Here is a 233830-nt window from a genome sequence, read left to right as displayed (position 1 = left end):
ATTACTAAAGGAAATGACTGAGACACAGCCCTAAGAATTGTGTTTCTTGGTTTGCTTCACCTGGGCACCATACCACACAGGAACTAGATGAAAATGCCCTTGCACAATAGCCCTCAGTGAGAATTTTGCTGGCTATTCCCAAGCTTGCAAAGATGAGAATGTGGCAAACTCAGGTATGAAAACTGGAGCGTCGGAGAAGTCGCAAGGTCCCAGTGTCCTGGTTGTCCTAGGATTTTGGTCATGAAGCAAATGGTAACAACTTATTGTATGACTGTGTTTCAGTTGTGGTTCTAACAGTGGAGTCTTTGTACGATATTTGTGTACAACATTGTTCTCTTAAACTTCTGCTGCATGAAATGTGCTCCCAAACATGTGTGCAAATTTTTTTTTCTTTAAAAAGCATTAAAGCCACCACTGAGCACAAAAGAAAGTGACCCCATCAATTCAGATTTCCTTAAATTCACCTAGTTTTTCTCCTAATGAATATAGGATGTCATTACTTTGCTGTACTTTTGCATGGGCTAAGTTCTCTTGTTGCATCACACCCTTTCACTTCAAGAAAAGCACAGGCATTTAGGAAGGGTCAATCTTGTCTTCTACATAACAAAATGGGGCCAAGCAATTTCTCACATAAAGCTTGAAAAATATTGTCATTCCTACAGCAGCGTGTCAGAAGTCGTACAGTAAAGAGTGATCTGTATGAGCAATAGTATACAGATTCTTTCAACTAAGGCTTCTGGTGGATAGTAACTGAGCTTAATGACGAGCTAAAACCTGTTCATCGGTATGTATGAAACCGACTGATATTTCTGTTTTGGCGGTACAGACTACATGGCTAATGATGGAGTGAGTATGGAAAGTGACCACTTTGGCACAGCACTTTTTTCGCAAAGTTGATAGTTATTGTTATACCTTCTTTTCCATCTGTAATGACACAAGAATTAAAAAAAAATGCCTAACTATACATTATGTATTTGAGACATAACTAACATCAGTCTTCATAAAGGCTACACACAGAATTTATGCTTCACTTCCCAAAATTCACTCATCCTTATCTAACTACTCATAATATATGAACTTAAGACATGAGAAAAGAATGCCATTTGCCATTGGTCCTGACACTCAAAACCAGCCCACAGAGGCTTTTACTCAGGCTTCTTTCCTTGCTTGGATGCATATGGCACAGATGAGAACATGAAAAGGAGATAAAAAGCATGGCAGAAAGCTAGCCTGTTCTGCTACCACAATTCTTACGCTCTTGTACCTACACCTGACATCACGCAAGCCCTAAAAATTCCTTCCCCCAGCCAAAAAACAAATCTGGATAAAAAGCATCAGTCCATGATTAGAGCAATAAGTATTAGATAGTGATAAAACAGTGGTGAAATAAACTATTTGGGGGGTTGAAACTGCATGAAAAACCTCAGCCAGGAACATTCAAACATAAATTAGAATAGGAAGTGTTGTAACTGGATTGCAATCACTACTATTTGCTAATTATTTTTTCTACTCTGAACAGCTGTTCTAAAGCCACAGAAGTTTATGCTTTCGTGTGCCCCTAACGTTGTTACTACCCCCGTTACTGATGTATGCTGAAGAGAGCGGCTTTTTTCACCTTGGGTGACTCATGAGAAGTCACAGAAATTAGTCATTTCATTAGTTTTGTCATTTCTTACGCTTTTTATGCACCATTGCCAGCGGTGAGCATTTAAAATAACGGATAAACAAGCAAAAGTATAAAGTCTGAGCAAAGAGGTGCAAGCTTTTCCCTCCTCCTCGCCAGACTTGCGGCGCCGCGCTGGGGTCCGGGGACCCTCCGGAGGGCGACAGCCGCACCTCCGAACTTCGCCTGGCAAAGCGGTGGCTGAGAAGGGGCTCCCGGAGAAAAACCGCGCGGCTCCAGCAAGGCGGGTAAGCCTTCCGGCCCCCGGACTGGCCGAAACGGCAAGGGCCGGGAGGCACCGGCGGGGCGGGCAGAAGCGCCCGGGCGGCCCGCGGCCGCGGCCGGCCCCGCCCCAGCGGAACGCCCGGAGGGAGGCGCGGCCGCCGCAGTGCATGGCGGCACATGCAGTTTCCCGCCGCCTCCCCGCGCACAGACTACATTTCCCGTGAAGCCGCGGGGCAGAACGCGAGGCACGGTGCGCGTCAGCGGCGCGGCCAGCCAATTGCGGCGCGGCCGGAGCGAGCGCCGTCAGCCGCCAATGTTGTTTTCGCTGAGTCGAGCTGCTGGTGTTGTTGGCGGCGGCGCCATATTGGAAGGGACGAGCCCCCGTTAGCGAGAAGCCCCTTGGCGCTGGCCCGGCCGCCGCCATGCTCTATCTGGAGGACTATCTGGAGAGTGAGTGTGTGCGGGACGGGAGCGCCGGGCGGCCGGGCACGGCCGGTGGAGGGGAGCTGGGGGGCAGCCGCGGCGAGGAGGCGGCGCCCCCCTCCCCCACGGCGGTGAGTGACTGACTGACTGACTGACTCCCTCCCTTCTCTCCCCGCTCCCCCGCCCCTCCGTGTGCCCGCAGTGATCGAGCAGCTTCCCATGGATCTGCGCGACAGGTTCACCGAGATGCGCGAGATGGACCTGCAGGTGCAGAGTACGTGAGTCCCGCCCCCTCCGCCTCTGCCCGCCCCCTCCCCTCCCCGCGCCCCAGCGCCCGCCCCGCTGCGACCCGCCCCGCCAGCGGGGGGCGGCCGCGGGCACCGGCTCCTTCGCCGCGCCCCGCCGCAGGGCGCGGGCCCGCGGTGGGGGGAAGAGGGAGGGGAAGGCGGAGGAGGGAAGGAGGGGGCGAAGCGGCGCCGCCGCCGGGGCGCTCCGACCTGTGTGGGCAGCTCCGCTCCGCTCCCCGCCGACCGACCCACGCGCTGGCCCGGGGCGTTCGCGCCCCTTCCCCACCCTGCGCCCCAGGCTCTCCGGCAGCGCCGCTCCGGTGCGGGGCGGGCCGGGCCGGGCCGCGGGGCCGCGCGCGTCTCGTCGGCACCGGGCGCCTGGCGTCGTCTCCTGCGGGCCGGCGGTGCGGGCGCGGGGCGGCGGGCGCTGGTGCGGCTGCGGGAGGCGGCGCTGCGGCGGCCCGGCGCCGCGCGGGGAGCCGCCGGGACGCAGCGAGGGGCGGGGCGCGCTCGCCTGGCGCAGTGTCAGCGAGCGGCGCCCAGCCGCGGCTCCGCCGAGCCGCCCGCCCGCCCGCTCCGGGCCCGCCCCGGCCCCCGCCCGTGGCCCGCAGTTCAGTCTCGGCGCAGGTAGGATCTTACGGGAGTTTCGCTCCTGGGCTTGTGCTGCTCCCAAAGGCATTTTCGGTGGCACGTCCCAAACTCTTTAGATTTTTGATCCCTAAGAGCAGTGATGGTGGTTTGGAACGTGAGTTATGTCCCACTCCTTCAGCAGGTAGCGGTGTGCTGTCTCCGAAATTTTCCAGCCAGCTCCCCTCATAACAGAATGTGTGAAGGCACGTTTTGCTTAGCCTCTTGTGCCCTAGCTGACAAGTAACGAAATACACGGTCTGCTTTAGCTTTCTTTGTAGATCACTTTGTATATCTCGGCTTATATCCTGATACAATACGCTGCCTTATGCTGTTTTCAGGGTGCACTGCCTTTTCATTTTTTCTAATGCAATCTCATCTGGGACTTAGGTGTCCCGTTATGCCCAGGTAGGTGTTGCTGTCGTTTAACGCACAATTAATATGTTAATCTATAACTGTGATGCAGAGGTCTTTGTTAATGAAACTGGTCTTGCACAAAGGATGAGAGGAATCATGAATACAGAAGGGTCGGACTATTGTAAAGAACAATGAGAGAAAGAGCAAGGGTTGAAATAACGAGTGAATGCCGTACAGGAACACAAAATGCAACACTTATGTGGGAGCACAGTTCTTGAAAACAATAGTTTGACCTATAATACTTTGAAGTGCAGTCTCAGGCTTTCCCTTGGATATTTACTTTAGTGGACCCAGCAGGTCTGTTTAACAGACTTTATTGACACATGTTGAACTGGCTGTAGGATTTTTTTTGTATACTATGGCCTAAATACTGTCTTGGGTTCAGTGCTTAAAGTTATGGGAACAGAGCAATGGTGCCCTATGGGAGATAACACCTCTGAAGTAACTATCACTAGGAAGCACCAGGAGAGAGGGAGCGAGCAGCTCACTGACTTAAGTAGTTCTGAGTAAGTTCACAAATTCTATTTCTATTTAGTAGGGAGGCAAAGAGCCTAGTAGTTTTTTTGATGTGTGTTTCAGAACTGAGCCAACTATCACTGCCAAGGTTGCTGTAGTGTCATTTCCTCTGCTCTAACTGGAAGTGGCAAATAACACTCCATATTGTATTACTGGAAGTAGCAAATAACACTGACTATTGTATACTAAGACCAACCTTAGGCCCAGAGAAGGATTTTCTCTAACCTTGGTACTTCCATAATTCTTGCACGATGAGTGACAAAACATCCAAAGACATTTATGAAACTTCTGGACTTGAATCTCTTCAACATCAGTTGCCAAACTGCTCGCTGAATACTACATGCAAACCTGGAGGTTGTTCTCATGCTGTGACATAGTGACTTGCTGTGAAGATTCAGTGTCTCTGAAGTACTTGAAAACAGTACTTTGATGAGTGATGCTGTTCCATAAACCTGCATGAGTTGTAATTCGGAGATAACTCTGCTGCTGTGTTTTAGAGTCAATGTTGACTTTATATTCTGTCCTGTTTGGACCACGTGGACTTCTAATGAGGCAGGTGGTGCTGTTTGGTGTTGGAAGGAATAGTAAACCAGCTGTACCTACTGTATGTCCTGGTACGGGTGCTGTGGGAAAAGCGAAGACCATCTGAGTTATGACTTGACTCTTGAGCTTTAACTGAGCTCCACGTGGAACATAAAATGTGTTTCTCTATTTAAGTTCAAATCATGGATTATCAGGCCTCCATGGTAAATGTCAAGCTCTGGAAAAAAGCCTCTCTTCTAATAGAATTTCTGGCAACTCTCTTGGGAAATCTGATCTAAGAAATTAGTATCTCAGAATATAATAGCACAGTTGGATTAAAAAGGTAGTGGGGGAGAAAAGGTGAAGGAACTTGAGTGTACCAGAGAGAACTTTTCATATAATTTAATAGATCTGATCTGCATTCCCCTTTGCCATTTCTGCCCTTTCAGGAGAGACCAAGTTTCTGTGGAAGTTTTTCCTTATGCAACTTCATGCAGGCTGATATGTGTCCTCAATAAAAAGTAAAGAGGGAAGTTTTTTTTTTTTCTTTTCATATCTATGGAGCCATTAGAATAATTACCACCTAGCTGCTTGCACTCTGGGAGTAGGAGATAAAACATTTCATCTGTTGGGTTTATGGGCCAAATTATAGTCATTTGGTCAAAGAACAAAGCTTTTAGAAGCCTCCACATAAAGTGTGTTCTGCTTGCTTGCTGCTCAGGCTTCTTAATCTTCTCCCTAAATAACACAGTGCAAGTGGAAAATGCTCATTGTACAGATTCTCCCATCTTTAACCTGTTTTATACCAAAACTGTTTGACTACTTTGTTTGTCTAGGTCTAAATAAAGTTGATGTGAGCCTATGTCGCAACTGTTCTGGCTCGGGATTAACTGCGCTTTGTCCGGTCAGTTGTTAGGTTCCTGTTGGTTTTGATGCTGGACATTCCCAGAATAGGGAACATCGATGAATGTTTTTGATAATTTAGTATGAATGATTTTTTTGGTTATTTATGGGAATAGTTAGTTCTAGTTGTGAATTTTCACAGGGTGAGAAAACCTTTGGGCTCCATTGGATTTGAAGAGTTACTCATACTGGGGGATTCATGAGTTTCTTGAACTAGTTAATGAATGTGTTGGGTTTTTTTTTTAAAAAGATGATGGCCATCATGTGATCTAGTTTTAATGGTGGTTTCTGGAAAGTATCTTAAGTATTTTACACCCAGAGCCTGAAGTTGGTGCATTGTCACGTTTAATTTGAAACTGCTATCTGGACAGTATCGCTGAGAGCGCTGTGAAAAAATTTTCAGTACTATCATCTATCCTGAGACTAGCAAGGCTGTCCAAGCTAGTTTGACTGAGGCAGCTGTGTGTTTTTGGAAATATGCAAGCTGTTGCATGCACAAGTGTCCAGCTGTTGAAATAGTAAACTCAGTGCTTTTTTTTTTTTTGAAGGAGGGTGGAGGGAAAGGGAAGGGAATCCCTGTTCCTGTCTCAATAAACAATGAAACAAATAACTTGTTGACATTTTCCTTTCTTATGATAGTTAATGTTAGAGAATCAGTGGCTTTATTTTTTCCCTTACGATAATTCTCAACTTCATTCAAGTGAGAATCCTGTCCAAATAGTATTTTATCAGTGCATTTACGCCTTAGTGCTACCCTGTGGGGGTGGGGGGAATAACTTTGTGAGTGCTTTCAATTTGCCCTCACTCTTCCTAGCATACAGTGGAGAGGGCCTTGACTTAAAGGCGGTGACTTGACTCTTCAGTTGCTCTACCTTTTTGAGGCACTAATTTTTTCAATTATTTGGTTTTGTATTTGACTGTTTCTCTTAGGAGAACATTTTGTTTCCTGCTCAGTTTGTAACTGGCTAGAATGTTCCAAAGTCAGCAGTCTAGAGCCCTGGGTGAGGAGTTTGGGTCGTGCTTTAAGTCACTACCACTGCTCTTAGGGACAAAAAACCTTTAGAACTTGGAGTCCTGCCTGTCCCATGCTGGAGAGCACAAGAACCTTGATGAGAATCCTACCAGAATGCAATTCTGCTTCTTGGAAATTAAGGTAAATATTTCCCTCCTCTGTCCACTGTCACTTGGTTGTTTTGGTTTTTTTGGCTTTTTCCTCTCTAATAGTTTGCACCTCAGTCCTGTGAACTTTGTTTAAGAAAAAAAAGTCTGCCTTATTTCATAATGTTTATATACGTGAGAAGATAACATTTATCTTAATCTTTTCCTGTGCTACAGATGCAATGGATCAGCTTGAGCAAAGAGTAAATGAATTTTTTATGAATGCAAAGAAAAACAAACCTGAATGGAGAGAAGAACAAATGACATCAATCAAAAAAGTAAGGCTATCACAGGAGTGGGTCATATTTTTCTTTTGTGAACGCAGATAACCTTAGGAAAGAATAGCTTATGATTGATGGAGACTTAAGTGTTCAGACTTGTGACTTCCCTTGGGCTTTCACAGAGATGGATAGAACTACCTAGGAGGAGAAAAATGACTGAAAGGTTTCTTTGATCAAGCATTTCTCTCAAGTGTTACCCAGTATTTGCTAGCATTTTAAAAATTATGATCCTGAAATGGGGAGGAAACCAGGTACTAAATTTTCAGCTCAGACTTTTTATTTCTGCTTGTGTGACATGAAGCTGCGTAAGTTAATTGGCTTTCTTATAGAGGATATGTTTCAAGCTTAGCTTCAGCATTTCCTGTGATTCTGCCTGTGTCCTAGTCTATGTTATACATACGCAATATGTAGCTTTAGGGAGCGAGGGATAAGAAGATGGATGTGTTTTGTTTTATCCTTCAACGCTTGGGCATTGGTGGTGGTATTGTTAGCAAGGTAGTCCATCATTTTGTCAGGAGAAACTCCTTTCTAGTCTCCTACACTTGCTACTTCAGCCTCTTATTTGGTCAAGGGGTTTTTTTTTCCTTAATTAATACAAATAGATTTCTATATCTGAAAAAAGAAAAAGTCAAAGCTCTGATTTCACTAGAGTAAACGAAAAATTTGCTTTTGACTTTAGTTGGACCAAAATTTCAAGTAGTTTTTGCCTAAGCAAGATACTCTTCAGTGGAAATTGAGGGGAAAAAAAGGCACTTAAACCTGTTTAATTCTAGAGTAAAAACATGTGTAAACGTAATTTAAAAAAAAAGTTTTGTCTGTGTATTTTAGTTAGAGCATATTTTAAAATTGGATTGCTTTAGTCAAATTATTTTATAACACACTTAAGAGTTTTATATAAAGGTATTTTAAAATAATTTAAACTATATATACATCATTATCTCTATTTAACTACAGTGCTGGAAAGGTCTTCTTTCACAATACTGTTTAGCATAATTTTGAAGGGCAGTAGTATCTGCAATGGTCCTAAAGACCCATACAAAGTAAAGGCATCATTTCATTTTGAGTCCATACCCTGATGCTGTGTAATATAAAATAAATCCAAGACTGTTTCTATTCTTGTAGCATTTCTTGAAGAAATCTAAATATCACTGTAGGAGGAAGTGTCCACATCTCGTAGTTTGGCTTTTTCTAAGGCATAAACAGTAAATTGATATGTAATATATCTCTCTCTCTCATCTAAAATTTAGCTGATTGTTTTTTACAGTAGAGTTTCATTGTCTTTCTGAAAACTGACTTGAATTTCTCCTTTTAACTTACGTTTTGTGCTGGATAACAATAGCTTAAAATGACTGAAATTAATTCAATTACATTCATAATTTTTAAAAAAATCTCTTTATAACAGGATTATTATAAGGCTTTGGAAGATGCAGATGAAAAAGTGCAACTGGCTAATCAAATATATGATTTGGTAAGTAGACAGAAGTCTTGTGGTGAATTACCTAAATTTATGCCCAAAGGAGTTCTAAATGTTTTGATAAGCACTACAACTGTGCTACCTGTACTGTTGTCAGCTACAAATAGATGTTTTTGCTGGTAAAAGAAACATTTACTACCTTACTGACTTTTAAGAATTCTGTTGCTTTGGGTAGTAAGTGTCACTTAAATACAAAACATACAGAAATAATTTTAGAAATCCTAAGGTTTTCATGCATGTTGATTTTGTCTTAGCTATTTTTTACTGAAAAGAGACTACAAGCAAGTTACTCTTCCTTATAGCATGTGATTTTTGAATTTTAAGTATATTTATTTTACATTTTCTCAGCGAACAGAACCTGCAAGGCAGACTGCACTAAAATATAGTAGACATAAAAAAAATATTTCTCGTCTGCTTTAGTTCTACTTCAGCTAACCAAACGTTAGTTGCAAAAGTTGGAACCTACCCCCTCTCTTTTGGTTAGCTGGTAACTGCAAAAACCCATTCAATTTTTAATAGTTTAGAGGTAGGTACGATAATTCTGCTGTATGATTACAGATGAAGAAAGCATTTGGAACATAATGTTTCTTTCCATGATACCAAGTTTAAATTTTTTTTTAAGGTAATTCTCAATACCCAAGAGCATGTCGTACTTTACGCAAACACACAGGAGTCTTTACGTTTTCGGTTTAGAGACCCTTTTACTCAATACTTAAGCTTACCAATGTGTATAGCGGCATACAAATTGCAGTTCAGTAAACTTGCGGTTTCCCCATGCAGCCCAACCTCTTCTAAAGTGCATGTCATGTACTGTTCTTTCTCTTTCCCTTTCTATACCCATACCCACAACACCCCCAAGTCCTCTTAATCTTTTTTCTCAAAAGAAACACTTAACATTGTGTCTTAGAACATTGCCTACAGTAAGAGGAGGGCTTCTAGCTGCTGAGCCAATGTGCAGCCTTATTGTATCCTGTGATGGACTGCGCAGCTTACGAGCAACAGCACTCTTTTGGTGTTAATTCTAGTATCTCTGCTGAATTAGAGAAACGTAGGTGACCAAGAAGTTTTTGTATGTGCTGGTGCTGCATGGCTGAAAATTGCTGGAAGGGAAATATTTAGCAAGCCTGACATTAAGGGTGTAGATACTCAGGTTCCGGAACTGGATACTATTTATTGTTGCTTTGTCTCAAAAACAGGTAGACCGTCATCTGAGAAAATTGGACCAGGAACTCGCTAAATTTAAAATGGAACTTGAAGCAGATAATGCTGGAATAACAGAAATATTAGAAAGAAGTAAGTATGCATGATTTTCTTTAAGAACTTGACAGATTTTCTGTCAGTCTGCAAAATTAAATTACCATAAAGTTGTTAGTGGCCTGCAGTATTTCCACTTCTTCCAAAATTGTGTTTTGACCAGCATACTTTTCATCAATCAGTGATTCTCAAATTTTAGTTTCAACGTCAGTTTTTACCAGTGAAGTCAAAATATGAGTGAGTAATTGGAATAGGGTTTTTTTGCACAACTGTTGCACTAGTGAATTGCTAAAGGTACAGAATTCTTTAGACCTGTTTTTAATGACTGTAGGTATTCAGACAAGCACTTCAGCCTAAGCTTGCCACCTACCCAGTTGAAAGCATACCATTTCTTACTTGAATTGATTGGCACCAAATTCAGGAGGGACATTATTTTAGTTACAGGTGTGGAATGTCAAGTAAAGTTAGGTACTCATTGGTTTTCTTTTTTTAAAGGGGAGACAATGGTTGTTTTGTAATGGGTAGCGGGGGGGAAGCGTTTTGTGTAAGAAACCTGCATGCTTAACAAATTCAGCAATGCTAGTATTCAGAATATGATCAAAAATGTAATGTGACAGCTTTATGGCCAACTTTGGTGTAGAAGAATCTGGCCTTTCTGTATGCATCAGCACTTAGACATGAAGTTCAAATGTGATTATGATAAATTTCCAAGTTGATTTAACTACTGTGATTATGGAGCTAAGAGGCAGTGACTGTTCTTCGTACCCAAGAGAAGTGAACAGTAACCTAAATCACTTGAGATTAGGAATAAATATTCTTTCTTTGAACTTCGTGTGGCTTTCATAAAAGCTGGGCGTTTTGGGGTATTTTATTTCTAATTGCTATTACAAATAACAGGCATAGAAAGAAAACTGCAAAGTGCGTGCTTTTAATGAACTCGCAACTACAGAAAAGGGCTAGTTTATTTTAGCTGGAATCCCAGCTGCAGCTTTAAGATGTGATACTACCTTCCATTGAGCTATGTGTTCGGTGAGGCAGTAGGTAGAATTTCAAGAACTCAAAATAGAAATGTACCAGGCTGCATGTTGCATCTTCAAGGTACTTATTTTTTTAATGAAGTGAAAAGTAGAAGCCTCTTAACATTTTTAGCTTTCAGAGTAAATACATGTTGTTGAGGTTCCGCCAGAGGGCAGCCTTTGGCCTAGTTCATAACATGATTAATGTCAAAATATCTCCTTATGCTTTGAACCTCTTCTGGAATAATTTTCTTCAAAAATGTAGTAATACACTGATGTACTTTTTGAAGCACTGAAAAAGCAAGAGGTAAAGAAATGTTGAAGCTACAGATTTTGAAAAACGAATGTGAATGACTTTCTTGAATTGTCTTATGTATAAATGTAAGTTGGTAGGTATTGCAGCTAATTGAAAATCTTTTTGCCAAAGATTGATACACAAACTGTTGTATATTGTTCTTATGGAAATTAATGGTCAAAGTCTCTCCTGTGCTGTGATCGTTTAGTCTCATATTACAAGAAATGTTATTCTTTAGACATAGACTTCCATTTGTGTCCCCCCTGCCTTTTTTTTTTCCTTTCCTTTTTTTTTTTCTTTGGATTGTTGCTCTGTGTATTTTGAATGTTAAGAAAATTTGGATAATGGTCTGAAGCCCTTCCTGTTGAATGTTAGAGCATCTTGAAAGATGTTGCTAGTGCTTGTGTGTTTTGACTCTGTGTGACAAGATGGACTCAGCGGGACAAGACACCTCAATAATACAGTTTACCTGTTACAATCTTCTTTTCAATTCATATTGGTGTAGATGGTCAGTACTTTTGGTGCAGCATTCTCTAACTGTCACTGGCTTGTGTGGAACTCATTTGAATAAGTGGCATGTTGAGGGCAATTTTATTGTTTGTTCTCCTTATTGGCCTTGATTTTCACTTTTTGATTTCAACAGTTGAACAGCGGCAGTCACCAATTTTTTTTTTAAAAACTCTTCTCACTGGCTCCTGGTTGTACTACAGGAAGGGTTTCGACTCTAGCAAAAATCCTTCTGATTAAAATAAATATAACTGCATAGTGATACGGTTTAATATTGTAAAGATTCATTTAGTATCTAAGAGTCAAAACCATGCCAATGATGACTCTGAAATTTTCCTATCCTTTTTGCCTCTCTCTTAGGGTCTCTGGAGCTGGATACACCATCACAGCCTGTGAATAACCATCACGCCCATTCTCACACTCCAGTAGAGAGTAAGTATTTGAGACTTAAAAACATGCCCACTTTTTATGTTTCCTTATTTTTTGTTGAGTAGTACTAGGAAAAAAAACTGTTCAGAACTTTTTTCTTTTGCCTCAAACATTGGGGGGAAAAAAGGCATAATGCAATGATAATAATGTCTATTCAGAAGAAGTGCAAGAATGAAATAATAAGGTTTTGCTGGTGGGAATTAGTTGAAAGTGCTGTTTTATTATATCTAGTTATAGTTTGACTTTCAAGCTGAAAAGGTTTTGCATTTAAGTTCCCTTCATTTGTTTCATTTAGAAAGGAAACACAATCCATCTTCTCACCATAGCGCAACAGATCATGTTCCCGAAAAGAAGTTTAAATCTGAAGCTCTTCTATCTACATTAACTTCAGATGCTTCTAAAGAAAATACACCAGGTAATCTTAATTGTCTTGCATTTTATTGCTTTTTAATCGGAAGAAGAGAAACACAATTAAATTTGTGAGCTATTCTCTTTTGAAATCAGAGTCTCATTCCCTTTCCTCTGGGATTTTCAGTCATTTGAAACATGAGAAGTTGCAGGCGTTGTTACTCATCTGTGTTGTCCATGAAGCACATCAGCTTTGTTGTCATTTAACAGCTGCATGTGGGCTGTTTCTTTTTATTTACACCGCTTGGAAGAAGATAACAGTACAGTTTCATTCAGCCAGTAGTAAAAATGTAAGAGATCAATGCATTATTAGTTTGGGAAAAAGAAATGCATGCAACAATTTCCAAAGTAAGGGAAAAGAATTTTCGCGCCTTTTTTTTAAGGGTTGGTCTGATGTGGTATTCAGTTACAATAAAATAAAAATCTTTCGTGTGTTATGTATTTCAGAAGAGGTGAGAAGTCTTTTTGAGTAGTGAATAAAAAACTCCCACAACTTTCTGCCCATTTTCAAAATTAGGGTCTTTCATAGTTTCTTTTCTGAAAATAAAAGATCGTGAGAAGTTATAGTAAGTAAACTACCTTATGTTTTGGAATTTAGTGCTGTTCATCAGTTTTAAGTAGTCTCCCTCATATTCATTTTACTTTTCTTTTGAAGTAACTTCACATGAGTTGACAAATAAAAAGTAACTATGTTTGAGTAGCTGTCGGTTTGTAGATGGCCATGGAAATCTGTGTTGCATTAAAACTGTGATTTGTAGTTTTTAGAATTAAGATTTGTTAGAAGTTTTACTTCAGAAACAGTGTACAGGTGTACAGTCAAATTCGTAGTCTCTTCTTGATGGCTACAGCAGTCAGCATCATTTCAATGGAGGTTGGGTTTATATAGACATAGCAGCTGCATCTGTTCTTTGATAGCTGAATATGGTAGTGGACTATGGTAGTATGGTAGTAGGACTCCTTGCACTTGAGGATAGGTGGGGAACAAACTTTTTTTCTTAAGCCAATACTGGCTGTGTCAAATGACTTTTTAAACTTTTTTTCCAAATGATCAGACTGCTCTGATGCATAAACGGAGTTCCTACTCTTTCACTGGTTGTCATATATAACACTTCTTAAAATGCAAAGGAATTTAGTTTCATTTTGAATTTCATAAATGTGTTCTGTTCATCAAGGGTGTCGAAACAGTAATTCATCATCCTCTTCAAACAATGCATACAATACAAACTCTTCTCAACCATTGGCATCATATAACCTGGGCTCATTATCTTCAGGATCTGGGGCCGGTGCAATTACCATGGCAGCAGCTCAAGCAGTGCAAGCCACAGCACAGGTAATGTCAAAACATTCTTGTCATTCTGCCATCCGCTATTAATTAAGAAGACAGACTAGTGATTTTTAATCTGAATTCCCATGATCACTTTCAGCTGATGTGATTCCGTTCTCATATTATCTTTTTTGTTTATATGCTACAGTTTCATCCCGTAAAACTTGAGTAAAGGGACAGCTTGTTTTCTAGCTTTTCCTGTGGGATATTCTTACACCTTTTTACCACTTATTAAACATCATTTTGTTAGCAGGGTTAACTAATGAACCTGTGCAAATAATTAGCAGTTAGCAGCCTGGTATGTCTTCTGTAAGAGCTCTACTGTGTAATCTGATACAATATCAGTATTCCTTTTAGATGAAGGAAGGAAGACGAACATCCAGTCTAAAAGCTAGCTATGAAGCATTTAAGAACAATGATTTTCAGCTTGGAAGAGAATTTTCATTATCCAGAGATTCAACTGGATATTCATCATCAGCTCTGGCATCTACATTAACACAGACGTTAAGTTCATCAACCACAGATTCACGAAGTGGCAGAAAAAGCAAGTAGGTTTACTTACTTGTTGACTGCAATTACAGCTTTTAAGACAGCTGAGTTTTCTTTTAAAGGTCATGGGCCATATTAGAAATACTTCATATTTAATATCGGGGGGGGGGGGGGGGGGGGGCATCAGCAGAAGGTAGTTATTGCCTGTTGGCCTTTTTTTGTTCAGAGCTTTCTTCTTTTGTTCTCTCACTTTTTTTTTCTTTACGCAAACTCACTCCGAGGTTTAAAATAAGTGTCTTGATTTGCTTTTTCATCTGTGATACAGTCTAGTTTCTTCCCTCATTTTTCTGTGTTCTGGAGAGAAGATTTGGCCTAACGGCAAATGCTGGGAATTGCTATGCTTTTGTAGATGGTTTTGAAGTAATCTGGAGATCTGCTTCATGCCACTTCACAGATAATCACAATGCTTCCTAATGGCTGACCTTCTAGGACAAGAAACTGAATGAATTTTATTTCTGATTAAAATGAAGTTTAAAAGCGTTTTTAACAGCACAATATCACAACGTATTGTGACAGCAATCACAAGTTGTACTTGAAAGAGTGTCTCAGAATGCCCATCCTTTTAAACTGACTTGCATGTTATTCTTCATACAAGTTTGTGTTTGTTCACAGCTCAGTTAATAATTTTCTCTTAGAAGCATTTTTCATCTATGGATATCTTGGGTGTCAGATCTGACCTATAAGCAAAAGCATAGAATTTGTATTCTGGCACTGTTCCTGTGGAGTGATTGGTGATGCTTGAGTGGAGATTAACATGGAATCAGTCATCTTCAAAACACAGCTATCTAGTCTACATGACATATGACGTTATTTATATGTAAATGCCTGTTTTATTGGTAACATAATTTTTATGGGGACTTTACACGAAGGCTGTTGATGGAAAATTTTGTGAAGAAAAACATTGATTAAAGCCTTTTGGCAGTTTAAAGCTGTTAAATTCTATTGATTAGAATAGCCTGTCTTGCACTTGTAAGCTGGTGAGATTTGTTTCCTTTTCCAAAGAGCATTCAATGTGTCCATTTCAGTTCTTGGAATTGTTGAATGAAATCTGTTAGGGAATGATGCTTTGGGGTTTACATACTGCAGTATTTTGGAGTCAACAAAGTACTTGTTTTGTGATCCTTTCACTTGGCAGGAAATTAATTTAAATTATTATATTCTTTTTTTTTTTGTAGAAACAACAACAAATCCTCAAGTCAGCAGTCCTCATCATCTTCCTCTTCTTCATCTCTGTCATCATGTTCTTCTTCATCTGCACTGGCACAAGAACTGTCTCAGCAAACAGCAGTAATACCAGAGTCTGATTCTAATAGCCAGGTTGACTGGACCTATGATCCAAATGAGCCACGTTACTGCATTTGTAATCAGGTAAGGATGGCTGCCAATCTGAAATATAACTAGAGCTGCTATTTGGCTGTGGTTGAACTTCCTTCTCTGATTGCTAATTTAAAAACATTCTATTTGCAGTCTTGAAATTCTGGTCTGTTTTTATTTACTTACTGGTGATATGAATAATGAACTCAACTGTTGAAGCTAAAAACAAGCAAGTTTTCCAGGGATGTGACATACCTGGAGAGTTTTAAATCTTTTAATGAAGACTTCAGGAATAATTAAATGAAAAATTGAGTACGTTCACAGTGACTTTAGTTAAAATTTTAAGTAAGGAATTTGCCTGGTCTCTCCTCCTTTCCTTTTTTAAAAAAAAAAAAAACCACACACACAAAAAACCACCAAAAGCCCCACAAACCGGAAAAAAACAACAACCAAATAAAAAAATAGTTTTGTAAAAGCTATCCAGAAACTTGAGAGACTGAATGACAACATGAGAAACTTCCATTTACAAAAGCCTGTTCTTATTTTAAACGCTTCTAAGAGTGATGGCTTTTTTTCGAGTTGATAGAATTCTGTGATTCTCTTGAAAGTATTTGATAGTTTCAAATAAAGTGCTTGAAATTGTTTTGTATGCAAGGGAAATGCCAGACTTCAATATAATCTTGAAAACTCGACTGATAATATACTGAGCAATGTTGTTTAGACCAAAATGTCCTTCGTTTAGGTTTTGAATGCTGACCTTTTTCATCCAACCTGAAATATGCAGAAGTATCTTCTTTTCGCATAAAAAATTTTTGAAGATCAATTTGCTGTGAACATGTTCTTTGGGTTGTGTAACAAAAGAAAAATCAAAATATTGTTACTGCTGTTAATGGAAGAATTCCTCAGAGGAAGAAACTTGAACTTTAGCCCTTTGAAAACGTTGATTGCTTTTAATTAGTAATACAATTATTAATAAGGGGGTTTTTTCTTATTTACTAGGTGTCCTATGGTGAAATGGTAGGCTGTGATAACCAAGATGTAAGTAACAAAGTTCAAAACGTTCATGAGAGGCTTGTGCATGTAATTATTGCTTGCAGGAGTTACTTTTCTTTAGAGTTGGTTTTAGAGGAGAGGTGTTTTTTTTTTTTTTTAAAGTAATGTGCATATGAGTTGAACCATTCTTCAGGAAACTTCTCATCTGTCCCCACCGTTCAGGTTCTTTTAGAAGGCTTTACTGTTTACTGGGAAGGTTTGACATCTTTGAAATGCCCTTTATTTCTGGCAGCTTTCAGCTATCTCACTACTAATATTGGTTGTCCCCTTCAAATAAAAAAGTTTTAAAAGGAAGTTGAATGGAATCATGTACTTACAGAGATACTACATTTAAACAGGAGTGAGTGATAAGATTACTGTTATGTCAGTTAGTGTTGTCAAACTAAGTATTTCGAAGCACAACATACTACTTTTGCTCTGTTATGTGAGTCCACATATGACTCCTATAATTTTTATCGCTTTCCTTAGTCTATTGAGCGTATGTTAGGGACAGAGATCCTCCTCTCTTCTCGTTTTGTCCTGTGACTTTGTGTGAAAAGCAGAATCTATGCTTTTTACTTGTGCTTCGTTTTCATAGAATTGTATTTGTGATCAGTGTTTCGGGGAAAAAAAAAAAAACAACAACCAAAACTCAAATCCCAAACTGTCTCTTCAACTCTGTTTTTATAGTGCCCGATTGAATGGTTCCACTATGGATGTGTTGGACTGACAGAAGCACCGAAAGGGAAATGGTACTGTCCACAGTGTACAGCTGCAATGAAGAGAAGAGGCAGTAGACATAAATAAGTTTCTTCATCTGGAAAACAATTTACATACTAAAGGTTTTATAGAGGACTTGGGAGGGGGAGGAACCCCCACCACACTTCCTTGCAACCACTTAAGGGTTAACATAGCAGTCATAAGATCTTGAACTATTGATTTTGCTAGTTGTGTTTTAATATGGTAAGTAAATTATTTATGCACACTGATGTGCTACAGATACTATTCTAGTGAGCCTTGGATTGTTCCAGTGGCCAACATATGCAGACATTTGTACTATCAAACCATTTTCTCTAAGCAGTGGGCATTCTACAATTATTCAATCTTCAAGAAATTCTGATAAGTCAAGATTTTAAATGTATGTTTTATATTCAACAGATATATTCTGCTGCATGTACTGTACTCAAGAGCTGTTATGTAACACTATGTATATAAATGGTGCAAAAAGTCAGTGCTTCTGAAAAAAAAAATGAGACAATGGTTTTTAAAATGCCTTTATAGCTTTGGTTCTTTATGAAACTTAATTCAGCAGGCTGAAGAAAATGGTTCTTGTATACAGCGGGCTGTTGTCCTCTAGGGTACTTGAGTATGTAAAAATGAAAAAAATGCTGTAGAATAAAACAAACTTGTGCCATTAGTCTTTATATGTTTCTGCTCCAGAGAAGGCGCAGGCCATAAGAGGAAAAAAAGGTGTTAAAGTGATGATAAATTTTTATACCAAATGTGTTTATTTTTTTGTGCAAGTAATCCTTTAAATTTTAATTGTATTAGGTGTTAAAATAAAACAACCTCAACTCCTCAAATTAATGTTTTCTGTACATTTGTCAAAAAAAGGTTTGTCCCTGAAATGGTGTCAGAAGAATATAGCTAAGTTTGTATAAGAAATTGCTATACATGACCCATGTGAAGGATCGTTGTACCGGGGGACATTTCTCCGATGGGTGGATAACTAATACATACATAGGCAAATGCTGAAATATCATTTGCCTTGCTGTCTCTGTCTCCAGATGATCAGTGGCACCTGCTTAAATGGGCACAACAGCAGTTCTGTTTTCCATGTGGTTAAAAAAAAAATAAATCCTTACTATGTCAAGAGATATCCACAGGCAGGATTGCCTTCTATTTGTGCTGGTTTTGGCTGGGATAGAGTTAACTTCTCCATAGCAGCTAGTATGGGTCTGTTGTTTGGATTTGTGCTGGACACAGTGTTGATAAAGCAGGGATGTTTTAGTTACTGCTGAGCAGTGCTCACACAGAGTCAAGGCCTTCTCTGCTTCTCACACTGCCCCACCAGAGAGTAGGTTGGGGGTGCACAAGAAGTTGGGAGGGGACACAGCCGGGACAGCTGACCCCAATTGACCAAAGGGGTATTCCAGACCATATGATGTCATGCTCAGCATATAAAGCTGGGGGAGGAAGAAGGAAAGGGGGGGCATTCGGAGTAATGGTGTTTGTCTTCCCAAGCAACCATTACGTGTGATGGAGCCCTACTTTCCTGGAGATGGCTGAACACCTGCCTGCTGATGGGAAGTGGTGAATGAATTCCTTGTTTCGCTTTGTTTCCTTGCGTGGCTTTTGCTCTACCTATTAAACTGTCTTTATCTCAACCCACGAGTTTTCTCACTTCTACTCTTCCAATTCTCTTCCCCATCCCACCTGGGGGGAGTAAGCGAGTGGCTGTGTGATGCTTAGTTGCTGGCTGGGACTAAACCATGACACTATTTCCATGGCATGGATGGAAAAGGAAGAGGCAAAGAGAACCATGGTACATGTGTCTTGCAGCTGCCGTATTCCTTCCTGGACAGTGGTTTTCATGTAAAAAACAACACACGGTTCAGGTAAGAAGAAAGGGAGAAATAGTTCATCCCGCTGTAGAATGCGTAGGGTAACAGGGAGGATCATGTTAGGAAGCCTAAATGCAAGCCCGTAGTGGTTGGATCTGTGAGTTGTACATGTTGTAGCATAGGATCAGAAAACTGATCTTTACATTAAACCCTTGACCATGAATGTAATGGAAAGATCTTCTATATTTTTTTCACCACTTGCTTATTTTGGACATAGTTTGTAGATTTCCTTTCATTGACAATTTCCTTTTATTGTTTCTGTATGGGTCTTCCATGCAGCAGCAATGAATAGAAACAAGATTATTACTCCCTTTTTCTTCTTCCTCCTTCCTTCCGCTACTGAAAAAATACGGTTTCCCTTTGGAATGAAGATTTTACTTTAGCACTGGGTTGCTCTTTAGCCTCTCAGGCTGGAAGATCATGACCATGGTAGCTTTCCAAACAAATGCAGAGGGGGAGAAGAGAGGGAGAGAAGCAGTGTTTCAATGTATGATTATGCAAATAATGTCAAGGAAATAAAGAGTTAGGCTCATTAGTAATAGGAGCACGTGCAGAAAATGCAGGCTTTTATCTAAATGAAAATGAAAACAGTCTTCTGTCACAACATTTATTTAAAAATGAAAAAAGTAGGCATTTTAAATTCATAAACTGGGTAAAAGTAGATGTGTAAGAAGGAAAATGGGATTATGGATGATAAACAGACTTTGGTAAAAGAATAGAAGAGAAATTGGTGAAAATAAACAGCAAAGAGCAGTATAACTAAGGTTCCATTAAAACTGGGAATTGAACCCCCTGTGTATGCATTTCTGTGGAAATCTCAGTCTAAAAAAACACTTGAGGACTAGAATATCTGGTTTTAAGTGAGGCTATTGAGACCATAGAGATAACAATGTATTTGTTCTGTTGGAAACTGGTGCCATGCTATGAATTGAAGTTAAATAACCAACAGGTAATCTAGACTCCCCTTAGACTGAATGTTTAAGTCTCTAGGGCTAAGAAGAAGACCATACACAGCCAAATCCCTCACTCTGGTGGTAACCATACCTAAGATGGTGCAGAGACTGCAAATGCAAATAAAAATTCCCATTTTTAGTGTGAGCATTGGTTTGCTGTTTCGTTGGACAATAGAGATTATTTTTTCATCAAGGACCTACTCGGAGAATGCACAAGATGATGAAAAAACTTACCTTTGTCCTCATTAGTACATTAGTATTTTGTGTCTAATTTAAGAAAGTAGAAATGGACAAATGTGAAAACTGTGGAAAAAACTGCAACACAGGAAGTCAAAGATATGGAACAATAAAAACCTGTACGTGCTTTTGTTTTGTTTTCTTCTAAACAGGAAGCCTGTGAAAGAAGCTTAAGGCTCAGCAGGTGATTATGGTGCAAAAGCAGCGAGTAGTGCGAGTAGTTACGTATTGGCAGAGTCATTGCCTCACCATCACTAGAGTTCTTGGAAGCTTCAGGCTGATGTGGTCTACATAAAGGCATTTAGACAGAGTCTCTCATTAAAGTTTCTTTAAAAAACAGTGATGAGCTGGTTGTCGAGTGGACATCCCTTAATGTTACATGGGTATTTGCAAAATAGAAAAATAAAGAGTAAAGGAGTAAATTAGCAATATTCCCAACACGGAGAGGCTGCTGAAGGAAACCAGCAGGACAGCTGCTCAGCAGGTATGTAACAGATCAGTTAAAGCAGGGTAAAGAGTAATACAATGTTTTCACGTACATTGGGTTCTCAAAAATTACAGAAATGGAAAGCGTTAAAAGTAGCAGAACAATCTCATGATACTGAGTGTCTGATAAAAGGGAAGATGTAATTCAACATTGGCTAAAATAATGTATATATAAAATAATATATAAAATAATACTTATTTCTCAATTCACCTGCAGCTGGGGCCTCTGAAGTAGCTATTGCTGTGTAGAAAAGTGATTTTGGAGTTATCTAGGTAATTCTATGGAAACGTCAGCTCATTGCTCAGCAGTGGTTCAGACAAGTGCTAAGAATGACTCAGTAGGAGATGAAGAGTACAACAGAAAACAGTTTTACAGTGTAAATCGATGGTGCAGTAAGGTCTTAACATAGTGTAAAATTCTGGTCCTCTCTGCTGCAAAAACGTAGCAAAACTAGGACAGGCTCAACCTGAAGGATCAAAGTAGTCAAAGCTGTGTAATGACAACACATCTGAGAAGCAGCTGAATTGTCTGGGACTCTTCTGACTGGGAAAGGATGGCAGCTCAGTAAGGATGTAACAGGGATCCGTAAATTCAGGAGTGCTGTGGAAAAGGTGTGTTTTTTGATAGAAGAAGTAGTAGGGAGGTAGCCAGTCCAAAATGAAAAAAAAGCAGCATTTTTTCACACGTGGCATGCTTAAATGGTAAAACTGGCCGTATAGCTTACATGGGTGTAAAAAGTGACTGAGACATTAAAGGAAGCAAAGCCCAGGGAGGCATAAAATGCAGAAGAAACACATCTGGATCAAAAACTCACTAAAGACTGATCACTAGAAATTAAGAGCATTTGTAACCAGGGAAGTGTTCCTGGATGCCTGTGACAGTCCTGCAAACCTCTGGTGTACACACAGCACTGAACGCTGTTTGATACAAGATACGAGGGTTAGGTGACCCTTCGGCACTACGCAGTGCAGCTGGTTTTAGTTTTATCTCAATGCTCCAGCATTTGGGTGAATTTTTAGGATGAGGAGGTATGTGTAGTACCACAAACTGAGAAGCAATGTGCTAAGCACTGTATCAGTGCAACAAGTGGTCTTTGTCTTGTAAACTGTGTTGCCTGTTTGCATTGTGAGGAAGTAACATTTTTTCTCAGCTGTAGGTTTTATTTATTTTAGGTCTGAAATGAAAAAGAAAGAGGAAATACATTTATGCTTCCTGCTCTGAAAATCCTGCTAGGTTGTCTCTCTGAAGAGCACAGAATAATTTGCATTCTTGTCTTCTTTACTGAACTTTGCAAAATGTTCAACCACACACAGTAATGATGAGAAATTCTGAGGTTTGTTTTCCCCTTTCTGTTCCCCCTCGCCAGGGAGGTACTTTCCACTGCGAGCTGGCTATTCTTGGCAAGTTTTTTCATCTCCCACCTCATCCTGCTGGAACGTCTGGACCGTGCACTTTTCTTGTTCAACAGATGTGACAGGTGACAGAAGGAGGACCCAGGTGGCCTTCACCTCGACAGCAGAGGGTTCAGTTTTCCACTTACACTGAAAATCTCTGAGCAGCAGAATTGCAAGAGGGATAAGGGTCTGGCTTTTTACACTCTCTTAGGGATATACATGAATAACTCAAGTTAGGCCACACAGTATGAACACTGTCTCTGCAGGTTTGTTACTCTTCCCAGGACTGCCTAAAATGCTCTGAGAATAATGTAACCAAAACAAGAAAAATGACGCACTTCAGTATATCTATACCAAGTTACAGTAATATTCCTCTAGCACTTTCAAATACATATCTTGCTTTTATACTCATATGATATTCTATAAAGACAAGCAGCAGCTTTTTCTTCAAGATATATCTTCTATTTAGGAGCTATTTGAGCATGCAAAAGTTGTCAACCAATTGCATGGTTACTTACAGACCTGTGCTTGCATACATCATGACTTATATTTTAGAAAAAACAATAGTTTCTTACATTAGTTCATAAAAGATTTAAAGTCTTAGAAAAAGTCAAGAAAAAACAATGTTAGGATCCACAGCTGTTCTAACATTTTTAAAGCCCTAATACTTATTTGTACCTTGTACCTTATGTTATGAAAACTTCTGAGTGTTGTGACTGCTCTGTTCCTTTCTAAATATTTATTCAACAATGCCATGTACATTGAAACTAATCTGTATGCCCACATTTATGAAACTGGCTACTGCCAATTAAGAAAAGTTTTACTGACGTTTAAGAGTACAATGAGGGGATTTTTAAACTAAATAAAGTAGATGCAGTTGTTTGTCTACAATTTGCATATTTTTCATAAAAATAAAAAAAATAGGGAATCCTAAGTGTACTTTTGTTGCTGAACATAGATTTATTTATTAGGTTGACAGTTAATGCGGTTTTCCTAATTAGGGTTATATTAAGCCTTTCTTTATAGAAGAATAAGTAATAGTTATACTGTATTTGCACACATGAGAATTGGTGAAACAGAAATAGGGGAGCAATGTGAAGATAATTTTATATTGTTCCCACCTGCGAAATTGTTGCCCGATAGCTTCAAAGCAAGTTTTACTATTTCTTTTCAGGAAACAACATGTGGGATAGATGTTTGTGGATACACTTTGCAAGCATGCGTGTAGTTAAGTGCTGGAACACGTCACTCAGGGAAGTGCTATGGAATTAGGGAATCCTTTCTTCTCAGAAGTATAAGAATATTTTTCCCTGTCTTGATAAAGGAAATGGGTTTTACAGCTCTGTTTTCTTTTATTTTGGTGAGAGTAAAATTATGTTGTTTCTGTCTGGAGGTAAAAATAAGTGCTCATCATATTTAAAAATTGTTTTAATAAATGTTCAATTATGTGGTTTGCTTGTAAAGGTGACAAGTTGGAGTGTTACTGCTGTGATGAATTCATCTGGATATAGTATTCTTCACTTAAATTATTTAAAAATGTGTTTCATTTCTCTGTTGTGTTATGTGGGGCTAAATTAATCTCAGACTTTTAAAGAAAGCACATTCTATAGATGGATGGATTAGTCAACAGTTGAACTAACTCACAATAAAAATGTGTGTTCCTTTGCCAGGTCTGGAAAATGAAATGGTTCTACAGACAGTAGTGTTGACCAACCCCTTAGTTTAGTTTAGCAAGGCATACCATAAGTTTCCCAGAGATCTTCCTGATAGTCTAATACACTTGGAACAGTTAAGGAACTGAGCAATAAACGTAAGTTAAGATAGGAGTTATTTTAAAATTACCCCCAAAAGTTAAAATTTTGTGTTAATCATTTTAATCCAGAGTAGAAATTTTCTTAGGCACTGACTTAAAGCATGCTTTTGCCCACAGAAGTGCTGATTTCAGAAGTGATGATTACCTTTGAGAGAGTCACTTACATCAGAACTGTTTTGCCCACCTCTTCTGTAACATTGGTGATTGCTCTTGTAAGACATAAATACAATCTAAAATATGCATAGGGGAAACATCTCAGTGAAGTTTTAGCCCAGGACAGGAAAACTAAAGATGATTCTCAAAAACCAAAAAGAAAGAAAAATCCAACTGCAAGGTGTTTTCATTAGTATCCCATTAATGGTCAAGATTTACCAACTCTAAAGTACTTTTCATTTTGAAAGTGCTTTCCAAACACTCAGCTACAGCTATTTACTTAAAGACTTCTGTTAAGAGGGTGAAAGGAATGTACTGTGAATGTCTCTTCATGGAGGCTGAGAAGACTTTTAATAGAAAAGATTCTAAGTTTTTCTTTTCCCTGTTGTTTAAATCTTAAGCAGTAATATTTAAACTCATGAAGGAAGAAATCATCTAAATATATTGTTCGTAATTACATCAGCACATTATAAAACTGTAATCTGATTTCATATTTGGCTAATGATGGCATCATTTTAAATCAACCTCAGATATTCGCTGTAATTCTCTTTCTAAAGTCTGTTTTAAAACGAGCAAATTAGCTATCAGCCTTATATACATTTTATTAATTTTCTGTGTTGGCACTACCTGGTTTTAGATTGTTTTTCAAAGCAAATAGTGTCTTCAGTATGCTTTAGTTTTAAAAGTGCATTGAAACATAGCTACATGGAAATAGTGACTGATTTAAAAATTTTGATAAGAGCTTATTCAGCTACTTCATACTGTATTTCAGAGGGATTCTGATTTGATTATATTTTGGTTATATTTTAATTTTTACAAAACCAAATCCTAAGAACATCTACATCTGCATCTAGTCATAGAACATACCTCCGTAATTAACAAATGTAACAGAACAACCCACAAAAGAGACAACCCCCAACAACCCAGTGATCAGTCAATGAATAAAAATGCTTTTATTCACTTTTCAGCCCCTCTGGACAACTCAAATTAGGTGTGAAGTGTATAAAATTACAGCAAAACATTTTAGATCTCTCCCACCTGAGAAATACCTTTCTTAAACCTTGCTTTTTCAACAGCCCCTTGCCTGGAATGCTAGTTTTACACATAATCCATTTAATCAAAATGGTTAAGATCACCCCCAGACAGCATGATGTTCAGCTCCCTCCCAGCCGTATCACAGCGGTTCAGCATGACGTCCCTCCCACAGTTTCACCGTTCAAGCCGCTTCCTCCCAGCCCAGTGCAATAGCTGCCAGGCGTGTTTTGAGCAAGCTCTGCAGTCCAACAGGCCAGATCTGAGAGGCAGGGTAGTGACTCTGTGTGGGGCACGACACAAAGAACTCATCAGTCCTCATGCCAGCTGCAACGGGGACTTTCTGTGTGGCCCCCTTCACTATATTTATTCCAGCCACCTTGCTTTTGTTAGCTGTAAAAATGGCTAAACTTAATTTTCAGCTTTACTTCTAGAAATACCATGTGGACTAGGTTGTCAAAAGTCAGTGCTTAAAAGATGTAATGTTCTTAAGGCTATTTCTAAAGTAACTTCTGTGCCACAGTGGTTGCTTTTATCTTGTTCTGCTGTAATCATGCTGCGGCAGCTGGACTCATGAGAGATACCGTATAGTTATAATCAGATCGATAAGTTCAGAAGTATACCGTTATCTTTTTCTGCTTGTTCGTAAGAGCAACAAAATAGCGTGTCTTGCATCTCCACATATTCTATCTGCTTGTACAATAATTTCTCATATATGTGCTCAGTATGTGAAGTGCCCCAGGTGACACATTTCTGTAGTGGCTTAATGTATATTCTGGCAGCACCGTGAGAATGCAAGAACCTGGAATAAACTGTTATATACTCTAGTGTATATAATAATGGCTGCTCTTGATGGGGCTGGTTAAATGTATGGTTGCTTTGAGAGGCACAGGTGAGCATTTAGTCTACACTTCTGTGTGATGTGGTTGTCTTGAAACTCTCCTTGCTAACAGAGGAGCTCTGTTAAACAAATACCCATCAGATACTGGAAAAAATCAAGTTCTTGTTCCCTTGTGCCTAAAACACCCACATGTATGAACTAACCCACTGAAGTCAGTGGAGGCCATGATGTGGTTTAAGTTGTACGTTTGCATGGGTATTTACTGTACTGGGGCTAAGCAAAATTTAATGACCAAAATGTCTGAAATGATTGGCACCTGGAAAGCCTGGTCCAAAATGATAGAGCTTGTTTGCCAGTTGTGACAGGCACACCATCTCCAGCAGTACAGACTAAATCATCTACAGGACAACACACAGACAGCTGTAGGTACTTCAGAGCACTGCACCCCTGTTTTATATGTGTACAATAGAGGTGACAATATTTTCTTGTTTGTAGGAGACTTCCATTTGCTTCTCTGATGCCAAAGAGCATCAGGGGACTGCTGAACCTGGGAAACACTGAGATAGTCTTTCAAAAGTCTGTGAGTGGTCTCAGCAAAGCAACTACTCTGCTAAAGAAAGAGAGGATGTTCCTGATCATATAAGCAGTGAAGAGGAAGAAAGGCAACCAAAGGTAATGGGATAGAAGAAAATAGGGTTTAAGGAATTTAGGGGGTGATCTGGAAGATGAGTGTTTATGGAATGTGGATTCTAGTTGTACTTTTCTCTTTCAGCTTCTAAAAGTTGGTTTATTTGAAACAGAGCTTGCTTCTGAACTTGAGGGCGACTGTATAAAAAACTGGTGCTTAGGGATGACTGTCATTACTTTTCCGGTTACCTTGGCTTTTCTCATTTTTTGGACTGTTTTGGGTCCACTTGTAGTGTAGAACAGCAGATAAAAATAAATGCTCTACTAGTCTTGGCTACCTACATAATGAGGCCAGGCTAAAGAGAAAAGGGAACATGGCAATGAAATAATTTAGTTTACACAAAAGAAGAGGAAAGACTTTGTGACAGGACCTGGAGGACTATGACATTTCAATTCTCTATTTGGGGTTTATTGGAACAGAAACTAGAAAAATTAACTTAAAAACCCAAAATTCAAAAAACTAGAGAAAATGCAGAATGCTAAACATTAGAAATAAAAGGGTTTGTAAATGCTTCTTTTCCCCCTACTAAATGCCCTTACGGGCCAGGCCTTTTCTTCACATTTGTCACTCTCATTCCAGCAATTCCGTGACTGGCTTGCAAGCTTCACACATTCCCACTGTATAGGAAGCTATTCATGTCGTACTGCCACCCTGGAGGCCTGGCTGAATGATCGCTCCTTCCTCTTTCCAGTATCCTCAAAACCGGTATGCTTGCCAAAGGTTGTCTCTCTCCACCCTGTCTCCTTCTCGTGCAAGCTTTTCTGACCTGATGCTGGGGGTGAAGGGGAAGGGCCTGGCATGGGGAGGGTGTCCCAGTACATGGAACAGTTAGAGAGCAATATGGGCACCCTCCTTTGCAAAGATCATTTGAGCAGGCATGGAGTGGCTAGGACAGAGTCAACGACACTGCTGTTCTCGATTTCTTCTGACTTCCATTGGTCATTTCAATACGCTTTCACCTGAATATAAGCAGCTAGGAAGAAATGCAAGGAAAATACACCTACGCAGCACATAAAGTGCATTCAGAGCCCTTCGGCAGGTACAAGGCAGTGAACAGCTCTGCTTGCAGAAGTACATAAGAAAGTAGAAAAGTATTTGTGCAAACACCTTTCATGTAATAAGCCCAGAGAACGTAACTGGAAGAAGGACAATAAGAAGGATCTAGATCACCTAAAAGAAGAGATTATTCACTGTGTTAAAAGGAGAGAATGATTTTGAGAGAAGACAGAGTTGTCATTAGAAAAAGTTTGTAGGAAGACCTGAGAATGGAACTTAAAATGTTCTCACCTGAGGTGTGAAGAAGAGGGGGACAAGCAAGATGCCAGAGAAGAGACATGGACCATGACAAAATCAAATATTTACTTAAAATAAAAAGAAACACAAATGCTGTCAGAGGTCATGAGATATTTCACTTTGTTCCTGTTCTGCATACCCAAAGATGAATGTCCATGTTCTTGCAGCCTATCTGGGCATTTTTTGATTATCACTGATTCTTATTCAGCTTTCAGCAGTAACCAATGAGTCTGAGCAATCAAACTGGCTACAAAATCCATAAATCTCTGTGTAATCTCAGAATAACTGCTTCACGGGGACTATGTCAAGAGTCTGTAGACAGGAAGAAGCAAAGATTTACTGTTCTATTTCCTCCTCCCGATATGCAAATTTGCCTTTTAAGCAGGAACCAGTATCTTCATAAGACTTTGGTCTTCAATTGCTTTCCCTTACCCTCATGTCAAGCACCTTTCTGTATTGTTAACATACATAAATAAATAGATACCTGTGTTTCATTGTCACCCTTCTGCCAAAAGATAGTAGTGAAGAGCATGGCTGAGATACAAAGAGATGCCTCTGGACAAATAAACCAGTTGGCCCAGATCCTACCTAAAACTTCGGGGCAGCTGGGGTAGGTTCAGTAGTCTGCTGAGCTGAGTATCAAGCTTTGCCACTGCCTAAACATCCTGTTCCGTTCCTCTGTTTACATCCTCTCTCACTCGTGTTCTCCTGCTGTTTAACTTGTACCAGCACTAGGGCCCTTTGGACCTCTCAGTCAATTCATCTGACTCACCTGGCAGAAAACCAACCCAGCTGCGCAGTTTTTTCTCATGAGAGGATCTAATGAGCACCACCACAAGACAGGAAGAGAGGAAGGGAAAGAGCAGGAGCAGAAGTAAGGAGAAGATGCAAAAGGTAGGGGAGAGGGGACCAAGAAAGACCTTCCCCTCTCCATTACTAGAAATGGGAATTACTAGACTGGCTGATCTGCCCATGGAACTGCAGACCTAACAGCATCTTTCCTGGGGCAAAACATTCAGCAATCACAGCTCTTAACACACTGATAAAATTTACAGACTAAGGATCTAAAATGGACTATATATTGACTATACATATATATGGACTGTAAATCCTATTATAAGAGAAGTAATCACACTGCTTGTGTAGTCCAGATCATTTATTGCCTCTTACATAAAGACAAAACATTAAATAAATCGAACAATAATGAGAAGCAAAACCAAAAGGGGACTCTCCCCTAAAACTCCTCCCATTAACATCAACTGTTTTGCTTTCCAAGGATTTACAGAATCTTCTCTGCTAGTCTGCCTTCACTGTAAGCCAAGATCAGAGAGCTGAGTCAATGCGGGATTAAGGTGTGAATCTTTGTTCTCTGGAGTGCTCTGTGGAACAAAATCACAATATCATTAAGGCTTACAGTGTTCTATGAATGGGAAAAGGGGAGAGACTCTGGGTTTTTACTATGCTGAGATTAATTTCAACCTCAGTAGTATCAAATCTTCCAATGTGCAGAGCAGTAGTGAAATGCATTTCTCCTGTTTTCTTCACTCTGTGCCAGTCTTCCCCATTCATTACTTATAATGGGACCACACACAGGATTGAAGATACTGCAAATCTAATTGCAATCTGGATTGAATTCAGGGTGAAGTAAAAATCCGTGGAGGGTGTGGCTGAGCAGGCTTTCTCCAGCACAGTTTAACTAGATTTTTCACTTGAATATTTTCAGTGCTATTAATGCCTATTGTTCATAAAGCTTTTATCCAATATTCGAAGTTAGTGAGAATTTATGGCCCTTGGCATAGTTTTTAGTATGCTAGAAAATAAAAAAAAACATTTACGAGTTGACCATAAACAATGAAAATTGCATATTGGTTTGCACTGTGAAGATGACAGACATGATTACAAGGACTTGACTTCATTTAGAAATGATCTGTTTTCATGGGAGCTCATTTTTCACTGAAATGGTTGCTAGGACGCTATACTTTGTAATTTGAAACTTGCTCTAGAAAGAGCAATTGTGAATAGGTTTTTAAACATATTTTCTTCTTGGCAGCCTCAATATAGTGAAATTATTGATGCAAAATGGTTTTTATTATACCAAGTCCTGATCTTACAAGCACTTATATCTGGAGTTAACTTTATTCAGAGTTGCAAAATGATTCATGTTAGATCTCTGAGTGAAGTTAAGCATGCATAAAATGGATCTATTCAGCTGGCCTTAAATTCCTGCTAACTTTCTGTGCCTAATATTTTCTTCTTAGTTGGCTCCTGGCAAATATCTGTCCAGGTCACTGCTTAGACCATGGAAATCATTCTTTAGTGGTCACTGGCTTTCACCACTGAACAAACACAGGGACTTGTGTAAAATGGAAGCTGTGTGAATATGGGCAGGATTGCTTAAAAACCCAGTGAGATGGGCGCACATTACATGCCTGCATGGCATATTGACTAAGTCCTTTCAAATCCTAGTCCCTCGCAGTTTTTAGCAAGTCTTGGGATTTCCTCTCACCTTTTCTGTGTCAGAAAACACTTAGGCTATTCCAGATGATGCAGATGGAATTCTGATTGCAAGCACTGGAGATCACGCTCGACAGACATGGCTGGTTGGTTCTGGGAGAAGCCATCCCTGCAGGACCTTGCCTCACACAGAGCAGGCCAGCAGCTGGCTGCTGTAGGGAGCATCCAGGAAAGCAGCCCTGAGTGAGTGGAAGTAGTAGGGAGAGGTAAGCAAGCTAGAGAGCCCTTAATCCATGCAATGGGAGCAGCCATGGGAAGGAACAGGTCTGGGAATCCCCAATAGGAAATGAATACTAGATTTGTTTTGTATGTCAGAAAGAGATTTGCAGCTTTCTCCTAAGATTTCTGCAGTATTTACATATACCTGCAAGTTAGCTGGATATTTCCGATCTTACAGATAATTGTGTTCTGCGGTTATTTGGATATTATGCACTGAAGACACATGAGTTTGGGACCCAGGACGCCTGACACTTTATCCACTTACGTCCTTTTTGTAAGGGACTGGTTAATGCCAGGGGAATTAGTCCCCATTTGCAATAGTCCTGGCTTAATTTCTGAAGTCTCAGAATGTGACCAGATAAGTCAGTAGACATGTAAGCCCAGAGATGTGGTGGAATCCTGATTCAAAAGATGACAGGAATCATGTTCACTGCACTCTAGCTGTGATTGAGAAAAGTATTTACAGCTTAAGAAATGTGCATTACATGCTATTGTCATGAAAAGAAACCACAAAACACAGGGAAAAAGCCAGCTCACGCCTTGGAACATCTGGAAAAAGCAAATGAACAGAAGGCTGATTCCCAGGAGTATACAGGAGGGAGTGGTCTGCCTGCCCTCTGCAGATATCCCTTCATCTCTGTTTTTGCAGTATCCGTCTTGGTACAGTAAATGAATAAATGTTGTCAGCTTGTCCTGAAGACTTGGGGCCCATGACTGATCTTGCGGGCTGCAGGAAGGATGAATTGACTCTGAGACATTGGGGAAAATGTGAGCATAAAGACCCCACTTATGAGCTTGAAAGGGGAAAATGATGTTGGGCTGGAGGGAGAGGATGGTTACTTGCTGTGCTGAAAGGTAACTGAGGGAGCAGGGGCTGAGGACAGAAAGGATTACTTTGTTCTAGTGTGGGACTGTAGCAAGGGGGTATGACCTCCACATCATGAAGCAGCCATTAATCCAAATCTTTATAAACTGGTTTTAATCAAGTCTTCTAGCAATAGCACTTAAAGCTCTGACTAAAATCCCCTCACTAAGAATTTGGGAGAAGTTGACAACCATGCCACCCACACAGCTGGTGGTTGTGGGCCCAGAAATCAGGGCATTTCAAAAACCACAGGACAATCTCTTAAAACAATAAAGCAACTCTACTATGCGCTCCTCCTCTGCTGATGGGTTACTGTCAGGCTCCCAGGCTGGCCGTAGTGTCTCTGCAATCCTCCTTTGAATGTACCAGGTCCCTAGGTACCCCTCTGCATTGTATGGCATAGACCTACCCCGAAGCCAGCTGCAGGCAACCCATGGTTTTCCAACGTCTGCTAGCCAGATTTGTTGGCTTGCCAGAGGCTTTGCAGCACAGACTGGCTGGAGCAGGGCCCAAGGATGTAAGCTGCTGTGCTGGGAAGGCGGGAGCACAAGCAACATGTCTTCCAGAGAGCAGAGTTGGGAGTTTCTGTGTGGATGGCAAGCATCTACCATGGGAGGGTACAGGAAAGTTTTGTGCTCCTTTCCTGCTCAGGATAACCCAGGAGTCTAATTTAGACAACTACAGCCCCAGACAGAAAACTAAAATGCAGTGCATGTGATAGCTGAGATTGTGCACAAGGTGTTGAATCACTTCTATGGCATTTTTCTGTATGTGCAATTTGACAGTTTTAGTATGGAAAAAAAAAAAGGATTTGAAAGCTGAATAAAGACCAACACTTCAAACAAATATATACTCTACTCTTCATTGCTGTATATAGGCCTCTAACTTGCTAATGCTGCTGCTGCTGTTGAATTGTGTAGATTGGCTCAATGTTATAACAATGCTCATTTCTTACATAAGAGGCAGTGTAGGGAGAACTTTTCAAAAATAACTAAGGATGGAGGATAAAATAGATGACTTGTATACAGATATTTTTAGCTAAAAGAACTTGATTATATGAGAAGTTTAGGTATATAAAGATAACAGAGTTCCTCAACTGTTCCCATCTGTCTCGTCCCTGTCCTGTGTCAGCAGGGGGAAGTAGCAGCTAAGACCTTCTGTGGCTTAGATACTAAGTGCTTCCATTGGAGTATTTTTGTCCGCCCTCCTTTCTTTCCCTCTTTGACATCAGTAAGAAGTTTTATTTATACACTGCTATGAGATATTATATCTACTACGGAAAATTACTGACAACTGCTTTGTCAGTGACGCTTATATCCAAGTAAATCTGCTTCCTTTTACAACATTTTTGTTAATCTGGGTTAAAATATTGCAGGTGCTGCTCAGATTTCTACTGCCTGCAAGATATTAACATTGTTTCAATTAGACTGATTGCTATAACAGCAGTTTTCTAAAAATTGCAGTGATGGTGGCTTCGAGGCATGCAGTGTGAGCAAGGACACCTCTTGTTCCCCATCCAGATCTCAGGCTGCGTCTCCAAACCCCGTGCCTGCTCAGAGCAGAGCTAGTTTAGCCCCACCCTCTGAGCAGTCCAGCCTTTATTTATATGAAATCTGTGGTCCAACTGGCTTCAGATGGCGTGTGTATGTGCGTGTGCCTGCCTTCTGAGTGTGTGAGACGAGCTGGGATCATGAGCCAGGGTTGTTCCAAGTGGTTTTAATCAGCAGCCCATTAGAGGAGAACGGAAAACTTCTAACAGGATAAGAACCGAGTAAGTAAACCTAACTTTGAACTCGCAATCTGGACAAAACAAATGCAAACTAAAATCTACATAGTCTGTCAGTTTTCAGATAAATGATCACTTTTAGAGAGAAAGCTGTGCATGCTGACAGGAAGGAGGCAATTTAAAAGGACTGGAATGAAGGAAACTGTAAAAACAAAGTGGGAATTGAGAACGCAAGAGAAAAAAACAGCAAATGATTGTTCACGAAGTTGGTACACTCTCTTACTCTGTTCAGCTGTGGACAGGACATTTTAAGCTTTAACCTCTTGCTTTCTTGGATACTATTGTCTGGCTGAGTAGTTCCTTCTGCAAAGGGGTGAAGATTTCTGCTCCTCACCTGTCTGCCGGCAGGTCTGCTCTCCCGAGAGCGCGGTGTGGATGAGCTCACTACGGCTCCTTGCAGAACGCCCCATGGCACACTGCTCACTTGTTGTTTTTCCACAGGTTGTTCCCGTACCCCCATGGGAGGGTACTTCCCATGCCTCTGCTCCTCTGGAACCCGTGACTTCTTGCCAGGAACCAGGAAAGCACTCAGCAGCAGAAATGGGGAAAACTCTCGCTAGTTTTGGGTAAAGCGTGCCTTTGACTTTTTTTATCCCGGCAAGACGTGGCTACTTGGACTGCATCTGCAATGTGGCAAAGGGTGAAGTGAGGACGGCAAAGAGGCCATGGTTTGTGGGCAAGTCCTCAGGTGCCGCAGGCTTTGTCGCCCTCGTCCCTTCCTTCTGGCCTTAGTGGTGGCCATCTGTCTGTTCTGCCAGACCCTGACTCCTCTCATGACCAGCAGCATTCTTTCAGCAGTCGTTAAGGGGATTGCACCCGACAAACTAACTAAAACACAGCAAGGAAGATACAAGGAGGTCTCCCCAAGCAACACTCACTGCTTCCTCCCTGGCAGTAATTCACAGGCAGTGAAAAAGGTAAGTCAGCTGGAGCAGAGTGCTGAGCAATAATTAGCAAAGCGAGTGTGGCAGGATCATCTGAGTCCAGCTAAAATTAGCCTAAGCTTGGAAGTCTGAGATCTGTATACAAACAAATGGGTGATCTAATGACAGCGGCATATGCACAAGCACATCTCCATTACCAGCTCGTCAGTGTGGTGTTATTAACACAGGAATCCTGAAATCTTTGACGGCAACATGGCATTGCTCTGTGACTCCAGGGAGATTTCAGTTTGCTGCACAGACCGTATTTTATTTTGGCTTTAGGATTTGGTTCAGAGGCTTTACAGTACAGGCACGTAAATCAGGAGCCAGTGGGGTTTCATGAAAGTCACTGAGGCTGTTAATTAGCATCAGGACTGCAGCTGCCCTGTGTTAAAGTTATCTGCTGGTCAGTTTTGAACTTCACTGTGATTCTGCTGAAAAAATGAACTTAACTGCATTTGAGAAATAAAAAAATGCTTTTCACATTTTCAAATCACACTATTTACTTTGGAACCTTTGTCCTACAAATTTTACTTTGTCCTTAGGTTACCTGACCTCATGTTTATTTTGTATGGGGTTCCTAGAATGGGTGTTAAAACCTAACAAATGCAGACACTGTTATTTTAGTTGGAAAATGTGGTTTGTTAAATGGTCCAGACTGAGGTAGTTATTTTTACTCTGGAATTTGTGATCAGCACTAGCACAAATGTTTCAGGTTTTCTTCAATCCTACAGAGGGCTGCTAATAGCGCAGCAGATATCTCACTGTGAAATTATCATTATGCTGGCATCTCATATACAACTGTATCAGGACTATAAACACTAATCTGTGACTTCACAGATTGTGGACAGCATCCACATAAAGCAGCTCAAATTTAAAAAAAAAATTTAGAAGGCTGCTTCTTTGATCAGACAGGATTCACAGTCTGAAAGGTCAGCAATATTGATTTTAGGAGAGCAGTCATAAAGTGCATCTTCTGCAACAATCAAAAACAGATCTGTGAAATAACTTGGGCATGAACTCTTTAACCTTAAGTCTTAAAAAATGGATTTTTTTTCTTGTGAAGGTCAGAGAGATTTATCTTATGAGTTGCAGAAATCTACTCCATGCTGCATTTGTTATAATTTTATATTTTTATGACCTTTTAGTACACTAGGCACCCAGATTTGGATCTGTTCAACAATGTGACATGAAGAATTACAATTTAAAGGGAAATAAGCACAGCTGACAGATGCGGGTCGCATTGTGTTACAGCTTTTGACACTTGCAGTCAATTTATTTTTACTCATTGCTATTGTAATGGCAAAGAACATTTCATATCTTACTTTGGGCTACCTAAAGTCTGTAAGAACTGGTGAAATAATGGCAGTTTTGCTAGTATGCTGTTTGGCTGAAAATGCCTCTAATTTCTTCTTTCCGAGTTTGCCTGAGAAAAATGCAGATTGACATTGAACTCGGTGTGCTGGCTGTTTGAAACGAGAAGGAAGGTTATGTTTTTACAACATGCTGTACTTACTGCCCTCCAGCATAGATGGTTGGATGTGACTATCACACGCACATGCTGAACCTATAGTACAGATGTAAATGCATATGTTTACCCTTAAAGGTATATTTTCCAGGGCTGTGCTACTCTAACACATTCCTTTTCAAGTTCTGAAGACCACCCATAGCTGGCTCCCTATGCGTCTTGAAAGTTTCTTCTAGAGCATGATGAACAAAATGTCTTGCACATGTTGGGATGTTACTCTAAGTTGCTCTCTGTTTCCAGAGACTACTCTGATGGTTGTGTGGGCTGAATAATAATCTCAGGGAACAGAAAGGCAAAACATCTCCAAATATCTCTACCACTATGCTTTGAAAGTGTGTTCTTGAACTGTGTGGTTTTGCCCACTGCTTATTCAGATAGCTGAACTGTTATCTTGCTTGATTTTATTGGGTACCCAGTAACATCTAAGACAGATGTCATGGTTGAAACTCTATTCTATCTTATTTTACAGTCACATGCCCACCCACAGTAGTTAGTTTGGAAACAAGTTTTCATTAAAGCTCTGGTTTAAATCTTCTTCTATTAATCTGGAAAAATACTTCAAAATATAGTCCAAATTATTCACACTTTTAATTAACTAGTCACACATGTATTGTTATTCTATAAAAAGTCCAGCAAGCAAATATATTAAAAAAAATCTATTGTGCAGTTAAACAGTGACTTAAAGAAAACACTATGACATGTCTTACGAAATCGAAGTTCATGAATAAGTTTTAAGGAAAAGAAAACCCTGCTGGAGATAACATTCTTTAGTAACACCCAGTGTTTCTGGGTTGTGAGCTATAGCATCTGTCACACTGCAGAATCTCTTCTGTCTGGGTAGGGGCAGGTTTAATTCTCGCTTCCTTCAGGGAAACAATCGGTATTATGTTGAGCCTGCTGTGAGAATTTGGTTACGGTTGTTGTTGCACGAGCAAAATCCCCTTCCAAAGTCTGATAATTTCTCCATTCAGAGTATGCACAGCACTAAGTGCCTCAAAAAAAAAAAAAGCTGCCACCTTTTATGAGCCGTTGGGGGAAGTGGAGGGAGAGATCTGAGGAAAAGTGCAGCTTTGCCACTGCATCTCTGATCTCAAAATTCGCCTCATTTTGGAAAGTTCCAGACAAATGCGGAAAAATGATTCTGTGAAAAGCATGGGGCTGGAAATTGCCAGTTTGATCTGTAAATGTCTTTAACTACATCCAAGATGCCCTGGGATGGAGCCATTACTGTCAGGCACATAGCGCAAGCTGTCTTTTTTAAATTGCAAAGTGCAGATTCCACTCCTAGTCTGGAAAACCTGACAGAGCTCATAGTACTTCTCTCTCAGGTATCACACATTACAGGAGTTTTAAAAGCTGCTGGAGAGCTGGTCCTGTAGCCTTATTTTCACATGAGCAGAGGTCAACATTTTCTAGTATAAAATTAAATGTTAATATCTGTAGCATGAAAAATAGAAGGCTTATTTCTGAATCTCCAACATTAAAGGCATTAGAGGGAGATAACACATCCAGCAGCAGGCTGTCTTCAGGTTCAGCCAGGCACACTTACCTCCTGCATGATGAAATAGTTGTGAATATATATAGTAAGGAGAAGAGTTGGTGCTCTAGCATCAAAACTGAAATAGGTATCAACAAAAAAAGCCCATACAAGTCCTGTGTGTAGGTTTGCCTGGCATGGTATGGTGCCAGAAATACCTTTGGTACCAGCCAGATGTAAAATCGTTACACTCCTCTTAAGTAATTTAGCTCTGCTTCTCAGCCAGTTCTGAGAAGAGCTAATTAGCTAGTTATGCTGTGTTTCCACTCTCTGAATTAATTCAGTCAGAGCCAACTTAGGTGTCTTTTCACAGCAGTGCGTTTTGCCCAGGTAGACGTAGTACTTCTGCTCTTGGGAGGAAGCAATGAAACGGTATTGCTTATGTGGTAGGCACTGTTTTAGCATACTAGCTTTCTAACCATGGCCAATGCATAAAAACCATTAAATTTTTAAATTTTAAGATGGGTCTTGGAAGGAGATTATTTCATGGATATTCATGACAGCATTGCTTCACATCCCCTGGCCATTTAAGGCCAGCTGAGAAGAAGAAACCAAACAAGACATGCAGCCAATTATATGAGAATTTAATGAGTGGGTGAGGCTGGCATCTTAATAAATGAAATGTAGCAGGTATGGTGAAAAAAAGCTGCCTTCACTTTCAAGGCCCTCCACTTATGTTTGGTGTAAAAGGTGTATCTCCAAGAAGAGCTATAATGAGGTGAGCCAACAGGAAGAATGAGAAAAGGTGTTCTGTGGCTTCATTCTGAACAAGTAGGATAGGGTATCATTTACTGGGAGTGGACAGTATGAAAGATGCAAGATAATGACAGCTTGATGTGGCCACATCTCAGAGATACTATGTAGAAAAAGAAAAAAAAAAGAAAGAAAGAAAAAAAAAAAGAGAAACCTCATGTTTTCATCCTAACCAAGATCTAGAGGAAGATCCAGTTGAAAATCTTGCACAGGTTACAGGCCCAGGTACCTCTATTTGAAAATTGGGAGTGAAATTACTGAAAAGCTGAGAAATTGTTACTAGAACTTTAGAACTCTGGACATCCAGAGTGAATTATCCTCTCTTTACTTGAGTGCTCCACTCTATCTTGTCAGAGCCAGAAAGCAGGACTTCACAGTCAATGGAAATAACTGCCTCTAATGCAAAATTCGTCATGACTTACTGTAGACATTTAAAACAAATCTGATGAACTTCACCTTCTAAAGGCATATGTCTGGGTTCTTTTCTATTGATTTTTTGGGTGGAATATACTTGCTTCAGTCAGAATAAGCAGGAAAGGAAGGGGGTAGGTGAGGAGCATCATGGGAGAAGGCATGGGGAAAGGACACACTGGCTGGGGCAGATGTAGGAGGCAGAGCAGGGAACTATGGCTGCAAAGTAATAGTATCCTTAAAAGACACCGAAGAGATTGTGCACAGAGTAGGCTGGATTTGTGCTGGGGAAGAAAAAGGGAGATGTGAATGGAAATGGAACGAAAAGAAGGCAAAGCTAGTTGAAATGTAAATATGTGAAAAAAGGAGAAATGAAGCTGGATGATAGAATGAGAAGGGGTGACTTTTGCTATCATGCAGAAACTGAGTGTGGTGAGACCTCTGGATAGAAAAGATTACATTATGCATAATAAGGTTTGATGCATTTTTAAAGTAAGTTTAATCTTAAAAAGGTTATTTATTTTATAGAATACAGTAGGGGGATGAGAACTCTTTTCTCCTCACGAAAGAACAAAGAACTTTACTAGTATGAAACCTCTGTTAATAGAAGGCAATCGACAGATGGTATGGTGTCAGCAACTGGTTTCCTTGGAACATTCACATTGCACCCTACAAAAGCAGGATTTTTTTTTTCCCCTTTTCAATGTAAAATGCAAAAGGCACTGAGGAAACAGCTATTTTTTACTGCACAGATAGCTAGAGATATTTTGGCGATAAAGGACAAGGCTATTTTATTGTGGTAGCAGTCAGGAAGGAGGGGCAGGGTGGAGAGTCTTTGCAGGAAGGGAACTTTGAGAAGGCTGCATCAGCAGAAAATGGGAAATGGAGGCAGAGTCTCATGCATGTACTTCATTGGAGCCCTTTCCTCAAAAGTAGCTGTTTTGATAAGATGGTAGGATTGGCTCATCATCTGTTCGCAAGACAAGGCAGTTGGTACTGTGAACTACGTGCAATCATAAAGCAAAGGCATTTTGATAAAATACCTCTGTACTTCCAGCTCAGAGTGCTGGTGATGACTATGCAAATAACTCCAGTTTTGCTCTTCGATTTACAGAGTTGTCAGAAAGTAGCCATCAAAGTAGTGCCAATAATCTAGTTGCTTATTCTGTGTTTATTCAGCAAACAATTGGAAGCAGAATTACATTCCAACCATTTCATTCTACAACCCAGTCCTTTCTGATTAGGAAATCTAACGGAACATAAACCCGACACATTTAAATATCCTCCAGAAAGTGAAACAGGAAATTAACTTCTCTGTTACTTCTTGATACAGGAGCTATGTGCACTTCAAATATAACGGTAGTATGAACAACTTACTATTTCTATGAACTTTTATGCAAACATGAAAAAGAATTTAAAAGTCACATTTGGAATTAATAAAGGTCTGCACAGTCCTGTAAATGAACGACTTACTTAGGGCATTAGAACCACATGCCAAGTTTTTATTATCGCTAGGAGTCCCACTCATGGATTTTTTGTAATGTTGTTTTGCTAGGTGGTATTTAGCAGCGAAGGTAGATACACACTTCCTTTGCTGGCTAAATGGGAATTTAGGCAGTTCGCTGCCTGTGAACATTGCAAGTGGTGCCAGTATTTTTTATATAAGATTGGTTCTCTTTCATGGTATTTCTGTTGCACTCCCCTGTCATGCAAAGGCCTGTTGGTTTGCATAGTGGCTCATATATCTCTTTTGCAGCAGCCCAGTACCTGCAGAAAGCAGTGGGGTTAAAGTAAGCTGCAGACAAGTTATTTGAAGCTATTGGACAATACTCTGACAGTCTTGGCTAGCTTGGTGTAAAAGAGTGGCTGCCTGTAATCAACACAGGGACTAACGCCACCAGAACTGGGAAGCTGAAAAGATGATTCACAGATTTTGAGTTCTTCCCTGAGAGAAGCCCAGGCAGACATGAGTTGGGCCATTATTTTAGGAAGAAGAATTTTGCTTCTGCAGTTGAAGAGATGGTCAATGAAATTCTATGGCTACAGTTCAAACTGTATATTTGCTTCCTTGCCAGGCAGAGACAATGCATCAATATTTATGGAATTATGCAGTCTTCTTGGAATCTGAAAAAACGCCAAGGAACTGTTTTTCTCGCCTCAACTTGAAATATCTTTGCTATTTTCTTCTTGGCCAAAACAATGACAGTAATTATATATGATAAGATTCAACTACTGACGAGATTTTGGATTTTTGGAACAACCCAGAAATTCTGTACAATAGAGGAAAGCTTCAGAGACTAATACAATCAATTATATCTTTACACATTCATAATCTAGAATTGGATAAAGTGGTTTCAAGGAGAAAGTCAAAACATTTTCTCTTTAACAGAGAACTTCACAGCTATGTGAAACTTGCAGGCAGACAGAACTAAGAATTGCAACTCGGATAATAGATGTCTATTTTCAGTCAAACAAGAATGGTTACATAATTCTTGAGCTTTCATATTATATAAACTGGGATGTTTATCTCGTTTGTTAAGACCTCAGAGGAATATACATTTGATTTGGTAATTTTAAAAAATTCATAATAAATTTTATGGAGTTCAATTTGTTTTCTTTTGTGTTTTTCATGTTATTCTATAAACTGAAGACAAAATTACAAAATTAATTTTTATGCATTTTTATTCACTTTACAGCCCATTGTAGTTTGTTTAGACCAGTTGTTAAGGCTGTGGATCATCTGTGTAACAGCCTATTGCACTAAAATGAGGTCAGTGACTCTGCTAAGTGCAATGGTTTGCAAGCTGTAAGAGCAGATATATCATGTCAAAGCTGACATAGGCCTCATCCTAAATCATACGGGAAATCTCAGCTTTGCTGTAAAGCCTCATTAATTTCTGTGGAGACAGCCACACTATTCTCTAGGTAAGACATGGGCCACAGATGTTCTTTACTACTCCCTTTCACATAAGGTGTATTGAATCTGTAATAAACTGACCTGCTAACAAATAGCCTGAAACTTAAAACTGGGCAAGAGCTAAAAAATGGTTGGGACATGAAAACATTTGACTGTTTAACAATTATTCTCAAATATTCAAAATGTTATGGACCCATTTTTTTTGGTCTAAGCCTGCTACACATGAAAGTTATAGGAATGCCAAAAAAATCAGAACCATAAAACATCAAAATATGTGAACAGCTTATTTTCATCTATTGCACTCTGCTTCTTTTATGCCAGCTCTCTGCCCAAGACTGCATTTTTATGATTGAGAAACATTTTATAAAAACCAGCAGAGTCTTTAAGTATATAAAAATGACTGCCATTGCTATAAAATTGGAAATTCTGAAAAACATCCAGTAGTAACTAGATCAGCATGGCCAGTGATGTAAGGCATTTTATACAGATCTTTGGAAAAAATTATGGAATCACTTGCTACAGTTGGCCAGATTTTTTTTTAAATTCTGTGTAGCTAACGGGTAGTTTAAAAGAAAACAAAAACACCACCCTGCGTTGCACTGGTTTGGCAAGAAAACAGAGAAGACATGTTGCATCTTGTAACCTGGACTGCAAATAGCTCTGAAAGGAAAGGGGAGAGGAAATAAATTTGGCAACACTACGCATGGATCTCAAGCAAACACCGTAGAAGGTGTTGAGCTACTTCATATTATTTAATAGTACCGAATTAGACATCAGGTCAAGCTGTTAAATTGAAGACCCTGAATTGTCTCAGTGTCCCAAAGATCCCATCATGGCATTTTGGGAAGCTGGTGGATAAAAGTGCCTCATGTCTAGTGCCTGGGCAGCGGGAGGGGAGGCTGGGGGCACAGGCGAGCATGTCCCCAACCAGGCCTGCTCAGTTCCTCCCAGCCCTGTGTCGGGAGGCTTTGGACACCGGCAGCCTGAAGTATTTTTATGTGTGTTTGGACTGCAAGTCCCAAGGAAAGCCCTCTGGAGCAGCTAGTGGTGTGCTCCGTGTGCGAGGGCCGTCGCAAGCCCTCTGGGTGCCTGTGAAAGGCAGCTGCTGGGAGGCGGCTGCTGCGCTGGCCCCGTGGAGCCGCGTGGGGACGTTTGCCTTTGTGTTTTGTGGAAGTGACCTAGGTTACCACCATTGCTTGAACTTCCTTTTTTTTTAATGCTACTATCAATGTTCTCTTGAATATTTGCCATTGCCAAACTTTCTGCTAATCCCCAGGAAACTGGGGAAGGTGCCATCTGCCTCAGCAGTCACGTGGAGTCGGGAGGGAGAGCTCCCTTCCCCTGGAAGATCCTGCTGCAGGCAGGCTGGCACCGACCGAGGCCTCCGGCCCCAGGGACCGTCGGGGCCCTCAGGATGCCTCAAGGCCAGTTGGTTCCTGTCCCCCTGTGCCTCACCGGGCAGGCGGAGGGAGCGGCGGGGGCACAGCTCGGTTCCCAGGCCCCGCTGGCACCCAGGGATGACAAGGCCCGTTGCACCAGGCGTGGGCTGCGAGGCGGCGGCAGGGCTGGGGTGAGCCCTGGGAGAGCTGCCCTTGGAGTATTGCCCGCAGGGGAAAATAAAGTCGTTGCTGGGTGCTTGAGACAGAAGCTCTTAAAGTTTGTTTGAAGCTTAAGGAGTGACACTGCAGGAGGCTTCACTTTTGCAAAGAAAGGTGTTTTTTGTTAGCATGAAAAAAGCATGATAACTGTTAGTGAGAAGGGGTGCACACAAAGTGCCGCCAAGTCCGAGGCGGGACCCTCACACCAGGCAGTAAGCACTCCCAGCTGCACCGGGAGGGACGGGAGTGGGACAAGCCATAATCGCCAGCTAAAACTGGACAGGTATGTGTCCTGCGCTGCAGCTCCGCTGTTCTCCTCACGTGTCCTCAGTTCACCCCTCAACACTGGCCCTTGCAGCACATGTGTGATGGAGCGTTGGATTTGCTCACAAAATAAAGCACGAGGTGTCTCTCTCTCCTGATTTTCTTCTGCAATGCAAGTGAAACGGAAAGTGGGAGGTGTTTGGCTGGACTGCCCGGAGGAGGAGGGAGAGGGAGCACAGGAGGGGGCTGGGGCAAGGGCTGGATTTAGGAACAGGGAGGGAGGGAGGGAAATGGAAAGGAAGGGCTGCCCTGGCGCTGCAGGAGAGCAGGAAAGAGAGAAGAGGAGAGGAGAGGAGGAAGGGGCAAAGGCAGAAGGGGAAAGAATGGCACGTGCTGTGGTGGGGAAGGGCAATCTGAGACACTCTAATGCTGTGCTTGCTACCCGATTAATATGTTTTAAAAAAGCTGAGACACCGGGGAGGACATCTGAGAGGTTACCTAATGCAGTTCCTGTGACTTCACCCTGTGCTATTTGTGCTTCTTCCAGCCAGCGTGTGATCAACCTTTACTTGAATATCGCAGTTTCTAAAGTAGTTTGGGGTTGCACATTTTGCAAATATACGTGGAAGACTCTGACAGTGTGGTATTGAAATATTTTTCAGGGTCCCCTCATTGATGATGTTAACCCTTTCCACAGGGGATGTCTGCTCTGGAGCAAAAGCAGACGAGGTGTTAGAGGCTCAAGGCTCTGAAATAGTTCGTGCTCCTCACTGTCACAGAGAAGCTTACACTTCAGCCAAGCGTAATGTAAAAGTGCATCCTGTAATTAGGGAACAGACTGCTGAGAAGAGTGGCTTTATCATTAGATCCCAGGCCTATAAACAACTGGACACATCTTGAATGACATTTGTTTATATCAAAGCATCTGTCTCTTTTCAGTGTGGCCTACTGTGCACAAAATGGTGGTGCCTTGTTTGCGTAGCAGTTCCTATCTCCAGTGATAAGCTTACTAAAATTAGAAGTTATGGAATAACATAGTTTTTAAAGGACAGACTGCTATCTACTGCCAGGTTGAAATTCATGAACTTGCTAAGAACTAATTTCATGTCCTGAATTTAATCCCTTAAATGCTGGTATGTTTCAATCCTAAAGACAAATACTTTTCACCAAAAGAAAATCTTGTCTGTTAATGTTTTTTTTATTGCAGAAGAACAGCTAGACAATTCCAGATATTAGTGACCTGTTTCCCACACAGAGTATCCTATTTTTATGCCTTATGTAAGAGATAAGATATCCCCCTTTCCCGAAGACTTGATGACAGTGGCCCAGTAATTTGCTCTTTTCAGAACTTAATGTCAAGCTCACACTCTGTGTGTTCGGAGTGGCTCTTTTCCATTTTTTCTTGCACGAAGCTCATATCCCAGGCAATTACACAGAGGAAGGGTTTTCTCTGGATGTCATTGTCCCTAGGCACTATGTGGGAAGACAGTGAATGGTAGACAACCCAAGAGTTCCTTGGGATTCATTGGAGACATATACCTCTCCACTTGCTCCTATATACAAGTCTCTCTACCAGTCCTCCTTTGGGCTGGATCATGTTGGACTAATAAGGAAATAAGGTACTGACAAGGTTACATTTAATTTTCTAGAGGCACAGCAATCTACAGTACTGCATGCTTTTACCTCAGTACTCTTCTTACTTTTCTTAATCACAGTGCACAGCAGAACTCAAACCCCTGCACTTACCATCTGTGTAGGACCCACGTTCCTTAGAACAGTTAGAACAGGGTCCCAGAACATGGGACCCACCAAGGCTTCTCTGCTAGGTGACCCACAGATCAGCCTGAGGCCACAGTCAAAGTCAGCTGGCAAGTACTGTTACCAGCTCACCAGAGCAGCCCAGATTTCAGCCAAAGGTGCTTCCATGAAGGGAAGACCACAGTTTAAAGATCTTCCATTGATACCCTGAGCTTTTGAACCCTTGCAATATCAGTCCAAAATGAAGGTAGAAAAAAACAGAGAGGCAAACAAAATGGAATCTGTGGTCAGAAGTCCCTGATATGAAGAGAATTCTTAATTGTACCAGAAATGTTTCCCCAATTGTCACAGTAAGTTACTAGTTTCTTTTTGTGAAAAATAAAAACTATATATTATACTGCTGAGGAGTGTCCTATCTTACAACCATTGTCGTTGCATTGTGTTTTCTGTAGATCAACGACTCCATTCTCCAGTACTTTGGAAGCCGTACGAGAAGAGCAGTTCTGTACGCACCTCCCGCCCACCGTGAAACCGACCGTCAGCTCTGTCAGCGCATCCTGGCAAAACATGGATATACAGTTACAGTCCTGGAGAACAGGAGACTGATGGAAGATCCCAGGCTCAAGGGCCCTTATCACAGTAAGAATACTTGGACTTAGTTAATTCGTTAATTACTAAATGTTAGCTATTGATCCAGCGTTCTTCCACAGAGGTAAAGCTTATAAACTCTAGATGCGAATAAGGATACAAGCCAAATTCTAGCCTTTCCCAGTTATGCAGCTAATTTTCCACAATTAGATGATTCTTCCATGAGACACTTCCTTCTGTAAACAAACGCAGCAGAGTGATTCTTCATAGTCTTGACAAGCAAATCAGATCAGTTTGGTTCCTGACGACTTCTCATACCAACTTTATCAATATAATAATGGAGTGATTATCAGTAGAGCATTTCATAACAAAACAAATACCTGGTACATTTGGTTCTTTCTCATTTTCTCTCTTAAGGAAAAGCTTTATGCATGAATGTATGCTTTTTCCTCTGGTAATGTTTTGATTGTTCTGTAATGTACACACTAAGCTTGTTAAAGAACACGATACAGAAGAAGTGAATTTTGCAGTTGCTGCAGATCCTGGGGTAAATTACTGCTGGTTCTTAGTTCCTGTTGAAATTTGATTCACATTTAAAGCAGGCTGCTGAAGAAGCTTGATCTCTTGCACAAGGGACTGTAGCTTTGTGGTGTAGAGTTATACTGTGCCTGATAGAGGAGCTTTGGGCACCAATTATATATATGCTGACAATGTTTAAGTGCTCTTGGACACCTTAGAGGTATGAACTGAAACTGCAATCTCAATTTGGTCTCCTGTTGGAAGTCAATTTTGGAACTGGAAGGCTTTGAAAAAAAATAAACAGGCCTCCATTCTGTCAGTAGAAAAATGCTGTGCTTGGTTATTTCTCATGCTAAGGGGAGTGCCGCTTGCATCATTCAGGCTCCTGGGGTTACCCAAGAGCTCAATTTTGCCTTGTCCTTTAACCAATCAGAGTAGTTTCACAGATGAAAAACATAATTATTTTGCATGAGTGAGGCTGCTCAAAATTCAACGACTAATTTCAAGTTTCTTGAAGAAACTTTCTTGACAATAAGGTACGTGCAGTTTTCTTGTAAGGCTGTACCAAAAAATAGTAAATTGTCTTCACCTCGCTCTTTTATTTTAATCTGGTTCCTAGGCACTTTTCAGCCGCTCCTTGCCTTGAGTACTTTCCATCTCAGAGTGACAAGACACAGCGTGTCTGCAGGCTTTGCTAATGTCAGATGGGCTGCAAAGAAAAGATAGCATCTCTGGGGACCATGTGCAACATCTCTGTGAAATGTTTTTGTTTCATGTGGCCAAGGAAGTGGATATGCAAAATTCAGTTATGACTTAGAAAAAAATCACTGTACTAGATTTTGCTACAGTGATCAACTGAGGTTCAGGTTCTCCAACACAGGTTTTTACCCTCCAAACATTGCCTCTGCAGAAATCAGTTTAACTGTGGGTATTTATATTTTACAGGCTAGCAGCTGTACTTCCCATAGTATTTTTCCAGTAATGAAAAAAAAGAATAAAAAGGTTTCAGGTATTTTCCAGAAACATCCTACAGCTTCCAGCAGATGTTGGAGTATGTAAAAAAGTCAAATGCTTGCCAATTTAAGGTAAAGAGTAATGCTCTACTAATTCCATTTCATGGCAACATAAGTCTGCCTTTAACTATTCCCTGTGTTATGTAAGTGCCTAGCTTTAAAGTTATGTTTTAAAAACAAGAAGTAAGTAAAAGAGCATGTCTGCATACCAAACCAATGATCTTTTCTTAGAACTGAGCAAGTTACGCTCAGAGTTATTTTTCTTTGCCGGTAGATGATGGGGGTTACTGTTCTGGGTGGGATAGTACTCCTTATTTTGGAGAAGGGTATTTTGACCTGTGCTTTGTCATAATATTTTCCTAATAGGAGTGTTACAAATTATTTAAAACTATGTTCCTTGAAGCCTTTAGTAAAAAGATACAGATAATGGGCTGAGAAACATAGATCATGAATGTTGTGAAAAATCTATAAAGAGAGTCATTCCTTCTTACTTGGTATTATTTAGCAGTGCTATCCAGTGCTTTTATTTTTGTGCAGTCTGTCTTACTCGTGTATCTTTCAAAGTTCACTCTAATTTTGAAAGGATTTTTTGTTTAGAATGGCTGAGAGCCAAGAATCTAGCTGAAGTCATATATGGAAAAAAATTCACCGCAAAACATTCCTAACTTTTTTGTGCTGGCCCGCTATTAATATTGGAACCAGTTCTGCTCCTGTTTGAAACCCAAATTTGACAGCTCTGCACACTGATCTTCCAGAGAAATCCTTCACACCTGGGCTGCAGCACTGTGTTGAGTTCTTTGCTGTCAGAGAGAAACATCAGGAAAATAGTTTTCTTGAGTGGAAATTTTTCCCTTGTTACAGACCAGCCAAAACATTTTGAGTTTTGGTAACTGGAAAATAGTTGGCTAAAAAGGAAAAGGATACCTTTTTTTTTTTTTTCAGGCAAAGAAACTGTGATTTATGGGTTTCCTATGCAAAATCTGTACAGATGCTTTCTGCAGTAAAATATGAATTATTCAAACCCCTATTTTTTCACTGAAAAATAGCTCTGTCAGTAAATTCTCAAGCAGCTTTGGCTGAACAAAAAGTAGCTGTGCTTTCACCATTCCTTAGCAATTAAACCCACATGGAGGGAAAAGCCCATGGACTAATGATAATCTGTGCCTGCTCTGAGCTCTTTGAGTCTTCCTTTTACGGCAGCCTTAAATGAGCCAGTTTTTTCTGTAAGGTTTAACATATCTCAGTCTACTGCTAGGATGGAGGTAGAGAGGCAGTACTGTGTGATGGCGGGATTATCAAGTTTTGCGAAAAGCTGGGATTGCCACCTTGGGCATGCAGCTGCTGCTGGGGTAGATCCATTTAAGCACAGTCAGTATCTCCAGTATCTGTGGTAAGTCAATCATGAAACAAGCAGTTCAAATGAAGTTAGATCACGGCTGATGAGAAAGATATCAGGTTGTATTGGCCATCACATCTATAAATGATACACTTGTTTTGTTTGCCAGTTAGGCAGAAGAAGGTGTTCTTGGTGTGTTGTTCCATCCTTCCTCCTCCTTTTTGTGAAAATGTGAGAATCTGCTCACAGAGACATAGCCTCTGGGACATATTCTGCCTTTGCTGCACCCTGGGAGCGGTTTTGAAACCGGTATCATACAACTTAATGGAAAATAAGAAAAGGATCAGAAGGAGGAGTGAGAAAGCCCCACACATCCAGGCTTTCTCCTGGGAGGTTTTCTGTGGTGAGCTGCACAAGCCGCAGACCTTCCTTCCCCGAGCCCCGCACAGAGCTGTGCTGCTCTATCAGAGGTGAGTGGGATGAGCCGCCTTGCTTCAGAGCACCCTTAGGTCCTCCCAGAGTGGCAAACACTGGAGAAGTACTTGCCAAATATTTTCCATAGTCTTCTGCCTTCTTCCCTGTCCTTGCAGTCCGAGAAGCTCCCATCTTTGGGGCCACAGCAAAGATTAACACGATCTGTGGGTCCCTATGGCTCCGTGATGCCCTGCCAACATTTTCACAACATTTTTTAACAGGAAAGTTTTATGTCAGAAATTTGTTGCATTAAAATGCATTTCTGCCCTCCAGAAATAACGTTCCCTAGTTATTGTCTGCCGCCTGAACCTTTCCTGAATTCCATACTTTTCCCAGATGACAAGTTCTAAGAAAAATAAACTACTTCTATCTTTCTTTCTGGAGTCATCGGTTATTCTGTCCTTTGCTCCATGTGCCTGCCTCATTAGTCAATGGTGACCCTCCCTTAACAGGCATTTCCTTCATTTCTCAATTCTTCACCTTTACTAACAGTTACACAAATCTCAGAAAACTGCAGGCTCCGAAAAACATGTACAGTTGTATGCTACAAATCTGACCAGCCAGTTTTAATTAGTTCTGAAATAACATGAAAATTCTGTTGTTACTGCTAGCTTTTAGAATGGAAAAGATGCTGCATAACCTTGATGATAGCCAGTCAGTTTGGCCATGGAAAAAAGCACATCTATTCAGGCTGCTGGCAAACTGAGTGCAGCATAACATCAAATGCTCTCTGCTGCCTTAGAATGTTAATTTTAATAATTTGGTGGAATTTTGTGCAATTGCAATGGGTGACTTTAAAAAAAGAATCATAAACTATTTTCATAGTACTGATTTTATGTGATCATTTCCTACTTTTAGAATACTACAGTTAAGAATTTAAACTTTACTATGGCTTCTGGTTGCAGTTTGAGTGACATTCACTGAAGATGAAATTTTAGCCATGCCATTAGAAAGATCATTGCAGTACATATATTGATTTTTGTTTTGTTTTTTTTGTGATTTGTTGTTCCATAGATAACTATTGAATCCATCTTAGCTTTGGTCAATATATACCTCTTAGGTCAATAAGTCTTGATATTTATTTCCACTGAAATCAATACCAGCTTCATGTCCTATTCATTCACCTGAGATTGTTAAGTGGAGATCATATGCTATATATATCCTTAAATTTACATACATTGCAAAGAATATTAGATCTGAAGTTATTTCCTCTTTGCGGACTTTATCAATATGCACTGAATTCTGTTCTGTTTTCTACTATTTTAAGAGCATGCTGTGTTTGAGTACTTGGCTGTGTCAATTAAGCCCCGGTTCCAGCAACTAACTATGAGGATGATCTGGCTTTTTGCAGATATGGGAGTGGTGCTTGGGCGGAGCTGCTCCAAGAACAGGAAGGGATGAGTGAGACAACAGATCCGTGGGAGCAAATCCAAGTGAATCTTGGCCCTTCTCTTTACGTGCTGGGGTCAAGAGCTATGTCTGGCATTTAAGGTGGAATCTCATGGCATTACTTAGGTATTATAACAAGGAGTGAAAAACCCCTCTTTGTTAAAGCAACCTGAATATATTCAGACGTAACTCATTTTGCTGTAAAATGCTGATTCGAGAATTGTTGTATTGTTACAGCAGATGCGGCCTCTGCTGCCTCCCTCACGGGCTTTCTGTAGAGTGCTCTGTTGCTTCCTTGTACCAAGTGGTAAAAAGCTGCTGCTTGGGGAATGTCAGGAAGCATGAGCCTGCAGGAGCAAGCACAGGTGTTCAGCAGACGTGGAGGGATGCTAGCTGCAGGTTTCTGTCTCTCTCTGGATGGTGCATGACTGAAGCAGCTTTTGGGGACAGATGAAGGAAAATTCTGCTTTGATTCTCCCAAAAAGCAATTTTCCAAGTCAGTCTTTGTCAATCTTTCATTTTGGTTTGTTGGGTATCCTTTTGAAAAATTGCTCTTTAAAGGAAATCTACATTTTCCATGGGAAGAAAATGTCTGTGTCTGTTCACTTCTATTCACAGTAGGAGTAGGAGGCAGAGAAATGTTGCCACACCAGAGTTAGAGATGGAGAAACTAGGATAAAAACCATAGGAGTCACTGTCAGAACTAGGATGAAATGCATGCACCTTGCTGTATATCTTTATGCTATTCCTTTAGCATGTTGTATCACCTCTAGTACTCCTCACTAGTCATACTTTTGACCAGAAGCTAAATCAGCAAAAGAATCAGCTTAATTGCTGACATCTGGCCAGCAGCAAGGTAGGAACTTGCAGAAGTGCTACTTCATGAGCGCAGCCAGTAATAGTTTCCTCAGGGCTGCTAATTAGTCTAGAGAATAAACTACAGCCGTGGGTTTTGGAGGCCCCCAGGGCCATGTCTGGTGACTGTCAGACATTCGCTTCTCATTTTCCAAGGCATACTATATCAGCAAAAGTAGTGTCAATGAGAGGAGGTGGTAGAGACAGGGAGATACAGTGATGCTCTTTCTTCAATGAGTGTGAAGACTGGTATGACTGGGCGAGCAGAGGTAATTGTTAACATAAAATATTAAAAAAGTCTGCTGCTAAGGAAAAAAGAATAATCTGTTCTTCATGCCCCATAGTAATAGGGCAGAAATACTCCAGCAACAACAACAACAAAGTTGTGTTAGATATTAAGAAAACTGTTTTGGGGGTAAGGCTAGTGAAGTAATCAAATGGATCCCCTGGAGCTGTGGAGCATTCAGTTTTAGATGTCTTGAAATATTAGGTAAGGACATTTTACTGGGTGTAGTGTGTCCCCTTGTGGGGTAACAAGATGGACTCACAGACTTCTTGAAGTCTATGACTAGCCTTGAAAGAATCAGGCACATAAGAAACTGAAGAGGGAAAACATATTGGTTTCTAAAGTAGATGGAGAGATTTCAGGTGTGAATCAGCTGTGGTGACTCAGGGTTATAATTGAGGAACAAGCAATATGTAGTTCACAGCATCTTCTTAAAATGCAAAATATTCTCAAAAAATCCAAATCTATGAGAATATATTCCTGACAGGAGTGGGGAAAAGGGAAGGGAGTGCAAAATCAGTGGTGCTTAGAGTATAGCCAGCTGAAGTTTCAGAAGGTAGAAAGCAAATAACATACTCTGAAATAGGGATGGTTTTCATGGGATGGCATGTAAAAATCACTGCTAAGAGAACCAAGTCTCCTCCCTTAGTGAGTGGTTTTCTATGGAGTTTGAAATACATTAACAGGAGTAGGTAGCATTAGTTCTAACTTTACTTTTATTTCCTTTTTTTATTTTTAATTGTTTAGAGTACAGTTAGGAGGAGACCCTACTTGCTGTTTGTTACAGCCTTAGACAAGTTTCCATGAAATCCAGCTAACTTTAGCAAACAATTATAAAGACTAAAGGCCTCAAGGAAAATTGCTGGTGTGTTCTGTAAACATCTGGTTGCCATTTTCAATTACAAGGACCAACCCACTGAAGGAAGCAGTTTAGTTTTTTTGGAACAGAAATGGGACACTGGGGTTTTTGTTCTTTTTCATAGTGGAGAGTAAAGGAAATGTCAGGAATAGAGAGGTCACGAGATGCTCAGCTTTTACAAATACAAAAGTCTCTGAGAAAATTAAAGTAAATTGAAATCAGGTTCTGAAAGTGTAAACAACCCTGTGGAGGTAAGGTTAAATAAGCAGGACTGGAGATCCTAGCATGCCAGCAAAAGCACAAGATCATTCTATCGTCAGTCAGTCAGTCATTTAAAATATTGTGCAAAATAATAATGGTGAGGCTAGCCACAGCACTATTTTGCGGGTTACCATACAAATACATGTATAGCTTCAAATCCAGCAGATGTAACTTCTCTTCCAAAAATCATTTTGGTTAACTGTTGGTACAAATATATAGCTGACTATACAAATCTGGTTGGTTTCTTAATGCAAAATGTATGTCATGTGAGTCCTGGGCAATGTTTTGACAAGTAAAACATACATTTCAGAAGCATTCTTTTTGTATGTTGTTGAGCAAGGAGATTCCTAAACAAGCTAAATAAGTAGAAATGTGATCCTTGGAGCATACTGAGTTACAAGCATACTTAATGTTTGTTAAATTTGTTCTGCTTCCTAAAATGAAAGTTCATGTAGTTTTAGGAAGAAAATGTATACCAGAAACATACACTGTATTGATCATTTTTTAATTTTGCTTTTAGCAATTAAGCCTCGCTATTTGCCTGCTAGTTGAAAGTAGATGCCTAATCTCATGCCACAGACATCATTGGTTTCAGTACCAGACAGATCAGTTTCTGACATACCCAAATAAATGCTGCTCTCTAATGTGATGCTGTGGTTTCTTGTTAGAAAATCTAAATGCATCGTGTATTTTTCTGAACAATATGTATTCTCCTTCCTAATTATTAGCAGAACATATTCATGCTTTCTAGCAGAAGAGCACACAAACTATTTATTTGTGTCACTAAAATAAACCCTCTGTACAATTGTAGTAAAACCCCTGTTTCAAATGCACTCTTTTCTTTGAGAAAGGGAAATTCTTTATTTGTTCATAACAAAAGGATAAGGACATTGAGCTTTGTCAAGTTAAAATCAAAATATAGCATTTAGCCATAAAGTTACCAAACATACCTTTCTTCAAATGTTCTTTTTAGTCATATAAACAGAACATACAGTCCAGTGGAGAGTGGTATTTATTGGGCTGACTTAGACCTTACAATAATTAAAATATTACGCACTGATTACACAGTGAGCTAAAATTAAAACTTTGCTGGAATAAATTATGTCATGTTAATAGAATCTGAAAAACACCAGTGTCCAGGCAGATACACACGTTGGCCAAAGGAAAGCAACAATGTGTGAGTCCACTGAACTTAAATAAATACAAGGGATTAAGGTGTAAGTATAGAAGCTTTATAATATGCTAGTAACATGCAAATTCTGTAAAAGAGTTTGAGGCAACGTTTTGTAAATGTAGTCTATGAGATAAGAAAGTAACAACACATCATTGTTTATTAAAGTGTTTGTAAAATGATTCTCTTTAAGAAATGAATCCTGGCTGTGATAGGGTTCAAGCAGAGACTCTGGTTTATAAATATATATATGTGTGTTCCTAAATGTCAAATGATTGGCTACTAATATAGGTGCTGGGAGAATGACAGTAAGTCTAGCCAGAAGCCTGTAGCAGTCCTGCCAGAGCACTCTGTCTAAGGGATTCTTGCAGTAGTGCTGCCCGGTGTTTTGGCTGCTGGAAGCTGTGCACCCTTTTTGATACACTTACTGCTGGCTCTGAGCCCTGGTCAGCTGTGAGGAATGTGGTGTCTTTCATCATTGTGCTCCCATTTTAGGTAGAGACATTATATACCACTGAAACCAAACTTTTTTTTTTTTTTTTTTTTTTTTTACTTTAGCTACCATGACTTTTATTGGTTCAGACAGCAAAAAGCTAATACACTGTGTGGGCCTTCATTGTAATTTGCAGGCAGCCCACTCCATTCTGAGGTTCAGATTCCAACTTTCTCCAGCTGCATCCACTTTCAGCTGACAGCTCTTTTGAATGCTGCATCCCAAAAATGCCCCAGACATCAGAAGTGCAGTAGCCACCCATGGGTTAGAACATGTTTCTGAAAATTTCATGCACCGTATTGTTGTTACACTGGCTTATTTTACATCAAATGGGAACCTTTCCTTCATGAGGGTATGATCATTCTAACCTTCTGATATTCATCATAATACCTCAAAGTTGATTTTTCAATGCAATATTGACTAATCCTTTATTCGACCGCTGAGGTTGTCCATTTGGAGGTAATCCTAGTTTGCACAGATGTTGAAGAGAAAGGAAGCTTCTCTGACATAGTCAGAAATTAAAACTAACTATGCCTCAGTTTCAAGTTGGTCATGAGAGCTTTCAGATTTCTGAAAAAAATATTTTGTGCAGAAGATTAATATTAAAAGTGGCACCTTCTCTTTGATTAGAAGGAAAAAACCCACACATAATTAATTTATATCATTTTTAGCAGGCATGTTTCCTTACAAAACAATGTCCATTTTTAACAACAGGAGGCCAAAATACGGAATGGCTTTGGATTAAAAAGTAACAAAGGAATAGGATTTGAAATGAAGATGAGCAACCTTAACTGGTAGCAAGATTATAAAAATATAGTTTAAAGGTATTCCCTCAGGGGTGCCTCACATCATAAACAAAATATATTCAGACTTTTATAGAGGGAAGGACAGAAGAGCCGAGTGGTATGCATTTTGGAAAGTTTGAAACAAATGATTCAAGGCATAAAGTGTTTCTATAACAAGCTCATTGCTGTAATGACTTTGTTTCTGACATTTGTGGTAATGCTTTCCAAAATAAATATTTAGCTATAAAAAGGAGTTTCATTTTTAATTTATAGCAACCACTAAAAGTGTGTATGTACGTAGAATATACTGTTTTTTTTCTGCATTGTGTAAGTGCAAGATGAATCTGGCAGAACTACTGTTATTTTAGATCTGACAGAATACAGCTCTATTGATCAGGTTTTTGAAAAAGGACTTTTAGCATAAAATGATAAAATAAGACAAAACCATTTTTTCTTTATTTGGAAGAAAACCAATGTTTGCTACAATTCTTTTTTTTTTTTTTACAAGAGATAAAATAGAAAACCTATCAACAAAAAATAATTGATGTCGTTTTATGTAAAGAGTAGGCTGAAGACAAGAACTTTAAATACATAGAATTTGGCACATGTTAACCCCATTTTCACTTGGAATGAAGTGCTATGGCTTTAGAAAAAAGGTTAGAGGACCCTTGGAAAAAGCACTAAGAATAGAAAGGAAAAAATATTTGAGAAAGTACTAGCACAGAAGGTAACTGTAGACCAGTTAGGTTGCCCTGTTTATAACAGGATGATGTGTGAGGTAAGAGAAAGCAGCAGGTTTTCTTCTTCTCTACCCAGCACCATGACACATCTGATTTATATCCCAGACATTACAGGACACATTTTTTGCAAATCTAACAATGTGGGGATTTCTGCTGACCTTCAAAAGTGAGAGGTCTGATCCTACGTTTCTTTAAAATGTTTGCAGAGATAATTTTAACGTCTACTTTAAAGTCCGTGTTCCATGGATTCTGTACATGGTAGTCATGATGATGTCTGTGTCACTGACTTTCACTACCCCATGGCATGCCTGGTGAGCAGAGTTGAAAGGCAGCATAGGGTTCTGCAGAGAAAACAGTATCTGTAGGGTATAGTTGGAAATCTCCCTTACATTAGCCATGACTTAATTATTGCATCGTGCTCTTCTGTGGTTTTGTCTAACTCATAAATAAAATGGGTCAGTTCCCTAGTCCTGAGGAGAAGTGATGCAGTATGGCTCATGTCCATGTATCTGTTTTCCCCTGACTGAGGGTGGCCTGCTCTGCTCTTCACTGAGTCTTCACTGGCTTGAGCTGCCTCCTAGGGCATTGCATGGCCACCCAGGGAGAAGAAAACAAACACAGAGGATGATTGCAGGCCAGTGGTTGAGCCTGTGTCCTGACACTATTTAGTTTAGACATTGCCTCTATTCCCAAGCTTCTCTTTTTCAGTATTCTGATTGTTTCCTGCCTCTTGGGAATCTGACACATTAATTAGTGTTGGCATAGGATGCCCGAGTGCTGTAGATGCAGTGCTCAAGGGGTGCTATTCGGACTTTAAAATATGTGTCTTTGTTTCTTGCAAAGGTGATCAAACACCATACTTTTAATATTGTAATTGTTATCATAATTCATTGTAATTAGAATGAGACAGGACATTAAGACAAATAAACCCATCTACTCTTTAGCTGCTTATCCTGAGGCTGCTCTATATCCATAGAAGGGAATAGGCTGTTTTCTCAGTTCTCTCACAGTTTCTGCCCTTTAAAGTTAATGATGAATTCTCATTAGTGTGATCATTCAGAGGGCTTCTCAGCTGTTGCAAAGAGTGGGAGTGTAGAAAGGTTGGGATGAAGGGCAGGATGGAAAGTACACTCAAGCTGGCAGTTTGGTTTCCTTGGGCAGAACTCCTCCTCCTCAGGTGCTACTTTCCCATTGAATCACCCACTGAATCTTCTTTCCAGCCTCCAGCTCTTTCCATTTGTTGCATGCACTTCTCTAAACACTCAGACTCTTCCTTGTAAGACTGGCAGGATCAGCAGGCTTGGTAGTAGTCTCGTGGGGAAGACGCTTCAGTACCTCTTGTTTTTGTTGTAGGTCCTATGAACACACTCATCCAAGTTAGAGATTGCCAAATCTGGCAGCCTGATAGAGGTGAGGCTGATGCAGATCCGTGCCCCCACGTCCAACCAGCAGCGAGGCTGAGCGTGTGCTCCTAGCCGGCACATGCACACACCTATACACCACATACATATACAGACACAGCCAGCCACACAGATCAACACACTCAGCACTCACACAAACGAACAGCACCCATGGCCTCATCCATTTGCCAGCGCTCACACATGCACTTGTACACCCGCTCCAGCTGCTGCCATCATGGACACACGGGCCCTGGTCCCCCTCCAGGAGCTGCACTTAGAGCCCCAGACACATGCACATACACACACAAACACACACATATGCAAGAGAGCCCTGCTGCCAGGGAAGTGTTGGCAACAGAGTTTAACGAGAAGACAGGACAGACTGCCCTGACCAGATGCAGGACATGTCCAGCCAAGAGTAGCAACAAGCCCACTGCTTAGAGATGGCAAGCCCTTTTTATCCTTTTATTCCTCTTTTTCCCATGCTTGTTCTGCTTCAAACCACCTTGATACCAAACCACCTAGAGCTCAACCTGGCCACGGTCGTGAGGGACAACAAAAAATGCTTCCATAAATACATTAACAATAAAAAAAGAGTCAAGGAGAATCTCCATCCTTTACTGGATGCGGCGGGGAACATTGTCACGAAGGATGAGGAAAAGGCTGAGGTACTTAATGTCTTCTTTGCCTCAGTCTTTAATAGTCAGACCAGGTATCCTCAGGGTATCCATCTCCCTGAGCTGGAAGACAGGGATGGAGAGCAAAATAGGCTCCCCATGATCCCGGAGGAAGCAGTTAACGACCTGCTATGCCACCTGGACACTCATAAGTCTATGGGGCCTGATGGCATCCACCCAAGGGTGCTGAGGGAGCTGGCGGAGGAGCTTGCCAAGCCACTCTCCATCATTTATCAGCAGTCCTGGTTAACGGGTGAGGTCCCGGACGACTGGAAGATTGCTAATGTGACGCCCGTCTACAAGAAGGGCCGGAAGGAGGATCCAGGGAACTACAGGCCTGTCAGCCTGACCTCGGTGCCGGGGAAGATTATGGAGAGGCTCATCTTGAGGGTGCTGACAGGGCATGTGCAGGACACCCAAGGGATCAGGCCCAGCCAGCACGGGTTCATGAAAGGCAGGTCCTGCTTGACCAACCTGATCTCCTTCTGTGACCAGGTGACCTGCCTAGTGGATGAGGGAAAGGCTGTGGATGTTGTCTACGTGGACTTCAGCAAAGCCTTTGACACTGTCTCCCACAGTATTCTCCTGGAGAAGCTGGCGACTCATGGTTTAGAAAGGTACACTCTTCGCTGGGTTAAAAACTGGCTGGATGGCCGAGCCCAGAGAGTTGTGGTGAATGGGGTGAAATCCAGTTGGCGGCCGGTCACAAGCGGAGTCCCCCAGGGCTCAGTTTTGGGGCCAGTCTTGTTTAATATCTTTATCAATGATCTGGATGAGGGGATAGAGTGCACCCTCAGCAAGTTTGCAGATGACACCAAGTTGGGCGGGTGTGTTGATCTGGTTGAGGTTAGGAAGGCTCTGCAGAGGGATCGGGACAGGCTGGATCGATGGGCTGAGGCCAATTGGATGAAGTTCAATAAGGCCAAGTGCCGGGTTCTACACTTTGGCCACAACAACCCCAGGCAACGCTACAGGCTTGGGGACGAGTGGCTGGAAAGCTCCCCCACAGAAAAGGACCTGGGGGTGTTGATTGACAGCTGGCTGAATATGAGCCAGCAGTGTGCCCAGGTGGCCAAGAAGGCCAATGGCATCCTGGCCTCTATCAGAAATGGTGTGGCCAGCAGGACTAGGGAGGTGATTGTGCCCCTGTACTCGGCGCTGGTGAGGCCGCACCTCGAATCCTGTGTTCAGTTTTGGGCCCCTCACTACAAGAAGGACATTGAGGTGCTGGAGCGTGTCCAGAGAAGGGCAACGAAGCTGGTGGGGGGTCTGGAACACAAGTCTTATGAGGAGGGGCTGAGGGAACTGGGGTTGTTCAGTCTGGAGAAGAGGAGGCTGAGGGGAGACCTCATCGCTCTTTACAATTACCTGAAAGGGGGTTGCAGAGAGGTGGGTGTTGGTCTCTTCTCCCAAGTGACTAGTGACAGGACAAGAGGAAATGGCCTCAAGTTGCGCCAGGGGAGGTTCAGGCTGGATATTAGGAAAAAGTTCTTTACTGAGAGAGTAGTGAAACACTGGAACAGGCTGCCCAGGGAGGTGGTAGATTCACCCTCCCTGGAGGTATTCAAGGAGCGTGTGGATGTGGCATTGTGGGATGTGGCTTGATGGGCATGGTGCTGTGTGGTGTGGGTGGGTTGTTTTTGGTGTGGGTTGTGGTGTGTTTTGTGGTTTGTGGGTGGTTTTGGTTTTTTGTGGGTGTGTGGTGGTTTGTTTTTTGTTTTTTTTTTTTTTTTTATGGTTGGACTTGATGATCTTACAGGTCTTTTCCAAGCTTAGTGATTCTGTGATTCTGTGATACATCCTCTTGCCCACCTTTGGTTCCTCCACTAAACAGCCCATAATAAGCTCGTAATGGGTCCCAAACCCTTAGGCAATGTGCTTCCCCGCCTCCCCAGGTCTACAAGGTGCTTTGGGGTTCCCATTCACTCATCATGATGGGCACTGGGGCTGAGTCTCCCCTGGGACAGCTGGGGAGGACCAGGGCAGGGGCTTGTGTCTCTCTGACAGTGTTACAGGGGTTCCCCCACCCAGCATCGTGCCTCTGTGCTCTTTCATGTGTGTGTGTGTACAGGCTTGTGTGTGCACGTGCATAAGAAAGAAAAGTATTTCGTGGGCAGAATCCTCTCCTGTGATGTCCCTGGCAGCAGCTGGAGCAGGGTGCTATTTGGGTTCCCCCACCTGCTGCGGTTCCTCTGGTCTCCATTGGGCATGTCTGTAGATGAGCTTTTTATCACAGAACCAGCGATCACAGCAGTACTACTCTGCTTGTTCAGCAACACAGACACGGGTCTGTAAACTGTAACATGGGTCCCTCTGAGTTTCTCATGGTAAAATAATAGAGCTTCAGGCCTAAATTTCCTTTTTTTCCCCTTGAAAAAACAATTGGAGTTTTAGTAAAAGTTTCTGTAATAATAGAATTTTTGAATCCTGGTGATTTTGCTTCAGTTGACTCTGTTGGTTTTTCATCTTACATCTCTGTATCCACCCAAGAGGAGTTTTTCCTGTCCCCAGTGTGTTCTTCATTGCTCCATGTGTTTCTTTCCCTTCTTTTGCCACTCTGCTCTGTGAGTGACAGAGGTATTTACCTCACATATTTAAACTGCTACTTTTCTTTATGTTATCTGAAGTTTAAATAAAATAATGTTATAATAAACAGTGGAAGATCTTGAAGAACCTTGTGAATATCAGACCAGAGCAGGCATACATGCACACAAGCAGCGCACAGTTAGGTACTCAAAAGCTGGGAGATGCACTCTTTTCAACTTTGATTTGACTCGCTCACTCATGATACATCCTTCGACTTCATGACCGCATGCTGCTTTTTCACATGACTTTGCCTCAGGGTGCACAGAACAGGGATACAAAGTTCTTTTCTGGATATAGTACCAAAAGTTATCAGTTAGAATAACTTGGATCACGTAGCAGGGAGGGTTGTCCAAAGGCAATTGTGTCAGGCAGAGTCTTCTTCCTTGACACAGAGCAGGCTGGAGCTCTTCTTCCCTCTCCACTGAGGCTTGGAGAGCCGAGCACCCTCTTCCTCATCCCATGAAGCAGTGCGGTTTTCCTCCCTCGGCTAGATGCACGTGTGAAAATCTGGTAATGTTTTGATTTCTTTTCTTTGATCCATGCATGGCTCACTGCTACCTCCCATGTGCAGCCCCAAACCCTGCTAGCAGGACAGGGACATTACTGCAAATTTTCCAGCGCCTATGACAGATGGAGCATATGGACATTAACTTCCTTAACTATAGAAGGAACCCTCCACACGAGCTTCTTCACCCCAGCCTGATCCCTACATATCTCAACTCCATGGCCCTCCTCCTCTCCACATGCATATCCTCTCTTTCCAGTTTTCACCTGGTTCTTCTTCCCAGTCCACTGTCAGTAGCCTGTCTCTAATACCTCTCAATCTGGCTTTTCTGCCAGACAGTTTCCTTCTCCACCTTCACAGCAGGTAAGGAAGCACCCACACAGATGGATTAGCTGAGCTTTGGCACATCTGTGACAGCTATGTGCTTCAACTAGGTACCAAGTACTTCCATCCCAGAGAAGGTTAGGTCTCAGTCCCACAATGCTTTCTTGTGCAAGTGAGAAACATATCTAGCAGCTTTGACTGTGGTAGCCTACCTGGTGTATTAAATACGTATAGAGTAAGTATTACAACATTTGGGAGCAACTAGGGATGTAAACCTTTTTAGCTTGCATACAAGTAGAGCATACCCTATTGGATTACTACATGGTTTTGGTTTCACTGAGGCTTGCTATGCAGAAAGTACCCCTGGGTGGAGAGCATACCAGAGTAATCTGAATATTCACCCAAAGAACAGTGTGTAAGCACAGAAGTGGAATAACAGGCTTGAGTGTTTGAATTGCCCTGATGTGTTTGCCATTGGGTCAAGACTACGTATCTTCCTTTTGTTTGCTGTTGAACTCTACTGCAGCTCAGAAAGTATTTTGACAGCATATTTTTATAGCTTGAGTTGACAGATTATGCCATGATAAAAACTATAGGTTGTTAGACTTACAATCTGTAATACAACTCTGTGGAGAATTATTCTTAGCCTTATGTGGCCTCTCCCCAATAAACTAAGAACCATCAAATGCACCTGTCTTACATACTGCAGTACTCTTCTCCCCATGTCAGACTAATTTTTGAATGTACTTTAGTTACTCTTATTTCCGTTAGTCTGCTCATTCTTTGGTTGCACAGAAAATATGTGGGTATAGTTTGATAATACTGCAGGGGTTTTGTGCACTACTTTTTGTTGTCTTAGAGACAACTGGTTTTCTGCAAATTGAAAAACACTGCTTTAAATCATTTGCTGCAAGTCTGCAAATTCTTCCATGGTTGTCCCTTATAGTAGGGTAATTTGTTGACTGGAAGGATTGTTAATCTATTGCATGACTGAATGTGATATAAATGGAGAAAGGATTGTCCTGTCTCTTCTCCATTCTTGTATTTATGCCTGCAATCGGTTTCTTTTGCTTCTTTTAGAGAAAGTCATCTGCCTTATATTATCAATTACTCCAGTACGGAAGATGGTAACTGGTTTACTTGGTAGGTAGGTCCAAGGCAGTTTTAGAGTCTGAGACCAGGTGGAAAAAGGAAAACATTCTGCCAAATTTGAGAAGAGTTCTGGAACAAACTGGTAGCTCTTGGCTTGTTACACTCATTTATTTTTGTACTTTTAAAATTCTGCTTTGGATTGACAAGAAAAGCAGGCTTGCAGCATGGCCCTTCCTGATATAAGGAAACAGTAATAAAATAACTCTCTCTTTTTTTTCAGACAAGAGTGGAAGCATTATGCCTCGCCATTTGTAGTTAGACCTAACATCTCTCCACAGTATTTGCAGAAGAGATATAGAATAGTGAAGCATTACCCTGTTTTTATGGCTGAGGCACTGTGATAGGACTTCAAATGGCTATTTCACTCCCCAAATGCTGAACTCAGATGTGACTGTGCATTAATTCTTGAGCACAGGGTGATGTTTTGTGCTAAGCTGTTCAGGGACAGATGAGCTGTCCTGGGAATTAGGCTGGTTCCATTTGGTTCACGCCAGCCTCTCCTCCACGAAGAATGCCTCCCTTGGCGCTTCAGATCCTCTTAGTTATGGGGTAACTGAGCCAAAATAAAACCCTGATCATCCTCAAGGGGGGTGAATGGTGACTCTCCTCAGGATTCCTGCAGCCTTTCCCTGGCAGCCATACAGCAACTGCATGAAGTATTTTGTGAATGAATTGACTGCGTCCAACAATCTCAGCCTCATACGTAGGGTGGGTTTTTTTTTACACTGATAATACTACACTGCAATTAATGTGCCAAAAGATTTCAGCCTAATTTGTCTAGTTGAGCAGGTGGTTACTGGACTGGACTGTGCGTTATGGCAGAGTACAGTCAATCTCAACAAGTAGCATGGAGCACACTGTGTGAAACAGGGAGAGGTTTGCACATGGACAAGTGAACAGCTGCTTTCCAGAATAGTTCAGAAAATATCAGAAACCTTGACGTCTTTTTCTACACTATCTTCACTTACCAGAGTGATCATTTCTTCATTGTTGTCGTAGTAAGTGAGTTCAAATTGGTGATAGCTCATGACTATCAAGAGCCATGCCAAAAGAAAAATTAAAATACCTCTAAGAACTACTTCTTTAAGGGGAAAATTCCTGCACACCTAGGTATGAGACATTCCTTTAGGGAAAGCCCTACAAATGAAACAGTGATATCAAAAACTTATAAAAGGCTGTACCGTTAACAAAGAGAAAGCATTCAGTCCAACAAGTGGCATTCTGATCTTTGCACAAGTGAGACAGCCGAGCTGTCATAACCAGAAATAGTCTTCAAAGGATGTTTTTCCCTGGAGCGTTATCAGTGAAGCTCAGATCTTCAGAGGTGTAGAATTCCCATGTCCCCAAACCCCATCATGCAGCCTGCCTGATGCTGCTGCCTTCTCAGATGATGAGGGGCATAAAATCCACCCCAGAGTTCAGAGCCAGGCAGTGAGGCAGTAGTTCTGTCTTTCAGACATCTGGTAGTTCTTCCACTCTAAACTCTTGACTAGCAAACTATTGGCTCCTATAAATTGACTGCATTGCAGGGATGAAGACTGCTTTGTAAAACGTACTCCACTGGCTTATTTAAAGTTGGATTTGTACACAAGCAGCTACTTCCATAAATATATGCCTCCTCATCATCTCAGTTCAAGCTGTTCACACTCTATTACCCTGCAGGAGCAGAGGAGTTTGACTTTTTTTTCCTCTGTAGACTATGAGGACTTGATACATGAAGCTAAAATTTACATTCATCATATTATTTGTTTTTACACATCAGGATTACAACATGCCAAAAGTATATTTGAATACAGTTTAATGCATCAGTACCTAAACAATACCTTTTCCTGAAAATCTTCTCTTCATGTCCATGCAGCTCAGAGGTGCCTGGAAATATGATTCAAGTAGAGCTGAGGGGAATTTCTTTTAAAAAAAACATCATGTACAAATCTCAGGAATCCCTTGGCAGGTGTTCTGTAGCCTCCTGAAGTAATATATTCTACTAATTCATCCTTGTAGTTAGAAACTTTCTTTATGTAATCTTTGCTGCAAATTAAAATGTTTACTTTGTATACTGCCTCCAGTGATTAAAGAGCTCAACTGATTTTGTACGGGTAAAACTTTATTCTATGGTGTCGTGATTTAACTCCAGCCAGCAACTAAGCACCACACAGCTGCTTGCTCACTCCTCCCCAGTGGGATGGGGGAGAGAATCAGAAGGGTAAAAGTGAGAAAACTTGTGGGTTGAGATAAAGATAGTTTCATAGGTAAAGCTAAAGCCATGCACACAAGCAAAGCAAAATAAGGAACTCATCACTACTTCCCATTGGCAGGCAGGTGTTCAGCCATCTCCAGAAAAGCAGGGTTCCATCCCACATAATGATTACTTGGGAAGACAAATGCCATGGCTGTGAACATCCCCCCTTCATCCTCCGTCTTCCCCCAGTTTTTTTCTGAGCATGACACCATATGGTATGGAATATCCCTTTGGTCAGTTGGGGTCAGCTGTCCCAGCTGTGCCCCCTCCCAACTTCTTGCCTACTCCCAGCTTCCTCACTGGCGGGGCAGTGTGAGAAAAAGAAAAAAACTTCATGATGTGTAAGCAGCATTCAGCAATAGCTAAAACATCCCTGTGTTATCAACACTGTTTTCAAAACAAACCCAAAACATAGCACCATACCAGCTACTGTGAAGAAAATTAACTCTATTCTGACCAAAACCAATACCCATGAGAAGGCATTTCATATCACCTTAACCTTGTTTTAGAGAAAACACATAAAAAAAAAATCAAAATTCTTTTGATCTTCTTCATAGTTCAAATGTGTGGTAGGTTGACCCCAGACAGTGAATAGGGACCCACCAGCTGCTCACTCACCACCCCCTGCAGCAGGAGGGGGGAGACATTTGGAAGAGAAAAGGCAAGAAAAACTCCTAGGTTGAGACAAAGACAGTTTAAAAAGTGAAGGGGAAAAAAGGGAAAAAAACCCTCAAGTGATAGAAAGGCAATCACTCAGCATCCCCCATCAGCAGACTGATACCCAGCCAGCCTCCAAGCAATGACAGCTTTGGAAAGACTACACTTCAGTTTTATTTCTGAGCATGGCATCATGTGGTATGGAGTATCTCTTTGGCCAGTTGGGGTCAGTTGTCCCAGCTGTGCCCCCTCCCAGCCTCTTGTCCACCCCAGCCTACTCACCAGGGGTCAGAGTAAGAACACAGAGAAGGTGCTGACACTGTGCAAGAACTGCTCAGCAATAGCTAAACCATTGGTGTGTTATCAACACTGGCTTGGTCACAAATCTAAAAGACAGCACTGTGCAGGCTGCTAGGAAGAAGATTAACTCCATCCCAGCCAGATCAAGTACAAGGTCTTCTAAAACCCACCTCCTTCTTGTAACCCTCTACTGAAACCATGTTTTCCAAAACTGGGAAACAGTGTTACTGATGAGGTATGACCAACACCAACTGCACCAGAAGGATTACCCTCTGTTTCTTGTATGTAAGACTCATAAACAGTTTTGGTTCCAATTCTTAGTGTCTGCAGGGTTATGATTATAATTAAATAGTCCGTATTATTTAGAATTCCGTGTGACATGAAATTTTAAAGGTGGGGAAGTCAGCTCTTTCAGTTCCCATAAAACTTTGCCAACAACTCAAAAGTTATTTGGGGATTTATTTTTTTTTTTGCAACAGTATTATATTGTTAATTCATATGCAGTTTATGAATCTGGTCCTTTTCTGCAGTAGTGCTCTCTGGCCAATTGTATCTGTCCATCTGATTTCTCCTTCTGAATTATGGCACTTGGAACTTGTTTTGAATTTCCTCAGGTTGAATTTGGACTGTATGTCAAAATTATTTTGAATTCTGATCATGTTTTCCAAAGTGCTTATGCTTCCCCTCAAGTTGGTGTCGTTTGCTATTTATAAATGCACTTGCTATTCCATCATTCAATTTGTAAATGAGAAATTTGAACAGAACTGAATGTACAGTGGGGTATGCTTTGAGGTTCTGCTCCAAAAAAAATCCACTTTGATAGTGTAGAGTTCATTCTTTCAAATAGCTGTGCACTCACCTGATAGGTGTGTTATGTGGAAACAGTGTCTAAAGACTTACTGAAGTCAAACTGTTTTGTCGCTACTATTTCCTTTGTTCACTAAATCAGTTACTCTGGCAGAAGAAATTAGACAAGTTTTATATGATGTGTTCTTGACAAACAAATGTTGGCTGTTTCTTGTCGTCTTCTTATCTACTAGTGCTTGCAAATTGCTTATTTTTAGGGCGATGATGCGAGTGAGTGCAAAATTTCAAATTGACTAGAAGTTAAAACAAAAATAAAGCTGGCCAGCCTTTTCATTTCCCAGAATGAATGAAGTACAGAAAGATGGGCATAGAAGATGAAAATTGTATTTGATTTTCAAAGTTCTTTCATTTCAAAATTCAGAATGAAGACCTTGACACTGAAAAATTAAATTTCAAGCTATAGTATTGAGATGAAACTTACTCATTTGGTTAAATCAAAGAATACTTTTCTGTGTATATACATAAGAGATTAAAACCTCCATGGAGCTGCATGCCTCCAATGCCATAGCTCATGGGGAGAATGTGATAATTTCAAAGGTAGGAATAAGATTACTTCATTTTAGAAATAACCTCCAGAAATTCTTGAAATTCATCTATAAAATGTATATGCTGTAAGCTTAAAACCCCACTAAATCCTACAGTTCTCATTTTGTTTCTGTTCACCTTGATCTATAACATCAGAATACAAAAACTCTCTGCAGAGTGTTTTTATAGAAAAAGTTATTGCTATTTCCATTGCTGCTAAAAACATGTTTGTTTTCTATCTAGATTGTTATCTTTTAGATTATTTTTCCACATTAACCATTTTAAGCTTTTCCAAGTAACAAGTCAGAGTCAAAGCCAATGAAAACAGTAGTATCTTGTTGAAAATTGTAAGTTGTACATTGTAGCAATTTTCAATGGAAACCTATTGCTCTCTGACTTGAAGAGCATGTACTTTGACTTATTCAGAATGAGAGTAATTAAAGGTGGTCACAGCGGATTGGAATCAAAGTATGCTGTACTACTGATTCTTGGATTAGCGACTCAGGTTGATATTCTCAGGTAAACATGAGATACACATCTCTGCTGGTTTTGGCTGGGATAGAGTTAATTTTCTTCATAATAGCTAGTATGGGGCTGTGTTTTGGATCTGTGCTGGAAACAGTGTTGATAAAGCAGGGATGTTTTAGTTACTGCTGAGCAGTGCTCACACAGAGTCAAGGCCTTTTCTGTTTCTCACACCACCCCACCCGTGAGCAGGCTGGGGGTGCACAAGAAGTTGGGAGGGGACACAGCCGGGACAGCTGACCCCAACTGACCAAAGGGATATTCCACACCATATGACATCATGCTCAGCATATAAATTAGGGGGAAATCTGGCCGGGGGACTGCTGCTTGGGCTGGGCATCGGTCGGAGGGTGATGAGCAATTGTTTTCATTTGCATCACTTGCCTTTCTTGTTTGTTGTTGTTGTTGTTATTTTCCTTTTCATTACAATTTTCATCATTAATATTATCATTATTATTATTTTATTTTATTTCATTTCACTTATTAAACTGTTCTTATCTCGAGCCACGAGCTTTCTCGCTTTTACTTTTCCGATTCTCTCCCCCATCCCGCTGGGGCAGGGGGGAGTGAGCGGGAGGCTGTGTGGTGCTTAGTTGCCAGCTGGGCTTAAACCACAACAACATCTCAGGTACACAAACACTTTTTAAGATGGGACTGCAAGATGGGACTACGAAGACTGGAGGAGAGGAGAGGGAAAGAGCTGGCAAAAAGATAGATGAATAAAAGCATCATGCTGCCAGCATAAGCCGTATCCACATTAAGCTCAGTTTGCCTGCACAGTAAGATGTAATTCTTCAGATGAACATTCGTTGTGTAGGCAAGGCCTTAATTAACAGGCTGAACTAAAAAATTTTGGTTTGAAAAGTTGCTCAGAGAGGGGATGAACATAAAATTGCATATTCTCACCTTACCACTCTTCCACTTGTCCAAACGCAAAGTAATACAAAGCAGTAGAGACTATCTCCATGAGGTGGGTTTTCATACTGTTTAACTGATCTACTGCTCCCACATGCTGAGCTCTGCTAGTTTGCTGAATAAAACAAGCAAACAAGATTTCTGTAACTGTAGACAGAGCCCTTTATGTGGGAAAAGCTTCATACAAATTGCTAGTAGTTAAATTGTTCAGACATGAAGTAGCCATTTTAGCCTTCCACTTCAAATGTCCTGTCAAAGCCCGCTTCTGGTGTGAAGTCTGCAGGAAACCAACAAAACAGTGTGTACATTGAAGATGGAATAATACGGACATTATTAGTGCTTCTTCATTAAACATCTCTCAAAACATTTTGAGACACGAATTTTTCCATGTAGATGACTTGTGTTATTACTGTCAGTTTTCTTCTTTCTTTCTCTTTTATTGTAGACTGTTTTAGCTCACACATTGTATCTTGCTATACTTTAGAAATAATTTCTGTGAAAGGGATCTTCTGTGTTAAAATACAGGGCTTGACAGCTTGAGATCCTTTGCCTGGGCCATTTGGTGTTACTGGAATATTCATAACTCTAGCACTTTTTTGCTGAGATTTAGTTTTGTAATTATTACATTTGCAGAAGCGAGACAGGCTCATGGTGTCATGATCATAGATGTTCTTTTTCCACAAAAAGTTAAGCTGTGAGAGGAATGACACGGGCAATTGAGAAGGGCAACAAAGCTGGTGAGGGGTCTGGAGCACAAGAAAGGGGGTTGCAGAGAGGTGGGTGTTGGTCTCTTCTCCCAAGTGACAAGTGATAGGAGAAGAGGAAATGGCCTCAAGTTGCACCAGAGAAGGTTCAGGCTGGATATTAGGAAAAATTTCTTTACTGAGAGAGTGGTGAAGCATTGGAACAGGCTGCCCAGGGATGTGGTAGAGTCACCATCACTGGAGGTGTTCAAAAAGCGTGTGGATGTGGCACTGCGGGACATGGTTTAGTGGGCATGGTGCTGTTAGTTGATGGTTGGACTTGATGATCTTACAGGTCTTTTCCAACCTTAATGAATTTCTAGGCTGTATCTATTCATAGAAGAGTCTGCTCTGAAACTAGACAACTGTTGTAACACATGCCTCTTTCATTTTTTCAAGTGTAGTTGATTAGGAATGAATTGATAAATTTAAATAGAAGTCAGACGGCTCTGTCAGCCTGAATGTGAGAGACAGCACTAGGTGTACGCTGTTTTTCTAATAGGAAGTCTCCTGTTTTCTATAAATAGACATGTTTCAGTTCTGATTGTTCTGTACTGAAATAACTGGCAAGACGTCTAATTACTCTAAATAGAAAACACAAATAATGGCAGGCATTCAACCCCTTCTGAAATACTGTTCCTAGCAGTGAACTGTTCTACTCCGTGGGCCCTGGCTCAGAAACACGCTAGGTCTGAGGGCCCTTTTTCCTTTCCTTCTCTTTGGTACATTCATATCGATCCCTCTGCTGTGTCCTAAGGGCAAATGATACACAGTGCAGCGTATCCTTTGGAGTCAGGGATCAAATTCATCCCTGGCCAGGATGTGCAACAATAAACAAGGGAAGGAAATTAACTGCTTCTGAGAAATGGAGTTCCCTCCAGCTCTCTTTCAGTTTGCACACAGCTAGGCATTGTGCTTTATACGTAATTATAATGATTTATTCAAAGGTGTTTTCTAGTCAAAGGCATAGCATCTTGCTTATCCAATAATTACATAGCTGGTGAGGTCATCAAGTAGGTTGTTAACACTATCAATCTTTTGCACTAAAAGTATTTGCTTCTATGTTTCTTTAATGTTTCATTTATTTGCTATCTGTGCCATTTTTATCTACCTGCAGTTTCTTTGTTTTTTTCACAAAGGAGCATGTAGTGAATCTGTCTTGCCTAAATTTCACATGCCTTCATTATTTTTATACCATATACCTGTTCTTGTAATGTGAAATTGAGGAATTCTTTACAGTAATGGATGCAGCATAACTGAAAATTCATCTCTTCAGCTTTGTCACACTGCTTATAAACATAAAAAAGGTGATAGTTACTTTCATAGTCCTGGACCCATTCTGCACAATCAGTTCATTACTGTACTTAATGTAAATGAAGTGTTAAATCTCCTTAAGTGGAATCTTCACCCTGCTTGGCATTTGTGACTGTGATTGGAATACGAAAAAATCACATTTTGAGAGGTAAATCAGCCAAAACAAATATCTCTGTGGGCCATCAGTGGGACCCAATTTAGGGGGTAATCTAATAAAATTAGGAAGGTATCACATATGGATAGCACAAAATGGAATAAAATGCATGAAATCTTCCCAACCTTGGGAAAAAGAACCAACCAAGCAGTCACTGAAATAGCTGTCCTGCAGAAAGCTTTGACCTAATGCTATACCCTGCCTGGGATGCTGTACAGCTTCTCTGGCTGCCCTTTCTGTTTGGAAGGTGACGTTCTTTATTTCTAATTGTCATCCTGTCACTGAAGTGTTTTACCCTTTATTGAACATATTCATGGTGTTCTCAACAGATGTAGTGATTCTGTTAATCTTTTGAGGGATGCCACTACCTCTAACTAGTCCAAATTATGAAGGCTGTATACAGAAGAAAACAAATAACCACTTGAGGGAGCTGACCAAGCTTGTTTGAAGCTACATTGGCATTTCTATACCACATCACATGCTGTGATATGGGCAAACTCCAAGACCTGTTTGTATCTTCTGATACGTAATGGTGTTTTAATTAATGCAATTTAGTTTTGTCTCTTCTTCAAGCAGCCATCTCTGACTATGGTGTTGCTTGTTTCCTGATAATAGAATCCCATGGTCTCACAGGTCAGCTTTGCTACAGAAAGGAAGCATCAGAACTAGCTCAGAAGCTAGCTACTTGCTCAGTGCAACTTAATTCCCACTTGTACACCAGTTCTAGATGTTGGCAATCTGGTATCTAATATTTAGGAAGTCACTCCAACAAAATTCAGGCTAGAAATTCCTGCTTTTTGCAATAGCATGATGAGTATTACTTCCTGTAAAATTTACTTCCCGTAAAATTTACTTCCCAATAATGAAAGACCTCAGAAGACCACACTGCATGTAGTGGACGTGTGTTATAAGGGTGCATGTTGAGGAGTTCAGAAAAAAGAACAAACTAAAGCAGCAGCATTTTACTGAACTTTTTAATTTCTGAATGCTAAACAGGTCAGAAACCAGGGGACTGGACATCAGTAGGCAGGTATAACAGGAGGTGCCAACTGTGAAACACCTAACTATAGTTCCAAAGCTTGAACTGTGGTAGTGAATATGTCTTTTTTCCTTCTGCCAACTGTATCTGTTCATGTACTTAGCACTCCAACAGTTTCCTATACCTCAGGATTTGGCTCTAAGTATATTTTGTTCAAATAGGAATTGCATGATATTTTCTTTCTCAATATGCTTCTTTTCTTTCCTGATAGGTGGTATAAGCCCTTGGGATCTTTTGATCTGCTTATCTTCCAGAAAAAATGATGGTACTGGCTGCATTCAAATAGAAGACTTGCATCGTCTAGCATTATTCCAGAAGGTATGAGATTATTGTGTTACCCTTTGTAGGAATGAGAGGACAGGGCTAGCCCAAATTGTCAGCACTTACTCAAAAAGGAAATTATCTGATGCTTATTTTATACTGTAGCAGCATGGTTTAACAACAATAAAAAGGTTTTTTCAAGTTTCCTATCTACTAGGAAATACGAACATTTCATTCTTCTTTATATCACCCCCAGTGATCAAAAACAATTTCTCACTTGGTCATAGTATGTCATTTTGGATGTAAGCATTTCAGTGTAAATACTGAAAATTCTTACAAGTGGGTGTAAAGTTTTCCTTTTTTCTTCTTTAGCTTGAACTTTTGCGTTCTTGGCCGCCCTCAACCAGCATGTCAGGCAGCAAGAGCACCTACAGAAGTCAAGGGAGATTTAAACAATTTACCCCACTGGAAAAAGAGAATTTAGAAATGGAGAGAAACGAGACAATGCATGCAATATTTCAGAATAATAGCATAAGCGGAAGATAAAGCTGGACTAATTTAGGCTTCACATCTTGTATCAGTATTGAATTTCATCTAATGTAATTGCTCCTTTGAAGACATAATTTAGGCACCTCTCCAAACAGTGTCAGTGCTTCTACAATTGAAAATGTGTGAGCTGGACCGGTGTTCTCCTCCAGAGCCTTCACGGGAGTTCCTTGCTCTGGCACTGCAATCTGCTTACTCACAGTCCAAAGCATCAGTGGTGCCAGTATTTCTTGGTATTTTCAGGATTATTCTTTTTCTCACTTGAGTATGTTGTGGGCATAGTTTAGGTTACTTAGATATGCAAATGCCTAAATAAGCACCTGACCTGTTGGTGAAAATATGTGATTTAAACTGAGGGCTTGCTTTGAAAAAATGTGAGCAACCAATAGATAAAGCTTGGCTTATATTTCAAGTACAATGGCACAGATAATAATGGCAAGATCCAAAAGTATAGACTCTGAACTGAGGGACTGGCAGAAATAGAGCTGCTTTTAAAAGGTATTTAGTTCAGGTGTAAAATTCATAAGAATGCAAAAAAACACTGCGTGTCCACAGAAGTCAGAGCTAGGAGCACATACACTGGGTTCCCTGGTACAGGATCTAAGTGTATCCAAAGTGAAATTTTTATAGCAGTTCCAGTTTGCTAGAAATATCCATGCTTTGGATTCAGGTCCTAGATCATAAAACATCCCAGGCTCCTGCGAACTGCTTTTTGCTCATTCTACCCATATTCTCATATCTGAGTCTCTAATACTGTGCAATTTAATAATCCTTACAGCACTCTGCAATGTCCAGAAGTTTCACACATGAATAACTGAGACATAAGGTGATCAAAGGAATTGTCCAAGTTCCCTCAGGAAATCTGCAGCCCAGCAGGGACTTAAACCAGATGGCCTATATCTCCAGATAACTTTAAATATTGGACTAACATTACTCGCTGCTGGCATGTCCATACCACGGTGCAACACAGTTCTCTGTTGCAGAGCCTGGATGTGGTTTAGGTATGTTAGCTTACCACTGTTCCCAAGCACAGCAATTCAAGATGTATAGGCTATATCCATGCAGTGAGAGACAGCGACTGATAACTGGCAGAGAACAGAGAAGCTGCAGAAACTGAAAAGGGGGCAGGGAAGGGGTAAAAACTCAGCAGCCAGGAGGAGAGCCGTAAGTCTAAAATTTTGTTTTGTGATGGCCATGGAGGAAGAGCCCATACTTTAACTTCATTATCCCACATTGTAGGAATGGCTAAATTGTAATTCGCTATTGACACTGACAGGAGTTTGCACATGAGGTGTCTCTGACAAATTAAACAGAAACCCATTGAAGGCTCCAGGAAAAAGAGCACTTCTCTGAATGAAATCATTAAAGCTTCTCTTTCTATGTACAGGTAAACCTACTTCCAGAAATCCAGCATTTCCTTTGCAGAAAAGAGGGGTTATGCCAGATAACAAAAGCCTTTTCAGGTAACCTAATTTCTTCAAACTTGCATATGTGATGATGGTCTTTTAATAGTTGTCACAGGAAGTGTCTGAAATGACACTGTCAGGCTTATAATTACTTTTTATTTTTAGTCCTGAATGCATAGGGGGAAAAAAATGAAACAAGAATGATAATCCATTTCAGAGACCACTTAAATACAAATTACAGTTATGCAGTATCTTTTCAGGTAAAGATATTGCATTGTTTAGCCATTGCATACTGCAGAAATAATTTGGCTGTCAGTGTCTTATTTTTGGACTGTTTTGTGTTAATACAGTGTATTGGTGTTTACACTTCAAAGCCCTGTATTCGGTGTAATATGTTTGTTCAGCTTTACAAAAATGTTGTGGCATGGAGAAGGAGTAGGAGTCAGAGTTTGGTTCCCATCCAGACATAGTTTACTGATAAAAAGCTTTTGTGCATTAACATCATCAACCAGAAAAGTTTAAAGGTTATGGGCCAGTTGCCAGAGAATTCTAATTTACTATTTCAGCTTTGACTAGAAACCGGAAAAAAACGTTGTGTACCGTATTAGGTCTATTTAAACTATAGAGGGACACATTCTGATCTCAGTTACACCACTAAATATCCAACATCAATGCTATTTTGGATTTATGATCTATCCTATATAAATTTTGCTTATAAGAAATCTTGTCCTTTTTCTTTTGTAATTCAGTAACAACCAACCCCACATTTATTCCGTTAGTATTTAGCCTTGTTTGCAGACAAATATGCAAGACTGGTTGGTCTGATTGTCTTTTCTTTTCTTTTCTTTTCTTTTCTTTTCTTTTCTTTTCTTTTCTTTTCTTTTCTTTTCTTTTCTTTTCTTTTCTTTTCTTTTCTTTTCTTTTCTTTTCTCTTTTCTTTTCTTTTCTTTTCTTTTCTTTTCTTTTCTTTTCTTTTCTTTTCTTTTCTTTTCTTTTCTTTTCTTTTCTTTTCTTTTCTTTTCTTTTCTTTTCTTTTCTTTTCTTTTCTTTTTCTTTTCTCTCTCCTCTCCTCTCCTCTCCTCTCCTCTCCTCTCCTCTCTCTCTCCTCTCCTCTCCTCTCCTCTCCTCTCCTCTCCTCTCCTCTCCTCTCCTCTCCTCTCCTCTCCTCTCCTCTCCTCTCCTCTCCTCTCCTCTCCTCTCCTCTCCTCTCCTCTCCTCTCCTCTCCTCTCCTCTCCTCTCCTCTCCTCTCCTCTCCTCTCTCCCTCCCTTCCCTCTCCCTTCCCTTCCCTTCCCTTCCCTTCCCTTCCCTTCCCTTCCCTTCCCTTCCCTTCCCTTCCCTTCCCTTCCCTTCCCTTCCCTTCCCTTCCCTTCCCTTCCCTCCCCTCCCCTCCCCTCCCCTGACACTTGAATGCTTGACTAAAGTTGAGGTTAGGTGATTCCTAGCCTAAGCATACCATATTTTCCCTTTTAATGTTTTTACTGTTTCATTTAAAGATTGATCAATATTTAAAACTTATGATGTGAAGTGATTCCCTTAAAGAACAGTATGTTGAGGGTCAGTTTAAACTGGACATTTCCAGGTGCAGTAAATTGTCAAAACTGATCATAAGGAACATGTAGTATAAGCAACATCTATCCAGGTCCCATGGGAGTCCTTTATCGTGAAGTCATATTACACCAGGTAAGTGATATATTCTGTTTTGGCTGAGTTTTAAGTATGTTTTCAGTGACGCCTAGTGCCTTGGTTCCCTTGCACTGGAAAGTGAATTAGAAAGTATTCTGATATAGTACCAGTTTCAGACAAACCTGAGCAGATTTCTAAAAATTTCAGGGACTTCAGGAATTGGTAGCTCCTACTCATGTTGTAACAGACTGTCTTTAAAAAACATTGGTTTGCCCTGCTACTTGGAAAAAGACCAATTGCAGTAGTTTTATTATTTTGCTACTGCAAAACCACAAACACAAGAGGCACTCACCACACACAGAGCTTTCCCCTTAAAATATGCACATTTTCAATGGTGTCCATAAACTGTGGTACAAGCCACTTTGTGTATGTGGTCTGTTAAGCTGTCCAGTGTTTTCTGCTCTTTAGGGAAGGCCATTTGTAAACATCTTATTCCATACTTATATTATTAGTGCTTTCCTGGCAAAGAGAAAAGCCCTTCTGACTGATGCCAAAATTCCATTGAAATCAAAGTAGTATGTGTGCTTGGCAACAGGGGTCTGAGTCCTACCCATCCAGTAATGAAGGCTTATTCTAGCAGTCTGCTGAAGGACTGTCAGATATAAAAAGGCCCACCCCTCACCTTTCAGTTACCAGTAAAAAAGATTTTGAAACTAAATTAGCTGCTGTTTTTAGAAGTAAAAAAAAGATAAAAAAATCTATCTATCTCTTAAATCTAGGTGTCTCTACATCAGCATGTGACGTAGGGACTGAGGTGGCTGTTTAAACACAAGGGTCTCATGCCACTTGAGATGCCATGGAGAGTCCAGGATGCCAGCAGGGTGGGCAGATTTGGCACAGAACCTATGTCTTTCTGGTCCAGCATCTGGAGGCTCAGAGGGATATCCTATGGTGTCCTAGATGGCAATAGTTGTCTATGTATGGACACCTGGATTTAACACTTGGTATCTAAGCTCCCCAAATTAACAGTACAGTTCAGAGTGAGCAAGCCCAAAAGACCATTTACTTTCAGCACAATTTAGGGTGAGCTGAATTGCTCCACACTGACTGTATAGACTACACTAATGTCCACTGACAGGAATGGGAACTTAGATGGTGGCACACAGGGGGTCATCATTATATAGACCAGACCTCAAAGTGTCTCAATCCAGAAATTAATCCCATTCAGTATCACTGGATATGTGACATCTAATTTACTATGAGTGAAATTCACCCATAGAAGGTGAAATTAGAATCAGAAGGGTAAATAATTTGATTTCAGGTTAAGAGGACAAAAAGGCAAACTTAAAATGTTGAAGCAAACTTCTACGTAGAGCCAAGATTTCAGATCCTCTCCTCCCCTTCCATTCATCTGATAAAGCCAGCTCTTTCCACTTCTTTCTTTTGCTTGCATCCTCTGACAGACCTTTCTTCCAAACAACAGCAAAGTTGCCAATTATTAGGATTTGTTTGATCCTCAGTTTTAAAATTATTTGGGGAAAGAATGCTTTTCATCAGTATTTCCTCCACAGAAGAGTTCGTTTCCTTTCAAATCAGTCAAGTACTTTCACTCATGTGTGTTTGAGTCAACAGGGCTTCTCTGCAATTCCTTTTGAAGAGGATCAGTTGGTTTGTTATTACTGTGTTTGTCATTTAGTCAGCCCCCCAAGGAGCCAAGCAATTTCCTGTAAAAGTGAAAACACAAAGTTGCTCTTCTAAGAATTATGTGATCTAATTAAAGACACACTAAGTTGTAGAAAGAAATATCAGGCAGCAAGGCTGAGGGGGTGGGATTACTGGATTTACTGTAGGGATGACAGTGTTGATATTGATAACCAGTGGGTATGAAGGTAAAGGTTATTTTTTTAAAAAATGTTATTCTATTTGTTGTTGTGCAACTCTTAAGCTGCTAGGTTTTGTATTTAAGAGAGCATGCTTCTTCTCATATCCCTGTTGTATCAATATGGGAAAAAAAAAAGAGTTGTAGAAAATATCAGGTCAGTGCTTGTTTCTTTGCTTTTTTTCTTTAATGGAAAATCTTTTTGTCACTGTGAAAATTCAGACTGCTTCTATCTGTATGGGGGAAAAAATTATGCACATACCAGTGATGAGACTGTTTTAGGAGACAGAAGAGAAGCTGGGAAGAGAAAAAAAGTTAGGAAAGACAGACTGGAGGAAGAATTTAGATAAGCAAAAAAGGCAAAAAAATATGTGTGATGTGTATGGATAAATTGGATTGACTAAGAGAAGGAAAGAGGTGAAAGCAGTTGCTGGAGGATGGGTGCATGTGGCAGTGGGTTTGTGATGAGGCATAAGAATGGTAATGGATCTTAAAATTCAACATGAAGACACTGATAAGTGTGTGCTGCTCAGTCTGAGAAGATTGGTTTCACTCCTGCTTTTACAGGGCATTTGGCCCAGTTTTTAATCAGGTGCTTGATGTCTGCTCACTATATGGGACTTAGGCCCTGAGGAGGTTCTGGCATGGCTATTGAATGACCAATGCTCCTGGCATTTATTGCTCAGGTCAGCAAAAGCTGCAGCTGTTGCAGGGATCTGTGAATGATGGTGTCCCACCACAGGTGGGGTTACAACTGGGCTTGGCTGCCTCCTGGAACTACTCTCAGCTGAGAGATGGAGGGGACTAAGGTCCACAATGTCAGCAGAACTGAACAGCCTCAGTTTAGGGCACAGGAAAGGCATCCTGATGTAAGCACAACAAATACACTCTTTGACAGGTTTTTGCCTGGGAAAGTAATGGGAATGCTTACAGCATTGCCTCCCCGATTTTCCTGTTCCCTAAGCAATCCAGGCTTGTCTGTCTTTCCACACAAGCATTTGTCTTGCTTTGTCACTTCCAGGGCCCAGCCTGTGCCATGCATAAGTGTTTTCAGATCACCAGTTCTTTTTAAAGCAATACTTCTGCTGTATGCCTCCCTTCTGTGTTTCTTTTTATTAGTGTCACTAGCGCAGAGACTTCATGAGTGTCTACCAGCCTTGCGTGCTCACTTGGTCACCTGTGGGGCTGGCCAACGGTGTTAATCACACTGAAGGTCTTGCGATAGGCATGACCCTGTAGAAATTGGGTGGTCCAGATGTGTGACTGTGCTCTCACTATGTGAAATGTTTACTGTCCGATGCTAACGCCGCTCCAGCTTTCCTCTCCCCCTGCCTAGAAAATCTGCCCTGCCTGTCCCCAGCATCCCTGAGTTACTTTGGAGTCAGTGGGAAGGGTAATGAGGTGTGGGGAGGAAGCAAAGCCTCATCAGGTGTGATGGGTTGACCTTGGCTGGACACCAGGTGCCACCAAGCCACTCTATCACTCCCATGTCAGCAGGACACGGGGGGAGAAAATAAGATGGGAAAAAACCTCATGGGTCAAGATAACGGCAGTTTAATACAGCAAAAGCAAAGGCCACACACAGAAGCAAAGGAAAACAAAAGATTTATTCTCTACTTCCCATCAGCAGGCGATGTCCAGCCACTTCCTGGGAAGCAGGGCTTCAGAACGAGTAGCGGTTACTCTGGATGGCAAATGTTGTAAATAACGAATGCCCCTCCTTTTCTCCTTCTTTCTCTTAGTTTTTATTGCTGAGCAGACATCATATGGTATGAAATATCCCTTTGGTCAGTTTGGGTCAGCTGTCCTGGCTATGTCCCCTCCCAAGATCTTGCCCACCCCCAGCCTACTGGTGGTGGGGGAATATTGGAGAGACAGCCTCAGTGCTGTGTGAGCACTGCTCAGCAGTAGCCAAACACTGGTGTGTTATCAACACCTTTCTAGCTACCAATACAAAGCACAGCACTATGAGGGCTGCTATGGGGAAAATTAACTCCATCTCAGCCAGACCCAATACATCGGGCCACCTATGTAAGAGAGAAATTATAGACTAAATTTATTTTCTGTTGTAATAATTCAACACCTCTGTGACAGGAACATGCTTCTTTATAGGGGGATGCATTTCTTTTGCCAGCTGACCCTTATAAATGTCTGCACATCAGTTGTGATCAGTTCTGTGCCTACTACCTTTCTGCTACTGAAGTTGCTAAGAGCCTCAAGAATGACCAATAAAATCAGCATCTGATTCTTTTGAGTTAATTTGATTATAAACTATGTGGGGCAGGATTTTCTTTGTTTTACAACAGGGTCAGATCTCAGCTAGGACAAAAACGTACTTCTGTAATAACAATGAATATGAGGAGACTGGAAAGAAGTAAAGCAGCTTTGAAATTTCTCCATTCTAAATATTCAGGGTGGGTTGCTTTGAGATTAACTGTATTACAGAGGGAGGGATCACTACCTTTTTTTAATATGAAAACCTTTTAAGGACAGCTAGATCAATAGTCAGTAGTGGGTGGGATATTGAACCTGCGGCAATGTGCACATTGCAAATGAAGTTTATAACACATGTCAAAACCATCACAGGAGTGTTAAGTATCAAGCAACAAATCACATTCCTGTGAAATTAGTGGAAATTTTGCCAGGACTTCACTGGGGGCCAGGATTGCCCCTAGTCTTCCTAGCTTCCTTCAAATACTCAGCATCTGCTTTGAGTTTCACAGCCACCCTTTTCTAAAAGCATAGGTTATAAAACTGAGTGTTAAAGGTTCTCTTTCTTTAGCAACCTCAAGGCATAATGTGTAAGCCATAGGAGAGTACTAATCTTTGTTTCAGAGTCTTTTCATCCAATAGGTCAAATGAATAACAGAGGCAATTAAATGGAATAGGTCTGCTTTCTGTGACAAGCCTGCAATGACCTCAAGGCATGTAGCAGCAGTAGTTCAACTAAAATCATCCATCCTCCAAAATCAACACTGAAAAATGAAAAAAAATCCACTTTTAATGCTCATTACTTTCATGGTTATGCAGCTTAGATCAGGTTGCTATACATAACTGAGCAAAAAGTACTCAATAGAAGACTTTATTGTGACCAAAATCCCCAAGTCCTGGAGGTGCTCGGAAGTCTGCCTAAGACTTTATGAAAGGTTTTTAAGCATCTCCTGATGTGAAGCAATCTTTGCAGCTGTTCAACACACCCTTCCAACCTACGAAGGCTGGAAAATTGCCCAGCTGTAAATAGCAGAAGAGGACCAGGTTGCAGCAATGCAGTTTGCACAGTCTGTTTCAGAAATAAGCTCTTTGTGCTCCAGCATCCCACTCCAGTCAGGCAGATGGATGACCCCAGCGCAGGATGAAATATGAAGTTCTTCTGACTCACTGAGATGCCCCATCAGAGAGCAAGCCTGCAAGGCAGGCAGAGGGGACCTGTTATCAGTCTTTCCTGAATATTGTGCTGCAGAATCTGCTGAGAAATGATGTGAGGTGACTGCCATTCTCCTTTTTTCCTGTGTGAGTGAATTCAGGCTCCTGCTAGAGACAGACTACCACTATGAAAATCTAGGAAGAAGTTCAGAAGGCTTCTATACAGATGGAAAGTATCCTGTATACTTTCAGGATTAATGTACTTTAATGTTTTAAAGTGATGTTTTTCCTGCTAAAAAAAGAAAAGCAACTGGATGAAGACTCTGCAAGTACAAATGTGCTGAGCCTCCAATGTCCTTTATGAAAGAAATGAACAATGCGCTGGGCTCAGGACAAAGCACAGCACCTTAGCTGCGTTTCATCCCATCTCTAGCCTTGTGCTTCATTAAACAACCAGGAGCTCCCAAGGTGACTCAATTTTCTTGAAATGTTTCTAACAGATCTGACAGTTGATGAGCACTTCAGAAACAAAATCACCTTTTTCTCACAGACAATAGTCTTAATAATTCCTTGATCCATGTTTGAAGTGCATAAAATAGAGCCTATCTGATCTTGAACAAAGTAAAAAAATTTAACAAACAAAACCATATCATAACCCTCCTTATAACAACAAAGAATAATATAAAAGGAAGGATAAAGAAGAGGACACATTGTCATTCATCTTCTGTTTTCTTTTCTTTCAGCTGAGTGCTACTCACTGAGTTCAACCAGTAGGGTCTTCTGCTGAATTCATTACCTTTGCAGATCACCAGATGTTCATGTTAACCTAAGTGTTCCATTTACCACCAGTCCAGGTGGCCACAGCCGAATCAACACTGACCTGGCGTTGCTCCAGGAAGTCTTAATTTGTCCAAATGTACTTCAAGCTATCGGTAAACCTTTTGCTCAGCCACACGTTGTAACTCTTAAATCAGCTATTCCAAATTGCATATGGGTTGAATCTAATGTTACACTTCAGAACTCTGAGCCAAAGACAAGTAAATAAGCTGGAGGCGGGGGGAGAGGGAGCAAGGAGTCAGAGCTGTGTAAAATACTTGAAAGGCCTCATTAGGTGTCGGTGTAGCTGCTGCATTAGATATCAGTTGTCACTGTCAATGGATCTGTTTGACTCTGTGGTACTTTGAGAGATTGCAGTTGACAGAACATTATCTATCAGCAGTTCATGTGACAAAGAGGTGCTTAATTTTTTTGATGTAGAGGTGTTGACTTGCTTTGGTGGATCTTACACTTCCCTTTCACATGTGCCCCCCAGCTGTTCCTATGTCTCAGATCCATGATTTACCCGTTGCTGTGGTTAGAGGGCTAATGTGTGAATTCAGCTGAGAACTTGTAGTACCCGTCAAAATGGCATCATGGAGAACACCCTAGGCAGAGGTAAAGTGGCGCTGTTTGTTAGTGTTTTCAATGGTACCATTTCAGAGATGTCAGCATAAGAAACCTTCTTCAAGACAGAATTTCGAGGAAGTGAAGCATTTTTTTTAAGTGGAAGCAGGTATCTAGCCTTAGGTCCTTTGCTGTACACTAGATCATCACAAATGACAGCAGCAAAAGGTACTTGAGGCAAAGCCTGCAGCTGCTCCTCAGGAAAACCAGCAGTTTGTGCGGCCTTTCAATTACTGCGTAGCCGCTTTAAATAGGAAAATGTTCTTTTCTAGTTTACGTCTTTTTTTTCTTTTCATCTTTAGAGTCTGCTACAAAAATTGCTGATACTAAGATCTGGATGTTTGGAAGAGGGGATGTAATCTGGACATGACACTAGGATGCTGGACTCTTTCTAACTTGGTTTCCCAAGCTGCCTGACACATATCAACTGCTGAGCCTGCCTCACCTCTTCTATTATAAAATGTTGATGCTATTTACATACTTCAAAAGGACTGGTTAATTAACTACAGCTTGTAGAGTGATTTCAAGATAGAAAAACATGGCAATTACTGAAAACAGTAAAGGCACTGCAGACTAATTTTCATTGATGATAATGTTGATTAACAAATTTACAGCTCTAATAAACACTGTTACTGCTTTTGAGTGCAAGAGCAGGTGAAGAGTTGTCATGAGAACTGATGCATCTGAGTGTGCTGCAGTTCAGTGTTACTGACGTCTCTTTATTATCATGATAATTGTACTCATTGATTACTAGAAGTAGATTTACCAAAGTGAGGGACTGTCACTCCCTCATTAACTCTGCCTGATGGTGTACATGCTGTGTGTCATCCCAAAGGAGCAAGCACCTTGTGACAGTCTCACTCCCCTTTCTCCTTCTTCCAGCCACCTTGTGATGGGCTCTCTCCCAGGTGGATGCTAACACAAACCAACGAGGTGTGTAAGGCACCATGCAAACTGGATGCTCTATAGCGTGAGGAATAATTTACGAGCATTGCCCCTTTTCTTGTTCTTGATTCTAATCACCAACACCCTGAATTTGTTTAACCTTCTCTACTTAAAGAGATGGCAGGTTTCCATGTTTTTATGTCAAGGCATTTTGCAATGACTTAGGGCAATACTAAGGAGCTTCTACCCAGTAGTCTGATAATTTCAGGACACCTCTTTTTCATTTGTCCCTACCCATTTTTTTTTTTTTTTTTTGTTATATACAGCTCTAGTAAATGGTCCACTGGGTAGTGACGAATGAATTAATGTTAAAGTAATCTTTTCTATTTCCCTAAAACAGCAAAAATTCTCATTTAAGAGGGGTAAATATAGGTACAAACTGCATCTCATTCTTTTCATACTCTGCCTTGTGAGTTAATAATGTGGTTACTTGTTGCCTTAGCAACACAATTAAAACCATTATTTTAGAAAGGAAAAGACACTCTCTACTTTCTCTTGAGTAATGAGCTGAACAGCCCTTCTTTGCTGCCCTGTTCTTATTTTCAGTGAAATATTGGCTTTCTTTTAAATAAGAAAATAATGTTTTGTGCATTTCCCTTTTCTCAACATTATAGTAATTTTATCTAAAGCAATTGCTGAAAAATGTGCACCTTTGACATAATTTGGCATTCAAATGATCAGCTGAGAAGAGAAGAGCTGTCATTCTTGTCCTTTGCATGGTGCTGTTAATGTTGTCACGTAGCTATGGCCTAATGCAAAAGGTGTATATGTTATAGGAATCTTGGTCTGGAAGCACAATTCTGCCTCCTTTCAGCTTTGTGCTGTAGCCACCAAGGTAGGACAACCTGTCTCCCTCTCCTCTCCCTAGGCAGCATTGGCAAGGGGGTAGCTTGGATTTCTGTTACGGGCTTCATCGGGTTTTGTGTGACTTTGATCCCACTCATGGTCAACAGAGCAGTATCAATATACAGGGGAACAGGGTTTGGCTCCGTAACTCCATAGGTAGTTGTCAACAGCAGAGGGCTGTGTCTTGCCTTTTTACTAATGTGAGGATAAATCAGAAAAAGATCTCTGGAGTCATCTGTGCACTGTGGAGAGCCTTTATGTGTTTTAATAATTCTGGTTTTGCCTGAACACCAAAGCTGTATGATCAAACTTTACACTCTGGGAATTATTTGCAGCTGAAAGTAAGTAGCTTAGTTTTCTTGCATAGTCAGTGAAAAAACAGACCCTTTCAGAGAGCAGTCCAGAACCTGTAGTTCTCTTAGTGCTCAAAGGACTGGTCTCTCTCCATTGCCTAAAGACAAAGCCTAAGAACACTGTTTTGCTATTGCTAATACAGGCACTTCAGTTAGTCAGGTAACTAAAATGATGCATAGGAGTAGTTGCAGTGGGACCATTGCAAATAGCCATGGTGGAATGCTATTGTCTCTTTATAGGGTGGAAATTGCCATAGTGAAATGCAGGTGTGTCTTTACAGGGTGGATATGTAAAAAATAGCACTTGATTTATGCTCCCTGTGCATATTCAGAAGCAAGTCTGCTAAGTAAATGACTTAATGGTAGTTTACTTGCTTATTCCTGTTATCACTGCACAGCCAGGTAGGCAGAGAGTAGTCTGTTTTGTCTCTGTACCATCAGCAAACAGGTAGTTGCTTACAAAGTCCAAATCAGTTATAATGCGTAACACAACACAAAGATGCCAATAAGAAAATAATCTGAACATGAAGTACTATTTTAATAAGGGCATGTTTTTGATTAGTAAAGCCTTTAATCCTGCTAAATGGTGCATGTAAGGCAAAGGACCAGATTAATTTTAGATCCCAGTTGAGCTTGGAAGGCTGAACTCAGCTGATCTGATGAACTGCTGATAAACATAGACAATCACAATGTCATTTTAACAGGATCTGTATGAAAATGAATAGTTCTTTTCCTTGACTGGCTTCTCACAGCTCATCGCCAGAAATACAACTTCAGTTTTATTTTTCATTTCATGCACCAAAGTGGAGAGTGCATGCATTAAAAGAGAAGCTATACAAATAAATTCATAACATTAGTGTGATACAGTATGTCATTAAAAAGATAAGTAATAAAGTTTGGGAATAATGTGAACAGCTTGACTTTTCCCTGACTATTACTTAAGAACTTGAAATGAGAGGTGTGTTAATGAAAACTGCTCTACATGAAATGATGACATAACGTAAGGGCTCTGTGCCTTTTTATCAGCACAGTAAAAACGGAAAATACATACCACCCTTTGACTGATCTCACATCACAATATTTTGATTACTATTAATAGTCACATGTCTCAGTAATCTTGAGGACTCTGGTACATCAGTCCCACTCCCACTGTGTTTGGTGGCAGAGCTAAGTCTCCCATAGATTTCATTAACTACATAATGTAGCCTTAAATGGCGAACCTAGAAACAAGGATATGTAGTTATTTACTGAGCTGTCTGTGTGTTTACAGTGGCAAAGTCCCTTGGTCCTTAGTCAAATAAATTTCTTATCCCCATTAATTGTAATTAGGGCTATGTAAGAAACAAAGTTTTGGTACTCTATATTTAGAAATAAAGGATTTCTGTTTAGAAGACGGGGGAAGGGAATGCTTTTTGTATGCAACACTAATGCACTCACCTAGAAAGTGCAGCTAAGCCTCTGAGCTTGCAGCTGGAAGGGGGTGCTTGGTGGGTGTAAAGCTCTCTGCTAGCAGATCCAAAAAGGATTATAGTTCAGCATTTGTAATTTTACATTTTTGGCTGATGGTGGTAGCTCCTCTCTACCTATTGTGTTTTACACATTTTGTCCTTAACAGTAGGAGTCGACAGCTGCTTTCAATGCTCTGCTGACTTTCTTTCCCATCCCCTTGGTACTTTTTCAGACCTGCAGCTCCCAGTCATCACCCCAGAGTGCTCCAGCCAGCCTGGGCTGTCAAGGGCCAGCGCCGCAAGCAACATGTCCCAGGGCGGCGACAGCACTGACAAGACTCGTCCTGCCCATCTGCGGTCCTGGTGGAAGCAGAGCACGAGCACGCAGCTGTAAGCTAATGATACCCCACCTTCAGAAACTGCAAGTGCTTCACTGTGCTTTTAGTTGGGAGTCAGGGATGCAGGATGTAGCGAGAGAGGAGACCGCAACGGGTGGAGCACTTAGATGTATTGCATCTCTTACACTTGCATGATGTTTGTTTCTGTAATAGCCAACCTTGAACATTTTGTGTGTGAACAGCTAAGTCTTTACATAGAGGGCATTGAAACACCTGGACAGATAAATACAGAGCCAGAGACACCCCTGAATGTTTAGGTCTGATAGGGACTGAGCTATTTCCTGGTCCCATCCTTGCCTTGCCCCTACTACAGACACACATATGTAGTCCGTTGCACAGAGACCCTCCCTTAAGTGAAGAACTAAGAAATATTTGAGAACTGGCTGTCCAAGTGCTGTTTCCTATGTTACAGTATCTCACAAAATTTATGCTCTGAGGCCCTACTATTCTACAGAGGGGAGGAAAAGGTCTCTAAGACAGATATTATTAGACTCCCTTAACAGATAGCAAAATTGAAAGGCCACACATTGCCAAAGATTACACAGAAATGGGAGGAGAGTCCTATGTCTTTTACCAGTAATCAGTCTTAGATACCCGTAATTTGTATAGTCATCTTCTCATTGCATTTGCTATGACGTAGATTGATACTCAGAGGTTTTAACAGGAAGAATAATAACCACGTTTGTGAAAATGCCCAAATATAGCTCAGATTTCCCCAAGTAATAAGTTTTTAAATAGCAGATTTTTTTTTCCTTGGGTTTGGTTTTTTTTTCTGTCCTGTTTCTATGGCTGATTCTTTTTGTCTGGACTATGGGAGCTGTAGGACAGTATCTAGAGAGCCACATCACTTCCTAGACAAAGTTAGCTTGCATAATTATTTTATGTTTAGCTGATTTATTATGGGTTATTTCTAGGTGTCATAGTCACTCATAATATTTGAAACCATAGTTCATTGTTTTCATTAAGGAAAGCATGCAGTACCACATGTTTGTGTCCCTGTATTACATTGAAGAAAGTGCTAACAATAGTGCAGTCTTTGCATAGTTTGGAGTTTTTTTCTGAATTCACTACAAATCAGTGTTAAATTTGGGTACTTTGACTATGCATTTCTGTTATTTAAGCTGCTTGGATTTCTTTAATGTTTTTGCCTTCAGTCTGAATGTCCTGGGTTCTCAACAATTACAACATGCCCACAATGCATTTACCCACATATACTCTCAAACGTAACTCCCTTCTAACATAGTTACTTTCTATGTACAGAAATTCAGATTTTAAAATACTGAAAGCAATAAAAAGACTTGATATAAAGCTTTGTTCCATCCTGCTTGGTTTCATCTACTGTGTTGTTTAACTCGGGGGGAAAAAAAGGTAATTTCCTATTATTTCCACTAATTTCTCTATTCCACTGTTTTCTTAGTGCTCATTTTCCTCGTCTGCAAAAGCACTTCATTAATACTATGTATTCTTATTACTTTCCAGGAGTCAGGTATCAGCTTCACCAGACCACAAGGACATCCTTAAAGCTCAAGACTTTTCTGTCATCATCAAAGCATATGTGCTTGTGACATCCTTAACACCTCTGCGGGCATTTATTCATTCAACTGCCACTGTCTGGCATCCACCCAAGAAGAAGCACTTTTCCATAAAGGTAAAACATTTAATTTCCTAATTTTTCCCCCTTTCAGGCAAAGTACAGAGACAGGAAACCAGATAATATCTTTCTTCTTTTTTACCCTTTCTTTATTTTCAGTCTCCAGCTGACACAAGAATATTCCTCTAACGAACAGCTTTCATTTCTCAGAATGAGTGGAGTTTGATTCATGAAGGAGGGGAGAGTTGCCCTGTGCAGTGGGGGTTGTGAAGGGCCCTGGGATTTGCTTGCTTCAGAGCCCATTTTTATTGGTGACATTTGACAGCAGTTGCAAGGTTTTCTCTAAAGCACAGCAGTGGGGGTGCTGTCATGCAGGAAGATATTTTGCCTGGATATTGACAGTGTTGTAAAAAAGGAAAGTAAATATTTAAAATGGTTTGTTTAGATTTCTTTTTTAGGTGCAGTAAAACAGAATGGAGGAGGGTCAGGGCATTTCTAAATAAGGGGAAGGAAGTATATCTTGAAGAGGGTGAGCCTGCCATTGTGTCTAGGTTTTATGAAGAAAGATGTTTCACATATGCCTTAATTGGATTAACTCTGGACATCTCTAAGTGCCTGGTGAGACCACTCTCTCTCCACGTCTAGTTTGCTCAGAAGTCCTATGGATTTCCAAACATGCCTTCCCATTCCTTTGTTCTTTCAGCAAGGAACTGTGCTTGCAACACAGCAGCTCTTCATGAAGGAACTACAGTTCTGCAGCTGCTCCTTTCCTCTTGAAGGAATAAGGTCACAAAGTAGCAGTGATTTCTTGAGGTCACTTAGATCAGCTCCTGAAGTAGCTATGTGAGGATGGGTGCACTTTGCCCATGTAGCCCTCTTGGGGTAGGAGAAGGTCTTGGCTTTGGACAGTCTGAGTGTTCTGGTGTCAGTGTCAGGACTCTTGATGATGCCAGCCGTTTGGTACATTCTACAATTTTAGCTCTCTCAAACCTAAGTGCCTAGTCTAAGCTCTTTATCTAATTCTAGTTATTGGAGAAATAGACACCTCTAGAGAACAAATCATCCTACCCAGTTTAGACACTAATTTTGGCATGAGATGAGTTTCCTGCTAAAAGTGTCTACTTCCTTCCATGGGCTATGACATTCTTAGAGAACATGCCAAATTCTAGATTGGCACAATTAGGTGAGATGAACAAATTTCTCTTTCTTTCCCACCTTGAAAGCCATGGAAGCCCACAGAGATATATTATTTTGCCATCTATTTTCCTCTATTTACATTTAGAAAGACTAATGATCACTCACTTTCAAACCTTGGGGTTCAGTTTTGTTTTATGTTTATTAAAATAGCACAGTGTCCAGCAGCATCACTATCGCAGCCAAGGTAGGGACTACTTTAAAGGCTAGTAGTCATTAGTAATTGTGATATGACTCTGTAAAATAATTCCCGCTGAGGGAAGTCTGCTGAATGGGGTGCCAGCCACCATTTACAGAGTACTTTGGCAGCTGAAGCAGCAATAAAAATGATAGCTAGAAGCAGCAGCACATCTACAATAGTTCCAATCTGGTTACTGCTGCTGTGGTATTATAACTTCCACAGCTTTAGGCAGACTTGTCAAAATGGCAAGAAATAAACAAAAAGTAGGCGCCACAGAAAGCATATTTGTAGTGATGTATAGATTGAAATGCATATTAACAAAATGATGGAAAGTGGGGTGTATAAGACTGTCTCTCAGCATAAACACTGTGCCTTATAAAGAACCATGGAGGAGTCAGGGAGTCTGCAGGAGAAGTGAGACACTGGGAATTCAGAGTGGCCAGAGAGCACTACTGGGAGAATCATAGAGAGGCTTCTGTGCTTGGTTCTAGAGGCATCAGACAGGAGATTATCAGTCAGAAAACAATACTTGGGAGGAGGTTTGAATTCAATCATTGGTATCCTTTGGGATGAGGTTACATCAAGTTTCTCATAAACGTCATGGAGGCATCGCTTGTTGCCAGTGGGACGTACAGTGCCAGCAGAGTGATCTCCTCTCCCGAAGCAGCCAGTGGACCTACGTATATTTGTACCAGCCAAGGAACCTGGTCCAGAAAGCTCTTAAGCTTTCAGTATCTGCCAACTCTGTTGTGTAGGAAGGAAAAATTTTTGTTATGTTGTGAAGCTCCAACCTGTCAATAGTCAACAATGACAGAAAGGATCTCTAAGACATGTTCTTCTGCTGATTGACAGAATACCCATCAGTGTCCCTGGGGACTGAACATGCCTATAGAGGAGACTTTGGTCTGGAAAAATTTTCTAGTGTTTGATGTCATTTTCCCCAAGAGCAGCTGACTGAATTATTTATTTTTAAATGAACGGATGAAAATAATTTTAATATGCTGCACTGCTGTCCTAGATGTGCTGCTTTCAGAAATGTTGCACAGTAATTTAGAGACATGCTTATTGTATATAGGCCTCTGGTTAGCAAATTTTCTTGTATCAGTATAATCAAACTATTATTGATGAGAAATTGATCCACAGTTGTGGTTGATTTGGTTACATTACTATCACAAACTCAGTATGTTAAGTTTAAAATTTGATCCCCTATGTACAACAAGCCTTTATGCTTGATAAAAGTAACCAGAATGTGGTATATATGAAGGAGAGATTTTTAAGAAGACTGGAGGTAGGATGCCAGATGATATCAAATGATTAAGAGAAACTGTGTAAAGAAAGCCCAGAAGTTTAATGAATTTAGTAATACTGCATTCCCCACTGCTTCTTTGTTAGTAAACTATTATAAATGATTTTACCACTCAGATTTACTTACCCTAATCATAGTGGCAAGGCTTCAGAATGACTCCTTGAATAAGCATTGGCCAAATGGCAGTTCAGGAAGAGTTCAAGTGTGTTTTGCTCACCAGCTGCCAGGTTTTCTCTGGATTATACATATTTTAGTATCTCAGTTCAGAAAGTAAAGGAAGCTAAATCCTGCCCTGGCATGAAGATTTTGTGTGTAGTCAAGGAGTGGCAAAAGTGCGACTCTACCTTTGGGCCCTGGTTGGGAAGATGCAGGGAGAGAATGGCTTTCTGCCACACAAATGTTTTGATATGAGACTTGCGTAATAGCCTTATTTCCTTGAGGAAATTTGGAAACCCCTTATTTAGACCATCTGTGCTTTGAAAAATTAATAATAAAATAGAAGCTTTCTATTTTGCATATGGTACCAATTAAGGCATGGGTCTCTGTCAATGTATGCAGTAATTCCCTTCATGTTAATTGGCATTATGCATGTGTATTGAGCAGAAGGCTGGGCTCTGAATAATTTTCTGTTTTATAGAAGCTGGCGTGCGAAACAGTAATTTATTGTTAATTATCTCAGTCTTTAACACACTGTGAAGTGCTTCCTTTGCCCTGCCATTAACCTTTCCCAACCTGGTCCCAGTTCTTAATGAAGGGATGCACTTCCATAGACTTTAGTGGTGCCATGTCCTGTGTCACCTGGTAAGGCTCTTCTGTGCTTTTGGCAGCTTTGCATGGCCCCCGCTCTGGCTCACTCTCCCTTCGCTCATCCAAAATAGACAGTCAGGTGTCTCCTGAATTTGAATTCCTTGGCTGGTGTACTTGCATAACCCTCGATACCCTCAGCTGAAACTATGCTCTTCAGTGATTTTCCAGTTGTGCAGTGAAGTAAATGTAATTTATTAAAGTAGTTTGCTGTTAAGCTTTTCATGGTATAAGTCACTATAACTATTGCTGAAATTCTCTCTCTGTGTATTAAGCATTTGGCAACTTGAGTAAAGAGAAATATTTTTTATACTTAACATATATGCAAATAAAACTGGACCCTCACCTACCCAGGAAATAATACATCTTTTAATATGACGTGGAAGTCTGGCTTAGAGCCGAACTCTGTGACAATTAGGTTGCGGGACTGCCCTCAAGTGGCCAGTTTTGATACTACTTCAAGTAATAGCCACAGATATTAATGTGAAATGGAATACAAACATACACGCAGATAAAGAGCAAAATGCTTAGAAACAGCAGAAAGACTCAGAATTTTTGCCCTTTGTTTTATTTTTGAATTCCGTATTCTTGCTCTGCCACTTAGCAGGAGCAAATACAAAAGAAAACTACCATCAACTCTTAATCAATTAGATTGCAGGGTTATTTGGGAATAAAATTAAATTTGTTCATTAGGTTCTGTAAGAACTTAGCATATGCATTTCACTGTTCTTGCAAGTAGCCTGTGTAGAGAATCAAATGCTCTAACGCTCCCCTTCCTGGGAGACTAAGCATAACATAAATGCCATCTGTTTTTTGTCCTCATAGCATCCAGAGCCCTATCATTTCTCTTTTCACCGATATAAGAACGAAAGTCTGTCTAGACTGGGGGAGATCAAAGACATGCTTAGTCTGACATTCTGTTTCTGGCAACAACCAGACAAGAAAGCATCACGAAAGTGTGTAACAGGACAAGTACAAAGTGGTACTCGTCCTTAGGCAAACTATAGCTATTTCCGGTAACCTGCAAGGTAAGACACACAAAATTGGAAGTGGGATATATATCTTTATGTTTAATTAGCTCCAGTGGACTTCTATGGCATGCAATTATCTCCTAGATTTTTTAATCCATTAAAGTTTTTGGGCTTCCGAATGTCTTGCAGCAATGAGACTCTGCAGATTATTTATGTGTTCTCTGAGAAAGAATATTTGTTTGCTTTAAAACTTCTACCTGATTACTTAATTTCATATTCCTAATTCTTGTCTTAAGATAAAGAATGAGTAATCCTTCCTTCTTTACCTTCTCCATGTCTGTGCCAATCTGTCATGCAGTGCACAAATAAAGTTAAAATTTTTCCTGGGGTTCTTTTCTGCTCTTCTCATTATGAACATCCCAGTTTAGCTAGTAAAAGCTCTGGACTGAGTATTCTTTATAACATATGGATATGTCCTAAGCAAGTCTTTACACTGTTATCCAAGCTCCTAGCTTTCTGCTTTTCTCCTGGACCACGGATCCTCTCGCTCTGGCTGTTCAATCCAGGCAGCTCGGTAAGCATGCACTTCTGTGGCTCCCAGCCTTCCCAGACCTAACTCCTATTATCCTGATTCTTCTTCTCATCTTTCCCTTTTTGCTTTCCAGCTTCCCTTAGTCAAGGTGACCCACTTTTGCTTCTCACAGAGAGCTGGGAAATGCTTTTAGTAAATCACCTTTACTTTTCCACTAAGAAGGCGGTGCTGGGTTGAGAAACAATTCCTCAGCCTCAGTCAAAGTACCTAATTTAGTGGTTGCTGAAGCTAGTGTGTGGCTTTTTGTCTTTGGGCTTAGTCTTAAGAACAAGAATCTTTATAGGAAACCTTTCTCAGATGGCCTTTTCTCCTCCATGTAAATAGTTATAAAAGTGTTAAGGGACAAGAGGGTTTTTTTGTCCTGAGCTATTAAATAACATCTCTTTAAAAAATCTTATGTAAAGAAAAAAATATACGTAAGTGGGAAATTTAATTTACTGTATAAAGTAGCTGAATAATACTGTGGCTTCCCCCTTCATCAAATGCCATGTTAGAGCTGCAGAGAAATGGCACATCATAACAATAAATCAGGGGTGAAAAAAACCGATCTACCTAAAGCTGACTATAACTATAAACTTATGATAAATTACTGCACTGTTTTCTCTGTGATGTATTCTGGAACCATTGTTCTGATTATGGGTACATTTTTCTGTCATTACATGTCTTACGACTTTTTCTATATGCTGTGATCAGTGGAGAGGTCTGCCTGTGCTAGCAGGTAATGTAGGAAATAGCTTCATTGCACAATATGTTTTTTCTGGCCTTCTATGTGGAATCAGGCTGTGTTCTTGCAGACACCTTAGATATTTAGATACCTCCATATGTATAGTCAAAGAGATTCTTGTTTGTGTGTAAAAGAGTATTTTTGTATCTATGAATGACTACTTACATCCAAAAGTATTTGGACTTGGTGAAGAAATTTCACCAAATATAGATCCTATAAGAAGAATGAATCTACAAAAATGAACTGAGAGTACAGAGCCTATACTGAAAATTATCAGAGATTGATTGAATTGATTCAAGTGAAAACATCCTCAGCTATTTTCAAGGAGAGGCAATTACCTTAAGTCTTTTGAGACCCTGCAGATCCAATTGATCAGAAAGACTGCAACAGCTCCCATGCATAGCAGAACAATCTGGAGAGGAGACCCTTCGTTACTTCAAAAAGGGTCATTTCTTGAAAGCAAAGGTCATGCTTTGGTTCCTCAGATCAAAGGTAAGCAAGGTAAAACTTGCTCTCAGATATGATCCTGATAACTTTGTCTGCCATCTAGTTTTGAAGGCTACAACTAGGAACCAGCAAGGACCTTTCAAAATCTATTCATACAAATCCTGAAAAATATGATGCACCAAATCCCAAACTGTAAACCTCAAAATTACACTGAATTGCTCAGTAGCCCCAGTGGCCTCTTATCTTCTATCTCCTTGCCTCTTGGGTAAGTTCAGATCTCAGCTACACCTCCAAAGGTGAGATACAGGCAGCACGGCTTACAAACACAGCCCCACTCTCCTGGGGTGCAGCCTCCCTTCTTGCATACACTTCTGCTTGGAAAAGTGGAGGCTCCAGCTCTGCCTGTGCCCATGTAGGACCCATGCCCATCCTTACACCCTAGTAATCCCTGCAATCTAGGCAGAAGGTGTGATGCCAGTGGGCTGACTTCTGGCAGTGCCTGACCAGGTTTTGACTGCTGCTGTTTCCACCTCAAAGTCTTTCCCCCCTCACGGCAAATTTTCATGCTGCTTTTATATTGTTTTCCAAGCTGACACCTTCTTTGTTTCAAAAGTCACTTTGTAATTTCCTGGTTACTGTTTAACCTCACTGATGGTCACCTTCCTCTTTATCATGATAAGTTTGGGACAAACATCCTCCCAGACAGTTCTGTATATTCCAGGCACACAGGTTTTGCTGTTCATGGGTGGGTTGTGTGAGCACTCCGGCAGTATATCTCCTACCTGTCTTCAGTGTCTCATTTAGATTCCCTGTACAGTCACTGGAGGAACACAGCAGTTTTAGATTGCAATTAATGTCACCATTTTGAGATGTCTTCCTTAGGATGGCATAAATCATGCTCTTGAAGCATCTGTGTTCTGCAGTGAGGTACTAAAGGAACCTAGACATTTAGCTTGTACATAGCCATAAGCATGTAGTCTTATAGGGTGGGATTCCTCTACAGGTTTTGACTCCTGACTGAATTCTCTTCATGTGAGCTGTGCCTCTGAACACCTATTACAATCAACAGAAAGCTAATCAATGCAGTGAACGTAGAGATATTAAGTTTGCCTTTATTGCCATGCCTAAGGTTAGTCAAGGAAAGCCTTTCTCATCTCGTCAGGAGGAAGACTATGCTAGGACTGAGCTAGAAGGTAATGCCAGAAGGATCGCTACAGGGTCTTTTTTAACAGTAAAATTAATTTACATCTTCTGTGGAGTGTTGGTATACAACGCCCAGTGCTGTCTGGCTGCATCTACTGCTCAATGCAGTCTGAACAGGCCCCTTAAAACAAGGGCTGGAGGTAGAAGGGCCTGGGAGATGGCTGTCTAAATCAATTTATACCCTTTCTCAGGGAAATCCTCAGCTGACAGTTCAGCTAGCTGCCCCAGGCCGCCCCAGCATCTCTTCTAAGAAATTCATTTGCAGAAAAATTGCCAGAGGAAAATCTTCTCAAGGGAATCACTTCAGTCACCATAGCATCCAGCCCTGCAGATGGCACACACTCTTCCACTCTCCTTGATTGTCCACGAGTCTGTGCATGAATCTTGCAAATTGGAATTCCTTTGTCAATTAAATTGCATTTTTTTCAGTGTGCCAGGCCTTTTACTGATGGTTCAGTGTATTTTTGAGGAGCCAAAGGGATCCATGTCACTGAGATCATAAACCGTATTTTAATGACTGCAGATTTTAAAAAGTGGATGTCAAAATGGATAGAGAAAAAGCATTGTAAAATCAATATTAAGTTAGCCAAATCTTTTTTTTTTTCCCAATGGCTTATCCTAAAGCAAAAGTAGTTATCAGTGACCAAAAGGTCAATGAGTTAAAATTAATCTTAAGAATATTTCTAGTTCATTCTGTCTTTAGAGAAAATGTGTGCTTGAGCCATGTAATCTGACTGCATTGACACACTTTCTGAAAGGCATTACATAAATATGTGGAGCATACCTTCAAGTGTATGCATCCAGCATGTGGATGAATGTCAAGCTCCTGAGAAGTCTTGCAACTCTGTATAAAAAGGTGTCATTGTACAAAATATTTGTGCATGTCTGCATTAAGTTTTACAGTCTACTAAAATTTAATCCTTATTCCTCTGCTAAAAAATTTGCCTGCCAGAGGTCAGCTTTCTCCCACACTAAATTCCTATGATTGCCGCCAGTTTTTCCCATTCTGTCCTCTTTTTTACTATTCAATGCTGCTTTTAATCATGCTCAACGAATAATGAGATTGAATCTTGCTGGACAGGTAGTCTGTTTCCTCTGAAGGTGGGAGAACAAGCATCAGTGGTGATCATCTGAAGCAACCTTCAACTCAGTGACTTTAATATTTTGCAGCTGAACACAGATATTTATAGATCTTCATTGGGAACACTCAGAAGAACCTGAAGTTGCCACAGGTTTTCACACTTTATTACCCCTAATCCATATACGCTACATTTCCCCTAGCAGTTGCTGAGAATCCTGTAGAATCTGCAGGAGTCAAACCTAACCTGAACTGGTTTAAATAGGAATTTTTTCATTAACTGGAATTTAACCTGAAGTATTTGTCCCTTGTCTCTATTGGTCCTGAAACAGACTGACTAAATATTTGTTTTCAGTCATTGGCTTAGAATAAACATTGTCCTAAAACCTGAAATCCCCTAATGAGGACCTGTTGAGCACTGCTTCTTTTCTAGTCTGGCTGTAACTGAAATGCAATTCCTTGGAAAAGCCAGTTTTATTTTAATGGCTGTTGTGTTGGAAACAGTTTGCTATTATAGCCAACAGCGTGCTATTGAGTGCAAATAGGGCAAATCAGTCTGTCATCAATTCTGACTAGAAATATATGCATTGTGTATCCTTTGTGTTGAGGTGCTTAGGGATTGATTTATGGTGAGGAGCAAATGAGCTAATGGGGCTTTTTCTGTCCTGCTTTCCCTTCGTTCCAATGATCCCCACCTCTCCCTGGAAAATCCTGCAACTCCTTATCTTCCCTGTGCAGCAAAACAAAATACCTGCTCGCTTAGCCCCTTAATACCCACTGCAGATTTAGGAAATTAGAGAAAAGGTGCAAGCCAGTGTAACAGGAATGTGAGTGATGTACAGAATCTGGAAGAGATGCTGGAAATAGTTGTTGAAGTCAGCTAAGAACCACCATGTAGTCCCACCTTGGTGAGATGAGTCTTCATTTTTAATTTTTTATTTCACACAAACAGTTTAACTAACTGGTTTTGGCCCGAAGAAGGAGCTGAAATGGGACAATTTCACTCAGAGATGAATCTAAATCAGAACTGATTTGAAAAATGTGCAGCTTCTTGTGGGAGAAACACAGCTTTGGTGGTCTTAGACTTTGGGAAGCACAGACTCCCTCTCAGCCTGTGGTGGCAATGAAATGGACTGTGATCTAAGCATTTGCATAATCTCTTTCTAAATAGCAGTTCTGGGGCTCTTTTGCCCTAGAGGCTCATGGAATTGCAGTCCACATGGAAAACTTTCTACAGCATAAAAATACAGTGTGATGTAATTCAAGATTTCAACATGATGCGAATATCTGAAGGGCAGAGTTAAGGCTATATGTGCAATTTTACTTTGCAATTTCCTGGCACTTGTCGTGGTTTAATCCCAGCCAGCAACTAAGCATCACACAGCTGCTCGCTCACTCTCCCCCAGTGGGATGGGACAGAGAATCGCAGAAAATGTAAAACTTGTGGGTTGAGATAAAAACAATTTAATAGGACAGAAAAGGAAGAAAATGATGATAATAATGATGAAAAAAGAATATACAAAACAAGTGATGCACAGCACAATTGCTCACCACCCACTGACTGATGCCCAGTCAGTTTCAGAGCAGAGGCCGCACCCGCCCCGGCCAAGTCCCCCCAGTTGTTTTTTGTTCTTCAGCATGACATCATACGATATGGAATACCCCTTTTGCCAGTTTGGGTTAGCAGTCCTGCCTGTGTCCCCTCCCAGCTTCTTGTACACCTCCAGCCTCCTCGCTGGCAGGGCAGTATGAGAAGCTGAAAAGTCCTTGACTTAGTGTAAGTGCTGCTCAGCAACAACTAAAACATCAGTGTGTTATCAGCATTATTCCCATCCTAAATCCAAAACACAGTATCACAGAATCATAGAATGGCTAAGGTTGGAAAAGACCTGTAAGATCAAGTCCAACCATCAACTAACACCACTATGCCCATTAAACCATGTCCCACAATGCCTCATCCACACGTTCCTTGAACACCTCCAGTGATGGTGACCACCACTTCCCTGGGCATCTTATTCCAGTGTCTCACCACTCTCTCAGTAAAGAAATTTTTCCTAATATCCAGTCTGAACCTCCCCTGCCGCAACTTGAGGCCATTTCTTCTTGTCCTGTCACTCATCACTTGGGAGAAGAGACCAACACCCACCTCTCTGCAACCCCCTTTCAGGTAATTGTAGAGAGCGATGAGGTCTCCCCTCAGCCTCCTCTTCTCCAGGCTAAACAACCCCAGTTCCCTCAGCCGCTCCTCAGAAGACTTGTGCTGCAGACCCCTCACCAGCTTCGTCGCCCTTCTCTGGACACGCTCCAGCACCTCAATGTCCTTCTTGTAGTGAGGGGCCCAAAACTGAACACAGTATTCGAGGTACGGCCTCACCGTACAGTGCCGAGTACAGGGGCACAATCACTTCCCTGCTCCTGCTGGCCACACTCTTTCTGATACAGGCCAGGATGCTGTTGGCCTTCTTGGCCACCTGGGCACACTGCTGGCTCATATTCAGCCGGCTGTCAGTCAACACCCCCAGGTCCTTTTCTGCGGGGCAGCTTTCCAGCCGCTCATCCCCAAGCCTGTAGGATTGCCTGGGGTTGTTGTGACCCAAGTGCAGGACCCGGCACTTGGCCTTGTTGAACCTCATCCAATTGGCCTCAGCCCATCGATCCAGCCTGTCCAGATCCCTCTGCAGAGCCTTCCTATCCTCCAGCAGATCAACACTCCCGCCCAACTTGGTGTCATCTGCAAACTTACTGAGGGAGCACTCAATCCCCTCATCCAGATCATTGATAAAGATATTAAACAAGACCGGTCCCAGAACTGAGCCCTGGGGGACTCCGCTTGTGACCGGCCACCAACTGGATTTCACTCCATTCACCACAACTTTCTGGGCTCGGCCATCCAGCCAGTTTTTTACCCAGCGAAGAGTGCACCTGTCTAAGCCACGATTTGCCAGCTTCTCCAGGGAAGTGTTGAAGGCTGGGAGACAGTGTCGAAGGCTTTACTCAAGTCCAGGTAGACAACATCCACAGCCTTTCCCTCATCCACTGGGCGGGTCACCTGGTCATAGAAGGAGATCAGGTTGGTCAAGCAGGACCTGCCTTTCATGAACCCGTGCTGGCTGGGCCTGATCCCTTGGTTGTCCTGCACATGTCCCATGAGCGCCCTCAAGATGAGCCTCTCCATAATCTTCCCCGGCACCGAGGTCAGGCTGACAGGCCTGTAGTTCCCCGGATCCTCCTTCCAGCCCTTCTTGTAGATGGGTGTCACACTGGCAAGCCTCCAGTTGTCCGGGACCTTCCCTGTTAACCAGGACTGTTGATAAATGATGGAGAGTGACTTGGCAAGCTCCTCTGCCAGCTCCCTCAGCACCCTTGGGTGGATGCCATCAGGCCCTATAGACTTGTGAGTGTCCAGGTGGCATAGCAGGTCATTAACTGCTTCCTCCTGGATCATGGGGAGTTTATTTTGCTCTCCATCCTTGTCTTCCAGCTCAGGGAGCTGAATACCCTGAGGATACCTGGTGTGGCTGTTAAAGACTGAGACAAAGAAGGCATTAAGTACCTCAGCCTTTTCCTCATCCTTGGTGACAATGTTCCCCCCCCGCCCCGCCTCCAGTAAAGGATGGAGATTCTCCTTGACTCTTTTTTTGTTGTTAATGTATTTATAGAAGCATTTTTTGTTATCCTTTACAACCGTGGCCAGATTGAGCTCTAGCTGGGCTTTTGCCTTTCTAATTCCCTCTCTGCATAACTTAATGAGATCCTTGTACTCTTCTTCAGTTGCCTGCCCCTTCTTCCAAAGGTGATAAACTCTCCTTTTTTTCCTGAGTCCCAGCAAAAGCTCCTTGTTCAGCCAGGCCGGTCGTCTTCCCCGCCGGCTCTTCTTACAGCACATGCGGATTGTAACAGTTACTAGGAAGAACACAGCTACTATGTCAGTCCAAACCAGGATACAGTCAGAGGTCTAATTTTATAACTTTAGTCATATATACTGTTGTCATTTTCTTCCTACTGGCATTTCAAATAGCTTTATCAGAAACAGGAGAAAGAGTTCCAGGCATTGCAAACCTTCAGCCCAGATCTGTGCATGGGACACATTTCTTTTAGTCAGTAAAGCTTGGGAAGGGAACCACTTGTTAGAATAAAACCAGAAGTGATAGGAACAGAAAGGCAGGCAAACCAACTTCTTACCCGCCTTACCAGCACAACAGAATGGAGCTACTGGAATTGAAGAGAGCAAAAAGCAAAGGAGGATCAGCATTAGATGCATACTCGAGTATTTCCCACGGCTGGCAGTAGGCAATGATACAGTATTTTTTTTAAAGAAAAGTGGAAAATGCTTATTGCATTTAACTGCAATATTCTGCCTGAGGAAACTCAAAGCCATTCATCCATACCAATGTAGACCAGCGTGCTTGGCAGTATTCATGCTCACAAGGTGGGGCTCAACACTGTCCAGAAAATTCTGTGGACTAGAGTGCACAGAAGTATGCTGTAAGGAGATCTGGTGTCAGCACAGTGAATGCATCATAACGCATCACCAGTCACTAGCGGTGTATCCCAGGGATCCCTGCTGGGTCCATTCCTGTTCAGTATCTTCATTAAATGTCTGGATGATGGGGCAGAGTGTACACTCTAATGACACAAAACCGGGAGGAGTGGATGGTACACCAGAGGGTTGTGCTGCCATGCAGAGGGACCTCAACAGGCTGAAGAAATGGGCTGACAGGAGCCTCATGCAGTTCAACTTGGGGAAGTGCAAAGTCCTGCACCTGGGGACGGACAACCCCATGTGCCAGTAAGTGCTGGGGGCTGACCAGTTGGAAAGCAGCTTTGCAGAAAAGGACCTGGGGGTCCTGATGGACACCAAGTTGACCATGAGCCAGCAATGTGCCTTGGTGACAAAGAAGGGAAATGGTGTCCTGGGCTGTATTAGGAGGCGTGTTGCCAGCAGGTCAAGGGAGGTCATCCTTCCTCTCTATTCAGCACTGGCAAGGCCACACATGAATTGCTTGCTGTGTCTAGTCCTGGACTCCCCAGTACAAGAAGGATGTGGAGCTACTGGATAGAGTCCAGCAAAGAGCCACTAAAATGATTAAGGGACTGGAACATCTCACATGAGGAAAGGCTGAGAGAGCTGGGACTGTTTAGCCTGGAGAAGAGAAGGCTCAAGGGGATCTCATCAATGTGTATGACTATCTGAACAGAGGCTGTAAAGAAGACAGAGTGAGGCTCTTTTCATTGGTGCCCAGTGTCAGGACAAGAGGTGATAGGCACAAACTGAAAGACAAGAGGTTCCGTCTGAACAGCAGGAAACACTTTTTTGCTGTGAGGATGACTGAGCACTGGCACAGGCTGCCCAGGAAGGTCATGGAGTCTCCATCCTTGGAGACATTCAGCAGCTGTCTGGACACAGTCCTGTGTAACTGGTTCTAGGTAGCCCTGTTTGAGCAGGGGTTTGGACAAGGTGACCTCCAGAGGTCCCTGCCAAACTCAGTCATTCTGTGGTTCTGTGATTCTGTGATCATGCTTTAGACCCAAAATATCACATTAAGCCTTGTTATGGACTTCTGCTAAAGGCCAAGCTTTGTTAACTCATCTGCAGTGAATACTTGATGACTGTAGTCAAAGGCAGCTAGAGAGATGCCTACCACATCAGTCTCCAGCGGAGTTGTCTACAGAAGCCTGCGAGCTTCAATCATGTTACCCTAGTGAGTCACGTAGGATAGGTGATAATAGAAAATATGTAATTGCACTTCTAAGTCAATTTAGTAGAGAAATTCCTAGAAATAATCAGAATTTTTTTCTTTTCTGAATATCAATACAAAACATGTTCTGTGTATAGTTTATGTGCTTTATCTCTGAAGCCAGTACTTTCAGACTATAGAAATGTATCTGGTAATATAGTACTACTAAATTATCTAATAGTTTTACACAGTTCAGATGCTAATTGGGTTCTGTGCAGTGTGATAATGTGGTTCAAAGGCAGCCCCTTTCTTAGCATAAAGGACTCCGATGCAACAAAACGTACCTGTGTCCCACTGTTTATTGGGTCTCTGTGTTGGTCCAGTTCTGTTTTGCTGAATCACTGTCTGAAGTGATGAGACAGGTGGATTCTTATGAGTGATGAAAGAAACCAAGAGGACAGTGTTATGCAGTCCAGAGAATATGCCACTGGCAGGATTTATGAGTCTAAAATCCTCAGGATGTGCAAGAGTCCAGTCAAAACACAGGCTGCTGTGCCTGATCATTTTTTCAACATCTCTCTTCTATGTTCTGTTTAAAGCTTGTTAACCTGGGGTAAGGATTTGTAGTTAAGATCAGGTGGGATAGCCCTTGGCACAGTACATTAACAAGAGAAAAGGCTTTTACTTTGAGTATGCTATTACCTACTGCTGAAGAAATAAGTGTATGTGGTTTCTGTTGCCTAGAACCAGTAGACAGCAAAAGGTTTCATCAAAGCAAGCTTAGACCGTCAGAAACATTTTTTAAAACCATTGATACAGGGTTTGTTTCTGATATACTTATTTGTAAAAAAAGAGTCCTTCTCTATTAGTATGTTTCACAGAGCTTTTCATGCCTCTTTACTCCGCAAATGAATAAGAACTGAAGTTTACATTCTAAGGCAAATTTTACTTCTATCAACATTTTAATTTATGATATTAAGCACTGATTTACTCTAAATGTTAAAAAGTACGTGTAATCTCTTTCACAGCTGCAAAGGTTTTTTGAGATATTCTTCAAAAGCAGTTCTCCCCAACAAGCCTTCAACAACATGAAGGAAGCTATAAGCAAACTTCTACTTATAACTGAGGTCTTCAGTGAATCATCTGCCTCAGGATCAAATTCTTTCAATCAGTAAGTGACTTGCAGTGCTCATTGCTATGCTTTTGTCAAGATTAGCTCCTTCGAACAGAACAAAAATTGTAGAGGATACATGACTCCTAAAATAACAAAATCCCCTCTATTTCATACTTCCTTACAGAATAAAGTGAGGATGTGCTACATTTAGGGAGTAAAACTCTTCAATATCCACAGTGTTTCTAGTGTGCGAAAAGGTTATGATCAATACCTAGGACCAGATGCTGTGTTCTGACGAAGTGTTTCAGGCGGTACAAATGAACACAAATCACTCACAATTGGGCTAGTCCTAACATACATAAAGCTGTATTTTCCTTCAGTGAGCCCTCTGTCATATGTCAAATACTTAACGTTAGAGTAGCCCAGATGGTTCAGAGCTGGCTGCGGCAGGCAATCTGAACAAGAGACACTGTAGAATACTTTATGAAATGTACTTTATGAAATATACCTAGGCAGCAACAGTCACTTTTCTGTGGGTGTTAAATCATTGTAATCACTTCTATTTGAGTGTTACAGTTCTTACACATAAATCAACATTTATTATGTAATATTTGTATTAAGTAAAATTAATATTTGTTCTATATATGTTATGTCACATCCCTTACATTTTTATGGTAAATAGTAAATAAGTTGCTATTTATTACATTTATATGTTTTATAAAGCTATTTGAGAACCCAGGTGTTTTAGTAGCAGTAATATAAAGCTCATTATTTGACTTGTGCAAGTTGGGAATAAAGCTTACATTGTGAGTGGAGAGGGTAGCGAGGAGGGGAGGAGCATAACAGGGATGGAACTATTTTGACAGTCCAAACTCTAACATTGTTTTACCAATGGGATGGATATCTCTTGCTTATGTAATCCAAGACTTGCTTAGATCTCTGGCTCACGCCTTCAATCATCCCTGTAGCTGCAGCACAACTCTTGGCTTCAATGAGCCCAGAGAGTTTTGTCATCTATTGCCCTCCAAATGTCTTCCAGGCTTTTGCAGGACCTCATTCTCATCAAAAGGCATTTCCTCCTCCAGTGTAGTTCACCTCCCTCACCGGTTTAAAAGTCAACCATATAAATGCACTTTAATACAACACTGTTTTCATCAGCTCACAATCTGACTCGATGTTTAATGCTGCTGGCTCTTCTTAGAAATTTTACTTAGTCTGTATTGCATGCTTTCTCTTGGCCTATGTGTGTATGTTCTTGTGTATGTTCTCTGGACCTCTGTGTGCATGTCATTGTAGCGTATCTTTCACAACGGTACCTAACCTCACTGAATCTGATTCCTGTTATATTGTTTTTCAGATGCAGACAATGTTTTCAAATGCTAACCTTTGACATTGGATTCAGCACCTCCATGTATCCAGTAGTTCTTGAGGTGAGAAAATTACACAAATTATTGCTTGACTCAAAAACCTTACACCAAAAAGAACACAGCAGGGAACCCTCTCTGACAGTTGCCCTCAAACCTCTGAGAAATGTCCACGTACATTAAAATTAATTTTGCCTAACAGTGGAAATTTGCTATGGGAGAAACCAGTTTTTAAGGGACAGGGTTCCTGTGGTGAAGTTCACCACACCATTGAAGTGTGCAAACCTTTCAGTTTTAGCATTATGGGATTGTCACCCCAACTGAATATCAGCTAAACAAAATCCATTGGAAGCATTGCATGCAAGTAGAGTTGGCTATTAACTGTGCCAGAACAAAGAGGAAGGGAGGTAGTTAAAATACCACAAATGGCTTTTAATACAAGTTAAAGCTCTCCACGAATTGCATTGTACTTCTTCAATTCATGACCTGCTTTAACCTCCACTGTGCTGCCTTCTTCCTGGATGGTCCTCAAGGCCCTCAAAACCCGAGAAATGTGACCTGAGGCATAAACTCCCTGTGCCAGTTTTGTACCACTCTTGCCTCAGAACAGCCTGGCCAGAAATAAAAATTGTACTGTTTTCCAGCTGCTTCTCATTACCCCTGTATATACATATGAATATGTATATACCTAGGTATATAAAATCTTTATCCATATTTATGATACACAGAAGGCAAAAAATATGTTAGTAAATATGTCTTGGGAAATTACAGGAGAATTACAGTGTTCAAGTTTCTAGTAACAACAGTGCAGTCAATCACACACAGAATCACAGAATCACAGAATCATTAAGGCTGTAAGATCATCAAGTCCAACCATCAACCCAACACTGCCATGCCCACTAAATCTCTCTATCCTTCACAAAACAAAGATCCTTTAAATACAAAGGAAAAATGGACATATGAAAGAAAGTTTGCACAATTTAAAAAATCCATGAAGACAGTATCCTTAATTAGTCCGATGAGACTTGTTTAGCTAGTATAAGAAATGTGACATGTCATAACAATTTAATAATTGCATACCAGGCTGTAAAAAAATTCTCCTAGGAGTTGCTTAAAAAAATAAACATAAAGCATAATGTCTACCTGCCTGTATAATAGTCTCAACCATCAGCCATAATCCATAAATGTACAGTAAATCAGTAGTGTTTAATAGTTTCTTATGAAAATACAAATTACTCTGAAAAATAATGGTTGATAATTACTATGACATTTGACTTTGAATATTATCCCTTGGAAACTGTAGTATGCACACACCCCATGCAGCTTGAAGTTATATTTGAGTATATGCTAAAATACTAATGTATTAATATCTTATAAACATGAGTTTATTCACCATGTTTATATATTGTAAAGTTTATACCTTCATATGTAGTAATTCCTAAATACCTGAGAGAGTTGTGTTAACATATAAGCTGACATTTTATTTCTTTTATCAAATTTCAAATCAAACACTAAAAAAATATTCTCACAGGAGAATGCAATATTGTACTTTATCCGCTGGAGGTCAGCAAACATTGTGGTGTGTAGTTCTGACAGAAAATGTGGTTCAGTATTTGCTATATTATAATCCTGTCTGTTTTGTTAGTGTTATTATGACTTATTTTTTTTAAATAGTTCCAGTTTGGTATACATGGTTATGAGAAGGCTGGACTTGATATTCAAACTATAAATTCTTATATTGTTTTCCAACAGGTGCATGAAAACTTTGACTTTCAAGATGAGGATGAATCAAATATTCAACACCAAACTTTCAAAGAATTTCTTCTTGAAGATACTTTTAAATTTCTCTTATCTAATGAATCCTCAACATCCATTTTCATAGAAGCTTTACAAAAAATACATGGATCAACCGTGAGCAAGGTAGTTCTTTCCACCTTTTTCTTATTATTAACTATTTGAAAATATTTCATTCTAAATTGTATGCCTCTCTGAAATTGTTGTTGACACCTTATAGAATGAAGGATTTATTTAATTGAAACTATCTGTTACTGAATTCTGGGGAAGTAATGAATAAAACTGTAATTATATTGAACAATCAAATTTTCTTTAATAAAAATTCCACTCTCAAATCATGTAATTCCCCAAGGTACAGTACTTTAAAGATACATTTAAAACTTTAACAAAGTCATTTTGCCACCATTATTTTAAAATGGTCTTTTTTAATATACAGGTTTGTGTGTTTTCATAAACCTAGAACTGATTATCTCAAACAAGTAGATTCATGAGCATCAGAATTAAATTTTGTTTCCTGCAACTTTGTGCCTTATTCTGAGTGCAAGATCCAATTACAAGTTTTTGCATTTTTAGTGTGTGTATAAAGTTTGCATCACTTGTGAAATCTATTTCTAAAAAGCTGGGAACTCCTTTAGCACTATTTCTCTCAGTCTGGGCACCTGTAAAGGGGCATTTCTGAGGAGCACCCTGCTTGCAAGACTTACAGGGACTACGTTATCCTCGTGACTTCTGCCTCTCAGGCAGGAGTGACTATAAAACAGGGTCATGGGCTCTAAATTTATGACAGGATAAAGTAGGAAGCCACAGACATACGCACACGTACAATATGATTACCTAAGTCTGTTTTTTGTAGGACACCAGACCACATTTCTAACTGCCCACTTCATTGTCTATACTTTATGCAGTCTCTTCCCATGGTAGTTTCTATGGGTTCTTTTCCACACAAAGCTAATTCACAGTCTACTGTATTCTAGACTGACAAATGGGAAGAGTTATCAAGAAGCTGACTTGACATGACTTCGGATGAGGTTAGGGCAAGTTGAGAGCTGCTCTAACTTGTCCCTTTGATCAGCAAAGGGATTGGGGTCTAATGAAAGCACATTGCTTTCCACGTGATTTCACTAGAATATGCTGCCCTTTCCTTCATAGGATGGAACTTACCACAAAGAAGATGAGCAATGTTTGTCTTTAGAAGAGATAAATTCAATGATTACTTTCATAAAGGAGCTGAAGAGTCTTGGACAATTTGAGCTGGTAAAATAAACAGGGTTTTGTTGTATTGGATACATATTTTATGTAAATCTCTTAGCATTTCTCCTTCATTATCATTCTTTGCTGTCTCTGGCACATGGATTAGGCTGGATGGACAGGGAAGCAGGGAGATAGAGGTTATCCTGATTTTATTTTGGAGGATTTTTGGAATTTAAATTAAAAGAGATAAAGAAATAAAACAGGGAATTTGAGTTGAGGATTCATTGTAAAGGACAGCTAAAGCACAGAGACCAGAAAATAGAATAAAAGGAAAAGGAGGAAAAAAATGTAAATTACGATTGAGTTGATAAGAAAATAGAATTATAATGAAGCAAAGCAGATGTGAATGGAAGAACTGGAGACAGCACAACACTGAGATCAAGACCAGAGAATAGATACAGATGAAAAAGTGGCAAAAAAAGCAGGTGGAATACGTAATATGTGGGCTTCTTCACACTTCAAGTGAGTTCATTTTCTGAGAAGAATAGAGATGGAGGAGTAACAGTCAGTGTCTGGGAATAGGCATGGCAGTTAATGAGGGCAATGATGAGTATTGGGGAAATAAAAGATCTGCAACTGGATCCGTTGTTCAGAAAGTCTGCATGATATCAGGATTTCTTCTGGACCTCCTGGATCAGGTTGGAGACGGATAAGGCTTTCTGAAGAGGGATTGAGTTGAATAGATCTGGAAGTCGAATCAGAGGCAAAGGAGTTAGACTTCCATGTCAGTACTAGTAATCCTGATTTGCAAGGCTGGCCAAGACAGTAATTTTCTACACATGTGGGAAAGAGCATTAATATAAATCCGTCTGTATGCTATATACACTATCTTCTGATCATTTCTCACTTCTTTGCATTTTACAAGTATTATAACATGCAGTCTCTAATCAGTGTCTCTCTTCTCAGCTTTTCCCTTCTGCTGCACCCAAGATACAAACTTTACTGCGCGACATTTATCACATGGTAGACCCAATGAGGCGGCTTGGTTCAGTCCTGACTGTCCATTGGTTGCTTTCCAGTTTACTTGAACAATTCCAGTTCATGGCTAAAGAGGCACATACAAATCTTTCAGAATGGTAAGATAGCTATTATATGATATGTTCAGGAGTAGTTTCTCAAATTATATTAATTGCAGTAGCTCCATGAGCACAATATAAATTAATCCTTCAGTAGATGTAGGTGGATTCACAGCAGTTGTGATGAAGATCCATCATCTCATCATGGTGCACTGTCAGCCATCCTGCCATTAGACTTGCAGCTAGGTTTCTACATAGCACAGTTTTGACCATTTCTAATACAGAGGACTCTGGGCTAAAAACTTAATTGAAGCTACAATAAATTTTTTTCTAAGAAATATGAAGTGAATTAGATAGGTTGTTTCTGAACAACTGTAAACTCAAAATTAGGAGTGCTTACCAGGGTTAAGACCATCTTTTAATGTATTCACTAATTAGAAGCAAAACTGTAAAGAAAATATGAAATGTCAGGTGAAGGTTTTTCCAAAAGGTACTAATAATTTTGAGTGGCTCTAAATTTTCTGTCCAACAAGAGACAGGTCAAAGAGCACCATACTCTGATATCCTCATTTTAACCGTTTCTGAAAAGCTGGAAAAATATTATAATGACAAGGTTGGATCCATTGAGCTTCTGGCAACAGATTTTAACTTTCATAAGGAGGGAGGGAGGGAGAAAGGAAGGAAGAGAGGAGGGAAGAAAGGGAAGAAAGAAAAGAGGGAATAAGGAATGAACGGACAGAAGGAGAAAAGTTGTGGTATACTATACGTTTAGTATAAAATTTGTAAAGAATGTGTTTTCTGTGCTCATTCTGTCCTGGCTAATGACATTTCACACACATGTTTGCCATACTTCTTTACTGACTACAGGCATATATTATTTTGCAAACAAGGGCTTGAGAATGGAGCGACATTAGAAAATGTGTGTGCTCCATTCCACTGAGTCTCAAGTAAAATGTGCAAATGACATTATTTTGTACATTTTGCTTGGACAATGCCATAGTGACTATATAAGGCTTCTGTAAGATTTCTTGTTTTAATTTTGTTCCTCGTTGAATTGGGCGTGGCTTTCAGCAAGTCAATAGTCACCTGTATCTTTGTTTGCTTAGCTATAAAGTGGAGTTTATATTTTACCACTGTGCTAGGTAACTGTTTATTTGTGTTTCAAAAATACACAGTTCCATGAATGTGCTAAGTATTATTGTTGCTACTGCAGGCCACTCCATGAAAAGTAACTCAAAGATGCAGCTGCTTGCATTCATGTGTAAGCCCTTGCCCTTTTGCCAAAATATTTAGGTTTGCATATCAAAGCATACCAACCTTTAGCAGCTTTCTGTTCTAATCTAAGCTGTGCTACTCACTCACTTTGAGCAAGCCCCTTGGCCTCTTTTTTTTCTTCAAGCTGAACATTATTGTATGTATATAAATATGTAGACACACCGTGACATTTCTCCAGGGCATGGGCCAATCTGCTTCTTTACATTGTATTTTTCTGCAACGGCTAAGCTAACAACACCATTCTGTTCATTAACTGTATAAAAACCCATGTGTTTTGACATTGCTAAATCATAATTTTCCACTCCTATAGCTACATGCATATGATGGGGATGCATTTGTCAGATATGCATGTAATTATACTTAATTGCAAGGAAGTAAGAGCTTAATAGAGCTTACTTCCCAAATAACTTAGGTATGCATTTTCTTTGAGCTTTGATTAATCTTTTTTGAGATTCCCAGCTTTGATGAGTTTGTGCATCAGAACACTTTTCCTGAATTTCTTCAGTTAAGGCCAGGTTGTTCATTTGATTCAGTTGAACAGTTCTTTCTCTGACTATGCAAAATTGTTATTTCCATTTACAAAATCCAGTGAATTGTGTAGCTGACTGTCCAATCAGACAAGCATGGATACTTATGGGAAAAATAATGACTTCTGACTTTGATCTTGTACAGTTATGCTGTTCACTGATCATGAATCCATCCACAGGATGGAGGCAGGATTTAAAGAAGTTTCCTGGTGTACTTTTCTTAACCCATTTCATCTACATGACTAGTATTGAGACCTTAAAAGGTATTAGTGAACTCTCTGAATTCCTTCCACAGGAGAAGCAAGAAGAACTCTAGAAACTCATCTCAAACTATAATGAAATGGTTACAGCCTAGGTGAGAATGACCATCTCAGATGTATTGGTATAACATATGACAAAGTTCTTTGAAAGTGATGGAGTGGTACTACCTAACTGCATTGTTTGTGCACTGTTCTTCAACTCTATGCAGTTTCAACTTGTGATATGACTAAGACATACATTATTACTGTCTTTTAGAATAGGGGCTATGAAGTACTGTGGCAAGTATGTTCGGCTGCGTCGGACAGCCAAGTAGCATGGGAGAATCAGTTTAGTGAGAAAAGCTAAACCTTTTGTATTTGCATAAGACAAAAGCCTAGGCAGGTCAATAAAGTTGCAAATGCTTTTATGAAATCAACTGATATATTTGGAAAAGTGTTACTAGCTTCCCATATGCAAGCCCTTTGTTTGGTCAAAATAGAAGCAGCAGCCCTCAAACTGAATTTGGGTTGAAAATAATTTCTTGGAGTTTAGCTTGGTCATGCTCATCACCTGGGCATCACCTGAGAAACAAACATCTTTCGGAATATGAAACAGAAGACGACAACAGCAAGGAAGTCTGGGATAAGATCACTGATCTGCAACTGGAAGAATTAGAGACAGAGGGAAGGAGGAAAGGAGAGAGACAGTTGGGATTAAGTGCCAGGAAACCATCCCACTCTTGAGTGTGCAATTTTGTATTTCTCTTTTGAAGACCAGCACAAGATTCTTTATTTGGTGAACCCAATGCCCTCATGGAAACTCTGTGACTGAAGCCAAGCAAACACTCTACAAAACAGCATGCTCACACTACCAGTTGATCAAACAGAAAAAAATTGCTAACGATCATGTTTCACAAAGTTACCTCCTGTGGCTCCTAGTTTTCAAGAGAGACCTACAAAGCATCATCTAAAGAACTAAAATTCATAACTCGGCTGAATACTGAAATATGATCTCAACATGCACTTCATGTCCCATTAAAAATTGCACCATCCACAACTAACACATTCATCAGAGGCCCAAAAATGACCAGATTTTTTTCCTTTTTATGTTTTAATCTTATGAAAGATATTATCTGTATCTATGCATCCTTCATTACTTATGTCTCTGATTGCTTAGACCATCAGAGCTACATTACTACTGCTGCTGTCAATCCTTTCTCTTTTTAATTTGCTGAATCAGAGAGATTCCTAAAGGGCAGGTTCACTGTCAATAGCTTGTGATTTGCACAGTGGGGATCTCTCAAAAGGTACATTCACAAGCATGCACCCCCCTAAGGTACCTGACATACAGTCATTAGTTTCATTAGAGCTAATTGCAAAGTGTGTAGGCAATGCACACTTTTGTGTTTGATAGCTCCTCCGAGATACTAAGTAAATAAGGGGCTGCTCATACGGATGAACATCCCATCTTGAGTAACAGCATGTGAAGGAAAGAACTCTACAGAGTCCAGGATCTCAGCTGCTCCCTGACTGAGGAAGAGCTTCATAACTGCATCGTTTCTCAGTTCTGGGGGATGCAAGGAGCTTGGACAAAGGAAAACTTGGTGGTGCTGATTGACGATTAAGAAGTCCAGTCTTCAGCAGAGATAAATACAGTAATCTGAGTATCTTTCTGTAATATAATTTCTAAATATTACATTTTGATAACCTGCTGTAATTAGATAGAGTTACTGTATGTCTCTTAATGTCTGGTGATAATTGCAATCTCTTTACAGAATTGACACGTGCAGGTCATGCAGTTCCATTGGGAGCTGGGGCCTTGCACTGGTGGTGGCTACCACACTCCTGAGTTGTCCTCTGGCTAGACAAAAGCCCAGCATTTTATAGAGTTAAGACATCTTGTTTTCACCTTACAACAGGGTTTGGGACTGAGCAACGCAAAAAGGCATAACGTAGAGAAAAAACATATTTACAGGTGTTAGCCATTACCTCCTTGGCAAGCAGAAAAAGGGGTGCAGAATGACTTATAACTTGGAAAACAAACTCTCTAATAGTTTGTTAAGTGCTTCCTTTGAAGGAGGTCATGAATGTGCCTGAAATTAGGGCAGTGTCTAGACACTGCAAGCTCAAAACTACATGTTCATGCACACACAGACACACACAGATCTGACAGCTGCTTCTTTCCTTCTACAGAAAACACTGAGAAGAAAATCTGTGAAAGCTTCAAGAAATGCTAATTGACCTCTGAAGAGGTCTTATCAGCCAGAGGTCCGGTACATAGATTGGAGAGAAGCCTACTGTCTCTCTTCTACTATGCTCCCAAAATGCTATATATGAAGAAAAATATCTGCAGAGTTAGCAAATATGGGCACCACTACCATGTCAATGAATTGTTGCAATTAACTTGTCTTTTTTCACTGAGGATTTATATATATACTCCGGACGTTGATCATGTGATTTTTTTTTTAATTAGCAAACAAATCAAAACACATAGATGTTCCATTATATGAATTCATGCTAACGTCGGTACAGATATGCACCTTAACACAGGCCTTCATTTATATTTAATTCTTTTTGAACAAAGTCTAGTTTTAACCTCAAATATATACAAAAAAGCATCATACACACAGTTAAGAGATATGGTTTGGGTTATTTTATTCTCAGCTATATCCACTCTTCCTTTTCCCAGCAATTCAACTATGTTTTGAAATATATTTCTGGTTTTCTTTTTTCATATTATATGATACCATTTATTATGGAATGTGTGTTTTCGGTCACGTTCATTCAGGTAATATTGCTAATGCTGGGAACATGAATCCAGAGGGTTCATCTTTCCATGGAGAATATTAAAATACCATGTGCCCTGGGTTGCCATATAAAAATTTATGAAAAATGTTCCATGGTTTCTGTTCCTTCCATTCATGTAGAAATATGTCTGCTATTGAATTGACAGGAATTCTTCTCAAGAAAATGTGAGTCTTAAGCAGAATGTCCCTTCTGACTTCAGGAAGAATCATGAAGGTAAGGGATCAGAGTAAGGTCTTTTATATACGGTATGTTTTTCTATTTGTACTACTTCTGATAACATGTATGATTTAGATTACATTGTTTTGCATTACAGCTGGAAGGTCTTGGCTTACTACATATAAAAGACCAATTTCTTCCTTATCTGTATAAGTTTGAGGTTCAACAAGGCCAAGTGCCGGGTCCTGCTCTTTAGCCACAACAACCCCATGCAACGTTACAGGCATGGGGATGAGTGGCTGGAAAGCTCCCCCACAGAAAAGGACCTGGGGGTGCTGGTTGACAGCCGGCTGAATATGAGCCAGCAGTGTGCCCAGGTGGCCAAGAAGGCCAACAGCATCCTGGCCTGTATCAGAAATGGTGTGGCCAGCAGGAGTAGGGAAGTGATTGTGCCCCTGTACGCCACACTTTACGGTGAGGCCGCACCTCGAATACTGTGTTCAGTTTTGAGCCCCTCACTACAAGAAGGACATTGAGGTGCTGGAGCATATTCAGAGAAGGGCGACGAAGCTGGTGAGGGGTCTGCAGCACAAGTCTTATGCGGAGTGGCTGAGGGAACCGGGGATGTTTAGTCTGCAGAAGAGGAGGCTGAGGGGAGGCTTAATCGCTCTCTATAATTACCTGAAAGGGGGTTGCAGAGAGGTGGGTGTTGATCTCTTCTCCCAAGTGACTAGCGACAGGACAAGAGGAAATGGCCTCAAGTTGTGGCAGGGGGGGGTTTAGGCAGGAAAAATTTCTTTACTGAGAGAGTGGTGAGACACTGGAATAAGCTGCCCAGGGCAGTGGTGGAGTCACCATCACTGGAGGTGTTCAAGGAACGTGTAGACGAGGCATTGTGGGAGATGGTTTAATGGGCATAGTGGTGTTAGTTGATGTTGGATGTGATGATCTTACAGGTCTTTTCCAACCTTAGCGATCCTGTGATTCTGTGAAGTTGTTCTGCTGAGCCCACGAGCAGTTTTCATGAACCTAAAGCAAAGATCTCACACTGAAAAGAATAAAAGTACACTGTATTTTTTATAATCAACACAATGAGAGTTCCATCTCCTATAGGATTGTGAATCAGGCTTAGAGCAGAAAATTATTAATTGTTTCTGTTTCTCTTTCAGCATTGCATTTTTCCAGTAAGACTAAAGAAAGACAATGCACTTATGGTAAGTCAAGGTCTTTCTATACCACTAAGGGGGAAGAAGAGAGATTACTTGAACAAATTTCTTGGGTTTTTCTGCATAACCTTTCAGTGAATGGAGTGCCTGAGGGCTGTTATGCAAAAAAAGAAAAGGATTTTTAAGTAGGAAGAATGTTTATGAATCACTCAATAATTGGGCTATTATGTTAAACAAGCCTCAAGCACAAAGTTAAACATTGCTATGTGTGCATATTAATGTGAGTATTCCAGCACTCATTGATCCCTTGCCGTGCTTCAATAGACTTTTGCCCCTTATTTCCAAGAACTTTAGCATACATTTGTTCTTGTCGAATAACCTGTAAACTTGTATGGAGTTTAATCAGCCTTGTGTAAGGCCTGTCTTCAGCTCAGTGGTGGAGTTTTAAAGAGCTGCTGAAGAGATGAAGACTTTGTCTAAAATATCTGCTTGTAGGAATATTTAAAGTATATTTCAAGATATGTAAAGATTTAAAGTATATTTGTCTTTGGTGGGAGCAATGCTTTCTGCTGCCTTCCTCATTGACACATTATCTGAGGAGTTGCTTTATAAACGCAAAACAATTGCTAAGTGGTGGAAAGGCTTTTCGACCCATTGAAACTCATTTCCACTCTGTTACTGATCTCATGGTGCCTCCAGGAATTCCTCTGTGTCAGTCATAGGCCAGAAATGCTCCTGGGCTGGCTGACTGGCATCACCATTCCGATTGCATGGCATTTTATTTTGAAAATTCCTCCTCATTTTCAAGGTAGTAGTGAGATAACTTTTCTAGGTAAAGCATTCAGGATCTGGAGAACTGTTTATACTCATCTGTAGGATTTTTTAAAATACCTTCTGTGTGTCAACTTATAAGCCTCTATTCCCCTACAAATCTAGCCCAAATTCTGCACTTCACTGTAGTAACTTCCTTTACCTTTTAATCCAAGCAAGGGAGTGCTGAAATTGCCCCGTTTTGTTTCTCAAGGCAGATATTTTGAGGTAGAAAAAGCCCACACAGAACTGTTTGCATCCTTTATGACTCTTTAAAGCCATGTTTTAAGCCACAAGATTTTTCAGGTATTCTAGTAAAGAGTTTCCTGGCTGGAGTATTTGCTGAAGTACCCAGTTTTAAACACATAGTAGAGAATATATGTGGAAAGCAAGTTTTGAATGTGTAATTATACTGTAAATCTGAATCCAATGGGTTGGATTAAAATATTTGTCATAAGTGGGTTGCCAGCAAATAATTATTCTCATGAGTCACTTGGCAAACACTACAAAATAAAGGATACTTTTGAGCAAATAGGATTTGATTGTGGAGATTTCATACACAGGGAAGGAGCTGGAATTTGTTGATTTAGGAATTTTAATAAAACATTCTTCCAATTGTACTGCAAATGACCCCATGGATCTAGATATCTCCATGTGACTTGTTCTTATGAACAGTAAGAGTATGTCTAACTTATTTTGATTTTTATTGGCTATTACACATGTACATAAACCCTGTATACAGGCTGGTACCTAAGTGGGTTATGAATTTTGGCCTAACTCTTCTTTAAGTTGCGGTTAACCAACTGGAGACAGGATCTCCCAGACCTAATCCTTGGATTTTCAAAGGCTTACTCAGACTTTGAGTTTTGTGACTCTGACTAGAGTCATTGGGCACTGAATGATTAAAATCCCTCCAGGATCTAAAAATTTCTCTCAAGTGCCAATACAAACTCCATTAAGACCTTGCAGCAGGATTATCAGTCTCAGAGTGACCAGGCATTAACAATCTTGCCACTGTACATGTTATCAATCTGCCAGATGTTGCATGTTACTTAAAAATGTTCATACATTTCACAGTTTTTTCTTTGATGCCTTCTTGGAACAGATAAAGATACCCTATCTCATATCAGGCAGATCTTCACCAGTCCACAGCTGGACTTGAATCCTCAGTTTAACCCAAAGATCAAAGAATACTACACAGAAGTGCCATTCGACATGGTGACAGTGAAGATAGGAGCAGAACCCTCTAACTGTCAATGCAAAGTACATCTTGACGAGAAGAAAGGGCCAAGGTATGAGCGACAAAATATGACTGTAAAAACATAAAAGTGTCCTTAATTTTGGAAATATGTCAGAATATTACAGGATTGTTTTGTGTTTCCAAAAGCAGAGAATGCCCTGTAGATTAGCCACAGGAAAGTCAGAGGGAGTTCAACACTCAGAAATTTGTATTTATTTGTCAATGTCCTGAAGGAAATGGTAATATGTTCTCAAGCCATAATTAACCCTAGCTTTATGTAGTGCACAGTTGCTAGCATCTCCCCCATCTTCTTCAGTCACTGATGGCATCAAAACTGTGTGGGAACAGACCGTCATTACACTGCACACAGTAGACAGCGAAGAATTTGAGCTTTCATATCCAGGCCTTGATTTTGCACTGTGGTCTAAGCTACTGCCCCGCTGGGCTTGGTCCCTCAGCCAACAGTCTTCTGACGTGGGTCAGAACAGAGCAGTTGGGATCAGAAGAAGAAATAAGTTCAAGTTTACTAATTCAGAATGATCCATTTTCATCAGAATTATATTATAAGGGATTGTCATAAAATCATAGAATCATAGAATTATTTCGGTTGGAAAAGACCTGTAAGATCATCAAGTCCAACCGTTAATCTAAACCTGCCAATTTCACCACAAAACCATGTCCCTAAGCGCCATGTCTTTTAAATACCCCCAGGGATGGTGACTTATCCACTTCCCTGGGCAGTCCATTCCAATGCCTGACAACCCTTTCAGTGAAGAAGTTTTTCCTAATATCCAACCTAAACCTCCCCTGAAGCAACTTGAGGCCATTTCCTCTCGTTCTATCACTTGTTACTTGGGAAAAGAGGCCAGCACCCACCTCTCTACAACCTCCTTTCAGGTAGCTGTAGAGAGTGATAAGATCTCCCCTGAGCCTCCTTTACTTCAGACTGAATAACCCCAGTTCCCTCAGCCGCTCCTCAGAAGACTTGTGCTCCAGACCCCTCACCAGCTTCGTCACCCTTCTCTGGACACGCTCCAGCACCTCAATGTCTTTCTTGTAGTGAGGGGCCCAAAACTGAACACTGTATTAGAGGTGCGGCCTCACCAGCGCCGAATACAGGGGCACCATCACCTCCCTACTCCTGCTGGCCACACCATTTCTGATACAGGCCAGGATGTTGTTGGCCTTCTTGGCCACCTGGGCACACTGCTGGCTCATATTCAGCCGGCTGTCAACCAACACCCCCAGGTCCTTTTCTGCAGGGCAGCTTTCCAGCCACTCATTCCCAAGTCTGTAGCGTTGCATGGGGTTGTTGTGACCCAAGTGCAGGACCCAGCACTTGGCCATGTTGAACCTCATACAATTGACCTGGGCCCATCGATCCACCCTGTCCAGATACCTCTGCAGAGCCTTCCTACCCTCAAGCAGATCAACACACCCGCCCAACTTGGTGTCATCTGCAAACTTACTGAGGGACCACTCGATCCCCTCATCCAGATCATTGGTAAAGATATTAAACAAAACTGGCCCCAACACTGAGCCCTGGGGAACACCACTTGTGGCCAGCTGCCAACTGGATTTGACTCCATTCACCACAACCCTTTGGGCCCAGCCATGCAGCCAGTTTTTTACCTAGTGAAGCATACACCCACCCAGCCAGTTTCTCCAGGAGAATGCTGTGGCAAACAGTGTCAAGAGTGTTACTAAATCCAGGTAAACAACATCCACAGCCTTTCCATCATCCACTAAGTGGGTCATCTTGTTATCAGCAACAGTCCCAGCTTATCTGATCTTTTAGAGAAGTATAAAGCTGGAGGATAGGGGAGAGAACAAAGTCATCACTAAACATCAGGTTTGAGCACTGACCCACAATCATCCATGATGTTTAATTGCCACTGTGATCCCCCCGGAACAGTTTTGGCTTTCCCAACCAGCTATCTCACATACAGCGGCATGTGCCAGGGACAATCCTAATAGGCAATTTGGGCATGACCTGTTTTTGGATGTTGGGAGGGACAAAAAGTGTTTATTTATCTGGGTCAGGTACCTCAGAACCAGAGAACTGGCGTATTTACATACTAGCCATTAGTGAGTGGATAAAGGGGAGAGCAGGGACAGTGATTCACATGGGCGGAAGAATCCTTAACCATTACAGAGCTAGCTTTGCTTCATGGCATGAAGCGCCTATGCAACACAGCATCTTTTGACTATGAAGCAGATGCTTTGACCTAGAATGTCTGCTAATAACCAGACAGTCTGTACAGTTGTTACTGATCTAATACCTAATATGCTTCCTGTATTTTCAATAAGAAATTAGTCTTGATTTATCATTTCAAAAGAAGCTCCCATAAAATTCTTCCACCCAACTTTTTAGTGTTTTAATATTAACCGCCTTGGTAGTCAACACGGATACATGTGAAAAACTTTTGAGATTTCTTCCTTGTAAAAGGAAAACAGAATAGCATTATGTCCTTTACACCGAAAAGTAAAAGCCCTGGATGTTCAGGTTCTGTGTCTTTCAGCATTTCTCATTTCCCTGCCAAGGGAAGAAGAGCACAGTCCAGCTTTGCTCTTGTCTGTCACTCTGAGCAGTTTGTTTGGGACTCCATCACATTTGGCTAGTGGACAATTTCAATGGCTAGCTGACACCTCTGATCTTGTTTGTCTCCCTGCTGACTTCACCACAAGCTTGGACATGCCAGGAATTGCTGTCCCTAGTGGCTTCATTCACAGATTTCATGTCAGAATCGTTGCCACTGCCGCTGAAGCTGTTTACACTAAGTTTCACTCTCAGTATTTTCTCTTCCTGAAATAATTGTAAATTGTTACAAAACTAATTTTACACTGGATTTTATTTAAAATCATATGTATTTTGTAAGAAAAACAAAATGTTAGAAATAGAAGCCTCAAGGAGCAAGTAAAGTTTAGCTGCCATAGATAAAGCAGCGTAAATCTCTGTTTCTTTAGTGTTTATTCCACTTCTTTCCTGTTTTGCCTTGCAGCATTGCTAACTACCCCCTTGGCCTTGGATTGAACAAAGTCATCATTCTTGTAACTGATGATTCACAGCCCAGCCCTCACGTTGTGAGCACCTACAAAATCACAATTTATCGAGAGGACCGCCCTAGTCTGCCTTTGTTTGATGACTATATGATGTGTGGGTTTGTGCAGGTATTGTCTCCGTATTCTTTTTCTATACAAATTAATAGTGAGTTTAACTGGTTTCTGTTCATCCAGTGGTATAAATTAGGGTACATGAGCCAAAGCTGGTGTACAGTCAGTTTTGGTGAGATTAGAATCTGGGTTCTAAATGCTATAATTGTATGAAATACAGCATTTACACAATGTTTTGGATATAAAAAGTAAGTCAGTCCGGTGTAAGTACCTGTTACGACTACCATGTATTTGAGAGCTTCAGGTGAATTAATCCTTACTTTGGTCGGCCAAAACCTTACCCATCAGAGTGCTGTTGTTTACTTGTGAGAAAACAGTCCCTCTGTACCAAGCAGTGGGCAGACTGCAGTTTTCATAACTGTCTTTCTATGACATTGGACACTGGAAATCCTTTTACCAAGAAAGATATTTACGGTGACAGCATGTTTATCAGTGTTCACAACAAATGCTGCTAGATAATTTATGAATGAAAAGTGTTTGTTCTAGAAGACCAACAAACACAAAAGAAAAAACCCACTGATGATTCTGAAGGAAGGGATGATTGCCGCTTACATCACATTTATCTGCATATAAGTTTGGGAATGCAAATGTATTACACCTAACAAATAACAATCCTTAGGAAGCAGTGGGTCTCTTGAATTAAAAAAAGGGTGAGAGTCTGTCTGATAGGGCTAAAAAGGGGCTGGGGAAGGGAAGCTCAGGCTGCATTAGGCACTAAATTGCAAGAAAGATAGTGAAAGAAAGGAAGAGTGAAGCTTTCAGTTAGCGAAACTATGGTGATAAAGATATTCTTTGTAAAACAGGATGGAGCAGAGCTGTTTAGATTCCAAAGTTTGAGGACTAAACGTTGGTACTTGTTATGGTGAGCAAAGATAAGCCAGTTGATTCAAAGCGGGAAGTGACATGGTAAATCATAATCAAGGGCAGTGCTTTTGTCTGTGGAATTTAGGCAGATAAAAAGGTTTGGTGGGTTCATTGTAAATATTAGAGCATCCAGGAGGAATACGTTTTGTCACAACTAATTCTGCAACCAGGTAGCAGGATTTTCAAAGCCATAGTGTTGAAACTGTCATCCATGTTCATGTCAAATGTCTAATCCGATCTTTATTTATCTTCTTTATGAAGATCTTTATATATTGATATATTCATTTTGTAAAACTTATTTCTCTTCTCCAGTTTCTTTCTATATACTGCAGAAGAGGTTGGGAGACCAGGGTGGGAGAAGGCAGAGCATTTTATGTGGTGGGACAGATCAAGAGGGATTTTTTTTTTCTTGTGGAGAAATAATCACTGGAGCTTAAAACAGGAGCCAAAGAGATTGTAAGTGTTGATAGCAAATTGTATGTTGACAATAATTATCTCAATCTGCAAATCAGAACTGTCAGAGAAAATGTATGTAGTAGTCATAGCCTACTGACTGCTGATCTGATTTTTTGTCTCTTCTTTTACACTTATCTTACAAGCTCAAAAGGTCACGGACCATCTTCTTGCTCTTTGTACTGGCTTAGCACTAGATCTAGTAGCTGCTACAGTAAAACAAATAAGAATAAAAATGTATAATAACTAAGATTTCAGGTCAGGTATACAGCAATTTGCCTGACAGCTTAGGTGTGAATTAGTATGAAAAAGAGAGCAGCAATAGGTTGAGCTGGAGTTATATTACTAGGAGAACACACTGGCTGGAAAGATGTGAGGAAAGCTCCGCTTGTTGCCCAAAGTGGGGCACGTATCTGGGTGTCGGAACAGGAATTTGACCTCATACACATCTTCCCACAGTGGAGTTTACACTGTTGTTAATGTTTTATGCTAGTATTTATGAGACTGAGTATTAATCTTTGAAGCACTGTGAAGGCAAAGAGATCTAGAATGATAAAAATGAAAAGTGTTTTAGAAGTTTCTTTTGACTGAGCTCAATTTTCTGCTCATCTGTGAATAACTGCTCTCTAATTAATATAATTGTTTAGAGCTAGGGCGGACTTCAGGAGTTTAGAGTAAAAATGAGATGAAAAGCATTCTTGTGGTATCTAATGAGAGCAGTGAAGATACAGTATGAGATTCAAAAACATTTTCTTAGATATGTTAAAGGCAAACTTATCAGAGAGTGCATTTAAAAAACAAACAAAGGTTGGAGCTGGAGATAGAAATGGCATTCTAAAACACTCAAAAGCCTGCATTTTTTCCCTTTTCCCTATTTGCTAGAACAGAATTTATTGCCTTTTGCTTAGAGTGATGTTTTTTATCAATACAAAACTCAGGTCTTAAATAGCATCATTACATTCTGTTCTTTATACCAGAGAACATTATGTGCTCTTGCAGGGCGGGTTAATACACCCTGATCAATGGCATGAATGCTTATTCTCTTAGTAACAAGACACCTGTTTTAGGAGCAAAAGGATAAATACAGCGTGAACTGATGAAGTCTCCTTTGGACACTTGACTAGGCACAACTGGGATCACACATGGGGAGAGAAAGGTCACTGACAGTGGTGTGGTCTTTCTCACAGAAGGCTTCAGTTAAAATTCTAATCCAGCAACTTTTTTTCCTGACTTTCTTTTATGTTTAATCCCATTAGGATATTCAGGTTTCACTGCAAGATGATACTATAAGGAAGGTTACAATAAAAAGACAGAGTGTGGGATGTTGTTTCCAGTCTTCTAACAATTCTCATGCAGTTGAATAATCCTAGATTAATTTCAAGGCTATTGAGTTAAGAAGTGTGTGGTTCCAAGCCTTGCAGCCCCTAAAAGGGGCAAAAATATTGTCCTTTCTACTTTTTGGTAGCAGCTATAATATACTTATTAAAACCACATCAGTAGGGGATAAACTGTGGCATCACCATAGCACCTTCAGCAGCTTTGTTTGCCTTACATTGTGTTCTGCATTCCGACAGTATTCCTTGGACTGCAAATGGAGATGTTATTGGCTTGTGCTTTAACTTAATTTTGTGCAGTTGTTGACAATATTCAAATTAAGTGTCCTTGAGAGAAGTGGTGCCATTTCATTATCACTTGTGAAGCTGCGGTACCAAGATAGGCAGAATACAAAGCAAGCAGCAAAAAACGGTGAACTCTTAAGACAGGGGTATCAGCATCACCCTCAAGTGAAAGATCCCAGACTACGTATACACTGTCATAAAGGGCAAACTATTTTATTTCATTCTTGCACTGCTCGTTATCTTTAAAATGCAAACAGATTTATCTATGCCTCACTTGAAATGTGTGGATACTACCTCTTTGATTGTTAATCTTTGCCTAGTTGCAATCATGGAAAGTAACTGGTGATGTGCTTAGGGAAACCTTGTTTGACACTGTGAACTTCTGTAGCTATAGTGTCCTGCTGCCACATGTTTTGGGGTTTTTTTGTTTTGTTTTTGGTGTTTTTTTTTTAATTTTAGTAACACAGTTATTTATTTGGTTTTGCATTTGCATTGTGAGTAATGGATAGCTAATATCATAAGTTATAGCCATAGTGTGTATCATTCTCTTTGTCTGTACATTTGCAGAAAACGTGAAAAAGCAGTTTCCAGAATCAGTGCAGTGCAGTGGGCTGATGCTTTGGCTGTCCTGTAACTTTTTCAGGTCCGAGAGAACGGACTTACAGAAGAACAGCTTTAAAAACTTCCCTGATTTTTATAGAACACCTTATTCTTAAGTACTATTATGTCTTATGTTTTTATAAACCCTTTTATCATATTCATTTCCTAGAGTCCAGATAGCATAAGAAGTCCAACAGAGCTGATAATGAGATACTGATGTAGCATTGCTGACTGTGTAACACCAAAAGGCTGCAATGCAGCTGGCAACAAGACGCCAGCAACAAGATGTTGATTTCTCTTTCTGTCTACTGAACTTCCATTGAGGAAAAGCAATTAAAACCTAGGCCTAATCTAATAACTATATTCAACTTTACTATAGTCTTTGAGGGGTAGAGATGAGAAGAAAGAAGTCTTTAAAAAAAAAACCAACAGAGTAATTTCATATTTTGTTATTTAAGGTATGAGAAAACTTACATTTTTTTCAGCGGAAGTTATAAATTTCCCAAGGAAAATAAAATGTTTTTACTTAATTTTAAACTGTGTTTTGTTACAGTTATAATGCCTTTCATATCAGACAGTACAAGTAAAAACTGTCAGTTATAGAAACATAAATTAACTCTTTGCCTAGTGCTTTCATGCAAAGATTTCAAAAAGAACCTTGCAAATATTAAATAATGTCCATAAAATAAAAAACAAAAAGAAGCTTAGGAGAGAAACAAAGAACTTGTGCTGTAGTAGGACAGGCTTGAAGCACATCATTAGTCTCTTCTGTCTTTCCCATTACCTGCATTAGATTAAGTGTGACCTCCGTTACAAACGACCCACCCCTTCTGTCCTTAGGGCATTGCGGATGCCATGTGCAGACTCTTAGGTTTTGCAGTGCTTCTTGTAGCCGCAGCTAACCTTCTTGGTAGTTCTGGGCTTGAGTGTCTTGCTTGAAAACACATAGGAAGTGCATCTCTGGAACTGAATATACAGCCTCATTATATCAGCAACCAGACTGTATCTTATTTGCAAAATTATCTTGCCTCCTGTTCAGAGAATAAAAGAATATCCATTATAGGAGCAATCATGCATTGCATTCTTTAGTCTTCTCAGATCTAGAGCTGGTGAGAACTTTTTTCAGTGGTTTTGAATTTTTCAGAAAACAACAAAAAATGCCCCAAACTTAAAAAATTAGTTTGAGTCCTTTTTTTTTTACTTTTTGTGGTTTTTTTAAAGCTTTCTGATTATGGAGAAAAAATATAAAGAAAAGCATACGCTTTCTTCAAAAGAAGATGTTTTGATTCAACGAGGGTTATTTGATTAAAAGGGATTAAAATTCAAAATTTATATTGGCATAACTGTTAAGTTAGAGATTTTAGCTATTGTGCAGTCCGGAATGCTAACTCTGTTTTCAAAGAGGGAGTGGCTGGGACAAGCAAAAAGCCCACTCATTATTAAATCCGAAATACTCAAGCCTATACTCTAAATTTTCTTCAGAAACACTGGTGGGAGCATAGTATGTCAGTCATTTTTTCCAGGAGCAATGCCAACTTAAGCATCCCGTTCCCTGCCTGCAGCTACTCATGAACCAGATGGGAGAACTTTGTTTTTTTTTTAAATGGACTAGTTTCTAGGATAAGGTTCCCAATCTCTCTATGTGAACAGAAGGGAAGGGGAAGGTGCAGGGGCAGGAATGAGCAGCTGGGTACAGAAGAGTGGTAGTGGGTGCTGCTTACGGCAGCTTTTGCTTTCTTCGTGAAATAAATTCACATCAAGATTGGGTTTAAAGCTCTTGTGAGTGAATAGTTTTATAGCTGTGCAGAAAAAAACAGAGACCTGGTTTTAAATGAGCAGGACCTTCATGTTCAGAAATTGTAGAAGTGATTTATGGGTGAAAACACACAAAACACTAAAAGTACATTTGCATTGCTATTAATCTATTAAATAAAGTGTAAATGATTTTGGTTTTTGTGTGCCTGCAACCCACTCACCAGGAAAGACAAAGCAGTGTTCACATAACCTTGAGGAGCAAACATGTAGTAAACTGAATACATTGTTACATTGGAGGCATTTCAGATGAAAGCCATAATATTAGAGAGCTAGTACAGAGACACTGCCATAAAAAGAAAGGTGAGGGCTTATATCTTCAGCTGCTGTAGGTCAACATGGTTCAATTAATTTCAGGGGAGCAATTCCAAATTACACTGATGGAGTACCTGTCCTGATGGAAACATATGGCTAAATTCTCTTCCATTATATATGACAGGCAATGTTAGTGAGTGAATTCACTTGCATAAAACTGCTGAAATTGTTAGTAATTTTCCTAAATATTCATGGTCAAACAACAGCTCAGGAAAACCTAAGAACTGTTTGAAGGGGTTTTAAAATATTTAAAGATCAAGGGATGTATAATCACCATTCACTGTAAGTATAAAGTAAACAAGCACCTAAATATAATAACACATCTTGGTGCTTCTAAAAAGTATATTTATGAAGATGTAGAAGGTAGATGTGTGAGCTAATTTGCAAGTAGAGGGTTAATTTCTGTGTGTATCTCAGAACAAAATGTTTTGTTGAGTCAGCATATTCTGGCTTTGTCAACATCTATACCACTTGGGGAGAGAAGGCTTGCCACGTTTTCCTAATTATAACAAAGACTTTTGTGATGATTTAAAGCATTGCTTTGTAGATGAGTCAGAGGAACAATTTACCATTGTGATGGATTTTCTTTACATTTATGCTGTTCTGTGCTGACCTCCTTTTGGATCTCAGCAATAGAGATGTAGCTCTTAGGATGGTATTTCGGTCAGTGGCCAGTATCTACTACTTTAAGAAAAGGTCTCAAAAGCTCAACAAAGAATAGATATGTCCTTTGGGGGAATTAATGTAATGCTCTGGGTTTTCTCTAGAAATTAAACACTCACTTCTTTCACCTACACAATTGACTTCATATATAGTCTGCACTATCATCTGGTAATCACGGGTTCCCATAATCACTGTTCACTGTCAGACATCTGCCAGGCTCTGAACAGGCCATAGAGAGAAACCAAGCACAACTAGGGCATAAGGTGGGAAGAACCAGCAAAAGAATTAGTTTGGCTGTGCTTCTACTTAGGTGTCTCTTTCTCTAAGCATGGAATGAAGATTTGCTTTACAGTTTTGTCCTGTATCTCCAGTAGGCTGTGCCTGGCTAGGACCATCATCATACTTTCCAGCATTTGGGGGAGGCCACATTACAGAGCCCAAACATTGAGGCTCAAGTCCATATCGGGTCCAGCTGCCTGGAGAAAAGGATCTAGTCTTCCAGTTTACTGCATTTTGCTTGCACTCCTAATTTTATATTAGTTGTGCTTAATCTTCTCTATATAGCTAAGTTTCCTGTTTAACATGTGATGCAAGATTGATACCAGATACCCTCCAGGAAACGTCTCCAGAAGTATCAGGCAGAGACTGAAGAGAGCGGATGTTTCCATGCAGCAGCTACATTTGTCATTATTACGATGCATTGTACACGGGAAATGGTGTGTTACACAGATCACTGACAGATAACTTGCCACCAGCGCTTTGAGACAATCCATGTGGATGCTGATTCAGTGATTCAACAGTTTTAAGGCAACAATGACTGAGATGACACCAATGAACTCATTTTGTTTATGATCATTAACCAGAGGAAGTATTAGGTTGCTACAGTAATTAGCCACTCAAGAAGAGCGAGAATTTTTTAGACAGTTTTTGGCCTTCATTTTTCCTATGCTCTCTTTCCTTGGGCAGCACTCTCATAATTACGAGCTTCTTAAATCAGGAATGATATCACTCTTCATCACCACTGAATTTATTGACACCAGCTAGTCTTGTTTGTAGCACCTCCTACCTCAGCAATGGAAAATTTAATGTCTCCTCTCCTTCCTTTCTCTCTTCTATATGTTTGCAGTTCAGCACAGTCTTACTAGGAACATCCCACCACCCTAGACACTCAGTTAAGTGACTCCTGACTTGAATAGTTATTTTCCTATTATGCTGCCTTGGAAAAAATGTCATTAGTGTATCATTATGTGAGGAACAAAACCATAGAAGACAAACCTCAACGACCTGACAGACCAATTCCATTCTCTTCTGTGTCCAGGCTGTTCTCCCCTTCATGCAATTACTGATGTCATCCCATGGGCATGCATGACACGTTAAAAATACAGAAGATGAAGATCTGCCCAGGAACCAGCCAAGCAGAAACTCATACTTGCATGACTACAAAGGTTAGGGAGTCAAATTATGACACATATGATTGTAACTGGTGAATAAGATCCCACTGGTGCTTGTGGGTGTATGACTGGATGTTTCAGCCTGACATATGCCTTGCAATACCTGCTCCCTAGGATGTTGAAGGATGGGGAGATGCTGAGGCAGATACAGTGCTGTGGATGCAGATTCTGTAGACGGAGTGATTTCTCTGATCCCATCAAGAACTGCTACTACAGACTGGACTAGACACAGGTTTTTCTGATTCCTTGCCTTTAACCACAGGAGTGAAATGTCTTTTTAAATAATAGCAGTGAACCATTGTGGATGGCTGTGAAAGGAGACAGACAACTGTAAACGCTGGGTAGGCAATTAGATCCTGGGAGAACACTTCTCTGGAAAAGCTTATCAGAAAAGCTGTTTTTATAGAATTCTTGTTAGCTGTGGGGTTTTTGTTTGCGCTAAGTTATCAGGCAATCATCCCACATATTTAGAATAGATTTTTGCTTACACTCCTTTTTTGCTCTTATTTTGCATGATTTCAATATAATACAGGCCCAGTAACACCACTCCAGAAGACTCCATGTAGCACAGACTTTTTCTTGTTGCTTATTCTTGTTTTCTCTCCCTGCCCTCCACAGTGATTCCTCCATGCATTTCTGCATTGTGGCCCAGCTTGGGCAGGAGAGGTACAGCTTGATGGGCGGATTGTTAGAGCCCTTTAGGGAAAAGAGGGACCCATGTGTTCGAATCACCTCAGCCTGAGGCCAGCCTAGAGGCTGAGTGCTTGGGAGGATCCTGATGCAGCCTGACTAACCGCAGAAAGGTTGCTTCCTTCTGGCTGCCCCTGGCTACAGGAGGGCACCGCTGGAGCCAAACCCTGGGCAGGCAAACAGCTCCTAGCACACAGCCCTGAGCCGGGTGCTCTTGAGACGTACCCTGTGCACTGTACTAAGGATATCACCTTGTGAAGGCACCTGAGATCTCTGAAGAGGAACAGATGATGTACTTGGGGACTCTCAGTCACCCTCTAACAGACGTTGTTTTTCCTTGATTCCACAGGGAAGCAAGCTTAGGCCATCTCAATCACCCTGGTGGGCCAAGCTCTTGCTTTTCAGGCTTTGCATTGCCTACATTAACTGTATTAAATTAGGGAGTCAGAGTGTAGCTCACAATTTTTCTATGCTTCCATTTCTAACTGTACAATATCAGGATATAAGAATTAACTCCCCAGTAAAGCGTAAAGTCTTACAAGTCTTTGGCTGAGCCATGCAAGTATGAGAATTGCAAAGTATGAGTTAAGCAGTTCTCCTTTACGAGCTCCAGAAAGTGCAATGACACATTTAAAAGTACAATAATAGAAGGGGTTGGGGAGGAAGAAAAGGTCGTCCAAAGTTTCTGAAGCTTCGCTGAAATATTTAGCTTATGTTTGGGGTAAATAGCTGTGTCAGTGTTTGCATTCTGTCAATGTACCTGATTCATGGAGAGTAAGTTCATTAATTAGAAATAACTCTCACTGTATGACAGTACACAAAGTGTTATAACCATGATCAGACTGCCAGTTTATAAGTCGCAGACAAATCAGTAGATGCATATGGGCAAAGTATTTGCAAAATATATGTTGTGCATGCGTCTGTTGGGTTTTTTTTTTTATAAATGGTCACTGCGGTTTGTACTGGAGCAAAAGTTATTGTTTTAAGGTTAAACTTCAGTAGCTTTGCGTGACATACCAGGGCTCTGTGGTGCCTCAGTTACATTTTTTTGTGAATGGTGGCATTTGTTAAATTGATGATGTGACAGTAGACTGCTGTGGAGCTACTTGTGCTGGCTGTGAGCAAGCTGGTGCAAGTACAGGGAACAAACAAGGTGCCACTGCTGCATGGCACCCAGGCCAGTCCAGCTCCCTGTTAATGTGGTGTTGTTATTTCTGGTACCTGAGCTTGTTCTGTCTGCAAGACTTTCTGTCATGCTCATAGACATATCATGAGGGGTGCGTGGTAAAACTGTCTAGAGCCAAGTTTAGGGCACACAGAAGTTGCATGTTGCTTAGTGCACAGTTGTGCAAGTACACCTCAGCTCTTCCAGTTCTGAGACTGTCCAAGCAGACTCTCATTTGGATTAAGTAACAGCTTCTGTACCCATTTTTGTGATGTGCATAAGAGTAAAAGAAGAGAAAAATATCCTTAATGCAAGCCCTTTGAACAGGGAAAAGACTCACTTTGACTTCAATGTACTTTGGATCTGACCTAATTAGACTTATTTTCTTAGCACGTGGGGTCAAAAAATGAGTCTGCAGAAAAAAAGTGTGCCTACTATCGCATCTCCAGAAGTAATAGCTGTGCTTTGATCATCTCAGCTTTTGATGCTAGTGGAAATTATTGGTGATATTTTGCCATTAGAAAGCTGTAATGTGAAGTAGAGGGTATAGGTTGTTATGAAGATGATATAAGTGGAAGACTAATGAGTCATAGTAATGACTCCATAACTCTTGATAGTAATTTGTCCGGTCTTTTAATGATAATCTTATAACTCTGATTTGGTAAAATAAAAGCAAAAAGGGTAATTCTGCAAGTCAGCCATATGGTACAATAGAACAATGGAGTCTGAGGTGATTTATTGCTGCACTGGGTAACAGCTATCACTTCTTCCAGCTGTATGCTCACAATGCATATTTGAAATTCAGATTGTTTTCCCTGTGTATTATGTTGGTAAAGAGGATGTGACATGACTGAAATCCTCCTGTGTGTTTCATGATCTGGCATAGAAGTCTGACCATTTTTGTTCTCATCGAAAGAGCCAAGGATGCTGTGGCACCAAGAGTGGGTAACTTAGGCTGCCACACAGAAGCTGGGAAACAGGATATCCCATGTCTCAGTGAATACTTGAAACAAAACTGAGACCTGAAGGTTTTATCACAATATGGGGCAGACCGTGCATTCTGGTCCTGTCCCTGATAAAGTGGAAAATGTGGTCACCCTTGTTTAGAATCTTAAGAAATGGCGTGCTTCATGGACTGCAATTTTATAGAAGTATTTAGCCTAATTCATGTCTTTCTCCTAACATCAGTCAGAAGTAGCTGCACCTAGGTCACAGAGCTATAGACACTTCATAGTTTCATCTATGAAAACTTGTGGAAAGTCAGAATCCAACTTCCTTTCTCAAAGTTCAAGAAGCAAATAAGGAAATCAATATTGTTGATTATTTGACTTTGTTTGTCAGTAGTTTCTTTTGTAGAATGTTCATAATTGAGATCCAAAATAGAAAGTTGTTTAACTTCTTAGCTGGCTAGTCAGATTCTTTTCTGTATAGAGTTATAAATATATGAAGAGTTTCTACTGTTTTAAAGAGTGCTGGTATTGGCCTATGTTGTGCCTAAGTAAGACAGTGAAAGCTTATTGTGTGGCTAATCATAGTTTAATTGGTCTGGTTTTGTGTTTATTTAACAACTTGATAAAGAGCAATAAAATTAACCATTGAGAAGTATTTACTATGCAAGATAAACCTAACACCAGAAGGAAAAGGTCCTGCCAAAGTCAGGAAGCCAGTCCTCTGCTGCTCTTGTTCCTTTAGGAAGAGAATAACAAGGTTTCTAAAACACAACCACCAATATAAGAAAAAAGGAGACTCATATTTGATACACTTCACTTTGTAAGTATCTTCACTGAGAAAATCAGGTTCACAGTACATATCCATTGCTATTTCTGTAGCTGTAAAATTGTCTGTATCCTACAACTGTTATTCTCTTTACCTATCCCTCTACAGTTTGTGTTTCAAAGCTGAAATCCAGGGCATTCACTACTGACAGTTCAATTACTGTGTGTTTTTCAGTTCACCTCATACACTGCTCTCAAATACATCAGAAAATGAGAAATAGCCTGTTGAATTTTCCCCTTGATTGATACCACAATAGATGTGAAAGAAGAGCCTTCAGCATGAGGCTTCCTAAGTGTTAACAGATCATGAAAATTGGCAACAACTGTTGTGCCGAGTATCATAATCTGCAAGAGGAGGGCCAGCAATTCCACAGTGATGAGAAGAGAGTGCTTGGTGTTTGAGCTGTGGTCACATTTGCCTTTCAAGTCATTTGGGCCTCCATAACACACTTTGTGGGAGAAGAAAGCTAATGCAGCTGCCTTTGCTAATCAGTCAGTATGACCCAGCCCCTCGGGGAGGCAGGCAAAGGCAGATACATACCGAGACACACAATCCTTGCTGATTAACAGTGAAAGCTGGTAAAGTTACTCTCTAAGCCTGTCTGGCCCATCAGCTCCAGAAATGTAATTTAGATGATTATCTACATGCCCATTAAACCTTGTGACCCATTGCTAGTCTGTTTGAAGTTTGCCTGCTTAAACTTGCTAACAGGAAGAATAGAAGGATTAACTCAGAGGTCATGAAATAAGAGAACAGCTAAGAAGATGACAAAAGAGCAGAGGAAAACTTCCTACTGCATGTATTTGGTAAGGAGAAGGAACTGCAGTACCACGATCATCTCAGCAGATACTGTTACTTTATGGAGCAAGCAAGCCTGGAATTCAGGCCATTTAATACTTTTTTTGTGTGTGCTTTCAACCTGTTTTGTTTAGCTGCACTAATAAAATGTGCTACCTCTGTGATAAATGTTGTCAAGTTAGGTGTTTACAGAACATAATGCAACATATCGTAAAAGAGCATGGAACAACTGATGTGTGATAAGTGTTTCTGATTTTGCTCAGGGTTACAGTGTGTAGCTATAAACAAGGAAGCACTTAAATTAAATCAATCACATCAGAGTAGTCTCAGTCAGGTCAGAATCAAGGCCAGCCTTTTTCCCTTTAGGGTAAGAACCTCCAGCCATTGCAGATGCTTGTGAACTTAAAGATCACCAATGAAAAGCTTACCCAGTGAATCTGGTTTTTAAGTAGTCGAATTGAAATAAATATAAACATTTATAAGGATCTGCATAAATTAGTCACAGGATGTTGCAATAAAAATGGTGACAGGTTAAAATTAAATTTGTAGAGAAAAGGTGGGATTAATTGCAGAAACCAGAATGGAATACGTTAGTACCTCAGTAAGGGTGTCCCGGGTGTCTAACGAGTTACTGAAAGAAAATGAACTTGAACTTTAAATAGAGTCTGAAGGTCTTTTACCTACCATTGGAATGAATCCTTGCTAAAGACATGGTCAACCTAATTGCTGAAAAACATTGGTTGGGGGCACATTTCACTGTATTTCAAAGAAGACAAAATGATTTCACTAGTGCTATGTTTGGATCCCTAGGTTTTGCAGTATGAGATCTCTTTATAAAGAATTATTGTGGCTTACTTTGCAATACTTTTGCAATACTTTTGGTACATTTATTTATTTATGTGATTTTTGTTGATCTCATTATGATTAAATATAGTTCTGTTTCCCATTTTATTGTGTTGAATCAAGCATATTTTCCAGCTGGGAGTCTCTGTACATCTCAAACTCTTTTCATCAGAGAGAGAGCAATATGGTAGTAGGGAAAAAATAGAACAGTATTCAGTGCTGGGGTAGTTCATTTTAGAATTTGAGACTTTTATTCTTTTCAGTGTTCTTAGTAATTTTTTTTTGTGGCCCATACTGAAAACTCACATGCTTGCTGCTTTGAAGCTGATGCATGTACTTTGTAATAAGATGCAACCATTTTACAATTCCACTGAAAGCATTACACTGAAGCTGCCTTGCACCTTAATCTGGTTAAAAGTATGCAACATTAGTGTCAGCCACAGTTGGGATCTTCAGTCTGAAAATGTTAGCCTTCATGTCTTGACCACACTGGCAGTGGTTCTCACCTTGAAATATATATTTTCCCAAAAGTTTTAGGAAGGAAACAAACTTCTGTTGCTGATCCCGAGTCTTGCATTGAGTGACATGTGCTCAGCTGCTTGCAACCACACTGCTTCAGAGGACAGAAGTTATTCATAAACCTCATTCCATCGGTGTTCTCTGAAAAATAAAGTAGATGCCAATATCTGCTGGGAAGCCGCGTAGAAAACAGATCAAAGGCTTCTGGAGTTTATTTAAGAAGGACCAGTTGTGAGTGGCTTAATGTCTGAGTGTGGCATGAAAAGTGAAACAACCATGACAATGAGCCACCGTACACAGAAGTCCTCTGGGCTTCAGTAAAGAATTTGAGTAATATGTGGTACAGGTGGGCTGATGTCTCACCCTGTTGTTCTGTTATTCCTTTGCCTCTAAATGAGCATTGCCCCCTCTGTCTAACCCTTTGAAAAAGGGGTGAATTTCTTCTCAAAGAGATTGCAGAATAGAGCCTTCTTCACTCACACACAGTGAAGTGCCTGATGAAGATCCGTTGTCTTCTCTAGGTCGTTTGGTTTGAAGGGTCTGTGAATCTGTGTAATTCACTTAACCTGTGGCCAGTGTTCTGGCTAGCAATTTTACTTGGAGAGTTTCTCAACATGAATCACACTCTTGGGTGTATCGTTGTTCCAGGTGTGAGAAACTGGCTTATTTTTCATTAGAATTATCTGTTTTATTTATGACTACCCCTCCCATGTCCTGCAGGATACTTTGATTTACAAAATACTTGGAGATAGGTGCAACATCCCTCAGTTCTTACCAGTGATAGGTTGGAATACAAATAGTGCCTGTGCTTTCCTATGGAACCATCACTCTTATGTTTTAGGGATTTCTTTTCCATTAATTTTTGTCCCGTTATTTTCTTCTTCCTTCAGACATTCTCCATGTTTTCAGCATGGATAGCAAGTACAACAGAAAAAAAAAAAAAAAACAACTTAGAAGAAACCCAAAAGGGGTTAAAATTTTGAAGTGGCTATACTGGTATCTCAAGGTGGGCCCTACTCCTTAGTCAGCTCTCTGTTCATTGACCTCAATGGGATACAAAGGCACAAGCCCTTTCCTGGCCATACCATGCTCTGCTGGGAGGAGGGTTTAGGGCTGCTTCCAGTCACTCAGACCTCTTAGCCTGAGTTTCTCCAAGGAAAGCAAATGCTTCAGCAGGGAAGTTCCGAAATATTGCTGCTTTAGCAATAAAATCACTTTAGAAAAAGTCAAGGAACCTACTAGGAACTGCCATGTGAAAAGGATCTGAAGAGAAAGGGAACGGGGATCAATTGCCTCGACATGCACTTCTTGTCACATCAGAAACTCAGTATCACATCTCACCCCAAGGTGCTGATCCCAAAGAGACTGGGACTGTGCATGCTTGCCAGTTCTGTGTAAGTGCTTAGTATGCTGAATATCATTTTTACACTTTCATGCACCCAAGTGGCACTAGATACCTGTGTTTCAGTACCTGTACTGAACCCTGAATGTTTTCGGCTGGTGACCTGATAGGTTAAGGTAATTCCCCTGACCTGTTGTTGCTATATGAATTTCCTCTGTGAAGTATGTTGTCACAACTCAGAAACCCTACTGACACTATTTCAGATATCTGTCTCCATTGTGTTATCCCTTTCCTGGTCTAACACCCTAGTGTTTTTCATGGTATTAAGCTACAGACGAAACTGAAAAAAAGGGATTGGAAAAAAATTGCTTGAGGATTTATCTTCTTTTAATTAAAATAAAAACATTTTTAAGTAAACTTATTATGTAGTTTGCCATAATAGCATTATCAAGAGATGCAGTGCTTGACAGAAAGGTTGCACAATTTTTGTTTAGTGGTGGCTGCTGCTTTTTTTTTGAGACAAACGTTTGACGCTTTTGAATTTTATTGTGAGAGAGGGTGGATGTGATGGAAATTGGTTATGATGTTACCAAAAATCTCTAAGAGCTGCCAAGTAAATTCTAGGCAAAAGGGAACTCTAATAGAATGCAGGAACTGAACAACAATACGGTGACAGCAAAAAGAGACAGAAAATACTTGAGGAGAGCTCTAATCCCCGTGGCTTGATGAGGTTTCGGAGGGAAAACATGAAGATTTAGTGCATTTTTCTGCGAAGAGGTATGCATGCTTAACTTCACACACTGGACATTTCCACTGAAGTCAGTGGGATAACTTGTTCTGAATAATACCATATGTCTCCATCTTTACAGGCCCAAAGTCTTAAGCAGAATTTATTAAGTCTGGGATGTGTATAATTGTATCCATGTTCACATTTGTCCAGTGCTAAAACAGGACAGTCAGTACTTATTTATTCCTGAAACAGAAACATATTTGTAGTGCCTATCAATGTTCATGACTCCTGTCTTCTAATTCTTTTTGCTCTTTTTCATGATGATGTGCTTTGATATTTATGAAAAATGACCCTGTTCTTTAGACAGGAAACAATAAATGCTCTATTTCAATTTTATGTGAATTATTACATTAGTAATTCAGAGAAGCAGATTCATTGATTACACAGAGCTGTAGATAAATATCAAGGAGTTGCTTATACATATATGGGGCCTGAATCCTCTCTTCTGAAGTAGTTTTACACTGGGATTTCCTGAAGTCTTTACAAATGGCTGGAACATAGTAATCTGCTAGAATAATCAGAACTAACAAAGAAAGAATATATCCTCTTATTCTTTCTTTCATTCTTTCTTTTTATCTTTCTGTCTTTCTTTCGGTCTATATGTCCATCAGAAACATTTGGTCGCTTTGGTTGGGCAAATGTGTGTGAAAAATTTCTGTTAGGTCCACCACTGATGTCCCTTTCACAATGAAAAAAATGCTAGTCTTCACTGGCTGGTAAAGTAATAAAGTTTGAGCAAATGTTTTGGGGGAAAACAGGTCAAAGACATGTAATTTCAGAAAGTACCTCTAGTGGATTTACAGAGAGTGTGTGTGTGTGTGTGTGTCCTCAATTCCCACGGAGCCAGGGTCTTGGTAAGTAGGACAAGTAATCAAAGGACAGAGAGAAAATTGAATTTGTATCTTTTGTGCTGGAATGACTGAGCTTTTATCTTGTAAGCATCATACTTGGGTAACTATTCAGATCCCAGGTTGTGGATATCTTTTTCACTCATTTATGAAGTACTCAACCAGCTATAGTTACCTTGCATGTACCTTTAAAATTTCTTCCTAAAAATATTTTACCAGCAGTATTAAATCAAATGCTTTCAAGTATTCTGTAGCTGGTTTACTCAGGACAAAAAAGTATATTCAATGAAAGCCTTACCTGATCAAGTGATAATGGAAGCATTTTTTATTTTTAATAGTAAAATGCCTTAAAATATTACACAGTGCACATTATGTATTTTGGCAAATAAAATTTTATGTTCTTCCTTTCCTAAGTTCATTGGTCATCACAGAGCTTTTGTTTATCAGAAATCTGCAAGATACTCATTTTTGTTATCAAATCAACCACTCCTCTTACTGTTCCTTTTTGTTTGCAGTTAAATACTTAAGTCTTCCCTCTGCCAAGCCTTTGTATTCTTTGCACTGCATGAGCTGACAAGCCTAACCTAGGAGTAAACACAACACATGGAATCCTCTAGCTGATTGTGCAATGAGAGCAGAGGCTAATCTGAGGTCTTCATGAGGATCTGGAAATCCCACAATAAAATTTGAGAAAAAAAATGCAGCAAGAATTCTGTATTTGTATTTAGGAAAACATCGAAAAACTGCAGATACATGATGCAGGACTGTCTCTTAATCTTCACATTAAAATCCTAGGACATGAGTTTTCCATTCTTTAAAGGGTGTGGAACAATTTAGAGGAGGGCTTTTTTAAAGCTAAAATTCAAATCTTGTGGCTGAAAGCTTGGAATCTAAATGAAAGCTATAGGCGGGGCCAGTCATGAGCAGAGTCTCTGCCTATGGATGTACAAGATAGGTCTCTAAACAAATGGCAGGAACATATGACTGAAGAACTTATTTGTGTTTCAGTAACCTTGAGATCAAAATACTCGAGATGGGTTACAGTGACCAAAGGAAAGTACTACAGTTGTCTCTACAAGCAGCAAATTCACTGAACAGAATAGCCATGTGAGAACAACATCTACAGCAGTAGATCTCAGTCCCTGGCAGGTGCACTTACACTGGTATTTCAGTATTTTATTTCTGGTATTCAAAACTTCTTGTCTGTGATAACCTCTGCCACTGCTGCTCCCTATTCATTTATGCATTCACTCTTCCTCTGTAATATTTTGACTGCTACAGAGGGTTGGAGAAACTAAAACTCATGTTTAGAGCAAAACTAACAAAATAAAATTAGTAACAGTACAAGATCATGGTACTTTGTTTCTCCTGACAGAACTTTCATAGGACTTAAATTTTCTTCTCTCTTTCTCCCCCCTTTTTCCTTTCAACTTTCTCACTTTTCTTATTTTCTTTGAGAATTCTGCTGTGTCTTGTTAGGAGGATGTAAACTGGTTGAGGGAATGAGGTTGCAATTTGCTCTGAATGAGCTGATGCTCCCAGTCATCCACATCCCCTTAGGGAGCAAGTACAACATTCATCATCTCAGTCACTGGGAAAGTTCACACACAGCTTTCACTCTCACAAGGCTTCCAGTTCCCCAGCTATAAGAACAAAGTAGGTGTCAGGAAAACTTTCAAACTTGCAAATAAATTGGGTAACTCCCAAGCAGAACTGCAAGATGAGTACACAAGACTGTAAGGTCATCTAGGTCAGGTGATGAAGCCCAGAATAGAGTGAACACCTGTGCTGATGTCCTTTTTCTCTGGTTGCAAACAGGGTTACTGCACTCTTAAATATTGCACCAAATCACTGAGCTCTTTAGAGGCTGTTGGTGAACTATGTACCAAGGACTTTGAGAGCTGGGATGTAAGGACATGGTCTGTGAATCCTTGGCTGGGCAGATGCATAGGTTGTCCAGTTCGCAGGATGGTGCAGAAAGTAATCGGACAGACGGAGCTGTTCTGCTTCCTTGCACCTGAGCCCATGGAGGGCTTCTCCACAATTTGTTTGGCAGCACGCTAAGACTCAGCATTTTGTGCCAGGCCCACTCTCTCCTGATAAAGATAGAGAAAATGCACCATAAGCTTTTAGAAATAGGCAATTCCCAGTATTGCTTACTCTCACATAGAAACAGAGAGCAGCTGGTGTTACAAGGCAGTGCTACCCCCAAAAAAACCTTTAAGAGCAAAATGTAAAAGACATCCATATTGAAGGCAGCAGCTAAACAGCAAGCAAAGCATTGTAGATCACAGTGGGAGAAACTTGCATTATGTATTGCTATTAGCAATTCTTAACTTGCAGTGGGCAGAATAAAATGCCCTGGGTTTTTTTGTTTGGAAAGAGTTTGTGTTGAGGGATGAGAGGGTGCTTGGCTTACAAAACCCCAACCCTCTTCAGTGCCTTTGAAAAATACACTTTTGCACGTACTAATTTCAATTCTACGCTCAGCTTTGGCCACACATTTCAAGGAGATTTGGGCACATGACTAGGATGCATTTTCAAACCAAATAATAAACATCCAGAAGTATTTTGGAAATATGTGTGATGAATAGCACATGTTCCAAATTACATGAAGGCAAATTCAGACTGTGAGACATGGGGCCTTGACACTTCCAGCAGAGAAGTTGACACTAAACTGCATGAAATTCTTGCATGTCAAAGAAGGGAAAAGTGTTAGGAGGATGGCAACACAGGAGGGGCTTGGCACAGTTTATTGTCTTTATTTTACTTATATTCATGCATTTCTTTTCAGATGTATTGCATACTTTATGTTGACATTATGAAGCAGTTTACTGTAATCAGTAATAAACTTGCTTTTTTTTTCTTAAGCTGTTTTATATTTTTTATATTTTATTGTTGCAAATGAGAACTGAGCTTGTATTCAGCTGTTGCAGTGCCAGTCTGGCATAACCCCGCTGAAGTAACTGAAGCTATTGTAACTGAGTACAGACTGTAGGTTTGTGCATTTTGCAAAGCATCTGGAAACTTTGGTGGATCAGAGCCAAAACTGTAACTCATTGTTATTGCTCTGATTATGTGATGATTTTATGACATATAATATCCCATTTTCTTAACAGCAGTCTTTTAAATGCAAACTTCTGGGAACTGATATATTTCTGTCTCTAACTTTTGTTTGTTGCTAGCTTGGGTAAGGGTGTTATATTGAAGACCAGGTAAAATGTATTTGTTAACTTTGAATCTAGTGCTTGAGTATGACGAACATTTAACACATTATGTAAGCAGTTCAGACATTCAACTCAGGTTCCAAAACAGGACTGAGGGCATCATAGCACACCTGACCTTAAATCAGAAAAAATCATGAAGGACTGCACCATTCATTCACTGTCTGAAAGACTGAGATACTCCCTTTAATAATATAATTTGCCTGGGAACCTCAGAATTCCCATTTGAAGTGAGCACACCAGAAAAATTGAATGAAATAAGTTTAATAACTTTTTTTATACCTCTGACTGTCTTTAGGAGTATAAAGAAACTTAGCAGATATTTGCTGCTTTGAATGTTTGCAGTGTTAACCCTAGGTCTGAGACAGGATCATTTATTTTTATTTGTTAGGTATTTTTTGGTACTTGGATTTTCAGAAATACTCCACCAAATTTCACATTTAAATTATTGTATATAACTAACTAAATATTCTATTAAAACAAGCATCAACTAAAGCAAAATAGGGGTTCAATGGAAGGTATAAAAGACTTTCATTATCACCTTGGCAAGTTCTACAATAAAACTGTCAGTGAAAGATGGTTCAGCTTGCTCAGAGCTCAGTTGGGAGGGATTCCATGGAGGATAAAGGAGCTAGCTAGTGCTGGGAGTTTTTCAAGAACGCTCTCCTGGAAGCACAAAAACAGTTCATCCCTTTCAAAGGTAAGGGGAGTAGGCAGAACAAGAGACCCCCCTTGGCTTAACTGCGAGCTTCTGAATCTGCTTAAAACCAAAAGAGAAGCCTACCAGAGATGGAAAAGCAGACAAATACCCATTGAGAACTACAAGGGCGTTGCCAGGGCATGCAGAGATGCAGTCAGACATGCAAAAGCTGAGCTCAAATTGGATTGGCCAGAGATGTCAAAAAACTACAAGAAAGGGTTCTTCAGGTACCTAAACAACAAGCAGAAACAGAAGGAAAATATTGGCCCACTGTTAAACAGGGGAGGTGAATTAGCCACCAACAATGCTGAAAAGGCAGAGGTTCTCAACACTTTCTTCACCTCTGTCTTTACCAGCCCTGTTGGGCCGCAGGCCTTGGGAAGAATAATCCAGGTTGATGCAAATGCAGACCCACTGTCAGTGAAGGAAGAGTTGGTATGTGAACTATTACAGGAGCTTGACCCCTGGGTCCTGAAAATATCCACCCGAGGGTGTTAAGGTTGCTGGCTGACATTGTTGCAAGGCTGCCCTCCGTAATCTTTGAGGAGTTGTGGAGGTTGGAGGATGTCCCAGAAGACTGGAAGAAGGCTAATGTCACCCCCATCTACAAGAAGGGCTTAAAGGAGGATCCAGGAAATTATAGACCCATCAGCCTTACTTCAGTCCCTGGGAGAGTTATGGAACAAATCTTCCTGGGGGCTATCACAAGTCAAATAAAGCACGTGATTGGGAAAAACCAGCACGGATTCACAAAGGGCAAATCGTGATTGACAAACCTGATTGCCTTCTATGACAAAGTAACCTGCTTGGTTCATGTGGGGCGAGCGGTGGGCATTGTCTACCTGGATTTCTCCAAGGCTTTCGGTACCGTTTCCCATAACCTCCTTCTAGGGAAACTGATGTGTTACGGTCTAGACAAGTGGTCTGTGCAGTGGGAGGGGAACTGGCTGACAGGCTGCACCCAGAGGGTGGTGGTAAATAGCTCCTTTTCAAACTGGCAACCTGTCTCAAGTGGGGTCCCCCAGGGATTGATATTGGGCCCAACACTGTTTAATATCTTCATAAGTGATCTGGATGATGGGATCGAGTGTAGCCTGATGAAGCTTGCTGATGACACCAAACTGAGTGGACACTTTGGAAGGGAGAGCCACCCTGCAGGAAGACCTGGATAGGCTGGAAAAGTGGGCTAACAAGAACCTTCTGAAGTTCAACAAGGACAAATGTATGGGGTGTAGTACCAGCTGGGATCTACCTGGCTGGGGAGCAGCTCTGTGGAAAGGGACCTGGGGGTCCTGGTGGACAACAAGCTCGATACAAGTGAACAGTGTGCTGATGCAGCAAAGAAAGCCAACAGGATGCTGGGTTGCATCAACAAGGGCACCACCAGCAGAGATAAAGAAGTCATTGTCCCACTCTACTCAGTGCTTGTCAGGCCACACTTGGAATACTGTGTTCAATTTTGGTCCCTGCTATGCAGAAAAGATGTGGACAGGCTGGAGAGGGTCCAGAGAAGGGCCACAAAAATGTTCAAAGGACTGCGAAGCCTGCCATGTGAGGAAAGGCTGGGAGAACTGGGTTTGTTCAGCCTTGAGAAAAGAAGGCTTAGGGGAGACCTTATCACCATGTTCCAGTATTTAAAGGGTGGCTACAAAGAAGATGGAGACTGCCTTTTTACAAGGTGTCACATGGAAAAGATGAGGGGTAATGGGTACAAGTTACTCCTGGGGAGATTCCGATGGGACACAACAGGAAAATTTTTCATGATGAGAGCAATTAGCTATTGGAATAATCTCCCCTGGGAAGTGGTGTATTCCCCAACATTGGACACTTTCAAGGTTCGGCTGGACAGGGTGCTGGGCCATCTTGTCTAGACCATGCTTTTGCCAATAAAGTTTGGACCAGAAGATCCTTGAGGTCCCTTCTAACCTGGTATTCTATGATTCTATGATTTTATTACATTGATTGCAGATGGAGGCTCCAAGAAGGAACGTCAGACACAACTTTCTGAGAAGATTCTGCATGTTCTGTTCATTCCTGTCCATTCATTCCTGAAGAGGTTCAAACCTTTCACTGGGATACCTTTGACTAGAGGTGTGTTAACCAAATGATGGGATGCACCAGCTCTCTGCTATTTCACTTTCAGTTGCTGCTGGTCAGCTGTTTGGTACTGGCTCCTCAGCAGAGGTGCAGTCACTTCTTGTATAAATGCTTGTAGACTATTTCAAAATAAAATTAACCAGGTTTGCTAGACTGCAGTATCTGGAATTTAAATTACTTAGGAGCCCTCAAAAAGTGAGTTATCATATCTCTGCCTGCCTTGAGCCTCCTAAAGTCTGTTCCAACCTAAATTATTCTATGAGTCTGCAGTTCTAGAGTCCATGAAACTTAGTTGAGTGTAAAGGCTGTTGAGAATACCTCAGCTACATGGATCACTCCACAGCTCAGTGAAGGACACTGGGCACTTTTCAAGCCAGAATTCATCCTGTAATATATTAGTTTTTCTGTCCTTCCTGTGAACACAGCTTTTCTCACCTCCTTTGTGTGTGTGCCCCATGGAGCAGAGCGGGGAGTATTTCCCCTGCATCTAGCAGAATTTCACCTGTCTTTGGAGGTCTGAGTTGACTGTAGTACTTCCAACTTTGCTAAATACCACAAATAATACTTTGTGCCTGCCAGCTGGCAATCAGATGTACAAATGGATATAACTAATTAGTAGGGACTCTAGCTCTAGTTGGGCATTGTACTTGATGTGTATGTATCCTACACATGACTGCAGCTAGGTTTCAACCTCTGGAACTTTGGCACTGTAAGGCAGGAGCATCATCTGCCAAGCCAGACTGCAACTCCCCACTCTCCAAGCTAGAAGCTGTGCCAAGTTTGCCTTAATGTGGAGCTAGATATGAGAAAAGATACACCCTGGTACTTTCATACAGGTTAGTTCATCAGAGAAGAGGGAGCACATTCACTAATATTATTTTTCTGTTCTTATACATTTTATTTCTTTAACATTCTTATTTACAGTTTTGCAAACCACTGTTTATTTCCATCACATTCAAATAAAAACCTCATCTTGCTTCTCTACCATCACTCTGACATTTTGAAGGAGAGAGTTCATTAAGGTCCAAAGGATACCATACACTCCTTCATCTCACATTTAATCAAAAACCCCACTCAGAAGTAGTATTCATGGAAAAGTAACTGGGATTTTTAATCAGTATCTCATATGAATTCATATTTTTTAACATTTTTTGATTGAAATGAGCATAAATAATCTGGAGTTTTCTGTTATCAGGTATTTTGGTTAAATACCCTTTTTTCTTTAAATTCTGGACTCATTTTTTTCTGAATCCTTCTTGTGCTTGAAGGAAAACTCATTCATGCCAGTGTCTCTTCTGTATTGCACTGTTTTCAGTTAACTTTATAGTTGTAGATCTGTAGAAAATTGCTTTTTGCCCTGTGAATTAATTCTTTTCTAATAACGGTTAGTTATAGATCCATCTATGAAACAAAGGAAGGTCCTATAAAGAAGAAATAATAAATGGAAAACAGATATTTGGCAAAGAACATTATTGCTCGTTCCTTTCACCCATTGCTGTTTCTTAGCATTTCATGAATAACAGATTATGCGGCTTCCCCCAGACGTTTTTAGCTATGTTGTGGAATGCCCTTCACTGGAAGATTTTAAGTGAGATTAGTAAAACTGCTGGTAAACTTGATCTTGCCTCAGTATGGGAGGATGAACTGGATGACCTCATGGGTTTCTTTGCTCGTGGGTTTCTTTCCTGCTTTCCATGTCTGTGATTCTCACAACTCGGACTCTTTTTGTAAAAAGCTGTGCTGTGCAGCATTTAGTTTAGCCTAAACTGGAAATAAAATAGAACTGCTAATGATTTGCTCTATCTATATTTCACATTTCTGACCTTAAGAACTTCTTCTCTTTCCATTCAGTTTTAAAACAGTGAAACAAGAGAGAAGCGTAATTTAGAGACTCCTTATTGCCAGAAATCTTGCTCACAAATGCTTTGCTCTGTAAAGATAAAGGTCAAGAGGGTTTTAAACCAGGGAGTTCCTTGCCAACTGAGCAATTTAGGAAGCAATTATTTGTAGCTAATATGGTTTGGGATGGATGCCATCATTAGATCAATGAGACTTTTCCCTTGTTTCTGATCCAGTAAACATTCTGTTACGGAGCTATGTAACCATACATATGGACATTAAGGAAATGAAGGCAGAATTTGAAAAAGAAAGTCACTGAATTGAAGACAAACTCATGATACAGATTTTAACTCAAAATAAAGCTGGGCTCAAGAATAAAGGCTTCATTTATGATTGCTGAAGAATTATGATATTGTTGGAGGTCAACAGAACTGTGGTGTTATGATCTACACAACAGTATAAAGACAAAGAAAGCAACTACTTTAATCCATTGTTCAAAGCAAGCTATTATGTCTACCTAGTTTAAATTAATGAATTGTGATGTAGTAGAAAACAAAGACATTTTCAGACAGCACATTTTACTTGCTAGCAAAGTGATCTCAAACTATATATTGCTGCTCTAATGCTTTTCCAAAAATTCAGCTTAGTCAATAATCAATAAATTTTCCAAAAATCTTTTTCTATATCGGGTTTCTAACACCACATTGAGAAAATAGACAAAAGCGTTTTGTTTGAAATGCCCTTTTCTAGCCGAAGATAATTGCTGGGTACAAGTATGAGCAACTCTATATTGCCACAAAAGGTAAAGTTCTAATATAACTTCTTTTTTACAGCATAGTCATAGGAAGCATTTAACACTTTTTCTGCACATCTGGTCAATTGTACACAATGAAAGCAAATTATTAATATTTTTCCTGTTCAGATAAAATCTTTCTTCTGATATTGGTGGTAATTCCAACTGAAAGGAAGGTACATTTGCTGAACAAAACATGTTTTAGCCACACAGCTCCTTTTGTATCTATCTCAGTTAGAATCCTATGGAATGGCCAAAGAGGTAAAACATCTGTTCCAAAATAAATATGGAAAACTACTTTAGGGGACATTTATGTCTATTAACATCAGCTGTGTCACGTATGTTAAACTTGTACTAAGCTCTGGTGCATTGAGCAAAGCCAGAGTATGTAAAGGTCTGTTCTTTTGAAACAACAGAACAGAAATAGGACAGAAATGAAACAGTAAAAAAGCAGCAGCAGAAAGAAGACCTGTGATCCCATGCAAACAGTGAAATGATGACTTTTTTTCAATTTTAATGATGCTACATTCCTCATCTTGGAAACATGTATTAACACATAGGTACCAGAAGAGCTGAATATATCTCGTCAAGATGTTTGTTAATTTATTAGAAGCAGAATCTATCTGGTTGTTTCTGAAAATAAAATTTGGACTGTGGTTGCATACACACTTGTGCATCATTAAACAGGAGTATGGTAGGCTGCCTTTTTTCCTCTTGTAACACTGTGTTACAGATTTTACCTACACTGACTCCACTCTGCCTTACGGATGCTTTAATCCAGTGAAGGAAGGCTCAAGGCTTCCTTATTTGTAATAAATAAAAGATCAGTCTGAATTATTGAGACTATGTTTGGTCTAGCTACCAAAAATGTTGATTTTAACGATAAAAATGATTGTGTATCATATTTTAAGCCTAGATAATACTTAAAAAATAACCATAGAAATCTAAAAATGTCAGCTTGGTCCTTCTGTGTGGGAAGATCCTGCTGGCAAAAGCTATGGAAGGCCAAAATAGCAGTAGGCTTTATTATGCAACTTTGGTGTTTGGTCCCGATAGGTGAAATTGCAATATCCTTAGCCAAGGGCCGTTTTCAGAGACCTCTTCCAGGCACAAACCCAGAAAATCAGGGTCAATACATCACCCACACCTTCTTTAACAATTCTTTCCACCAGGGCTTAGGTTGGGAAAGAAACTCTTTATTCCCTGTTCTGTAGGTTTGACAGAGTTTGAATGCCTGACAGGCCAAATTAAGGTGAGGCATTATAGACCAGGCTCTGTCTGAAAGGTTCATTAATAAAGACAGAGGCCTCTGCTAGAAAGAACAGTGTTTGAGAAAAAGAAAATGGAGCATTGCAGTTGTTTTGTTCTACTTCGATAATTCTGTGTTTTGTCACTGTTTTCAGCAAAGAACAGATGGAAAACTGAGTCATGGATTAAAGTTATACCACACTCAATAGGAATTTGATGATTTATTTTCTATTTTACAATAAATTAAATTAATAATCATCAGCTTTAGACAGGATCCCAGAAAAATATGTAAATCCACTGAAAAAGAAATGTGAAAGAGTATTCTGAAGTGTCTTCAGAATGCATTTTTTTTCCTTTGAAAGCAAGACATTGAAAATAGTGCAGTTTTCAGGTTAGTCTCAAAGCTCTGTTTTTCATTATTGTGGCTTATTGCCCACTATTAACTGTTTCCAAAGCCCATTCGAAGCTCATATGTTCTTTGACTGCTTCTGCTACAGATTGTGAAAGAAATTGCCGTATATTGTGGCCGTATATTGTGGCCCGTTAAGTTTTATATTTGGTTTGCTGTAGAAAAAATATTACCAGTATCTTCTGCTGCCTACTCTTTTGACAGTAGGAAAGATGAGGACAGTAGTGTGGATTCCCTCTGTGCTTTGTAGCAGGCTTATAAGAAATTCGTTTGACAATTAGTTGCCAGAGGGCTGACGTGGTACCTAAAGAGCTACCACGTGCATTTCTAAAGGGTGCTCTGGTAATTGACGGCTTATGTTGACCCTCTGTACCAAATATTTTGCACAGTCCCCACTCTCTGCAAAAATGAAAATATGGTGGTGAGATGGAAGAGAAAGCCTTCTGTGATCCGAGTGGTTTTCTCAGTCTGTACACTGTGGATGGGATCCGTCTTACCTGACTTCTGTTTTCAACAATGTAGAGCTCTACAGCTGAGCTTGTTCCTTTGGATGCCTTTATAATCAACTGGGAAAAATCAGCAGTTTTAAGGCACAGTTCAGCTGGTCTGTTTTGAATATCTATTTTAGTTGTCTGAATGGCTTAGCTGTAAAGATGTAGTGTCTGTGTTTCAGCTGTTAATATTTGATCAGATGAAACCTATCCTGTGTAACTTCCATCCTGAGCAATCCTGATAAAATATGTGTGACAACTCATGCATGCAAAGTTACATGAGTCTTGTGTTCACAGGAGGTAGGGAATGTGGTGCAGGCTCCTTTAGCAGGATGTTGGTTGCATCCACTAGCACATGAGATACATGTAGTTCAAAGCAGCTGTCATAACTGTGGTGCCACTTTGTCACTACTGAGTATCTGAAGATGAATATGATGTTTAGAAGTTAAAGACTTGTGGGGTGCTGGATATTCTGTATACATATACATCAGCAGAATGAAAGCATATGTTCCTAAATGATTTGACCTGTGTTGGATCTGACTCTACTCACTGAAAATTCCTAAAACTCTTACCAATACAGGGTCAAGTCATTATAGAGGTAATGTGATTTTTGCATAAAGGTTTGTTTTGGAAAAGGAAGTGAAAGAAGAGAAAAGGGAAAAAAAAGAAGACTGGTGATGAAGGAAATTGAACAGCAAAACCACTTTCCCCATAATAATTTTATTTGAAAGTATAAATTGGTGGGGTTTTTTTCACTTTTTCTTTCTATGCCTTCAGGCTTTACCCTTCATCCAGGGTTTTATCATCTGTGAGGAATGCAATTTATAATTTAAATAAACAATAGAGAAATAAACCCACTAGTGATAAGACTGAAGGCTTTGTCTTTAGTCTCTGTGAAGTAAAAATTCAAAGTTTTCACCCCTCACCTCATGAAGTTATAAAGCTTTGCTCCAGTCACATACTTTTGTGACTGTTCCCTACCTTTAGGTGAGAAACACATAACTTGTTCAAAAACAGTTGAAATATAAAAGCGGATCTGTAAATATTATTATTTGCTTTTATTATTTTGTAATAGAATAATATGAGCAGCACAGCAAATTAACATACGACATAGAGGTTCAAAAATGCACTTTTTTTTTCTTTTCATTTGTTTGAGTTCTCAAGCCCCAGCCTGCCAGTCTGGGCTCTTTCAAAAGTGTTCCTTAACCTATAAATACCAAGCTTGAAAGGAGGTAAGCACCATCTGGAAAAGTCTTCCTCCTGGAAAGAAGAAAGAAATGGATGGTGTCTAAGTCTTAGGGGTAGGTATCCATCAAGATGGAAAAAGCAATTCATACACTTAATCTTGGATGTGGTTAGGACCCTCTCACTTGCTGAGCAAGTGCTGAACGTTAAGAAGCTTGGAAACTTTATTTGTAGTGATAAGGATGTGGATTAATTCCATTGCTCTTGATAGGAGCATTGACTTTGCATTAACTCTTCATGGGAGCATCTGTGTTAGGGCGAAACTTAGAGTAAGTTCCCTCGGTGGCAAATGGGCACTATTCTGGTTCCTCCAGAAGACTATTAACTTTGGCATGATCCAAATCAACTTCTGGAGCTGCTGCTCTCCATCCTTTGACTAAAGATGGCTTCAGCTGCTGTCTTATAACTTACAGGACACATTTAAACAGAAATACGGGACAAAGCATCAGTTTACGTGCCAAGATATGAGTGATACAATACTCTTGTGTCAATAGCTAGTCTCTGTCATAAAATGTTATAGTTAAAAAATTTAAGACAACTTTGGATTTCATAGTCATCCTAAATATATCCGTATTTATCTCAATTTCTTATGTCTGTAGTGTGTTTGAAGATCCCATGAACAAAATGGAGAGAGGTGTTCATCCCTGTCCAAATCTGAGCATCTCTCTCAGATGCCTAAGCTAGAGCATTAGTCCCTCAGAGTCCTCAGTAAAGAGAATGGAGAAAGGCAATCCTCCAGGGAGTGCGTTGGAGTTGGAGAACCTAACCCATGCTGTCCAGACATTACAGAAAAGAGCTCTTCTCTAATCAGAATCAGAGATCACGATCACTTTTAAAACCAGAAGTATAGTTAGGTGATGATGAGTTTCAGAAAAGACCTGTGAGTTTCCTGGTTATTATCTGTGAAAGGGGGCTCTTACAATAAAGATACTACAGAAAGAAGGCTCTGTGCCTGTAGCACCAGCAATTGTAGGAATGGAAGCAGTTGTTCCTACACAATGCTGAGTATTTTTTTCTTAACCCAGCAAAGAACTGATATGAGTGCTCAACCTTAAACACGTGAACCTAAAGCAGGAAGATGTGAATGGGAAGTATGCATGTGCTTAGCGAGAATAGGATGTTACCCTGCCTGCTTGCTCCATCTCCTGCCACAGAACTGGGAATTTTTGTCACATCTCAACTCTCCTTCCTGCTAAGGGAATCACATCTGTTAAACCACAGAAATACTCCATATAACAAAGAGATGATTGTCTGCAGCAAGCAGTTCTGGAGAGTAGAAAGACAGTCAAAGAGCCTACCCCTCTGTTATCCGCACAACTGCCACATGTAGCTTTCCATGCACAGGTTGTTGATTAATTTACTAGGCTACATTTTAATATGGAGAGAGACATTTTTGTTCAATACTCTTATTGTTTAGGACACTTTGGTTGTAGTGACTCATTGCTAAGCCCTTTGCTGTAACTGCAGAAATGTTTGCAATAGATTTTTCTTAATTTGTAGTTTTGTAATGGTTCGTGCTATTGCTAGTCTCTAATAAATCATATTTGGTGTCATACTATGCAACTCAGAAAACTGCTATGAAATATTTGTAAAGGTTGTTCTGCAAATGGACCTACCATGTCCATTCCCCTAATGAAGCAGACAGAAGCTGATATATATGAATATATATTTTGAGTTCTGTATTGTTAAAAATATCTTGTCTTTTTAGACCAGAACTGTGACTGATAACCAGACTTAATTATAAACTCCAGGTAAGGGCTAAATTACATCTCCTTGTTCAGTTGAAGCTGCAAGTTATCTAAGTAGGAATTAAAATACTAGAAACATCAAATAGAGGACTTGTCAAACTTGCAATCATTCAAATAAAACTTCATTACAACAAGTATAGTGCAGCTGGTTAAATCAGGAATTCTGTTTACAGCTCATAGGAAAAAGATTTTTATTGTTTTGGGTTTTTTTTAATCTATGAAACAGTTGCCTAAAGTGCAGCAGAATCCCCATGCCAGACAGAACCCTATTTTAGAGTTAGCCTCTGCTTATCCCACTGTAGCTTTTTTACTTAAACCACTAACTGAACTCCCATCAATCAGTACATAAAGGATTTGAACTTGCATCTCCTACATCTCAGCACTACTCATTAGGCTCTTAGAGATTACAGAAATCTCTTAGCTGTGTTTTCCGCTGGGCTTTGTCTGGCATATAAATTCCCAGAATATTTACTAATCAGCTTCTTCTGACAAAATGCGAGGAATACCTACTTCTGATTTGAATCTCAGCACCGTCAGGTCTCAGGTAGTTGTGTGCGTGCCAAGCTACAGCATAAAAAGCCCTTAGGGCACATTTGGCCTGCAGCACTTGCCTTCTGAGGAGAGGCTGAGCAAGACGGTCTTTTTTAACCCAGGGTGCAGAAGGTTTGAGGGAGAGTTAATAGCAGCCTTCCAATATCTCGGAGGAGGTTGCTAAAAAGAGGGAGTCAGGCTCTTGACGAAAGAGGTGCACAGCAGAACAAAAGCCGATGGTCATGAATTGAAACAGAGCAGTTTCTGGGTGGGAACACATAAAGGAACATTTCTGACTTTGAGGACAGTCAAATGATGCAGACTGCAGAAGGGGGTTGTGCAGGCTCCATCCCTGGAGGTTTTCAAGACCAGAATAGACAAAGCAACCTGAGCAACCTGGTCTGATCTCATAGCTGAGTCTCTGTGAAGCAAGAGGTTAGATTAGAGATCTCCTGAGGTCCTTTCCGACTGGAATGATTTTGTGCCTCTGTGATTCTGTGAACTGTATGGAAGAAGATGCACATTTTCTAAGAGGGATAAAATAAATCAGATGTGCTCTTCGACTGTGGCAAATCATTATGATGTGAAAGATTCAAAGCTATATATGTTAGTTTATATTAGTGATTAGAAGTGCCTTTTCATTTTGAAATTCTATCATTTGACATGTGAAGTAACTAATATAATTTACAAAATATGAAGAGTGTTACAACTGTAAACTATAAAACACAGATGAACATACCACAGCCTCAAGGTAACCCGTTTCTTGCTTTATAAGCCAGAAATACTTGTGGGAGTATCATAATATTCCAGAGCGCTACACTGTGCGAACAGATCTCTGCTCTTAGTTGACAGATGTGAAACAAAAACATGTGGTCAGACAACCTCTTAAACACTGCACATGTGGATGTTGCAAGCAGCACGTTATTCCAGATAAAATCAACATAAAGTTATGAGCAGCGTGCTTTCGCTCTATTTCTCATTTTTCTGACACTATATCACGATTTGACATTGTATTTTTTTGATACCATTACTGTCTGTGTGAAGAAAGGTTTGGGTAAGGAGCTTGTACTTCAGAAAAGAAGAACAGGCAGATCTGAAGAGTTGATGTGTTGGAAAAAAAGGTTTTATATGTGAGCTGTATCTGGTAGGGTACAAAAATGAGTATTCAGGGAACTTACACCTTGCATTAGCTCCTGGCATTTGAGGCATTCGCTATTAAGCATTGTGAAAGGCTAGACTACTTTTGGAATTCACTGTATTTGCTGTGGAGAGGTACTCATTAGCCTTGTGGACCTTTGAGATAATTACACTCAACAGCTGCCACTGAGGTCAATCAGAAAGACAGGGAAAAAAATATCTTGGTAAATGTCCAACTTCTTGTAAAAAGTGGTTATGAACGGCACACTGCCAGTGGACCCCCAGCACTCATAAATAGTGATAGCACCTCTTTCATTTGGCTTTAACTCAGAACTAACTTCACAACTTCAGTCAGTTATTGAAGGGTGAGAAAAGCAGAAGGGGACTGAGACAGCTTTTTTGCTTTACAAGAAATGCCTTACAGCACAACCAGGTCTCATTTACATGAAGCTTCGCTTTTGCACTCTGATACAGTGAAGGGATTTATACTGTTTTACCAGGAGAAAGCAGAGTCATCCCCAAGCCATTGAACTTTGCAAAGTGAAGGCCATGTGGAGCCTGTCTGTGTCTGGGCTTTCATAGCTGCATTGAGGTAATCTCTTGGACCTGCATACCTTTTCATTCCCCAGCATGCTAGACACATCAGCCTAGAAGAAGGAGGTTATCACCGTAATCTCTGTGTGGTGCTCTATTAAGATCAGTCTTTGTGCAAAAAGTGTAACCTAGCGTTTATCTGCTACATGTTTTCTTTTTAGTGCACTCTATATGAAAATAGTAACAGTGCTTTCAGACTAGCAGTCAATCTTGAATTGTTTCCTCCTACATAATGCTTTCAACACAATAGAAGGCAAGTTTAATCTTGCAAAATAGAGGCATTTTGAAGTATTTCCTAATATGTTTTAGCAATTAATAACAGTTATTTAAGCAATTCTATTCAGTTGTCATAACATGTCACATCTAGACCGCCATGTACCCTAAGAAAATCATTTACTGTTTATTTAACACATATCGTTCTCTTTTCCCTTTCCTACTTCTGATCTTTCCTCAAGCTGTCTCGCTCTCTTCCTTTTGTTAGTAATATGAAAAGAAAATAACTGAAAAGAAATAAGAAGTTATCAAACATAAATACTTTCCTAGAAGTATCCTTCCCTGATTCAGTCATGCAGAACTGCCATTTTTATGAGACAAAGGGGTATTAGCAGCTGGAGGGTAAAGATCAGTATGGTAGAACCGGCACAGCAGGATTACTCCACATCTGTGTATTTCTATAAAAAAAGATTAGCGTTTATACCATCTCTACTGTTGTCAAATGATAAAAAGGCTGTAGAAAGGCTGTGGAAGGAGGGAATTAAAGAGAAGTAAAAGCAAAATGACAACATCCTTGCACTAATACTTAATTTAACCTTCGTTAAATTACTATCATGTATCTAATATAGATTACAGTATACTGTATATAACGGTATTTAATGTATGCTATATCATAACACAATGTAACCTAATATTTTCTGGAATAGGTCCCTTCCGTTATCTCAGTCCTTTTGTCTGCAGTACATCCTCCATGTCTGATTCGAACTGGAAATGTTTGTTTTCCACAGCCAAGTCTGCAGCAAGGCCAGCGTCTCAGTGTCCGTGATAAGTTCTGGCGGCCCTTTGCTGTATGGAAGAGAGATCATGCTGGAGAGAATCTGAGCTGTGTGTTTGGTTCAGGATTTGTAGCGGTTTTGCTGAGTGCTTTTTTATTGGGCAAACACTCCGAGCAAAATTCTTCTTGCAAGATATCCAGTATCTTACCGAGGAAGAGTAGGAAGAAGAAAAATAGACGGTTAACAACCAGGAGTATGGGCAGGCCAAGAGCAATCCATCAGCTAGATTGTTCATCTGTCCAGGCAAAAATATTTAAACAATAAGATAATATTCAATCCATTGTTTCAGAGCTGCTCAGGGAGCATGGCCTGTAATCAAATGATCCTATCAGTCAGGAAAACAATGTGAGTTATAATGTGGGAGGGTTTGCTATAGGGTGTGAATGTATCCATGCCTACTTTGCTGGTGGAAAAACTTGTTCCACATCTCCAGAAACCTGAATTTACAGCAATTCATTTTATTAGAGGACACAAGGAAGTTAAACACAAAATGCCTCATAGGCTGACTCAAAATACATATAAAAGGTGGAGGAGCCCTTAGCTCTATACAGAGTTATTTCTTTGAATGTTGAATCTTGGCAAGTGTAGGCTGGGTCACTGCCTGGGCCTGGACACATTGTCCATTGTCCATTGTCCACTCAGGTGGACAATGAGTCATTTTGATTCAGTTATGCTTGTAGTGCTGCACTAGCTGCATTATCTGCCTCCTCATTGCTCCCCAGACCTGAAGTGAATCACAGAAATCTTCCAGACATCTGTTTATTAGGGAGAGTAAATTGCTGTATAACACTAATTTTGTAGGTCAGGGGAACTTAGATGATTAATAAGCTGTAATTAGCTGCTTTAATACATTGTTGAGGGAGCCTAAATTTTTATTTTTAAGGTCTTTTTTTCTATTTCCACTGTGCTCCATCTCTGTGTTAATGTGATGTCAGTATTGACCAAAGCAAGGTTTCAGCTCAGCATCACTTATCATGCCTTGTGCAGTAGAATAAACATCGTCGCTAAGTGCATTTTTCAGTTTTCAGAAGTAATTAGTTGTTTTTTGTGAGGGGGGACTTGTTCAACTAGTGGCTACTTAATTACTTTAGCTGAATGGAAAGCACACGCAATAGTAAAATGCTGCGAGCAGGCTGTTGGAGAAAGCGGGGTGAATTCTAACTTCAGCCTGCTCATTTGGCACTAACTGCACGCAATCTGTTTCTGTCCATGTGTGAAAGCTACCTGCATGCAGTCTGCTGTTCAGTAAGCCATCAAGCTGTAAAGGAGACTGCATTTTCAGTCTGCTACGCACCAGAAGGCAAGTCTTTAATCAGCATCTTTTGAAAAAGATCATGATTAATAAAAATCCTTGAAAGTCACTCCTGTGATTATAACAGCAAGTGTGCTGCAAACTCATTAGAGTAAATTTTGATCCCATTATAGTTTAGAAAATAAATTACTACATAGCCAGATTTGTAGGTGTTCTAGGAAAAGAGATTTGCCTGTCTTACTCCTGTCTCCCAGCTGTGTATATTAAATGAGTATCTGGGGATATGTAAAATTTAGTGCTGGACATAGCTATTAGACAGCAAGGAAAATATTCTAACTCAAAGGTTCTTTTGAATGAAATATGTATTGATTTTCAAAGGCAAATCAGTCCTTCATTACTTCATTCTTTTCATGGTAAGCCACAGTATCATAAAAGGGAAGTATAAATGACAACCAGATACTGTCTATAAATATATTTGTCTTTTCTGTTTTGATTCCATCTTCATTGTGTGCATTGTCCAAGAAACTTTAATCTCTAATGATGTTGACTGATTTCCTTTTAAGTATTGTATTTTTACTGAAGCTTTTAACTGAAGAGGAAGAAATGAGAAAAAAACCCAACATTTCTTCAATCTTCACATTCTCTCACTCTCTTTCATACATATAGAGTAAAATTCATAGTCTTCCCTTCTGCACTACCATAGGCTTATGCAGCACCTTCTGCATATAAGTAGCTTTAATTTGAGATATGGGTGGTGTGGAATGGAGACCTATCCATGTACTGTCCATCTGTCCTGGACATTTGCACAGAGACTTTCTCTAGCATCATTTACACATTCTTAGTTTTAGCCCTCATGTTTCTTTGTGTATGCAATGAGGGTCTAAACTTTACATCAGTAACAGATTTTTCATAAAACATTTGCTGGTTACAGTTAGAAAGATTTGCGTACACGCTCTCTTTCTAAAAACATACCCTCCCAAGATCTTTGAACCTGTCTCTTCACTCACTTAAACAAACAGCCTAATGTCTTAATAAGAGAAGGGTCTGACATTTGGCCAGAAAAGCCTTAGAGATGGACCCTTTATCAGAGAAGTGCCCTTCATCAAAGGCCACTTTAAAAAAAGAGCCAAATAAAGAGGGATCAGGCTGCTGCTTGCAGGGCTGCCAGCTGCTGTGACCTGTCTCCCACTGAGCTGCTGGCAAAGTGCAAGGTGTTAGGGATCATCCCTGCCCAGAATGGGGGCATTGCAACCAGCACACATCCATTATTTCACATGCCTCTTTTCTTCTTGGCATCTTTCAGGTGAGGAGCAGTAGTCGCTGAGGCGGCTTTCCACAAAATGGACATCCTCAGGCTGAGGTCTGGCCCCGTGGCACACCCCTGTGTCACTCTGACCATCTATACCTGGGTGATATTTTTCAGTGCAGACTGGGTATTGAGCAGACAAGCCATTTGTGCCACTCTCTCTCTGGAGAGCAAGCATAAGTTATTTCACCAGGGGTATTCCTTTTTGAAGAGGAAGGTGTTCAGCTCTTGGGCATTGACTTGAATGAGTTGGGTGTTCAACACAGCTGCTCTCAGGATCTGGCCCTGTGTGTTCCCTGGAACATCATTAAAGACAGCCGACATCAAAGCGCATGGCTGCATGAAGCTGGCCATGTTCTCAGGCTCTTCAAACATGTGCATCAGTGCAGACTGTAAATATGGAAAGGGAAGTACCTCCTGTTGTCCACCAGAAACAAGCATGCTTTCCATTAGAGTGAAGCCTCCACACATATGTAGACTCTGTCTTTACATGAAAGGCAGGAACTCATGGGGGTTTTCGGCATTGTCTGAGAAACCAGTTTCAACAGTCGTCCACTTGGTGTTTCTGAGCCTGTGTTATGGGCTTCCTCAATGTTCCCCAAACCATGCATGGCTCTGATCTCTATTCCAAAACCTAGTGTGCCATGGAGAACAATTTCTGTAGAAAACAGTGTGTGCACTAATTCCTTAAACAAAAACCATTTAATTCACCCTCCAGCTGACATAACATAAATAAAGTAATAAACTTTTATGGCTTTTTAATTAATATATTTATTCTACTTAATTATTATTTCCATAGATTTGGTTTTGTCTACCGTCCCAAGGTAACAAAGCTCTTGAAATCTTGCTGTCAGTCCATCCACGGCTCGCTAATACCTTTCCAATCCCTTGGGTCAATTTAAGCTCAATTTAGACTAAGAAAGGAAACCTCAAAGTTCCTTTTTTTTTTTTTTTTTTAAAGAGAGAAGAAAAAAGAAACAAAATCAGTGCTCCTGTTGAACTGGACTTCCAAAACTTAGTTCTTTTGCATCCTGTTTGGCAGTCACCAGCTTGCTATTCATCATTAATATTTTGCTGAAAAAAATCAGTTTTATATTCCTTTTCTCATGCCCAGGGGAGGTCTAGGAGAATCCAGGGGAATCATTTGGGAAGAGAAAGAGATTTAAGCATCCTGACATCTAGCGAAACACGCAATGTCCAAGTTCCTTATGCATTGCACAGGGAGTGTTAGTGAGGCAAAGCTTGCAGAGAAAGTTTTAATATTTTTTAGTAGAACACCTGATATAACTGGGGAAAAAAAACACACCAAAAAAGTGTCTGGGTACAACCCTTTTTAAAATTTCAAATAGCAGAGTTCAGCTTGTAAAAATAAGATCTACCAGAGCCAGCACAGTGATTAGGGAGTCAGATGTATTGCCCAGCAGAAAATCATATGGAAAGGAATGTATCTTAAGTGTACCTTTCTCTGGGAGTTACACATCCAGTCTTGGGTTACAGGAGAGCTTTTCCTCCACTTTGAATTGCAATGTGCTCTCTCAGGTAGGTAAGTACCTACTTCAGTCGGTCCTTTCTCACTTAACAGTTAACAGGGAGCCTGGTGTCGGTCCCTCCATCCAGTTTCACCCTGCGTTCTTTACACACATCTAGCCTGTGGGTGGAGCAGGCTCAAGGCTCTTTACAAGTCAGTATTTAATCGTATGTACAAAGCAAATGCAAACAGCTTCCTTGGGAGAAACTGAGACAGAACTGCCCAGAATAGCCTATAGCCCACTGACTAGAGGGAAGACATTGGGAGCTTGAACTGAAATATCTGCTACAAATCAGTTAAAAGAGGGACTTTAAACTGTATTTCCTATTATTACAGGGAAATGTTCTACCTATTATATGAAAGAGGAAATACTAGTTAATGCTTTGTGCACTGCACGCTCCGAGTGGCATGTCCTGAGAGCACCTATCAGATCAAACACCGTTGGCAAAGTGATTTTTGAACTGTGCTAGGGCTAAAGGGGATGACTACCATAGCTCTGCTGAGCTATGGGTGTTTTTGCCTATGCCTACTGGAAGAAACGTAGGCACTTAGGAGGTTGGTGGCAACTGAGTGAGGGTTTTGAGATGATACATTACAAGTGTGAGTAGTGTTGGATGGAGCTCCAAGTCATCTGCCCAAGCTGATACAGAAAATAAGAAGCAGAGTTGTGAATTGGACCCAAGCATCCTAAATCTCTCCTTGGAATCTTAACCTCAGTATGCCCTAAGTCCTAAATAAAGTTAATAAAAGCTCTTGCAAGGTCTACAGGGTTTTGTGCTAGAAGTGAGAAAGAAGTACTTTTGGTGCAGTACACCCTGAAACACTGTGTTCAAATCTACAAGCCTTGCTTACTGTGAAAAGCAGCTTTAACAGTAGCTTTAGCAGATGTACAGCTCACGGGACCAAGTCCTTGGCTAACATATGTTTTTTCAATGCATTGCATTCATTGTCAGAATATTTCAATTTCAGAATTCAAAAATGAACAGTAATGCTTTTCAACTCATTCTTTCTCTCATACTTTATGAATGTACTGACAGTCGTTCAGTCCGAGTTCTGCTGTGTTCATCATGGCTGTGATATAAAGGTCTTAACCTAAAATCAAGGGGACAAGGCTAGAGCTCAAGTGCCTCTTGCACATAGGAAGATGTAGAGTATAGATGTCTTTGAGATCTGAACTGTGAATGCCATATACCGTGAGCATGGGAGGGTATGAAAGAATGCTCCTTAAAAATAGCCACAAGGCTGTGGGATGTTCCAGCTAATACAGAACTTTTTTTTACTTAATTGCCAGGGAAAACAGTCAGGGCCATATCGGCACTTTATTGAGAAAGAACTGTAAGTACATAAAAATTCCTTTGGTTATCACATAAAATAGTTACTTCTTGCACTGTCAAATCACATGGTTTTCTCAAGCTATTCCCCATTTTCAGATAGTGAACTTGGCAAAATTCAAGTCAATTCACATTCAGAGCTTGCACTGGGAAAAGAGAGGGCAAAGAGGAGGACTAAATGGGAATCTAAAACTGATGCAGCTCTTAAAGTCTCCAGGTCAACATTAGCATCTCACTTTTTAAACTAGAAAAACAGCAGAACCTAAAATAGCAAAAGGCCTCTCTTTATCTGCTCTTCCTTGTTCCTGATTTATCTTCATTTTGAGGGAGGAAGAAACACTAAATTCTTTTCATTCCTTTTTTTCTTGCTTTGTGTTTTCAGTTTATAAAGCATACAAGCTGGAAATCGTCACTATTCTTGCTTGGGAAAAATATCATTAGTTGCATTAGGAAAACATGTTTGCTAAGAAAACACTTGAGAAATCCATGCAGATGTTAGCTTTAAATAATGAAAAAGACCTGTAATTATCTTTAGGTACAGTTTGAAACATTTTCCAAAACTTATGTTTAAAATATTTTAGTCTTAATGGAGTTGGATTTCACATTCAGCCATCTTCAACTAATTCTGCTGCATCTCTGAGCTGTTCAGAATCGTCAAGTCTCTGCTACATTAAGAAGCATGTTTTTTAGCCCTCATGTGAGTATTTTTGTTCTAAGATTCACAAATGCATAACTTTGAACTGCTGACTATTTGGGAACAGGAAGGCAGATGCAGAGTCTAACTGACACCGTGTGCAATATTAAACATGATGTAAAATGTAATTGAATCAAAATCCTTCACCGATTGAAAGGATTTTTTTATATTCTCCACACACATAAAAGATATTAAAATAGTGGTATGAAACTTGCAATATTTTCTCTTCAGAAATAGTGCTCAGTTCTCAAAACAGCTTCTTAGCTTTCTCTGAGGTTAGCATTCTCAGTGCAGAGGAAGCCACTTTGCATCTGCTCTAGTGTCAAGATGAAATTTATTTGTCCATATAATCTGTATGTGCTTTGAGGCAGTTGTCTTTGTAGAGAGGCATCTACTGGGATTTTCAAAAGCTCTTTAGCAGATAGTAAAGATATAGTGTAGATATGACATTCTTCCATCACTGGATAAAGCATGTGACATTATTCCCCAAAAAATTTTCTATGCAAAAGTTTGTGTTTGAGAGAGAAAAATCCTGCAATACGTGGTATGCTTGTATTGTTAGGACAAAATAATAATAATAACAAGATGAATAGCGCTAGTAAGAACTTGAAAGCAATTTAGGCTGATGGCTGCACTTTGTCCACATTTCAAACTGTTCTCTGATGTCTTCACCATGCCTTGACAATATGTCCAGTATCTTAGCTTTTCATATCATTCCCAGTCTCCTACTGATGTCTGTGCACTGCATGTTCCAACTCTGTGAGTGCCCAGACTCCTTTTCTAAAGTGTTTTTATGGCCCCTACCAGATCCCTGTGGAACTGAGCATCTCATAGTCTTTTAATGCATTTTTTGTGATGGTGCCTTTGGGGTCATTGGGGAAATATTATCCCATTTTTGCAGATGGAACACATTAGGTTCCTTACAAAACACAGCGGTGGCAGTTTCTTTCCTTTAAAACATAGCTGCAACACACGGACACACTACTCCATCAGTTCACGCCATTAATCCTGTACTCTCTGTTTAATGGGTTTGTGTGTCTTTTGATGTAGGCAATGTCTTCATCTATGTGTTAGACAGTGCTTGATGAATAATAATGGTCATTGTTTCCCAGCCAAAAGCAGTAGTGAGCTGAAATTTCTCGGGAGACTGCCTCTCTCCTTGTGAGAGCTTTCTAGACCTATTTTGTACACCCAGGAGTTTCAGTTCTATCTAGTTAATTTTGGGTGTTGAACTGAACCAGCCTGAACCTCGGAATCTTTGGAGGTTCATCTATCACTGAATAATGCAGCCAGACGGAGGGAGACAGTTGAATGGAAGTCAATATGCCAACTGTTCCTTCATTTGTTACTGCCATATTAATAAAGTTGATAGAGTGGAACTAATCCATCTGCACACAATTAAGTCCCTAGCAATAAGATACAATTTCACTATTTCATGAGCTCACTCTCTGACTAATTTTATTAGAATTCCTTCCATAGCATCATTTTAATCACTTTTCACCCAGTTTTAGTTATGTGTAAAATAGTATAAAAAGATGGACTAAAGAGACATGAAAGGATTTCATGAGAAACTAGGGTCAGCTTAAACAGAACCAGATCAAATAAAGTTAAGTCAGTGAGCCTACAAAGGCCAACAGAAAAGCATTCAAAATTACCTCTTTCACCGGAAGCTTTGTTCTGTCATGCCTAAAATGTAAACAGTCAAAAGAAGTAAGGCAGCCCCAGCAGCATCATAAGGCGAGGCAGGGTTGTGGTGCCTTAGGGGAGGTGGCTGGGTGACCTGCCAGGCTGATGGGCAACGCTAGGTGAAGGTCTGCAGGGACAGAGCTTGATGGATGGAGAGGTCCTCTTCCTTCTTTAACAAGAACTAGTGAATGAGGTTTTTCTTATCCACTAGTTCCCAAACATGTGTGGGCTTAGGTTGTTAAGAGGATGCAGGATTTTGGTTACATGTTGGTTTTATGCAATACTAAAATTGAATTCCTGTGAGTGTAGTTATATTTCTTTTGTTGTTTAGTTTAAAACATTCTGATACACTGATCCTTTATTAGTCTCGTGGGGATAGCCTTCAGTGATTTGGGCTGGGTGCAATCTCAGACATGAGTAGCTAAGCAGAAATTACCTGTTTTTCAAAGTGTTGAACTCACCATTCCCATTGATCACTAGGGGTTTTAATATAAGTGCAAGAAGGACTCCTACTGAGAAAGCTGAGAGTAGACCCTAGATACAGGCATCCTGGATGGGAGTTTCCAAAGCATTCAATTCTTTAACATAAGTCTGCTTCCACTGAAAACTATAGTTTTAGCAACAGCTTTGAATGAGCAAAGTTGGATTATTCCAGAAAAATTCTGAAAATCCTACCTTCCTATTTTAAAATGCCTTTTTGAGCTGGCAGGTAGCAGCAGCTGTAGATGCTAAAAGGAACTTTATTTTTGTTATGTGGTGCTCTGTCACTGCTGGAGCACCGACCATTCGAATGAACACAGATGGAGAGTTTGTTCCTACTTGATACGAGTTTTCCCAGGAAAGTTGTGAGCTTCTTACCTTCTCTCCTTTTAACTGCTTCCAGTTTGGTGGATGTTTATGGGGTTAATCCATATGCAATTACTGCAATTTCAGAGTAATCATTCTTTCATTAGGGTAGAGGTGGTAAAAAGGTACAACAGCAAGTAAAAATCCATTAATAGTTAAGTTAGATCTCTTAATCTAAAGCATAATTGCAACTACAATGGTATTATCTGTATGATATTCACTCCATATTAGCTGCATGACTGTGGATCATCTTTATAATGCTTTGGTAATCTCTCTCTCTCAACCACACACATCTATATGATTTTAAAACTGGTAGGGTTTTAATATTTATGTAAACTTGAGTGAAACTATGTATGTATATGCATATGTATATGTAATTGAGACAAAATACAGTATGGTTATTGAAAGCTGAGCTAAATAAAATTCTTTTTAAATCAGGCACCTAGACTATCAATAAATGAAATAACATATGCATTGATAGCTCCAAATTAACAACTTGAGAAAACTGTAGAGTAGCAGGCTCAAAAATCTGTGTGATCTCTTCATAAAGGGTAAAACTTACTCCTTCTATGAAGAATGAAGTTCACTGTAGTGTGCTCTGAACAGAAACAATTCTTTTTTTACACAGCAGATGGACTCCAGAAATGTTCACTGTCTAAGTATCTATCAACTGATGTTGACTGAAAGCTATCTGTCTAGATGTACACAGGAAAGCTTTATTCCTCTTTTATTTGCTAGAGTCCAGAAAATCTTCTGTAAAGATAAAAGAAAGTTTACTAGCAAAATGCCAAACCTGTCTTATAAAGAGTCGATTCTAACTGTGCACTGAAGTACGTAATGCAGGGGAATTTTTCTTTTGATTCTAGTCCAGACATTTCAAGGGCCTTTTTATGTCTGCCTTCTAAAAAGGAAGGTTTGCAGGGAAAACAGACACAGAGCAAGAGCTATCAGTTAAGTTTACATGTCTGGCTCTCATCTTTGCCATGAGTGATCTTTTGTAAACTTACTTAAGATCACAAGATGTTTCATCTTTGGGCAAGGCAAGAAGGATGTCATGTCACTGCAGCACCTGAAGAAAACTTTAAAAAAACTGCAGGCAGTTAGAAAAGCCCTTAATGTGCTGTACATTGGTGGAGCTGCGGTAAATCTGTGGCTGTCGCATATTCATTTTGCACTTTATATTAAATAAGTCAATGATGACAAAGGATTGGTCTCGCACAAAAGTAAAGATGAAACAAATAAGGCCTGTTCAGTGATTCACAATATCTCATGAACCTACAGTTTTAGATGTGGATTACAGATTAAACACAATCAGTGTCCTTTAAAATTCATGGTTTGCATGCTTGGAAAACACAACAAAGTCAAAGGGAATCGGTGACGTAGTTTGACCTGCATATTGATTGTTATTAGTAATAAACCAGCCACATGAAATGGTTGTTAATGATATTGTCCAAGGAATGCAATTAAAATAAATTTTTGTTTGTTTAAACACATACCCTGGGCAGAGGTATGAACAAGAAAATCCCTGTTAAGTTATTTTATGGCACTATGTTGAGAGCAGTGGCAGCACATTCAGGAATTTTGGGCTTTCTTGTGAAGTCCTGTGCAAATTGTTTTACGGCAAGGTAGGAGCTTTCTGATGTTAATGTCAGTTGAAGTAATACTGTCAAATAGCTGTACAGTGTGTCCAGACCCAGAGGCTCCAAGACAACATCACAGTTTAACACTAGAAGATACCGTGCCATTCATTTTGTCATAACAGCTTTCCCTAGTTATAGAGCGTTAAGCAGAGAACAGGACAACTGTGCAAAAGAATCCACACATATCTACCGTTTATCTGACTTTGTGCACAAAAATTACCTTAACCCTTTGAAGACAGTGGGAAGATTTTTTTTTTTTAACTTTTTTTTTTCCCCACCATGAAATTTAATTAGATTAGAATAATTGTGAGATAACTTTTTCACTTTGGGTTTTGATTGCATAATCACCAGTATTTAGTAAATTCCAGGATGGATTCATATCTCTACCTACATCAGTGGCACAAATCCTATTAACTGTCAAGTTTCACCTTGACAATATTAGGACAGAATTGTCATTTGCTCATTGGTCCAGTTTAGGCATAGCATACTAGATACAGCATAATTTCATGGGAATAGTGAGTGATATTATATGACAGTTGCCAAATCAATTTTAATATGATTTTAGAAAGTAAAAATATAAATCAGAAATCTTTTCTTCAGTGAAGAAAAGACCAACGGAATATTTTTTTCTTTTTGGAGAAATTACATTTTATTATTCCTTTTGGTTTCAAGAATACTCCTTCTTAAAATGAACATACTCCAGTAAAAGTGTGCTTTATATGAAATATGAGATAGTAGACACTATTTCTTAAGCTAATGCAGACCCCAGAATGCTCCTATCTTCTGATGAAACAACTGGCAATAGCACCAGTTTGGACAATGCGGTATGGAGGATGAGTATTTTTACAAAGTAATTTGAAGATAGAGTCATCTGAACTAATGTAGATATATGCCTCTGAATTGTTCTAAACTCTTTTTACAGTTGAGGGAGATTTGATTTTTAGGATGTGATTCATTTTATCCTGAAATGCACATCTAAAACAGATTAAAAATGTGTCCTAGGAATGCTATTTCTCTGCAGAAATGATAGAGAAAAACTAGAATGAGCAACTTATGCAGCCATATACACTGTAGATGTCTAAAATTACCAGAAGAGTTGCCCAATGTCACAAATGCTGTGTTATAATTTTTATCACGTCAGTAGATGCTTGAAATTTATAACTCTAAGGCAGAAAGTTGATATAGGCCATTACTTAAAATGTAAGAACCCCCATGTGCTAAAACTTACGGTAGGGAATCACTATTTATCTGGATATTTTGTCTGAAATTTTTGGGAGCTGCTGGCACCTCTGGCCTTCCATATAGAATAATGTTCAAGTTTTCTAAAAGCCAATAACACTTTTCACTTACAAATTTTAAGAAAGTTAATTTCAAATAGATTGATTGGTATTCCAGGCTGTTACTGCTAAGCATCTGGTATTAATTAATTCTCATATACGTTTCTGCTAATGCCTATAAAACTTACCAGAAATTATCAAAATGTGAGAAACTCAGCTCCTTATGAAGTGTGTTTACAGTGTATGCCATTGCATTAGTGGTCTCTAGTTCTTTACTACATTCTGTTGATTTAATAACCAGTCTCTATTCCTGTATCCAAGCATAAACATAGATAAAATATTTCTGTGTCAATTGTGGGTCTTAGTGAACTCTTCTTTAACTAGAATGTGAAAAATTGTCAGATTCTTTTCTACGAAGAAATTAACTAAAAGGTGAATGTTTTAAAACATAAATCTTTATGTTACCTTTATGGTAGTGTCTGAGGTTTACTATGGAATACATCTCACATGAAGACCCAGTCGGAAGATTATATTTATATTAATATAAGATATAATAACTTTCCTTCAGTGCCCATAATAAGTTTTTGTAACCCCTCTACTAGCTCAAACATTTTCGCCTTGAAATTTTTATTTTTTCCTTCTCTTTTCCTGATTTTTTCTTTCTTTGTGCACCTGTATCTCCTGAAGCTAATTTGGGCCATTTCATCATAGAAATGTATTCCATATGACTGCAGATATGCATACAAAATTGCTAAGGGCAAATAGGTAGAGATTGTATGATAAGTAGAGACAACATGACATTACATGAATGTTATATATATTTGCCTTAATAAATTTTCTTATAGCTTTAGCAAATGTGGTATCTTGTACTTTTACTGTGGATTGGGATGGTAAATTACAAAACCATTGTCTGAATAGAAAAAAGATTCTAGATTTCGTATTAAAAATATATATTGCAGAGCAATGGATTAATGAATTGCAGAACCAACCCCAAATAACTTTTTTCCTCTTTAAATGTCCTTGAAGAGGATTTCAGAGTCATATGGATGGGTGTAGTGCTGTCATTTTCACAGATTTCATTTTAATTCAGGACTGTGGTTCTCTAATTCGTCCAGAGGAGTCCTGTGGTTTGCAGCCTCTGTCTCATGAATACCTCTCAGCAATTTCACAGACAGTGTTTAAGACCTGTGAAGCTGGAGACACAAAAGGTTTGTACTTAATCCTCTTTCTTCTGAAAATTAACTCATGCACCTCATCAAAGTAAAACTAGAAAAAAATATTTCCTCTTTTCTGTGGACATGCGCTAACTTATGCACAATAAATTTAACTAATCACTTGTAATAGTTACAGATTTTTAAAATCAGGTCAATTAGTTTATGTGACAATTTTTTGTTTAATAATTTCTAATCAGTGATCCATCACTGCTTGTGTTATTGTCATGCAGTCTTTAAAATGCATTGAAATATTTCCATCAAAACCATTTAAAATGAAAATGCTTTATTCTAAATGGAAGGGATTATCTACTTAAAATAAAAATTAGCTTTAGAAAAAGAACACAACATTTTGATCCATTTGAATTTTGTATTTCCACTTCTATATTGGAAACACAGCAACAATTTACAATTTCAAACGGTGAAGTATGTGTTTTTACATACATTGATACCTTAAAAAAACAGTTGGACAAATCAAACATTATGCAATAACCAATACAATCAAGGCATCTCTTTGGTTTAGTGAGAACCCAGATCAGAACAGATTGTCAGACAGGTATTCATGTTTAGGTCACACCTGCATGAAGGTTTATGCAAGCATACTTTAAAAAATCTGAGTAATCCACAGGACTATTCAGGTATGCAGTTTTATTCATAGTTAAGTTATTGCTGGATTAGACAATAAGTAATTTTGCTTGATTCTTTGTTGGACAAATGATAAATAACCCAACACTCCTGTATGGTCTACTAACACAACTATATTTTTTATCTTGCCATAGATAGGAGCAGCTTCTCACAGCAGTAAATTTGCACAAACTCATGGAATAATCAATACAAAGTAAAAGGAATCTGGGAACTGCCTGAATGCATCACTTCATGTGAAACAGAGGCATATATAAATTTTGTGTTATATGAAGGGAACACACAAAGGAGACACTGTTGTACCTAGCAGCGTATTTTAATCACACAGCAAGTTGTGAATCATAAAGAAGCACAACCCAGCCTGAGCTACTATATCAGGACATAAAGTTCCTAACTAGAAAGCCCAAACCAAATCTGCAGCAGAATTCTTCTGGGGCAGACAATCAGTTTCTCCTGATATATAATATGCTTCTTTTGAATACAGCATCTAGCTAAAAGAAGCTGAATATAAAATCACAGAATCACAGAATCACACAGAATCATTAAGGTTGGAAAAGACCTGTAAGATCATCAAGTCCAACCATCAACCCAACACCACCATGCCCACTAAACCATGCCCCACAATGCCTCGTCCACACATTCCTTGAACGCCTCCAGTGAGGGTGACTCCACCACTGCCCTGGGCAGCCTGTTCCAATGCTTCACCACTCTCTCAGAAATTTTTCCTAATATCCAGCCTGAATCTCCCCTGGCACAACTTGAGGCCATTTCCTCTTGTCCTGTCACTCGTCACTTGGGAGAAGAGACCCACACCCACCTCTCTGCAACATCATTTCAGGTAGTTGTAGAGAGCGATGAGGTCTCCCCTCAGCCTCCTCTTCTCCAGACTGAACAACCCCAGCTCCCTCAGCCGCTCCTCATAAGACTTGTGCTCCAGACCCCTCACCAGCTTCGTTGCCTTTCTCTGGACACGCTCCAGCACCTCAATGTCCTTCTTGGAGTGAGGGGCCCAAAACTGAACACAGGATTCGAGATGCGCCTCACCAGCGCCGAGTACAGGGGCACGATCACCTCCCTACTCCTGCTGGCCACACTGTTTCTGATACAGGCCAGGATGCCATTGGCCTTCTTGGCCACCTGGGCACACTGCTGGCTCAGCTTCAGCCGGCTGTCAACCAACACCCCCAGGTCCTTTTCTGCGGGGCAGCTTTCCAGCCACTCATCCCCAAGCCTGTAGCGTTGCATGGGGTTGTTGTGACCCAAGTGCAGGACCCGGCACTTGGCCTTGTTGAAACTCCCACAATTGGCCTGGGCCCATCAATCCAGCCTGTCCAGATCCCTCTGCAGAGCCTTCCTACCCTCAAGCAGACCAACCCACCCACCCAACTTGGTGTCATCTGCATGTATCTTTTACAGCCTTATTGCAAATAATATGCACCATTAAAATGGAAACAAACTTCAGGACGTGTAGTCTCAAAGGACAAGTATATTAAACAGGGAAGAATAATTTCTGCTTATAAAGCGAAGATTGCCAAGAGGTGTATAACGAGCCTAGAACTGGGGTTTGCAGTATCTAGCAACAAGTGGCTGTATAGTTTTAATGTATGTCACAACTTCCAACTGGAACTGGAAAACATGGCTTTTCGTGGAAAATCATTCCAAATTTGTAACAACCAAATAATATCCCAATCCTGGCAGTGAACATTTTCCCAACACGTATGGGAGCAATTGCAAATTCACAGCTAAAGCAGCAACATCTCTTTTACTTAAATAAGTTAAGTTTTCAGAGAAGCCAAGCAATGTCCTGTTTCCTCTCAGAAGAGAACTCAAAACTTCTGCAGAAGTAAGTCAGCATCGTCCATTGTTCTTATGCCAGGGAACAGCTTAGTTGTACAGGGATACTGAGGTACTACTTCAGCAAAATGGGTCTATGCTGCAAAAGCTTGTGTTTGTGCAGACATAGGCAGAGGCTGAGGCAGAGATAGAGGCAAAACCTTAATTCCTCTGAAATTAATGGTAAAACTTAGAAGTCTGCTTTGCAGTTCAGTACAACCAGGATTTCATGCCTCGCAGTAGTTCAGGGTCTAAACAAAGGCAGAACTGACCACCTCCTGTCCTAGTCACCATGGCATTATTCTTTGGAGGAAGCTCAGCATATTACCAAATATGCACTTAATTTACACCATTTCTTTCTTTCTCTTTCTCTTTTTTCTTTTTTTTTTTTTTTTTTTTTTAAATCAATAAATTCAAACTGGAATATTCAACAGGGGAAGTTTCTCTCTTTCCATCTTGTTTGGATCATAGAATGAAATCATGATTTTTATAGCTACAAAAATCCTTTTTCCGTCAGAAAATCCCCTTTGATTCAATGGGGTTTGAACCAGGCTATCATAGGAAAATTACCTCTCTGTTCGGTATTGCTGTATTATCAATAATACAGAAGTCAGAAAGCACTAACCATGTGTTTGGCTCCTCAGAGAGAGAGAGGCAATTGATAGAGACCATGAGAACCCCAAGTTGTGCTAAATTCCTGCAGGTGAATTGGGCTACTCCAGTCTGTGGAAATTTGGTATGCAGACAGTTACAAAATCTGGTGGGTAAGAGATCACAGCTTCACTTCTAATGTTCTGCCTTACTGCTATGACATACGTGTTTTAGTTGTATCCAACTTTCCACATTTTCCATAACTTTATACAGTTTAACATAATTCTGCATGAGCTCTCTCTGCAATCAACAGCTATCTGGATTTAGGTCCGGCAGAGACATAAACTGATGTTCAACCAAATGAGTGTCTCCTTTGATTGCAACGAGTGTATTTCAGTTTGGACATAAGTTTGTAGGCCTAAGGCCATTTATTCTGTAGCATCAAAATTGTATTCTTTTAAAAATAATTTTACTTTTGTTGTTCATAAATGCAGCTAAAAGCAAAAAAGAAAATGTCTATACCCTATTCACAGAGAAAATATTTTTCAAATATCTCGGGATGCCAAATAGATACCAAATGTAAAAGTAAACTAGTCATAAATCAACAAATTACCTTTAGCATCAGTTTAGGTTAAATATTTAAATTTGGAGTTGTCACTTTAGCATATTTTTTTTCTTTTTATATGGATAATTGTTTGGCACTATAGAAAAACTTCGATTTTGATTTTGAAAGCAAAATATCTGTATTTGTGGCTATGACAATGGGAAGGGTTGAATAACAATAAAAGAGGCTGAAAGCCCAATCCAGAAGAAATAAAACTATCAAGTTAAATGTACAGACTTTATTGGATAAAACTTTTTAACTTTGGGCTAATATTTTTTAAATGCAATGTAAACAGTCCTAATGAATTTTTAAAAAAGTATATTTCCTTTCATACCATTTTAGGAGGACAGTTTATAGGAGCACTGGCAATATTTAATCTCATCTGTTAAGCAGAAGATTCATATATGCAACTGATAAACTGCTTTAATGAGCCAAAAATCCAGTTTACTTTCACTCTTCCTGGGGAAACCTCTTACTTACAGGCTTTCATAAAACTTTGGGTTTACCAGTTTTGGATTTGGGGATAAACTTAAAATAACAGCAGCTCTTTCTTTCTTGCTCTCAGTGAATTGTAGGTAAGCTTTCCTTCACCTAGTAGAGCCGATGCTAACTCTTTTAGCTGAAGCACCACAAAATTCAAGCGGATTGAAATGATGCTGAAAGCTACATTGGGTGCTGCTACTTTAAATAAATGGGAAAAAACCCCAACTTATAATTGCAATAAAAAATAAGCTTAATTGCCAAACTAATGTTGATTGTTTGCAATTTTTCATTGTTAATTGTCTTCCTCTTTTACATGTGAGTTTCGTTTTATCTTTTAATACAATCTTATTTTTGAAGGTTAGGAATGCATTGACTAACTTTTGTGAAGTTACAACAGGAAAAGTTAATAATAATTGGATTAAAATTAAAATTAATAATTAAAAGTTAAATTAAAATTAAAGTAAATAATAATTGGGTTAAAATTAAAATAAATTAAAAATAAATTTGCACGCATAGTTTAAAAAAATCTATGTAAATATAAAAACTGCAACTATTCTATTAGCATTAAATGTCAGTGCTTCCTATAAACATAAGTTTATCTCCATATATCCTTGTTCTCTCATTTTTTTTACATTTGCCACTAACCTTTAGCACATGCCAAAAATGGATCTATTTTTTTCTTAATATACCTAGAGAGCTATTGAATATAAATCACACTATTTGAAAGAAGCTTTTCAAAAGGTACTTATCACTTTCAGTTGCCAAAGTTTAAAATTTTATTGTTCAGATGTTTCAGCTCCTCAATATTCTTTTTATATAGTTCTACTTTTCTAGTTTATTACCTAAAACCAGATCAGCTCATAAATGTATGGGATGTTAAGAAGAAGAAAATACCATAAAATGAAGGATCTCAGATGTTGTAGACATTGCCAGAACTGTTACATATTTGGTTTGAAAGAAAGATTACAATGTCAGGAAAAAACTGTCCAGTTTTCATGTATTTTTTTAAATATAAACCACTGCCCCAAACAAATTTCAGATCACTTATGAAGAGCTCTACAGCAGTGGTAGTCTCTGAGTCCAGACCTCAAATCAACCAACCATTCTGGCCCTGTTCTGCTACTCAAAAGGCATAAAGCAATAAAAGGTGTTTGCATGGCATCTGTTGCTGTGTTATCTGAGACCTTGCACTTTTCAGCCTCTTCATACAACTGCTATGAAGCTGGGAACAACCCTTTAGCCACGGATTGCAAATGGGTGCGGAGGGAGCATGGCAGGAGCTAAGGGCAAGATCCACAAATAGCGATAGAAATCTTGGAATATCAAAGCATGCCTGGCCCCAGTGGTGACCAGGAGGCCACAGCCTGGAGAGAGGGACCTCAAAGCCAACGGAGGGCCAGCGTGAGGAAGGGATTCACAATGGTCAGCACTGGAGGCTGCAATAAAGAGGAATCATCTAAATCATCTAAATCAGGACAAGAGGAAATGGCCTCAAGTTGCGCCAGGGGAGGTTCAGACTGGATATTAGGAAAAATTTCTTTACTGAGAGAGTGGTGAGACACTGGAATACACTGCCCAGGGAAGTGGTGGAGTCACCATCCCTGGAGGTGTTCAAGGAACTTGTGGACGAGGCATTGTGGGACATGGTTTAATGGGCATGGTGGTGTTGGTTGATGGTTGGACTTGATGATCTTACAGGTCTTTTCCAACCTTAGTGATTCTGTGCTTCTGTGAAATTCAGCCTTTGGTTCCCCAGCTGAGGGCTGGAAGAGCACTCCCTGCTCCAGAACCTGGTTATCCACTTCATACCTTTAGATAAAGATTCATTTTAACCTCTAGATAAAAAGTCTACGTAGAATCTCACCCAGGGACCAAAGTTTGGATCTCTTTTCTCCCAAATAAATTGCCAGGTTACAATCATGCTATTTTCCCACCTTAATGAATTTTGAACTTCAAAACAGTCCTCAGCTGATGAGAAGAGTGAGGAATGTTATCCTTAAGGACAAACAGCTGGGTCATTAGGACACAGGTGATACAAGCTTGGAACTCCTCTGGGCAAGGAGCACTGGGCAGCTCCATCTCCCCATTTGCTCCATAGCACCACGGGCCTGAGCATCCCTCCTTCCTCTCCTTATGCTGCGCTGAACTGGGCCTTCAGGAGGCACCCAGGCGAACCAGGGGAGCTGAGCAATGCTCACTGATCCACAGCACAGTAAAATTAGTGTCCAGGTTTTTGTTTAGTTCCAGTCTGCCATTATTTGCTCCACATCATCTGCAAGTGTAGCTGAGGGTAGGGTGAGTGTGTTCTGCACGGGGCAGAAGTAGCAGCAGCTGTGCAGGCTACACAGCAGCTGGAGCTGCACGGTCGTAGCACTGCAGGATATATTCTGCCCTTAGGTGTACCAGTGTGGACTCCTGTACAAACAATTCTTGATGGTTTTATTTAGGAAGGCTCTTTTATCTGCTAAGACAACTCACCCTGCTACTTACCAAAACATATTTGCTTTGGACTTTTGCTCAGTGCAAGTGCAGGCTGCGTCCCTGGAAATTCCCTTGTTCCTGAGGCAGCAGCTGTCTCTCCCAAGGCCACTGGGATCCTGCACTCCCACTCAGTCCCTGGCCTGATAAATGTTGATAGGCAGCAGCCTTGGTTTTTTGCTGTCGCTTCTTGTGTTGCAGCAATCTATCACATACGGCGAAGCAAACCAGCTGGCTGCTGAGCTGCTATGTGGTAGCAGTGACGGTCGCAAACTCTAAGGCCAGGTCTACTCTGCAAACATTTGCTTTTGGAGCCGTTTGCTGGGCTGCAGTGAGAAACCCAGCTGTGCTAGCAAGGCCTGATGGCATTGACACAAGGACCTGGGGGCCTCTGCGCTTTTGCGGAGGCAAAGCCAGAGGCAGAAGCAGTTTTTGCTGGCAGAACTACATAGACACTGGGAGATATTGTCAGGACAGTGCACTTGTATGGGTGAGAATAGTGTTTCTTGTGTTGATTTGAAATAAAGGCAACTGAAAAGTTTTCTGTCTACCTTCAGAAGGTAAATACCTCTTGACTTCCAGTAGGATTTTGGAAATTAATAGCTTTAGAGAACCAAAATAACAAAACCATTCAACCTTAGGCAAAAGAGATGCCTAAAACCCACTGAATTTTTGTAATCCCACTTTATGCTCCTAATCTGCAAAAATATTTTTGAAAATAGGGACCGGGCTCTAATAAATCACATAGGTTATTCATCTCACCTTACTTTCACCTTCTGAAATGTGTATGTGTAGTCTGGGATGGTTCTCTGAACTCTCACAAATTAAAGAAATTAGTATTTATCAGGGAAAGTCATCCTCTCTCATCTGTACATTATCTGTATGATCTTAGATTCTTTTTTCTATCAAGGGCTCTCAAAATCTAGCTTCAATCAACCACCCAACTTCTAGATGTTTAGTGGTAGATAAGAATTAATCTTGTCTTTAGACGCTTCTGAATGTGAATATTTTCTCTTCCCATTCAACCTCCTTACCCTTTTCCCATTCTCTTATACCTCCTGGGGAGAAAGGACAAGCTGCTACAAGAAAGGCAACGTGAATTGAGAGATGAACCCACACACGACTGTCAAATTTGAGCATTCATAGAATCACAGAATCATTAAGGTTGGAAAAGACCTGTAAGATCATCAAGTCCAACCATCAACCCAACCCCACCACGCCCACTAAACCATGTCCCGAAGTGCCACATCTACATGTTCCTTGAACACCTCCACTGAGGGTGACTCCACCACCTCCCTGGGCAGCCTGTTCCAATGCTTCACCACTCTCGCAGCTCTTTCATGGAAAAGAAAAACTCCCATCCTTGCTAAATGAAAAGGGCATAACACAAAGAAAGGAAATAGTCTCTTTAAAGGGTTGGGGGCATTTAATTTAGGGAAAACTTTCATGACAAAATACTCAAAAATATCTCGCTTGCTCTATAACAAGGCTACTCACAAAAATACAGAGGAGATGCTGACCTCCCATTACTGTTTTCCAGGGCAGTGGATTGTCCCTTGCCTCAGCTGCTCTGACAACAGGACCTGCGACTGGAGAGAAATAACGTGGCAGCCCCACGGCTGCCGATACTCTGTGCTAGCCAAGCCCGAGCTCCAGCGCTGTGTGGAGGGCAGAAGGGTAAGTAACAGATTTTACATTTTAATTTGGTTTTATTCACCTGGATATTTAGTGTCCTGAAGCTTTAAAGACAATTTTATGATTGATGTATAAGAAAAATCACTTTTTATTGTAACTGGAAAAAGATTTGGATGGAAAATCCACAGGGATGAAAACCAACCATTATCCATAATTTAGCCTCGTATGCAGACACAGTTGTCTGCTGCCATTTCGCATAGGAGCTTAAGTCACACCAGCAGAGTTTCAAGACCTATAGTGTATGTGGTTACCAGTTAGACCTGCAGTGAGTATATAAGGACTGTAAATGGAAGATGGATTTGCATTGTTGTCACAGTTTGTCTCACACTTGACATGCAAATTTGGTTTCTTCTGCTGCATACCTAATGCATGGCATTGCTTGTGCACACTAATCTTACAAAGTCTTCTTGCACATTCTTTTCTTGTAGTGAAGCTTCTAAGGTGATTGCTTGGAAATACAAGGTCTCCTTAATAAGCATGCTATGACTGTAAAACTGTTGAGAGAGAGCTCTGATCTGAGGCTCAGGTACCTTACTGAGGATACAAGTATCCAGAAAGTAAGTAATTAACTGTTATAAAGATTTTTATAGTGTATTGTCTAGGTAAGAAAATAGTAACTAAAAGTGGCATTTTCATAAAATCCAAGAGCATTTCTATATAGACAAATACAAAAATAATAGTCTTTCAGTTACATTTTGTCCTTCTTTTCTGGTCATCTGTCATCCTGCACAAAATCCTTCATTGCCATTTGTTTTTATTTCTGCCTGTGGTTTTCTCCATTACTACAAAGCTGTGGGTTTCTCCTAACATATTTTTCTAAAAAAACCATAGGTTTATATGACAGAGGAGAAGCTTGATTTTCTCCTTATGTACAAAACATGCACTTCTGGATTGACCACAGCAAAAAATATAGAACAACTTCGTAGCTTTGCATTGGTCTTTAATTTCCATAGACATTGGGCTGCTTTAATAAGCAAAGACCCTTTGGTCAGATGACTGGAGGATAGCAGAGGAACAATATGCCACTATGGAAGTGGATTGCCAGGGCATTGCTGGGAGGATTGTGCTGACATTCCCACCTCCTGAATCCGGCCACTCACATTCAGCAGTGTCAAAAAACGGGACAACATTTGTTAAGGGTCCATTAAAACCAAGTATATGAAATGAATGTTTGTGAGCTTGATTTCTTAATTCAAATCCCACTATGTTCTGACTCTCTGAGGTCACTGATCTATTCTAGTGTCAGATGAGACCCAGATCCTATGTCACCTACATTAACACCATGTGAGAATAATTTCTGTAAAACTAATTGTGCTTGTTTCCCATTCTGCATCTTTTGCAAAAGTTTTCCATCACTGTCTGATAACCTTCACTACTCTGTAGAAATCTGCTGAATCACTCCTGTTACCTTTGCACAGATGTCCATTTAACTGGTTTATTCTTTTAAAGACATCACTCTAATGCATGTTCCCATTTTGGTATATTTCGCCTATAACTTTCCCTCTGATGTTATTTTTATCATCATCATTTTGCAGTGATTTAAACTTTGTGTGGCATTTTGCAATAGCATTTTTGCTTCTTTCACCAAATAAATAAACATAGAGCCTGGACCAACTCCCTCATGGCAGTAGAACTTAAGAACTAAGAGAAACTTTCTTCATACCTAAGTCAGATGAGTAAAAATGGTCCTCTGCTTGGGTGATAAGGTCCTGATTCTGCCTGTGATTAAGGCAAACTTTAGAATTACTTTACACAGTCTAAGCAATGTAGTAGAAAAAGTATTTTTTTTCAGGTGCTCCTTGAAAGAGACTTTTGCCTGTCAGTTGTATTGTATGCTATTATATATGTTTAAGCAACCTGGATCTTTTATAAGGGAGCTATTGAGTAGCCAGAAAGATATAATTTTTGTGAGCAAATACATTTTTATTACACAAGAGATTTTGGTAACCGTCTATAAATATTTGTATTTCCTAATTTGTGATATTAGTTTCAAACCATTGTATACCTTGTCTTTAAGCACTACAGAGACCATTGACTTCTCAAACTAATGACATCATAGTTTCCATAATAAAATAAGCAGAAGGTTTCAAAGCTGGAAATGTAAGCAGATTGCAAAAAAAGCGTGAGGACAAAAATCATCAACCCAAGTGAGGACACTGAGATGATCTAGAATGCTGTTTGATTTATATTGTCATTTGCTGAAGTTAGCTAAGAACAACAGAACTCACTCATGTGTCCACTTCTCAAAATGGACTCAACTAACCTGTGTGCCTCTGTATTCTGGGTTTTTTTAGTATGCTACCACACTTCAAATATTCAGCTTCTGTAACTTTGGTCTCTGGAGTTCAAAATCCTTTACAAAGGAGTCATGTACCATAATCTACATCTGAATTCTTGCTCAGAGTTTATTCTGAACTAAGACAATAAAACGTCCATACACCCCACATAATTACCAATCCTTCCTCAGGAAAGCAGATACATGTATGTATGTAGTGTCTTCAGGTCAAATGATGTCATACATTCCATCAAAACACTAACAGCCCTCTATGACTGAATTTCACTTCTGAATACCTTCATAAAAAATTCAGAGTCATGCAAGATTTCACCAGGAATCACAGGTAAAAAAAGTAGTGACATCTGTGATTCACTAGGCTGAAGTCTCTGATTTTTGTCCTGAAAAAAATATAATTTTGTTTCCGGATTCTGATACGCTGGCTTTACTTCTTAAAGTTAAAAACATCATGATAAGACATTATAAACAACATAAGTGTCTGTCATTATGTCTTTTCTTTTAAATAGGAGGTGTTAATCTCTATGCCACTGTCAAATTCCAACTATAACTGCAGGCTGTTTTCTTATGGTCCCCTATTAGTTTTATATATAAAAAAAAAAAAGGAAAAAAAGAAAAAAAGCCTACTTGTCTTTCTACTTTTAATGAATGTGAAGGGAAGCACGCAATGAGTTAACCACTGTTGTGCTGTGTCCCTGATCTGGGTGCGCTTCAGCAACTGATGAAATAAGATGTAAAGTGAATGCTCTTTGTGGCTGAAATGCAGCACGTGTAAGATCAACTTATCTTTAAGTGCAATCATTCTGTTTTTCTCATGTTTCGTAGAACCAGCAGTAAAACGCAGCATTCAGATATGTCTCTTGCTCATTAATTTCTTTTCTGCATTTGTCAATGTTTCTGAAATATGTTTATGGTCACTCAAACAGAGCACTTCCTTCCTAACTACAACATAAATAAGCCCTCAAAAATGCTTTCTAATTTGTTTTCTAACTCCAGGCTGCTTTCATATATTATTAAAATTTATTTGTTTTTCAGGACTCATCTCTAAAATTATCATCTCCTTTCTCTATAACAGAAATTAATTTCCCCTGGCTATGACTTCCAATTGATTTCACATCATCATTAACTGCTATTTTAATTTGTGTGCATATAAAACTGTGTTTGAGCTAAGTTGTTTCTGTTTCATAAAAACATAAGACCACCTGTAGTGAAACAATAACACTCAGATAGGTGGAGACATGAGAAAGGATATACATCCACAAAAACATTTTATGAGGCCTTATTTTGCTTTATGATGTGTTAGCAAGACTAGTCAGTCATATGTTTGCATTTCAGACACAGTAAACAGGAGAATTTTGAAGTGTTGAGGCTAAGGTGATTCTGGCTAGTAGATTTTCATTCGGTCCATTTTCAGGATCTGCAGTCCTTTTTCTCCTCCATTTTAAATGCTAACTAAGGGTAATAAGATGCGGACTGTGTTGTTCTCAGGGAACTCCACATGTATGTCCTAACTGAATCAAAGAAATAGGCAATCATAATAAAAATATTATATCTGTATTATATTGGCTCAACAAAATCCTCTGTAACTGTGGTTAATGAGGTTTTGCTGTAAGATTTATACAATTCTATTAAGACATAATGCTTTGATTTTTATACAAGAACTTTAAAAAATGGGTGAAGGAAAAGGGGTTCTAACAGGTAATTATTTATCCAATTAGCAACATATAGAAAGCTGGCCTCAATAGCAGGGGGATATGTATTTTGTTTATCATTGAGAAATACTATTCAGAGTTTAGTCTTATAATAAAGTACCATTGAGTCATGTGTAATTAAGAACAGGAAATATGAAAAGGCAATATTTGCTGAAGTACTTAAAATTCAGCTGTTAAAACAGGAATTTAACTTATAATGTCTTAATAATATTTTAAAGTTAAGTAGTGTTTTGGACTTACAGGTGTTTAAATTTCCTAAGTGTGATTAATTTATAATGATAGGTCTGGTTAAGAAGTGAATTCCACTATGCTTACACAATCTTTTAAAGCCTGTAAGCTATAATGGAATTTTTCACACCAAACATTTGCAACAGAAGACACTGAAAACATATGTCTGTGTGAAAGTGTTGTTCTTTGTCTGGTAAAATTATAGACTTATCCTTTAGTCATCCTGCAGACAAATCTCCCATTGACCTGAACAGTACATGACTAAGCCTTGTGCCAGACTGTAAAGAAATTTTCATATTTTACACACCTTAGCCATCATTTTGCTCATTATTGTCATAGAGCTGCATACAGAATCATCCCCAGAGCCCCTGGTTCAAATTGTGGTAGATACTACCTGGCACACACAACTATAGTAAGTTCATGCAAGTGTATAGAAATAAATGTGGCCATAGCTACCACCCATTCAATTGCATTGAATGATTATTCTAATTCATCGAAGCTCTTGAGTTAATTGAAGGACATATGTTTTCTTCCTGGGGCTAAACACTATTTATTTTAGCCTTTCCAAGCATTTTCTGACAATGAAGCTGACTTGCAAAAGATGGATATTTTGAAAGATGGTTTCTGATGGTTTACGTACCACATGAAAATGTGTTTAGCCAGCTCTGCACAAAGGCACTTTGAAAAGCAAGTACGATTACCTACAAACATCCTCTTCTTCCACCTGGATTTTTTTTTAGGGAGAAGAAAAAGAAGAATTCGTTTATTTTTCCAGGATTTACACATGTCTCACAGCATGGTTGGACCAAAAGTTAGAAGCAGATTGTTGGATGCAGACAAGGTCTTAATGAATGGGTATGCTGCGTGTGCAGATTTGCTGGGCTATGCATCCACCTGCCTGGGATGGATTTGGTTACAAGGAATGCACACCCATCTTTCTATCTGAGATCTTCTCTCTGCTTATGGGAGAGCATTCCTTTCAAAATCCCAGCACTCACAATCTCCATAGTGTAACTGCTGATACCCTCCCATGATGACTGCAGGCAGACTTCAGAGCTCTCCATCGGGGCTAGAGGGCAGGGACCGTAGGTATCACATACTGCATTCCTAGTTTTAATGACATATCTTTCAACAATGCTGTGATTTCACTGTGAAAGAAATAGCTGGAGTTAAATGGATTTGCATGATTCCAGTGATACAGTCCTGGTATGGCTTATACCTACTTGAACAGTCAAAGACCTCTTGACTGAAAACTAATAAGGTTGTTATAATTGACTGACATCTTTGAGGATAACCTACAGTTCTGATCTGTCCACTTTGGCTCATTTCTGTCTTCCCCACTTACACCAAGTCTTAACTATTCTCTTAGCAGACTTGTTTCTGAGAGTTCACATTAATTTCCCTAGTGAAACATCCTGTGTTCCTCACCAATGTGACGTTGCCATCTGTCTCATTCCTGACTCATCCTGCTCAGCCACACCTTCTCCTAGGAATAAGTATACATTCCCAGATGAACACCCAGACACTCAATAGCATTAGCTGTCTGATCTAATTTCCTGACCTTCTGTTTTACCTCCTCATAACAAGCTCACTTAAGAGTGAAAATGGAGATGTTCTGAGACTCAGAACTTACTCCTTCAGAGATCAGCTGTGTGCAGTCTCGTCAGTCTTGTGATAATATTTGAAGAAGTATGCCTGGGCCCTAACAGTTATTTATTTTGCCCAGTTATACTGACTGCTCTAAAGGAATCTGTTCTGACTCCTGTCACCTCCTTCACGTTCTCAGAACATCAGGACAACAACAATAATACTATTCCAAGGCCCACCTGATATTTTCATATGGTGCTCAGCATAATGGCACTCAAGGGCTAGAAATGTCACTTTAAGAAGTGATCTTACCTAGCTTGTCTCTCCTGGTACTAGTTTTCTAAAGGAGTGTGACGTCCCTTCTGCAGACCTGGCCAGCTAGGTACCTCAGGGCAGACTTGAAAACTCACTCATGGATCCACTGCTTATGTGTGTGTGCATATAGAAATTGTAAAGCCCTACAATGTTAAAGTATTTAATAGTGTCAATTGAGTGTGGATGGGTAGGTGGGTTTTGCTCTGGTTTTGACATACCAAAAAAATGGGAAAGAGACTGATGAGTCAATCTCAGTCTTTGATGCTCTGCAATGTTTGAGATCTCCTTCTATGACAAAGTGACCCACTTACTGGACAAGGATAGGCTATGGATATATTCTACCTAGATTTTAGTAAAGCCTTTGACACCATTCCCACAGCATTCTCCTGCAGAAACTGGTTGCTCATGGTTTGGACAGGTGCAGTCTTCGCTGGGTAAAAAACTGGCTGGATGGCCGGGCCCAAAGGGTTGTGGTGAATGGAGTAAAATCCAGTTGGCAGCCGGTCACAAGTGATGTTCTCCAGGGCTCAGTATTGGGGCCAGTTTTGTTTGATATCTTTATCAATGATCTGGATGAGGGGATCGAGTGCACATTCAGTAAGTTTGCAGACAACACCAAGTTGAGCGAGAGTGTTGATCTGCTGGAGGGTCGGAAGGCTCTGCAGAGGTAGCTGGACAGGCTGAATCGATGGGCTGAGGCCAGCTGTATGAGGTTTAATAACTGTATAGTTATAACTACAATATAACTATAACTAAGTTATATAGTTTAATAACTGTATAGTGTATAGTAATAGCTGTATGAGGTTAAGTGCCGGGTCCTGCACTTTGGTCACAACAGCCCCATGTAATGCTACAGGCTTGGGGAACAGTGGCTGGAAAGCTGCCCGATGGAAAAGGACCTGGGGGTGTTGATTGACAGCTGGATGAATATGAGCCAGCAGTGTGCCCAGGTGGCCAAGAAGGCCAACGGCATCCTGGCCTGTATCAGAAATGGTGTGGCCAGCAGGACTAGGGAGGTGATTGTGCCCCTGTACTTGGCACCGGTGAGGTCACACCTTGAACCCTGTGTTCAGTTTTGGGCCCCTCACTACAAGAAAGACATTGAGGTGCTGGAGCGTGTCCAGAGAAGGGCAACAAAGCTGGTGAGGGGTCTGGAGCACAAGTCTTATGAGGAGCGGCTGAGGGAGCTGGGGTTGTTCAGTCTGGAGAAGAGGAGGCTGAGGGGAGACCTTATCACTCTCTACAACTACCTGAAAGGAGGTTGTAGAGAGGTGGGTGCTGGTCTCTTCTCCAAAGTGACAAGTGATAGGACAAGAGGAAATGGCCTCAAGTTGCGCCAGGGGATGTTTAGGTTGGATAGTAGGAGAAACTTCTTCACCGAAAGGGTTGTCAGACACTGGAACGGGCTGCCCAGGGAGACAGTTAAATGACCATCCCTGGAGGTATTTAAAAGGCGTGTGGATGAGGCACTTAGGGACATGGTTTAGTGGTGGACTTAGCAGTGTTAGGTTAACGATTGGACTTAATGACCTTAAAGATCTTTTCCAACCTGAACGATTCTATGATTCTATGAGTTGGAAATATTTGGAATGACACTTCACACTTAAATTGCTTGAGAATACACAGTGTTGGCAAAACTAGACGTCTGTGCATCATGTTCATTGACCTTGGCCATGGTTCTTCTCTCCTTTTTTTCCATGAAGGGTGTTGTTCTGCTATTTAAATTCAGTGGTAGATGTGAGTAGACCAAATACAGTTAGAAGGAGAAAATATCTGTCAGAATCTTAGTCACAGTAGAATGAAGAGTGAGATAAAAATGCCACATCTGCCAAATCAGAGTAATTAATAGCTGAATATGCGCCTTTGCAATTAGAAATCCCCAGGTGCAGTGATAACAAAATGGTATCATATGTTATTAGAAGAAAAATCATCTAGCATGTTCTACCAACTGCTCTATGTGTGTAACCTGGTAGAGTCTGTTTGGTATCCTGCTAATGATGTTCTGTGTTTTTACAGAAATGTTCTCACTCACATTGCAAGTTAATGATATCCTCGCCTGCTAGTATCTGAGAACTGCTTTTTAAATAGATATACATCTAGATACTACAGTGATGGACTTACGAAATGGAGATTAAAGAGACATGGATATAGACAGGCTGGAGAGATTAAGAGATTTTGCAAGTTAAAAGAATTGTTTAAAACCTCAGGTTAACCTACTTTAGAATTAGGACATACTGTAAGCGTGAACTGTCTTCCTAATTGTAAATAATTGTGTGCATGTTTGTGTGTATCAGAGAGGGAAAGAGAGAATATCCAACCAGTCCTTCAAGGATCCAAGGATCCTTGACTTCTGTGAGTCATGTTATGCTTGGTTTAAAGAGTTTTCTTCTGACACAATGTGAAAAGAGTTGGAAATCCCCTCACATGTGGGGGAAGCACTTGTTCAGTCCAGGCATGAACAGCAGCTGTTTAAGAATTTACACTGTGAAGAAGCTTTGAGAGGTCCAGGACAGGAGGTAAAAGAGCCTCTATATGCTCAGTGCTTGTTTTAATTTGTTTGCTGCTATACATAATCTACCAAGGGCTTCTCCACAGCCCACAATGGGCAAGGCATGGGATGTTCAAGTCATTCATGCCTATTCTTGAACCTTGCACCAAATCAGGGAATGTTCCTCTGAAACTGCTTCTGTTCTGTGGGAATTGTCATTGGTACACTGTTGTGGCTTATTTTTACTCACAGTAGGTTCATAGTGGGAACTGGAATCAGTCCCTAAAAATGTGACGTTCCTGAAGGGAATAGATAAATAGAGATGTATTAGGTGAGAGAAGTCCAAGATGCTTTCACCACATAAAATCTCTAAGAGAAGGTTTGGAAGTGTATTCTTAAACATGTAATCGTGTGCAGCCTGAATTTTATTTGCATAACTAAATATTCAAGGTGGAAGTGGTAAAGCATCAAACTCCAAATCAAATTAAAAAACCAAAGAACAAAATCCCAACTTACAGGGTGCCAACTACCCTGAGTGCTAGAGGAGGTAGGAGAAGCAACATACTGCTGTGCAGAGAACAGGGTTGTTACTGTGTTGTGGCTCTATGGGGCTTCTCACTCACCGTTTTACATTTATGTTCCTCTACATGGATTTCTGGCTGAGGTGACTGTGGTAATAACAGATTATGCACACAGTTTCATTGGCAAAACACAGTGAACCTGGGTTCTCTTCCCCTTTGGACTTTTGTAATCTCTTACATGTTCTCTTCAGCAGGAGGAAATGCTAGTCCTATCCACTAAAAATAGGGCAATTACATTAGGAAAACCCACACATTAAGTTCTGTGGTCTCCACATACAGAGATGTTTGATTTTGTCAGGGGAGTCTACAGAATGGGTGGGAGCTAGCCCGAATTCGACTTCATTCGTTTACAAGTTCAGAGTAGCCCAGTGAAGACTGCTGACTTCTGTCATCCTGACAGCACTTCTAACCCCCTTCAGGCCACGATGCTTCCTGGTGGTCACATCACACATGCCAGGACTCTGTTCAGATTATCTGCCACCAAAATAACCCCCTTTTTTTCCCCTCTGAAATTGCACAAAGACCATCTCTCTACAAATAAGGCAGCAGCTGCATCCATTGATCTCTCTGTGTGTGTTACTTTGGTGTAAATTCTGATGAATCACGTTTATGGAAGACAGACATTAACCAAGATGTGCTGTGTAGGAACAAACCACATGAAAAACTGGGGGAACAAAAGCAGGAAGCTGCAAGCAATCGCAAGAGGTTCTGTACTAGCAATTGGAAGTAAATACAAACTTAAGCAAAAGAAATGAACAAGGATGAAAAATGCAGGACTAACTGTGCAGCTATAGCCATTTATAGCCTGTACTTTTTGTCTTTGAAACACATAATACAGCTTTTTGTTAATCAGATCATACAGTTTTTGCTAAAGAAGATCCTTAGTATTGAGATGCCAGGGCTCCAGAACTGGCAGCTCACAGAGGTATTTCTTGAACATTATGAGAAGGGCTTAAAAACCTCCAGAATAACTGTATTCTTTTCGTAGCTTTTGGCTTTTGGAGTGTACAACTTCTAAGTAAGTCGTATCTTTTTTTCCATCCAAAGATTCTTTTTATAGGTGACTCAACTAACAGAGGGATGATGTACTATCTAATAGAAAGAGTGAATAAGACTCTTCAGGAATGGCAGAAGACTCATGATGTTAAATGTTATCATAATATCAACGAGGGGAAAACCTTTATCAGTTACTCCTACTACCCCCAGTTTTGGATGAACGCAGACCAGAGACCAACTTTTGAAAAAGCACTGGAACAACTGCTGCAGAGGTACCGTTCAAACTCTATTGCTGGCTTGTTTGTATTCCCATTCTATTCGCAAACGTGTTTAACACATTTTACAATTAAAGTCAGTAAACAATTAAACATAACGTGTGCAGACCGTATTGTGTGGTTGAAAAATAGTAGAAAATGACATCAGACCTCTGATCAGAATGCCAGATACAGTTCACTGAAATGCAATGCAACGCAGTTAAAATGTTTGCCATCTGTTTTAAGGCAACATGTGTTGTTTTTCCTTTCTGGGTTTCAGATCACGTCCCCTGGAGAATACAGACCAGACCGTATTAATTGTAGGTGGCGTTCAGTGGCTTAATTCCAATCACCTGCAAATTATCCAAAAGGTGTTGAACAGGTAATGTTATGTGCTTGGTGTTATTCCAAGTCTTGATATGATAAATTATGAGAAACAACCAAAAATTTTACATACAAACATTTAATTTGTTTTCTCATGAGTGTGCACTTAACTGACTTTGAAAAAATAAAAATGAAGTGTCTTTTGATGTGTCTGTTAAGTAAAATGTGTATCCTTTTTTTTTAATTTGCCAAACAGGGAAAATCTATCAAATATCCTGGTAATTATCAAATCCATAGGGATGGGTTTTCACCTCCCAGTGGATGGAATACATTCTCTATCACAGGTAAGCTATAGTATATTTAGAGTGCATTTTCACAGAAGACTTGTCATTTCAGCAATAATTCTGCTGTCTGGACAAAATATGTTACAACCACTGCTGAGCAAGCTTTAAGTGGATCAAAGGAAGAATAATGTTTGTATTTGCTCATACGGCTTGCTGATGTGGATTCAAACTGATGTGCCTTATTTTGTGGATTCCACCTCAATCAGAGCACCATTGGAGATGGCACACTCAGTCAGCCATCCCAGGAACCAGAAGAGGCTCTGATACTAAGCCTGCTGCCAAAGCTGAGAAATCAAGCTGGGGAAAGGCGGATTGCTGCTTGTACCACGACGAGCACTGGCCCTTCCCAGGCTTCCTCCACGGTTACTGCTGGATCAGATTCACTGGTCTGGCTGCATTGCACAGCTCTCCATAAATCTATCTTAACCAACCTATGAAGCTGGAACATTACAGAGCTGCTGGAATGTACCAGTGAATCTAGCCTGTTATTTGTATGTTAATCGGATGTTACAGTAAGTTTAAATCATGTCCAAGACTCTCAGAATAAGAGATGGGCTCATTTCAATGTGCTGTGTAACTCATTCAATTCAATATTTTTATTTACAATTTGCATGGTGGTTCTCTATTGAACACATATAAAATGCCTGGATGAGACGGGGCTGGGAAGCATCGGAGGGCAGAACGGAGTAAATGATGCCTACGGCACTGCATGTAACACTCCAGCCATTCACAGGTGTTGAAAAGAGAAAATTAGTAGCTTTCATAGTTTACGTACAGCACTCCTATCACAATGGTGACTGGCGCCCACGTCTTTTTGCAGCCATAACACACTGCTGTATTCAGTGTGTGACTTACTGTTAACTCTCACCCTTCTTTCTGCTGCAGAGACTGCCCTGTCACATTTTGCCCATTCATTCTAAGTTAGTACTATCTGCCTTGTCTCTACTAAACGCCTTCTTATTGATTCCAACCATTTCTTTAATTTATCCAGATGGCCAAATTAGGATACAGTAGGGAAATGGTTGGGCTAAACATGAAGAAATGTCATAGCTCCTGCTGTAGCTTTCAGGGGAGTTCAGTCCTAGGAGGAAGAAGCAGAACTTTGATCGTAGGTGGGTGAGGCAAGGACAGAAAGAGTATTAAAGGCTTCCCACTACTGCCTTTTTCTGTTTCTCATCCAGTAGTTTATAAAACTCCAAAAATCAACTACAGTACGTAACCGACATTCTTTTCCCTTTCAATATTGGAGTCATATGCCAATTTACCCATGTGGTTTGGGTGCTCTGGACTTCTGGATTACCGTAGCCACTCTCAAAGCCCTTCTGTCTTCAGTGTCAAATCCACCACACTGACAAATTTATGGGTAACCTTTTTTCTATTCCTGGCCTTCCTACAGTATCTTGAGAAATAATAATCTGTTCTTCAGTGTAACCGTTACTAAGATACCCATGGCCCTATACTCCTTTTTAAGCAACAGTCTCAATGACTCAATGATTTGAAGCTGAATTTTAATTTTACAAGAACAATTTCACCATTTGTTAGAGACAACTTTATAATAGAAATTTTTTTCTGAATTACGTGTCATATTAGCTAAGTATATATTAAAAACAATTACCCAGTAATTATATTTTAAACAACATTGAATTCTTTCTATAAAGGAAACTGCACAACTCTTGAAAAGTAATTATAGTTACTGCTAACTTGATTTTTAGTTTAGATCTTATTGAAATCAACCTGATTTGTTGTGTAATTGAGGGAAAAATTTTCAGATTTTCTTGTAACTATTTTTATGCTGCAAAACCCATTCTAAGAAATTTTGTCAAAAATCTACAACAGTCTTGGAGTAATAGCTACTTTCAAGAGTGAATTTATAGTTATTCATGTCTGGAGTGTAACGTAATTGCTTTATTCAAAATGCAGTTTTGCTATTCATTTCAGTGGCAGAATAAAATAACCTTTAAACAGTCCTTCTGACAAGACATTGCAATATTTTATCTGGAATACAGGCAGAAGTGCAAAACTTGTGGAATGAAAACTTGGTTATTCTGGATACAGCCAAAAATTTCGGCTATGAAGTTGTTGACACCTTTGTCATCACCATGGGACGTTACAAAGAATTCCTGCAAGGGAAGTGTGGCTGCCATTTCCATGAGGTAATAGTTTATGCTCATATCATTCCCAGGTATTTAAGAGAGATTTTAACTGTTAGGTGCTTAGAAACAAAAAGGTGTGCAACGAGGTTCAGATCCGTGACTCAAAGTTAGGTCTGAATAAAAACCACGGAGATAGCAGTTTGTATAGTGGCACTTGTCCCTCACTGTTCAGCGTGCAACACTACCTGAGGATGGGCTGAACTGCTGTAGTGGTGATTCCCTGAAATAAAAACAAGCATGCTCTTCTGCAAAGGTAACCGATATAAAAAGATGTTGCACAGTTTCCAGGTTCTTACGTTATTTGCTATACTTTATACATCCCTACTCCTTCTGCATGGATTCAGTTTATCTTTTTGCCATACCTCAGTCTCACAGGTTTTTGTCTGAAGCCTTCCTAACTGAGCAGCTCAGCAGACTCCCATCAAACCATAGGTACATTTAAAATGGACCTTAAAATTGAAAGACCTATCTTATTGCTGTATATCTGTTTTCATACGTCTGAGAAAGAGTTGTCTGGGAAAGTTACAGTGACTGACTATACAAACAGAAGTATAAGTTGCTTGTTCTCACTCACGCCCATAGTTCTGTTTTCTTTTTTGTCTGACCTCTATAGAAATTCTGTCTTCTGTTTTATAACTGCTGGACTGGTGAAACAGGGACATGGTAAAATATATGAGTAGGGCATATTCTTCTGTTGATTCGAAGTTCTGGCAAGGAATCTTCACAATATATTACGAATGACAGGAGTCCATGGATTAAATCAAAAACAAATAAGCAAACACATTATTATATCTAGGCACCAAATCAGCCCAGAGACTGCCAAACCAGTGAAAGTAAAGAGTTTGAAAAACAAGATATTTAAAGTTTTTCTGGTTTCCTTTAAGATGTATTTTGAGTATGTGGTATGTCTTTTTATAGTGAGTACTCTTCCCCATCTGCAAAGGAGGGATCTGTTTTAGTTTTGGATTTCTTGTACCTTATGTATAGATGAAGAACTGCACTCCTGGTTTAGTGCAGGCAACCCTCAATGAAAACAGAGAGTATAATTTTCAAGTACTCAAGTAAGCAGGTACCCTCTGCCATAAGGCTGATGACAGTAATTTTGCATATGATAGTTAAAGAACTGTCACCAAGGCCACTAGACTATTCCTGTAGCTTCCAACTAAGTCCTTCCTCATACCCATGACACCAACTTGTTGGTATAAAAGGCCAGTTCTCAGGTTCCTGTTATGAGTGGTCAGTCTGCTGAGAATCCGAACACGTCATTCATTGCCCTACAGGAGACCCATGAATATTACATTACTCCCTTTGGAAACCAGAAAAAGCTTTGAGGAATGAAGGAGGCTTATATCTTTCCAGGTGCTTAGCTCCTGATTCCCAGTAAAAAATATTTCTTCAGGGAAAACTAGAACTCAGACATCATCAGTAACCCCATGCCTCCATTCGTTGCTGGATATAAGGACAGAGAAGCCTTCTGGTACCTCTATAGATAGTGTCATGTTTAGCAGAGTAAAAAATTGCCTGTGATGCTACAAGGATCTTCATTCCTATGAACTGAGTCTAGATTAACAAAAGTCTGTTTAACAAAAGACTAGGAAACTACTGCAATTTATTCCATTAAAATCTGTTTAGAACGATAAAACTTGAACTGTCATATCTTTCAGGAAGATTGCATTTCCTCTGCATGATCAAAAGAGAGATGACAGATGCAAGTTCTTTCACAGAATGAAATACAGAATGAGAAGAAATTGTTACCAAAACTGGAGAAAAAAAGGATGCAATGAAAGAGGTCTCTTCGAAACCAAGAGTTAATGAATTTATGGTGTTTCACAGTCAGCTGGGGGCTTTGAGCCAGTAAGAAGCTACTAGTTGAAAGAAATCTCAGGAGTTTGGTTATTGACTAGAATAATGACACAAGCAATTTGATGTGTCATTTAGAAGACAGAACTCAGGAAGTTAGTTCTTATGGAGAGAATCCTAGAACTTTTTTATTAGAGTTATCAAAAGTGCACAAATATTAAAAAATGCTATCACCCACACAAGTGAAATGCTAGCATTTTCCCAGCATAATTTAGGAATTTGTTTTCTGTCAAAACAAATTACTTCAAATAAGAGAGACCACCAAATGTTTTCTGAATCTCTCAAGAGAAGGATAAAACCCCGTTGCTTATTTTGCCAAGTCATGCCTATTTTCCTGTAAGCCTCACTCTTGGCCAAGCCTGCTCCCAGGACCTGGGCGTGTGCAGGCTTAGCACAGAAGCTCCGTAGAGCTTCACAGGTACAAAGGTGGGCCGTAACACCAGGAATGAAGTGGAAGCACTAATTTATGTGAAGAAATGTCAGGACAGCTGTGATATATTTTTCTTAAAGATCAAAAAAAAGCAAAGATCTAAAAATAAGGTTTCCTTCATCCAACACCCACAGTATACACTGGAAAACAAAATATACTGTGGCTAATTAAACCTAGGAGTAGTTTAAACAACGAACTGAAATTCAGTGGTGATGATAGTAAAATTCAGGCACAGGCTCCAGAGTGTCCTTGTGGTGTGCGCTGGCCAAGGACTAGCATAGCAAGCCTAACTATTTTCTTGTAGCTAGTGGATTATATTTAATTCCGTCAGCCGCAGCAGTCACTTTTGGATAAAGCAGAATTAAAAAATTAATAACTATAAGGCTTTGATTTTTGGCCTTAAATATCACAGACAGAGATATAATATCAGAGACAGTATGCCGGACAACACATGCATTCCCAAAAGAGAGTGGGGAGGCAATCAGCTGCCACTGGTTGGGACTCTGTTCAGGTATGAGGCTCACTTGGACTGAGCACAGGTTTGGAAGCGTTACCAGACCCGTCTGACCTCACGTGCTGTGTGTCAACCTCACAGCTGGTTTCCACCTCAGGCTTCTCAGGAGCTCACATGTTTTCAGCCCATTGCCATGGCCTCTGTCCTGCTTTGGGACCAAACACAGCAGGCGTGGTTAGTTAACCAAGCCTTTAATCTGCTCTGCTCAGTACATGAGAGAGGCACGAACACAGCTCAGTCCAAATGGAGCTGGAGAAGACGGAGTAAGTGACAGAGCAGATATTTATGCGATGGATAAGTAGTCCCGTGGAGTAAATGCCCCCCTCCATTTCACCCAGATGGCTATATTGACCCTTTTTTGTCTAGAACCCAGATGTTGGTGTCTTCGTGGGTCATTGCTGATGCTCGCCATTTCCACAGAGCTTTTGAGTGAAACAGAGAGCTTCAAAGTGAAATATTTCAGATGTTTTGTATGGAACTGGGAGGAAAACAGCAGGGCGTGATCGGCCATCAGCATTTTTCATGCACTCCTCCATCATTTTGTATGAGCTCATGTGCAGATTTGGCCTTGCATCTCTGCCAGAGGAATCTCAACAGAGAGTATGTGTTTCTGGGGAGGGTCAGGGGAGAATTTGGCTCACGGAGCTGTTGTTAATGAGGCTTGAGTGGCCATTGTGCCTGAAAGAGGCATAGATGTGCCCAGGAGAATCCATCAGCCCCCAAAAAGCAGACTTGACCCTTGGGGAAAGCAAAAAGAAAGTCCTTGAATGCTTTTGATACCTCGTTAGTTTTAACAGTTTTGTCATCAGTTTATTTCTGCATCCTGGCAAGTGGAGTTTCATCAGGTGCTGAAGCAGTTTGCGCTAGGAAAATGGCATTTTGCCTCCAAAGACGGAGCCAAGAACACTGTGTAAACTCATTTTTTATGAAACCAGATGAGATGGATTAAATCTACTGCTTTGTACTTTCACTTTCTTTCTCTTAAATAGTGACCTTCTAAAATCCCAGAAGACAGCACCCCTCTGTAAATGCCATCTGAGCTAAAGCACGGCCATGTGGGAATGGAGGGCTGGCTGTTCTGTGCAGTCAGGAAACAAGAAAGGAAATGCATTCAGCAGTTCTCATTTAGTTCTCGCTAGCTGGCCAAACAGAAAGCTGTTTCCCCCGATTGTCCTGGTAAATTATTTGAGTTCCCACCAACCCACTTCAGAGGGCCTCAGGTCACCCTGATAGCATAGAAATCCACATCTCTGTAGACCCTACAATCTTCGCTCAGATTGCCAAGGGATCTGAATTCACAAAGGGATTATAACAATCCGGGATAAAAAATCTTGCATAACTTTGGCACTTTCTGCCATACTTCTTGTTCTATGCACACACGCAAACTTGATTTTTTAATTAGCTCATTCTGCACAAATGCTTGTGGAGAAGTAGCTTGGCCAGCAGTTACGAAGACCTTTATGGGACCTATTTTTTTTATTCACATTTATTTCCTAATTTAATGGCAATGAAAGCATGGTCACAACACAGAAACTGGCAACCTTGGGATTTTGGTATCTTAATCAGTGGCTGGCTGCTGGATGAACATTAGATTGCATTCCTGGGAGATTATGCCTAACAGGAATGCAGTTTGGGTGATTGGTTCAAGGTGGCATCGTTTTGAAATAGTTGTAAGATCTAAGGCACTAATTTAGAAAAATGAACCTGCAGTAATTGCATAAAAACAAATAACAGCCCTTGGCTTAGCTGTATCAAATTGATCAGAGGATATATTAATTTTCTACATGGATAATTCCTGGTCTTTTTTTAGTTCAGCCAGCTCCCTCATAGCCTCTCTGCCCAGTCTTTCAAGCCTTTGCACATGTTATTCCTTCACTCACATTTAATTTCGTATGAGTTTCTTCATTTATTATGAGCTTCGCTACATATGAACATTGTTTCTGATTGTTCGGTGACAGTAAATATACATTATATTTTTAAAAAGCTAATATGCTTCCACACAAATATATGCATTAATAAATGAAGTTGCTTTTTCAAGTGTCTGCTGTGATTCATATAACAGGAATATTGATGGGCATCAGAGCTATCAAGTCAGCATGTATTTACTCTTTTAAAAATAAATTAACGACTTGGTCCCTTTTCTTCTTTCTCTGGATTTGCCAATGCCTGGGCCGGGGTCCTCTGTCCTGCATGTGCAAGATTCTGAGGCTTTGCCTCTCTTGAAGTTGCTTCATTATTCATCAGTGACTATGTGTTCACTGAAACGACACCTTCAGCATCTCACAGGAGACCACCCCCCCAGTCATTAGGCTCCTGACAACCACACCTTTCACCTTCTCTCTCGTTAGTCCCGTGGGCATTTGTTTATTCCATACAAACGGAACATGATAATCCCAGAGCTTTATACATATTTGGGGGTCCAAGGAGGAGCATTCTTCTGCACTGTTACTGAACCACATTGTGGTTATGTCAGTGTGATGCCCTGGAGAGAGGGATGTTAAATTGCACCGTAACTCCCTTCTTGGAGAAACATGACACATGAGTGTTTTCATCTCAACATGGAGCTGGGCCAGGTTTGCATCAAGACCTGAGAGTGACACATTCCCGCAGCACTCACAGCTGAGACGCAGCATATGTTCCTCAAGCACTTGGGATCAGAACAGGATTTAAACCTTCCTGCAAGTCAGGGCTGTCCTGAGTTTATTTTTTCCCATGGTAAATATACAGACAAGCTGTTAAGTATGAATTTTGTCATAAATTGTCCCGAATGAAGAGAACAGAGTCTAATATACAAAGGCATTACAGAGTCAACCAACTGAGTATAATGGGCCTATACATTTAGATTTCAAGGCTTAAGTGAATAAGATCTTGCACTTTAATTAGTACGTAACATAACAAGTTGGCCCACTAAAATACTGTTTGTGAGCAACTTGCAGTTCAAGGCAAGAGTATCAGGACCTGCTTTGTGGCGAACTGTCTCAGCATTTCTGTACACGCAGCTGTGTATCCTTCTAGGTGCAGGCAGAAAGCACTCACATATGTCACTTCTTTTGCAGGTGGTGAAATCCAATCCCTCTGAAGAAAGTCCACACATAACAATGACGTTCTCGAGGCACTATACACTGGGGAAATATCTTGGCAGTCAAAGCAAACCATCACAACTGCAGGACTATGCAAGAAATTCTCAGTCCCCATATCATGTCCGAGGTCCAATAAATCAAGTTTATTCTGAAATCCTTCTCAGCAGGCTCTGTGCAAGTAAGAGGGAGCTTGTCAGCACATAGCCTCTCTTGGATGAAGCACTGGGACTAGACATGTGCCACTATGTGAGTGACAATCGAAGGACCGTGGTGAATTTATGACATGCTTCTTTGATTTGCTGCACACACACCAACAGAGTTTGGGACATGTGGCATTTTTCCTAAAATTTTATGAAATCAAGATATGCCCTGGCAACTCTGTGGTGTCAAAATGGAAGACGAAGGGATGCAAAGGAGAGAAGAGGGGAAGTTGCTTGAACTGTTGCCAAAGGCTAGAACAGCTGTAGCTCAAGCAACTGTGTATTAACAATAGTAAAGACGGAGAAATATATACACTTGAACGATTTGGAAAGGACTGCTTTAGCTCTTCAGCACTATCTAGTTTTCTATTTATAGAGACACTGTAATATTTGAATGTATTTAGAAACTGGCTACATTCCATTTTAAAGAGTTTTATTTTATGTGGATGCGTTCCCTTCAATATCAAACCTTTTCTATTTAGACACTTGGTTTATACAACTTGAAAATGTCTATTAGCATTTTACTGATGCCGCCAGGTTTTGAACTCTAGTGTTTTTAGTGAAAACACACCCCTTCTTTGATGGAACAGACATCTGCTCCCTTTTTTTGCATGTTCTAAAGCTAATATAGAGATACATTTCTTAGACTTGAGACTGATTATAACTGTCTAGATGTAACATGTAAATATAGTGAATGTGTTAACATAACCTTATTTATGGTCTCAGTTTAGGAGAGTGGCCTTATGCAGGAAGGCTTCTTAGATATGTGCTTCAGCATCTGCCTTGGCCTGTAAGCCAAGCAAGTATTCTTCCTGCATAGAAGTGCCATTTCTTTTATAATTTTTTAGAAAATGCTTGCCAATGTGTGAAGCCAGAACCACAAGGAGAAGAAAAATTCCCTTTGCAAGCACACATAAGAACTTTGGGATCTGGTTTTTAATCTGTCATGATAAGTGTGTGATGCGATATGATAGGAGCGGAATATACTGCCTGTATCTCATGCTTGGCAGGGACAAGACCTTACTGGAACACGAGTTTCATGCTGTAGCCCAGCTACATCACCAATGTTTGTAGACCTAATCTGGGTGAAACCCCAGGGAGAGGCTTCACCACTGTAGGGGAGAACTGTCTGTTGATCCCCTGCCACAACTTTGACAGCACATTCATTTGCAGCTGTGGTGCCCGATGGAAAACCAAGGGTGGTCCAGGCTTAGCAGCTGGGTGATGGGTTAATGGTGACAGAGAGCAAAGCCCCCTGAGACTGTTCTCCCTACAAATTATCCAGTTATGGATTTGTGATTTAATCCAGTCACAAAGCAATGAGCATCACTCGCTCCCACCGTGCACTAGAGAAGGGGGTCAGAACCAGGTAAGTATGAGTCTAACAAAGGATCCATCGAGCCCTGTGGCATGCATACCCCTTCACTATTGTATATATAATCCTCCACTAGCTTCTACTGCCTTTGGGAAAGGAAGCCTCAAGAAATGTTAGGGAAGAAACAAATTATACACAGAACTGATCACCATCTTATTGGCCTTAGTAGCACACAGAGGGGCTGTCCTATACAGAAGTAGTACTAGAAATTCATGACACCACATTTAGGATTTGCCAAAGATCCTTAAACTCAACACAGTCCGTATCCGCAGCTAAAGTATTGTGAATCCTTGCTCCTTCAGATAAGATACGTGGAAATATGATGGGAAATTGTCATGTAATACGGAGTTTGGCTTCCCTAGATGATCAGAGGATCCTCAGAAAGAGGATCTGGCATATCTAATTCAGGAGACATTGCACTGTATTGACAAAGCTCCTAATTTAGACAATGACATTACATTTAGTGAGACAGTGTGAGTATTTCTGTTTCTCTATAAAATGTTGTTGCTGTGCTTACAATACATGTCCCTGAATTTCTATATAAGGTTTTCCCTGGCATGGAACTTTATGTGAAAGACGGGTCAGGAATTGTGCATAAATACTGAAAATGTCAGCATTTGGTTTTGAGCAATATGATTATCTAAGAAATATTAATGTAGGCGAATTATGTAATATATAACCTCGGGTCTGGAACTCCAGGGCTGCACAATCTTAAAGTTGAGGGATTTAATATCATGTCATTAGTATCACCAGATGCAAAATGCAGTGAGATGTCTTGGGTATTAAGATGTTCAATGACAGGTTTATTACAATTCTGCTTCTGTTAAGATTTTTTTCTTTAGCTCATTTAAACCCACATGCTGTTACTGTTACTGTTGTGTACACAAATGTTTTTAAGGTATGAACTGGGTTTTTATGTTTGGTTTTTTTGAATCAAAGCCTATTGCTGAAACGTCAGCTATCATGATGAAAAGGAAAGAGCTGACTTTGTTATATTGTAGCTGATATCAGCGAATGTTCAATTCATCACTTCTGGTTTAACCACAAAATGGTTTACATGTGCTGTACACCCAGATGTCTTAATGTTTTCCAAATCTTAACAATTTTCAAATGTATCAAGTTGAAATTTTCCTGTGTGTTTTCTATTTTTCACATGTCTATGTACATATATATATATGTCTGTATAAAGTCATTGGTACAATTTGCAAACTGACCTTTATGTAAAGTTCTTTGAATAAGTTTTTTCCAACACGATATATCATCCATGTAATCTTAGCAATAAACGAAGGGAATGCAGACTAAAACAGGCACCAAGGTACATTTTTCGTTATTTAACTTTAAAATGTATCTAGCATCTATAGGTATGTGAAAGAAGAGAGTTGAAATTCACACAGAAGCATCGCTTGATCATGCACATGAAAATTTGCAGATTAAGACAATAAAAGAATGATCATGTTTGAATTCCAGTCAGTGCACATGTGTTGCTATCAGTGTTTTACTTTAGGTTTATCACATCTGCTGTGACATTTTGCCTGAATAAGCATTAAAGTGTTCCTACTATATTAAGGCTGATTCATAATGTAGGACTTTTTTTTCCTTATATTTACCTTAGTCCCATTACTTACCATCAAAATACCAAAGGACCTAATTGTCAAGGTGAGTTCCACCTCCTAATACAGACATGAATGGCCCTGCAATTGGTGGTAGGATTGAAATAATCAGGCTGGGGAACAAGTACACAGATGTTCCAGTGGTTTGGTTTTCAGCCTTGCAGGGTAGATGGCCACTATGATCAAGTCCCTCTCAGTGAGCATCTTTGGAATTAATGGCTATAACAAAAAAGATTTCCCTATTTGAAGGGAAATGCCTTGACAAGTCAGGTCTGTCATCAGAGATGCTATATTTCAAAGAACTTTATTTGACAAGGAGCTGAAAGAATGTACTCGGCGGTGGTGAGGCTGCACCTCGAATACTGTGTTCAGTTTTGGGCCCCTCACTACAAGAAGAACATTGAGTTGCTGGAGGGCGTCCAGAGAAGGGCGACGAAGCTGGTGAGGGGTCCGGAGCACAAGTCTTCTGAGGAGCGGCTGAGGGAACTGGGGTTGTTCAGTCTGGAGAAGAGGAGGCTGAGGGGAGACCTTATCGCTCTCTACAATTACCTGAAAGGGGGTTGCAGAGAGGTGGGTGTTGGTCTCTTCTCCCAAGTGACGACTGATAGGACAAGAGGAAATGGCCTCAAGTTGCGCCAGGGGAGGTTTACGCTGGATATTAGGAAAAATTTCTTTACTGAGAGAGTGGTGAGACACTGGAATACACTGCCCAGGGAGGTGGTGGAGTCACCGTCACTGGAGGTGTTCAAGGAACGTGTGGATGAGGCATTGCGGGGCATGGTTTAATGGGCATGGTGGTGTTGGTTGATGGTTGGACTTGATGATCTTACAGGTCTTTTCCAACCTTAATGATTCTGTGATTCTGTGAACTACGAATAACATTTTTATGCTTAGTATTCATTTGAAAATGTTAATCTTTAGAATAATCTCTTTCACACCATAAGGCCTTTATTTTTCTCTTCTGTGACATATTAAAAGGACATCAAAGTCAATTTATTTGTTTAGTGGGTGGGGTGGTGGGGCATCCAATTACCTCAAGGTTGAAATAACCACTAATAGTTACGCTTCTGTTGCTATGCTGAGCCAAATAGAATGCTTTGAAGAAGCAGATATGTGTGATATTAAGTTGACTGCAGTCCAGGGATCTTTCAGATTACTTTTTTAGAGTAAAGCAATTTTTTAGAGGTGCAGCAAGCTATTTGGCTTAGAGTCAAACTGCTGAACAAGCCTCTGTAGGCTCACATGAAAAATATAATCTTACCTTTTTGTTTGCCTTCTAGCCTTGCATCTGGCTTGTTTTACCTCATTGTTATGACTATCTGTACCTGCTCTATTCCACATCAGCCTTTCTTTCAGATGATCCCAGAAGTTTCTGTTTCACCTTAGAAGCAACTTTTGGAAATCTGAGAGATGATTGTTGCAGATTCAGGCTGAATCTTCAAAATATCAATGTTATTATCTTCATGTTTTTGTCAATTCCAGCGGCAAAAGATCTACTGAGTGCAGCAGTGGTAGCGCACACCTCTTCTCTAGGGCAGTGATTTTCTCTGATGAATTTAAAACAGCTGTGTTGCAGTAAGTACTTAGTGTGCACTAGCACTTAGCTCTTCATGGGGCTTGCCTTTACCGAGCCAAACACCATCTTTCAAACTCCGCTGCCATCTTTACCTGTGTAAATCTTTAAAATCTTCCAAACACCAGAACAGCTGGTGTATAATGCAGGCATAGCTATGTACTGGTGCTGGTACACATCTTGCAGTATTTACTGGTACCTTCACACTATCCATTGAATGGAAAAGCCCTGACTACACAGTAAAAACATGCTATGCATTTTAGCCTTACTCGCGTGTGGTTTGGTGGCAGTAAAAATACTGTTACATGTGTCAGTCTACACCAGTACCTAGAGCCAAGTGTCCTAGAAAAATACTCAAGTCATTAATGTGAATGGGCAAGATGGGCCTGTAGGGTCACTACAGGGACTCCTGCAGCACCAGCTTCTATTGCGATGGACTTCTCCCTTTTCTAGGTTCATTCAGCTGGCTGCTTGGCCAGCTCCCCAGCAGCTGTGGGCAGCCCTTCCTGCAATCCCTTAAACATGTTCAACAGCCTTGTAAAGGTACACCATATTAAGTAACCCTGTACTGAAGATAAAGTGTATGTTTAAATTAGATCTGAACTGAGGTCTTTGTGAAACACAGCACCTACTCAGCATCTCCTCGGTTTCCTCTAGAATTGAACAGCACTAATGAGGAGCAGAATTCAGTCCCTTTCAGCTGAATCTCAGATAACAGGGTCTTTTCTCAGCTTTCGACAAACTTCCTTCCCACTGCTTGCTTGCATGAAATAAAGGGAGGGATCTTCTCTGCACGCTCACACCTAACAGGGTGAGATGAGCTGCGTTCACACAGTCATTGCGGTAGGCATCCCCCTCATATACCTCATTGTGGGGACAAATTTCCCATGGCAGACGGTGTTTTCAGTATTGTGATTCTTTATGTGTCTTGAGCAGTGAGAGGCAACGTGGGTTAACACAACCAGTGCCTGGCTCAGTGTCTGCCAGTGCCACCTGCCCCAGTGCTGCTCTCAGGATGCTGGGGAGATTCTGGGTGAAGCCAGGACAGCAGAAGTGAAATCCTTGAGTGAGGAATCAAAATGCCTCAGACGCCTTTTGGCGAAGTCAGGGCAGTTACAAAGAGCTCACTACAGATCAAGCGGGCAAAATGAAATTTGTCAGGAGCCCTTTAAAGTCAGTAAATTCTGTGGGATATTGCCAGGGTTTGAAGACCAGATCTGTATTCAGCAGAGTTTCTCTCTTGCCATATTCTGAAACCATCTTTTATATTTTCTTTTGTATTTGTCATTCTTAACTTCCATATTTCTGTTATGATTGTCTGGGATTAAGGAGCTTAAAGTAATATTTCTGCTCTGCCTGATAACGACTGTGCAGCCTCCCCAGATGGTAGTCAAATTGTCTTATAGATCAGAGAAATTTTATTATTTCTGCAGGGTTCTTTTCCTTTACTTCCACATGCCAGCTCCAAAGATTCTGTATATTTACAGTTAATCATCAGTGGCTTTAGTTTTAATAGCTTTAATGCTTCCAATGTATTCAAAGAAACCCGACGATCCCTTTTTGTCCTAATAGGAGATAAAACACCATAAACCCTGAAAACCTGACCTTGCAAGTCATTAGACAATGCAGCACCCAGCATGATCTAGCCCACAACTGGCTTTCTTTAAAATAAAAAATCAGAGTCACATCTTCATATATAATAACATGATGTTGTCTCTTACTAAAGTTTTTACTGAAGTGATTACAATTTGAACGTGATTTGTGTGGACTGATAGGTGTTTTTTTTCATCTCAGGGCCTTTGTTGAGCTCACTTTACAGCAAATAGTATCTATTAGCTACTGTAAAATCCTATTTCAATATCCTTTGTGCGCTGTGTCCTGCCCAGTTATTATAAAATACATACATACAAGGGGATTTACTGCTGATGGTAAAAGGTTAAATCATAACAGGTCTTACTGCTCCACCCATTACTGGTTCTTAAATTCCACATTGCATCATTTCTATGCAGTAACAAGGAGTCAGGGTCTAGTAACCCCATAATGCTTACTGTCTGCATCGCTCCTCAGTCTCCAAAACAGTTCAGTGCTGAAGCCCTGGCGGAGCTATCAAAATAGGACACCTTCAGCTATGAAATGCATACAACAGAGCCTGCAGACATACTCAAAAAATGCCTGGTGGGTCAAGTTCGCCCTGGAAGTCAAGGATGACAACTTCTAGAAACTATCTGTTTTCAGGCACCAGAACCTGGATTCCTCCTTAACTCTAGGTAATTAACTGAGGCATTTTAATTATGAGTGTGGTCACACTAGGCTTCTTCGTACTCATCACAGAAAGACCAAGATCCGAATTATTCTCTAGAGGTGTCTATTACTTCTACAATATTGTTTACTGTACAGGGAACCTAAAGTAACTGTCAGAAATGTCTGATAGGTGCCTAAAGTTTTGAGAGATGAATGTCAGCTCAAGGGAGGAGTGGCTGTAGGATTCATTGTGCAGAAGATGTTTTCACATCTCCACTCTGCTCATTTAGACCAGGAACTTGATCACAAGCCCACCACCACCAGGACATGCTCCCCAGCATGTACCAGTTGGTATATTCTTAATATCTCCTCCTGGAGCTGCTTGATTGTTTAACAGTGTGCTGGGTCAAAGGGAAGCCAGCCCTGCAGGTACGCTGGTGAGCAGAACATTTGATGGTAGTTTGGGATATGCAGGTTCAAAACCCTTCATATGGAAAAAATGAAGAACAAATCTCTGCCTACTGCCTCACAAGGGGGCTGGGTGGATGTCTCTTTTTCGGCGAGAAAAGCCAAGCTGACAGGCACCTAACTCCAGAAAATAACAAAAGTTCTTTTTCAGGTTTAGAAACCAAATCAGAGATAGGTACCTGGTTTGTATCTGAGAGTTCCAGCTGCTAGCACTTATGCTGTCCTAGAAGTGTATGGTGAGCCTAAGTAATTTAGGGGCTGCTGACTTTACTATGCAGTAAAAGCATCTAGTAGGTGTTGAAAACCTGAGCTAAACACCTTGGTCGCATACCCCATTTTGGCTCTATGAAGAATTTACCGCTCTGAGCATCTCTCCATGCCTCACGCACACAAACACACCCCTGATATTACTGCCCTGTTACTTTGTGGTTTATAGCTGTTCATGTCATTGCCCTCTAACTCAGTTCACTCAAAACAATCCAGGCTAGAACAGACCTCTGTGAATTGAAGTGTGTAAGCTAACCTGGGCAATTTCAGATGGTTTGGGTTGCGCAGCTGGTAGATAGCAGCTATGCTGGTAGGTGAATGTTAGCATCCCCGAAGACATGGAGGGGAAAGGCAAATGATGAGCTGTATGCAGGATGGAGCTGACAATCTCTCCACAAGTTAGATGCAGTCAGAAACAGTATCTTTCCCAGCTGAAGTCCTGTTGATGGACTTGTCCTGCAGCTCCTGGGGTTCGAATGCTCAGCTTCAAAGCAATATCCTTAAATTAATCTGAATAAATACCTGCTACAAATACAAGTCTGTAAATGAGACAAAAAGGGTCAAAATCAGGAACTTCTAAATGTTTGGTAACTATATCTAACTGTGCCTAGAGAGTCCCTAGGGACTCTAATGAGTCTATAAAACAAGTTAATACCTGCTCCTCAAACTTTCCTTAATTAAAATTCAGTAGAGATGCAAGTCATTTTCATGAGTGATCTGTGGCTCCACAGGAGCCAGTCTGGAGTGGAGGCTGTCTCAACAGCACTGCACAGTTTATGCAAGGCAATTACCACACTTTGCGTTGGGCACACTGTATTCCGTGCTGCTCCAGCCGGGGCAACTCGTTTGTTTTCCTAGGGTCTAAGGGACAGAAAATCAACCACTTAGTCATTATTTGTCCCCCAAGTTCACAGTTCCTTCTAGTTTGGACTGATACCTTCCAGAAAAAGCTGTTTTGACTGTGGGAAGGTCAATTCAGGTGCGCTGACCTGCCTGTAAGGTATCAACCCTCGAATAACAGAACCACTGTCACAACACTACTGAGTACGGTCCCACAGTTACTGGGAGAGAGTCAGTACACCCCAAGCACAGTGACTGAGGACTGTACACCAGCCAAGGACAGCACTTGCACATCTAGCAAGACATTTCTTGTCCTGAAGAGGTGCTCCCTGACGTGGGCTTGCTTCAATTTCTTCCATTTGGGAATGTAAGACCTAGCCTTTCTCTCTCTACCATAACCAGGGCTCTGCCTCCTTCTGGGGCTTGGGGAAGTTGGGATGATCCTGCCCTTTCCATCATTCTGGCCACACGTTTTCTGGCATGTTCATAGGTGAAAACACCACACTATTTGTTGCCTGATTCAAGGTTGTCATTGCCTCTGCTAGGCAAAGGTTTTCCATACAGAGCGTAGAAGATCTGAGTAAGGAAAACTGATGCGGAGAAAAGTCCTTTGGCACATTTAAGGTTTTGACAGTAATTCAGCCACAGGCAAGTTGCTGAAGTGAAAAGTATGGCTAATGTCCAAGTGGCAGCTCACTTCAGTATAAAATGAAAGAAAAATCAAGGCTTGATTTACAAGAGCTCTGGTAAAAATGCTATGACACAACAGTGGTAGATTTTTCCCTATTTGTGTCTTAACATCTCTCACCAAGTAATATTGAGGGACCTAGCCTTATTTTTTTTTAGTTTCAGATGGAATATTTGCAGGTTTTTTCTCACCACAGCAATATTAATGGCAGTGCAAGCTATGGCCAATAGACAGAAATCTAAGGTCCAACCCTGGCTTGTTCATGCATGATATCTTACTATCTTTGAAGGAAAAGAAGATACCCAGCAGAAGTGCTCAGTATCTTTCCAGGTTATTGGTGACAGATTTAGAGACAACTACTATGAAAGTGTTTAAGCAAATGCCGTGTCATGGCTGCATATTCAACTGCTATTAATGGACCTGCTTCCTGCATCCATAAACATTTTATAGGCATCTAGTAAAGAACATAGATAATGCTGTTTGGTATTAATGTCTTTCACATGGTTCCAACATGTGGCCCAGCTACCTGGGTCCTTTTCCTCATGTCTAGACTCCTTCCTCCAACTGTTCATATTTTTATTTGAAAAGATCCCCAAAAAGGTCTTCCAGACGGCCAGAAAATTACAAACCTCTGAAGCCCAAAGTTCTTCAGATTTGCTTATGCTTTACTTGCGTGCACGTACTGCTCTGTATGAACATGACGGCATGCAAGCAATTCATGGGCTCTCCTGGCTCATCTTGACGACTCCTGCAAACAAATAATTCCTGTTCTATTACAAAAGCATTCCCAGCCTTTTACTTTTCCTGCCTTTCACTGAATATTCCTTTGTAGAATCTTTCAGCCTTTCTTTTCCACTTCCATCATTTTGCCTTACTTCTCGTGGGGTTCCACGCTTTCCATCTCCCCCTCCCCCTGCCTATGAACAGTGGATCGAGCTCATTTTCCCAGTCTCCACACACCACCTCAGCCTGCCGACTAGTGTTCAGTTCTCAGCTGGTGAAGCTGTGGTCTCCATCAGCTTTATTTTGGTGGGACAAGTGGTGAAGGCTTTGTGAGCGAGCCGGTGCGCCTCCGCGCTGCAGCCACTTTTGTAAGGATTACAGACTATCTTGCCAGTGAACAGAAGGGGCAAGTTGCAAACAGTTTGTTTCCTCAGAAGGTCAGAACGAGCTGTACAACCAACTTACAATGACCTCCACATCTCAGCAAGCCTCTGGACTCAGCAAGCTTCTCCTCAGCTAAGACTCCTTCTGTTTACAACTGGGGTCCACTGTGTGACTAAAATCTGTTAGAAGCAAAAGTTGTGAGAAATGAAACCTAAAGTAAGGTGGGAATGCATTTCAGTTTTCCACGTTCTCTTACAAGAGCCATCTCTTCCTTCATCTCTCTTGTTTGGTTGGCCAGCACATGAATTTCATCAAATCTCTATTTTTCGTAGAAATGTGTCCTTCCTACCCTTTTATCTTCCATCGCCTGTGCCTGTATAGGTGAAATTACATGGTGTATTTACACGGCCATGTCCTCCTTTTTAGTTGGTCCTAATACAGTGACATCTTACTAAAGGAAGGAAAGTTTTTTGTTGCTGAGGTGGAGACCGCTGATTTAAATGGGTGGAGCTGTATTCCTGTAACATAGCAGATTCGGGGTTTTGGTGAGTAAATTGCACTAACTCTCACACTCACACGTGCGTAAGTGGTCTCAGGAGCCTTACTGTAAAAGCAGTCTACCTTGCAACACATCACCTCAGAGTAGAGCTTTAAGTGTCTTAAAGCTTAGTTCTATAAAAAAGTCGTTTCCGTAACTCCTGGCCACTTTCTGAAACTCACAGATTCTGCAGCTAGGGAGTAGTTTTACATCTGATTATTTTTTTAAAACCAGTTTGCTTATTTTTGTAAGGCAGGTAAATTTAAAGTTAATATATGACCTCTCTATAGCCACAAATAATACAATGAAACTTTGTCCTCCAATATTGCTGCAGGGATCTGATCCCGTAGACACTTACTGTGTAAGTTTATATGACGTAAAGATAGTCTGATACAGTTTGATTCAGGAGACATTTCTTTTTCTGCTTTATTTATACTGTGCAGGTAGTGCCATTTATTCCTTGAAAGTAGTCGCAAATATAAAATAGAGACCATATGGAATATTTCCAAGCTCTGGGGTTTTTTATAACCAGATCTGAGAATATGTTCCTCTCCATTTTGAATACAGATGATTCATTTAACATTATGTATTTAGGCTTCCATTCTAACTATGCTGCATTAGCCTTTGCCATTGCCAGTTTTTGTAACAGTAACAGTATTGGTAAAGATAAGTGAAAATTATTTACTCTGTGTCCTTCAAATTCAGTTTATATTTTTGTTTTGGCTTTGTCAGTATATTTTTACCTCTCGATTTCTACATTTACCAGAAGGACAATATTAATGGAGACATTATTGTTGGCATTGCTAATGATAGCATTTTCAATCCCAAATGTAATAATAAAAATAATACAACAGTGCTTTAAAATAATCATAATATAAAATTTCTGACAGCTACAATAAAACAAAATATGTTGTGTTCTCTTTCATATATTTTTGCACCTGAATCACACACTCAAGCTTCCTCTTCCATCATGAAAGCTTTTAATCATATGTGCCCATTAAGTTGTACTTCAAAACACAGGCCAAGCATCACCAAGTCAGCCTGCAAATCTTTCCTGTTGAATCACCCATATTATTGGCCAGCATACTATGATACCCTGGATATCCTGGAGGGTTAGATAGACAAGAAGTGCACAGAGATACTGGATTTGCATGCTAACCAAGTCAGCTTTCTGATAATAAATATAGAAAGCCCCTATCGCTTTTCTCCCCTTTGCTCCAACATATAAAGGAAATGTAACAAGCCTTGGAAAACACAAGATGATGTGAAAATAGTGATAGTCATTTCCAGAAAACAGATTCGTTTTCCCTTCTTTTTTTGGGGGGTATTGGACCCGGCCTGTGGTATATCATCATGAAGTTTGTCCATGAATGAATGGACTCTCTTGGGACCCTTGCAGATCACACTCCCCAAGGTGTGGCTGAAGAGGGTTTATGTTCCATTAGAAGACAGGTAATTAATGGGATGTCTGACATTGGAAAGAAATTCTGAGTAATTAGATAATAACTTACACTCAAATTTCATTATCAAAATGTAGTTCCTAATCACTTCTGTAGAAATAGCCATAGATATTAAAAAAATCAGCAACAGAAATGAAGCACCTGTTAAGCTCTCACACAGGAAAGTACCAAGCACAGCTGGGGCAGAGTGATGAGACAGAGTAAATTCTACCACAACTGCTGAGGATACTTAGGAAATAAAATAGATTAATATTTACACTAATGAGAAATTAAAGGACTTGATCATCCCACCTGTTGTCCTTCACTAGCTAAAGGGCCGAAAAGGTCTGAATCACAAGATAATTTCATTTTCTGAGCAATAACAAGGGTTGAAAACATTTGCTGTGAGCATATTGAAACTATAAAATTATGTCTAATTTCTAGACAGAAGAAGACATTAATTTGGTGTTGAGGCTGTAAATAAATTGTTAATTCAAGATGGAAAGGTAGTACTGTGTGCACTATTAAAAACAGATATTTATGGCACTGCAGCACTTAATTTTATGGCTGTGTTTGTGAGCTCCTTTACGCTTCACCTGGGGAATGTTTCGCATACCGCAGGAACTGCAACCAGTAAGAGTTCCCAGCCCTCCAGGCAGCAGCCCTGTCTCTGTAGGACAGGCGAGGAAAGGCAGGGGAGTGACAAATCGTCGGACTCCACTGTCAGGGTCAGGATTAGCCACTGCACTTTGAAGGAGCTGAGATTCTTCCTTCAGAGCTGCTGGTGGTCCTGGCATCACCCAGACCCTCCAGGGCAGCATCGGACCACATACCTCCCACTTGCCTCTCCTAGCAAAGACTAGCTGGCTGTACTAGCTCCTGAATGGGGTTGGGGTGGAGGGTGCCTTGCCCTACTCTCCGGGATGAAACCCAAGGCATGTGTACTCTGCCCATGCCGTGCTAAGGGATACTCACCCCTTCTCACATGAGGAGGAGGAATTGTAGATGCTCAAGCTCCACACTGACCTCATTTTCACTGGTGGTCACTGGAGATTTTTGCAGCGGTTGAACCGCTCAAACATCTCAAAAGGCAAGAGTCAAAGTCAGTTTTCAAATAAATAATTATTAGCACAATAAGAAATTACCTGTAGGAAGGGAATAAAACCACAAAAAACATCCCCAAACAACCTAAACTCTTCCCTTTTATCGCTATCGGTCTTAAATGTCACATGATTTAGGTCTATGCTATTACAAGGTTGCTGAGATGTCAAACCCCAGCTACTTTGATAACTCGCCAGTTTAGCAGAGAGTTCAATTAGTTGGGGACAGCCTAAACCCTGTAGACTTTGGCATCTTGCCTGCGGCTACACACATTTTAAACCACAACCTCGCTGCCTTATGCAACAGTGGATAAATATCACAGCTGCAGGGATATAACAAGGGTAAGATTTTTAAAGCTCAAAGACTCTCTGTGACAATGGTGCTAAAAGGTTTAAGTGGGTTCAAATACTCCAGTACCAGGCCCAGCCAAAAAAAGCATGTTAGAAAGAGAGAAGGAGGGGATCACTAAGGAGAGGAAGTAAGAAGGTGGCTCAGGAAACAGGTAACACGTTACACTGATTTAGTTAGATTCAGTAAGATTCAAGGAAGGGTTTGGTGTTTATCATCTAACCCAATCAAAAATTTTGGAAGTGTTATAAAACCTGCTACTTCAAGTCAACCTGTAACCTTTTGACTATAAAATGAACCTTTATGAAGTGACAGATTACCTTCTTACTAGGGAGTTTCTTGCACCTTCGTTTTCAACATCTGTTGTGCTCAATATCAGTGAAGAGAGACAATTTTATGTGGGCTTTGGGTTACCCAGAGCATAACTGCATGAATTTTATTTTTATTTTATTTTCGTCAATCAGAAAGTGCTAAATGGGAACAAGGCAAGACATGAAGCAAGGATTGAGGGTCTAAGGGAAAAAGGCGAAGGTAGAAAAGATTAAATTACTGCACTGAAACAAGTAAGATCATTGAAATTCGAAGAAAAGGTGGGAAATGAATTATTTGAATCCCATTCTTGGGATTTTTTAAACGTCAGATAACTTGAAAGACTGTGAACTTGAAAAATTAGGCCATTCATTCTTTCCTATCACCACCACGTCGCAGGTAGCAGGGGACTGCAAGTGACTACTGTGGCTGTCGACACAATACCATTCCCTCCCATTTTTTCCTAAGCTTCCTCCTTTTGAAACTGGCCTTGTAGGTAAATACAGACATATGATGCAAGTAGTCTGATGACTGGACCAAATGCTTCACAGATTAGGTACACATCCGTACCTCGATGAATGAGAATGTAATAAATCAAGTGTCAGCTTTATGTTACGACAGTTACGGAGCAGATTCTTCTGTTTCTATCATTATCCTCACTCAAAGGATAAGCAACTCATTAGAAATGGAATTAACAATGAAAGACTGAGGTCCTAACTGTGGGTTTGATGACCATGTGACATCTGACTCCAGCAAATTAAAATCAGTTCTCTCATCACAGGATGGCAATAGTTCTGTATGTGTGAATCATGTCACTATTACGAGATATAACAAAATTATTGTTCTGAAAGAGTTGTGTGGAAAGTGTTAATGAAAATTAGCAGCTGGGGCGGGAATATGAACTGAGTTGCACTGCTTTTAGGGAGCAGCTCCCCCTCCTTCCTCTACGTATTGTATACCTAAAATACAGCGACCTGCTCGGGAGCAAGCTGCTTCTGCGCACACAATGAATGTGGGCACATGCACACACACACACACGTGTGCATGCACACACAGAGAGTACCTTATCCTGCTTATCTCAGGAACTTCTGTATAAAGCTTCCACATACAGCAACAAAGCAGTGGTGTTACACCCTCAGGGGAGTCCGATTTAAAAACTAAATAAGGAAGACTTCCAGACTTCCCCTCTCCACTAAAGTCACTTGGGTTCTTCTAGAGACTTGAGCTACTTTTTTTCACCAAACTCCGTAATTACCTCCTAGAAGTCCTGCGACACCAGCCAGTAGCACCAATCCTCCTCTAATCTCATCCACTTCATGTACAAAACAAAAAATAAAAAGTTTAAATAATGCTGCTTTAAGTAGGATGAAAAACATTAAGCAAATTTTATGTCAGTGAAAGATTTCATTTTTCATAATGTCACATCTCCTAGAGCATTTCCCGTCCTCCTCAAAACAACCAGGGAAATTCACTGGTGGCATAAACACTGTTATCAAATACAATTTTACTACTAATTTTAATTTTTAGTTGTAAGTAGGTTGTGGGTGAAATCAGAATTAAAAAGGGGGGTTTTTTTCCATGTCTTTCACACCCCTCTTAGTTATGCTTTGAAGCCTTATCAGCGTTCCCTTGACACATTTTGCTTAATATTGGTATGCCAAACACATCTCTCTGGAGTAACTCTAGAAAATACCCACATTTAGACTGTCCATGTCAGAGAACAGAATTTGCCAGCGGCGCTTCAGAAGAAACCCGCATCTATTTCCAGGATCCTCCAAAATATGAGCAGATCTCAAGCACCCCTGTAAATATCAGTAAGTCCAGGACAATGCCTCCAGATTTGCGACCACGGGGAACAGCAGACCCCAGAGTCAGTCTGAGTCCTCTCTTCCTCAGCCCTGACTTTCTGGCAGCGCATCACCAATAGACGTAGATTGTCAGGAGATCTGCTCAGCAATTGCTTCAGTAGCTGTCACTGGAGTTAGGGGCTCCAGAAAACTTTCTTGGAAGCTACACTAACTTTCTTCTGGATTTTTTGGTAAGGAATGGAAGGGATTGTGAGAGGTTTGCTCTTTCCTTCCCTTTCAGGTCCTACTTCTCCATTTTTTACATGTCCATGTACATACATAATGCAGTTCTGTATACTGTGTTGTGCAGCTATTACAAAGATAATATTAAGGGGTAACTTTGGAACCATTACACGTTTGTGAGGTCCATTTGTGAGGTCTCTGTCTGCCACCATGTTGTTACTGGATGCACTTTTATTGCTGCCCTGGTCATTTGTGAACTCAGTGTGCCAGGTCTAAATTAGCAACAGTACTATACAGACTAAAATGAAAAAAAAACACTGAGAACAGCAATAATGTTAAACCTCTGGACAAGAGGCAGGGGGGATCTTGGGGGACTATGTATGGGAGAATGGGCATCTCTCTTTTCCTAACTTCCCTTCCACTGCCAGCCTGAGCTTATGGAGGGCCTAAGACTTGTCTGCTGAGACACTTGTTATTAAAAAAAATTAAAATAGAGATATCCCAAAGGAAGAAATACTCCCCGAGGTGCCAGGAGATGCTGCAGTATAAGGAAGATGGTTGGACTTGATGATCTTACAGGTCTTTTCCAACTTTAATGATTCTGTGATTCTGTGAAGGGGGCACTGTATCCAGAGCATAAGGACCCTTGCCCTGAAGTCTGGGATCTCACTGCCCACATCTCCTCATGTCCTTTCTCGCTGAGGGCACAGTACTCTCACAGCCCCCACAGTGTGACATCTCTGCTCAGGCAACACTACTTTGCTGGGGAGTGGGATGCAAGCACAGCTTGCCTCCAGCCCTTCCCCGCTGCCAGAGCAAGGTGGCTCACACAAGCAGCACTGCGAAGCCAAGCAGGGAGGGAGGGGAGGCAGAGAAAAGGGTCACGGGATGGCACGGGATGGCACGGGGTGGCACGGGGTGCACAGGATGACACAGGATGGCTGGGCTGGGTCAGGCCTCCCAAGGCACAAGCCTAGTTTGCAGATGCTGCAATATCATGCTATCCATTCCCAGAAACCCTGGGAGTGTGCAGAACTGTGCGTGGAGAGCTGCGATACTGCTGTGCTATCAAGGTATTGCCCCACACTATGTGACTGATAAGTGAGCACATACAGCAATTCACAGCCACTGACTGAGTAGCAGGGACCTTTACCCTTACTTCAAGGCTCTGCTGGCACATGATCTCTGGAAACAGCCTGGGTGCTTCCCTCAGAAGGGTTTGTCACAGCCAACACATACAAACCTTGATGACAACACCTAATGCTGACACGGTTCCAGTTTCTTCAATGCAAAGGCTCAGCACTTTCCCAGTTCCCAGGGTAGATGGGCATCATTGTGCAGCCAAGCACTGAGACGGATTGAAAGCGCATTTGTTGTGTTAGAAGTGTAGAATTTGGGCTTGGTCACCAAACCTGATAAATTTCGTAGCTGAAGGGATAATCTGCTTTAAAGAATATGGGAGATTTTTCTGTTTGGAAGGCAGGTTTATCTCTGCTCAGTTTTTTAAGGTAAGGGGATAATGCCCTCGTTGGTCAGTAGGACCCATAAGTATAGGTGGGATAATGCAGTCTGCTGTGGTGTATTGATTTTTTCATGTCTCTGCTGGGCATCAGAACTTCCAGGAGAGGGAAAATAATTTGAACCAAGCTTTCAGAAGTGGTGACTTGTTTAGGAAAAGTTAAGAGTGTTTAATTTTGTACATACCTGCATCTAGTAAACAGGATGGCAGACCTTGATTATAGCGAGATAGCTAGCCACTAACTTTTTAAAGAGATAGTTGGTCTATCTCTGAAGAATATTATCTGTCAAGTGATCCGCTTTTTCACACAGATTCTGCACAAGAGTATTTTTCTTTATCTAACAGTGAATCAAAAAAAATTACTTATCTGTAACTGACTCTGTCAAGATCACATTAATCATCATTAAACAGTAAATTAGTAAATGTCCAGTCAGGAAATACCGATCAGCTTAGACACATTTCCTTCTTTTTTTCTTTTAACAACAGTTTATTGTCTTCTTTCTAAAATAGAAAAATTTGGACATTTTAGTACAAATAGCCACAGATAACCCCACCTTGGCCAAACAAAGTAAGATAAGCAGTAAGTCTAGTTTATCTTCCCTGATTCATACTAAATTTTGATCCCTGAGGCTTGGCACTTGACCTTGGCTTGGATTCTGGTTCATTGTCTCTGCATCACACTCATGTAGCTGTCTGTCCGGGGGTGAATGGTCTTCAGGCATAGAGGGCTCTGAAGCACCAGCGAACTAGAATTACAGCCTTTAGAAACGTTTGATAAATTTCAGTACATTTTGGTAGATCAGCAAGGTATTTCCAAACGTTGTGTCCCTTTGCAGGTTTGCAAAACACACAGCTTGCAGAGAAATTTGTTTGCCCTTCCCTTCCTAGTAGCCAACCAATCTGCATACGTATAGCTCTAGACTACAGAGATACACCTGCATAGAAATACTCCTGTATGTGCTGCGTTCGCCCAGAGAGGAGACTATTCTAGAGGGAATAAAGAAGAGAGATGGTGTAAATGGGCAGACGGGAAGCTGAGAGGTAGGAGAAGGCCAGAGGCTGGGGGATCTGGAGGGGAGCTAAGCTGCAACAGCCAGAGAGGAGGTGCAGGGGCTGTGGGCAATGGGGGAGTGGTTGTACGGGAAACAGATGGGAAGAGAGGCAGATAGGAGATTAGGACATAAATACATGGTAAGCCAAATTTCTGCAAATCAGATGGTCATGGAAAAATGTGGTTTGCTTCCAGTTGCTGCTAGAGATTGAACTGGATGAACTCAAGAAGTCCCTTACAATTTATATTAGTTTTTTTAGCATCAGCCCTCCAAGGTGCAACTGTTTCACTTTACACGAGTGTATACGATCAAAGGGTTTTCCTAACTACTTAATGGGTATTGTAGCAAAAAAATGTTAACAAAATCAGATCCCAGCATATGAGAACCCAACAGAGAGGTAATTTATTTATGGTATCATATATAAAATACGCCACAAATAGGATTGGAATTTTTGAAATCAATATTTTTCTAATTTAAATCTTACATTGTTATTAGCATATAAGATTCTGCAGCTTCCAGGGAAAAATTCACATATAAGAATTGAAGACCAAAAGCTCCATACACATTTAAAAAAAAAAGCAAAAAAAACCCCCCACCAACCACACACAAACAAACCACAGAGAAGAACCCTGTTAATTGAACTGGCAGGAAAAAATAATTTCGGAGTGGATGATAAATGCATATAACAGATCAAGAAGCACATAAGAAATACATGGCTGCTGGACCAGGGCTTTGAATTAACTTTAGTTGGTGGAGCCAGGAAGCAGCAATGAGGATAAAACAAACCGTCTGTCCTGGAATAATTAGATAATTCTCTGACACAGCCCACACAGTTTTGGCTGGTTCAGGCCTGTTTCGTGGCTGGTTCCCTGTATTCCGATGTGGTCCTCCATCTATTTCCCTCACTCCGGACTAAGCTCCTCTGGAACCACAAGCAGATGTTCTCCAGACTACAACTCAGAAGAGAGAAAACAAGCCATATCGAAAGGTTTAAATAGCTCGTGGGGTCATATGGCATCTGCCCAGAACTGGTGGTGCTTTGGAGACCCTTTAAGAACAGGCAAATGAGCACGAAGTAGGAAGGAGACAGAATTTTAAAGATCTAAATGTACCACAGCCTGTGCTCTTAAAATATCTCAGCATATCCATGAGGAAAAAGACAGGGGGAACACCACATTTCTGTGATTATTTCTCTACATGTTGTACTCTTAAAAATCTGTCATTTGAGATGATTTGTTGTGCTCTTCACTCAGAGCTATTGTCAGTCAACAACTGCTATTTTGTTAATTTATAACTGTGTCAAATCAAAGCCTTTACAGAGCTGCCATTTTACCCAGGTTATTTTTAGCTCAGGTGTTTCACTTACACAGGAGGAAGCAGCAATGTATTGTGATCAAAGAGGACTTGAAAGTCCAGAGTACCAACACCAGCTCTTCGTCAGGTGCTAGCTGACTCATTGGCTTTTAATGTGTAAAATGAGTAACTAACGATTATTAAGGTAGTAGTTGACAAGAGCCTGTCACTGGGGTTAACAGGCGTGGATAAATGCTGTCCTAGTGAATACTGATGCTGACTCTGGAGCCAGTTAGTTAATACTACTAAAGCATCAGGAACTTTGAATAAAACGTGTGGGGAATGTTAATAGATCATAACATCAGTATTTTGTGCCTTCTCTTCTTTCTGCGGGTGAAATCGCCGCAGACCTACAGGTTCCTCTGCCTGCAGCCCCACTCTGTCCCGCCCGGCCCCCCCGCCAGCACTCCTCGCTGCCGCTCTCAGCGCTTCAGGTCCCAGAGGAAAGGGGCAGCACCGCAGAGGGGCTGGCGAGCAGCCGCACCGGTCCCGGCCGGGGCACAGCGGAGCGGTGCGGAGCGGCGCGCAGCCCCCGCGCTCCCGCCGCGCCCCGGCCCGGCCCGCCCCGGCCCGCCCCGGCCCCCGGGCGGCCAATGCGCGGCCGGGGGAGGCAGAGCCGGGGACGGAGCCGGGGAAAAGATCAAACCCAACTTTCTCACCTTGAAGGGAACCGAGTGCTCCCAATGCTTCCCCTCCTGTCGCCCTCCCCGCCGGCCCGTCCTCCCCCGGAGGGCCCTCCGACGGCCCGGGCTTCCCCCGCCAGCTGCCCCCTGCCCCGCGAGGAGGAGAGAGCCGAGTAGGGGGGCGCCACTGGCGACCGTCCCCCTCGGTCCCCGCTGCCCGGGCGGCCGGGCGGCGGGCAGCGGCGGCGGGGCCGGGCTCGATGCGGCGGCCATGGGGTGCGGGGCCCCCCTCGGACCGCGCCTGCTGCGGGCAGCGCTGCTGCTCGCCCTCTGCCCCCCCGCCGCCGGCGGCACCTGGATGTGAGTAGCCGGGCGCGGGAGGGGGGGGGCTGCGCGGCGCCCGTCCCCCCGTGTCCGCCGGGGCCCGGCGCTGACGGGGGGGCTGCTTCTGCAGGTGGCTGGGCATCGCCGCCGCCGGCGGGCCGGAGAAGCCGGGCTGCGCCAGCCCGCCGCTGAGCCGCCGGCAGCAGGACCTGTGCAAGCAGAAGCCGGAGCTGGTGCCCGCCATCCGGGAGGGAGCGCGCCTGGGCCTCCAGGAGTGCCGCAGCCAGTTCCGACACGAGCGCTGGGACTGCCGCCCGCCGCCCGCCGCCCGCCGCGGCCCCGCCGCCGCCGCCTTCGGGCACCAGCTCAGCAGCGGTGAGTGTCCGCCCCGCCGGGGCCGCCGGCCCGCAGGTGCGCCCGCCGCCGCCGCCCCGCCGGGGCAGGGAGGGGCGCCGGGCTCCCCCGGTTCTCCTCTCCCCGGAGGAGTCCCGCGGGGCGGGCGGCGGGGGGCCGGGGCTCCGGCGGGGCGGGCAAGGGGACCGGCCGTCCCGCCGGCAGAGCCGGGGAGAGGAGTGCCGTCGTGGAGGGCGGTTGCCGCATCCGCGCCGGGAGGCTGACACAGGTACACGAAGTGCACCGAGCAGACAAAACCCGCCATTGTCTTTCCAAAATTAGGGTTGCTTATTGTAATTTTTGCTTAATACGTCCGTGGATGACAGTGCCTTTAACTAGAGCCACTTAACTCTGTTGAAATGTTATTCTTAGCCTGATGTTGGGTTTATCCCCTTATGTCATAATTACTAAATGAGTGGGGTAATGACACATACTATTTCGAAAAGGTCGCTTGATTGCAGGTAAAAATCTGCTCACAGCACCATAGGCAATGTGAATTACTTTAAAATGTATCATATGTGCTCAATTAGGCAGTATGGCTCAGCACAGCAAGACCAAAGCTGCTTTCACTGCATGAACTAATAAAGGGATTGCTGAAATTTACGGTGAAATAGGGACATTTTGTTTCTATCAAATGGCAGTATCAGAGGTCTTGATCCTGCAAGTTTCTTTTGAGCACTCTGCTCAATGATTTCACGGTAGCCATTGATGTGAACTTCTGTAATCATAGAATCATAGAATAGTTTGGGTTGGAAGGGATGTTTAAAGGTCATCTAGTGCAACCTCCCTGCAATGAGCAGGGACATCTTCAACGAGATCAGGTTGCTCAGAGCCCTGTCCAATCTCCAATCTGTCCTTGAATGTTTCCAGGGATGGGGCATCTACCAGCTCTCTGGGTAACCTGTTCCAGTGTTTCACCACCCTCACTATAAAAAATTTCTTCCTTTTATCTAGTCTGAATCTACCCTCTTAGTTTAAAACCATTCATCACCCCTTGTCCTATCGCAAGAGGCCCCACTAAAAAGTCTGTCTCCAGTTTGTGCAATCTTCACTTTATACTACAATACAACAGTGAAAAAGCCCAAATATTAACCATGAAAACGTAAAATGAGCAATTAAAAAGTTATGCATATTCCAAAAAGGAAAAGAAAAAAAACCATAGAGCAGTTTACACGACTATATGTAGCCATGTATTGTACGTTAGTCCTTCTGTCTCATGGGAAGGACTGTTCTACAGACCCATAAATGAATGGCACTAACTCACAAAGCTTCACTAGTATGTCCTGTGAAAGCATTTTATGATCGTACCAGCACCACAGACTAATACGAACAGGAGAAACAAAAAGGAACTTCCCTGTCCATTAGCAGAAACTTGGGATACTGGAAATAACAAGTTGTTTTTACAACAGTGAAAATTAGTACAGTGAAATTTTAGCTGCAGTTAATGGCCAGGCATTGATTTTCAGTTTCCTTAGAGAGTATACCTTGCTTAACACGGTTTAAAGATTTGCTCCACATTATGCCAGAAGACTCAGAGACTGGGATTAGCTTAAGAGGCCCAGGCAGGTCCCTCCATGATTCTTCTGAGATATAATAGGAACAGTTAAATGCTTTTTATACTGCTGTCTTGCCCGTGGCCAGCTTATTCTAGGAAAAGCACATGGCCTAAACATTCTTGTGCAGCCCTGATTTCTGCCTGGTTTAAGATACTTGGGGCTGTTTGCAACCTTTGTGAGTTAGAACAACCTCAATGTTTGCTAAATTTAGCATGAGGTAAGTCCTGGCCCTATACCAAAGTAACCCAGGATCATGACAGCTTCAAGTTCCTCCTCTGAGATCTGAACTAACCTTTTCTTCTTCTTCAAATCAGTATGAATAGTGAAAAGCAGAGTGGAGAGTAAGGGTTTTGGATGTGGTTTGTTTGGGGTTTGATTTTTTTAGTATTATTAAAAGTTAATTGGCTTGAAAGTTTCTGTGGCAAATAAAGTTCCCAACCTGATTTAGAAAGGAGTTACCAAAAATCGCATGGTACAAGCAGCCAGAAACAGCACCATTAATAGCATGGTCATATGAAGAGGCCCTCAAGTCTTTTTTGGATGTGACTATCCGCTGCTTTAAACAAATTAACTCCACACACCAAGCTGTGATGACTTTAAACTAGTAACTGTTCCCTTTTAATTATAGTCTGGCTTGTAAAATCGCTTTCTACAGCTCCGCCAGGAAGGTAATCAGAGGGAGTTACATCGTACCATATTCGTGCCTTGCTTTGTAGGCACGAAGGAGACCGCGTTCATATACGCAGTGACGTCGGCGGGCCTCGTGCATTCGGTGACGCGATCGTGCAGCGCAGGAAACATGACCGAGTGCTCCTGCGACACGAACCTGCGGCACGGGGGCTCGGCCAGCGAGGGCTGGCACTGGGGCGGCTGCTCTGACGATATCCACTACGGAATGTCGTTCAGCAGAAAGTTCCTGGATGTGCCCATTAAGAACGTAACGGGCAAGAGCGGGAGCGGACTGGTGGCGATGAACCTGCACAACAACGAGGCTGGGAGGCAGGTATGTGTCACCATTCGGAAATGGCGGCAATTGCTTGTTGGGTTTCATTGACAGAATGGCATCAACAAAACGAGGCCTGTCCTTGACTGCAGGTACACATGGGGCCAATGGCAAGAACCGCGCTAACACTGCCAAAGCAAATGTGCACAAATCCGGAATCAGAGCTGGTTTTAACTAATTAACTAACTAAATTTCACAGGTTAAAATAAAATCACAAAATAAGAATTACATCTAGAGTGCTACTCAGAGTAATCTCGAATATATATTTGATATTCTGCAGAAAACCTGAAATAGTCTTGTTATCAGCATAATACATTAAGAGTTTTTTCACTGATTATTCAGTTCTTATCATGACCTGCATTTTTAATTCTCTCTAATACTGAATGAGCAGGCAGACTGGACACAAGGCATCGTTACCCATCCACAGCCTGGGGTCCGCGTCTGAGAGCAGAAGTCTAGAATCGGCCAGAGAGGAAATTGAGAGTTAACCTTTTCTTTTAAAAGATGGGATGGAAATGACACATCCATTTTAAAGTAGCTGACTGGTTAGGGCACTCATCAGAGAACTGAGAGGAGGCTGGCTTTGGAGAGCTCTTCTTCAGCGCAAAGGACTTCAAACCCACGCTTGCAGAGGAAATTTTGTGTGTGTGTGTGGCATTGGGTCCTCCTGTCTTGTTCTGAAGAGGATGATAAATGGGGGCAGAAACAGCCAATATAGGGAGATGTGAGTCTGTAATCTAGTGCTTGGGGCTTACACCTGGAATGGCAGAGACTTGGATTCTGGTTCTTGCTTTAAAATTAGTTTCTCTGCTTTACTTTTGAGTTTTTAACTTCGTCAGTGTTTAATGTCTCTCTCTGGCCCCATGATACTTTAAATCTGTTCTGTTCAGTGATACAGCTATAACTGAAGAAAAGAAATAGAGACCCTCTGGTTTTGACTGCACGTATTGATTGACTTCGTTGTAACTCAGTAATTTCCTATAGCCAGAAGCAGCATCAGTGGGTTTTACAAAAAACAGCTTTCCTATCAGCCATAGATGGGGAACAGCCATAGTAAGCCATCATAAGAGCCATGGTGGTATCATTGCAAACTACTTTAATTTAAACCAATTTTTACAATTTACAAGGTAATATATTTTATTTTAAAACTAAGCAGATGCTGAGAACAGTTACTGTGAGTTTAATTAGACACCAGTCAGCTAAATCATCTCCAAGGATAAGTGGTTGGTATTGTGTAGTAGGGGATGTTAATAAAAGGAACAGAAGATTAAGTGATTATTTCCTTAGGGAAAGAGCAAAGGGTCATTTAGCATGTTTGTAGAGAGAGATAGTTAAGGGAGGAGATAATAATCTCCATAAAATTCTCTCAATTTCATGATTTTTACAACACAGATATGAATTTTTATTTTAATACTCATGTTTGTCATTAGACAGTGACATTTTCTCGGATTAGGGTGAGAGTCTAAGTATAGGGAAGAAGAGCGCAAGGCTCCAGAGGAACTTCCAAGAGAAACAGAGATGTGATTTCTGTGTTTAGGTGGCAGCGACACAGGTCTCTCTGATACCCTGTTCTCTTGTTTGCCTCTAGCTCTATGTTAGCAGCAGCAGCAGCAGTTTGCTGTCCTTTTGTCTTCAGTGACAGTGTTCGCTCATTGTCTTCCAGCACCATCCTTGTGCTCATCACTCACTCCTACAGGTGTACCAGCACGTCTGTCCGTGGTCTTGCTCTGTGAACCGTACCAAGGAACCATTCAGCTTTAAACCCACCCCTACCCCCCGCTACGCACACACACAGAGCCTAGAAGAAAAACTTTTATTTTGGGGTTGCTTTCATTAAGGTTGGATCAGTTCCCTGATCTCACCTATAGCGGTCACACAGGCAGTTGGGCCACCTGCGTCATGGAGACAGGACTCACTGGCAAAGGGGAAGAGTGCTGTTATCTTCAGTTGAAGATAACATATTTTCAAACAGTGAGCCAAAGCTACAAGTGGTTGGACGATGTGGTTAAGCGAGTCTTCATTTTCCATGAATAGCATTTTTGACGGGATCCAAGTTATCTTAGATGCCGGTTATATGCATGAAAATACAATTGATTCTGAGTTCACATCTTTAATGTCATGCAACTGTAGTATCTTCTATTACTACTCACGTTGAGTGGCACCTCTTACTATACATAACTTCATGAAAGCAGAGTTTTAGATTAGGCTGTCGGTCTCCGGGAATGTGGTAGAATCCAGCCCAAAAATATCCATCAGGTCCTGAGAATCTTCCAGGATTTCAGGCTTTTCACAACACTGCGGTCTCCAACAAGGCTCTCAAAGTACACTGTCACAGGCTTATTTGGTGCACACGATACATATGCTCATTCCTTTTCCAAGACACTTTACTGTGTTTTTTAAAGAAAAACATCCACTGCAAGCCTGAAAGGCCGGAAGATCTTTATTATACTCATTTTCGATCAATGGTGTATTTGTTGTTCATTATCTTGGAAAAAAATATGCAGAGTATTTAGTCAGCTTCCATGCATAAATATTTTGTAACTTAATGGCAAACTGTAGGATAAAGCAAATATTTTGACCACTGGCCAGAGTGAAAGAGAATGTTTATTGGTACTTGGGATTTCTAGCAGCGATATTAGCTGAAGTAAAGTTTAGCAAAACTCTTGATTTTTGTATTTCAAAATCCTTAACTAGGAGATGTCGGAAAACATTGACCTTCATGTTTTGGGGCTTACAAGAAGGATGTTTTGCAATATATTCTGGTACCTTATGACCTTTTGTAATAAATACTATCATGGTCCTGGTTCTGCGTCTTGCAAGAGCAGTCTTTCAGGGACAATACTTCTGTGTTTGTCTGGAGTTACGAATGGAACTGGTATGTGCAGAATTCTCTTGGTACTTTCCCATTTCCATACAAAATGCTATTTTACATCTCTACATCTCATAGTTAAATCTAAGACATACCAGTTTTGAAATAGTAAAGATCCTTTGACTCAGTTGTCCACTGTTTAGGATACTAACCTGAACCTCAGAAGATCCAGATTTCATTCCTTACTCTGCCACAAGATAAATGTTCATCATCTTTTAGCATTGTAATGTTCGGTGTACCTAGATGCGCATATGTGAGTTGGGAACCTCTCCTCCTTAAATTAAAGGATGAGGGGAGTCAGACACTATGGGTTGAGTATTATTGTACTAGTATTCTTTCACTGATGGAAGAATTTCTGCTCAGTTTTCCACTTGTGGAAATTGATTTGATCTGGAGGACTTGTGTTCTCACATTGAAATAGGTTGGCTCATCAGAGAGTTTGTTTTTACTTGTACCTGTGGCTTGGTAACAGACCCACCAACAGTTTGCAACTGTTTTTAAGTGCTGTACCTCTGGTAGGACGTGTGCTTGTCTTCAAGAATAGTCCTGCTCTCTTCTCCCAGTGGCTTAAATTAGGCTGTTGATTACAGGAATCAGTTCCCATTGCAAAACAAGTACTGGCATCCACTGTCTCACAGCTGAGAACAGTGCAAACAGAGAGCTTAGCTTGGCGTTATTAAGCATTAATTGGCATTAAGGGGTATACAACTGATTCGACTGACACGCTCCTTAGTTGCAGACCAGTCTCTGCTTTATGCCCATCCGCCTGTTCTAGCCACTCATTCCCACCCCACACCGCTCCCTCTGTTAATTGCATTGGCTCAGTGAAAGGAAGTCAGTTTAAAAATGGTCTTTTTTTCAGGTTAATTTTTAACACAGATCAGTGTTCAGCGCTGTATCCAGTTCATCACTTTACCCTGTGCTCTTGTTGCGCTAGTACCACCAGGGCTGAGGGCAGCGAGTGGCAACAGGGGCAAGAGGAATGGCTCAGGTGGGCTTGTGGCTGAACACAACGCTCATGGATCCAGCTCAGTTCCACACTGATCGCGTCCCACCGGAAGGCTGTGTTGGCTCTACAGGCACCCTCTTAGGTTTGTTTACAAGGAAATGGCAAAAGATTCCTAGTAGCTAAATTTTGCCAGATGTTCAACTATGGGCGTTTGTTCATGAAAGTTCACATGGCAGCCTGAGATCCAGCGGCACGTTTTGTGATCAGCCAAAGCAAGATGTCAGCTCCCTGTGCTGGCAGTAGAGGCGACCCAAAATATGTTGGATTCCAACCAGAAAACTTGCCCGTCCTAGCAGCTGGGAAGCAATAGCCTGGGGTCATGCAGAATTGTGATGACACCATAAATCGTTCTAAAACAGAATGCATCAAAGCTTCATGTGAGAACCCTGAGCAACACAGAATAAAACCACAAATGTTTGTAACTGCTATGGATGTTCTCAGTGATTCCACACTCAATAACATTTGTAGTTCTTGCATTCATATGATCATCCATACGCTACTAATATATGCTGCATTTTTATATTTTGATATCAACCTGAGACTCGCAACATCTGTTTCTGCTCCTGTTTAGAAACTGTCTCCCTTTAGTTTTCATCAATTCATCCTCAGAGAAAGACTCCGAGTGTCATCTGCTGGGCTGCATGCCCACATGGAAGTAACTCACCCTTAGCGCCTAGCAGACATGTCCAGTGCTTCCCCTGACAATTTCCGGATCCTTCTCCCTCATCCAGATTTTACTATGCCTGATTCTAGCAGACTTGGAAGTACGCTTCTTTCCCCAAGCCAAATTGCATATTTTTCCCCTGTTGTTTCTTCCCTAGTTATTACCCTGTCATACTGCAGTGAAAGCAAGGATTACACCTTATAAATCTTATAGCACAATGTGATTTCAAACTACTTTGAGATTCTAGTTACTTGCCTTGATACAAATAACTAATCATTATAAATTGGAAAATACTATTAAATCTATTCTGTTTGTAAATTGGGTGTAAAATTTATCTTTTGATATCGTGTTTCTCTTTTCCTTGACATTTTATTATGTTATCTGTATTCTAACAAAGACTTTCTGTCCTTGGATCTCAAATTCTCATCTGCCTCAATCACTGTTACGTCTTAATGATGCATATTCTGACTACCCTGTGATTTCCTTATTGATAGATTCATTAAATATGAGCACAAGGTCAAGTCTGTCTATTAAACAGAAACTAGCCTGTGAAGGAGAGAAGATAAGTATCTACAAGAATTACTGCTGGTTGATTGGCCGCTGAAAGAGTCTGTGTGTGCTGTGGGGTGAGGGTCTGCCTGTTGCAGTGTACTTATTTCTTCCAGCATAGAGAAAGTCTCCAATCCCAGAAACAATCCACAGCACCTGGAAATATCTCCCGCATCACTTCACCAGGCTTAGTTTGCAAAGGCTAATGGCTCTTCTAGGTCAGGGCATACACCTGCTCTTTCTTGCTAATGGTTCTTTGAATGCCTTGCTTGTTTGGCTTCCATAGTAACCTCTACCAACAAATAGGTCCTGTTCATTAACCAAAGATGTGATTCCAAGCAAACACTTTGGTCATGTGTATTTTTAATAATATTTGTAGAGTTATATGCAAATACCAACTCAGGCTTGTGCCAATATCTTTGGGGCAGAACGAGCCAGGACGCCTCAACTCCCACTGAAACCAATGGATTTAACCACATTGGACTCATCCCAAATTTCAGTGACCGCATTCACCATGATGAAAAGTGCCAGTTTAACACAGAGGGTAAAACCAGCTCATTTTACCTGCTCCATGCCTTGACTAGTTCTGAAACTTTGAGGATGGCATTTGTGCTGCCTGAGCTACAAATAAGCAGTCTGGGACTTGAGTTTATTTCTGGTCCTCCACAGGGTCAATAGGGCTTGGTAGGATTTCAGGGCTCTGATCTCACTGCAGAATCAAGGCTTAGGAACAGGCACAAATTAAACTACTTTCTCAGGGGAAGCCAGAGCAGGGTGTTAGATAGATTTGTCTTCCGTTGTTTTCTTCCCTAAGGCAATTTGAGAAAGACATAGATTGACAGCAGTTAATATTTGTGGGGGCTGTGAGGCTGAAGGTTTATGGTGAAATTTAATAAACATCATGAAGTTTGGGGGTTTTTTGTCTTCCCCATTTTGTGGGAAATAGTGGTTCCTCCACAGAGGAATAGTTTGAATCTCTATTGGCCTTGCTGCATGAGAAGTTGCAAGAGAAACTTACTATGAGTTACTTTAAAATTATCACTTTCTGTTACATTTCCAAATTGCCTTGATTGTGGAAATTAAATATGGGGGGGAAAGGTTAGTAAAACGGAAGGTGGTAACATGGGGTTTCCACACCATTAACCAACAGCCCATATGAGTCTACAGGATGGCTCCAGAGAGTACGTTAATGGAAAGGTAAAAGAAACCAAAACAAAGATGGTGATACCCTGTCCTTTTGCTGTATCTGTGCATGCGACGATTTTTCTGTGCACTTTTCCAAACTCTAATGAGAGATGTGTCACAAGTCTAATTGTATAATTTTATACTATGACTATTAGATATTCCAGAAGGAAGTATTATATTGATTGTCTGCTGACTATTTGAGTTGTAGTCCCAGATAAAAAGAAAGTTTATGCTTGTTTACAGATTCCAGTTGTTGAGGCTTGGTCTCCTATAAACTGAGCCAAAATTCTTGTGTGTTGCAAAAGCTTAATGCAGGCTGCAGATTCCCGTTGTTGGTCAGACAGTTATTGCTCAGCCCAGTGCTTGCCTCTTCATGGGTTGGAAAAGTAGCCCATCTAAGGGTATTTTAATGTTGGTAATAACTGTGGAAATTCTGCTACAACATTGAAAGTTATAAAAGTAATATGAATGCAACTATCAAATTGTGTTAAATAGAGCCATTATGCAACTGGAAACACTAGAAACCCATGATAGCATTAGTATGCCTGAATTACAAGAACAGGGCTTGATCCTGTGAGAAGCACCTGAGATTTACTGAGAGCAACCTGAGTTGAAGATACCTCTGCTGAGCTGTAGTGGCTCCTTTGATGACAGACCTTCCATGGAGCACAGAGACGTGGGCATCCTCCTGCTCTTCCACCACAGGTCTGCCCTGAGGTGCCTCCAGGCTGTATGCTGTGCTGCTTCAGATCTTGAGCCACTCTGGTCACACAGACACTGTTGTGTGACCTCAAGCCATTCCCGTGGACTTAATTACAGGCTGTGTTGTGAACGTTTAGTGATCTTGATGGTAGCTGCAAGGCACCCTTAAAAGACGGCATAGACCTGCCCAGTAAATGTCTTCCAACGTAGGAATGGTGCCATTATCTGCCCTATCGCTGCTTGCCCTCCTGCTATTCCCCACGAGGTCCATTTGCATTCCAGCGGTGAGACGAGCGACACAGGATGTGTCATTTCAGGTATTTAGGATCCTCCAGAATGAAAAGCCAGCCAGAAGTACAAGCTTTCATTATTATGATTTCATATTGCTACGTTACTGCCATTGCAAAGTGCAAATGCAGAGCACTTCTGAAGATCAGGCTTCCCATAGTGGGGGTCTGGAGTTGGAAACCTGATTCCTAACATCTATTCTTCTGTGCTCTGGCTTCCCCATCACTGAAATGGCAATGGCAGCTGTAATATTAAATACTTTGAGACCTCTGTGTTACTGATGTCAGGCAGTATTCCTAATGAATGAAAGTCCACATCCAAATACTGTTCTCCCTTTGCTTACAGGCTGTAGCAAAGCTGATGTCAGTGGATTGCCGTTGTCACGGTGTTTCTGGGTCCTGTGCTGTGAAAACTTGTTGGAAAACAATGTCTTCCTTTGAAAAAATTGGCCGGTTTTTAAAGGATAAGTATGAAAACAGCATACAGATATCAGACAGACTAAAAAAAAAGCTACGCAGGAAAGAGAAAAGCCAGCGAAAAATACCAATTGGGAAAGAAGACCTGCTGTATGTGAACAAATCGCCCAACTACTGTGTCGAAGACCAAAAATTGGGGATCCCTGGGACTCAGGGAAGGGAATGTAACCGCACCTCGGAGGGACCCGACGGCTGCAACCTCCTCTGCTGTGGGCGTGGGTACAACACCCATGTCGTCAGGCACGTGGAAAGGTGTGAATGCAAGTTTGTCTGGTGCTGTTATGTGCGCTGCCGGAGGTGTGAGACCATGACCGACGTACATACCTGCAAATAAGATGAAGTACAGAAAACATGGCCAAACCATTCTGCACTGTTTGGTACATGCAACAAGGCAGTAATTACTCTTACTGTGTGGGATTGCAAGGGGATCAGCCTCAGGGGGAGTGGGTATTGCCAAAAAACAGGTAGACCAAGCATTTGGCTTATGAAAGAGCAACTGAGTGAACAGCAGCCTGCACGCAGGGACAGCTAAAACAACGAAAAAGGACTCCTGATGACACATTTGAACATGTAAGTCCATGAGCAGGGCCAGACACTAAACTTTCCATGTCTTCAAAAGCCACAACATCCTGGAGATCCATGTGGTCAGTAGGTACAGTGGAGAAAACTCGATCGAGAGACTGAAGAGTTAAGAGGGCATGTAAGACATGTTAGATATAATCTTTATGTTTGTATTTTTAAAACTGGGACTAGATTATCCACTAGATGGTTCATTTCTGCAGGCTTTAGGAAAAAAAAAAAAGATAGGGGAAATGTTCTGCTGTTGACCATGAAGCATTTGCTTTGTGACCATTCAGAAAGCTGTCTTCTGTGTAATGTGCAGAAAAACGTCTGGTACTGAGAAACGTGCGTGACCGCAGAGAACTGGGCACTGCCTGGGTGGATGAGAAGGGTCCATCAGCACGGAGCAAGCTGTGTCCAGAGAAGAGGGGCTGGAGAACATCTTGGTTAATGTGGATGGTGTACCAAATAGCAACCTCAGCATTTTTTATAGGTTGTCTTTCAAACACACAAAGGACAGGTCTGAGGAGGGACAGAAAGAAATACAGTTTGGTATTTGAAGGAAATAAAATCCTTTGCAGGCATTTCCTCAGTATCTGAATGCACAATTTGCAAGTGAGCCGGTCGTCACCCCACTGTTGGACTGTGTGCAATAACCTGCCGTGTTGAACCATCCTGCTGGTGGTTCACCATCATTTTCACAATTGACCATACGAGATTCAGCCCAAAGAAAACTGCCATAAAGTGAAATATTTTTTAAAATATTGCTTTCTTTTATAGAAGTAGCAGCTAGAACTTTTCATTAGGTTGCATCCGAAGTAAATTCAATGCACAATGTAATTTATGGATTGGCTCACACCACTAAAATATTTAAACAGTTATTGATAACATTTTCTCCCCCTCCATATGTTGGCTCAATTTTATTATACATCTGTGAAAGGTTGTTTATTTTTATGCAATGATTTAATGCCTGGCTTAAAAAGCAACATGTGAAAGGATTTCTGTTGTTTAAATGTGCAAAGACCTATTTTTGATAAGACAAGAAAGTTTATATTTTGTAAATATTTAAATTATGCAAGTTATGTAAAAGGTTTCCAAAACTAATGTGATAAGATTACAGCCTTTGACATTTGTTGATTAGATACTTTTTACTATTGTAGTAGCCTTTATTTTTATTTGCATGTGCAGGGGGAAATTAGTCAGGGAATTACATAAATGTTGGGGGTTTTTTACCATCAGTGTGGTTATAACTATTGCAGTTAATACACACTGATGAGAAACACTTACTGTGATTTTCTAAATGATCAGTTAATTAATATTCTGTATACTTTTTTTATTCTTTTCAATCCATTTTACAAACTGAAATCCTGGCTCCAGCGGTAAGTGCAGAACTCCCACTGACATCAAGGGGACTTGCAAGAGGTTGCAATCCCTTAACTTGTTCCACACTAACAGTCAGTTTTTAGAAAGAAATCATCTTAGACAGTTTGATTGAGGCTTTCAAAATTACTTTAAGGCATTAATTTCCTAGTGGTCAATTACTTTCCCATGAAAGATGGTGACCAGATTCCCTATCACTCTTTACCAGATGTGTAGGTCAGGAGGAAGCAAACAAAATCTTCTGTGTTGTGGTACTTCACTGCCTTATGTGCAGTATCTTAGGAACACCAGTCCAGCAACCAAGTCCTTTATCTGCTGGGTCTTTTTAGACCTCCCCTCCATATTTGGCCAGTCTGTCTCCATTGACCTAGCCAGATAATTATCCTGAGGCCACAAAATCTGCTGTCTATGGGAAGGGTGCTCAGCGTGCCAGTCGCTGAAGGACTCAACACCATCCCTGTGAAAACTTGGATGGGGAGGACACATCCTGGTGGAAGAGCCTGAAGAGAGAATTGTGAGCCCCATGTTGTTCGCATCTTCCAGCAATGAAAATAAACCCACAGTCTCCACAGGCCATGCCAGAGCACCTATTGGCAGCATGGATGGGACATGCTACTGGTCACTGTTGATACGAAGATGTTGTAGAGACCACCTCTCTCCCTTTCTGACTCTGCCCTATGTCAAGCTGCTGTCAGAGGTGAGTGCCTTGGTGCCCTACATGAGGCTGCTCCTAGCAGTGCCTCCACCAAGTTCAGTGTTGAGGTCACCACTGTTTTGTTGTATGGGGCTCCAGCAGGAACCAGTCACTGGGAGTTCAGCGTGGAGACCAAGATCTTCTCTTGAAGCAGCCCCTCTCTGTGTCTCAAAACTACCTTAGCTTTTACCAGACCTACAGGTTCTTCCATGTCTGATCTGTAAAGTAAGGAAAATCGCCAATGTACTTCTTGGTACGCCTTAACTTCTGGCAGGATAGGAAATGGGGAGAAAATGGTCCTGGACTCCTGGGCCTAAAGTCAGCTTCAGGGATTTGGCCAGGAGAAAAATCGCAGTAGGCTGTGGGTTTGAAGGAGAAGGGCACTCACATCAGCATTGCACGGAGACGTGGAGCAGTCATGCTGCAGCCAACACAGTCAGGGTGTCTCTTGCCGGCTTGGCTAGCCAGTATTTGATGCTGCGTTGTTTTTGAGAGGTCACCTAGTTCCAAAACAAGATTTTTTTGTTCTTAAATGTTGTTAATGAAAGATTTTTTTCTGGGTTTTGGGGGGGAGAGTTTATTTTTTCAAAGAATGACAAAAACCAATTAAGAGAAGTGGCAACACACATGGTTTATGAAAGCTACAATGGCTGAGCAAACAAGGTAACAGAGGTTTGAAGCTTCACTGGCAGCAGAAGGACCAGTCTTGCTTCTGAGAAGCTAAAGAGAGCTATCGCATGGGAGGTGGCCTTACCTTTTCTGCACCAAGGGCAGAGCACTGGTGAGAGCAAGCACATGCGGTCTGAGGGGCTGCCGCTCGCTCTCCCGCTGCATTAATGTCAGGGGCTTGGAGGGGGAAGTGGAAGCAAAGCTGACTGCATTGGTGAGACCAGAGCATGAGCACCTCAAATTGCTCTTTAGGTTAAGCTCCATTGTAACTTACCTAAGTTACATCCATAAAACTAGTTCTGGATGGGCAGCATCTGTAAAAGCAATTCGGGATGGGATCAGGGTATGAACATTGTTTTGTAGTAGCATCAGGGCTAAAGAAATCAGCTGACATCTATTGCAGTATTTATTCCACACAACTGCCTTTACTCCTTCCACACTCTGGAAAAGCTCTCCTTGCGTGAGAGGGGGAACCATCTGTAAGACAGCATGCCTCCTTAGCTTTCAAAGAGGAGCCTACGTATGACGTATGTGGGTCAGATACTTTTGTGGGTGTATGGCACTGAGATGAATTTCATTCACTCAGTTTAATAGGGTGGGTTTTTTCCCCAGTGCTGGGACTGGAGGATCAAGGTTGTTGACTTTGAAAACATAGCTTTATAATGCTCTTGTATAGCTTTGCACTAATACAACCTTTCTATTTGAAAGTAGCTATGTGTGTACTTATCTGAGCAAGAGAGTTTAGAAAAAAATTGGAAAGAAATTCACAGTTTGAGTGGGGTAAAGGTTTTATCTCAGTTCTGTTCCCTCAGACCGCTCTTTTACACATGGAGCAGCAGTTTGTGAAAAGTAGCAAACCTGTGAAAAATGCCACAATTTTACTTTTTGAAGAAGGGATAATTGTAACATCTTCTGAAAGTGAAAATTATATATGCAGTTTTGAAAACAGAAATGCATGTGGGCTGGCTGTGTGTTTTAAGAGCAAAGTTGTGTTGTTGACTGAAGTGCTGACACACTCAGGGGAATTACTGCAGGAATACAGCTGGTCAATCTGTGCGCGCATCAGCAACTGAAGAACACCGTCTTGTCCTTGCTTATTGGAGATCCCTTGTCAAAGGATATGTGGCAAATGGAGATTGTTCCCATTGCTATCAAAATGCCTCTGTGCTGGGCAGCACTTTTCAGTGAATGACAAGTATGTGAAACAAGTGTAAAGTAAACAGCAGCAATTAGTGTTGGTCATTCAGAGGAAATGGTGTTAAAAGGACATCCACTTTGGCTGAGGTTTCCAATGGAGTTGAGACGCTTGATTTCATCGAAGGATGAGGTTTCATAAGATAGCCAACTTGACTTTGGGCAGTTCCTCATAGATTAAAACTGGCATGGCTAGGTCACGTAAAGTGCTGAACTGGTACCAGCTCGCTCTGCTGGCTAACATTTATTAAACACATTTAAAAAGATCATCCCACTGTGGCAGACTTCATGCCGAATGAGGCACTGTCCCTCTGAGCCATCTAATGTATTGTAGATATCACACAGGGTGGAATATTGGGAAGTGTCAGAGTGGAATAAATGTTATTGTTTGTTCTAGATAACCTGCCAAAAATGCTAATTGTGAATCCTTTCCTGACTGTATCCCGTCTGTCCTGTCAGGTAATCTGGAGTGCCCAGATCCAGTAGCAGTAGTAATGGTGAATGTGGTATCATGACTTTAGTTTTCATTTCACACAAGGATTTGCAATAGCATTTTTTAGAATTTTACATACTTACACATTTTTTGCTGTCAGTGAATTGGCACAGGCAGACAGTAGCTAACAATACCTAACTGAGAAACAGGGCTTCACACCCATACGTCCAATGAGCATCACTAAGGAGGGTAGAAGTAGTAGTATTCTGACTTTAAATGGGAAACTGTGGAGAAATGACTTGCTCAAAGTCACTTGCAAAAGCAGTGGCAGACCTAGGTTTAAAAAAAATAAGAACAGGCAGGTCTCCTGATTACCAACCTGACGCTTTAGGTGTGTGGTCACTGCATTTGTTTCTCAGCCTGCCTAGTTTGAAAACTGTGGTTTGCCAGGTGGGACTGTACAGTAGCCATCCGAGTCCTGACTACTGGGCAAGTCCTGCTGCAGAACCCAGTACAGGTTTTCAAGAACAGGCAAAGACTAAAATAATCAGTTGGCTAAACCTGCATTTCCTAAACATGGCTTCCTGTGGTTTGTATTTCTGGAAGTCAAATACGCTATTTCCCCCCACACAAATGACAGATTTGTCCTGAAACAAATGGTGTCTGTGAACTTCACATTAAATGAATACTGAAGATAATGAATGCTAAAATACTCGTGCCTTGTGTACACTGTTACACTGAATTGACAGCTGCGTAATTCCACAGGTAGTTCTGTCAAATAACTAATGGTTTACTCAGCGGAGAATGAAATGGGAATTAATCCTCTCTGGCCACCGTGTCAGCTCCGCAGGGCTGGACGTATGGTGGCAGATAGATAGGAACGTGAGACCGCAATTCATTTCCCAGCTAACAGATAACGCTGACTAGTGATCCCTCTGGCTGAGGCTGGAATTTGGATGCCAGGGCTTACTGTAAGTGGATGGTCTTCAGTGAAGGGGAGCTATCACTTCGTTTGCACAGCAAAGAGGTGTAACAATTGAAGTGTCTAGGAGAGTGAAAGGAGACACACACGTGGACTTTAGATGCACTAATTGAACTGGAGAAAGATAGATTCGTTAGAAGATAGTGCCACATACCTTGTGAAATCTTCTGCTGAACCTGATCAAAGATCAAAGCCTGTCTCAGGGTTTGGCCATTTCATAGCCTTGCTACGTTTATGACTATACAGTGTAATTTTAAATGAGCTGCACATTTTTCTAGTTAATACTTCAAGAATCATCAGCTTACCATTCTTTTTTTATATTTTTTTTAATATCAAGTTATGTGTGTATCAGGATGCCTTAATTAAAATGCTGAAACTTCTGATTGAGTAAGAATCTATAATCATTTTCCCCAAAGCCCTGAAAATTTGTATTTTGATTGTGGAGCTGAGTGAAACACATTTCATGAGCATTTCTGTTTTCTAGAGAAAAAGCTTGACACTATACTAGAGGTTAAAAACAGACTGCAGTATGATTTACGTGGATGATGATTTACCCTCTGTGCCGAAAGGTACATTGTGCCTCATGTCAGTAGCACAAAAACAGCTGACAACTGAAACAATGTCCCATTCTCTTGCACGGACCAATCTGCCCCATAATCTAAGAAATTAATTTGACACTCTATTGTGTCTCAGAATGTGGTAAATAATATTTTGACATTAAACACACTAAGTTTTTAGAGGCTCTATGTATCATTAAGAGAATCAACATGCAGAGGAACACAACAGCAAGATACTATTCAATTCCAGTTTAAGATGTGCTATTCAGGTTTTTAAAAAACAATTGTCTGGTCAGTGCTGATTATACCAATGGGAGCAAATAGAGAAGTTACCTGAAACTTAGAGAACTAAGTTGCTAAGTTTTACACCTACTGACTTTGGGGCTTTAGGCTGTAGTCTCATCGCAGGCTAGGTTTGCCCGCCAGGTTGGCTGAGCTCCCCCCACCCTTGATCAGTTTAACGATATGGTTCACAGAAACCCTCGACAAACAATAGATTTGGCTCAGTTTGGAGCAGCAAACTGCAGCAAGGACATGGCAGTAAGAACTCAGGGAGGTGACCAGGAGTAGTAACTCCTTGAGCTGACTTTGCTGCCAACATCAGAATATTGTCCAACTATGGTTTCACACTTCACGTGCATTGAAAACTCCAGGTTTTTAACATAAAAGAAACCAACAAAACCAAAACCCACATGGGACTAATGGAAAGTATTTGACAGAAGTTCTGCAAAAAAAGCAGCTAGTGAAATAAACCCATTTTAGTGATTTTTATGCAAGAGATCTAGGTAGAACCAAATTTTTGGGATTATCCAATGCTACAGCCACCTCCTGTAGAAGTTTTATCATCCCTCGCAATGTGCTAACATTGTGCCCTCTCAGGAAAACAAGAAGGCCATGTACAGTAAGAAGGGTTGATGCTCAGGGCAGGCACATTTTCCATTGATCAATAATTTTATGGCACTACAACTGCAAGTAACCTCTTTAAGAAGCCCCCCTTGCTTTGGGTCACTCAGGATTAGACAGCACTAGGGCAAGACAGAACAGTATCGTACTCTCTGCTGAGACCGTATTTGGGGTAACACAATTCTGTCCACTTAAATAACCTTGAAATACTAGTTGGGTTCAGTGTTTCTTCTTCCATTTGCTGATTATCTCATAATTGCAATGCTAAGAAATCAATCTAAACCTCTTGCATTGCAGTGCAAGATGAGCAAGAGGAACAGAACTAACCAGCTGCTTTGGGCTGCCTCCAGGGATCAGAAATTTCCTGTAGAGGATGGAGGGATTTCTGTGCATTTTACACAGTACACAACATGGCTGGACTATTACAGTGCTGTATACTGACCCAAAACCCTCTCCATATATATTCTAAAGCCCTGAAAGAAAGTTTTCATTTCTACATACTTCAAAGGATAATAAACAGATTATGTTAATTTTATTTACTAACACACCACAGAACTTAACACAAGGTATAGTTATCTACATTATGTGTTAGGTGCTTTCGAGACATCTATGAGGTCTTAGATACAAAAGCCATAAATCAAGACATTATCCACCAAGTTTTCCAGTGGGAATGATGATTCAACTGCCAAGATCTGGGAACATGAGGCTGTACTGATAAAGACAATGTTGAAAT

The 233830-nt window shown here is 40.6% G+C and overlaps 3 protein-coding genes across 6 annotated transcripts; all 3 read left to right on the top strand.

Annotated features, from left to right (window-relative positions):
* The first annotated feature begins 2235 nt into the window (after positions 1 to 2235).
* On the top strand, positions 2236 to 18207 carry ING3 (inhibitor of growth family member 3). Of its 3 annotated transcripts, none has more exons than XM_059816679.1 (12): positions 2236 to 2338; positions 2514 to 2585; positions 6919 to 7019; positions 8425 to 8490; positions 9693 to 9789; positions 11929 to 12000; positions 12293 to 12412; positions 13677 to 13735; positions 14087 to 14277; positions 15454 to 15646; positions 16592 to 16630; positions 17315 to 18207. In XM_059816679.1, exons 1-12 carry the CDS (start codon positions 2311 to 2313, stop codon positions 17429 to 17431), a joined length of 1155 nt encoding a protein of 384 aa, XP_059672662.1. In that variant the 5' UTR covers positions 2236 to 2310; the 3' UTR covers positions 17432 to 18207. The 3 variants fall into 3 exon arrangements, with proteins under 3 accessions (XP_059672662.1, XP_059672661.1, XP_059672663.1); XM_059816678.1 differs by having other exon boundaries at positions 13578 to 13735; XM_059816680.1 differs by lacking the exons at positions 2236 to 2338; positions 2514 to 2585 and adding an exon at positions 6629 to 6736 and having other exon boundaries at positions 13578 to 13735.
* A 15981-nt stretch (positions 18208 to 34188) lies between these two features.
* On the top strand, positions 34189 to 194242 carry CPED1 (cadherin like and PC-esterase domain containing 1). Of its 2 annotated transcripts, XM_059816929.1 has the most exons (23): positions 34189 to 34440; positions 45665 to 45851; positions 72115 to 72221; positions 74098 to 74173; positions 86252 to 86408; positions 87896 to 88064; positions 103214 to 103356; positions 104657 to 104729; positions 106416 to 106583; positions 107607 to 107711; positions 108615 to 108784; positions 110822 to 110881; positions 113719 to 113786; positions 114899 to 114943; positions 116811 to 116997; positions 119948 to 120116; positions 166423 to 166540; positions 174715 to 174851; positions 185118 to 185338; positions 185601 to 185702; positions 185901 to 185988; positions 187995 to 188141; positions 194002 to 194242. In XM_059816929.1, the coding sequence occupies exons 1-23, from the start codon at positions 34189 to 34191 to the stop codon at positions 194227 to 194229; spliced, it is 3177 nt and encodes a 1058-aa protein (XP_059672912.1). In that variant the 3' UTR covers positions 194230 to 194242. The 2 variants fall into 2 exon arrangements, with proteins under 2 accessions (XP_059672912.1, XP_059672913.1); XM_059816930.1 differs by lacking the exon at positions 110822 to 110881.
* Positions 194243 to 214977: 20735 nt separating this feature from the next.
* WNT16 (Wnt family member 16) lies at positions 214978 to 226058 on the top strand. The gene is made up of 4 exons (XM_059816953.1): positions 214978 to 215066; positions 215161 to 215405; positions 217696 to 217982; positions 225594 to 226058. The coding sequence occupies exons 1-4, from the start codon at positions 214978 to 214980 to the stop codon at positions 226056 to 226058; spliced, it is 1086 nt and encodes a 361-aa protein (XP_059672936.1).
* Positions 226059 to 233830: the final 7772 nt, after the last annotated feature.

Source organism: Gavia stellata, chromosome 4, assembly GCF_030936135.1.
Source record: "Gavia stellata isolate bGavSte3 chromosome 4, bGavSte3.hap2, whole genome shotgun sequence".
Taxonomy (NCBI): Eukaryota; Metazoa; Chordata; class Aves; order Gaviiformes; family Gaviidae; genus Gavia; species Gavia stellata.
Note: the sequence above shows the minus strand (reverse complement) of the source record. Positions and strands in the feature narration are given on the sequence as shown.

Bases quoted from the DNA above. Each gene is read 5' to 3' on its own strand.
- ING3 (XM_059816678.1), top strand. From the start codon at position 2,311: ATGCTCTATCTGGAGGACTATCTGGAGA. The intron at 13,736-14,086 runs GTAATGTCAAAA...TATTCCTTTTAG, and splicing joins CAGTGCAAGCCACAGCACAG to ATGAAGGAAGGAAGACGAAC. The intron at 14,278-15,453 runs GTAGGTTTACTT...TTTTTTTTGTAG, and splicing joins CGAAGTGGCAGAAAAAGCAA to AAACAACAACAAATCCTCAA.
- CPED1 (XM_059816929.1), top strand. From the start codon at position 34,189: ATGGTTTGTGGGCAAGTCCTCAGGTGCCGCAGGCTTTGTCGCCCTCGT. The intron at 34,441-45,664 runs GTAAGTCAGCTG...TGTTTTCTGTAG, and splicing joins ATTCACAGGCAGTGAAAAAG to ATCAACGACTCCATTCTCCA. The intron at 108,785-110,821 runs GTAAGATAGCTA...TTCCTTCCACAG, and splicing joins CATACAAATCTTTCAGAATG to GAGAAGCAAGAAGAACTCTA.
- WNT16 (XM_059816953.1), top strand. From the start codon at position 214,978: ATGGGGTGCGGGGCCCCCCTCGGACCGCGCCTGCTGCGGGCAGCGCTG. The intron at 215,406-217,695 runs GTGAGTGTCCGC...CTTGCTTTGTAG, and splicing joins CGGGCACCAGCTCAGCAGCG to GCACGAAGGAGACCGCGTTC. The intron at 217,983-225,593 runs GTATGTGTCACC...CTTTGCTTACAG, and splicing joins ACAACGAGGCTGGGAGGCAG to GCTGTAGCAAAGCTGATGTC.